The sequence below is a fragment of the Pipistrellus hanaki genome (genome assembly GCF_964339955.1).
Source record: "Pipistrellus hanaki genome assembly, chromosome: 11".
Classification (NCBI taxonomy): Eukaryota; Metazoa; Chordata; class Mammalia; order Chiroptera; family Vespertilionidae; genus Pipistrellus; species Pipistrellus hanaki.
In genome coordinates this window covers 24091674-24378464 of record NC_140513.1, presented here as the reverse complement: position 1 = coordinate 24378464, position 286791 = coordinate 24091674, and the positions used below count along the sequence as shown (strand labels likewise).

General features: G+C 45.1%; 6 protein-coding genes and 1 long non-coding RNA gene across 15 annotated transcripts in view; 5 read left to right on the top strand and 2 right to left on the bottom strand.

The window, feature by feature from the left end:
• The window catches only part of CCDC180 (coiled-coil domain containing 180), a 44543-nt gene extending 12689 nt beyond the window's left edge, over positions 1-31854 (top strand). The window contains exons 12-37 of the mRNA XM_084899094.1: positions 1-28; positions 1943-2065; positions 3437-3610; positions 4477-4592; positions 5950-6076; positions 7232-7271; positions 7401-7840; positions 9078-9307; positions 10330-10505; positions 12699-12879; positions 13745-13891; positions 15846-15990; positions 16167-16283; positions 17326-17424; positions 18457-18576; positions 19756-19919; positions 20207-20455; positions 21940-22056; positions 22161-22227; positions 22995-23136; positions 25413-25573; positions 26121-26258; positions 26757-26868; positions 29622-29727; positions 30438-30573; positions 31680-31854. The exon at positions 1-28 is cut by the window's left edge and continues 61 nt beyond it. Of these exons, the coding sequence (XP_084755220.1) occupies positions 1-28; positions 1943-2065; positions 3437-3610; positions 4477-4592; positions 5950-6076; positions 7232-7271; positions 7401-7840; positions 9078-9307; positions 10330-10505; positions 12699-12879; positions 13745-13891; positions 15846-15990; positions 16167-16283; positions 17326-17424; positions 18457-18576; positions 19756-19919; positions 20207-20455; positions 21940-22056; positions 22161-22227; positions 22995-23136; positions 25413-25573; positions 26121-26258; positions 26757-26868; positions 29622-29727; positions 30438-30573; positions 31680-31808 (3784 nt within the window). The 3' untranslated portion in view covers positions 31809-31854. The remainder of the gene's footprint in view (positions 29-1942; positions 2066-3436; positions 3611-4476; positions 4593-5949; positions 6077-7231; positions 7272-7400; positions 7841-9077; positions 9308-10329; positions 10506-12698; positions 12880-13744; positions 13892-15845; positions 15991-16166; positions 16284-17325; positions 17425-18456; positions 18577-19755; positions 19920-20206; positions 20456-21939; positions 22057-22160; positions 22228-22994; positions 23137-25412; positions 25574-26120; positions 26259-26756; positions 26869-29621; positions 29728-30437; positions 30574-31679) is intronic.
• Positions 31855-35726: 3872 nt separating this feature from the next.
• Positions 35727-87311, top strand: TDRD7 (tudor domain containing 7). Its single transcript, XM_084898705.1, has 17 exons — positions 35727-35866; positions 44414-44626; positions 47626-47767; positions 48986-49199; positions 52601-52674; positions 56132-56349; positions 59317-59903; positions 64046-64232; positions 67552-67663; positions 68581-68783; positions 70161-70295; positions 72225-72311; positions 76091-76225; positions 77334-77444; positions 79821-80335; positions 83837-83997; positions 85274-87311. Exons 2-17 carry the CDS (start codon positions 44420-44422, stop codon positions 85492-85494), a joined length of 3309 nt encoding a protein of 1102 aa, XP_084754831.1. The 5' UTR covers positions 35727-35866; positions 44414-44419; the 3' UTR covers positions 85495-87311.
• Positions 87312-89684: 2373 nt separating this feature from the next.
• On the top strand, positions 89685-161435 carry TMOD1 (tropomodulin 1). Of its 4 annotated transcripts, none has more exons than XM_084898769.1 (10): positions 89687-89814; positions 106787-106954; positions 125885-126041; positions 133091-133210; positions 142552-142641; positions 143498-143628; positions 145778-145885; positions 146505-146648; positions 156193-156337; positions 160592-161435. In XM_084898769.1, exons 2-10 carry the CDS (start codon positions 106835-106837, stop codon positions 160654-160656), a joined length of 1080 nt encoding a protein of 359 aa, XP_084754895.1. In that variant the 5' UTR covers positions 89687-89814; positions 106787-106834; the 3' UTR covers positions 160657-161435. The 4 variants fall into 4 exon arrangements, with proteins under 4 accessions (XP_084754897.1, XP_084754895.1, XP_084754896.1 ...); XM_084898770.1 differs by lacking the exon at positions 89687-89814 and adding an exon at positions 100569-100703; XM_084898771.1 differs by lacking the exon at positions 125885-126041 and having other exon boundaries at positions 89685-89814.
• TSTD2 (thiosulfate sulfurtransferase like domain containing 2) lies at positions 161091-178080 on the bottom strand. Of its 3 annotated transcripts, none has more exons than XM_084898742.1 (10): positions 177948-178080; positions 174867-175074; positions 174043-174356; positions 172611-172731; positions 167895-168020; positions 167041-167146; positions 166639-166757; positions 165990-166148; positions 165266-165404; positions 161091-163553 (listed from the first exon to the last, which is right to left on the bottom strand). In XM_084898742.1, exons 2-10 carry the CDS (start codon positions 175029-175031, stop codon positions 163219-163221), a joined length of 1584 nt encoding a protein of 527 aa, XP_084754868.1. In that variant the 5' UTR covers positions 175032-175074; positions 177948-178080; the 3' UTR covers positions 161091-163218. The 3 variants fall into 3 exon arrangements, with proteins under 3 accessions (XP_084754868.1, XP_084754869.1, XP_084754870.1); XM_084898743.1 differs by having other exon boundaries at positions 177816-178078; XM_084898744.1 differs by lacking the exon at positions 165990-166148.
• A 369-nt stretch (positions 178081-178449) lies between these two features.
• NCBP1 (nuclear cap binding protein subunit 1) lies at positions 178450-217482 on the top strand. Of its 2 annotated transcripts, none has more exons than XM_084898731.1 (23): positions 178450-178588; positions 187236-187324; positions 187873-187973; positions 189863-190019; positions 190963-191070; positions 191499-191620; positions 192799-192868; positions 193435-193558; positions 194612-194709; positions 195375-195438; positions 198828-198938; positions 199990-200054; positions 201446-201508; positions 201980-202054; positions 203097-203200; positions 205767-205889; positions 207122-207224; positions 208326-208419; positions 209563-209666; positions 211392-211506; positions 214803-214931; positions 215437-215550; positions 216958-217482. In XM_084898731.1, exons 5-23 carry the CDS (start codon positions 191060-191062, stop codon positions 217069-217071), a joined length of 1803 nt encoding a protein of 600 aa, XP_084754857.1. In that variant the 5' UTR covers positions 178450-178588; positions 187236-187324; positions 187873-187973; positions 189863-190019; positions 190963-191059; the 3' UTR covers positions 217072-217482. The 2 variants fall into 2 exon arrangements, with proteins under 2 accessions (XP_084754857.1, XP_084754856.1); XM_084898730.1 differs by having other exon boundaries at positions 178456-178588; positions 193343-193558.
• XPA (XPA, DNA damage recognition and repair factor) lies at positions 213351-235373 on the bottom strand. 3 transcript variants are annotated; one of them, XR_014796303.1, is made up of 7 exons: positions 235141-235373; positions 232322-232432; positions 231463-231568; positions 228806-228971; positions 226704-226821; positions 218716-219957; positions 213351-214640 (listed from the first exon to the last, which is right to left on the bottom strand). XR_014796303.1 is itself a non-coding variant. In XM_084898791.1 (6 exons), exons 1-6 carry the CDS (start codon positions 235310-235312, stop codon positions 219809-219811), a joined length of 822 nt encoding a protein of 273 aa, XP_084754917.1. In that variant the 5' UTR covers positions 235313-235373; the 3' UTR covers positions 217525-219808. The 3 variants fall into 3 exon arrangements, 2 of the variants coding, with proteins under 2 accessions (XP_084754917.1, XP_084754918.1); XM_084898791.1 differs by lacking the exon at positions 213351-214640 and having other exon boundaries at positions 217525-219957; XM_084898792.1 differs by lacking the exons at positions 213351-214640; positions 235141-235373 and adding an exon at positions 233646-233760 and having other exon boundaries at positions 217525-219957.
• On the top strand, positions 219964-223187 carry LOC311630064. The gene is made up of 2 exons (XR_014796305.1): positions 219964-221841; positions 222076-223187. It is a non-coding gene; the product is annotated as an uncharacterized lncRNA (long non-coding RNA).
• Positions 235374-286791: the final 51418 nt, after the last annotated feature.

Sequence of the window (286791 nt, the reverse complement as noted above, 5' to 3'; positions counted from 1 at the left end):
GTGCCTGGAGTTCGTGCAGAAGTGCAAGGTGGGTGTCCCTCCCTGCGGGCTTGGCCCGCTGTCCCCTCCCTGGCCCGCCCTGCCTCTCTCCGGCCTGGACCCCCTGCTTTCCTTTCCCGCAGGCCCCAGGCCTTCTCTGGCTACGGGCGTTCTGAAGCTCCTCCCTCTGCCTGGGCCCTGAGCTCCCCAGTTATTCCCACCTGTCCCTCAGGCTGTTACCCAACATGAGTGATCCCCTCCAGGAAGCCTCCCTGGATCTCTCGGGCAAAGCTATATACTCCCTGAGCACCCCAGACCTCGCACCCTGACAGTCCGCGTCACAACACTTGGCATTATTTATTCCGCGGAGGGCGTGTGGGGTGTTTCCGTGCTTCCCTTCGGTGAGCAGAGCTGCCACCGCCATCACACCCGCCTGCTCTTCACCGCGCCCGCCTCTGTCAGACGGTGAGCCGGCGAGTTCACCCTCAAACCCCTTCAATGACGGGGCCGGGCTTTCTGGGGTGCAAGGAAATGTTTTGTCAAAGTGCTCTCTCCCTGCCTCCTCAGTAAAACTGTTTAAATTAAAAAACAAACAAACAGAAAACGACTCACAAAAAAAGCCAATCATGGTGAGGAGGGTCTAGCCTGCCGGCTGAGGCAGTAGGAGTCCCCCAGGCTCTGAGGGCCCGCCCTGCTGCCCCCAGGAAGCTCCTGCTGCTCCACCCCCACATGTCTGTCCAGCTTCTGCTCAGCCAGCGGGGCTCTGAGGAGAGCAGAGCGCTTCACAGAGCGGCGCACGGCCAGCCCGGGTGCTGCTCTTTCTTTCTGTGGCCTGTGCCACCCCCTGGCTTACCCTGTCATTGACTCCTGCACGGGGCTGCAGAGTGGGCATTCCAGTCCCATATGGAGATGAGGAGACCAATGTGTGAAAGGCCGTGGGGCTGCACAAGCCCACAGGGCTCCGCATTGGGGACAGCCAGGTGCTTCCCAGTCAAACCTCAGAAGTAATGCGTGTGTCCTCTGAGAGGCCCTGCCCTGGCTCTCTCCTTCCTCCCCCCCTGCTGCCCAGGACTTCCCCCAGAGCTCCATAGACCTTGACCCTGAGGGCTGACACCTGAGCCCATTGTCACTGTCCCTGACCCAGGGGATGAGTGCTGAAGTCATCCCATATCCTAAGAGTGCATTAAGCTTGACAGAGGACACTTGGTATTCCTATTCAGCAGCACCGGAAACATTTAACCGCAGACAAGTTTTTAATTTGGGGAGGTGAGTTTGTTTTAGATTTTATGCATAAACCAAAGCGTTGTTGATAGAGAGAGCCCACTTTCCAGTTAGCGTAAGTCATTTACAGGAAATGGGAGCCCTGTCTGACTTGCAGCCACGCTGAAGCCATGCAGGATGGCGGGTTGGGCCTGTAGGGTCTGCAGAAGGACAGGGCTTAGTTCCGATTCTGCCCCCACCGTGGACCAGCTGTGTGCCTCCAGCTTCTCTGAGCCTCGGTTTCCTCATCTGTCAAAATGGGAGCCCTAGCCAGTTTGGCTCAGTGGATAGAGCATTAGCCTGTGGACTGAAGGGTCTGGGATCAATTCTGGTCAAGGGCACATGCCCGGGTTGTGGGCTTGATCCCCAGTAGGAGGCTTGCAGGAGACAGCCCGTCAATGGTTCTCTCTCATCATTGATGTTTCTCTCTCTCTCTCCCTCTCCCTTCCTCTCTGAAATCAATAAAAAATATATTTGTTTTAAAAATGGGGCTAATGAGAACTCATCTGGGGGATTCAGTAAGACAAGGAGCACACTGCACCTGGACATAGTGGGCGGACCACACAGACAGACCATCTCCACTGCTGTGAGGGCTTCCCTGAGGGTCTCATGGATTTGGGGGAGGCGGGTCTCAGGGGCCAGGCCCAGGCCCCGAGGTAAAGCCCCCACCAGCCCCAACCAGGCTCTGCCTTGTCCCCTCCAGAAGCAGCTGCTGGACTGGAAAGCCTTCACCGAGGAGGAGGCAGAGAACATGGTGAGCCCAGCCTTCCTGCAGATGGTGGGAGTGATTCAGACCAACGTGGAGGAGGAGCTGGAGTCCTTGGAAGTGCGTGGCTGGGGACCCATGCCGCTGGGGAGCAGGGCGGGGTCACCCGGGGTGCTGGGCAGTGAGAAGAACAGGATCCCAGGGGCCTGAGACCATTTCCCTCCTCATGCCCCCTTCAGACCTGACACCCTGACACCCAGTCACCTGATGGCACCGTACTGCACAGCACTCTGCCGAAGCCCTCTCGGGGAGAGAATGCTCCTTGAGCCCTTGTTCATTTTCGGTGCTGAAGGGCCACGGGGGCAATAAAGCCTGCCCCGTGACGCCTAGAATCTGGAAGGAGGTCAACAAACACTTTCTGTGAGGGACCAGATAGTAAATACTTCAGGCTCCATGAGCTGTCAGGTCTCTAACAAATTGTCACACAAAAGCAGCCCAAGGCGATGTAGAAACAAATGGATGTAGCTGTGTTTCAATTCAATTTTCTCTTTGGACTCTGAAATTAAAATTACATGTAATACTCACATCATTAAATATATATATATTTTTATTTTTCCCCAGCCATTTAAAAATATAAACTCTGTGCTTAGCTCCCAGGGCCAAACAGAAAAGGATGGAGGGCCACATGGAGCCCACAGGCCAAGTTTGCTAGCCCCTAACCCTGATGAGACTCACAGAGGTTTTAAAAGGGAGAGAGGTGAGGCCGTGGCCAATGTTATTTAGTGGTTAGAACATTGGCCTGCACACCTTAGGGTCAAGGGCACATTCCTGGGTTTTAGGTTCTCTTCCTGCCCCTGGTCTGGGCTCGTGCCAGAAGCAACCAATTGATGTGTCTCTTTCACCTCTCTCTCTCTCTCTCTCTCTCTCTCTCTCTCTCTCTCTCTCTCTCTCCCTCCCTCCTTCCCTCCCTCCCTCCCTCCCTCCCTCCCTCCCTCCCTCCCTCCCTCCCTCTCTCTCTCTCTGAAAAGCAATGGGAAAAAATATCCTTGGGTGAGGGAGGATTAACCAAAAGGGGGTGGAGTAGAGTTGAGGACTTAATAGCAGCGGGTGGTGTTGGCTCTGACTCTGAGTCACGGGGTTTCAGAGGGAAAGATGGATGCAGCCACCTGATGCCCAGGCTAGTTTCCAAACCCCAAAGGCCATCTTCTTCCCGTCAGTGACTTCAGGGGACGTGGGACAGGACTAGACATGGGGCTTCAGGTCAGCCACACCAAGGGTGTGACCTTGGGCAGACTAGAGGTGCTGTCCCAGAGGAGGGAGGGCCGTGAGCCAAGGTGAGGCCCAGAAGATGACCTTGAGGGGCGGTAATGGCCAGTCCTGGGAGACGTGAGTCTGCCCCTGTTTGGAGAGGGAGCCCCGTGAGTGGGGCCCTCCTCCTCACCTGGGGGCAGTTGGCACTCAGGGCCCCTTCTCTGGGTTCTGCAACTGCAGAAGTCCTTTGAGGCCCTAACGAAGCGGGCAGAGTGGCAGAGCGTGGACCTCTTCAGCTATTTCCAGGAGGCCGTGCGGATGTGGGAGGAACATCAGGACATGCTGTGTGTGCAGGAGCTGCAGCTTGAGAAGCGGCTGGACCAGCAGCGCGGGAAGCACAACGTGGAGTGCCAGGTGTGGCTCCAGCTCCCAAGGGAACTCCCCAGAGGGGTGCAGGGGGGAGGTGAGAAGGGCCATGCCCAGATTTTTGCTGCCTGTTGGTCCTGCTAGGTGGCCTGTGAACTTAGCCAGCATTCAAATGCAAAAATGAAAAAAAAAAAATGAACCGCCCCCCCCCCCCCCAAAAAAAAGCGTACGACTTTGACCACACTTCACATAATACACAAAAATTCATTTCAAATGTAAAACCTCAAGCTAGCTGTAAAACTTGAGCCAGGGGGGAAATGAGGCTCACCTTGGCCATGGGACCACCTGAGTCAGGTCTGGGCTGTGCAATGAGTCCCTGGATTCAGACATGTCTGTGAGAGAGTGTGCATGAGGGACAGACAGACTGCAGGTGGGGAGCAGCGGTCGCCAACCTTTCGGACCTCACGGACCACCAGTGGTCCGCCGACCACCAGTTGGCAACCGCTGGTGTGGAGCATCTACTTCTGGCAGTGAGCTGGCTCCTGCCCCGCCTGCCTTCACACAGTTGGGAGTGGATGGGGTCTTCTCAGCATGATTTCAAGCATGAGAGCGAGGAGCAGGGGCTATAGGACGGTGTGACGGGCGAGCCTAGGTGGGTGTGAGGGACAGGTAGGTCCCTGAGAAGTCCCACCTGAGCTGGGTCCCCGGGGATGTAAAGTAGACAGAGAAGAACATGCCAGGCAGAGAGAAGAGCCCGAAGCCCAGAGCAGTGCCCTTTTTGTAAAAAGAGAGTCCAGGACCTGCCCCGGGCGCCTGGACCTCAGTTCCAGTGGTAGGGTCTCTGATTGTCACTTCTACTCTGCAAGCTCTGGTAACTCCCATATGCTTCTTCTTGTTTCTGGGGCGGCCGCCAGGCCCACGAGGCCCACCTCGACCAGATGTTGGACCAACTGAGGCAGCAAAGCAGTGAGGGAGCATTGAAGTTTCACCTGGAAAAGGCCAAAGATTACCTGAAGAATATGAAAAGCAGGTAGGCAGACCAGGCCCCAGGAGACCAGAGGGGAAGAGCTGGAACTCATGCGCAGGGTCAGAGGCTGCCTGCTTTGGAGCCCAGCGTGTGCCCAGCAAACTCAAGCTTCTCCTGTTGCCTCCAGCTTTGGAGAAGGCGGTGGTCCTTTGCAGCGTGGTTCTCAGCACGGAAACTTCCAGGGAGGACGTTGATCTGAAAAGTTCACGGAGGGAGATTTTTCAAGGCCCTGTACCTTAAAGGTCATGAGCACGGGCTCTCTCCTTCCTTTAAATTTTAAACATGCATGCTCTTTGGTAAAAAAAAAAAAAAAAAAAAAAAAAAAAAAAAAAAAGAAGTTAGCCAACACAAGCATGTAAAATAATTCTCCTTATTCCTGCTCAACTCCTTGTTTTGATGGGCATGAGTATATGTGGAGATAGTGTCCTGTAAATAACGATCGGATCCTACTATGCGAATGTTATAACTACAAATGTATTTCCGTTTTTAAATGACCATGTAGAACTCATGCATGTAGCTGCTTTATAATGATGTAACCACCCCACAATTGATTCGCTTTTAAAGATTGGTTCCAGTTTTACGATTTTAAAAACAGTTCTCTGTTTGTGCCTTTGTACGACTAATTCTGTGAGGACCATTTGCAGAAAGGGACGAGTACTGCTGATTGTCTGCAGGACTTCGATTCAGAAGTATTATCTTGAGGCAAATATGTCACTCCTGAGCCTTGGTCTCCTTACCTGGGTCTTGGGGCATCGGAGGGTTTGATGGGATCATGTAGGTCAGTGTTTTTCAACCTTTTTTGGGCAAAGGCACACTTGTTTCATGAAAAAAATCACGAGGCACACCACCATTAGAAAATGTTAAAAAATTTAACTCTGTGCCTATATTGACTATATATAAAGTAATTCTCTTGAATAGGAATCAAATAAACACAAAGAAAGTATTTTATAATTACTTTATTATGAAATATTAAGTAAACAAAATAGTGAAAAATTATAAAATTCTTGTCTTGTCTGCACCTACGGCATACCAGGCAACATCTCGCGGCACACGCTGATGTAGGTGATGTTCAAGGACTGGGTGAGGGCAATGGGCAGGGAGTGGGAACCCATGTCACAATGCTCTCGTGTGCATTTTCTAAATATTCTACAGCCGGTACGAGTCCCTTGTATGATCAGAAAAATAGAAAAACAAACCAAGGACTATTGTTGTAAAAAGAAACCTGTACAGCAGCTCTGTGCAGAGCTAAATGCCCAGTTCTAGCCCCACTCCGTGGGGTCAGGAGCTTCGCTTCTGGCTGGGGTCTCCCACATTCAGCAGAGCCCTTCTTAGATGATGGCATCACCCACCTACCTCCCAGGTACGAACATTTTCATGTCGTCTTGACAAGAGAAGTGATGGAGTACTCAGCGGTCATACTGAAAGAGCTCAACTCCTACAGCGTCAACCTCAGCAAACACTTCCATGTTCGTGAGGTCTTCGAACAGGTATGGGGGGGGAGGTGCGAAAGGCCCAGTCATTCTCCGAGAAGCAAAGGGATGACTTCTAGTTCTGATTTGCTTCAACTCTGAACGCCGTTCCTAACCACGTGGAATTAGATTCTGTGTCAGGACATCAAGGACTCAAAAGCCAAAAGCATTTCTAAGAGAGAGCACCTCTCACTCAGATTAGAAGAGGTTGAAGGATGGAGTTATAATAAATAAATAAAAAAGGCTAATTTAACAATTCTTTGAGTTCATGCATCCAACCCAGCACTGCCACTCGCCCTCCTAAAGTCCAGCTCTGACCCACCCACTCTCCGCCCCCAAGGCCCTCACCCACAGCTCCTGGGTGACCGCAGACACCCCACCGCTGGTTCCGCCTTGACTGTCCCTGCTTCTGCTAACTCCTCACTCTGCCTGCATCTGCCCCTGCCCATCCTCCTTCTCCTCTGCTGGCATATGCCTGCCTCCGCTCATCCCAAATCCACTCCAGTGACAAGCACCCCATCCATTGAGCCTGACCTCCCATGGCACCTTCTTCTCCTACTGAGCCCCACAGGGTTTAAGGAGCTTGCCCAAGATGACCCAATGTGTAAGGAGCTAAAATTCAAATCCAGACCTGCAAACTCCAAAAAGGCTAATTTGACCATTCTTTTAGCTCACTGGTGTGCTCAGTGGTCAGAGCATCAGCCCAAGCACCAAAAGGTTGCAGGTTCAATACCTGCCCCTGGTTGGGGCAAATGTGGGAGGAAACCAAATAATGTGTCTCTTTTACACCAATGTTTCTTTCCCTCTCTTCCCCTCTCCTTCCCTTCCACTCTCTCTAAAAACCAATGGAAAAGATACCCTTGGGTAAGGATTAACAACAATATCAAAAAATGTCAGAATAAGATTTTATTCTCTTACCGCCTACTGTATGATGAAAGGGATTGCTAGTATGTTTGGGATTAAGTAAAACTGATTCCCTGAATTGGGAACACCCTGATGACCCAGTGAAATGCCTGCATTAGATATTGGGGGGGTTGGGGGTGGGGAGGGAAGGGTGAGGGGCGGGGGGGAGCAGGAGGCAGTTCCTTTTACATAAATGAAAGGAGGTGCCCTTAGAAGTGGCACCTAGGAGGAGCGCAGTGCTGCTCAGTGTCCCTGTTTGTTTCCTTGTAGAACTTGGATGGGGACGTCATTTTCAAGCTCAGGGAACCAGGTAAGCCTTTCACAAGCCAAGTCTGATTCTCCCCGACTCCACTCTTGTATAATTTTGGGTTGGGGGACACCCAATTCAGGCTGCATTGGTAACCTGTCTTTCTTTGTGCTCTGGGTTGGTCCCCAACAGAAGAATATGAAAAGGATATCCGGGAGAGAATGAGAAAACTGAGGAGGAAGCAGAGTGCTACAATGGAAACGAGCAAGAGTGAGGAAAGCATAAGTGAACCTCAAAGTTTCCCTTGGTCAGCAGAAGAGGTGGAAGAAGGACAATATGAAGACATGGAACCCTTGGTAACTGAAGAGACAGTGAACCGGAGGGAAACATCTGTACCGAGTGAAGAGGTGGATGAGTCGAGAGAGGACTCTGTTCAGGAATTAGAAGAAATGCAGGTTGAAAGACACAGCTCCTTAAAATCATCCCCGAATCAGGAAAGTGTGATGGTTCAAGAAAAGGAGAAGGAAGAGAAGAAAGAGGAGGAAGAGGCAGAGGAGGAGAAGAAAGAAGAGGAGCACGAAGAGAAAGAAGGGGAGGAGGAGGAAGACATTGAGAATTTATTTATGGCTGAGGTAGGTCAGGGCTGGATTTATGCTTTGCTTGGAGAAATTGTGTTATGTTCACTCTGTGTGTCATTAATACAAGCCTGAGTCCCCCGTGACACAGTCTCCCTTGGGGTGTGTATAAGGAACTACAAAGATATGCACACCGTTTATTTTTGCCAATAAGGATCTAATTATTATCTCATAGCAATGTTTGTTTTTTTTTAAATTCACTTTCCTCTCCTCACATCCCATTCTACGACCTACTCTGAGGCCATACGACTTTCCTTGGCCTTCCCTGGTCCTCTCTCTTTTCTGGCTCCTCTTTACTGTGTAGATCAACTTACCCTCTCTATTCTTTCCCTCTTCTCATTCCCTGGTTGTGTAAAATAAAAAAACCATCTCCGAGTTGGCAGACAGAGCTCTCCTTCAAGTACAGGGAAGTAATTCTCACATCATTAAATCTTGCCCAACATGTTCAAACTCCCACAGAACAGTAACTTGGATTTCATAATCGTGAAATTGCAAAAGGTACTTTTCCCGTGTTGCTGTGGAAGAATTGGCACATGAGACTTCTTTCTGAGCAGGGATCTCAAACTCAGATGCCCATAGGCATGTCATAGAGCTAGAGACCAAGTGTAAAATGGTGACAAGTGGTAAAGAGCATTGTCTTGTCCATTTGAACTGCTGTAACATAGACTGAGTGCTTTATAAACAACGGTCCCCCCCCCCCCCAAGTCCTAGAGGTTGGGAGTCAAAGATCAAGGCACCAGCAGATTGGGTGTCTGGTGAAGGTCACTTCCTGGTTCATAGATGGCCATCTTCTCACTGTGACCTCACATGGTGGAAGGGCAGGGGAGTTCTCTGGGATCTTTCTTTTTTTTTTTTTTTTTTAACTAATCCCATTCATGAGTGCTCTGTCTTCATGACTGAATCACCCTCTAAAGGCCCACCTCCAAACACCAACACGATGGGGATATAAATTTTGGAAGAACAGCCACCATTCAGTCTATGGCAACTGTGCAGTCATTACTCAGCCCCAGCCAACAATGTCATGTGGGAAGTGGGCCCAGAATTGCCAGGTTTTCTGATTTTTAAGATAATTCCAAAATCTAGACTATATGTGTAATTTCCAGACTTTTAAAGCATTATGTGGGCAACAGAAAAACAACTACAGGCTAGATTCAGCTCATAGGTCAAGGAACCTGTGTTTGGATCCCCAAGTCTGTTTGATGATGTCAAGTCTAAAGTCTTGTTTTTTGCTTAGTCCGAAGCCGAGGAAGAGAGCCTGAGGACTGCATCCTCTGAGGACATGGAATCCTTCACAGTGTCTAGTGGGAACACTTATTTTGTCTTCATACCCCTGGAACAAGAAGAGGAGGGTATCAAGGAGACCCATTCCCACCTCTCTGACGTTCTCATCAACGACACTTCCAATGCCAAGTTCCTAGAACAAGTAATCATTCCATCCAGTCTAGTTTCAGAAGTTAAGAAACAGTGAGTAGGAAACCCTTTTATTCTCATTCTCTTGTCATGCGTTCTATTAACAAGTTGAAACATTTTAACAAAAAATGGACTAATTTCACCAAAACCGGTTTGGCTCAGTGGATAGAGTGTCGGCCTGTGGACTGAAGGGTCCCAGGTTTGATTCCGGTCAAGGGCATGTACCTTGGTTGTGGGCACATCTCCAGTAGGGAGTGTGCAGGAGGCAGCTGATCAATGTCTCTCTCCAATGTTTCTCACTCTCTATCCCTCTCCCTTCCTCTCTATAAAAAAATCAATTATATATATATATATATATATATATATATATATATATATATATATATATATATATTTTTTTTTTTTTTTTAAAGGAAGATGTGATAAACTGGGGAAATATTTGCAACTCACATCACAGTCAAAGGACCTCATGTTCCTAATATATAAAGAGCTCCTATATAAGGAGATTAATAAGAAAAACAAGCAGTTACACAGTAGAGAAATGGGCAGAATATATTAATGCATAGTATTCAGAAAAAGAAATAAAATGGTCTTAAATAAATGAAAATATGCTCAATCTCAGTCATAATCTGACAAAATTGTCAAATGTAGAAGTTTGACAATGTTCTCTGAGGCTATGGAGAGGTAGGAACTGTTCTCGCTGCTGATGGGAGTTCAGGTTGCCTTGAAGTAGAAGTACTTTGGTTGTATCTCCAAGAATCACACCTGTATTTTAGCATTTAATTTAACAATTCCAGTTCAGGGAATTTGCCTTATAGAAATGCTTTGACACTTAACATGTGTACAAGTTTATTTGTTGTGGCTTTCTCTGTAAGAACAAATGGTTTAAAACCATCCAGTGCCCTCCAGCAGGGATATGGTAAAAGAATTATGGTCCACCCAGACCAAAAACACAGTGCCTTTGGGAAATAAAATAAGGAAGAAGGAGTGAAAGGGCCAGGTACTTTATCGATATGGGAAGATCTCTCCCAGGTTCCAATTGCTGTCAGAATGACCCTACCTGGTCTCTCCGTCAGGCTTCGAGCTGGCTTTTTCGAGCACTTAGAGAAGTGGTTTGACCAGTGTACTCTCAATGCCCGGGTCATCGTGTCCACCAAGATTGACCAGCTGGATTCAGAACTGGAGGTGCGTCTGCACCTGCACCAGCCCAGAGCAGAGCGCATTGAAAAGGACATCCACAACGTCAGGGCAGGTACAGTGCCCCCTGGGAAGGCGGCCCTGCTCCAGACCCCTGGTGTCTGCCGCCACGGCTGCCCACTCACTCGCTGCCCCGGTTTGCACCACACAACCTTTATCTTGTTGTCACACCACAAGTGTAAGGGTTTGCTCCTCCCAGGCTGGCCGAGAAAGTGGTACTCAGAATACTCATTCAAAATGTATTAATAGTTTTTTTTTAATAGGCTATATATATATATATATATATATACACGATACCCTAATCAATAAAGAAATTATATATATATATATATATAATTTCTTTATTCATTAGGGTATCATATATATATATAATTTCTTTCTATATATATATAATTATATATATAATTTCTTTATTGATTAAGGTATCATATATATAAAATTTCTTTATTGATTAAGGTATCATATATATATATATAATTTCTTTATTTATTAAGGTATCATATATATATAATTTCTTTCTATATATATAATTATATATATAATTTCTTTATTGATTAAGGTATCATATATATATATATAAAATTTCTTTATTGATTAAGGTATCATATATTTGTCCTCATCCTCCCCCCAATCCCATCCTAAATCCCTCCCCATGCATGCCCCTACCCCCTTGTTGTCGGTGGAGGCATTAGATATTGAAATGAAGAGTGTTGTCCTATTTTAGCTGTGTGGATCCCAGATCTGTTCACATGTCTGTCAGATATGTGGCGGATGCTCCAGGGCCAAGCCTGTAGCTCCGGTATCAGAGCTGTCAGGCTCAACTGCTGCAGCTGTGTGACTCTGGCCAGGTTACCCAACTTCTCTGATCTGTCTCTCAACCTGTAGAAGAGGATGTTGTTAGTGGCAGTGGTACAGTGAGTAATCATAAGCAACTCATACAAGCCACAAGCCCCCCAAAGCGGTAGTCCTTAATTTCTGCTCATAATTTATAACACTTAAAAAGTGGTGCCTTTTCTTCCTTAGGCGGAGGGGTCCATTAATGGGGGTGGGGGCACACTTTTAGATGGATCCTTCAATGACCCCTGTTAGGTTTTCACTGGTGTCACAGCTCCATCACAGACCTTCAGACAGTTCCCACAGGGTCCCACCCAACCTCCCATTGCCTGGGGTGGGGGAATGGTTGTGGAATCTGGCAACCTGGCCTGGAGTCCCAGTGCTTGTGGCCTTAGGAGACCTCCTGGACTTTGGTGTGTTTTTTTTGTTTGTTTGTTTGTTTTAAAATATATTTTATTGATTTTTTTTTTTTTTTTACAAAGAGTAAGGGAGAGAGATAGAGAGCCAGAAACGTCGATGAGAGAGAAACGTCGACCTGCTGCCTCCTGCACACCCCCTACTGGGGATGTGCCCGCAACCAAGGTACATGCCCTTGACCGGAATCGAACCTGGGACCTTTCAGTCCGCAGACCAACGCTCTACCACTGAGCCAAACCGGTTTCGGCACCTCCTGGACTTTTGGTTCCCATTGTCTTCATCTGAAAAACGTGCATTAACTATAAATATAAATAAGGTGCTTTCCGAAGGCTGGTTTCCTCCCCCCTCCCTGGCTCCCTGGCCCAGTGCACCATGTGGAAGTCCGGGCCAGAGCGGCCGTATCCCGGAGCCACGCCGTTGGTGTCTGACGGCGCTGGGACCACGGCACTTTCGCCTCTCCCAGCGGCAGGGAGGTCAGACAGGGTGGGCTGGGGCTGTCTGCCAGCTCTACAGCCCTGTGAGGGATCTTCGGAAGCCAAATCCTGGTTCTTTTCACTTCACCTTAGAATCCATTGGAATTCAGGCTCATTGGAAACAATCAAAAGGAACAACCCTCAACTGCTCAGCTGCGGGCTGGGTGTTTTCTCTCACCGAGACCCCTGACCGCCCCAACCCCTTGTCCCTATCCCCCCTGCTCCCAGGCTGCTTCTCTGGGACTCTCCATCTGCCAGGCCTTGTTCCCTTTAGCTGTAGGCAGGGCGTCTCCACCAGCAGAGACCCCCCTCCTAGTTAGAGACCCTGGGGCAGTTTCAAGTTGGCCTCCCTGATCCCTGTGCCCATTCCCAGGCCACGCCCTGGTGAGGGCAGAGTAAGGGACAATGTCCTGACTGGTCCCTGCTCTGCAGCAGCCTGGGGAGAGCAGCTGTCACTGTCAGGGAAAGGAACATCCTGAGGTGACTCGGGATCCAGAGGACCTCAGCTCCCTCGTTCATTCCAGCCGAGCTCCTGCTTCATCAAGAGCGTTTGGACAGCCACTGTGCCGGAGTGGTGGAGGCGCTGAAGAAGGAGACTCTGATGTTCTCCCAGTTCCAGGAGGAGCAAAACATTAAGACCAAGCACTTCCGCAGCAAGATTTGGGACATGGAACACATCTTCCTGAACGCCACCAGGAGCCAGAAGTAAGGGCCAGGAGTCCCCCCCACCCTGGCCTCCTGGGCCTAGAACCCAGCCGGATGGCTGCTGTCCGAGGAGCGGTCCCTCTGGTGGATAAAAGAATTGGGTTTTCCAGGCCAGGGAGCAACCTTCCCTCTTCATTTCACCTCTGCGTGAGGGTCAGAGTCCAACTGTGAAACATCTGTCTGCGGCCTGGGGGCTGGGGCAGGAGAGCAGCCAGAGAGAACAAAGGGCAGACAGTGTATCCCAAAATGTCCACTTCCATCCCGGGCAGTCAGGATGGAGGAAGGTGGGTAGGGGCAGAATTCTCCCATCAGGAAGGAGCCCTGGCCCAGCTGGAGGAAGAGATGTGCGCAGGGCAGGGCAGGGGGTTCCAGGAAGGCCATGCAGGGACTTGGGATGGGGGCTCTTGCGTGCTCCGGGAGGCCTCAGCCTGGTGACAGGTGAGGAGGCCTCACAGGTCTGTGCGCAGTGGTCAGCTACATGAGAGGCAGCTGGTTAGGGCGGGCTTGGGCGTGAAGAGGAAACCTGCAGGGCACTCATCCAGGGGAGCCCCAGGAAGCAGGGGCCATGCTGCTGGGAGTTAGAGGGAACGTGCCGGAGGGAGGACAAGGTCCAGTAGGATCTGGGGATCATTTTACCAATTTGGTGTGAGGCGAGAGGGGCCCTCTGGCCCAGCACACTGAGAGTTCCACGCTCTGTCCTGCACACGCTGGCATTTTGAACTTCCTTCCAAAGCCTCTTTTACTGTCCAGAGAAGGTGGGCAGTGCTGCTGGTGGCCTCACAGCTGGGCACAGCAGTGGAGCTCAAGCAGCCTTCCAGGTTGGCCTCCCATGCCAGTCACCACCCTGCCCCTCCCACGTCCGCAGGCTGGTCAGTCTCAGCAGCACCCTGCACCGGGAGCTGCTCAGCTACGTCGATGTCATCCAGGTGTCCCTGCGCAGCTTCCGCCAGTACTTGGAGGAGAGCCTGGGCAAGCTCCGCTACACCAACATAGAGTTCATCAAGCACAGCAGGTGGGAGCCAGCACCCTGGCCTCTGCGGCCACCGAGCTTCTTTCTCTGTGGAGAGTTGGTCATGCCCCTTTAATTTTTTATTGTGACAAAATAAATGCACATAACACAAAACTATCCATTTGAACCATTTTTAGATGTTCAGTTCAGTGGTATGAAGTATAGCCCCAGTGTTGTGCTGCTATCGCTGTCATCCATCTCTAGAACTTTCTCATCTTTGCAAACTGAAACTCTGCACTCATTTTGTACTAACCCCCATTCCCCCAGCCCCTGACAGCCACCCTTCTCTTTTCTGCCTCTATGAATTTGACTCCTCCAGATATTAGGTCTAGTAATAATTAATGTAGTTTTCTAATACTTTTTTTAAAATCGAATTTATTTAAACAATACAACAAAATTTAATCAACAATATAGTTGCCGTTGTTTTCTACTACTTGTGCCCAACGCTCAGGAAGCATTTTAATCCCTCTGTTGTAAAATTCTTGTGATTTTGTTGCAAAAAATTCGGTCAATGCATTTTTGAGGCATTCTTCATTATTAAATTTTTTTCCAAGAAGAAAGTTTTGCAAAGAACGAAACAAATGGTAATTGGAAGGGGCAATATCAGGAGAATATGCAGGTTGAGGGAGAACTTCCCATTCCAACTGGCGCAGTTTTTCAGCAGTGATTCTTGCAGTATTCGGTCATGTGTTATCGTGGTGAAGAATTACGCCCTTCCGATTAACCAGCGCGGGTTCTTTTTCTCTTAAAGCTTGGGCTAACCTTTCCAATTGGGCACTATACACTGCACTTGTAATGGTTTGGTTAGATGGTAAAAGTTCATAATGAAGAATTCCTTTAAAATTCCACCAAACACACAACATCACTTTTTTCGCATGCAAGTCAGGTTTTGGCGTGGGCTGCGGAGCCTCATTTTTGTCCAACCATTGAGGCCGCCTTTTCAAATTAACATACAGCACCCATTCTTCATCTCCGGTAACAATTTGCTCTAAAAACGGCAAACGGTTTTGATGAGAGAGGAGCGAACTGCAAATTGTGACTCTTTGATTACGGTTGTTGTCGGTCAACTCATGAGGAACCCATTTTCCAAACTTTTGGACTTTGCCAAGTGCACGCAATTGATTGGAAATTGTTTTTTGTGAACAATTTAAAGTTGTTGCAAGCTCTTGTTGGGTAATTTGAGGATTTTGCACCAAAAGAGCTTGAAGAGCTTCTTGATCAAAATTGGACACACGGCCTCGACCACTCTTGTCATCTAACGAAAAATTTCCCTCGCGAAATTTCTCAAACCAACGCTGGCATTTTCTGGCGCTAACTGCACCTTGACCAAGAACACTACAGATATTTTTTGCAGCCTCACTTGCTTTTCTTCCTAATTGGAACTCGTAAAGCATGCAGTGCCGAATATGCTCTTCATCTGCCATCTTCTTAGCCCTAGTTCTGCAACAAAAACCAAACCAAACACAAACTTTTTCAAGCAAAACTTGTTAATTGCACTTCACACGTTCTGTAGATACCACGTGTTTGAAGGTTATGTCAATACAAGTCAACGCCAAGCAAGATTTTAAACGAATGTTAAAAACGACATTAATTATTACTAGACCCGATACCTCATTTTAAGTGGAATCACACAACACTTGTCCTTTTGTGTGTCTGGCTTATTTCATTTAGCATAACGTCTTCAACATCCATCCATCTTGTAGCATGTGTCCGCGTTTCATCCTTTCCTAAGGCCCAAAACGATTCTATCATGCATATACTGTATACTGCATTTTGTTTATCCATCCATCCCTCGATGGGTTTTTGGGTTATTTTCCTGCTCTGTCCTTGACTCACCTGTATTCATTTTACCTTGATCTTGTACTTTTAACTTAAAGCCTTATTAACCACACATTTGGGGTGGGTAGAAAGTTTCAGGTCTGTTCAGTGGCTTCTATTTCTTCCAAATTCTTTTCAGATTGTTTTCAGAGGGAGGCAACTTTTCTCCTGAAGAAGTTCAGGCACTGTGTAATCGACTTGAGAAGGAAGCTGCCCTGATAGAGGTTGTTGAAAGCTCAATCATGCTGAACATGGAGAAGATGGAGAGCGAATACCTGGATCAGGTGGGTGAGCCCTACCCCTGACCTCCAGCCAGGCTCCCAGGATACCTGGTTACTAGGTCAACCAGGCCAGTCAGGCCCCCTTTCCAACCATTAGTTGAGCCTGTCCCCCTCTGCTTCTGGGGCCCAAAAGTTCCCAATTAAGCCCCCCCCCCCTTACTTTCTATATTTCTTTGCAGGCCAATGATTTTATCAACAAGTTTGAAAGTAAATTCCATAACCTGTCTGTGGACCTTATTTTCTTAGAGAAAATCCAGCGGTTCCTGACAAATCTGCAAGTGAACATCAAATGTGAGGTGGGACAGATTAATTCTTCATCTGGTGGCTGTTTCTCTCTCTCTCTCTCTCTCTCTCTCTCTCTCTCTCTCTCTCTCTCTCTCTGCCTCACACACACACACACACACACACACACACACACACCTGCATGCCATCGCTGTCCTAGAAGCTGGGGGTACTCAGCCCCATGGGACTTGCACTCCAGCCAGGAAGACAAATTAAATCATCATAGCTTCTAACATTCATTGAGTTCTTTGAATGTTAATTGACTTATTTTGATTGGCTATGTTAGTCCTTATAAGAACTTTACAGAGCAAGCACTGCTTTTAATCCCCATTTTAGAATAAAGAAACATGCAGAGAGTAAGTGACTTAGTCAAGGACACAGAGCTCTTAAATGGTATGTATAGTCATAATGTGAGTCCAGGTCAAAGATATCAAATAAACAACCTAGCTGAGCACTTCAAGGAACTAAAAAATAAATAAATAAATAAATTTAAACTTAAAAAGAAGAATAAACTTTAGCAGAATGAAGGAAATACCTAAAGGTCAGATCAGAAATCAATGAAATAGAGACTAGAAAAACCATATAAAAGATCAATGAAACTACGCTTATTTTTTTGAAGATAAACAAAATTGACAAACCTTTAGCTAGACTGACTAGGGAAAAAAAATAGACAAGATTCAAATAAAATCAGAATTAAAAGATATTGCAACTGATACTACAGAAATACAAAGGATCAGAAGAGACTACTATGATCAATTATATGCCAATAAAAACGATAACCTGTAAGAAATGGATAAATTCCTAGAAATATACCCATACCCTCAGCCAGTGCTGTGAGTCACCAATTTTATTTTTAAACCTTATCTATTTGACAATGTAAAAAAAAACATTTAAAACGCACATTGATCAAGTTTCTGATAAGATTGTGCCTTTTCCCCACTTGATTTAATTTTTCCAGTATTTAATTCATTTCTCAGATAATATGTTTCAACTAAACAGTTTCCTGATCAAAATAAGTATGCTAGAAACAAATCTTGGAACTTCTGTCTTTTCTAGGTGGCAAAATCTAATTCACAAGCAGAAGGATTAAATTCTTTTCTGGAACAGCTTCAAAGCAAAGTGGAAATGTACCGAAACTCAAGGGGAGATAAAAATGTAAGTGCTCCGTAGATGCTAAGCTATGAATGGTAAAGATGCCTCAGGCTGGAATCATAAACTGGAAATACACTTACATGGTCTAGATTTCTCCAGCACCAGAGGGGCCTCGGAACCTTGCTCCTGAATCCCAGGCAGGCAGGCAGAGTCCCGTGAGAGAATCCTTTCTCTTACATTTCAGTGACTGACTACGGTTCAATTGTCTAACAATAGAGGACATTTGTTTTTCTGTCTTTTTTGCTTTGTCTTGCATAGCAGCACATGCTTCCTGGAAAAAGTTCCAACATCCACGAAGCACAGAGTGGAGAACACACATCACTCATGTTGTCCTCGTTTCCTGCAGAGCCACTCATGACTCCTGTATTTTGATGCCGGTGTTTCTGTGCCTCCCCGGCACCTCACTGTGCTTTCCTACACACCCGTGGGGCTTGGTCAGTGGGGTTGCTACTTTAGCAGGATGTTGTCATGGAGATTCCCCTCCAGAAAGTTGTGGTCATTTCACTTTTGCACACCATTGCCATCTTAGGCCAGACATTTCCTTCTGAACATAGAGAATTAGATCTAGGGGAAATCCTAGGGAAGCATGCTTTGTCCCCAAGCATGCAGATGGGGAGACGGAGCCAAGTGTATTTAAATCATTTGCCTAGAACAGTGGCCAGCAAACTCATTAGTCAACAGAACCGCAGTTTGCCGACCACTGGTCTAGAACAAATCTGTAGACCCAGTAATGGAACCCACGATGCCCTATCCCCTGAGGCAATGCTCGCTCGGCAAACTTCTGCTCTCCAGCCCCAGGCTGCCACTCGGTTGACTAATGAGTTTGCCGACCACTGGCCTGAAGGACCTGCTGTCCCAGTGCAGCAGCCTGGGAGAGCCAGCCACTTCCCCAGAGCCCTTCCTGCCAGTGAGGGGGCCTCCATCCAACCACGAGGCATTCTCACCAGCCGGCTCCCGTTCCTGACATTCAGATGGAATCAGCCCGCCCTCCTGCAGCCTGCTTCCCGTGGCTTTCTTCTCCCGTGTTCTCACCAGGTAGTGGTCACCAAAGACCTCCATGGCTTCATACAAACTTGGAGAGAAAGACTGAGCCAGAGGATTCAGTACCTCAACTGCAAGCGGAAGCATGCGTCTATAACACAAGTGATGTTTGCTGTAAAGCGTGGAATGGGGTGGCGGGGGAGGGGAGGGGAGCTATTGGAGAATGCAGGGCTCAGCAAAGCCCAAGGGAAGAGGGAGCTCCCAGGCCCCTCCGGACATCAGGCCTATGGGGTGCCCTGGAAAGGCCACAGTTTATGCAGTCAGATGTGGGTCCAAATCGAAGACGGGCCACTTCCCTGTATTGGTCTCTGAGAGGACCCTTCACCTCTGGATACCACCTCCTCTCCCCCATCGGGGCCTTCAGCTCACTGCACCCACCAGCTCTCAGGGAAGCCTCACTTTTCAGCCTCTTCCTTCCCACCCATACCCGTGAGCAGCTACCAGCTTCTCTCTTACCCCCCGCCCCCCACCTCATCCAATTCCCCTGTTCTCTTGCGCCCCTGGCTGTCTTTAGCTTCTCACTTCCTTCCATGACCCGTTTCCTGAGCTGCAGCCAGACCAAACACTAGAAAAGGCCATTCTGGCTGTCACTCTCCTGCCCTCTGGGGAAAATCAGACCTATGCAGCAACCTGAGCAGGCCACCCTCCGTGGCCTCTTCGTTTTTCTGGTACCCCTGAGATGCCAGTTTGCCGCCCCCCCCCCCCCCCCCCCCGCCCCCCAGATGACACTCTCATCAGACTTACACAGCAGCCTCTGGCAGCATAAATGGACACCCCTCACGTTCTAGTTACCCTCAGACCCTGCCTCTCACTGCCACGGTTTGAACCAGCCTTCCCTTGCCCACGGGCCAGCCTTACAGGCCCATGACCCTCAGTCTCATAGAAGACACTGGAACTTTTCCTTTACAGCACTGGTGCCCATTGCGACCAAACACTTACTTAATACATATTAAATGTCTGTCTCTCTGACTAGACTTTAAGGTCCATGAGGACAAGGGTCCATGTGGCCTCTCCACTCCATGTCCAGGGACCCAGGCAGAGCCTTGCAGAGAGCAGGCACTCAGGAAGCATGTTTGAAAGTTGGCATGCATGCATGCATGAGTGAGTGGCCCTCTAAAAAAAGATGAGACCAATACTGTTTCATAGAAGGGAAAACAGAGGCTCAACATGGTCCGTCAGCTGGCCTCCAGCTGCAGCCCCTGAGCAAAGTGGTGCTGGAATGTGAAGCCAGTCTGTCGGCCTGTCAGCACCTAGGCTGGGCCCACATGCTCGGGCCTTTCTCTCTGACCTCAGAGCAGCACCTTGACTGACCTGGACAAGAACAGTGACATCCTGGTGTCTTCCGAAGTCCTCGAAGAGGAGGCCAAGGTCATCCCTGAGTCCTTTGCCCAGCCGAGCCGCATGGGGAAGCCCATGATTGAAGACCCGGCTATCGATGTGGTCAAGAAGATCCTGCAGTGAGTGGCCCTGGGGTGCACTACGGGGCCCTGCCACCGGGGCCCAGGCCCTGAGCTTTGGGGTCCCACACACATGGGGTCCCCATGTGAGCCCACCCCTGGAAGCCTGTGATCCTACTAAGCAAGGGACCTCTCCACTCAGAGCCTCCTTTTTCTCCTCTAAAGTGGGGCTCATGATAGTTGGCCGTCATGTTGTGCTGTGTGCTAACGGGAGTGGTGCCCAGTGGCCGGCATGAGCTGTGCTCATGGTCACTGGGGAAACCTCACATCCTTTCCTTCGGTTTCAGAGTTCAGGACTCAAAATCCCCAGTTTCCCCAGCTGATAAAACTCGATCGCAGACAGGTAAAGGCAAGCAGGCCTGCGAGTCGCAGGGCACTGGCAGCGGGGAAGCCATGGTGCCACCTGGTCCGTACTCACCTGGGGTCCTCTGTTCTCATCCTGGACGATTGTCACCCAAAGGCTTGAAGCGACACCGGAACCAGGGAGAACACTCTGCAAAGACCTTGTCCAGTGCCAATGCCACCTCAGCGGGGAGGTAGGGATGCTGGGCTGCCCAAGATCTCCCCTTCCCAGACCCAGACCCTGTCTCCCTCAATGGAGGCCAGAGACCATCCTGTTACTTTACCAGCGTCTGTCATCAGGATGTGCTGCCTGGTACCCACAGCTTCAAGACTCCAAGGGACACAGCGAGGGTCCAGCTCTGGTTATATCTGCCCTCATTCCCTCTTAGAGAGCCTGTCTGAGAATTCAGTGGTGCCCAAGGTGATGGCTGGTGGATCCAAGCCCTCTACCTTCCCTTCCCACGCACATCACACTGAACAGAAAGATGGACCCTGGAGATGGCTTTCTTTGGGTGACATCACAGAACCTTAGGAGGAGTCTGGGCCTCTGGCTTCTAGCCATGTGCTCTGCCCACTACGCCCCACCCCGTTGGAGTGATTAGACTCATGGTTCAGTGAGCATGAGCTCTGGCTAACACTCGATATGGCCTTTACAGAAGGTGGAGAGCAGGCCACAGACTTTCTTGGTCTTCTATGAGCCCTCATTGATGTGGTTTTGAGGAAGTGGTGGTGAGGAAACCTGTGGCTTTGCATACTTCCAGAAGGTCTTTTTAAACACTCAGGCCGTCTGCAATGCAGAAATAAACAAAGATCAACCAAATGAGAAAAGCAAAGGCTACTTACTCAGAGCTTGCGAAGGCAAGGGAATGGGCCACATCCCTTGCATTTTAGCGAAGACTCAAAGGCAGGCAGAGGAGTGGGAAAGCTTTGTAGCAGAGAAGGGGGAGGGCTTTGGGTGCACCTGATTGGAGGCTGTTGGCATGGGAAATAGGAGGCAGGCCAGCAGCTGGGCACCCAATATGATTGGTTAGGGGAGCATGTTTCGTTTTTCTCTCTTTGGTTTTGAGTTGGAAACAAGGACAAAACTTTGGAAAGCAGTCACTTATTAACCAATTCCTGGTCATTTGGGGTCCGATTATTACAGACATTTTTGTTTAGGCTACAAAATGAAATCCATGTTGCTGGGGCTGCCTGGTGAAAATTCAGGATGCCCAGTTAAATTTGAATTTCAGAAAAACATGTAATATTTTTTAGTGTAAGTATGTCCCAAATATAGCACGAGAAATACATTAAAAAATTATTCGTTGCTTATATGAAAGTCAAGTTTAAATGGGGGCATTGTGGGGTGTTTTTTTTTTTTTTTGTGTGTGTGTGTGTGTGTGTGTGTGTGTGTGTGTGTGTTTTGGAAAACCTTGCAACCCTATATGTGGCTCAACCCATTTTTCTTTGGAGGCTCACATTTGTAGCAAGGATACAAATTTGTAGGCCGAGCACCTCGCTCCCTTCCCCCTTCTCAATGGCCTTGGTGGGATTCAGCGGAAGGACTGCATTTCCACGGTCAGGTTGTCTCCAGAACTGTTGAGGAGAGGCATTTTGAAGGATTCAGCCCCACACGTGGGAACCAAGTAGCCTACAGGGAGGTCTAATGCCTCTAACAACTCAGGTGGGGCTCCCACAGGCTCAGCCTCCAGAGCACTGACCCACCTTTGTCCCACAGCGTCACGCGGATTACCAAGGGCAACAGGATAGACAGACGGTTCCAGATGCTCTGGGACAGGCCACCTATTCAGGCTGAGTAAGTGACAACGCCTTCTCCTTTAAGTACATTTTCACCTGTTGTGTCCCTGTAGGGGCGCTAAACCTGACTCAGTGGAGGAATCCATCTCATGTTTGTTGCAGGGACTTTAAAGGGGTCATCCAGACCCTCCTCTGGGATAACAATGAACAACTGATGAATGTCATAGAGGTGAGAGCTGTAGCCCACAGGCCTCTGCCTGCCCCTCTGCCAGCCACTGGCCACATGCCCCCAGCCGCGTCTGCCTCCTGCATTCAGCGGGTAATGGCCTTGTGGGTGAAACTGAGGAAGAGGGATTCCAGCCCCCCTGGACCATTGCTACCCAGCGAAACCTCATTCATTCATTTAGCCATTTACTCAGGCCTAAACATTTCTTGGACACTAACTGTAGTCAGGTACTGGGTCCGCCCAGAGGAGCAAGCCCATCTCTGTCCCTGAGGTGACCGCCCAGCAGAAGGGTGACAAGACATGGCGGCACCACAGGGAGTCAGGTGGGACGTGTCAGCAGGGGGTCCTCCAATAGGAACTGCTTGGTACCTGTTTCAGTACACACACCACACAGGAGTGCATTTTCCTGTCTGCCCCCCAACTGAGCTGTGAGACCTTCCGAGAAGGAGCTTTGGATCATCCATATTAGCGGCCCCACCGCCTGGTAACCAGCTTGGCCGCTTCCTACTTAGCTCTCAGCCCTGTCATTGAAAAGAGATTCCATATTGGCCTTGAAGGATAAGTAGAATGGTGCCACCACTCCCTCTCTTGTGCCTTGCATAGCCCTGCGACACCAGCAGTGGTGAAAAGGACAGACAAACAGAAAGAGGGTCACGGGGACAGCAGGAGAGAAGGCTAGGTGGTGGTGAGAGCAGGGCAGAGGATGCCAGGATGGTGGACCGGAGTCCCATGGTGAGGGCCCTATCCACACCAGCAGCCTTCTCTTGCAGGAGTTCTACCGCAGGGAGAAGCGCTCCGTCACCAGGCCCGACTGCATGTCGGATACCTTGGAGCAGTGTGCGGACAACGTCTGCAAGAAGATCCAGGAGTACCAGAACCAGACGGACGAGTACCACAACTCCTGCCTCATCGGTGGGTGAGGGCGGCCGGCAGGCGGGCCCCGGTGTGGCACGAAGCCGCTGACTGAGCCAGACCTGGGCTCAGTGTTTAATCATTTGAAAAATCCTTCCACAATGCTTACTGTATTCCTGGCCTGGGCTGGGCTGGGATAAACTCAGTAGACTCTGCCTCCTGGAGAACAGGGACATGAAAATAGGCAGGTACAATAGATACATCTTTCCACTTACATTCATTATTATGACCTAAAGGAGTTGTGAAAACATGACCATTACCCCCCTTTTGTCCACTTCTCCAAGTACCTCTGCATCTTCATCCATAGCCACATGTGTTTTATGGAATCGTTATTCCTCTTGTAGGTTAGGGAACCTGAGGGCCCGTTAGAGGCCTGCTGTGTTGGTGGAGAGGCAGCATGGATGGAAGAGGGAGAGGATTAGGAGATGGTCAGACCTGTGATCAGGACCTTGCACTGCCATCTTCCAGCTGTATGACCTTGACTAAGCCACCTTGCCTCTGTGAGCCTCAGTTTCCTTGTCTGTAAACTGGAGATAAAGACAAAACCCATGATACAAGGCTTTTTTGAAGATTAAACCCCTCGCACAGACTTTCCACGTACAATACAGTCTGCTGTAGCTCTCATTACTGTGGTTGTGCGATGACTGGAAGAGAAACCACAGGCAGCATCTCATTTCTCTAGCTCAGGATTTCCCCAGGTGAACTCTGTGGGGTCCGTTCTATATGACCTTCCGCAACATGAAGGTCCCTTGGTCGAATGGGCTTGGGAAATGCTGCCGATTGTGTGCGTTTCTGGAAGATTCTCAGTTCACAGTAAATGTTCACTTCCATTTCTTACAGTTTGGGAGTCCAGGTATCTAACCAACTCTCCCAGTGGAAAACATGTAAAAATGCATGTAAAAATGCTGGATATAATATGTTTGTGATGAAATGTTTTAAATCCATCGAGCTGACTGAGAAGCAAGGAACACACAGGCGCCACGCGTAGATAAAATGGGAACTTTGAGAGATGAGTTGAGCAGTAATTTTGGCTATTGCCCTAAGGACTTTGCTGACTCCCAGGTGAATTTAAGCCTCTGTTTTCATGGCCTTCGGGGCACTGGGAACAGGAGACAAAGCCTAGACCTCCCAAGGTGGAAAGTCGGAAAGGACACATGAAACTGGGACTCTACGTACAGAGTAAGGTGAATGAGACAAAAACCACCCCTCCCACTCCAAAACTGTCTTATTAAAAACCTTGGTGCTGGGTAAAGAAGAAGAAAAACTCCAGTGAGAATCCACACCTATAAGCCAGCCCTAATGTGGTTTTTAACTTGAAGTCACACTGAGAGAAACCTGAATTTAACTTTCTGTGGAGCATCCAAAAGGCCTTTCACTGATACTTTAGCTTAAAATGATCTTGAGTTAGTTGTGCCAGATGCTTGTTTAATAGAGACACTACAAATCTTCTTTAGTAAAATCCACCTTCAATTCAGGCCACCAAGAATTTCCCAAAATAAAAAGCCCAGAAAAAGAGCTCACAGTAAAAATAAACAAACAACACACACACACACACACACACACACACGCACACACACACGCACACGCACACGCAGACGCGCGTGCGCGCACGGGGGCGGGGGGGGGGGGGGCGGTATCTTGAGCATGAGGTAGGCAGCAGGATGAAGCCAGTAAAGACTGTATATATTAAACATATCAAACAGAAAACATAAAAGAATGTATTTATTAGAGTCAAATAAAAGAGGAAATTGGAAAAATGAGTAAGGAGCAAGAGATTATTGATATAGCCAAGTAGAAATGAAAGAGAACCAAATATTTGAAAAATTATAAATGGCTCTACAAGCATATTATTCATTGGTGGAGGTGAAATTAGTGAACTGGAACATAGATACAAAGAAAATACCCAAAATACAACACAGAAAAACAGATGAAATTTGGGAAGAAAGGAGAAGAGATATGGAGGAAAGATCAGAAGTCCAAAAGAAGGAGACTACAGTTAAGACAGTATTTACAGAGGTAATGGGTGAGACAATGCTTAAAGACACAATGTTACTTTAAATGAGCTGAAAAGTCCTGCAGAGTTTAGAAAACAAGTCTTTGGAATTTTTATACTATAGTAGTTTTTTTTCTATCCTAGTTTGATCACATGACCCCTTTTGATGAAATAGATATTACCACATTGAAGACCAAGGCTTTCTCTTTGGGAAACTGCTTTGGGTCAGCAACTGGGCTCTGTTCTATCCTCTCCCTTGGTCTCCCATCCCCAATGTCTACAGAATTACGCGCCCAGATGAGGAGATTTGAAGAGCTGCTGCCCCACGTGTGTTGGCTGATGGTGGAAAATTTCAAGGAGAACAACTTGCAAAAACTTTACACCTCCACCAAAGAGATCCGGGAACAGTTCTTGAATTTTCACAAGCAACTTGAGGAAAGGAAGGTGAGGGCTCGAGGACCTGCCCTTCCTCTCCAGGTTCAGGGCCCCGGGGAGAGCCGAAATGAATGCAAGGCATCGGAAGAACTGAGTCCCAGGGAAGGTGATTGTTGGTGGGAACTGAGGGACATAAGGCATTGGGGGAATGAGAGTGGAATGGACGGCTTCTTCAATGAAGTCATTCAGTAAACTCCTTGTTGGATTTAATGGCTGGGTCAGCTGGGCTCTGTGCGGCCATTGTCCTTGAGATCAATCATGCTTGTCTCCCTGGTCTCACAGTCACGAGTTGTTCATTTCATTGAACCAAAGCCTGGATTGTGCTGGACAGATGCTCAGCTTGCCTGCTCCCTCCCCTCAGAGTCGGCTCCAGCCAGGCCCCCATCTAGCCTTTTCTGCCCACCCGTGGCCCTTCACATACCCTGTTCAGAACACTCATAAGTCTGGCCAGTGCCATAATTGACAGAGGACATAGGCCAGTGACTCTTTGGTCCTGATCTCAAGATAGTGTGGTTGAAAATTCCTGCTGATTTCTTGATTTTTTTTTAAATTGAAGGTTAAAAATGCCCAGAGTCTTTATCCAAATCTTGGACACCCTATACATTCAAAAGAAATGGAGTATTTGTGCTTAACGGAAGAGAAAAGGCAGCAAGAATTGGACACGCTGATTATGACCACCAAGGAGAAGCTGGAGGTCAGTGGTGCCATCAATTCCCAAGTCCAGGGCTGAGCTGCACTGACCTCCAAAGAGGTGACCCCAGCTGACAGCCCACCACCAGCGTGGAGCATAGCTTTGTGCTGACACCCGGCCACGTCGGGAGATAAGAGTGGGCAGGTTTTACGGTGGACATGGTCAATGTTGGCTGTGTGTAACTTGTATTTTTTAATTTCTAAATTAATTATTTACAAAAATATTCATGAGAACTCCCCCCACACACACACACACAATCCATGCCTAGTTTTATTTCTTCTTTGGTGAATTGTCCCTTGGCCATTTCGGAATCATTTCCTACCTTCAAGCCAAGTCACCTCTTGGAAGAGGTCTCCTGGCTGAGGACCAAATGCCAGTTACCTTAGATTCAATGGACACGCGGCTTTGTCTTGTTACCCACTGGGTCCCCACATCCCCCCTCAGCCTGCTGTCGGAGGCAAGGTACTCTGCTAACAACTGGTCTCGCTGTGTTTCCTCCAGGAATGTATCAAGAAGTGCGGCCGGTTATTCGTAACCAGCTTGGCCAGCTTCACCGAGAGGTTCCTGCTGCAGTTGGATGAAATGATCGTCATCGATGATATCCAGGCTGCGAGTAAGTGGCACTACGGCCCTGTGTCCTGGCCCCAGGGGACTGGCGAGGCACAAGCTGGTGGGCCATGGGGGATTTCTGCCTTTCCTCAACTCCACCAGAATGAAAAGGGATTCTCCACCAAGGGGACTGATGAATTTTTGGTTGTTTTCATGAGAAATTAACTTTCTTTTTTAATTAAAACATAAATCCCAAATTGGTCAACAATTACTTGTAGAAAATGAAACTCTACTAGTGAATATTTTCATAATTTTGGAGTAGGGACATCTTTCCTAACTATGAGATGACAGCTAGAAATCATAAAGGAAATGGCTGAGCCCGGCTGGAATGGCTCAGTGGTTGGGCATTGACCTATGATCCAATAGGTCACAATTTGATTCCTGGTCAGGGCACATGCCTGGGTTGTGGACTTGATCTCCAATAAGGGGGGTGTAGGAGGCAGCTAACCAAGGATTCTCTCCTATCATTGATGTTCTTATATCTCTTCCTCTCCTTTCTTCTCTGATATATATATATATATATATATATATATATATATATATATAATAATATCTACACTAATAAAAGAGTAAAATGCAAATTGACCATACCTTTGCGATGCCCACCAGCCAATCAGGAGTGAGTATGCAAATCAGTCCAACAAAGATGGTGGGTTATTAGCATATGCAGGTGCCAAGCAGCCAGGGGCGGGGCAGGATGCTTGCGTTCCACACCATCCCAGCTACTCAAGTCCTCTGGGTAGCGTGGGCAGGCAGAAAGGCGGCTCCAGGCCAGAGTAAAAAGATGGCTTTGGCTGGAGTGAAGGCGGTACCAGCAGCCAAGCAGGCCCATTCTTGCATGAATCTTCGTGTATCAGGCCTCTAGTACATATATAATGGAAATGGCTGGCACTTCTCTGTGGCCAAAAGAAAATACACACACACAAAACAAAACAAAACAAAACAAAACAAAACAAAACAAGGGAAACTATTGGAAGATAGAAAGACAAACTACAAACTGGAAAAATATTCCTACTATCTAAAAGTCAGAGAAAGGCCTAATATCTCTGTGGTACAAAAAACTCTACCAGGTCAAATTGTAAAAAGAGACAAAAGACAAACACATGCAATTCAAGAGAGAAGTAATTCACAGAGTAAATGTAAGAAATGCTTTACTGATGACTAAAAATGCAAAAGTGAACATTATGAATATATCCGTTTTCACCAGCAGCCTTGCAAAGCTTTTACATTTGGTGAGAATGTGAGGAAGTGCCACAGAGACCCTGGGAGAAGTGTAACACTGATGCCACTCTCGTGGACAACTCTCTGTCAGTACCTATCAAAGTTCTTTTTTCTTTTCTTTTCACCTGTCAAAATCCTTAATTTTGACCTGGCAGTTGTTACCCTGGGAATTTATCCAACAGAAATACTTGCACAGTTTTCCAAGGCTATATTTTAAAGCATAGTCATCACCACACTGACATTGCAAAGAATGGGGAACAACACTAACATCTAGTTAGAAGGGATTGGAGCAGGGGTCCTCAAACTTTTTAAAGTGGGGGCCAGATCACGGTCCCTCAGAGAGCTGGAGGGCCGGACTATATGAACTACTAATTCCTACTGTAACACCTCAGCTGCGCTCACTGCCCAAAAAACCTGGCGGGCCGGATCAGACTCCTCTGCGGGCCGCATGTGGCCCGCGGGCCGTAGTTTGAAGACCCCTGAATTGGAGACACAAATTAGGGCTGAAATGGACAATGACTGCCGTTCATCTATTTAAGAGTCTTTAATGGTCTATATGTGCTAACGTGGAAAGGCAAAACCAAGTTGACAGTGAGTACTTTTCTATGATCCCATTCAAAAACCACACACACCATAATATTCATATATATATAGATGTAAATGAATTCATGTGAGAGAGAAAGAGAATGAGAGACAGAGCCTGAGAGATAGTACCAGACTATTGACAATGATCCCCTCTGTGGCTGGAATTACCAGACACTTCTAAAATCTTTTTCCCCTCCCCCCCAGGTTAGGAATGTTCCAATAAAATTTTTATAATGTGCATATTACTTTTATAGCTATATAAAAGACTTCTAAAATCTTTTTTTTCCCAGGTTAAAGATGTTTAAATTTTTTATAATGTGCATATTACTTTTATAGCTATAGAAAGACTCGAATCCCATCTAATTACTAATCTATTAAGTAATTAAAATATATTATTCTTCTTAAGGTTTTTTTTTATTATGAAGACAGTAAATATTTGTGATAGCAAAATAATAAATTCAATATGAATTACAAAGAAAGTTAAGAATGCAGCCTACAGCTCTGGCTAGTGTGGCTCAGTTGGTTGGGCATCATCAGGCTACTAAAAGGTTGCTGGATTGGTTCCAGGTCAGGGTGCACGCCTGGGTTGAGCCCAGGTCGGGGTGGAGGGGGATGTGCAGCAGGCAGGCAGCCAACCCATGTTTCGCTCTCACATCGATTTATTTCTCTCCCTGACCCTTCCCCCCCTTCTCTCTCTCTCTCTCTCTCTCTCTCTCTCTCTCTCTCTCTCTCTCTCTGAATCAATTTAAAAAATCTTTTTAAAAAAGAAAGAATACAGCCTACATATCCGGTGCAGCCAGCTTTTCTGTGGGAGGAGCTCTGCCTCCCATGGGAGACGCCAAGTGGGGAGCAGGGGAGAGAGGCCCTCGTTTCTCAAAGGCCGGAGGGTGGGCCCCTTGATCTCGGGCTGTGGGTAAGGCCACGGCCAGTAACCTGTCTCTTGCCTGCCAGAGATGGAGCCCCCGAAACAGAAAATATCAGTTCTCATTCGGAAGAAACTTGCTGGGCTGGCCCTGGAGGAAGAGAGTGAGAAGCCTCTGATTGAACGGGGCAGCAGGTGAGAGCCAACAAGAGGAGGGATACCAAGAATGGCCGCGTCTGCTGGGGGCAGCGCTATGGAGTAACACCGTGCTCCGTGCCTCAGTTTCCTCACCTGCGAAATGGGCATGGCAGCCTACCTGACATGGTATTATGAGGAGAGAGTGAGATGGGATTGGAGTGCTCCTGGCACATACTGAGAGCTCGGCGGCTGGGAGGATCTACAAAGGGGCCCACCGAGACAAGGAGGCCTTTCCCACCGTGAGGCCAAGCCGAGGGTTGCTGGTGGCACTGAGGCTGCGTCACAAGAGCTGTCCAAGCGCTCGGTCCTGTGCTCCCAGAGTGTGACTCTGGAAGAAGTAAGGAGTGGTGTGCCCAGCTTCGTTCTCAGCAGCAGCTTTTACAGCTCGCTAGGAAAAAACGGAGCAGGAGCCTGCAACTGCCACCTGGCAGATGCGTACACTGGGGCCCGGAAGCAGGAAACAAAGGGAGGTGTGCCATTGCTCCGCCCAGGCCGACCCCAGGGCTGTCCGTTCACGTGGATTTAAGCTTTTCACACGGAAAGAAAACACAAACAGAGAGCTTGAAGAAGCTTAACATGAAACGATCCGAGGGGTTTTTCTTTTCATTAAAAGAAAGGCTGATCTTCCCACCAGGGTAATGGGTGTGTCCCTCCGTACATGGTGAAGCCACGCCTGGGGGCGCTTTTACACGCATGTGTGTTTGTAGGAAGTGGCCTGGGATCAAGCCCACCGAAGTCACCATCCAGAACAAGATCCTTCTCCGGAAAATGCCGTCCATCACCACCTTAAAAACGACCCTGGGCCACCTGGCAACCGTGGAAGCCCGAGATGACGCCTACCTGGTGAGCGGAGCGGCGGGCTGGGGCCGGCGGGCCGGGGACGCACCGCAGCCCCGCTGGGCTGGCTGGGGAAGGAGACAGCTCCCCTCACAGCGCCCTGACATAGGGCCATGCAGCAGATGGCACACGGGAGGGTGCCCCAGGGCACAATGTCCACACTCAGGACAGTGCATGTCCTCAGACACAGGACATGTCCAGTCCCAGTGATAGCGTGAGTCTGATGGCGTGAGCCCAGTGCTGCAGGAGCCCCGCAGAAATCACCCCATCCAGCCTGGAGGGATCGGGGGGGGAGGGGTGTAAAGAAAGGCTTTCCAAAGCAAGGGGTCAGAGTCCGTCAGAGGCATGGAGGCCCTGGAAGCAGTGGGTGGGACTGCTGACAGTTTCTGTTCTCAACATGAGGCATCTCATTGAGTCCCTGTAACATCCCCAGGAGGGCGGTAGAATTGTCCCATGTGACTGATGAGGACACCGAGGCTTAAAGAGAGTGCCCCCCACATGCCACTGCAGAGTGGCAGAGGTAGGGCTAAAACCGACACCCATAGGGCTGTCTGAAGGAAGAGGCCACACCTCGATGTCCCCTGTGGGACCTCTCCCCTCTGGAGCTGTGTGCACCTTTGGGCCTGATGCCCAGAGAGAAACCTTTTCCTGCCCAGAGATATGCTGACGCTGGGACTGGGAAAGCCTACAGTGCCCAGGACCGGCCTGACCCAGCTACCACGCCAAGCCCCAGGCAGAGGGGGCGGCTCTGCCTGCTGAGTTCAGCGAGGGCTTGACGCTTGGAGGGCTGGACCTCCCGAGGAAGCCAGGACCCCTGGGCAGCAGTTAGCAAGAAGTTCAGAGTCCATCATCTGGTAGATGGGGTCCTAGCCCCTGCTTAGTCTCTTTCTAGGTGATCCCAGGCAAGGCTCAGTCAGAGCCTCAGTTTCCCCATCTCTAGAACAGTCAGACCTGCCTGATTGGTTGTTGGGCAGATGCATGAGAAATGACTGGTGGGGCCGTGGCCGGGACCGGGCGTGGGTTGAAGCTAGTGGCCAGCAGTCTGCAGTGCTCCCCTGGAGCACGGAGTCCAGGAGCCCCTCCTCATGCCCCTTCTGCTGCCTCGCTCCTAGAAATACTTAGTGCTGTTTGAAGAGGAGCTGAAGAAGACCCAGGAGGAGAATGCGGTGCAGGTGAAGGAGGCCCAGCGCTGGAAGAACAGCTGGCAGAGGTCCGTGCAGACCCTCCAGAGCCTGTACTAGCGAGGCCCTCGACTCACCCCAATAAAGGCTCCTTTTGTACCAACTGCTTCTTGATCTCCCCATCCATCTCTATCCATCCATCGCCCACCTGCCTGTCTGTCCATCTCTCTGTCCATCCATGCATGCAGGCATGCACGCATCCATCCATCTGTCCGTCATTCCTGCTCTGTACCCTGCACTGTAGCTTCACCTGTGACCAGGGACGGTGTGGCCCCCGCCCCCAAGGACACTGGCTCCAATGAGGAAGGCGGAGGTGAGCGGAGGAGTTCCATGTGGTTAGCTGGCAGGGATGGCGGGTAACAGGAACAGGTCACTTACAACAGCGACCGGTACTTTGAAGCAAATAACTAACAAAAGTCATGCTCGGTGCTTCACCTCGGGAGATGAAATAATGAAGCTTTTTGGAAAAGAGTGTATTTTACGTATAACAAAAGGAGGATTGTAATTGCAGCCGGGCCCTGATTCCTAGAGCCAATGAAGAATTCATCCAGGGTTGACTGTACATCTGCCTGGCAAGGTGCCTGACCAAAGGGACAGCATCTTGGGAAATGTCTTCTAGGCCCCCTTCCTTTTCCTGCGGGCCGCTCTAATCCCGAGGCTCAGCTCCCTCTCTCCGGAAGCCTCTGTCCTGCTGTCTTCCTTGTCGGCTTTCTCTTCTCCGATTGCCACGTGGCCCAACCGTGCCAGCTCTCATTGGCCGGTAGCTTTCTATGTCACTTGGACAGGGTGCTCATATCCCTTCCTCGGACCACGCCCTCCTGTTTCTTTCACACGTTTGGCATTTTGACTGTGTGTCAGTTTACATTTTCACATGCTTTCTCTCTTTTAGTGACTCATGAGGTAGGCTTCCCTATGCCTAATGTGGTTTCCTCCCACTGCCTTTTCCTTTCCTCGCCCTGGCGTCAAGTGTAACATACGTTTTGTACCAGTTGGTTGGTTGACTATTATGGAATCAGTAATACTGTAGTTGGTTGCCTTGCTTAAAGTTATTAGTTACTCCACCTCCATGCCCTACCCCACAACTGGGCCCTTAACCAGCTGACAACTCAATATTTGTATCCTTGGGATCATCCTAATATCTGGGCCTTGTCCAAGGATGAGTTGTGCAAATGACCCACAACTAGAGATGGGGCAGAGGCCATCTCTGAGCTCTCACTGCACAGGATCGCTTTAAGCTTCTGTTAGGCCCCATTTCCCATGTTGTGCGGCTGTGTGGCCTTTGCAGCTTTAGGGATCAGCCTCTCCTGGGGATTAGCCCCTTCCAGCTGACTCACCTTGGAGGCCTTTGTGTGCAGATTAGGGAGTTTTGCTTGATCAGCACAGCCTTGGCTGTACCGCAGCCTGGATTTGAGCAGGGCTCTGGCAAATCTCTCCCTTTTGCTTTTTGTTTTGTTTTTCTCCTTACGCAGTTAAAACAATTGCAATTGTCTAGACATTTCTCTGCATTTGATTGTGAAGCAACATCTGATGGGAGAGGGAGTGATATTCACAATTAAACAAAAGTAGATCTATCCAAAGATCCCTTTAATCGTGGATCTGTTTTTCCTGACCTTACGTAAGCAGCAGGAACCGGTGAGGCTGGGTTTCATCACCATTTACAACTTTGAACTTGTTGTTCAGCTTCAGAAAGCAGTTGCTTAGGCATATATATATATATATATATATATATATATATATATATATATTAAAGGCCTGGTGCACAAAATTTATGCATGGGGGAGTGTCCCTCAGCCCACCCTGAATCCTCTCCAATTTGGGACCCCTTGAGGGCAGTCAAACATCCCTCTCACAATTCAGGACTGCTGGTTCCCAACTGCTCGCCTGCCTCCCTGATTGCCCCTAACCACTTCTGTGTGCTAGCCTGATCACCTCCTAACCACTCCCCTGCCAGCCTGATTGATGTCTAACTGCTTCCCTACCAGCCTATTTCCCCTAACTGCCCTCTCCTGCAGGCCTGCTCACCCCTAACTGCCCTCCCTTGCAGGCCTGGTTTTCCCCAACTGCTTTCCCCTGCAGGCCTAGGCCCCCCACAACTGCCCTTGCCTGCAGGCCAGGTCGCCCCCAATCTCCCTCCTCTGCTGGCCTAGTCACCCTTACTGTCCTCCCCTGCAGGCTTGATCACCCCCAACTGCTCTCCCTTTCAGGCCTGGTCCTTCCCAGCCTCCCTCCCTGCTGGTCATCTTGTGGCAGCCATCTTGTGTCCACATGGGGGCAGCCATCTTTGACCACACTGGGGCAGCCATCTTGTGTGTTGGAGTGACAGTCAATTTGCATATTACTCTTTTATTAGATAGGATAGATAGCCACAACCTAGAAACAACAAAATTCATCAAACTGTATATTAAACTTTTTATTATATGTAAATTATTTGTGAGTAAAGCTGATTTCTTAAAAAAACTAGCTGCAGAGTATCTTTTTCCTTAATTCATGATAGCCCAAACATGGAATCCCTTTGCAAGGATAAAGGACCTTAGACTTGGGGTCAACTCAGTTGGTTTTATCACTTATTCTGTATATTGGACTCTGCAGGTTTTCCTAATGTCCTACTCCAACTGGCACTCTTTCAACTGGGAGTGGCTTTTTACATATTTCCCATTTTAAATATGGAGCCAGAGAGTGTTAACAGCACTGCAGAGTCCAATTGGGTCTGGTTGCATTTCAGGTCTATTAAATCCACTGCGGTGTTTAGAGCAGATTGGAGGAGAGAAGGGAAAGAGCTCTAAAATAGACTGAAATACAGCAGTGGACAGAAAGGAGTGCCAGGGAGAGACATTGGGCAGACTTAGGGGCTAGATGTGGAAGTGTAAAAGAGAATAGTGTTCAGAGACTACTTTGAACAATTCCCCGTTGTGTTAGGGGAAAAGGCCCAAACTCCTGAGCATTTGTCTATTGGGCCTCCCATGATCTACTCCCAATCTACCTTTTCATTCCTGAATCAAAAGCTCCTCAAGCACAGGCCTTCACGTAGTAGGCACTCCATGAAAGTTTGTGCTCGATATATACTGTTTGTCCATTCACCTTCTGATGAACATTGGTGTGCTTCTTGTTTCCCTTTTTGGCTATTAGGAATAAAGCTGCTATGAACATTCTTGTCCTGGTCTTAAAGTGGACATATGCTTCCATTTTTCTTGGGTAAACTCTAGAAATGGAATTGCTGGATCATATGTTGGTTTAAGGAATATAACCAACATGCCCAGTAGGTGCTGATAATATATACTATATGTGCAGAAGAAATAAGTGAATAAATATTAGGTGTCCATAATTTTAGAATGAATGAATGCATTTGACAAATAATTTATGTCACCTTTATCATGTGCAGGCACTATCCTAGGCTCTGGGGTTAGACTAGGGAACAAGACAAAAATCCCTGTGCTTCTTTAACTCGAGGAGGAGAGTAGAAAGGAAAACATATTAAGCATGCTAAGGAGAGAAAGAGCAAAGAAGTGAGACAGGGAACATCAGGGAAGAGATTGACTTTTTTTTTGAGATTGTGGCCACTCTCCCCGAAAGGGCGAAGCTTGAAAAAGACCTACAGGAAATGAGCGGCCGGATGGCTGTCTAGCTGAATAAAAATGAAATGAGCAAGAGTTGAATGAAATGTGGGATGGCAAGGTTGAACCCCCACAGCAGGAGCTCCTCAGAGCGGGTGGGATCTGCTGGTCCCGGGCCCGCCGCGCCCGCTAGTACTTGCGCCGCCCAGGAGGAGGCGCTGCGGAGCCAACCCCGCAGCCTGCGCCCTGGGCCCGCGAGTGGGCACGCGCAGAAACCGCTAGGCGGCGTCGGTTTCCCTCCCCACGCGGGACGCCGGCGTGGGCCGACGCGGCCGGGAGCCCGCGCGCGCGTGCGCACACCGAGGCCGGGCGCTCTCGGGGCGGGGCCGGCGGGACGGGGCGGGGCGGGGCGGGGGCTGGCGGTGATTCCCGAGCCGCGGCGGCAGCTCGGGCGGGCGGTGCGGGGAAACCGAAAGTGGGCGGCGGCCGCGGCTGTGGCCCGGACGGAGACGGCGGCGGGCGCGGGGTCCGGAGGCGCGGGGACCGGCCGTGGGCCCCCGGAACCAGGTGAGCGCACGTCCTGCGGCCGAGGGGGCGACAGGTTCCCGGCGAAGTCGGACGAGGTTGGAGCCGCCGCACCTGTGTCCCCCGCGGGACCGTGGCCCCGGGCGTCCGGGACCTGGACGGGCCGCTCGGCTGCAGCCGCGGGGGATGCCGCGGCCCCGACCGCCGGAAACGGGCCGGGCGCCGGGGAGTTGGGGTTCCAGAGCGCTGTGTTTTAAACCTCTGGTGGGACCCTCCCCCCGGCACTCGGGGCGGCTGGACGGTCGGTCCCCCGGGAGGGAGTCGGACGGACCCTCCGGCCCCGGGAAGCTCGGGGGGAGCTGCGGCCGCGGGGGTGTGGCCGCCGGGCGGGGGCGCAGACCAGGAAGTGGTTCCTGGCACCGGCGGCACCGCCGCGGCCACAGCCGTCAGCTCAGTTCGCTCTGCAGCCTCTGCCCGAATCTACGGGGTGATCGCCCCCGTAGGTTACACCTGGAACTTTAAGTTCCAGACCACCGACATGGGCTTCTCCTTTTGGACCAGCCCGTGCAAGGCCGCCCAGGGTATTGCGGGACACCCATACCGCCCCCATTCCATCAAACGGTGAGCACCGGGTGGGTACGGAGCTCCCTCCGAGCTCAGAAGGAAACGTGAATCCATGAATGAGTTTGTCGCTTCACTTTCCCCTAACATTCCCTTAGATCCGGCAGGGCCCGCTTCTCAGCTTCAGCTCCATGGGCGGGGGCTTGGAGCTCACACAACTTTTTCTGCTCTGATCCACTTGAGGGACGTAATATATTTCCGTTAACAACCAAAGGTGTCCAAGGGTGTCGCTCCCAAATAATTCCCATTATTTGAGCAGAAAAGGGGAAATACCTATATTAGAACAAAACAAAACAAAAAAAGTCCAGGGACCAAAAGGATTCTGATGACTGTCCTACAAAAGGAAACAAAACAAAACAAACCATTGATCTAGGTCAGCTTTTACCCGCCCCCACCCCCCGCCCCCAAATTGTGCAAGTAGAAAAATTGCAGAAGAGTTTTGTGTCTAGTGATAAGCATTGACTTAATGACAGAAAGTGAAATTTAGACACGAGTGCTCAACTCACCCCGAGCTGCCTTGATGGGCTGCCTTGGTGTGTAGGTGTTGCATACTGTGGCCTTTGCGGACCTGGACTGGAATCTGTCTGGGCTTCTCTTACTCACTGTGATCTTGAACAGATTACATACTTCCGTCGAGCCTGGTTTTCTAGGTATCAGATGGAAATATTTGACTTAGTCTGCACAGCTTTTATGAGGTAACTATTGTAAGTTCTTTGACTTGTAGTAACCAGTCAGGAAATGCTGACAACCAGCCTACTTCCCATCATTTCCATAAGTGGATTTCAATTTCTTGGAAGCAGGGACACATCTTTAAATCCTGAGTCTATGCAATATAAAGTGGCAGGTGGTGGAGATTTTTGCAGTTCCACTTAACTGACGTTTATTGAGCATCAGTTACGTGGAAAGTACTGTGCTGGGTGCAGGGAGTTGCTCATGGGCCCAGCGGGATTAGAACCCTCATCTCCGGTGCCTGGTACAAGAAGACCCTTTGGTGGCACACAGCTCCCTAGTTAACTTGAGGCAGTGGTTGGCGGTGTTTTCGGGTTTCAGTCCCTGTAGACTGGAAATGAAATGTGATTCCTGCTAATGCCCTTTTAAGTGTACTGGTTGAATGTGGCTGAATGAGCTATTGTAGTTTGTACCAAGTTGTTCCTCCAACTTCTTGAAGGACCTCTCTTTATGTTCTCCATGCAATAAATCTAGTTAGAGACTTAGTTTGAATGTAAAGGAAAAACATTTAGTAATCCAACTCTTAAGTGCCTAATCTGTGTTTGATCAAGTGCTGTTTTCATAAATTGATATTTGACATAGAGTGAGTGGTTTGCTTCTGGGCACTTTCAGGGTCAGCAGATAAATGCAGGAAGGACAGAAATGCCCTGGTGTGTGGAATGAAATCTAATTGCATTTTTGTGTGAATTGGTTTTTCTTTCTTTATGTAAAACCTACTTTCTCCACCAGGTAATCCAACTTAGTGCTTTCTTTTTGTTATTTCCTCATTGGGCCACTTTTTTTTTTTTTTTTTTTTTTTTTAAGTTCTGTCTTTCAAACAAGCTGTTTTTAAAAAAATCATTTTTAGCTAAAGATTTTTGTGTGTGTATATTTGCCAATAAGAGCTTCTTATCAGCACAAGTTACCCAGTGTGACCCCAAAGTGAATTCAGTATTTTAGTCATGCAACTTCGTCAGGGGAAACAGACCCATGGTTCCCATTGGGCCTTTGGACTCCATGTTAGAGCTCTAAGGACTCCGAGGAAGGTTGAGAGTCATGGTTCTTGTCCACCTTCCTTATCTTTCACGTGAAAAAAGAGACCCGAAGTGATTTGCTCACAAGGTTACAGCTGTTAAGTAGCATAAATAGGATTAAGATCCACAACTCCTAGGGGTTGTGTCTGGTAGGGGATCTCTGCCGAGAGGCCATGTGCCAAAGCAGTAAGTGACTTTTTGCCCATGGTTTAGATGAGAGATGATGTTGGAGGAGATCGTGACGTTCTTACCAAGCTTTCCTGTTCGTAGTATGCCAATGCTTACACCATTGCACTCTTGGCCATATATTGATAGGTAGTTTCCCATCCACACCATGCTTCTAGGGAAATGTTTTTAATTAAGTAACTACTAAAGCCAAGTATTGTGGTAAGCACATGTAACTCTACTTGTGAACTAATCATTCAGAAAGAGAAGCAAAGAAAGGAGGAGGAAAAAGAGTAAGAGAAAGGAAGTGAAAGTCAAGTGCAATATGTTGTGTTCTGTTGTGGCCAGTTTCTTCCTTCTTGGCTGTGGTCTTTGCCAGCTGACCTTGGTCAGTTTTTGAAATAAAAAATACTCTGATTAATTCTCCAGACCCACCTCCACTTTACTCTGCTGTTGAGGATTCTTATTCAGCTGAAACAGCTCTCTTAAGCCCCTTCGTTGTCTAGGGAAACCCTTAAGGATTTTAATTTGAGAACCTGTGGGCTAAAACAGAGATGCCCAACCTTATTTCTCCCAGCCTAGCCTGCCTTATAGTCCACCAAGCCTTGCATAACATTCCTAAAATCTAAGTAAGTTAGATTCTCTGAAACTCTAAGCTGTATTTATTACAACACTTTTAGAGAATAGAAATAACAGGGAAGATATTTGAAAGATCAAATTGGCAACTTTAGAATTTTGGGAAGCCACTTTAGAGAGACTTCCAACTTAATTTTTGGACGGATGCCTAAGGTTTGCCATTGAGACACTAAAAGGTGAAATTTCCATGATAAACTTCCTTTTTGTTTCTAATGGATGACATTCAAGATGGTAAACTTGATTTTTATAGTTAGGGGAAAGTATTCTCATATACTACACCTTTTATAAAAGTTCTCAAGTATAGTTGCCATCTTCAGGAAATTTCAAAATATGCCATGATAACAAAGGAATTAACAAAACTTAGAGCATTTTGAAGCAATATAGTAGATCAGAAAATGATAATGATTTTTTAAAAAGCTTTAGTGCCTCTCCTTTTGTTTAATGCCTAAAGTGATATTGCTAATGTGGGAATTGCAAACCAGATTGCAAAGCATGAGAACAAGGTATACATCTGAACAAGACATACAGTCACACCTGCTGTTCCAGGTTTTACTGTGCTTAACTGCTTCTCAGCAGCTTTGGGATCCTCAGTCTTATAGTCTAAGGAACTGCTCTTCCCTCCAAAAGTTGTATGCAAATAGAGAATTACAGTATTCCATGAAAATAGCATACATTTTAAAAGTCACGGGGGGGGGAGGGGTGTGTGTGAGGGGGGGAGTGGAAGGGTACTTAATTCAGATTGCCTTCTTGTGGTCAAACATTGCTTTCCAGTCTTAAGTACAAGGTCCTTTTTGTTAGCTTTGTAAAAAATGTGAAAAAATAGTGATTGTACATCTAAGTGTCTATTGGTTGATAAAATACATCACTACTCAAAGCTGTTGTGAATTCAATATCAATTTGGGTTTGTGAATCCCAATGGTGTCTGCACACTGTTGGAAAAACAGGAATATGTGTGAGACACCAGTATTCAAGCAGTGCTCACTGCTCATCGGAATGTATAGACTCTGCAGTCTGCTGTGGCCTTGACCTGGGCCTGCCTATGAGAACACTGGCTCGGAGTGGCAAGGCACAGAATTCATCCACCTGATGGTTCTCAATGACCGCTTGGTGACACAATTGGCTGTCTCAGTCAATTAAATATTAATAATATTTAATATTATTATATTAAATAACAGTCATTAAAATTTGCAAATAATTTTTTCTCTTCCCCCCCCCCCGCAAATAATTTTTAAAATAAAGATTATTCCTTTAATAGTCCACATGCGTGTATTTTAGTGAGTAAGAGAGAAAAGCAGTGGTGTTAGGTAGGTAGAGACTTTCTCATTCAGTCATTCAATGTTTATTGAGCTCCTCTTGTGGCCTGGGCAGGAGGCATTCAGCAGCAACCAAAACCTTAAAATCCCTGCTTTCACAAACCTTAACATTCAAGTTGGGGAGACAGCCAGTAAAATTCAGTAACGTATTTGATGATGGTGGTAAGTGCTGAGGGTTGTTACGTCTTCCTGATGAATTGATGCCCCCCTTTGCAATCATATTATTAGTAATGTGTGTGTTTTCCTTAATAATCAGCCTGGAAGTTTATCCATTTTATTGATGTTCTCAAGATACTAGTTTTGTCTTCGTTATAGACCTGTTTCATAATCTTAATATTTATTTTGTTCTCATTTTTATGATTTCCTTCTTTCTACTTACTTTTGCTATTATTTGCTCTCTTTTTTTCTCAAAGTTGTAGATTAGATCACTGATTTGGGATCTTCTTTTCTAACATAACCATATAATGCTTCAAATTTGCCTCTAAATGCTGCTATAACTGCAACCAGTAAATTTCTATATATTGTGTTTTCTTTTTTCTTTTTCTTTTTTTAAATATATTTTATTGATTTTGTACAGAGAGGAAGGGAGAGAGATAGTTAGAAACAGCTGCCTCTTGCACACCCCCTACTGGGGATATGCCCGCAACCAAGGTACATGACCGAAATCGAACCCGGGACCTTTCAGTCCCCAAGCCGACGCACTATCCATTGAGCCAAACCGGTTTCGGCTGTGTTTTCATTTATTTAAAAATCTTCTGATTTTTGGGGAGCTTTCCCTTTGATCATTGGTTATTTAGAAGTATGTCATTAAATTTGCCAATACATATATTAATGTCATTGGTACCTAATATAATTTTGTTCTGGTCATAGTGCACTCTTTGTGTAATTTTAGTTATTATACATTGGTCATGGATTGTTTTAAGTTTCAGAATATATTCCATCTTGGTGAATGTACTGTGTGCTCTTGAAAAGAATGTATATTCTCTTGTTGGAGAGGAGTATTTTATAAATAGCAGATTAGTTTGGTCAATAGTGTTGTTGAGCTCTTCTACAATATATTCTTTCTGATTTTTTTGTTTGTTTACTGGTTGTACCAATTACCAATAACTATGAGTCTGTTTACTCTTTCAGTTCTATTGATTTTGCTTCATGTGTTTTGAAGTTGATGTCAGGGGCAGTCTCACTGAGGATTGTTACGTCGTTCTGTTGAATTAACTTCTTAATTATGATATAATGTCTCTCTTTGTCCCTGCCAATATTCCTTGTTCTGGTATACAATATAGTTATGTATTAGTATGGAATATCTTTTTACTTGTAATCCATGTATTTATATTTAAAATAGGTTTCTTTGAGATACTATTTGGTAAGTCCTGCTTTTACATCCACTCTGCCAATCTGTAACTTTGTATTGAAATATTTTGGTCATTTACCTTTAATATAATTGTTGGTATGGTTGGTTTTAAATCTATTCTGCTTGCTGTTTTCTAATTGTCCTATTTTTTGTTGTTGTTATTATTATTCTCTCTCATCTTTATTATTTCCTTCCTAAGTTTCTTTTATACTTCTGCCTGCCTGCTTTTTGATTGAATTTTTTATTCTATTTTTATCTTTACTACTGGCTTATTAGTTATACTGCCTTAAAAATATTAAGTGGTTGCCATAGTGTTCACAATTTATGTTTTTATCACATTCCACTTTCAAATAATATTTTGCTATTTCATGTACAGTATAAGGACTTTCTAATGGTTTACTTCCAGTTTCTCTCAGTCTTTGTGCTATTGTTGTTGTACATTTTATTTTTACATAAGTATGCACTCCACAGGAGGGAACTTTATTGGTGATGGAAATGTCTATATCTTGATTGTGGTAATGATTGCATGAGTGTGTATATTTTTCAAAACTCAACAAGTGTACACATAAGATGAGTGAATTTTATTGTATGTAAATTATACATATATATATATATATATATATATATATATATATATATATATATTTGTGTGTATGTGTCTATTTATCTATCTACAGAGAGTATAGGAATTTGGACCTAGTATAGGACTTTCAGAGACTACAGTATTAATTAAATGTTGTTGGTGCTGGTGGTGACAATTTAAAAAAAGTTAATGTTAAGTGCAAGAAGGCACATGAAGAATACTTAGGTCTAAATATTTGTCGCTTAAACCTTGCTATCATTTGAGTATCATATTTATAATTAAAAGGATCCACACTTGAGCTAATATTTTGTCTCCTTTTTCAAAAGGATAAATGAGGAAATTGACAGAATTCTCTGCTGTTCAATATGGTATCTAACAACTATATTTAATTTAAATTAAATTAAAATACAGTTCTTCAGTCATGTTGGCCACACTTCAATGATCTAGTAGTTCATGTGGCTATTGGTTACCATATTGGACTGCACAGATATAAGACATTTTCATCATCACAGAAAATTCTATTGGATAGCACTGTTGAAAGAAAATATAACAAGTTGTCCATGGCTTACCTTTCTGCTTCCTTTAATTCTTCCCACTTTTCTTGGCTGTTTAAATGGTCATTCTCCTAATCTATCTTCATTCTATTTACCACTAGTGTAAAGAAAATTGGAGTGGTTAATTTTGAAACATGCCTGTTGCTGATCAATGAAAAGTCTTAGCCAAGGTCCTCATAGATTTCCTAGGTACCAAAATTCAGCAGTCGCTTTGCTTTTCTCTCTCTTACTTGGCAGCTGTAGATGACACTTTTGAACATGCCATTCTTCTTGGTTCTTTCCTCTTTTTGTTTATATGACAATGTCACTCTGTCTTTTCTACTTCTATTTATCTGGCCCCTTTTCCTCAGCCTTTTATACGATTCTTCTTCCTTGCCTACTCCTTAAATGACAGCCTTTCACAAAGGTCCATCTTTAACTTTGTTTTTGACTCCCTAGTTATGAAATACCACGTATATGCTGAAGGCCAGCAATCTATAACCAGCTCAGACATCTAACTTAAATTCCTAGTAAGTATATCTGTGTGGCTGCCTTGTGAGCATCCCAAACTCCCGTGTCCAAAATTAATTCTCTCTATTACTTTATTTTGCAGATCTACCTCACCTCAGGGTGGGTCATTACTATGCACCAAGCTTCTAAAATAGTAATTTGGAAATTCCCTCATCATCCAAACCAACTAATGAATTTCTGTTGACTTCACCTCCTAAACCTCTCAAATTGACATTTTGCTGATTCCCAAAGCCCTGTTTTCAGGTCATCCACATTTCTAAGTATTCTTACAAGTCATTAATCTTTCTTCTTCTAATTTATCTTCCCCACTACAGAATAGTGATATTCCTAAAATGCAGAACTAATCATTTTATCCCCCTATTTAAAACCTCTCCAAGGTCCCACATTACTTTCGGCAAAAATGCAAACATATTAACATAATATGATAGACTCTTCTGGGTCTGCCTCTTCCCACCTCTTCCATCCTTATCTTTTAGCCCTGACTTAGCTTGGAGTCTTTGTTCAATCACATCCAGACACTTAACTACCGGAATTCTCAGAACAACCATGAACTTCTCTCTCACACTGTGCCTTTTGTACTTTCTGTTTCCTTTACTTGGGCCAGATACCTCTCCATCCTCTGCCACCCGCCCAAACCCCCTCCACACACACCCTTTTCCTCTTTGTCTAGCTGATTCCATCTTAGAGCAGATCATAGCATCAACCCCAAAATAATGCTACAAGCTGTTCTACAGTCTCATAAGAATGGAATAGCATTGCCTCAGCTGCAACGAGAGTACAAATCCTTGCCTGGAGACTAGATCCCCTTCAAGCAGTTAGGTTACCCGTCACTGTTATTATAAGTAGGCTTCCATTCGGGCCTTCCCCTCATCTGGAAAACATTCCCTCATTTCTTCCCTTCACAAGCGAGTCCTTGTGGCTTTCTGACTTCCTGTGTCCTCCTAACAGTCTGTGCTTTTCTCTACCATCACAGTTATTGCTCTTTATTGTAATAGCACAGAAAGTATCCAGTAACAATTTATCGAATAGTCTAACAAATGTAAACTCTGAAAATCTACTTGAATTCACAGGCTAATGCATCATCTCACAGTAATCTTGCACTGTGCTCTTATAGGTGAAGATGCTGGAAGCAGATCTGGTTTCAAAAATGCTACGAGCTGTTCTACAGTCTCATAAGAATGGAATAGCATTGCCTCGGCTACAAGGAGAGTACAAATCCTTGACTGGAGACTGGATCCCCTTCAAGCAGTTAGGTTACCCGTCACTAGAAGCCTATCTGAGAAGTGTGCCGGCTGTGGTCAGGATAGAGACCAGTAGATCTGGTGAGGTAAGGGGGTACTTGTGCATGTCGAAAAAGTCATACCAGTTCTTCATTTCCTCTTGGCACTTTCAGTCTCACCTGTGATAGCAGTCAAAATGAAAAGTGCTAGCTAAGCCTTGGCCGGGTGGCTCAGTTGGTTGGAGCGTCATCCCATACAGCAAAAGATTGTGGATTCAATTTCTGGTCAGGGCACAAACTTAGGTTGCAGGTTTGATTCCCATTCAGGATGTGTTCAGTTTTTTCCTCTCCCTCTTTCCCTCCCTCCTCCTCTCTTTAAAAAAAAAATATATCCTCGGGTGAGAATTTTTAAAAAAGCACAGTCTAGATTCTGATTATTTTGGTTAACCCCTCAAATTCTTTTGTTGTAAAAATAAGATATTAACCATATTAAATAAGAAATTTTAAAATTAAAGTTCATTCAGTCTTAACATCCAAAGTAACTGTACTGGAAGTCTTAAGTGCTTAAATGTCACACCCACCCATTATGAACCTGCAACAACTGTTTTCCCAGGTCATTGACCTCCTGATTGCCAAACTAACAGATGCTTTTAAACTCTCAACATTTGACTTTACTCATATCTATCCCTATTATCTGGACCCCAGTTCAATCCCTCATTGATCATTTAGCATTTGATTATTACAGGGCCCTCCCACTTGTTCTCCCTGTCTTTAGTCATTTCTCTCTCTCGCCTGGTCTTGCCTTCACACAACATGATTATATTATTCCATAACTCAAATCCTTTAGTTTCTCTAGAATAATATTATGTATTCATATTTATATTATCTGGAAGAGTATTTTATGTATAACATGGGCAATTTGTTAGTAGCAAGTAAGTTTTTTCTTGTGCGTACCCTTGTCACCCAGCAGTTTCACTTCTTGGTATCTGCCCAATGCACAGTGTGGAAGATATAGACAAACCATCACCCAAGAGACAGGCAAAAACACCAGACCCCCAAAACAGTACATTTTCTGGGTACATTTCTATAAGTGTAAGTACATGGAACTAGTATGAAGTATTTCTCCCCAAAACTTATTATATTTGTTCCTCTGTTTGCAGTGCACGGGAGAGGCAGTGAGTAGAGGGGGGAAAAGGGTCCCAGGATCAGCAGTGGTCAAAGGGGAGGTTCACCTAATCTTTAATAATGTTTAAAAGGAGCAGCAATAAATTAAATATATTAATAATAAAACTTTCTTCAGCATCTTTGATTCTCCTAGACAGATTTAAGCCATCTTTTCTGTCCACTTGGCACCTTGTAATACATCCAACATCCTACTTGACACAGTGTTTTCTGTTTAGTCTCTTTGCCCTTCTCTCTTTCATTCATCAGTTTCTTTAGGATGAGAGATTTTTTCATCCCTAATAGTTGGTGCTTAATGAATGTTGAATGTATGAATGATTAAATGTCTGAACGAATTAATAAAGTAATAATGCTTTATAGTTACTAAGCTATAATTTACTCTTTTACTTCCCTATTTTGGACATTTTTAATGTTTCCAGCTTTTGACTGTTAGAATAGGCCCTATTGCACATATTTGGGTATGTAATTTTTTTCTTAACATTTTCAGATTTAGAAATACTGGGCCAAAGAGTAGGAACATGCTTTGGCTGATGTTTGCTTTCCCGTTCTGGAGTTCAACTTAGAATCCAAGACTTAGCATACTAAACGGGGCTTTAAAAGATCATCTGATCCCAATAGTTACATACTTTTGTCAAATATTTTTTTCAAATATCCTATATGTTGCACAAGTGTGTGTGTGTGTGTGTGTGTGTGTGTGTGTGTGTGTGTTTTTTAGATAAAAAGCTGAGCTACTGTTTTAAGCAAGAGCAGAGGGTCCTGGCCTTCCTAACCTTCACACCTTGCCCACTGTGAGGCCCCTGAGGCAACTCCATGGAATCCAATGGCTCCATGGAATACTTGAAAACCCCAAATCTAAGCCCTGTAAAACCCTTTTTTACAGCTGCACATTCTGAGATTGGGAGGTTAGCTGATTTGCCCTAAATCACCCAGCTAACCTTTGCAGTGGCAAGACTAGGATTTAGTGGTCTTTGAAAGGTAATGCAACATAGCAGGTATGAGTGCCTACTTTGGATTCAGATAGCCTAGCTGTGTGGCTTAGGTGAGTTGCTAACTTTCCTGAGCCTTACCATTGTATTAAATGGAATAAAATATATCTCACAGATTATGTTAGATAATATGTCTAGATCACAGGTTTCTTTTGGTTCACTTATTATTCCCATAGTACCTAGCACATTGTAGATACTTCATAAATACCTATTTAAAAATAAATGAAATTTTGAATTTAACCAAGGTAGATTATTCAGTATGTTAGACTGTACTTGACTTCTATGTAGAAAATATAATTTTGCTCCAATGTGATCAAGAAGAGAGTGATATGCATATTTGCATACAGCTTGATTTGGGACATATGAACTCACTGAGACCTACTTTTAAAAATTGGCCTCTAGCCGAAACCGGTTTGGCTCAGTGGTAGAGCGTCGGTCTGCGGACTGAAAGGTCCCGGGTTCGATTCCAGTCAGGGGCATGTACGTTGGTTGCGGGCACATCCCCAGTAGGGGGTGTGCAAGAGGCAGCTGGTCGATGTTTCTCTCTCATCGACGTTTCTAGCTCTCTATCTCCCTTCCTCTCTGTAAAAATCAATAAAATATATTAAATAAATAAATAAATAAATAAATAAATAAATAAATAAATATTGGCCTCTAGCCCTCAGTGGTTCAGCTAAGTGGGTAGAGCATCAGCCTGTGAACTGAAGGGTCCAGGTTCAATTCTGGTCAAGGGCACATGTCCAGGTTTTGGGCTCGATCCACAGTAGGGGGCATGCAGGAGGCAGCAAATCAATTCTCTCTCATCATTGATGTTTCTGTCTATCTCTCCCTCTCTGTTCCTCTCTGAAATCAATAAAAATATATTTTTTAAAAATATGGCCTCTAGGCACCAGTGTGTCTGAGAATTGTTTCTCCTCCCACTTTGCCTCTTACGAACAGACTACCTGTTATGCTGTGGCCTGCACAGAAACTGCAAGAATTGCTCAGCTTGTGGCTCGTCAGAGGAGCTCTAAAAGAAAGACTGGGCGGCAAGTTAATTGTCAGATGAGAGTAAAGAAAACCATGCCGTTTTTTCTAGAAGGTACGGTCTTTTTCACAAGCTAAAAATTTCAAGCCTGTTTATGAATACACTGACATATGCAATTCTGGGAATATTGCTTATATTCATAATAAACTTATATTTGTCAACATTTATATATCAAGGGTGAAATCCTGAAGCTAATATTTTCATTTGTAATTAAGTGAACATGATGAGCATGACTTTCTAAATGAAGTAATTACTCAGTGTGAGATAACGGAGAGTACATTTTAATCGTATAGCAAAATGTGGTGTTATTCTTTTAGATTATTGAGGGAAAGCTTTATCCAGTTTGTTGGATGAACCAAGAACCTGTGATTTAATGTGTTATTTCTCAAATCATGCCTTTTAATATAAAATCTTTTTTAAAAATATGAATTATATGGTAGACAGAGATAACATATTATACGGGCAGCTCAGCCTGTGTTTATTGAATACTCATTTTGAGGAACTTATAATCAGTTCTAAAACTAAATTCTCAAGAAATAGCTCAGTGAGAATACAAAAGCATAGATGAAAGGAGGAAGAGGGATTAAACAAAAATCCCCTATAGACATATATGACAATAGACACTGACAGCAGGTGATGATAGCCAGAGGGAAAGGGCTGGGAGATAGGTGGAGGTGGCAAAGTGAGGGAAGCTGGGGACAGAAGAAGACTTTGCTTGGGGTGATGGGTGCAAGATGCAGTGTGCAGATGATGTTTTATTGAGCTGTGCACTTGAAACTTGTATGGTTTTGTGAAGCAATGTCACCCCAATAAGTTCAGTTTTAAAAAGAGTAGATACCTGAATGCCACAGCAAGCAGTTTACGTGAAAATGACTATGGAGGGCTTCATATTCTAGAGGAGTCTTGAACCCAGGCTTCAAGTGATGGAAAGAGTTTAAATTGATGGAGAGGGGATGAAGGACTGAAATATGGGGGAGTGTGGTACGTTTGTAAGAACATGAGATGGCTGCTACTAAAGTGTTAGTTGGTAAGTAAAGGGAAAGTAACTAGCTAGTCTGGTAGATGAAATCATATTTTGAAGAACCTCATCTGCTAAATACTCACCAATCTATTCTTTCCCTACTGACCAACGCTCAGGTGGCAACTTCCTCCCGTCCTTACATTCTGCTCTGAGGATAGAGGCCTGCAGAGCACATCTGGACAGGGGGCACCATAATGAAACGAGGGTTTTGGGAAGCTAAATGATTCCATTCTGTATGTCTGACTTCATAGGAAAACCAAAAGCAACTCTCAGACAACCAGGATTTTCTTCAGATTTTTCCATCAGCAGAAAGCCTAATGCAGCTCTGTCAAGAGACAGAGGAAACTATCTTGGAGTCAAGTCTGATGCTGAATTACCACCTTGCACAGTACACACACATGTTGGAAGTGAAGCATTCAAAAGTGTTCCCATGGAGAGGCATGTGACCATGCCTACCAACAACAGGTATTGGTTCCTTGTCGGACTAAAAGAAGTTTAGTGAACCTAGGATAATAAATGTTAGAAATGTATATACTTTGTTTTGTCTATTGTAAGTTTGTTTGTATGTAGCATCATTGTTTATAAACCCACTTTTCATGGCTGCATGAATATATTTCTCTGAATAACTCCGTTCTGTATTTTCCTCACATTTTTTGCAGTCCCTCTTTGTGAAATTCATTTTAAAGGCTCTCACAAATTGTTTTAAGATGCCATTTCAGTATAACTTAAAACTTTTTCTGAGAACCTTTCTTAGAATACATTTTGTAAATTTTAAATAAAGTCTGTTGATTTGCACATTAGACTGTGTTCCAGAAATTAATCCATAATTATACAGTTGCATAATATATCCAACTCTATATTCCATGCATCAGAATACTGGATTGGCAATAATAACACAGTTTTAAAGTCTGAGTTTCATGCTGCCATTCACAAGCCAAGGGAAGTTAGTGAAATCATTTGATCTTTTGGGGCTGTGTTGTCCTCATTTGTCCAGTGAAAATGTTAACTAGGCAATCTCAAATTTCCTTTCTGGCTCTGAATGTTAAGGTTTTATAAGATCACTCAGGTCAGCAAACTACAATCCATAGGCCAAATCCAGCCTTTTGCCTGTTTTCTGTAAATAATATAGAAACAGAGCTACATCCCATTGCTTCTGTATTGTCTGGGCTTATTTTTGCACAACTACAGAGTTGAATAGTAGTGCAGAGACAGAGGCCTGGAAAGCCTAAAATATGTACCATAGGACCTTTTACAGAAAAAATTTGCCAACTCCTGATATAGATGAGTCAGTATTACCTTCTTGCATCTATTTATTCCTTTATAAAACAAATTTTGTATCAAATTTCTTTAATCCAGTGTTCAAAAATCCCATTTTGTGTAAACATTAGTTTCCCTCCACAAAGGCACTTTCCCACCCTAATACTAGAATATTTAGAAAGAATTATTTTTTTTAAGTTAGGTCAAAGGGTTTTAATTTTTTATATGTTTGCATTTTTCATAAAGTAACCCTTAAATATTTGCCATAATGGTGTATATTTAATGTTGTTTATGGTTATTATAATTTTGATAAGATCTAGAAAATACATAGTTAAAACTTGGATCTTGACCCAAAGCATTATTTGGGTTCAGTATGTGGCTGAGGTATGATTCTCTCCCCTGGTTGCATGCCTAAATTCAGTCCCATTTTTAAATTGAATCGATAAAATTATAGCAAAATCAGGCATCGTTGATTGTGGGGTCTGAGGAGCATTCTCCACCCCATGATCTGGTGTGTCCTAGTGGCACTGGGTGCCCAGCTATGTGCCATCCAGCTCCAGGTAGCACCAGCAATGATTGAATGGGAGGCCCACCAGCAGCCTAAATAGTGGACCCAAGTTGGTGCTCTCTGACCTGCAGCGTAGTGTGCTTCTGCCCCTCCCACCTAGCAGCACCAGACCCAGGGAAGTGCATTCTGCTCCCGTGGACAGCACCTGCAGATCAAACAGGAGTCTCAGCAGCAACAGGTGAATGTACCAGAGCAGAATAGTACCATAAGGGCCCTGAAAACTAAATTATCAATGGATCCACTGCCTGCAGAAGTGGGCCAGGAGAACTGTGCTAAACCTAAACAGGGTAACCGCCTGCTAAAATAGGATATTTAAATAGGACCCAAAGTCTCCTAACATGTGTCCTAATGTCCAGGATACAACAAGGAAAAAAATCACTCATTGTACTAAGAATCAGGCAAATGACAACTTGAATGAGAATAGATAATCAACAGGCATCAACACCAAGATGAATCAGATGTTAGAATTGTGTGACAAAGATTTTAAGGCAGCTGTAATAAAAGTGTTTCCATGAGCAATTGCCAATATTATTTGAGGGGGAAGAAAAATATAAAATTCATCAAAGAAATAGAACATAATAAAAAGAACCAAATGGAAACTATAGTACTTAAAATGCAACATCAAAATAAAAAATGCGCTGGATAAGCTCAGTAGCAGAATGAATATGACACAAGAAAGAACCATAAACTTGAAGATAGAACAATAGAAATTTCCCAGTCTAACAGCAGAGTAAACAGACCTCAAAAAAATCAAACTAAACCCAAACCAAAAAACCAACTAGCAAAGCCTGAGGAGCTTATGGGGGAGAAAAAGCTAGCAGAGCCTTAGAGGCCTAGGGAGAAAGAAGAAAAACCTAATGTTTGTACTATCAGAGTCTCAGAAAGAGAAGAGTGAGTGGGGCTTCAATGAGTATTTGAAGGCATAGTGGTTGAAAATATCTCGAATTTGGCTAAGGACATAAGCCTATATAGATTTAAGAAGCCTAGAGAATTACAAACAGGATGAATCTAAAGAGACACTGAGACACCCATCATTAAACTTCTGAAAATTAAAGACAAATACAAAATCTTTAAAAGAGCCAGAGAGAAATGACACATCACCCATAGGGGAATACCGGTTTTAATGAGAGTGGATTTCTCATCTGCAGCCATGGATGAAGAAAATAACATATTTTTCTAGTGCTGAAAGAAAAGAAAAAAAGTCAACTACAAATTCTATAGCATTCTATTCATTCCTACAACATTCACTCTTCCTTACATGTACCAAGCATTGCCCTAGGCACTGGGAACACAGGTAAAGACACTTAGAGTCTTAGTGAGGGAGTCAGAAATGAACACAAATTATTGCAATCTGTGTGTGTGGTTTATTTCTTTGTCCTAATATTTGGGAAAAAAATCTTGCTACATATATTGATTATAATTCATATAAAATTATTTTAGTAAGTGCATGAGGTGGGGAATCTTTGTTTATTTTTTCCTAGGTGCTTATTCGAGCAATCCTCTCTCTGGTTTGAAATGCCACTATTATCGTATGCTAAGATGTAATGTAAATTGAGTGTTTCTAAGCTCTCTACAATTTTACCTATCTGTTCAACTATTTTTGTAACTTCATTATGCATTTCAATATCTGGTGATGCAAGTCTTTCAGTTTTTAGTTATATTCCAAAAATAGTCTTTATGTTCAACTGTTCATTCTTTGCATGTTTTTAAAAATTATTTTGTATTGTTTGTTCCTTAAAAATGATTAATTGGAACTCTGACTTCCAAGTTATTTTATAGTCCTAGTTTAAATTTAGCTTTTAACACATTTTCTTTGGGTGAATATGAAACATGAAAGCTGAAATCAGATATACTTTCGTTTCAGTTTATTGTGAAATATTTTAATGAAATATTTAAATATAATGAAATTTAATGAAATATTTAAAATATAAAATAATTGTTGTATGTTCAATGCCACAGAGACTTTAATGAAAAGGATAGTGTTTAAAACTTGGTATTAACTCTGCTATTTTAATTTTAATTCACTTTCTTTATACCTTAGGTATAGCCCCAAAGCATCCCTTCCACCACCTTTGCAGATACATCTCTCAAGAACCTGCACTAAGGAAATGAGTGGTACGTTCCCTAAACATTAGCTTCATGATACATTTTGGCTTCTGGAGCCTCAAAGCCCTAAGAAAACTATCTGGTAATGGCTTTGACATTTGCTCTCACCTTCTCCTGCTTGGAATATCTCTCCTCCCCTCTTTCTTAATTCCTTTAAGTTATGAATTGAAGTGACGTAAAGAAAAATAATACCGTCAAGGATATCATTATTATCCTGACTTCCTCACATTAGACCTATTCTGTTTCAATTCCAAGTGTCACCTGCATAGATACTTGTGTTCCTTGTCACGCTCTCATGCATTATGGGTTAGATTTAAAGTATATAAATGTGGGACCTAAACACATAAAATCATTTCAGATTCTCTGCCATCTAAAAGCTGGGACCCTAAGCTGTATGTAGTGACTACTAAGTATTTAAATATGAATATAAATGATTCCTCTGCTTATAAATTCCAAAGGAGGCTGTTAAGAAAACAGTTGGAGACAAAGTCAAAGAATCTGAAGGTTAGAAATGTACCCACTCATCTTGTCTCCAGACGTAAATCCCCTGCTTATAGCCCCACCTGAGGGACACTGTTTTCAGAAATAACACTCAATGTTGCATGAAAATTAAAGGATATGCTGCTTTAAGTGTGATTCTTGCTGAGTTGAAATCATTTTTTTCTGTAAGAGCACATCTCCAGTATTTCTTATAGAAATTAATTAAGCAATATTATTTTATGTCAATTACTCTTACATTTGCATTTCCTGAAACATGATTACTATTGTATATTCAATAAAGTCATATACCCTTTAGACTGGCTGTAAGTCCTTTTAAATCAAAATAAATCTTTCCTGCAGAACCAAAGGGACTTTTTCAGGAAAATTGCAATTCACCTGGCAGCTGATAGGCATCTTTTGTTTTCTTAACAACCTTTTGGAGTTTATAACCTGATGAATCATTTATATTCATATTTAGATGCTTAGAGGTCATTGCACATGGTTTAGGGTCCCAGCTTTAATTTATTTTATTTTTATTTTTAAATATATATATTTTATTGATTTTTTACAGAGAGGAAAAGAGTTAAAAACATCTATGAGAGAGAATCATCAATCAGCTGCCTCTTGCACACCCCCTACTGGGGATGTGCCCGCAACCAAGGTACATGCCCTTGACCAGAATCGAACCTGGGACCTTTCAGTCCGCAGGCTGACGCTCTATCCACTTAGCCAAACCGGTTTCAGCGGGTCCCAGCTTTTAAATGGCAGAGTATCTGAAACTATTTATGAGTTTAAGTTTCATATTTATGTATATTAAGTCTTACCCTCTTACTAGTATAAGTGAGGGTGATCAGTATCTCGTGTGCACACCTCTCCTGCCTGCTGACAGCCTAGGTTACCTCCTTGATTTGTCTAACATTAGGTGGTCCACAAAGCAGGCGTGTTTGCAAAGACTCCAAATTTGCATCAGCTACTGACACTGTCTGGCCAGTTCTGAGAAACTCATCTTTTTTCTGGTATTTTTTACATAATTATTTGAGAAGAACTTAATAAATTAGCTCTGCCTTAAATAAGAAACTTAGGTGGGCACCCTGAACCCTTTGATTCTCTGAGCCGTACAGCCTCAGCAAGGCTAGGTCTCTCGCCTTGTGGCGGGTAAAGCAGTCAGCATCCAGCCATCCTCAAGGAACAGCTCGCTCTTTGACGTTCTGGCCTCTTTAGCCTGTGTATCTATACCAGGCAGTTTAAAGTGGGATTGTTGAATCCCAGCAGAAATCATATATGATTGAAATGTGAATATATTTTGCTTATAGTTGGTAATTTTTAAAGTACTTTGATCTGTATTCCAGTGAAATTTAAATAAGATCTGGAATGAATCTCATAGTTCCTAAAATAACAGAACTATCAACTATCATGAACACTCAAATTTCTTTAATGTCTTAGGATATTACTAACTCAGGCACTCTACATTTTATTTTATTTATTTATTTTCATTTTGGAATGAAGAATTTTTTTATTATTATTGTCTAAAGTTTTTCATATGTCTTCTTTTTCCCCAGTTGACTCCCCATCCTCACCCCCTAGCCAATCCCACCTGGGCAATCCCCCACTGCCCCGGTGTCTATGTCCATTGGTTATGCTAATATGCATGCATACAAGTCCTTTATTGCTCTCTAATGCCCCCCTCCATTAGTCTCTGGATCTATTCTTGTTCATCAAATTATGTTGATCATTATATTCCACATATGAGTGAGATAAAAAATTAAATGAATAAGAGAGTCAACACTTTATTTATGAAAGATAAATGATATGAATTGGGGAAACAAAAAAACCATCAATACTTACCTGTGTGCATCAAATCTTTTATTTATATTTATAAACCGAGGCTAGAATGATTAGTGTAAGTGGATTGTTTTTTGAACTTTATGTATTGCCAAATTATTTTTCTCTTAAATAAAGGGGAAGACTGATCACATCTTAAAAGCTGGACAGTTTATTATCTACACTAATAAAAGAGAAACATGCTAATTGACTGTACCTTTGTGATGCCCACCAGCCAATTAGGAGTGAGTATGCAAATTAACCCAACAAAGATGGTGGGTTAATTTGCATACACATACACAGGACAGGATGCTTGTGTCATCGCCATGGTGACGACACAGGCATTTCGCACCACCCCAGCCGCTCTGGGCCTCTGGGCAGTATGGGAAGGCAGAAAGGCAGCTCTGGCCAGAGCGAAGGTGGTCCTGGCAGCCAGGGGAAGGAAGGCCCATTTTGCACCAATCTCTGTGCATCGGGCCTCTAGTTTTTTATAAAATATCTTTTGATCTTTCTATTAAGGCTTTATCCTTATGCCTTATGGAATATAGCTTTAAATTCAGTATTGCTTATAAACCATTATTGTCTAAAAGTAACCTTCCTTAGTTAAAGTTAGAAAATGAATAAATAATAAGTTTCATTATTCTTTTTTTTATTTTTGTTGATTTTAGAGAGGAAGGGAGAGGGAGAGAGAGACAGAAACATCAATGAGAGAATATCTTTGATTGGTTGTCTCCTGCATGCCCCCTACTGGGGATCAAGCCCTCAACCCAGGCATTTGCCCTGGCCAGGAATCAAACTGCTACCTCCTGGTTCATGGGTTGACGCTCAACTATTGAGCCACACTGGCCAGGCAATTTCATTATTCTTTATGAAGCAAGATTATTCTGATGTTTAAATTAAATGAAGTACCCTTGCAAAAAAAAAAAAAAAAAAGGCGGCGGGGGGGAGAAACCAGGTTCTCTCTATGGGTAGCTGTTGACCCTGCTGGTTATTTCATGGTTAAAACTTGGAATGAAGTTGGCCTGGTCCTACTCTGCCTAATGCTGCTCTCTCTTAAATCCCTAGACCCCACAAGCCTGAAGTATGACAAAGCCTAAAACACAATCATTAGGTAATAAGCTAAATTAAACATTTTGGTTAATTCTATCATTTTTTTAATTTAAAGATAATTTAAATCAGACTGTTGAAAAACCAAATATCACACTTCCTGCCTCTTACACTTATAAAATGGATGAGGTTCAAAACCGCATAAAGGAAATGCTAGACAAGCATAACAATGGCATTTGGATGTCTAAGCTTCCACATTTTTACAAAGAGTTATATAAAGAAGAACTTAATCAAGGAATTTTACAACAATGTGAGCACTGGCCTCATATTTGCACGGTACGTTTCTCCTTATTCCTCCCTCCTAATGCCTCCTCCACTTTCGGATTTGAGTTATTAGTCATGGCACCTTTTGTCCTCAAGGAACCTGTGAGCAAGAGCCTGACCTTGAGCCACGGTGAAAGAAAATGACTTGAAGTTTATCCTAATACAAATAGTTGCAGTTAGCATCAGTGAAAAGTCTTTACTAGGCAAAGCATTGGGGGTGAAAAAGAGTATGGGCCTTGAAATTTAAGGAGCATATAAAATTATTATAAGTGGAGAAAGAGTTTCTCTGGGAAGATGATTTGTACACAAGAGTTGCCCTCTACAAGGAACTTTTACATTTACCTTTGACTAAATCTCTGGAATATGCTATAAAGAGTCATACTTTCTTAAACAAAAATAGCTAATAAATTCTAACCCTTTTCAAGTACCTAGGGCTTAATATCACTAGCATCAGTACCTGCTGCAGAGTTTGGGTGGTGACCATATAAAATGAAATTTTGAACTTAATTTAGAGTTTCAGCACAAAGCACCCCTATGCAATGGAAATGAAACTGTGGCTTAGTAGACCCATAAACTGTTTTTGGAAAACTTTCTGATTTGATGGGTTAATACCAATTCTGCTTTAGAATCCCAAAGAAAACTCTTAATTCCATAAGAGACAAGATGTTTACCTGAGCCATGCGGCCAAGTTAGCAGGTGAGTCTTTGTGGACTCAAAGGAAGTTTACTTCAAGAACTTTAAGTTAAAAGCACATGTAAATTGGAAAGGAAGACATTTAGATCTCTCAGAATTAATGAAAAGAAAGTTTCTGGGAATAGTGGGTGAAGACTTTTATGTGTGTGAACATACAGGTTGATGTTTTAAATCCTTAAGTCACATCTATCAAATCTAAGGTGTTTACCCCAGACTTACAGAAACCCAGAAGAATCTCATTGAACTTGTGATTCCAAATGAGGCAGAAATCAAGCTAAATATAATGAAGTTGTGGGGATAGAAACTGTAAGGCATATTAGATACCAGAATCTTGTGACCACCAAAGGAGATGGTTTGAACTCCATGATAGAGGGAGTTAACCTTTCATGTTGCCTACCTGTGTCTCCTGTTGGGAGGTGAGGGTCCATAGACAAATAAATTGACCCACTGAGATTGAGAAGAGGTTAGTAGGTGAAGACTGAAGAAGTGTTTTATGATGGGCCTAGAAGGCTCAGCTGGCTTTGGACATGTAGGACTGCCATGCCTAAATCTAAACTTACATTAATTGGGATTTTATATGACAAGTGAATAACTCATGTAGAATTGTTTTATTTCTTTCATTTGCTCCAAAAGTATGTTTCTCAAACCATCTCTGGATACCCAGTCTGTATTTTTGTATCTTATTAGGTATCTTTAAACTTTTAGGATAGTGAAGACTGGCATATTAAGATTCCAGATTTAAAAACACGAGTCTCTAGATAGGTGGACTAACCATTGAGAGCAAAACGAGGAGTTTTAGATATTTGTATCCATAAGGGACATAAGTTCTGACTGTCACTTAAGGCAGCATTCAGAGTGTCACAGCGTGTTGGCAGGAGTCCATTGATGATGATGGGGAATGCCTGCAGATGCAAAACATGAACTTTCTTGTGCTGTAGGTAACACCTCTGCTTTCATTGATGCTTTAGGGTTTTTGGGCAAAGACTTTTTTTTTTTCAGTCTTCAAAATTTAAGCAGTACACATTGGCAGAAGAATCTGAAGAGGAAAACCTAATGTTTTATATTAATATTCTTCCTCCTCATGCATTATCTAGAATGCATATGCAGACTAAAAGGAATCTTCTAACTTAATATTAAATTGGCTATGTTTTTTACTGATTAAATGTCTTTGGTAGCAAGGCAATACCTTCTTTACTTATACACATCTATGTTCTCTCTTCCTCAGCATTTTATTTAAAAAATGAAGTAAATATTCTTTACTGTCAGGCTACTCGCCCCACATAGTTTCATATTATGTTCTTCTTAGGGAAGAGAGGACTTCTTGCAAGCTTGAATTATTGCCTTTGTGTCTGGAACACTCTCCTAAGGGCTTCAGTCGCAGCTAAGGAATAGCTGAATGGGATCTGACAAAAAAGGAACATTTCATGTATACTGAATTTCATATAACTTTCACATCATGAAATTTTCACATCAATTCTTTTGATTTTTTTTTAACCATTTTAAATATAAAATTTATTCTTAGATCATGGGTTTTGCAAAACCAAGGGATGAGCTGCATTGGGTTGGGGTCAGTAATTTTTGGTCTAGCAGTAAAAGACTGTACACCAGTTTTTATTTTCTTTGTTCTCTTATTATAGAAATGCCATCATGCAGGAATGTTATGCAGCTAGAATTAGATCGGATGACATACAAATGCCAGGCATTTTTAACTCATGTCTACTGGAGGGGTAACACTTCAGCTAACCTTGGATTGAGGTGCTGTGGAAACAGTACCTCACCTCTGGAGCGTCTTTTTCTGAATGATGGAAAGCTGAATGTTTCCTCAGGCTGTTGCAGGAGGAGGAGAGACAGTACTTGTGCTTTATCTAAAGATTTCCTAGCTTGCTCCCCAGTGGCTTATTTCTGACAGTTCTGACACCTCTTCGCAGCTTCGTCCCAACTTGCATTCAGTCAGTTTTGTAAACTGTTGCTTTGGATTTGGCAGAGAGAACTGAATGAGATATGCAGCATTCAGAGCAGAACCACTCATGGTTTCCTAGGGTTATTGGAGACCACATACCTCCCAGGGAAGTTCATGCTATTTTATTTCTGAAATGGGTCTCGTGGTGTTATTTGCAGGTAAAGGCAATGCATTAAAGTCTTTGTAGTTGAGTCAAATGTACACATTTGTGTCCTCTTGATTCATTTTAAAACAGTGTTACTCTTAAATTTGAAATGAATTACTATGTTTTCAGATTGTTTATAGACATTGAATTATCTGTCATTTGCTTTCTTTAAAAATTTCAGGTGGAAAAACCTTACAGTGGTGGTCAGGACTTGCTTCTTTATCCAGCTAAGAGAAAGCAGCTTTTGAGAAGTGATCTGGACTCTGAAAAAGTGCCTCCATCTTCACTACCTGATCCAAAACAAGTATCACCACTAAAAGGGTGTCCCACAGTCATGCCAGGAGACTTTAAAAAGAAAGTCGCAGAGCTGCTGGTGAAATACTCAAATGGTCTTTGGGCCAGTGCACTTCCAAAAGCATTTGAGGACACGTACAAAGCAAAATTCCCCGAGGGTGCCTTAAAAAATCTTGCCTTGCTTTCTGATGTATGCACCATAGACTATATTTCTGGAAATCGCAAGAAGGCCATTCTCTATGCCAAACTTCCACTGCCCGCTGACAAAACCCTGAAGGATGCAGGGCACGCACACGGCGATTATGCTTTCAAGTCCAAGATTGAACAAGAATATTTGCAGATAGAAAAGAATGCTGTCGAAAGTGCCGACAACATTTTGGAGAATATAACAGTTCCTCCATTAGTCATTCCAACGGAGGCATCCCCATCGGTATTGGTGGTTGAACTGAGCAACACAAATGAAGTGGTTATAAGGCAAGTTTTATTTTCTAAATTGTTAGGATCCTCGTGTACTGTTGTTACTTATTTTTCATGTGCGTGTTGGGATTTGAGAAATAATAATATAGTCTAAGTTCTATAGAGGTATAGTAAAGTATAATATATTCTTTATATCTTTCACATTTCTCTCAACTACCAGAACTTTTTTGTATCTCTTAGGAGACATAATTTTTATTTCTTCTACATTATGGTTATATTAGTACATTTGTCTTGCCCACTAGATGGTGAACAACTTGAATTCAAAGGACTTAAAAAATTAATATCTATTCATTATCATTCCCTCTGCTTAAAGCAAATGTTGCATAACAATCTCTGTCTAGCACACTTCCATAGCTAGACAGAGATGCTTGGCCTCAGTCATGGTAAAAAAAATTTAAGATCTACATATATTCTAATATGTGTCAAATGTTCAAAATGTACAACTATTCTTGAGAGAAAGGATTACTAACAGTTTTAAAAATTGAAATGATAATATGGTGTGAACTTGAAAAAAAATCTACGTTGAAAGCGTAATGGTAACTATGTCAAAAGTGATACCTAGTCCAGAGAAAAAGCAAGCTGCCCACCGGGTAGTTGATACTATTTCTTTTTTTTCTTTTTTTTTTAAATATATTTTATTGATTTTTTTTTTACAGAGAGGAAGAGAGAGGGATATAGAGTTAGAAACATCGATGAGAGAGAATCATCGATCAGCTGCCTCTTGCACACACCTTACTGGGGATGTGCCCGCAACCAAGGTACATGCCCTTGACCGGAATCGAACCCAGGATCTTTCAGTCCGCAGGCCAACGCTCTATCCACTGAGCCAAACCGGTTTTGGCTAGTTAATATTATTTCATCTGGGGCTCTGTAGCATTTCCTAAAAGTCCAAATAGCTAAACACCACCTCCTAGTATAAAACATCAGATTAGACCTTGGACCCAAAGATGCTCTGATTTTTGAGGCTCTTGATATCATTGCCTGGGAGGGAGGAGTCATTACCTGAGTGGCTAATGATAACTGGAGATACAAAAAACAGTCCAGCTCCAGACACTTGACATGGGGTTTTGGAGAAAATATAGAATACATAAAAAATATTGAAAGACTATAATTTGCGGTTTCTGACTCAGGATAAAGAATGGGAACTGGGCCCTGGCCCGTCTGCTCAGGGGTGAACATGTTGGCCTATGGACTGAAGCGTTGCTGGTTCATTTCCCAGCCCCCAATAGGGACACATGTGGAGGCAACTGATCAATGTGTTTCTCTCACATTGATGTTTCTCTCTCTCACTCACCCCTCCCCTCTCATTCTTGCCCTGAAAAAGCAATGGCTAAAAATATATATATCCTCAGGTGAGAATTAACAACAACAACAAAAAGAATGGAACTGATGTAGCTGGATCTCTGGAGGTATCAGCCTTAGGCTGGATCAATCATGTGATTTCTGATGTTCTTACCGAAGAACATTGGCAGGAATCTGGGTCAGTTCCACAACTTCTGTAGGGAGGTTCCAGTCTATTCCATGGTGACTCAGCCCCGGCCTCAGGTTATGTAGATCCCTTTTGTGGCTGTGGCTGGACAGAGCAGAACAGAAGCTAGGCTTCTTCAACAAAATTGTCCTATGGTTTGGGCTGTTACTCCTCCAGAGAATCATAGGTGAGCTGGGAAGACCCAAAGAAAGGACACAAAAAACAAAATCCTTAATGAAAGAAAAGATAGAAAAAATTAAAGCTCTTCTAGTTAAATAAACTAAGTCTGAATGGATAATGAAATGAGAATCAAGTATCTTAGGGTGCTCCAATTAGAAGAATTTACAGAGACTTTAGAGAAGTCCTGTTTTTTGCAGGGGCAGGAAATGTATAAAGTTTTCATTCTAAGAAGTGGAATGGCCTGAAGAAATAAGTAGGTAGCCAAGAGTTATGGGTCCCATTTGGTTCACTAATAAACTAAGGTAAAGGAAGATTTGAGAAACACATTACTAGCTTTTACTATCTGACATTATAAAAAATAATCTAGATCTGCCTGTTTGGCAGTATCCTTTGGTATCTGTGACAATAGTCATTGGTGCCATAGTCAGAGGCCAATCACGCAGCACTAGATTGGATCAATCATGTGATTTCTGATGCCCTTACGAAAGGATTGGCAGGAATCTGGATCAGTTCTAGGACTTCTGTTGGGAGGTTCCAATCTATTCCAGGATGACTCAGCCCAGGGTCCTCAGGTTATTTAGATGCCCCTTTCCAGTGTAAACTTGAATCCTGGAGCTAGCACTGCACATTTCAGCAGATGGGTAATGTTTGCCATGGGGTTGACTGCCCTGAAGACCGCAGATCCCAGATGGGCCGAGACCTGTTATGCACCCACATCTTCATTCAGGCAAGGCAGTAAGCTCTGGAAGCTAGACCTGTGACTCTTAAAAGGTCTGGAGAGGTGCTATAGCAGAACTCTCAGGTCAAGTATGGGATACTGTCTCTGGCCTCAAAAATTATCTTTGTACTCTGGCATACCTAAATTGTCCTCCATACATCCTTTGCCCAATTGCTCAAGTAATTTGGGAACAATGTAAGACCTCATTCTTGACACTAACCAATGTCGTACCAACTGTAACATTATCCGCTTACTCCACCAAGCTGTGTACCCATCCTTTTCCACTGGTTGCTGCAGAATCTGCCTGCAGATCATACACTGCTCATCACTACCTTCCTCCTCCACGGTAGGAGCCTGTGCGAGGTGGACAACTAAGCCCGAGGGCTCTGCTCAGGCCTCTCTCTGCCAGTGAGCTCCTGGGCTGGAGCAGCGCTGCAGGGAGGCCCCGTGAGACTCCAGTCCCAGGAAATGAGCACTTGGGTGGAATTTCAGGTCTCAGAGAGACTTCAGAGCCAGAGTGCAGCTGCATTTTAGGCAGTGCCTTCACATCCCGAAAGCTCAGTCAATGCACAGTGTGACGGAGCTCTAGAGCTGTCTCTGGAGTCAGTAGTATGCATGTCACAAATGGTTTTAAAATGGCCATTGCCTCAAAAGAAGCATTCTTTCCATATTGTGTATGATGTTTGAAAGTTATTTCCCCCCTCTCGTAATGAGTAGGATGGCTGGTATCTTCTGTTCTGGTGATAATTATAAGAATACATGAAAACCTTCTGAAAGGGATAGTATCTTAATGCTCAGTAGGAGCACTTGGACTCTAGGTAAGAGCTAGGACAATACAAAGAACAATTACTACGGCATTTCCCCATCTCCCTGGCCAGGTGATAGCCTAGCCTTCTAGCTGAAGAGCCTTCCTCGTGGGGCTGACATCTCCTGTTACAGGAGTCACCTTGATTCATCAGGTTTTGCATTCCAGAAGGAGGCCTTTGGTGGAATTGTCTCTGAGAACTAAAGGGCGAAACTACAACAGCCTGTTGTGGCGGAAAGGAACTAGTATATTTTGGTAATATGAACTGAGACAAGATGACTACAGTTGTCAGCAGCAGAAAATTATTAAAGGAGATAGGAACACCTCCTGAGCACATACTTCTCAGGAAGCACACAGTGTCAGAGGCATTTTGCTATAACATGTCACCCCTTCTAAGGGTATCAGAACTCAACATTTTGTTGTAATGTGTTCAGTAAGGTGAGGAGGGGTTGTCACGTGGTTGTGTTAAAGCTTTGTTTTTCTGTATTAAAATTCCACTGGTTTTCAGAGCTTGGGCCTTGTTTAGACCCAGCCTTAGTTAAGGCAAAACTATCAACTATATTCTCTTCCAGCAATCTACACAGCCTTCCAGCAGCCTTATTCAAAATCTCTGTTCATTCTTGCTGTCTGGCCTCCACTGGAGTCTCCATATTCGTGTCTTCCTCTCTTCCCTTCCCTGGAGTCTTTCCTCAGCCTATCCTTCTGAAGATGCCCCTACTACTGGATATGCTCGAGCATTTTTTGTTCTGTTGGGTGGTATATTGGACCTTGTTTTTTTATGCACCAGTGCCACAATATTACATTTTCCTTTGTTAGATATAATTGTTTGCTAAATACATGTTCTTCTCCCCATTGATGTAAGCAAGTCTGAGACGGGAACCAAAGATGGAGGCAGAAAAACAGGAATATGAATGAATTCTTATTACTCCTCCTGTGTTGCTTCATTTGTGTTCACCTCTTTAACTAAGGTATGTGGGCAAAGACTATTCTGCCGCTCAGGAATTAATGGAAGATGAGATGAAGGAGCATTACAGTAAGACCCCGAGGATCACCCCGGTCCAGACTGTGCATGTTGGGCAGTTGCTGGCTGTCCATGCCGAGGAGGACGCTTGGTTACGGGCCCAGATCACCTCGACAGAAGGGAACAGGATCAAGGCAAGCACTTGTTTACTTTGCCGTAGCGTTCTGAAGACAAGCACATGAGTTTTCAGATAATGCTGCTTCCGATAGTGTGCCCTTAGGGCACAGTAAATAAACTTTTATTTTCTCCAGAGGTTGAAAAGATAATCTATAAAAGATTTTCACTGTCAGCTTTTAAGCCAGTGGTAGTTATATTATCTCAAAGTTTTAGGGGAAAAAACAACCACAAAATATTCTCCTCCATGGAAGTGTCTGTAACCCATGATGAAATCCGAAAGAGCCCTTTATTCTCATTGCCCGGGAAAAAGAATAAATACTGATCACAGCTCTGTGGGCCTCTGGTCAAGGTCAGTACTTCAAAGCGAGGGAAACAGTACAGGTCAGAGGAGACCACACCCTTCCTGTCCCCTCTTCAGCTGAGGAACCCAAATAGGACTTGGCCATGCCTGAGGCCTGCCTTCTCGGTCATCTTGGGAAGGTCCGAGGGCCTTTCACCAGTCTCTCCCCTCAGCAGGCTCTATGACTCCAAGCCTTGGCGAAGCCCTGGTGGTCAGCCTTTCCCCATTGCCGCCTCTTTCCCTCAGTGCAGAGACCAAGAACTAGGACTCTGGCCCTGAAGACACTGTTTTGTCTCGATTTTACAAGCATAGAAATACACTTCTGTTTCTATGGTCTCTGTCCCATAATATAAAACCTGTTCCTAAAACTAATATAATGTTGTATGCTAACTGCGATGGACAAATACATTTCATAAAAAGCAAAACTGTTCCTTGTGCTAGCGTCAGCCCCTGGCAAATAATCCCTTTTGTGTCCCTAAGTGCAGATAGCTACCTTCTCAATTCGAGCTTCAGTCCATCGGGTCCTCTCCCCTGAAACCCTGCCTTCAAATACAGGGTCAGGAGGTCAGAAAGGGAGGCTGGCTGTTTCCTACCCAGTTTGTTCAATAAGAGATACCCTGACCATCCAGCCACTGTTTGCCACTCACAGAGAAATTTAGGAAATTCTTTAACCAAATCTACCAAGATAAAACTTTAAGCGATTTGATGACCTAACTTTTAAAATCTGAAAATTGGCCAGCAGTTTCTCGTTTCTTAAAAGTTAAACCTTTTCCATATGGACCTTAACTATTTACACAGGAGGAAATATAAGTCCACAAAAAAGGCTTGTACACACGTTTGTAATAGCTTTCTTATTAAGAGTCTTAATCTGGAAACAACCCAAATGTTCACCAACAGGTGAATATATAAATACATTGTAGTTTATCCATATAATGCCATACTATTCAACAATAAAAAGGCATCAACTGCTGAGTAATTCTATATTAGTGAAGGTGAGGACGGGAAAGTTCACCTATATGGTAAAACTCAGATCAGTGGTGGCCTGGGACAGGAGGTGGAAGGGGGTAATTGCAAAGGAGAAAGAGAACTCTTTGGAGCGGCAGATGGTCTAGTACCTTGATTGTGTGGTATCAACATTTGTCAAAACCCATCAAACTACACTTTAAATGGGAATTTTTAATTCAGTGTGATTTATACTTGGATGAACATATAAACAGGCTCCATGACTGGTGAGTATGAGAAACAGGTACATGAGGTTGGTGCCAGTTTGCCTGACCAGACCCACATCTCTGGAGCCTGCTGCTTATTGCTCAGGTGGTGCTGTGAGATCTTTGGCCACTTGATGGTGCCAGAGAACCAGGAATGGACTGGGGCCTGATAGGATTCTGAGCCTGTTTGTGCTGATCCAGAGCATTAAAGAGAGAGATACAGTGTGGGGAGTCAATCTGGGCAACGCATGGGCAAATGTTTCATAGTCGTCAGCTGCCATACAAATATATGATATCGTGTTTAGAAAAAAAGAAAAAGAAACAAGCTCTAAACCTGACAGAAAACTTGTGAAGATTGTAGAGCAGTTATTATTCAGTCTGTTGGTGCTAGGATTATATTCTAAATTTCCCAGGAATGACGATCACATAGTATATCCTACTGTCAGGCCATGTTAATCTCCACTGTGGGTCTGGGAAGAGCAGAATCCAAGTGGGAGGCGGTGGTAGCTCTTAAAGGAAACAGAGCTGCCTGAATCCTGAGGCCTGTGGGAGGACGAACAGGTGCTAAGTTGAGACTGGTGACATGGACCTGTCTGCTGAAATGGCAGGCTGCCTGCAGTAGGGCCCCTGCCAAGATCTAGGCCGAGGGAGCAGCGAGTCGATATGGACTCTGGGAGACGGTCCTCTCCAGTAGGCCATGTGCAGGCTCCACCGATCCCGTGCTCAGCTGGTCAGGGAAAGGCCTGCGTGGTCTCTAGCTTTTTCTTCCTTTGATTCTCTGCTTGAAAAAGAGTTTTGTTTTGTGTGTTTAGTACCGTAATCTAAGAACTAAGAAACTGTGAACATTAATTTGCTGCAGGAAGTAAAACTATTACTTAGTCTCTCTGTGCCCTGTGTTTTGCTTTATTTTGTTTTTGTAATAACAAGCAACTGCTTTAACTAGAGGAGCAGTCTCCCAGTCTCCTTCAGATTCTTATTTATCATTTAAACCACAGCTTAATGTTTTCTCTCCAAAAAAAGGGCTTTGCTTTTAGAGTCATTTTCAATGGAAGGTTCTGTTAATACTTTACAAATACTATGCAGACTCTTAATGATCTGCTCTAATGGTGAGGAAGTGTGCAGATTTCTGCAAACACAGAGCTCTGGACAGCAGACTTGGGGCCTTTTGCTAAGCTAGATGAAGGCCTGACCCAGCTTTATACCCGGAAAACAAACAAGCAAGTGTTTGTTTTTACGTGTAGAATTCAGTGTCACCCAGCCATGGCATCGTTGTTGTCATCAACAGAAAGCATCTCAGTCCCTGGAAGCATAATAGCTGAGAGCAGCCATCCCAAATGCTCCTTTGGGGATTTAGAATCTGATAAATACCATCAGAGTGACTCCCGCTCTAGGAACAAGTAGTGCTGCTACGGATGCAAATCCTTGGTGGAAGGGTGTAAATCAAGAAGGAGTAAGCATTGTGATATTAATGAAAGGTGGGGCCGCCGTGGCTGGCAGACCCAGGTGGGTGTGCTGCCGGGAAGTGGCAACAACAGAGCCTCAGAGCTCAGCAGGCTTCCGTGTTCTCCCCGTTGGAACATGCAGGAGAGGAGTGCGGCCTGGAAGTCAGAGCCCTGGCTTCCCTGGTCGCAGCCCCAGCCTTTCTCTCCTGGCATTTCCCAGGCAGTGTGACCCCACTGAAACGGTGATCATGGGATAAAATGGAACCAATTAAGTACATCAAGTGATTTTTTTAAAGAAGTGAGGATAAAGAATTTTACTTGAATCTAAACATTGTTTTATCATTAGGTATGCTATGTTGACTATGGATTTAGTGAAAATGTTGAAAAGAGCAAAGCATACAAATTGAACCCAAAGTTCTGTTCCCTCTCATTCCAAGCTACAAAGTGTAAGCTAGCAGGTAAGAGGAAGTTTTTTGAAAACTCTTTCCATGGATTTTACTATGGTACTTTGTGGTTAAATCCTAAAATGTGCTAAGTATCCCAAGGTGTTATAATATACTACAGGCCTGGTACATGAAATTCATGCACTGGGGGGAGAGGGGGTCTCCCTCAGCCCAGCCTGCACCCCATCCAATCTAGGAGCCCTCTCACAATCCAGGACTGCTGGCTCTTAACCACTCGCCTGCCTGCCTGCCTGATCACCCCCTAATCACTCTTCTGTTGGCCAGATCAACGCCTAACTGCTCCCCTGTCAGCCCAGTCTCCCCTAACTGCCCTCCCCTGACAACCTGATGGCCCCCAACTGCCCTCCCCTGCTGGCCCAATCACCCCCAACTGCCCTCCTCTACTGGCCTGATCGCCCCCCAATTGCCCTTCCCTGCTGGCCTTTTTACCCCCAACTTCCCTCCACTGCCAGCCATCTTGTGGCTGCCATCTTGTGATAATGTGAGGGCGTGAGGGCCACCTAGGCTTTTATTAGTATAGATATTTTAAAACCTAAAGGTGATTATTTAAATGAGATTATAAAACACAGCTTCCCCATAAAATTCTTAAATTTTTTAGTAGAGTCATAACTGTAATAAATATTTAAAACAAACACAATCCAGCTCGGCAGGCATGACTCAGTGGTTGAGCTTTGACCTATGAACCAGGAGGTCGTGGTTCAATTCCAGTCAGGGCACATGCCTGGGTTGCAGTGTGGGGCATGCAGGAGACAGCTGATCTATGATATTTCTTTTGTCATTGATGTTTCTTTCTCTTGCTCCCTTTTCCTTCCTCTCTGAAGTAAATTAAAAAAAAAAAAAACATAATCCATCTATCTGCTTAAAATGATTCTTCTAATTAAGTAGAAATTAAAATATTCACTGTTTTTCAGGGTTGGAAGCTCTCAGTGATGATCCTGGTTTAGTGAAGGTGGTTGAATCTTTAACTTGTGGAAAGATCTTTGCAGTGGAAATTCTTGAAAAAGCTGATATTCCACTTGTTATTCTGTACGATACCTCAGGAGAAGATGATATCAATATCAATGCCACCTGCTTAAAGGCAATATGTGACAAGTCACTCGAGGTTCACCTTCAGGTACCACTGTGACCACTACTGTCGTCTGTTACACATGTCACAGGAAAGGAAGTTATCAGGAAAGGATGTTGTAGGTTTTAGGCTAACGCTGGATACAGACAGATTATATACATATTGAGAAAAAGGGGCACAGGGGCTGGATGTGAGGAACATGCCATAACCGTAATGGTAATTATTAGGAATTGGGTCTTTGTTTTAAGTTCCAGTTTCTATAATAAGTATGTATTAACTTCATCTGAAACTATTTTGCAAATATAATAGGGGAGGATATTACAAAAGACAAGAAAATTAAATCAATGAAGATGTTTATTAAAGTACTAGAGGCCTGGTGCATGAAATTTGTGCAAGAGTAGGCCTTCCTTCCCCTGGCTGCCAGCACCGGCTGCCCTCTGACACCTAGAACCCGGGCTTCCCTCGTAGAAGGTCATCTGGTCTAATTAGTATATTATGCTTTTATTATTATAGATTAGCTTTAACATTTTAAAAATGTGAAGAACATGGATAGCCACAAAGAATAAAACCTTTAAATAAATCATAAAACAAACAAAAATAAATAAATAAATTATAAAACTGCCACTGAATAGGAAGAGATGTTAAAAATGACCATTTTAACGGCTTCATGGCAATGTTGGGAAAATGTTTGTTTTAATGAGTAGAACAACAGTGAATTATTTTTATATTATGATTTGACTAAAGATGGCTAAATTAAACCTCTACTATGAATTAAACATTTTTTAAATTATAAAATTATTTTGGCCTATGGACACAGATTAGAAAGTAAGTGATAAAGGGATTGATTTGGTAAAAGTTTCTTATTTCCATTTCTGTAATATTGCAAAAATATGTTTTATATAACAATTTTTTTTTCTAAATTAATGGGGAGAAAATAAACTAAACCGAAGGATATTCTCAGCTTTTCAAACAATGGAAAGTGTTAATAAGTTAATGTATGCAAAAACTCTATTTTGTGCCTCATACAGATGATATCAAATATTTCTTTTGGAAAGAGAGGAACCTAAATTTTTACATTTAAGTTATGGATTTTATTCCATTTATCCTCCAACTTAAAACATTTTTACATATGTGTTTATTGATTTCAGAGAGGAAGGCAGAGGGAGGGATAGAAACATTAATGATGAGAGAATCATTGATCGGCTGCCTCCTGAGTGCCTTCTACTGGGGGTTGAACCTGCAACCTGGGCATGTGCCCTTGACTGGAATCGAACCCGGGATCCTTCAGCCCACAAGCCGATGCTCTAACCACTGAGCAAAACCACCCGGGGCAAACTTAGAAGATTTTTAGATAGACACCCCTTAGGTAGGGAGGAACTATGCTCTATTCTCAAGCCTCCTTGGCATGTCCTTTGTTCATTCCAGGTTGATGCCATGTACACAAATGTCAGAGTGACTAATATTTGCTCTGATGGCACACTCTACTGCCAGGTGCCTTGTAAGGGGCTGAACAAGCTCAATGACCTTCTGCATAAGATAGAGGATTACTTCCATTGTAAGGTATGTCAGAGCATCATCTACCTCTCAAGTCATTCCTGAAATTGCAAACAAGAGTGGCCTCTACATTTATATACATATGAGTAATTTTTGAATAGTTTGAGATAGAATAGTGGGTGATAGACACAGACTGCTAATGTAAAACAAAATAAAACAAAACAAAACCCTTCCCCACATACACTGGTTTCTCCATTGTAAAATGAGGGTAAAACTGTACACATAGGATTGTCAGGAGAACAAGTTGCAAGCCTGCTAAATGGGCACAGAAGCTGGCTAATGACATAAGTGCTCGGCAACTGGTAGATCTGTTACTTACAAAGTGCGGGTGATGATCCTACAGTGCCTGCCTGCCTGCCAGAGCCAGCTGGCTCCTCTGCCTCGGGCAATAGTGAAACCATGGAACTTAGGAGAATAAACCCCCCTTCACCCCCCCCCCCCAGTCCCCCACCTCCAAGCTCTTTATGGTCTGTGAGAACCTACCACCTCAGTAAATGTGGTTCTGCAGTTTAAATTTATTAATGAGCTTCTTACCCTGTAAATCTAGTATTCTTTTCTGAATCAGCATATGAAGAGGTTTTGATTTAAGGTACTAAAGTGATTTCCTTAGCTCCATTAGGACATTATAATCACAATCCAGAATATGCTATGATTTCTGAGTGAATGAATCCTAATGCCTGTCACCCTCGCCCCTGGAAGTGGCCCCTGGCCTCTAACGTACAAAGCACACTGGGGCCTCGTGGCACTTATGCAGTACTGAATTTTAGCTGTTTGGGTAGAGGTTTGTCTTAGAGTGTAGGCTTGAGGACAGAGACTGAGCTTTACTGGTAAGCGCCAACTTCATTTAGGTGCTGTAGTACCTAATATAGCATTTTACATAGGATGGTATTTCCAAAGTTTTGGCTGAATCAGGTTAAGCCTGTATTCAGACTACAGCCTAAAACAGTGGTCAGCATATTCATTAGTCAACAGAGCCAAATATCAACAATTCAATGATTGAGATTTCTTTTGAGAGCCAAATTTTTTAAACTTAAACTTCTTCTAACGCCACTTCTTCAAAATAGACTTGCCCAGGCCATGGTATTTTGTGGAAGAGCCACACTCAAGAGGCCAAAGAGCCACATGTGGCTCATGAGCCACAGTTTGCCGACCACAGACCTAGAATTAAGGCATTAAACCTATAGTTTTGCCTCTTTCTGTGTTAGAGATGTTTTAGATAGATCTCAAGGTCAAAACTTAGGATTGATTTGCTGGTCTATCTTGGAGAAATCTGATACACCCAGAGAAGCTGAGGCATGGAAAGTGTTATGAAAATGAAAAAAGCAGCGCTCATTTGCATGCATGTGCTTACAACCTATGGTGGTGACAAGCACTCTGGATAGTCCCTGGCATTCTTATAACCCAAGTGGAGGCATGACCTGTGGGGAAGAGTAAGATCCTGTGTCAGGTCCCCAGCTTCAAGGGTGGAGCAGAGGAGGATGAAGAGACCTAAAGCTATGATGTGTTGGCTTTCATGGGCACTAATGTCCATATTTTAAAATCCTGTCTTTGAATCTAACTGGTAAGTGATGAATAAAGAAACCTTATTGACAGCTCGCCCAGCCTCCTCACTGTTCATCCAAGCTGTTCTTCTCTTTGTCAAGTTCATCTTCCTTCTTCATGTTTAACTCATGGCACCAGAGCCTGTATGAATCACACTGACCTCCATACTGGCCTCTGTAGACATTTTAACAGGCTGATTTGTGAACCATGTGCAGGGAAGGAGCATAGATCGCTGCCATCAACCAGTGTAGAGAATTGAGGCAGAAGTTCTGGGACCCTGGGCTTGCATCCTCAGATGAGATGAAGCAGTTGGCCTGGGCGCACGATGTTTCCCTAATGGTGGGCAGGTGCTCTTTGCTGGGAGTAATAAGGGTCATGCCTTCTGTTTTGCAGCACATGACCTCAGAGTACTTCGTTTCCTTACCCTTCTGTGGGAAGATCTGCCTCTTCCATTGCAAAGGAAAATGGTTGCGAGTAGAGGTAAAAATTTGTCACTTAACTTTTTTTAACTTACAAAATATTTCAAACATTCAAACAAGTTTTTTTAAAAAATGAAAAAAGCAGTTTGAGAAATAAAATATGACCAAAATGGCCAATGCTCCGTCTTCAACACCTTTCTTCTACTCCCTCCCTGAATTCGATGTTTCTCATTCCTACTCATTTCTTTTTACTTTTGCTATGTTTGTATCTATGTACATACACTTTTACTACCTAGATACTTTCATATATAGGTAGTAGAAATATAGAAATGAATATAAGTGTAAATATTTATAAGAAGAAATAAATGAATATGGTATAACTAGATGAAAAATACATTTTTAAAATATATATAAATAGTGAAATGTATTGGTCCTTCTGAGACATGCATTTCTTTCTCTGTGAGATTAGCCATGTCCATGTGTGGAGCTCTGGTTCGTTTGTTTTCATTGCTGTGTGAAGTAACCATGTGTGAATATGCCACTGTTATCATTCCATTCTCCTGATGATGGATATTTAGGTTGTTTCTAATTTTTTTACGAACATTGTCATCACAAACCTTCCTGTGCATATCCCCAGGCCACGTATATAGGGAAGGCAGTTCTGGGTATAGGAAACACCTATCTGCAGCTTCACTAGATCATTGTCCAATTGCTCTCCACAGCTGCCCTTCCATTGAAGCGGTGGCCCTTGAGAGTTCCAGCTTCTTGGGGGAGTCTCCAACCCTCTCTCCCTCCTGCCCAGATGGCTTTGGCCTCAGTGTTCACACACTCCTCTATTTCCAGTCCCTAATGATTGTCTCATTTTCTTACGAGCTCAGTTAGGAATTTGAAAGGTTTGTTATATTTTATCATGTATTTCTGTATGTTTTTCAAAGATGGATTTTTTATTTTTTGTAGTTACTGTTTATTTCCTTTCTTTGTGTCTTTTTTTAAATATAGCTAGTTTCCCCAATTGTTAAAATTGAAAATTCGGGCTTTATTTTATTTTCTCTGTTTTTCCTTTGTTACAGAGGTTCTTAATCTAGGTGCGAAGACCTCTACTTTCAGGGTTCTTGCAAAGTGTCTGTGTGTGTGTGTGTGTGTGTGTGTGTGTGTGTGTTATGTGTTTGGGGGGGAATATTCCTAATTTTCATAAGATTCTCAAAGAAACTAATCCTATGAAGGCAAGAACCATTGCTCCATTGATTTTTAATACTGTGTAAGCTACATATTGAAAACTAAATTATACTGATTTTCCCTTTATTTCAATAAAACTTGGTCATATTTACTTTAACAAATGTAGCAATTTTGAAGGAATTCTTGTCATTAATGTGAATGTGTGTCAGAAGGCAGGGGTTACAGAACAAGAATCTGAAACATGACTCATTAAAAAGAACATGGCATTATCGAATTTAAAAGTTTGTGATGTTTAATATATAATTTATAAATGCACAAGTGCTAATTTCTTTAAACTTTTATTTTGAAATAATTTTAGACTTTTAAAGAATTACAGAAATATGCCAAAACCAGGTTTGGCTCAGTGGATAGAGCATCGGTCTGCGGACTGAAAGGTCCAAGGTTCGATTCCGGTCAAGGGCATGTACCTTGGTTGCGGGCACATCCCCAGTAAGGGGTGTGCAGGAGGCAGCTGGTAGATGTTTCTCTCTCATCGATGTTTCTAACTGTCTATCCCTCTCCCTTCCTCTCTGTAAAAAATCAATAATATATATATATTTTTAAATTACAGAAATAGATCAGAGTTTCTACATGCCTCTTACTGACCATCTCCAAATGTTATCATCTTGCATATAACCAATATCAAAAACAGGAAATTAACATCGACATGATGTTATTAACTACACTTCAGAACTTACTGACATTTCCCAGATTGTCCCTCAAATGTCCTTTGTCTGGTCCAGGATTCCAAGTTGTATTTAATTGTCATGTCCTCTCAGTTTTCTCCAACCTGGCAGTTGCTCTGTCTTTGTTGTTCGTGACCTTTTAAAGGGCAGCAAAATTTTGTCGAGTATCTCTCAACTTCAGTTTCTTCAGGCTATGCCTATTTGGCAAAAATAACTTTTCAACATATGTTCAAATCTTTAGAATAATATCTAGTACTATTTTTATTACTATCAATGTGTGTATTGAATATCTTTGAGATAGCAAAAGTGTTCATTCTTTTAGTGATGCACATAGAAAGTTAAGGAAGGGAAATGGATTAATGAAAAGCAGATCATGTGTTTAAATGTTATGTTTGCTCTTGACACATCAATCTCAGTAGCTATGCATTCTAAACTTATTCTATACATCCAGTCAGCTTTATTTCCTGGTCATCCATCTCCCTGCCACCACTCTTCCTCCAAACACATCCTGAGTGGTCTGCATTCACTTTCTACAGTATAATATGTTCTAATTTTTATAAATCAGTTTTTGTAAAAACATGAATGAAAAACTAAGAGGATAATTATAATCTATAGAATATATATGTATATATTATTCAATTATAGGATATATGTGAATACCAATTCTAGGCATTTTCTCGTCCTGAAAGCTTGTTCTAACATCTACTTCCTGTCTAGGTCAGGTGCCCGTCCTCTATGTTGTCATATTCCTAACTTTATTATTGCCCTTACTACTACATTATTTTATGATTATATATTTGTATCATCTCTTATGAGACTAGGAACTCTTTAAGATGTGAAAGTATATCTCTGTGGCCCAATTACGCCAGGATATAATAAGTATTTAATATATACCATGTCTACTAACGTAAATATTCAGTGTATATGTTTGAATAAATAAATACATTTTAAAACGTTACCTCATTGTGCTGTTTGAGTTTATCATAATATTAAGAGATTTGAAAATTGTATTAAGTATCCTCTGGGGCAGTGGAACAGGATTTGCTTTTGGTAAATCTGACTTCCATGCCAAGACTGGTTCAGTTACTCATGGCAGTGACTATGTTGAAGGCACCACCATTCCTATGGTGGCAATTAGTGCAATTGAAGGCTTGAAGTTCCTGCCCAGAGGGCCATCCTCCTGGGGCTATATTTGGCCAGTGTAACTATAGTCAATGATGCCAATGTCACAATGGTTTAGTAAGGGAAATTATGGGCATTTAAAGATGCTCCCAGTATCTTACATTGTGAGTTTGCCATTTGATCACAAATCAAATATTGCCTTGATTTAATGTGTAATTTTACCATTTTCAAATTATTAATTTGGACTTATTTTACCTCTTTATGATTTTCTGAGTTTCAAATTTTAAGTTAGAACAAATGAAGATAATTATCATTGGGTTTTCTGACAAAGCTACAAAATAACATTTAGAATTCAAAAATATATAGCATTTACTTGCTAAAAGTAAAATTCTGTCTCTGAATTATCTCTATTATTTATTTCCTCATTGCTAAAACACAATGGTTTTTTTCTCTCACATTTTAATATTGTAGAGAGCAGACTGCATCCTATAATCAGCAATACATAATAATGTGTCAGATTGTTGTTTAGTCAGTAGTGTCCTAGAATTGAAAATATAGTAAATATTACTATGTTTATTAATTTTACTGATTATTACTTGTTTAGTGATTGGTACTGATTAAATAAATTAACAACTAGATGTTGAAATCAATTCTACTCTAAAAGAATACCTATAAATACATTTTAAAATAAGAGATAATTTTGTAACGAAGTCTTTGTTGCTTTTACATGCAATTTAGAGTTGAACAAGCTGTAATGGCACAGAACCGTTTGACCTTTGGGATGTGCTTGCTAATGAGCCAAATTGTCTCGTTGCAGATCATGAACGTTCACAGCAGCCGGACTCTTGATGTTCAGTTTCTGGACTCCGGCACCGTGACATCCGTAAAAGTGTCTGAGCTCAGGGAAATTCCCTCTCGGTTTCTACGAGAAATGGTTTCAATACCGTCTCAGGTACTGTATGTTACAAGCTCAGGAGTTTGCTGGAAAAGACTTGAATGTATTTGTAATCGTGTTGTGAGTGCCCTCTCAGTTTTGATAATGATTGAAGTCTGAGTTTGTAACAAAATTGGAAATGATTCAAATGTGGTAGTCCACTGGTTTTCAGATATAAAATTCAGCTGTCTTAGACAAGAATACCAGACTTATAGAACACTAGAGGCCCGTTGCATGACGATTCGTGCAATAGGCCTCACTCCCTCATTACCTGCCTGGCCCCTACAGGTATAGAGTGTGTGGCCTCATTGGCAGGGGCGGAGGGGGGAGGGGGGAGAGAAGAAATGGTGAGAGACTCAGACACCCAAAAGAGGAGGCCATGACAGGGAGGATGTGGTCCAGAGAGGAAAGAAGGAATCCAGAAAGTAAGTTTGGTTCCCTTCACAGAATTGCCTCCATCAGTTCAACGGCTTCCATGAGACGGCAGGAGTCCCTGAGGTCACCCTTTACTACCCCCTGCTGTAGCCACTCTACAAAAGCTTGTGCCGTGGTGGTAGGAGGTAAAAGGATTGTGGGAACTGAGGTTTTAGCTGGTGATGGGTCTCAGTTTTTCTTCATTATAACCTCCTCCCAAAGGTGAGCAGAATTGTCTGGCATCCACAGGTGCTCAGGAAATGCTGAATAAAGCACATTGGCTTCCAAAAAGATTTCTTTAACAGGATATTCATCCAAATGACACTTCATTTTTTTATAGTTGGGTTTGGGGGGAAGACATGGATATTCGTCCCAATCCTGTCTTCTCTGTTTTGTGATCTGATAGTCTCTCCACATCTGTTTCACATTTATATAATTAGGGTTGCAACGTTGGCCTGTCCAACAGAAAAGTATTGTAGGGTGAGAAGTAGGTGAAGTGCCTGGTACTAGGAGTGAAGATAACAGTAGTAATATAAACAGAGCCAGGAAGAAAGCAGGTGCTCCAGCCTGAGCACTGTGATTGTCATTATAGCTATCGCTGCCGCTTGCTTTCTATTTTGGCAACATCTGACTTGTAGGAAAATAATATTGATGTTACAAGTACCTACTTTAAGGTGGTGTGTTTGCTTTTCCATCGTGTTTTCTTTTTCAGGCCATCAGGTGCTGTTTAGCGGATGTTCCACAATCGATTGGCATGTGGACGCCGGATGCTGTGCTTTGGTTAAGAGATTCTGTTTTGAATTGCTCAGACTGTAGCATTAAGGTTAGTCCTCTTACTGGTCCCGATACATTTAGAAAGGGGGCTGTCAGCTGGAAGGCTCATTTGTTTTTGTGTGAAAGAATTTATCTTACAGTAAACTGATGCTTTCACATCTGAGATTGGTTACATGTGTGGTGAAAGGATATTTTATGTTTTAAGTTTTTAAAATATATTCTTATTGAAATCAGAGAGGAAGGGAGAGGGAGAAATAGAAACATCAATGAGAGAAAATCATTAATTGGCTGCCGCCTGCATGCCCCCTACTGGGGATCGAGTCTGCAACTGGGGCTTGTGCCTTTGACCAGAATCAAACCTGGAACCCTGCAGTCTATAGGCCGACACTTTATCCACTGAGCCAAACGGTTAGGGCTCATGGTTTAATTTCTATGTAAGAACTTCTTCTGATAAGTGGGGTAGAGGGGTTTTTGGGGGGTGGAGGTAGACATCTGTAATACTTTCAACAATTAAGGTTATTTTTTAAAAAAAGAACTTATTCTGAATCTCCAATACTATTTTAAAACCCTTTATATAATTTTTCCATTATAATCAAGGTAGCAGACATGGTTCTCTGCTCCTATTTTGTACATGATAAGGAATTAAATTCCCAACAGAGGGACCACCATATATGTCTTGATAAATGTTTCTAAAAATCACTTAACTCCTCTGTTTCTTTTTTCCTAGTGTAATAGATTATAAACAAATTATTTGCTTATAATTCTGTTTTTTGCCTCTTTTCCTAAAGTTTGCTTCAATTGCTAGATTTATTTCACTAGTTTTTTTACACTTTTGCTTCTTCATATCAAAAACATTGCTCATATTTCCAAGAATAGAAATGCAAAATGATATTTCTCTGTTTTAACTAATGCAAATTGTGTTGTCATTTTCTATGAAAAATTAATAATGAAATGTCCTTGAGAAATGCCTTCATGAAGATTTCTAAATTATTCTAGCTCACATTGATTTTCCTCTCTTCTTACTCCTCTCAGATTTAAAATATACAGTTCCTCACTTAATTACATATCATTTTATAGTTTTTAATTGACACATGATAATGAAAATTGTTTTCTCAGCTACTTTTTCAGCTCCTAAATTCAGAGCATTGGGTACTCAATAAAAATATTTTAATGGTTGACTTTTGAAGCTGAACTTCTGAATCATAAATATCAAAATGAATTAGCAGTCAGTACTTCCTTAGCACTCCAATGATGAATTTAAGTAGATCATCTTGCTAAGGAAGAAAACAATTTTAGGTAAATCGCTGCAACAGGATTGCCTTGCAGGTCTCTCCCTATCTTCAGGCCTGGTCTCTGCCTTCCACTCCTGGCCTGTTGTGATAAAAACTAGATGTGGCTACAAGTATCTCATGTTAGTCATTTCTAAGATAAGCCACTCTCAGTGGCTGGTGTCCCAGGCGGACACTCACTCCGCTGACAGAAAGAGGTAGCTAGGCAGTCAGAGGTCTCCCGGGCAAAGGTACAAACTGCCCGGAACTTCCCTCCTCCTCTCTCACTCCCAAGGTCCCTCTTTTAAGTAACTGGGGAAGGACTGAGGGCTGAGATCAGATATTAAGACCAAATAAGGAGTTTAGACCAGAGGTCCTGGAGGGTATGGTGAATGTCAAAGCTAATGTGAATGTCACACCCTCTAGTGTGAACGGACACCAGCCTTAAGCAGGTCCCTCAGCCCAGACCGCACCCTCTCACAGTCTGGGATCCCTCAGGGGAGGTCCTATTGACTGTAGGCTTAGGCTCTGTCCTTAGCGCTGCCATGGACGTGGGAGAGGCTCCTGCCACCGCCGCTGTGCTCGCCAGCCATGAGCATGACTTCTGATTGAGTGGCGCTCCCCCTGTGGAAGTGCACTGCCATCAGGGGGCAGCTCCTGCCCCCTGGTGGTCAGTGTGCATCATAGTGACCAGTCATTCCTCTGTTCAGTTGATTTGCATATTGGAGTTTTATTATACAGAATTGTTGAAGTTGAGCACATGGGGATTCCTCATACTCTTCTTTCTATTTTGAGTGTTTTAAATGTAATTAATTTTAAAAATTTAGTCATGATATATCAAATCATTTCCTCTCAGTAATGACCTCTAGCAAGTTGGAAGGTATTTCTCAGAGATTTTGGAAGTTAGTAAATTCTTCACTTCCATAAGCTTGTTGCTGGTTGCTAGACTACTTAAGAGCTTATGCATTGCTACAGACGTGATAGATAATTCATCTGACCCGAAGTAAAATGATTTTGAGCAAGTTGGGGTGTTTTTTTGTTTTGTTTTTTGTTTTGCAAAATGCTGTGCTTTAATATTTAACGTTAATATTATAACCACCTCTTGGAGTTCAGTGCCAACTTGGATTTCCTGAATTGTTTTTTCACGTTTTTCAAAGGTGACAAAAGTGGATGAAGCCAGAGGGGTCACACACATTTATTTATTTACTCCCAAGAACTTCCCTGATCCTCACCGCAGCATTAACCGCCAGATTACAAACGCAGACTTGTGGAAGCATCAGAAGGACGTGTTTCTGAGTGCCCTGGCCGGTGACGCTGGCTCTCCCGGCAGCAGAGACGGGCACACCGCCGCCGCGGGCACCGCTGCAGGCACCCCCGGGGAGAGTGTCAGAAAGGGCCTCGCGGATGTCAGCAAGAAGCTCCTGGTGGATCACGCCCTCTCCTTCTCCACGGAGGAGCTGCCGCCTCCGGTGCCCTTGGCGCAGCCAGGGGAGCACATGGATGTGTACGTGCCCGTGGCCTGCCACCCGGGCTACTTCGTCATCCAGCCGTGGCAGGAGATCCATAAGCTGGAGGTTCTGATGGAGGAGATGATCCTGTACTACAGCGTGTCCGAGGAGCGCCACGTGGCCGTGGAAAAGGACCAAGTGTACGCCGCCAAAGTGGAAAATAAGTAGGTCCCCGGACAAAGCGTTTGTTCTATTTCTAAGAGAAATGTAGAGTGATAACAGAGTCCCTAATCCCTGCAGGGGACTTTGAGCAGCACAAATGGGAGTTTTGAATGCGAAATGAGATGAATGAATTATGCAGTTTTCTAATACTTAAAATGATGTCATTTATCTAAAAATCTAGTGATCATTTTCCTATTAAAACCTAACCATATCTGAAGTGAAGTTTTAAATGTTTTTTTTCTACTTTTCTACTAGAAAATATATTTGTTTATTCAGAAAACATTTTTATTTAATAACCTTTTAATTAAAAAAATAAGATGTTTATTGTAGAAAATTTAAAAAATACAAAAAAGCATACAAAACGAAAATTAGTTAACTGGACACTACTTATGTATTTCTTCAATTATTTGTGTATTTCTTCTAGTTTTTACTCTACATATTTATACAGCTGGATTATTATTAGTATGTATAATTTTGTACTTGCTCTTCTACCTGACAATCCTGTGAACAGTTTTTCATGTAATAAAATTTCTTCATAAACATTTTTAATGGCTGAGAAAATAGTCCATCATACAGAGAAATCATAATTTATCATTCTCTTGTTATGTAGGGTTTATTTCCTCCCACATTTTTCACTCTTAAAAGTGAAAAAGTATAGTACTCATTCTGAAAAGCATTCAACTAACATGTTGCAAGTTTTTCATCTTCCTAAAAGTATTTTTACTGTGTCAAGTTATTGATAACAATAAGCATAAATATGTTTAATTCAGAACAATAGAAACAGTGTTGGTATAAATTTGCCTCAGAATTCTTTGCAGGATAAATTTTTTTTATTAAATTATTATTTTTGTACATATACCAATGCCCCCCCCCCCGTACATATCCTCCCTCCCCAGAGTTTTATGTCCATTGGTTGTACTTATATGCATGTATACAAGTCCTTCGGTTGATCTTTTATCTCCCCCAGATCTCCCCAACCTCCCCGCTGTAATTTGACAGTCTGCTTGTTGCTTTACTGTCTCTATATCTATCTTTTGGTTCTTCAGTTTATAATGTTCTTTATTATCCATAAATGAGTGAGGTCATGTGGTGTTTCTCTTTCATTGATTGGCTTGTTTCACTCAGCATGATGTTCTCCAATTCCATCCAGGTTGCTGCAAACGATGAGAATTCCTTCTTTTTTATGGCTCTTTGCAGGATAAATTAATCACAGTGAAAATCAAATTACTGTTACCTTCTATCTGAGGGGCAGATTAATGATAATTACTGAGGATTCCTTCTTGGAAGCAAGGGTTGTGTGGGAGGGACCTGCAGTCTGGGATGTTAGAATCGTTCCCCTCACCCCATGTGCCCAACAGCTCTCCCCCAGGACTCTTGGGCTTCAGCCAATTAATCTGTACCCCAGAGAAGCAAGGGCTGTCTTACAGATAAGAACAGACTCCCTGATTTTTTTAACTTCATGAACTGAAACTATGTAAAATGTTTAGAGTTTCTATCGCTTACAACCCAGGACTCTTTACTACACCTTGTTTCCAACTAAGGTAAGTTAGGACGTAGGAATTTTGGATGCATTTTTTAGTACAGTGGTTTCCAGGTCTAAGAATAACCTGGGAAACCTATTAGCAATGGAGATTCTCCTTCTTCACTCCAGACCTGTAGTGGAGGGTCTCCCCAGATACCCTGAATCAGAATCGCTAGGGGTGGAATCCCACAATCCGTGTCTTTAACAGATTCTCCAGGAGATTCACAAGCAGCCTTGCACTGAAATTGGAAATCTAGCCTTTATTTAAGCCGCTATTAGTTTTGAAAGGTGAAAGCTGAGTAAAAGTTTAATACTTAAGTTCTCTGATGGCTCTCTCCTCACTTCTCTTACTTATAGACTCAAAGCAGAGACATCATTTGCCTTTTACAATTTGAAGTCATTGCTATTGGTTGAAACCAAATGTTTTAATGTCCTTTTGCACTTAATTAGAAGCATGCACCAAGCTGGCATTTCCATTAATGAAAAGTTCTCTTTAATTTGGTCTGAAGTTCTTATATTTACACAGCTTATCTTAATTTTAATAATAATTATGATGGCTACCATTTGCAAAGTGCCTAAAAGGTCAAGTACATAAAGTGCTAAGTGCTTTGTATATATTATTCCTGAAAGTGAATTAAAATTAAGTATTACCCATGAGATAACAGGCTCAGAGAATGAACAAAGAGCCCAGCATAACGCAGCTGCAAAATGGCCCAGCTCAGTGGGACCTCAGCTCAGCAGTTCAGCCCCAAAAGCTCTTAGGTACTTATTCTGATACCTTTTTGTGGCCCTGTAACTCACGGAGTTTTGCTTGCTGCACTGTGGCCTAATTTGAAGGTTTATGGAATTTCCCCTAAGAGCCCCCAGTCAGTGTTGAAGAAAGCTTTTGTAGCTTTCTTATTGCAGTTCACCGTGTGGCACCTGTGCGGATTCCCTGTACCCATTTCCCACTGGTGTACACTGCTGGGAATCGGTCCAGTCTGGCCCCCAGCCCAGCAGTGTTGCAGTGAAGTGCTTGCTGTTCCACGGGGCTTGTACCTGATACACGGGCTTCAGAGGGTGTCCAGGTCTGCCACCTGAGGCAGCCCCGGCTCCCACTGTGCAGGAGAGACTTCCCGTTCAGACTTATGAACCACCATCCTCGCCTCAGCGTAATCATGTGAGCAAGATTCCAGGACTTCACAATGGTCCTTCATTCCTGAGCGTCGAGGTCTAGGTTTTTCTCATTTTAATGAGTAAAGGCCCAGAGGGGAAAAGCATATTTGTATGGCATCTTGAACATTGGATCTTTCCCCATATTCTCCTACCCTTTCCAGGTTCTTTAAGCAATAGGTTAGATTTCTTTTGTTTTTCAATGCATTTATTGGCATAATTGAAATTGTCAACTTTACATTCTTTTTTGTAATCTCTTCCCAACCTCCTTTTCCAGTCTGACTTTCTCTCCCACTCCTGCCCACATCCCACCGCCCCGCTTACTGTAGTGTTTGCTACACTCAAAGCACCGCGCCCTGTGGAGCCCCCTGTGCTCTTCTCCCATGCCTGCCTTCAGCCTGGCCTGGTCCGCGTGCCTCCCTCTCCCACCTTCCACCCCTGTGCCTTCCCCCAACGTGTGGCCATCCCCGCCTCCCCGACAGAATGAAGGGATCTACTAGCCTTGTCCTGATCACCCTCTGTGGCATTTGTTTCATTCTGGTTCGTGATGGTCAGTGGATTGTCTCATTCTCCTTCAGCTCCATGAGGCCTGAAAAAGGTCGTTAGAGTGAGGGAATTCCACCAGATGAGCCAGTGCTAAAGCCGAGAATAGGAACCTTTGAAAAAAGAAGAAGCAATCCCTTTAAAAACTTCTAGGATAGTGTAGTTCTATATTTTGATAGACTTCATTCATACTCATTTTTCTTTTTATCGAAAGATGCTATCCTTCACTAAAGCAGGTGTTGATTGTGTGTGTTTCTTCTTCCTTTTCAATCCTTTGCACACCTAGGTGGCACAGGGTGCTTTTAAAGGGGATCCTGACCAATGGACTGGTATCCGTGTATGAGCTGGACTATGGCAAGCACGAGCTAGTCAACATAAGGAAAGTACAGCCCCTCGTGGACATATTCCGAAAGCTGCCGTTCCAGGCAGTCACGGCTCAACTAGCAGGTAATTTCTGTGGAATTTGAACTCACGCCCCAATATGGCTTATATTGTCATGTTGTCCTGAGCACAAAGTCATTGGCTTATTGAGATAACTTTTTTGTTTTTTTAGCACAAACAACTTCCCGACCATAATGGAAATAATTTTTAATGGTCTCTCCAGCTATACCTGCTATTTCTGTTTCTCCACATTCCTTTCTGTCTCTCTTCATGTATGAGTTTATTTCTAAAGCTATAATCTTAGTACAGGTACAATATCACAATCTGCTTTTTTCACTTAGCATTTTCCCCCAAATTTTGATGGTCTTAATAATGATTTTAATAGCTGCAAAGTATTCTGTTTAATCATTATTTCTCTATTGTTGGGTGTTTGGGTTCTTTATACTTTTATTGCAGCGTTAAGAAAAAACTCGCGATGTTTTGGCCAGTGTTTAGGGTGTCGGCCCATGCACCAATGGGTCGAGGGTTTGATTCCCGGTCAAGGGTGTGTATCTGGATTACAGGTTCCATCCCTGGCCCTGGTGGGGACTCATGCAGGAGGCTACCAATGGATGTGTCTCTTTCAAATGGATCTCTCTCTCTCTCTCTTTTTCTTTCTCTCTCCCTCCCTTCCCTTCTTTTCTCCCATCCATTCTCTCTAAAAATCAATGGAAAAAATATCCTCAGGTAAGGATTAACAAAACAAACAAAAGTCATGGGGATTTAGAAATGCATAGGACTTAAATTTCATCTGATCTAACCAGTTTATTTTATAAGTAAACCAAGGCCTGGGAAATAAACTGATTTGCCCAAAATCAGACCACTTGCTGGAAACCGTAACTGAGGAAGAGCTGGAAATAGTAACTAAGTCTCCAGATGTTCAATCCAGTTGTTGTATATAATAAATTTTTGAAAAATTAGTATATTAATGCATTTTTTTTTACTATATCTCATTCATCAGGGGGAAAAATCTATAAATAAGAGAAATGTTGGTATCATTGGTATTTTATTCCCCCTGTTTATGTCTATTATCATTTTAAATTTGCATGTATTTTATGTAGGGAAATGTACAGTAGTTATTATAACTTCATTTTATAACACAGCATGAAAAAGGTCTACAAAAGTAACCCGTTTAGAATAGAAAACTATAAGCTGCCCTGCTTCAAGACGGTTCTGCAACTGTTTTGTCAGCTAGGCAAGTCCAGCCGGGGATGGTTAAGCTACTCTGGCATTGACTAAGGAGTTTTCCATGTAGTGGGCAGAGAAAGGCTCACCCACCCCTCCCTGCTCTGCTCTCTCCTAGGAGTGAAGTGCAGCCAGTGGTCCGAGGAGGCTTCCATGGTGTTCCGGAATCATGTGGAGAAGAAACCTCTGGTGGCACTGGTGCAGACGGTGATAGAAAGTGCTAACCCTTGGGACCAGAAAGTGGTGTTGTATTTAGTGGACACATCCCTGCCAGACACAGATATCTGGATTCATGATTATATGTCAGAATATTTGGTAGAGCTTTCAAAAATTAATTAATGGCTGCTCTGAGACCTCCGCAACTAATCCAGATGTTCTAGCAATAACAAAATGTAGTAGGCTTAAAAAAATCTTACCTCTGCTACATGGCTGACGGCTGTGGGGATTGAAAAGAATATGTTATGTTTGATGAACACTATTTAATAAGTAGTATTTAACAGAGTTGAATTTTCGAAGAAAATTGCGCTTGAATTATTACTATAATATTAGATTAAAATGTTTATCCATATAAGAACTGACTACCTCCTAATTTCTAGGCTTTATGATCTTAAGATGAAGAGTTTCCCTTTCTATTCATGTTGGCTTCCTTGCAGTGCTGGCTTCTTCTCCAGTTAGACTGAGAATTTCGTGACTTAACTGTACTGTGGTGTCCCAAAATCACCAGACCCTGTGCAGACTATCCCAAGTCTTAGCACACCAGCATTGCTAGTGGTGCTGCAGGAGGGGCAGCCAGGCACACCAGGGTGGCCCTCCCCCCAGCCTTAAGTGGCTTCTCGTTGCCCAGACTGAAGACCCAGGCCTTCTACCATCTCCCTACCCAACCTCACTGTCCACCATTCCCCGTGCCAGGCACATGGGACCTTTTTGTGGTCCCTGAGCCCCACACATGTCCATCCAGGGTTACTGGCATTCTCGAGCAGTGACGTGCTGGTAAATGTTTGATCACTAGTTCTAGAGCACATGTGTCAAACGCAAGGCCCGCGGGCCAAATCCAGCCCGCCAGGCCTTGCAATGTGGCCCGCACCGCGCTGTCATCACTGCACTCCGCTGTCAGTTTATGACATTGTCAGTTTATGACTGTTCAGTAAACCATTCGGCCCGCGATTTAGGCTGGATCTTAGATTTTGGCCCCTTCTCTGATTGAGTTCGACACCCCTATTCTAGAGGGTGTGGTCCGTGAACCTTGATCTGCAGAGTGTGATGATTCCTATGTTGTAAGTACTCCCTACGTTGTTCCGTTCCAGCTAACCGTGTGACGTCACTGAGTGTGACGTCACGGAGTGTGGAGCTGGTGGGAGGTGCGCACCGCTGTCCGTGTCCTCCACAGGCACACGGTGCTGTCTCGCCCGCATCAGGCACATAATGAATGTGCTTGCTAAGGAGTGGGCAGGATGCATCAACAGAGGGACCGGTTGGAGGCCTTGGCAATGGCCCGAAGATGAGGGGGGAGGCCCTGGCTGACGTGGAGCAATGGGACTAAAGAAAAATATTAAAGGCTTTTTGAAGTTCTTGGTTAGAATGACTAGTACTGACATCTTGGATATAGAAGCTAAGGAAAAAGGGGCGTCAAAAAGTGATGCCAGGGGGGAAAAAAGAGAGAGAAAGAAAAAAAGAGTTTTGCCAAGTCTTAAGGTCTAAGAGGCTAGGATGGTGACCCTTAGTGTGACTGGGAAGCTTAACATGTTGGTTAACTTACTGAGTTCAAGCTAATAGGCCTGTGGGGGAAGATACGCACAAACTATTGGAGATTGGAGTGGATTTCAGGGAGGCCACCGGGCTGAAGGTAAAACACTTGAAGTCATTTGCTTATTTTTTTGTGTGAGAAAATCTAGGGAAAGAAAGAGCAGAAAGAAGTTAAAGACCAGGTGTTTTAAGTTATTCGTATAAAGCATTGAAATTATCTTTCTAACTTTTTAAAATTAATACTTTATAATGAAAGTGATTCAAAATTCGGGAATGCTTATGCCAGTGATTTAAGTAATTACTTATGATAAAATAAAATAAAAGTCTGACATAATGTGTAAGTGAAATAAAGTAGTATAAATGTTTTTTTTTTATAATGGTTTCTTTTCCTACAAAAATAAACAAAAATTCTCAAATTATCTACAGCTAATGAAGAGGTGGTTTCTATTTCCCTGACTTTAGAAGTGTTTCTATTATTTTTTTAAATAAAGCAATTAATTGCATTGTTGATGTAACTAAAAAAGTAATCATGTGCTAGGACAATTTGACAGACAGACAAATGAAACTTGATCTCTACCTCACACCACATTCCGAAGTCAATTCCAGGTGGATATGAAACCTAACGTGAAAGGTTAATGTGAGAAGATAACATAGGAAAATACCTGTATGGTCTAGGACAGTGGTCGGCAAACCGCGGCTCGCAAGCACATGCGGCTCTTTGGCCCCTTGAGTGTGGCTCTTCCACAAAATAGTGAGTCTATTTTGAAGAAGTGGCGTTAGAAGAAGTTTAAGTTTTAAAAATTTGGCTCTCAAATTTCAATCGTTGTCCTGTTGATATTTGGCTCTGTTATCTAATGAGTTTGCCGCCCACTAGGCGTAGGAAAGACGTCTTAAACAGGACACACAAGGTGCTAACAATGAAAGAAAAGTTGATAGACCAGACTGTATTGAAATGAAGAACACCTGTTTGTCAAAGACATTATTATGAAGGCGAAAAGGCAAAGCAGAATGGAGGAATATATACTGTACAAGATGGGGCCAAAGTCGGTTTACAGTTGTATGAGAAACAGATTTTACTTTATATTATTATTTATTATTATTTTCCATATGAACAACTGTAAACTGACTTTGGCCTCACCCTGTATGTCGTGGGGAAATAAATTGAACATTTTCAGTAAACAAAATAGGCAATACTTTTGAGCAAAATACTTCACAGAAGAGAAAAACTACTGGTCCATAAACATGAAGAGGTGCTCAACACAGTAGGGCACAAATTCAAACCTCAGTGAGATACCACAACTCACGGACCAGAAACGGGGGCAATGTTTCCACTTTTGTTAGTTCCAAGTGTGTCTGTGGCGTGGACTTGTGCAGGAGGAGGACACCGGTGAGGAATGTTCCCAGCAGCACTATCTGTAGCAGCCAAAACCTGCAAGCACCCTACACGTTCATTGAGAATGAGATGTACACTTAAAAACGGTGGTACACGGTGGGGCTTATATTCCTCTACACTGCAGTGTTTCCCAAAGTGTGGTACGCGTACCCAAGGGGTACGCGAAGAGTTTAGTGGGGGTACGCGTTGCACCGGAGTTTGGTGGGGATATGCACTGCACTTAATTCTACGTTCTCATGAGTACGAGGGGTACTCAGCGTTACGAAAATTATAGAAGGGGTACACATATGTCAAAAGTTTGGGAAACATTGCTCTACAGCAAGGAGAGGAAACGACCACCATAGGAGACCACCATAGGAAACAACACGATTTCACAAATGTGGAGGGAAGAGGGAAGCAGAGGGGATTGCTATGAGTGAGGAAAGCCATCTTCGGGAGGGAGAGCTGGAGGGAAGGGACACGTTGGCTTCCGGGCTTGTTGGCGATGCCGTGTCCTGACAGAATGGTGGTTGCAACAGGTGTTCTCAGAGAGGGGAATTCTGGAACCTGCACTTGTCAGATTCCTCAGCAAAAGAGTTTTAAAAAAACATCTGGAATGTTAAATCCTTGCTTTATTTTAAAACATGTCGCTTGCAAAGAGCATTCTCTTACAGCTTTATGTGTTTTGACATGTAGAGATGCATGTTAGTGGGAGATGAGATTAAAAACAGTTTCTCCTTGGTAATCACACCCCAGGGTTACAAAGAGCTCCTGTTATTTGTTCCTACCACCAACTTCCCCATCATAACCCAAGGAGATCTTACCTAATGCGCATACAAATTGTTTTCTACGAGCCCATTAAAAACTTAAAACACTTAAAGTTTGTTGGGCTTGAGTGGTTTGTTCTGGAAAACATAATAGCCTTTTAAGACCCTGGGACTTGGTTTGTTGTGGTTCTTCTACCTCGTCATATGGGACCCTCTGTTCTCAGTATAGAGACAAGACTCTCAACTCTGGGGCCGCAAAGCGAGCATTGTGTGTGGGGGCGGAGGGGGGGGGCAGGGGAGGTGGGGGGTTGGAGGGGGGCTTCTGGTGAGGTGGAGGGGCGTTGCTGCTTCAGTGGAAGGAGGTGAAGGTGCAGCCGCTGCCGGGCTGGCTTTGCACCATCCAACAACCTTCCTAGACCCGCAGGACCGAGAACCGCCCACCTTTTCTCAGATGATGTACCGTCACCTTAACTCCTGGGACCCGTGGGGACCCGGGACTGCGGAGGGCGCTGCACCCGAGGCCCCCCCCCCCCCCCCCCCCCACTTCGGCCGGCCCCTGCCCAGGCCGCCGCGGGGTGTCGCTCCCTCCCGGGCCGCGGCGCCCCCGGCGGAGGGGAGATAAGAGGGAGCGGCGGGCGGGGCGGGGCGCGGTGCCTGCGGAGCGGACCGCCCCGCTCCCTCCCCCGGCACAGCGCCCGCCGCCGCCGCCGCACGGAGTCCGTCCACCCCGCGCTCCGCTCGCCGCCGCCCGCACCCTCCCTGCGGCTCCACGGCCCGGTAAGCCCCCCACCAGCCCGGGGGTCCCCCTCGCGCCCCGGGGCTCCCTGCCCCCGCACCGGGGCCCCACCATATCTGGGCAAAATATTCAGCTGTCGCCGCCGCGGGCGAGAGGGACTGAGCGCGGCTTCCTCTATAAATAGCCGCCGCCTGCGGCTGCCTCCGGGCCGGGGAGCCGGGGGCCGGGGGCCGGGGGTCCCGAGCCCGACGCCCCGTCCGCCCCGCCGGCGCCCCCCGCCTGCCCGGGCGCCGCATCTGCACCGGAGCGGAGGGCCTCCTGCCCGGCTCCAGGTGCCCGCCCGCGCCCACGTGCTCTGGCGGTTTGGGGGTGCAGAGGGGGCTTGGGGTGCAGAAGGGGCTTTGGGGGGGGGGGCGTGGGATCCGGGCTCGGGCCGCGCCTGGCAGCGGCAGGAAAAGTTTCCCAAACTGCGGGGGACGGAGCGGGTGGAAGCGCCGCGGTGCCCGCGCCTGGGCGGCCCGGGGAGGACGCGGAGGCAGGAGCCCCTGGTCGTCGCCAACTCGCCGGGCCGCCTTGGCAGGCCCTGTCCGCTCCCGGGAACTCGGTTTCCCCATCAGCAGGGGCGGGATTCGGTTCCCCGGGAGAAGCGGGGCGCCTGGGCCGTGGGATTAGCAGGACAAGCTCTCCCAACCTGTCCCCCCGCCAACCTGTCCCCCCGCTCCTGCCCGGGACGCTGCGGGCTCGGAGATCGAAGCTCGGGTCGGATTCCGGGAGCTCCCAGGGCCCCCGGAGAGCTGGCCTGGGCCGGGCCCCTGCCGGAGAAGGGCGCCCCGCGGTGAGGACCCTCGTGCCTGATAACAGCCACCAGCTTCGCAAAGCCGCCTGTGACTCCAGCAGCTTTAGCCCCAGAGAGCTGGGCAGGGCCGGGGCTCGGCCAGCGGCCCCCTGGCCTCAGGTCCCCAATTATGATGGGTCTCCGATCCGGGCAGGCACATCCCCACCCCCACCCCCACCCCTTCGCTGTTAGGACCGGCTCCTGGCCTCCCCCATTGCCCTCCCAGCCTTTCGGAGATGGCCTGGCCCAAGCACTCCTGCACCCTCATCACAGAACTAGACCTGAGCCAAAGGCCTGGGCGCTCAGCGGGAGCACCCCAAAAACCCCCACCTGGAGTCCTCCCAGGGTGACAGCCATTTGTTCGTGGAGGGCCGCAGAGCCCCCTGTCAAGGTCACCCCCTGAAGGACCCGCCAGGCCTGCGGCCCCCTCCAGCCTTTCTCCTTTCCTCCCTGACCCTCTCTCTGCTGCTGAGATGGGTGTTGGGGGTCAGTGAACCTCCCACCAGGGCCTTGGATCTGCTGCTGTTCCAGGACCTTTTCCTGCTTGGACAATGGCACCCTCATCCCGAAGTTTCATTTTTTTTTTTTTTTTCCTACTTTACTTTGTTACATCTTTTCTCTAGTGTCATCTCAGAGCCTCGCGGGTAGGATGAAGGGGAAATGGAGGCAAAGAGCCAGGTTCTCATCAAGTCCAGCCACACGGCAAATAGGCAGAGAGTTGAAAGCAAGGCCGGCGGGAGCTGTGGCTTCTGTGTCTTAATTCCCTCTAATGAGCCAGCCTTTCAATCCCGTGCCTGACTGTCTTGGCCCTCGGGTTTCTCTCAGACCAAGTGGAAAGCCAGCGGCCTCTAAAAATAGCCTCCGCCCACCTTATCAGGGTCTATCACCTTCTTCCTCCTCCAGGGGAGGGCTGCTGCTCAGCAAAACACCCACAAAAACAGACAAACAAAAACAGGGAGGAGGTGGTGGCCGCTGTCAGTAAGGAGAAGTGGACCTGGCTCCAGCCCTAGTGCTGCCACTCACTCAGACGGACCCTGCGCCATGAGGAGGCGGGCAAGGTGGTCTCTGGTGGGCCGGGAATCAAAAGCGCTTAGAGTTTCCTAAAGAGTGAAGTGCCCCGATGAAATCTGGGGGAACCCCCTCTGTGGAGGCGGGGAGGAGGGAAGTGGCAGAGGGGTTGGCAGCACCAGTTGCTGCACCAGGACAGAGGAGATGAGGACTGAGAAGGGGCCTTTGGCCAAAAGGCGTTGCAGAGGCTTAAAAAGTGGGATCTGCCCTGACCGGTTTGGCTCAGTGGACAGAGTTGGTCTGCGGACTGAAGGGTCCCAGGTTCGATTCTGGTCAAGGGCATGCACGTTGGTTGCAGGCACATCCCTGGTGGGGGGTGTGCAGGAGGCAGCTGGTTGATGTTTCTTTCTCATCGATGTTTCTAGCTCTCTATAAAAAAAATCAATAAAATATATATTTTTTTAAAAAGTGGGATCTGCTACTGCCTTACAGGGGCTAGTGAGCCTGCCTGTCCATCGGATGCTCAGTTTTCTCCTCTGTACAGTGGGATAACAATAACACCCATTTCATTGGGGCTGCTGTGGGGATTGAGGGCGATGGGCAGGGAAAGCCCTCAGCCCAGTGCTTGGCACCTGCAGGAATATTGTCAGTGTCCGCGAGGGGAAGAGGCGGGAGCTAATGGGAGCTGAAGAGGGGAGACAGCCTACTACTCTTTCTGAAAGCTCGGATGAGAAAGGGAGGGAGAGGGAAGGTATTCGGAGAGGGAGACGGGACCCAGAGGACAGACAGGTGTTCCTGGGATGAGGTGTGTGAGAAGACAGGGAAGGACCCGGAGAGAGGAAGAGGGGGGAAGAGGACCTAAGGGGTATGCACAGGGCGGACTGAGGACCTTCCTAATCGCCTCCAAAATCAAGCTGAGCAAAGGAAGGGTAAAGTGAGGCCCTTTGGTTCTGGCTCAGATTCCCCCTGGAAGACTTCAGTGTCTGCAGAGGAGCGAGCTGATGGGCCAGGGAGGGTAGTCTGACTGCCCAGGGGCCTCGTGACACTGGCTTGCTTCTTTCTGAAATGACATCATCTATTGATGACTCCTGCCTAGCCCTGTCATAATGGCCTTTTCCAGTTAATGTTTTGATTTTTCGGTCTTACTAATGGACCAGCCAAGCTGCCAACATTTCTAAAGAGGCCAGTTCGCTTTTTTTTTTTTTTTTTTTTTTTTTTTGCTTAAAGCCAGAACACCGAATAGATCAATTATTTGGCTGCTAGGAGAGATGGCGGGTTTAAAGCCACAGACCTGCGTCTACAGCAAAACACGAGTCAGGTGGCATGATCCGGGGGCCATTTCCTCCCCTTGTGTTGTTTGTAAAATCCACCTTTGGCTAATCATGACAGGACCTGGCTCTCTTGGCTCTTAATGACATAAGGAAAGAAAGAGCTCACCGGAGTCAACCTCGGACAAGCCTGGGAGGTGTTCTTTGCTGTTAGGAGGTGCTAGGTCCATGTCTGATCTAAACCACTAAACAGATGCAGCATGTCTTTTATTTCCTCTTTCCTTACATCCTCTTCATTTTTTTGTCCCTCGGAGAAAAACAGATCTGTGAAAGGGCTGGGCATTACTGTGCATGAGGAGAAAAGTGGGAGGGGTGGGGAGGCAAGCCCGGTCCACGTGTCCTGTGTCAGCTCTCCTCCTCAAGGTCCTGAGCCCGAGCCCCTCGTCACCCTGGAACTCCGAGGGTGGTGACTCTGGTGGAGGATGAGTTGTGGCCACTGGGTGTTCACTCTCCATGCCCATGGGCACCTGGGAAGCAGAATGCCTCTTGGCCTCACTCAGCCTCCTGGTGGGCTCATCTCTCCTGTCCGTTCTTAAATGCTGGTGCCAACCCTATTCTCTTTTCACTCCACACCCTCCTAGAATCCCACTCACTCTATGGCTCCAAGCGCCCCTGCAAACTAACAACTCCCAAGTTCATGTGTCCAGGCAGGACTGCTCTCCTGTGACTCCTGCCAATAAAACATCCCAAAGGCACTTCACCACCAACGGGCTCATCATCCCCCAGGCCTCCTCCGAGTCCCCCTCTTGGTCAACAGTAACACCACTCACCCAGAAACCCCCCTTCCCTTTGCCACCCCATTCCTTTGGTCAAAAATCCTGCCAATTCTACCTTCCCCAATATCTCTCCTATTCATTTCTATACCCCATCACTGCCCCAACCCATTACTTTGCCATCTCTCTGCTGAATCATCGTCAGAGACTCTGTAAAGTCTTCCCACCTCAAGTTTTTCCTTCTCTGCTGCTGTGAAAGGTCTTTGGCTGTGTTGTTCCCCTCCCTTTGGGGGCTCCCCATTTCCTACCAGATCCCTTAACATCAAACACCAGGATCATCTAAGGCCTGGCCCCAAACCACTTCTCCAAAACCATCTCTTGGCACTGCCATAGATTCTTGTCATGGTGCAAGCATACACGCCTTCATACCAGGCTGCCGTTGTCCCTGCTGTTCCTTCTGCCCGGAATGCTGATCTCTCCTTCTGAACATGGTGAGCGTGTAATTACCCTTTAAAGCCAAGCTCCCATCGCCGCATCTGTGCTCCCCCGGCCCCGTGAATGGACCGCAGAGAATCCGTGTGTTCTGAGTGGAATCATCCACCTTCATCCTTATCTTTGACTAGGCTAATAGTTTTTGAGGTTAGAGTTTATGGCTCATTTATTTCTGCTCAGAGCTCTTTATGGGTTTTTTTTTTCTTTCTTTCTTTTTCTCCTTCCCTCCAATCCTTACCAGAGGATATGTTTAGAAAGAGGAAAAGAGAAAAAGAGAGAGGGAGAGAGAGAGTGATATGAGAGAGAAACATTGATCTGTTGCCTCACATATGCATCCCAAACAGGGATTGGACCCCAGTCACACAATATCACCCAGCATCTACACCTGTTTTCCCATCCCACCAAGCCATCGAGGCCATGAGGGCAGAAACCACACCTACCAGTATTTTCCGGCGTATAAGACGACCCCTTAATTTTACAGTTAAAACATAGGTTTAGGCCTATATTCGCTGTATAAGACTACCCCCCACTTCAAAGAAAAGTCTTACTTTGCCATCAAGATCTGCAGGTAATTTTTGTGCAATTTTGGTCTTTTGCCCCCGATTTTCGGTTGACTTTTTTTCGTTTCAATAGTCATCTTATACGCCGGAAAACACGGTATTCTGGTCCCTCACCGACTCTGCAGCCCCTGTCAACCTCATCACAATAAGTAGAACAAATCCATTATCGTTTAAAAACTCAGTGATACCCTAAGGAGGAAGGACAGGCCTTATCACTCCATTTTTGGAGCTAGGACAGTGAACCCCTGTAAGAATGGTTCCAGGTCACCCAGTTGGGTGTATGTTCCAGAAGAAACAAGTTGCTCTCCAGGGTTTGGTAAACTTGAGAAATGAGAGCCCTTGTGTTCTAAACCAGTGCTTCTCTGGGGGTTGGGTCACTCAGAATCTCATTAAAATGCAGATTCTGGCTCAGTATGCCTGGGAGGGACCTGAGATTCTGAATTTCTAATAAGCTCCTCGTTTCTAATGAGCTCCAATAAGTTTATTAAGTAATAAGCTTAATAATTCCTACTAAGCTTCAACAAACACCTAGTAATGTGCTGCTCGCCCTGCATACACATTCATACCGTGAGACCTAAATGAGCGCTAGTTATCCCGAAGTTTTCCCTTGGCTGTCGCATTTAGATAGAGTTCTTATTGAAGTCTATAAATGAATTTTGCTAAGCCCTGACTCAAAATCCAAGTCTCTTTCTGTCCTTTGTTTTGTTTTTCTTGGCTTGTTTTAAATGTAGCACACGCGGCACGCAGAGCATGATGGGCACATGGGGAGGTGCACGGAACAGGTGCAGCACGTGGCCCCGCCCCCCCCTGTGGTCCGACACGTGATGGAACACTAGGATGGAGCACGTGATGGGTGGGAGGGGCATGCGGTGGGGCGCGTGCCAATTCATCTTGCCTCCCATTATTCAGTGAGTAAACCAAACCGGTAGGATAAATTTTTAGAAGTGGAATCGCTGAGTCAAGGGTGGGTGCATTTTGATAGATACGGTTTAACTTGTCCTGACAGAGGGAAGGACACCAATGTAGGTCTCTTCCATGTGAGGGCGCTGGTCTCCTCCGCCTCTTGGGAACACTGGAAGGTCTAGGACTTTTGTCTTTGTCAATCCCGTAGAGGAGAACTGACGTCTCATTTCTCAATTGACTTTTCTGTAGCTATGAGTAGGCTTCGTATCTGTTCATAGGCTTATTAGCTATTTGTATTCTGATGTGTATTGCCTGTTTCTTTCCTCTTCCTAAATTTTTGTTGGGCTATTTCCTATCTGTCTGTCTGTCTATCTATCTCGTTGTCTATTAAACAAATTAACCCTTTGTTCAACGTGCAGCAAATACCTTTTCCCTGATTTGCCATTTGCCTTTCGGCATTGTTTGTGCTAATTTTCACATGGGTTTTTCAGAAAATATAAAACCACTCTTCATAAAGGTATGAGGCAAGGTGATAAAGTTTGTGCTTGTAAAATGGACAACAAGAACAGGAGGGGGGAAAAAGAAGAAGAAGAGAAGTGAGCTCTACAAGCCAGTTTACATCTGCCAGTGGTTTTGACTTGTGACTGTCAAAATGAATGATGGTTCATTTATTCACCTAACCTGCCTCCAGCCCCTGAGCGGCGCAGAGCTGTGCTGGGCCTCGGGAGACAGAGATACTTGCCCTCAAGTAGCTTTCCGTCCCGGGGTGGAGGCTTCGCTGAGAGGAACCTCTGATGGCAGCACTCTGACGACCTCTCCCGTTTGTATAAGACATTCACCCCCTTTAATCCGGTGTGAGGAAGAAGAGACAGGGGTTGGTGGGAGGGCACAGTGGCCTGAACTAGAGACGTCAAAGAGATGTGGAGAGAAGAAGCCAGAGAATGGAGAGTGGCGTGGTTGGCGGGGCAGGGGGGCGGGGCAGGGGGCGCAGGGCAGGGAGGCAGAGAGATGACTTCAAAGCCATTTCCTGGAACCCTGTTCCTTACAGTGACTGATGCAGTGACTCAGGCACCATGATGACCTCAAGGGATGCAGAATAAACACACACACTGGGCCTTTCTGAGTTCACCGCTTGGACATCCCTGACGGACAGGTGGACCTTCGGGGCTCAGTGAGCCCGGGGGGGAGCTTCTAGCAACTGCAGAGGGAGATGGAGCCACTGTGCGCAGCGCCTGGGGTTGTTCAGGAGGTGCTTTCCCCTGTGACTAAGAGGATGAGATCAGCCAGGGAAAAACATGCACACAGACCCGAGAACAGTCTCTTAAAGACGGCTGGTCCCACTCAGTGACCCCAAACATGTTTTCCATGACAGAAGCAGGTCTTGACAGGCCCTAGATCGCACTTTGTCAGCTCCCAGTGGCCACATACCCGCTGTGCTTTTCCAGTTATGTGATGTTCGGAAACAGACAAAGCTCATCTATGGTTTTAAAAGTCGAAATAGTAGTTACCATTTCTGGAGAGGGGCTGGGAAGGGGGTGTGAGAAAGCTGAAAACGTCCTGTAGCTTCCTCTGAGTGGTGTTTACGTAGATGTATGCCTATAGGAAAACTCAGCCAGCTGTCCCCTTAAGATGTGCACCCTTGGCTGATAATTAATAAAACCGATTCCTTATTTTTAAAAAGAAAAAACAGAACAGCTCTTCAGTGAAAGTAGGAGCCCAGAGCTGAGCTCCAGCCTGAAGCCCAGCGAGGCCATCTCACCCCTGCTGTGGCCACTGTCCTTTCGTTCATGCAGCAGAGACAGCACCCTGACTCTTGGGACCAAGGCCTCACACTGATGCCCTGCATTTTGGGGGACAGTCACCTGAGAACCCCCAGGTCTCTCCATGGCTGTTCAGCCCATCTGGGGCTTGCGGGGCGGGCTCGCTGGGCCGGTGCTTTGTGGGACGGAGGCAGGGACACAAATACCAGCAAGCTGAAGTGTCATCCTTGACCTCCTTTCCCCTGCATGGCACCCTTGAGAGGCTCCTGTTGTGTCCTCACTTTGCAAACACATCCATGAGACAAGGAGTGGCACGCTGGAGGCTGCCAAGCAGGAAGGGCCAGGGCAGGGCTTTAGCCCAGCTCTGCAGGTCCTAGTGCATGTTTTCATCCTTTACCAGGCTGACCCCACGGCAGGCTCATTGGTAAAGTGGAGCTAATGACCCTCTGAGGGGAGTGGGTGAAGAGACGAGCATTTGACGTTACCCCAGGGATCCTTAGCTGCAAGCTTCCTACGGGCTGGGGAGTCCCTTATCAATTTCTGTCTCTCCCACAAAAGCCCACACTGCACAAAGTAGGTAGGTCCTCAATATATACTCAGTGAGATTGTGGGAACTGAGATCCAGAGAGGTAGAGCAACTTGCTTGAGGTCACACAGCAAGTCCTCAACCAAAGTCAGGACTTGTCACCAGCTCCACTCCCACCTGAGCGCCTTCTGCCATGTGCGTGGCCCAGCTTCCTGTAGACCCGGGGACAGGGGTCCTGGCCCTTCCAGGCGTGTGTCCCGGGAAGAGGGCTGGAGGCTGTGGGTTGCACGGAGCCCTTTTCTCATTAACCCGTGCTTGGTTACCCACTCTGCAGGTGCTTTCTTGAATTCTTCATTTGATCTTTGGGTTTCTCTTTTTAAATGCGGCCCCATTGACAATGGCGGATGCACCCGTGCGAGGAGCCTTGGCTCACAGGGGGACCCCCCCCCCCTGCTGCCTCTTTGCTTCCTGGCACTCGGGCTGCCTCACCTCCCGTCACCCCCAGGTCCCACTAGCCTCTCCCCCCCCCCGCCCCCCAGCGTCCACTGGGGCTCTCTGCGCACCCCGCCCCATTGCATTCAGCTGGCAACTCGGGGGGGGGGGGGCAAGCTCTTATCTGCCCTGATCCGGGCACGTAGGATCGGCCCCCTCCACGTGTTGGGCAGCGGCCCATGGAAGTGGAGATGCTGGCTCAGCTGGCAGCCACTGGACGTGGTGTGAGTTGCTCTGAGATGGAGCACGCGGGCCCCTGTGTGTGTGGAAAGTGACGTCAGAGGAAACGTTTTAAAAACGCCATGAGGGATCGAGAGAGAGAGACCAGGAGAGAAAGGAAAAACCTGATGTCTCAGTACTTTTAATAGCACTTTTTTGAACAAAAGACCCCACGGTCTTATTCTGCACTGCACCTGCCAGTGCCCTGGCAGCCGTGCTTGGGAGAAGAGCAGGCGGGGGCGGCTCAGGCTCACGCAGGGCTGGCTCCCCGGGGAAGCGGGAGGCAGGGGATGGGGACCAGGGGCTGGGAGAGCTCGGCCCTCTGTCCGACGGGTGGTCTCCCTCTCCCTGTCGGTCCGGATGGCATCATGGTGACAACGCACCCAGCTCACAGGGCACGGGAATCTGCAGGCCTGAGAGCCGTGGTTGTTGGTTTATAAGCTGCGAGGCCTCTGCCCATTGGAGTGGCTGTTGGTATAATGAGAGCGTCGCATTTTACGTGTTTTAAAATGTAAACATTAAAAACCGGTTTGGCTCAGTGGGTAGAGCGTCGGCCTGCGGACTGAGAGGTCCCGGGTTCGATTCCGGTCAGGGGCATGTGCTTTGGTTGCAGGCCCATCCCCGGTGGGGGGTGTGCGGAGGCAGCTGGTCGATGATTCTCTCTCATCGATGTTTCTGGCTCTCTATCCCTCTCCCTTCCTCTCTGTGAAAAATCAATAAAATATATTTTTAAAAAATAAAATGTAAACATTGAGGAAGCCCCTCCAAAAGCTTCCATTGCCGGCCATCTACCCTTTCACACCTGCCCACCCCCGCTGGCCCCAGGCGAGGCCGATTTACTGTCTTCCCTGTGGGCCTCTGGCCTGGGACAGAAGATGTGTGTCCACCTGCTCCCGGGGGACTGTCCCCAGGTCTGTGACTTGCCTCGGAGCCAGGCCAGGGCTGCGCACAGAGATGGGGAGCAGGTCAGAGGTGATGGCTGCCCTTGCCCGCCCGGCCTGGGGGCAGAGAGGGGTGGCAGCCACAGTCTCCTCTGCAGGACGGGGCAGCGCTGCTCTCAGAGGGCCGCAGCGGAGAGTGGGCAGAGGCCAGTGCACCGAGGAGGAGGCTGGGGTGCTGTGCGGAGAGGCTGTGCTCTGAGGACATGGTGGGACTTCAGACTGCGTGGAGGCGGGGCCCCAGGCTGGAGCGTGTGTCTGTCCTAAGGGGGGGCTGTTGAGGTTGGCTTTCAGCTTGGGAGCAGTATCAGAATTGCTCTCACAAGTATCACCTGGACAGGAAGGCAGGAGGAGTGAGGCAGGGAGACCGTGTGGGAAGCTGTTGTGGTGACATAGACTTACACAGGTGAGCCCCGTGGCCCGGGGAGCAGGGACAGACAGACACAAAGGCCTGAGGGACCAATAAGGCCTGAGTCCGCACAGGAGAGGCACGTAGTCAGAAGGTAGAATGGTAATTGCAAGGGATTGGGATGGGGGTGGAGGGAGCTGGTGCTTCATGGGGACAGTCTCGGTTGGGGAGATGACTGGTGGTGATGGCTGCACAACAATGTGAATGCCACAGAAATTTACCCTTAGAATGACTAAAGCTTTATGTCACATATGTTTCACCACAATTTAAAAAGAACTATAGCATTCAGAAAGGATAAAGACAGAGACGGAGGGAGAGAGAGGATTGACAGGCGTGCGGACCCACCAGAGCCCAGGAGTGGGGAGGGGAGCGTGCGGCTGACCCGGTGTCTGGCCTGGGTGGCCGGTGGACGGCAGAGGTGCCGTCGCCCAGGTGAGGAGGTGGCGGTGGAGGAGAGGTGGGCCATGCCCAGGGTCAGGCACTGAGGCCGGAGGGACGATGCCAGGAGACGTGCCCAGCAGGGAGCCTGAGCTGGAGAGAGACGTCTGAGTCATCAGCTTATCTCTGGTAACAGACCTCACAGGGGAGATAAGAGCCCGGGGAGTGTGAGAGTGAGAAGAGGGCAGAGCCCGGGGAGCAGCTGGGCAGGAAGGAGCCATCATCCAGGAGACTGAGAAGGAGGGAAGCAGAGGGGGAGAGTCTGAGCGCTCCTCTTGTTTGGCTGTGAGGAGCAGGGCCTCATTCCAGGTACCTGGGTGCGCTGAGGATGGGCCTCCTAAGGACTGTGGGAGGACAGGGGCCCTAGGAATCCTACACGAGCCATAGCCTGGGGAAGCAGGGACTGGGCACTTCTGGGGACACCGTGTTCTCCGTCTCTCTCAGCCCGTGAATTCATACACACACACCCCCATGAAGACTCTCCCTCCCCACACGTCTCTTACCTCGTGGCCTCAGCTCTCACACATTCACCCCTCTTCACTCCCAGCTTCCCCTGCCACCTGCCTTATTCTCTCCGTATGTCCCAGTTCAGTGCTGTGATGGGTTGAATTGTCTCCCTCCTATAAATGCGACCTTATCTGGGAATAGGGTCTTTGTAGACGACCAGGTTCAGATAAGGCCGTGAGGAGAGGCCTCAGTGTGATGGGACTGGCGTCTTTCTATAAAGGGGACATTGGGCCACAGACGCGTACAGACCTGGGAGTCGGCCAGTGCGAGCCTGCGGCTCCGGGGCAGGGAGAGAGCCACGGAGCTCTTTTGCCCTTTGAGCTCTCGGAAGGAACCAGCCCTGCCAGCACCTAGGTTTTGGACTTCTCCCCTCCAGAACCGGGAGACCTGAAGTGCTGCTGCCTAGGCCATCTGGTTTGTGGTCTCTGTCAGGGCAGCCCCGGGAAATGGATACAAACGCCAAAGAGTGGAGGAGCTCACAGTCATCCAGCTCATCCGTTCTCTGGTCCCAGGCCAGCTCACAGGCCATGGCCGTGAATCAGGCACCTGTCCTGTCCAATCTGCTGGGGGTGGGGGTGGTGATGTAAAGCAGGGCTGCCCCTCAGAGGTGCCCCTGGAGGAGGGCTTGGGAGAGACAGCTCCTTCCAAAGGCATGGGGCCGAAACCGGTTTAGCTCAGTGGATAGAGCGTCAGCCTGCAGACTCGAGGGTCCCAGGTTCGATTCCAGTCAAGGGCATGTGCATTGGTTGTGGGTACATCCCCAGTGGGTACATCTCATCGATGTTTCTAGGTCTCTACCTCTCTCCCGTCCTCTCTGTAAAAACATCAATAAAATATATTTTTTTTAAAAAAGGCATGGGGACCTCAGGCACGGTGTGTTCCGGAAGCCCCTGGAAGAGAGAGGCACAGACTTCAGTGGTGAGGGTGCAGGGCATTGCCCTTTAGCCAAAGGTCTTCCAGCTCTGGCCGGTGTGGTTTGGTTGGTTAGAGCTTCCACTGAAAGGTTGCAGGTTTGATTCCTGGTCAGGACACATACCCAGGTTGTGGGTTCGATCCCCTGTTGGTAATGGATCAATATTTCTCTTTCACATCTCCCTCCCTCCTTCCCTCCCTCCCTCCTTTCTTCCTTCCCTCCCTCCCTCTCAATAAAAAGCAATAAAAACATATCCTTGCGTGAGGATTAAAACAACAACAACAAAGTGTCTTCCAAAATAGAAGAGACAAAGGCAGGAGATGGAGTATGAAATCAACTCTGTTAATCACCCCCTCTTCGCCCGCTATTCCGATGTTCCCCGCGGCTGGAATGAGAAGGTGGTTTAAGTGGAAAATATCCACTTGGACTTGTGACTCAGCTCCTCCTGACCTCGGGGAAGTGTGGGCCATAAATCAGGATGCTGCCCCGGCGCCTCCTCCGCGCGTTCCCAGGGCGGAGGCTGGAGAGGCATCCTCAGTGACAGGACCCACTTCGGGGAGAGATTTAGAGGCTTATTTGGTTCTCCAGGAGCGTCCCTGTCTCCGACCTCCCTTTCTGAAGCCGCTGACGGATGGCCTCAGCCCTTGACCCGTCCGTTTTTACTGCCCATCCCGCCCGCTTTTATGTCCTGGCACAGCTTGTGAAGTGTGTTTTTCATGTTTAGCAGCAGCAGTGTAAGGCTGCTGAGAAGCAGGGTGGCCGGACGCGCTGTCGGTGTGATATACACGCCGGCTCTGGAAGACGTGAATTTTAAATGGGTGTTTGCTAACGTTTATTGAGCTGCCCCTTCCTGCTCTCGCCGCCTCTCCCTCTCCCGCAGGCCCCGGTGTGGGAAGCAGCAGCAGGCTCGGTTCTGCCTCAGCAGGGCCCTGCTGGGGGCCCTGGCAGCTGCACGCCCTCTTCCCCCCTCCTCCTCCCGCCCCCTCCTCCTCTCGGGCTCCCAGCCCCCCAAGATCTGGTCACCCCTCTCCGCTGTAAAGGTGGGAAAAGAGAGGAGCCAAGAGGAGAAGGGACCTGCCCAAAGCTCCAAGGACACTTGTGAGACCAAAACCCACAGGTGCTCGTTCCCTACCAGGACGTTCGCCAGGCTCAGGGCTGGACTCAGGCGGCGTGAGGACGAGTGAGACGGCTGGACTCAGGCGGCGTGAGGACGAGTGAGACACAGCTCTGCCTGAGGGCACCGGTTCTGAGGATGTGCTGGGGAGCAGCCTCACCATAAGGGCTCCCAGGGTGAGCCTGCATTGCCCATGCACCAGCCCAGCTTTTGCCTCCCTTTTAAAAAAAAAAAAAATATTTTATTTATTGATTTTTTACAGAGAGGAAGGGAGAGGGATAGAGAGTTAGAAACATCGATGAGAGAGAATCATCGATCAGCTGCCTCCTGCACACCCCCTACTGGGAATGTGCCAGCAACCAAGGTACATGCCCTTGACAGGAATCGAACCTGGGGCCTTTCAGTCTGCAGGCTGATGCTCTATCCATTGAAACAAAACTGATTTCGGCAATGCCTCCCTTGCTTGTTGCCAGTTACTCCTCACAACACCCCGAGGGCGGGGGAGCGGGGGAGCCGGGAAGAGTGCTCTGACCCTCCCGCTGTACAGAGAAAGACACCAGTCCAGTGAGCCGCACCTTGCTGCCATACACGCAGAATTTCCCAGGCCACTGATGCTCACTTGACAGGTGGAGACCCCGAGGAGAGGAACCACGTGAGGGTGCCCTGGGGAGTTACCACAACTCTCACGCCAACCACAGTCTTGGGAATCACAGGCCTGTGTGTGTCCATGACCACTCTCTTCTTAGGAGGCAGGGGCCTTCTATTAACAGCTGTAACATGCCATCACTTCCAAGCCGTGTCATAAGTGGGCGCCAGTAGCTGGGGATTTCACCCCCTTCTCATCCCTTCCCTTCCCCACCTCCAGTTCCCTGTCATCCACCGCAGGGGGAGTCTTGCTTTAGAGAGAGGAACCATGCCTGGGAGCCAAGTGGATGAGTGTGGCTTGAAGCTCAGAGCTTCAAAGTTTACCTTCGGAGTGCTCCGTGCCTCTCAGCGAATCTAACGCCACACCTCATCACTCTGTAATATTCGCAGGACACTTGACAATAGAAAGAGCCTTTTAAAAGCCTCTGAAATGGGATTTTTTAATTCAGCAGCACCTCGGAGTGTGTAAGGGGATTGTTATCTTGCTTGTGTGAGCTAAGAGCCAGGCTTGATCCTCGGGAAATTTAGTGACGGCACCCCTCAGGACCGCCTCCCGGAGGTCCCTCCTCCTCTCTCCCTGCTCCCGCCCCGGTCCTTTCTTCCAAGCCGGCTTTGATATAGATTCCTCTCTCCCCTGTCCCTTCTTCCTGGCTCATCTCTCTTCAGTGTCCATCCATTACTGTTTTAAGGATTGTCATGTAAATCATGGAAAAAACGAATCAGCTGGCAATGATAACAAACAGGCCGAAACCGGTTTGGCTCAGTGGATAGAGCGTCAGCCTGTGGACTGAGGGGTCCCATGTTCAATTCGGTCAGGGGCATGTACCTGGGTTGTGGGCACATCCCCAGTAGGGGGTGTGCAGGAGGCAGCTGGTCGGTGTTTCTCTCTCATCGATGTTTCTAACTCTCTATCCTTCTCCCTTCCTCTCTGTAAAAAATCAATAAAATATAAATTTAAAAAAAGAAGAAGAAAAGATAACAAACAAGCCAGCTCCTGAGCCAAGCCTGCCCCAGCTGTCCTGCCCCTACGTCCCTCCCTGTGTGAGTCTCAGTGGCTCCTCTCTCGTGCCCCAGGGGTGAGTCTAAGGCTGTTTTCCCAACTTCGTTTCACGAGAGCTCAATTCCAGGAGCAGTTTTTTAGGGACACGTTTTCCTGGTCAAAAGGACGGGAAATTCTGTTGCAACCCGCCCCTCTAGGAGACATTCAGTGTGTGGAACATACCAGGAGTTTTTGGAAGTCCTGCTGCCCAGAGTCCTGTGGAAGTTCATGTAACCCAAACCTGTTTGAGCACCAGAAACGTGTTTTACAGCCCACGTAAGAGACTCTTGTTCAGAGGTAGCTCTATGGGTTGGTTCTGGAAGATTCTAAGCCCTTGACTAGGGTGCTTCCTGGCCCTGGGATGGAGACCTCTCCAGGCTCCACGTAGGAAAAGCCAAATTAGGTTATTCTCTGAGAGCCTTCAGGAAGGATTTTTTTCATCTATACCAGAACATTGTCAGCTGCTTCTGCTTTCTTTTGGAAGTAAATAAAAATGAATTTGGGGGGAGGGTATTTATGGCTGAACATTTGCATTCTTGGGGTCTGGTCAGAGGAAGACGTCAGGCCAAGCGAGCCATTCTTAGAGAAGAGGATGCGCTGGGGTTTTCTGTATTTGGGAAGCTCTATCTTTCTTATCAAGCCAGCTGTCACACACTTGGATGTCTCCTACAAATATGCCCCCACACACACAAACCCACATTAATAACGCGTATCTCTGCCTTCTGAAACGGAGACATTTCTGTTAGCTTAGTGGACTTCAGTTTTAGTTTATTTTTAACTGCTCTAGTTGTTTTTAATTAACAGTTAATGCCACCTTTTTGATTGATTCGTTGGTTGTCTTTCCCTGGTTTTTGTTTCTCTCTGGAAAATTCCATCCGTCGTGACACAGATGGGCCACGGGTTTTGTGCGTTTGCATGGGGTGGAGGCATCTAAAAACAGACTGCGGTGAAGAAGGTGACACTGGCTGTATACGCTTGCTAGGGCTGCCATAACGAAGTGCCACACACTGAGTGGCTTAAACAACAGACATTTATTGTCTCAAAGTTCTAGAGGCTAGAAGTTCAAGATCAAGGTATCGGCAAGGTTGGTTCCTTCCAAAGGTTGTGAGGATCTGTCCCAGCCTCGCCCCCTGCCTCTGGGGGTTTGCTGGCCATAGTTGGTGTCCTTGGCTTGTGGAAGCATCACCCTGATCTCTGTCTTCAGCATCTTCACATGGTGTCTCCCTGCAGGCCCGGCAGCCCACATTTTCTCTTTTTATAAGGACACAACCATGTTGGGTTAGAGGCCTACCTTTCCTCACCATGACCTCATCTAAACTTAACTAATTCTATCTGCAAGGAGCCTGGACCATCTGAGCCGGCTCCCTCGGGAGTAATATGAAGGGTCTGGAGGAGGCACTCTCCCCAGGCCAGGACTCCGGTGCTTCTGTGAACAAGGTGTTGGAATACAGTGGCTAGAGCCATGCGCTGGGAAAGCCAGCAGACCCGGCTTCCAATGCTAGTTCTGCTGCTTCCCAGGGTCGTGATTTCTGGGATCTCTCAGCCTCTCTAAGCTCAATATCCTCTCCTGCAACATGGAGATAACAGCTAATACCTACTTCAGAGATGAAATTAGGAAATCCTTATGAATTGCCTAATCACTAATGCATGAGTTGGCACATGGTAGTAAGAGTTGACATTACTGGGGGCCGTTGCTTGTGAGGGTTGTGGGTGAGATATTGTAGGTGAAGGGCCTGCGGGAAGCAGGGGTTCAGTTAACCACTGCTCCTCGCCCTCCGTGAAGAACAGCTCTGGCAGAGTTCCCAGCGTTCGTGTTTTCCGTCGGGGTGTGGGGCGAAGGGTGGAGGATTGTACAGAAAAGTAAACTACTTGAAGAATAAAATAGTTTTCAGGCACTCCTAAGCTATTTATAATAACCACTTACTCTTAATTAGTGATATTACCAGAGCAATGAATTAGAATTCATTAAATTACCTGCCCTCAGGTCATAATATTTTCACCTGGCGTGGTTTTATTATGGAATCAGTCCAAGCTAGTACAGTATTCCGCTATAGTATTATCATCCTGACGATTCGTAAGACGTGCCCAGGCCACCATGTGAATGACAAGCACTTATTTTCCCTGAGGGCAGACCCCAGAAGGGTCTTTCTAAGATCTCTCTCTCTTTCTGGTAGGTCTTGTTTCAGCACGGAAACCCAGAAGACAAAGACGAGGTCTTCACGATGTCGTACCGACGAGAACTAGAGAAATACCGCGACCTGGACGAGGATGAGATCCTCGGAGCCCTCACGGAGGATGAGCTCAGGACCCTGGAGAACGAGCTGGATGAGCTGGACCCGGATGTGAGTAGGCTCGAGGGGACCACGTTGTCACAGGCACAGGGACGGCCCCCATGACCACCCGTGGGAGGGACCGGTGCTACCGCTTCCACTTTCCGTCATGGCCATTGCATTGGAATAACATTGCCTTTGCAGGCGTGTGTGTGTGTGTGTGTGTGTGTGTGTGTGTGTGTGTGTGTTGTATTCGTCAGGGTTCTCTAACAGAACCAATAGGATGTAAATACATAGAGAAAGAGATTTATGATGAGAAATTGGCTCACACAGTTATGGAGGCTGACAAGTCCCAAGGTCTGCAGTCGGCAAGCTGGACACCTGGGAAAGTGGACAGTATAGTTTTATTCCAAACGCTGGCAGGCTTGAGAGCCAGGAAGAGACCCAGTGTTTTAGTTCTGCTCTTCTTGATATCGTAACTTAAGTCCTATGATGTAAATGACCAATATTTAGATGCTACAGAATAAAATAAAGATTAGAGACTAAGGGGAAAGAAAACAAAGATATTCACTTAACACACTCACACCTTCAAACATTCGTAACAAAATAAGGAAATACACCTGGTCTTAGCTGGTACTTATAACTTCTACCTTCTTCTACTACCCCTTCTGTATTCCCTTTGCCTTTGGCAAGCACCTAGCTGGTCACAGTTCCTTGCCTGGTTAGGTGATGCACGCCTTTATCCCGGAAGGTCTGAGCCATTAGTGGCCCTGCCTGGATTGGTTGTTGTAGTTTTCCATTGACTGTAATCGCGGGGCATGGTAATTAATCCTAAGAAAGCCCTAAGCAACCTCCTACTGCAGACATATGCTTCCTTACCCCCACTGTGGAGCAGCAGTCCAGTTTCCCCTTGGTAATTAGGATCCATCACCCCAGCCAATGCAGAAACTTCTCTTCGGCCTATTGCTCAGAGGTAGGAGGAGCCCAAAGTGGCCGGGCATCAGTCTTAACTTCCGGTCCAGTGGAATCATTGTTGTGTCTCCGGGAAGAAGCATTTTTCCCTTTGGAACTAAGTCCTGAACTAAGCCCTGTAGGCCAGCAGAGCGTAAGGTCACAGGAACAGGAAGTGAAAATTTTGCCAGTGAGTCACTAGGGGTAGCAGTGAGCGGTGCCACTCTCATTTCTACCTTGATTGCTGGACCCGTGGATCCTGGCGATGGGAGAAGCAGCTCCGTGTGTTGGACACTGAGAGGGAACACATGTGGGGCCCAGCCCTGCAAAGATTGCCACTAGCGGGCTCTGCCCCTGAGTCTGCAAAAGGCAGCTGCTGCAGGTTGGTGGGGGGAAATGTGTCATGCAACACGTTAACCAAGAAAGAAAAGACTAGAAGAATCTTTCACGTGTTAGATGTTTTTATCATTGCATTTCATAGCCAGCACTCTTAAGTGTGTTTGATGCTCAGAATTTGCCTCTGCTGTTGGAATCACAGCATCAAAAGGCAGGCGGCTCCCTGGTTAAGTCTGTGGTTTGGCCGGGCACCATGGAGCCGTGAGCAGGCTCAGGGAGGATTCCTAGGAGGCCCACTAGCTAGCAGGGGCCTCACTCCACATCTCTATCTCAGCTCCGCAGGTCAACATCCAGCAAGGAGAAGGTAGGTAATGAATGCTACTGAATTTAGTGAATTTTTCCATATGCTATATTTTTATATTAAAAATGGGACATTTTACACCTTTTTAAAAAACCTGTCATTGCTTAGCTGTAGTTTAATAGTGATCCATAAAAAAAAGAACACTTGTGTACCATTCCACTAACCCTCAAGTAATCCCAGCTCGTGTAGAGGCAGTAGGTTAGCAGGAAAAATGAGTATCCCGGTTCCAGCCCTGGCCCTGTCTCTTACTCCATGTGGCCTTGAACCAGTTGTTGTCCTTGCCGAGGCCTTAATGTCTCCACCCATAAAACGATGGACTTGGTTGGTCCTTTTCAGGGCCAAATGTCCCTGAGCTTATAATCTCTCTTGTCTCCAGATTTGGTTACGTGGTTTCTTTCTAGAAACCTAGAATCCTTGACTAGGGCCCTGGTTCGCAGGCCCCATAGATTGACAACTTCCGCCAGCAGCACACTGTCATCTTGCTATTTCCCCTCCACCCCCTTAATCCCCCGCTTCCCCCCGCCTACCTGTGAGGAGTTGGTTCCCTGATGAAATTGCTCAAGTTGACTAGAAGGCAGCATTGTTGGCCTGCACCATGGCTCTCTCTTAGCCTGGGTTTCAGTAAAAACTAGTGATGGCTGAAACCGGTTTGGCTCAGTGGATAGAGTGTTGGCCCGCGGACTGAAGGGTCCCGGGTTTGGTTCTGGTCAGGGGCATGTACCTTGGTTGCGGGCACATCTCCAGTAAGTGTGCAGGAGGGAGCTGATCGATGATTCTCTCTCATCAATGTTACTAGCTCTCTGTCCCTCTCTCTTCCTCTCTGTAAAAAAATCAATAATATATATATATATTTTAAAACAAAAACTAGCAATGAGGGCAAGAAACCACCAAGCTTCCAGCTTTGTTGCTATAAAATTATTCCGTTCTAATTCTACCCTAGATCACTGCTGCAAGAACAAACAGCTTTACAAAGTGAGAACAAAGGGGGATGTGGTATTGTAGTCAGCGCAGTGAACACGGCTCGGTTACCCGCCAGGCGCCAGGCCCGGTGCCGGCTGCCGATAGGGGGCCCGGCGGGCGTTCTGACCCGCAGGCCCTCGGTCCCGCGGGCAGCAGATGTCACATAAACTCCGTTCTACATGGGAGCAGGCCGGAGCTTAGGGAGAGGACTAATCCTTACTGGCGGGAGGCTTCACAGGACAGGCAGTATTGGAACCGGGCCGTGGGCTTTTCTAAGTCGAGAATAAAAACAAAGAATCCTAGGCAGAGGGAAGGCCGTGAGCACAGGGTCTTGTACAGAAGGGAGCTAGGGATTCTCAGCATGTGTCGGTGGAGGGCTAGTGGGCTTGCTGTCTCAGGATCAGGACAGATGCCAGGTGGCGGGGAGATGAGGGAGAGGCGGAAGGGGCTCACCTGGAGCCCTGTTGTCCGGCCCGGCCTGTGGTAGCGGAGTTCTTCTCTGACAACAAGAAAGGGGTCCTGCCCCTCTCCACCACCCTCCCAGCATATTGCAGGATCTTTGCTGTCCCCAGGGTGAAGCGCAGACACACACATACCCTGGGGAGCCCTCAAGGCCTGGGGCCTCTGGCCTTCGGGGCTGTGGGAGTTGCCCTGAGTCATTGCACAAGAAGGAGGTTAGTCTGTGACTGCAAATCGGGCAGACGGTGACAGGGTCAGAGGCAAGCACAGAGTGGGAGTGGGCAGGGGACAGGAGGAGGAGCCTCTCAGAACCCAGGGTAAGCCCCCAGGGACTGGCTGGTTCCCAGCTGGGAGCTCTGTTTCACCTGGAGACTGGCAGAGAGCTCCCACAGTGTCCCCACCCCAACTCTCGGGGTCCCTGGCCCCAGCAGCAGGTCCCCAGGAGGCTCCCTGGAGCCCTTCTCCCAGGGGACCTGCAGGAAGGGGTGCTGTGTCTCCCGGAGGGATGGAGACCCTGGGGCCCCAGAGCTCAGTGCGCCCGGTGTCACAGGACCAGGAGGCTCGGATTTCCCCGAGGGAGGAAGGAGGCTGTGTGTTTGGACTGGGCGTAGGCTGGGCAATTTGAGACCAGTGGTTTTGAAACGAACATTTTCAAAGACCCCTTTCTCTCTAAGTCCCAGGGAAAGAAAAGAGAAACCAGAGAGAGGAGAGGAGATAGCCAAGGCCAGTGGGCTTTTTGTCCCAGCCGCACAATCGGGCCCTTCACGGGAGTTGTCTCCGTTACCTGATTTGCAAGCCAGTGTGTGAGTTTTGAGAAGATCTCGTGGGCCTCCCTCCCTTCTGAGAGCACAGATTCCAGCTCACATTTCACCGCCCTGGCCCAGGCTCCGCAATCACAGCACGGGGAGCGGCCGGAGGTATGCGGACCGTGAGGGACATCGGAGCCGGCTGGCCCGGGCGGGCACTGGGGCCGGCAGGTGTCCAGCCCGCCCACTGGCAGAGCAGGCGCCCAGCCCGGCGAGGGAGAGGAACTCGCTCTCGGTCACACGTCCACACCGAGCCGGGCCAGACCCAGGCCCACCGTCTTCTCTGTTACGCTCTTAGTGGTGCAGCTACGACGTGAACTCTCAGGACAATATCCTCCTGTTTTAATTGTTGTTTCACACGCAGACACTGATCTTAGCACCTTGACAATATGAAATCATTCAGCCATCACCATAACCCTACAATGCAGACACCACTGTCATCCCCTCACAGACAAGAAGGTGAGAGAAGGCCCTGGCTGGGTAGCTCAGTATGTAAGAGCATCATCCCAACAAAAAACTGGCCTCGGTTATCTCCTCTCCTCTCTCTGAGCAGGTTCCATCCCTGGGATGACTCCTGGTCAAGGCACATACAAAAATCAAGGAATGCAAAAATAAGTGGAACAGCAAACCCTTCTCTGTCTTCCCCCAATCTATCTATCTATCTATCTATCTATCTACCTATATAACTGAGAGGTGCCCTAGCTGGTTTGGCTCAGTGGATGGAGCATCGGCCTGCGGACTGAAGGGTCCTGGGTTTGATTCCAGCCAAGGGCACATGCCTGGGTTGCAGGCTTGATCCCCAGTAGGGGGCATGCAGGAGGCAGCTGATCAGTGATTCTCTCTCATCATGAATGTTTCTGTCTCTCCCTTCCTCTCTGAAATAAATAAAGATATATTAAAAAGAAAGAGAGAGAGAGAGAGAGAGAGAGAGAGAGAGAGAAAGAGATAGAAAAGAAAAGAAAAGAAAAGAAAAGAAAAGAAAAGAAAAGAAAAGAAAAGAAAAGAAAAGAAAAGAAAAGAAAAGAGAACTGAGAAGTGTAACTTGTTCAGGTCCCAAACGCAGACAGTGGCTGCGCCCTGACCCTGCTCTAAGAGTTCGCGTCGTAGCCGCACCACCAGAAATTCTCATGGGAGCCTCGGGCCTGTCGTTGGGGACGGAGCTGTGTGTGGTCATCTTCCTTCCTTCCTGGGAACAACCTGAGGCGCAGACGTTCATGTTCGCGGCCGGCGTTGTTTCCCGTACAGGCAGGCGCCGGCCCTCTCGGAGTCCGGCTTCCTCTGCAGAGCGGCTGTGGCCAGCCCCGGGCCCTGGACACCCCTCCCGCCCTCAGCATCCATGCCTTTCTCTTTCTTTTCTTTTAAAAATTGAGTTGAAATGGATATACTATAACAACGTATTCGTTTCAGGTCTACCACATAATGACTCAGTACTTGTACATATTACAAAATAATCACCCCCCTACGTCTAACACCCATCACCACCCACAGTTACAATTCTTCTTCTAACCAGCCATGATTTTATGAGCAATGGCTGGCCGTCTTTAGTTTTTTTTTTTTTCAACTGCAGTTGATATACAATTTAATGCTAGTTTCGGGTGTATAACATAGCAAATAGGCATTTATGTAACTTAGGACGTGGCCACCCCGATGAGGCCTGGCAGTCCTGGTACTTGAATTTAGCTCAGGCTTCAGGGGGTTACGTTTTCAATGATGCAATTGTTAAGCCCCGGTGTCATGTGGCAGAGTCGAGTACTCCGAGTTGGAAAGCAGCTATGTTTGCAGCAGAGGACTCTAGACTCGTGTTCGTTTGGGGGAAGGAAAAAAGAAAGAAAGAAAGAAAGAAAAGTCCCCGAAGCCTCCTGTCTCTCTGGGGCCTGGAAAAACTCGAGCTTATCATGAGATTGCTCACTCGGACTCCCCAGGAGAGGAATGCTCCATGTGCTAAAAGTATCCGCGCTGACCGATTCCCCAAGAGGATCTGCCCTTTCTCGTCTCTCCGGAGTTAAGTGGATGCTGCTCTGAAGCCGAGCCAACTCCTCGGCTCAGATTGCCCTTGGACGAGGCAGCGGGGAGAACAGGCGATGCAGCAGGCGCTCCGGAGCGGCCAGTCACGCGGCGCACAGCATCGGGGAGGTAATAAACCTGAGGGAAGGGATGGTATTCCTTGGACACCCTTCAGGCCAGCGTTACACCTGCTGCCTCCAGCCGTTTGCCAGGCCAACCAAGTGCTGCCCCAAGCAGATTTGGAAAAGGGAACACTTTATGAAAGGTATCAGGGAAGGGAGCCTTGGAAATATCGTTTTCAATCTGAGTGTCCGTCATGTGCTCAGTTAAAAGAGTGGAGTGTTTTTATGACTGAAGTAGGAGAGACATGCTCTTAGGGGCCATTTGGGTTTGCAGTTTTATGGCCTGATGTGCTTTTCCGGAAGCTGTAGGGTCCCCTGGTGGTTAACGTTTTCTGGGGATGCTGTGGGCAAAGCCCCATGTGGATCATCTCCTTTAGTCCTCCGAGAGGCTTTGTGACCAGCCTCATTTTGAATGTGGGGAAACTGAGGCTTAGGGAGATGAAGTAACCCTCCCAGGATGCAGCACGGAGGAGCTGGGGGTCCAGACTCGGCGGGCGTGACCCGGTAGCCTGGGCTGTTCCCCACGGCCCGCTGTGCACACGTGTGCAAGGGGCCTGCGCATTACCAGCAACTTGTTTTTCTCAGTCCGATGTCCTTTGAAGTTATGTTATTGTTACTATAAATATCAATCTCAAGAAAAGAAGGAAAGCACCAACCCAAAGACTTTCATTATCAATGTTGCTTATTAATGAGGCTTTGGGAAAAAGGAAGATTTTTAAAAAAATATATTTTATTGATTTTTTTTTACAGAGAGAAAGGGAGAGGGATAGAGAGTTAGAAACATCGATGAGAGAGATATCGATCAGCTGCCTCCTGCACACCCTCCACTGGGGATGTGCCCGAAACCAAGGTACATGTCCTTGACCAGAATCGAACCTGGGACCTTTCAGTCCACAGGCCGACGCTCTATCCACTGAGCCAAACCGGTTTCGTCAAGAATATTTTTTTAAGTACTAGTATTTCAGTAAAATAAATAAATAAATAAATAAATAAATAAAAATAAAAAAATTTGCAGGAGGGAAGATGGTAGAAGTAATTCCAACCGTGTGAAGAAATTGGGTCCTAAGAGTTAACGTTGAAGACAGCCATTGGGAATCTGTGACACGTCATAACCACAGAAACTGCCATGGGAAATGATGGGGCCCCTGCAAAGCCGGAAGTAATGATAGCAATAGCAGCAGGAAGGACTATTGTTCTCTCCTGAGGTCGTCTTGCATGCCAGGTGCTGCTCTCTGTGTGCTGTGGGGACCCTCACACGAAACTTCTTCAAGGACCCCAGGAGGCGGACGCTCACAGGCTGGGGTTAGCACCATTCTCAGATAAGGAAGTGGGTGCCCAGAATCACACAGCTTGTCAGCGATAGACCACCTGCCCTCCTTCGCCCCACGAGGCATCAAGAACAGAGAAAAGGGGCCATGAACCATAGGAAAAAAGGATGGAGGAGAAAACCTAGAACTGTAGGATCTCAGAGCTAGAAATACTCGTAGGGCCTACCTAACCCTCCCTTCCCCAGCCGGCACATACATACATGCAGCACGTAAAGAACCCCTGATCTCAGGAGTCCCTCTTGGACACGTGTCATGTACTTGGTGTTTCATGGATCCCATCAAACCTCGTACCATCCTGTGAGGGAAGTGTTACCAGGACCATCTCAGTGATGATGAAAACTCGAAGCAAGAACAGCCCTGAAGCCCAGAGAGGGGACAGGACTCGTTCAGGGTCACACAGCGAGTCGGCCGCAGAGCCCAGATGAGAGCCTGGGACTTCCTGCGCCACCACAGGCCTTTCCACCGACTCTAATCGGAGCGGCATCCTCCCTGCTCATGCCCAGATCGTGACCTGTAAGCGGGGGGACCCCCTTGGCCACGAAAGAAACCGCCAAGTTTGGTCCACGGGGCCGTGATTCTGCCTTTGTAACACAAACCGGCAGATTCACAAGCCCTGGGACAGAAGTAAACAGTTGAAATAGAAAGAAATAAATCTCTGTTCTAAAAATAGGCGCATATCCTTAGAAACTCTGCGGGCTGTTCACAGAGCCAAGGATGGGCCGGGGGGGAGGGGGGGGCAGTGCGGGTGAGTGGAGCCAGGTGTCCGTGTGTCCCCACCCTGCCTCTGCCTTCTGACCCCAGGTCCACCTCCCCCTCCCCCCTCTCCAACCTCCCCAGAATGCCCTCTTTTCCCCTCCAGCCCCCTCCTCTCTGCTGCCGCTTGCTGGGGGACTTCTTGGACCTGGAACCCTTCATTCACGATGGAATCTTTTCATTTTTTAAGGCTGAACTTCCCGCCCTTCTCTTGCTAAGCCTTCCCGACACCAGCCCCGCGAAGCCCCCAGCACAGCACCTGCCGCAGAGGATGCTGGGCCGTTTCCTTTTTGATGGTGACATTTTTAATAGGAAACATTCTAAACATATAGGAGAGTACTGAATATACCTATACTAGTATTCCCATCATCCAAATTTAACAAATATAATTTTTTTTTGTATCTCATTTGATTCAAATCACCCTTGAAAAGAAAAATAATCCCTATAGATAAAGTTTAAACCCAGTCTCCCCCACCCTTGCTGTTTCTTCCCCATCTCTCCCACTCCGGTGAACACTTTCTGTTTGAGGGGCAGCAGACCAAACACCCACAACCTCAGGGAAGTCGTAAACCTGGAGGAAGGAAGATGGACCCGTTCGGGTCATCTTCTACTTTTCCACTCTTGAAAGCGACGTGTACCTAAGAAAGCTTTGACTTAACCTTCCAGGAAGAGAAGCAGCAGCAAAGCCCGTGGTAAATGGCCACTGCTTCTTGGTCTCTATGTCAGAGACAATAGGGAGTGGTGGGGACTGGGGCAAACGGGAGTTCGTGTTTGACTAAAGGACACCTAGTACTCAGTGTCACCAGTTGTTGACATCTAATTTTTCAAGAGATACTGGAAATCTGAATTTTTATGTAACAAGTTTCCTATTTTGACATTTTGGCAGCTCATTCAAACACGTAGACCAAAACAAACCACATTTGGGCATTTGATTGGACTGTAGGCTTCCCATGACCACTGCATTCCGGGCGTTGCAGTGGAGGAGCAGGGCAAAGGGAAAAGGAAAGGAGAAAAGCCATTATGCAAGGGCCTGGTACAAGGGAGGTGAATGGACATCGCCACTGGGCACTTCTCATATCTTTGGAAGGAACTTAGTTTCATGCATGGTTCAGCTTAGCTGCAAGGGAGCCTTGGAAATACAGTTTTTAATCTGAGTGCCCGTGTGCTCAGTTAAAAGAGCGGAGTGTTTTTATTACTGAAGTAGGAGAGACATGCTATGACGGACCGTTTGGGTTTGCAGTTTTGTGGCCTTTGCCAAAAGCTCTAAGGGGGAGTGAGAGGAGATAGTAGGGGTTTAGTTGAATCCAGGCCAAAGGAAACATCACAAAGATCTTACTCTCTCGTTGGCCATTCCCCCAAACCCCCATTAGTGAACTCTGGTCCCATTTGGACACCCCTACCCAGATACCTTTCATAATGTGTTCCTTCTTCCAAACCTGCTGAGGGCAGCAATTGGGTGACCTGGCAAACAGCTGGAGGCAACAGGTGCAAAGTTGACCTGAAGGGTATCCAAGTAATACCATCCCTTTCCGAGCTGGAAGTGGGTGCCCAGTGCTTGGTGCTGGGGATTCAGAGAAGACTAAGGTGCACTCCAGCTGGCCTCTGAGGGGCACCGAGGCTCCTCAGGGAGAGAGCAGAGGTATAGATGTGCTCCAACACAGACTGGGATGAGCATTCTGGAAGACCTGGCCAGATGCCTAGGGGAGTTTGGGAAGAGAATTGCCAGAGCCATGTGGGAAGCACTGCAAAGGCTGAACAGGGTGCCTGAAGGGAGGGTTTTGAAAGACGAATGCAGGGGAGGAGGAGGAGGGATGGAATTCCAGGCAGAGGGCACAGCCCAAGCAGAGCACGGCAGGGTAGAGAGCAGGGCGTGACTGTGGAATGCAGAGTAGCCGGCAGTGGCTGAAACACGGCACACTTGAAGCCAGGAACGAATCAGGAGGCTGAAGTAGGTTGGAGTCCAACCGTAAAGTGCTCCCCATGCCTGGCTGATGAACTTGGTCATGACCCCGCAGGTCAATGGAGGTGCTGAGCATTTGTATGTGTTGGGGAGTGACAGGGTCTGAGGCTCATGCTGGTGAGGTCAGCCGGCTGCTGGGAGCGGGGAAGAGTAGAGGTAGAGAGGCCCAAGGAAAGGAGACCGGCCAGGAGGTAGCTCTGATGGTCCCAGGAAGGCATGATGGACGGAACGAGGGTGGTGCCCGTGGGATGGAGACGGATCAGAAACCTGGATTGCTGGGCTCGCCAAAACCCTCCCCTAGCAAACCGTGTCCCCTCATTCTGCCATGCCTGTGTCTACGCTGTGCTCTCTCTCCCACCGTGACACCACTTTCCTCTCTCCTCTTCGTCTTGCTGGTTCTTACCCGGTCCCCTGGGTCACACTCAGGTGGCAGATCCTCCGAGAAGACTGTAAGTGGAGAGGGACACAATAAGCTGCTCACAAGAGGGTGTGTCTCCTCTCGCTGGGAGCCAGCCCCTGTGGAGCAGGACCACACATTCATTGTCTCAGGATGCCCCGTGCCGGCACAGCAGGGAATGTGCCGAAAAGGGGGATCAGGAGAAAGCCAGGGAGGGGAGGTTTGGCCCCACCGTGGGCCATGCATGCCAGAGAGAGTCAGAGTGTGTGGTTATGACCAGTACATCCCACCATCAACCATTATTGGGCTTGCCAAAACCAGTTTGGCTCAGTGGATAGAGTGTTGACTTGCGGACTGAAAGGTCCCAGGTTTGATTCCCTGCAAGGTGTGGGTACATCCCCAGTGGGAGGTGTGCAGGAGGCAGCTGAGTCAATATTTCTCTCTCACCGATGTTTCTAAGTATCTGTTCCTCTCTCTTCCTCTGTGAAAAATAATATATATATTATTGACTGGGCTTGGGCCACAGGATGCCTGTGGAAATCAGCACCAGTGCCCTGTAAGGTTGGTGGTGGCAAGTAGCAGCTCTTGGGCTGCACCAGTCCTGCGGCGAGGTCATGATGGTTGAGCCAAAGACCTGGATCTTTCTGGAGAAAAGAGAAGATGTCCAGCGTGTGGCTGTTGGGGCTGGGTGTGTGTTTAGAGAGAGGGCCTCAGAGGTTTGCGCCTTGCTTGTCCCCTCTGTGTCTGGGGCATGACTGGGGCAGCCCCTCCACACTGCCAGGCTGAGTCCCCATGTGTGACAATGAACAGCGGAAGCCGCTGAATGATTTCTGGTGGCCACACGAGAGCTGCTGGTTGGCAATGCAGAGCTGCGCGCTCTTTGTCTGGTTGGGGCCTGAGGGCCCAGAGGGCTGCATTTCACACAAGGGAAGCACACCAGGCAGAAAACTGGAAAATAAAAGTCCTCCAGACCATCTGGGGGGGAAAAATGGGAGGGGGGGTTGTGTCAAATACCTTATAACAGGTAAGTGGATGACTGACTTCTGTAAAACGTTCGGCCGGGCTGCCGTGGTGGAGGGTGGGGCGTGGGGCAGGGGCACGCTGAGCTGCTTTGAAGCAGGATGGGGAGAGAAGTCCTGGGAATTCTGGGAAGTTAAGCCTCCGGGTTTCTCTCACCCCAGGACAGTACCCCCACGCCTCAGTCTCTTTGCCTGTAACGTGAGACTAGATTGATAAGGAGGGAGCGCTGGCTCACTTACGCAGGGAGAGGAGCCTGGCGGTCACATGCGGCCACACCTGTTCCCAGGATCCGTTCCTGGAGGAAGCAGGCCTGGGGGGGAAAGCTTGCTGTGGCTGCAAGCCCAGAGCCCAGGCTCTCAGTCCAGCATGTGACCTCGGCGAGGCCCTGCCCCGCCCTGGCCCATGGCGGCTCCCGGCAGCCCGTGAGGTTGTAGCCCACGGTCCATCCTCTTCTATCTGAGGAGCTGTGCCTGGCTCAGCCACAGGAAAGAGACCCAGGACTCCTGCTGCCCAGGCCCAGGGGCATATTTTATAACCCCTTGTTCTTAGGCACAGCTGTTTAGCTGGGGAAAGTGATACACTTGTCACTGTGAAGGTCAGGGGGGACATTTCATATGTGGTTAGCCGCCAGTCTGAACCATGCAGACTGCTCCTTGGGCCTGCTATTTATATACAGTGCAGTTTCTACACAAGCTCGGGCGTCCCGGCTGGGTGGCTAACAAGCTGTGTGACTTTGAGCAAGTGGCTTTAGTTTTCTATGCCTTGGTTTCCCCAGCCGAAAAATAAAAGAATTGGCCCACAGGCCCTTTGCAGCTCTGAGCTGCCAGGAGTCAATGTTTCTTTTAGTAAGTTGTGTGTGTGTGTGTGTGTGTGTGTGCATGTGTATGTGTGTTGCCTGTATGTGCACATATTATGCACGTGTACATATCTGAACAAGCCCTCAATGGTGCTGGCCGGCACGGTTTCTCACGTAGCCCTAACTATCTATAGCCATGATAACGGTGCAGACACTTGATATTTGGCCTCCCTGGCACCTGTTGGAAGGGTGTTAGCGCTCCTCACAGCACAGTGGAGGGTTTATCAAAGTTTCCATATCCTTTGGACAACTGGGCTCCAGAGTGTGGCTGGGAAAATTAGACCAAGATGTTAACCGCCAAGCTGCACATCTCAGTTATAATTTTATGACATTGAAAAGGAAGTGACCCTTTAAAAATATACGAGTAATGGGGGTGGGGGAAGCAATGGGGCAATAAGGACACATATGTAATACCTTAATAAAGAAAAACAATAAAAAACATTTTAAAAAAGCAAACAAACATGAGTAAGGCACTACAAGAAGAGATTAGTTAATCCCCCCCCATGATTATTTCCAGGAACATATTAAACTTTTAGTGTGTTCTTAACATTAAAAACCCTTCTGTAAAAACCTATGTTTATACCCCTTTCTTCCTCTAGAGCAAGCCTGATGTGGGCAAGACACTCACTAAATATCTATGGAATAAATGAATGAATATCTTGACTGTCTTCTAATAGAATTTTAGTCTGATAGGAACCTTAGATCAGATGTGGCAGAGTGGACTGAGTCTGGTCTACAGATGTGTTTTATTTTGCCAGAACATTGTTTTGAAAATATTTGGATCATGTGTCAATATTAAAATCAAGAGATTTCACACAAAGATAAGTACATCTAATAACATCACCCACATTCTTTAAATATATATATATTTTTATTGATTTCAGAGAAGAAGGGAGAGGGGGACAGAGATAGAAACATCAATGATGAGAGAAAATCATTGATCGTCTGCCTCCTGCATGCCCCCAACTGGGGATCAGGCTGGCAAGCTGGGCATGTGCCTTGATTGGGAATCAAACCACGACTTCCCAGTTCATAGGTCAATGCTCAACCACTGAGACATGCCGGCTGGCATCACCCACGTTCTTACATGGAAATACGTTGCTGGGGCCTCCAAAGCTCCAGTGTAGCACAGTCTCCACCACTCCAATATCTAACAGCTATGAGTTTAAGCTGAGATCAGAGAGCATCTAGACATTCCTCCTCCTAAAAACCAACACTAACTTTCCTCTCCGGAAATGACAAGGTCATCCAGGCATTAGTCACTGCCTTTCTCGTGTGAGTAAATGTGTAGTTGTAAGTAAGGACATGAACACACGCTAGGGTCCTATGTACCAGAGCTTTCTCCCAAAGCCAACCTCCCCCATGACCCACCTGTCATTGCACTAACGGTGTAGTGTTACATGTGCATGTGAATACAGTCCCCTAATGGCAGCTGGTGACTGTCCTGAAGGAGCCGGACTGATACTTGCCTTCGATCTAACTATAAAGGAAGCACGTGCCCAAATAATGTGCTCTGTGCACATTGTAAGATTAGGAGGCAGAGACTTACATTCCTTGAAGTTAGATGATTCTGATTACCCACAGGCACCATAGACGTATATAACCTTTACAGGCAACACGGAGGCTAATTATTCTTTGCTATTCAGTAAAGCAGACTCCTCTCCCCTTAAGGATCTTGATTAACGTAAAATCTAGAGCAATACCTTGTTTTCCACACATGTTGTCATTGAGGCTTTTCTCTCTTTTACTTTACTTCCTCCATTTACCTCCCACCGCCCGGGTTAGTCCAAATCAGAGAGCTCCGTGGGGGCCTGGCCTCACCTGTGAGCACACAGCCCTGACACACAATACTCACTCCCCGGATGTTTGTTGAGTGAGAAGGAATAAAGGGAGGAATATACATTTCCACGCAAACACGTCCACCCACTGGTCAGAGCTCCCATGGTGGGGGAACCCTCCCCTCACCTGTCAGATGCCTGGGTCTGAGAGTCCGTTTTAGGTTCTAATAGTCATGACCGACCCAGGGCAGTATTTTCTTACCCATGTAACTCCTCGACAACAAATTCGCATGTTAAGGCCCATCCGGTCATAAAACAGGACACCGTGTTATAACGTGCCCAGCTCTCACCCGGCCAGTCTCTGCGTCACTATTGGCCACTGGCGCACACACAGCCTTTGTCCTCCGCAGTCCTCAGCCACTTCGTTTAGTTATTGCACTCGCTTTCCTTTTTTTAGATAACATATGCCAATGTTACTTTTTTTTTTAACGTATACTGTAATTCATATGTCATAAAATTCATCCATTTAAACTGTGCGGCTCAGTATTTTTAGTGTATTCACAGAATTATGCAACCATCACGATGAATTTTAGAACATTTTCATCTCCTTAAGAAAAAGACCCATACCCATTAGCTGTGACTCCGTTTCCCCTCCACCCCCACCTGCTCTAGGCATCTGCTACCTGCTTTCTGTCTCTATGGATGTGACCGTTCTGGACATGTCATGTACATGGAATCAGACACTGTCGTCCTTTGGGCCTGGCTTCTTTCACTTGAAAGCACAATGTTTTCAAGGCTTCTATGTCGTAACAGGTATCAGTACTTCATTTCTGTTTATTGCCAAATAGTACTCCGTTGCATGGATACCACACCTATTTATCCATTCATTGTTTGATGGACGTGTGAGTTGTTTCTACATTTTGGCTATCATGAATAATGCTGTTATGAACTGGAGAAGTTTTTGCGTAGGCATATGCTTTCATTTTTCTTGGGTATATGCCTAGGAGTGGAATGGCTGCATCAGATGATAACTGCGTGTGGAAGCTTTTGAGAAGCTGCCAGGCTGTTTTCCAACAAGGCTGCACCATTTTACATCCCCATTAGCAGTGAATGAAGGTTCTGATTTCCCCACATTCTTGCCAACATTTGTTATCTGTCTTTTTTTGTCATAGCTCTCCTAGTGGGTATGAAGTAGCATCTCTTTCTATGTTTGATGTTCATTTCCCTGGCGACTCATGATGTTGAGCATCTTTTCATGTGTTTATTGGCCATTTTTATATCTTCATTGGAGAAATGTCTATTCAGATCCTTTGCCCATTTTTAGATTGGGTTTGTCTTATATTTTTAGTTGTGAGAGATCTTTATGTATTCTGGATGCCAGACTTCTGTTAGATATATGATTTGCAGTTTCCCCCCCAATCTGTGGGTTGTCTTTTCACTCTCTTGACAGTGTCCTATAAAGCGCAAGCATTTTAATGTTGAGAATGTCTCATTTATCTATTTTTCTTCTGTTGTTTATTGTTTTAGTAGCATATCTAAGAAACCATTGCTTAACCCAGGGTCACAGAAATTTATGCCTATGTTTTCTTCTCAAACTTTTATAGTCTAAGCTCTTATATTTAGGTCTTTGATCCATTTTGAGTTAATTTTTGTTATATCACGTGAGGTCACATGCCATTTTTGAAGATAAATTAAAATGAGAAATCATCGGGACTTTTAAAATATGCAGCTGTCTCTGATTTTAATTGAAGATCATGTTATGGTTCATTAAACATATTACTTAATGGGAAAAATTAATTCCTAACAAGGCTGATATTCTCCATAATTACTTTAAGAAATTCGTAAGCCAAGAATTGTTAGAAAAGGCCTTTGACACGCTTTGTTTCTTTTTATTTTATTTTATTTTATTTTATTTTATTTTATTTTTATATATTTTATTGATTTTGTACAGAGAGGAAGAGAGAGAGATAGAGAGTTAGAAACATCGATGAGAATCATCGATCAGCTGCCTCTTGCACACTCCCTACTCAGGATGTGCCCGCAACCAAGGTACATGCCCTTGACTGGAATCCAACCCGGGACCGTTCAGTCCCCAAGCCGATGCTCTATCCATTGAGCCAAACCAGTTTCGGCTGCTTGTTTCTTTTTAAAAATCAACTGCTTTCAGTAGAGATTTAAGTAAATAAGGCATATTTTAATGTACTATATAGATAATATTTTTAAAAGTATTAAAAACATGTCTGTTTTCCTCTTATAATGACATGGGCTTCAATTTAACACAGTGGTTTTCAATCAGGAGTGATTCTGCTCCCCAGAGGACATCTGACGGTGTTTGGAGACGTTTTTGTTTGTCCCAGCATAGGGAGGAGGGTGTGTGTCACCTACTGGACACAGATGCTGCTGAGCAGTCTGCAGGGCACAGAACAGCCCCCAACAAGAGGACTCACCCAGCCCCAAACAGCAGTTGTGCCTGGTTGAAAACCCTCCTTTAACTAAATCAGTGGCTCCTCTCAGCTATATTCGAGAAGAGATGTGAGTTTGCAAACCCTTTTCCCCTCATTTACAACCTCCTGGTTTTCTGCTGTCACAATCCTGAGCCTTCCAGAGGCCAGAATGTGCCCCGGAATCTTAATGGCTACCACAACCCCTTACAGACAAAAGTCTTTGAGGATCATGGGGGAAGCGCTTGTGTTTGTTGCTTAGTTTATTTTGTACTTGCGTGTTTTCATTTTTGAATCTTAAGGTATATTTGGATAAGTCTTCCCCTGTTCAGCATGCGTATGTGGGTAGCCCAGTTTCCTGTTAAAATGTATTTTATCTGAACATAGAACAATAGTTATAAGAAGTAGTTGTGAGTGCTTGGCACTGTGCTAAACACTGATCCCGCATTATGTAACTTAATTTTCTCACCAACCCTGCGTGACTAACATTCACGTATTCCAGCCAGACACGGGAGCACAATGAGATGCGACCGTGCCTGTGGCTGGAATACGTGAGTGTTAGTCACACAGGGTTGTTGAGAAAATTAACAGGGCATGAGCTTGAGGGGGTCCACTGGGAGGTGCAGGCATGTCACAGAGCATTGGGTCACTCATTACGGGTTGTCACAGAGAGAAAGTTAGGTTGTTCTCGCCCTCGGTTAAGTCACAGTCAGTGCCCTGCCATGGGGGAGAAGGAGCGGACCGCACGGCTAGCCAGCCACACGAGGGCCATCTCACCTTGGGCATGCCCACCGATGCCTGGCTCACCTGTGGCCATCACCGGTCCTGCACCCGCATATCACAGTGGACAGCATCTGAGGACTGCTGCTTAGGGGACGCTGGGGTGTCTGTGACATTTCTTAGGTTCTTAATAGTCACCCTAATCCATCAAGGCTTAAATGCTACCTACTGGCCATCTACTCACAACGTGCTCCAGCTCCCACATGTCTCTTCTGACTTGTGGCTTAAGTCCACTTGCATGTACACCAGCACCACGCCCCGAGCCCCTCCCTATACATGCCCAGCACTGAGCGAGACCTGCTCACCTTCAGTCTCCCAGAGTCCGGGCCACTCCGGTCCCCTGATCTCACAGGCACTGCTCTTCCCGGAATAGCACTGTGGGGTTTCACAGCGGTGAAACATCTTGTAAAACATATAGACTGCCATGAATCTGTGTGCACATAGCTCTCTCCACATGCCTGGTATCATTCCCTTCTCAGAGGGGTTTTGGGAAAGGAGCCCTGGTGAGGGTGAGTGACGGAAGGTATGCATTTTGATGTACAAAGATCGGAGATGGAATGGCTGCCCGGTTAGGCCACATTGGGGGTGTGGCAGGAAGTGAGGTGAGATTCCGCTCACATCTGCCTTCCAGGTGTCCTCCAGCACCGCCTCGAGTGAAAGGGGGAGAGAGCAGTGATTAGAACTGACGATGGCCCTCCTCCCCCAAATCTAAAGAACACCTGTCCCTGAAACTCCTTGGGCAAATCCGTCCTTGTTCTGAGCCTCAGTGTCCCCTTGAAGGATGGGTACACACATCAGACAATCTCTGAGCAACTTTACAAGTACAATATAAACTCTTTTTTTTCAACTATGAATGTCTAAGGTATTGGGGGCTGCATTAAAGGGAAGCCAAACCCCCCTACTTGGGAATCTGCTTTCATAGGAAGCCCACCCCTAGAAGCCTGCCCACGTTGGGAGGAGACACAACAGTGATTGGTTGATGCTATCTTTCCTCAGAGGCCCATCTCCAGGGGCGACGTTCAAAATATTTAACAGCCGGCATTGCATGAGCACTGACTGTCAGGAAGGGAGAGGGAACTGGCCGGGCCTTCCCAGGCTGCAGCCTGAAAGCTTGCCTCCCCCACCTGGCCCGCCTCGCCTGCCCGTGCACCTCTCCCACCTCACCGCCTGCTGAGCCTTCACCGGTTGTTGTTTTTTTTGTTTTTTTTTGGGGGGGGGGAGGGTCTGCCTCTTCCTGCCTGACTCTGCATCCAGGGCCCTCACTCAAACCCCTCGGCCTTCTTCTCTCCCCGATTGCTTATACACAGCGGCTATAAATATCCCCCCGCCTCCAAACACCAGCTTCATCATACGTGTCACTCAGCAGATGCTCTCGGAGCATCCCTCCGCGCTCAGCCCCGGTGTTGGCTGACCCCTCACCCTCTCGTCTTCAAAAACCATCAGAGGCTGAAGAACCCAAGGAGATCAAAAGACCTAGCCTCGCTCTGCCCACGCCTGTTGCATGACCTTAGACGTGTCCCTGTCCCCACCAGGTGTCAGACTCCTTACGTGTAAACGAGTGACTTGCGCCCCATTGTTCATTGTTCTGGAGAAATGCTCGTCTTCAGCAGCTGACCGCTCTCTCTCTCTTCTCTCTCTCTCTCTCTTTCTGTGTCTCTCTCTGTCGCCCGGGCTGCCACCTCCACTGTAGAACGCACTGCTGCCCGCAGGCCTGAGGCAGAAGGATCAGACCACCAAGGCGCCCACGGGCCCCTTTAAAAGGGAGGAGCTCTTGGATCACTTGGAAAAGCAAGCAAAGGAGTTTAAGGACCGAGAAGATCTGGTCCCCTACACAGGGGAAAAGCGAGGTACCGAATCATGTTGCTCTTACGAATATGTCCCTCTCCGTGAATCGCTGGGTGCCCGCTGTATGCCAGGCCCTGTATCGAGCCCAGTGTGACAGGGCCTCCTTGCCTACATCCCTGCCTGGCCAAAACACAAAAACCCAACTCTGCACGCATTGCTGATGTAGATTTATGGTTAAATCAGACCAGTGTAACTCCTCCCTTAATCCCCTTTAACTGGGATTCCCTGCTTATTTTTTTATACAAACCTAGACACTTTTGAAAATGATAGAAGTGATCATTAATTGGGATGTCAGCACATGAGACCTAAACAAAGCCCATTCCGTGCAAAGCAAGAACAAGAGAGACCCTCTCTCTCCCCAAACCATCCCTGCTCTTTCCCCGAAGTTCCTCTCTCTGGCAGTTGCATTTCTCCTTCCTCCATCCGTGCCTCCACGACTCTGCCCCAGCCTAAGGCGACAGAGAGGCAGTCCTGACCACCCAGCCCTCCGAGGGCTTCCTGTTGCTCTCCAAACTGTTCTCCTGCCCTCTTCCATCACGCTCGCCCTTGCTCAACTCCCCGCTTCCCACAGGCCTGTGAGCGCTGCTCCGCCTCACCACCAGGCAGGCATTCCTCTCCCCTCGGCCTGGGGTGCTGGCCCTGCTGCCTGCTCTGTGCTGCCTTCCTGCCCTGCCAGAGGCATCGCGGTTGGAAACAGCCTGGAGCAGGGTGCATTCGGTCGGTCGCAGTCCTGGCACTACCCCTTCCTCTCTGGGTGAGCTTAAGTAAACTGTTAAACCTGCTGGGCCTCCGTTTCCTGGTGTGTACATGGGGCCGGGGAAAACAGTATGACCAGCTGTGAGGCTGAGGTAAGACTAGCTAGCGCTGGACCCATCCTGAATGTGATGCAAGTATTAGCTGTGAGTGCCCTTCCGGTCTCACCTGTCCTGATCCTCTCTCCGGGAAGCCTCTCCTGTCTCCTGGGTTTAGGACGTGCAGTCCCGTCAGCTCCCCCGTGGTAATTCTCCACCTCAGGGGGCTGTGGCTTCCTTCACAGCAGTTCCCACGACGTCATTATCTCGGTATCATTTGTCTCTCTCACTGGCCTGTAAGCCCCATGAGGGCAGGGACTCGGGCTGTACCTTCAGCAGCCGGTACAGGGCCTGGTGTACACTAGGGCTCAGTAGAGAGTTGGTGAATGAATGAATGAATGAGTTCAAATTAAATAAATGTATAATGCCTGGTGGCTCAGTTGGTTGAAGTGTCATCCGGGCACTGCAAGGTTACAGGTTCAATCCCCAGTTAGGGTGTGTATGAGAGGCAACTGATTGATGTCTCTCTCTCTCTCTCTCTCTCTCTCTCTCTCTCTCTCTCTCTCTCTCTCTCTCTCATTAATAAAAAAACATATATTTTTTTAAAAAGAATATAAGCCCCATGAGTACAAGGACCACATCTGTCTGGTGCATTGCAACTACATTTAACAAACCCTAGCACATAGTAGACACCCAATATATATTTCTTAAATTAATTAGTTAATTGTGTAATTAATTGTTTAGTCTCTTCCATTCTCCCCACCCTTAAGAATTTAAGTGAGATGAGCCACAGGTCCAGGTCTGTGGCTATTAGCTCTGTATCTCTGTTGAATTAGCACAATACCCTGCAGAATATCTGCTGGATGAACAACAGAATGAAAAGGGCACCAGGAGTCGACACGGTGGGAAAGATGGTGAGCCATCCCAAACCCTGGCATTTTCAAATTTTATTGAAAACTTGGAGGGTCAGGGAAGCCCAGGGGCACCTGGCTACCGAACCCCAGAAGGAGGGCTGTGGGATCTGGAAGGTGGTGGCAGGGCAAAGGGTGGGGATGACTGGGGCCTTGACCAGAAGGGCTAGGTGTGCCCTGCTGAGAATGTGGCACGAGATGTTCTCGAGCAATGCACTTGTGCCATGAGGAGTGGATTCAGCACGGCAGAGAAAGAGAATAGAACCTCTGGATTCCATGGCCTTACAACACTCAGCATCCCACCCACACATGTGAACAACGAGGAAACCGAGGCTGTGAGAGAGTCGGCAGCAGGCCTGGGTGGACGGCCGGTGAGTCCTTGCTGGCACCCACTGGCTCAGGCCCCCATCGCTCTCCCAGGGGAGGAGCTGCGGAGGGCATGGGTGTGGGAAGGGAATCTGGGCAGCACACAACCAGTCCTGCCACTCAGAGGAGCCAGTCTGGCTGGAGCCTGGCACAGTGCTCTCTGCTCCCAGGGCCGGATTGCCTTCGTGATAAACCGGGCCGACCCGAGGAGGGTAGCTAGGATTTACCCTACTGCCGCATAATGACAAGCTTAAAAGGTTCATCATCATCACTGTCGCCCCCAACACCAGTGTCACTTCCATAACGCATTTCCTGGTGATTGTTGGAGTCCTTATAGATTGAGTGAGGGGGGGATCTGACTAGAGAGTGTAGGGAAGACCTTCCATCTCAAAAAGCCAGGCTCAGCGCCATTCAGTCCAATCCTGGGCCTAGAGCTGGGCCTAGAGCTAGCTAGGCTGAGGGGAGACAACACTCCAGCACGCAAGACTCAACAGAATGTGGTAGGAGCCATACGCTGGTGCACAATCCTGAGGAATGTGAACTTACTAATTGGATGTGGGTGTGATGACTCAAGCAGGGGCAGAATAAAATACGCATGCAGAATATTTTCATTAGAATTAGATTTGTTTGGCTATATGTGCTAGGGGGGAAAAAAGTAAAATAAGAGAACTTAAGCAAGGTGGAAGTTTAATTTTTTTTTTTTCACTTAAAAGAATTGCAGGGTTAGACAGTCCAGAGCTAGCAAGGCATCTTGCCTGGTATTAGGAATCAGCACCCTTTCCTGTTTATTATTATTATAATTATAATTATTATTATTTTAATCTTCACCTGAGGATATTCTTCCATTGATTTTTAGAGAGTGGCCATGGTTGTAAACAATTTAAACAAGGAAAGTAACTCAACGTAATTTCCTCCACTGAGAGATAGACCCTGATCCCATTTTAGTGAATATCCTTCTGGATACTTCTTTCTGCACTTTCTACCCCTTCCCACCTCTGCCATTACCGCCCTGGTCCAAGGCACCCTCCTCTCTCACCTGGACTATCACAGGAGCCACCTAACTATCTCCCACTTCCATCCTCACCTGCTTCGGGCTATTCTCAATCCGTCATGAAAGTGAGCAGGTTTTTTAAAATTGAGGTAATAGTCACATAACATAAAATTAACCATTTTAAAGCGACCAATTCAGGAGCATTTAGTACATTCATAATGTATAGATTGAAAACTAAAACTAAAACCCTGTAACAAATGAGCAGTTCCTCTCATTCTCCCTTCTCCCCAGCCCCCGGCAACAAGTCTGTTTCTATGGATTTATCTATTCTGGATATTTCCTAAAAATTAAATCACATAATGTGTGACTTCCTATGTCTGGCTTCTTTCGCTTAGCGTCTTGTTTTTGAGAATCATGCATTCCCTTTTATGACTGAATAACATTCTGTAGTTTAACTGTTCATCCAGTGATGAACTTTTTAGTTGTTTCCACTTTTTGGCTACCGTGATTAGTGCTGTTATGAACATTTATGTAAAAGTGTTTGTCTGTTTTTAGGTGTTTCTTTGTTTTGTTTTTTGTTGTTGTTGCTGTTGGATCATATGGGGAAAGAAGTTTTTTGAAGAACTAAAAAAAACTTTTCCAAAGCAACTTCACCATTTTACATTCCCACCAGCAATATACCAGGGTTTCACTTTCTCCACATCCTTGCCAGCCTTTGTTATTTTGGGTTTTGGTTTTTACTATAGCCATCCTCTATGATGAGGTGGTATCTCGTTGCAATTTCGACTTTCATTTCCCTAATGACTAAGATGTTGAGCATCTTTTCACATGTTGTTGGAGAAATATCTAAAAATCCTATGCCCATTTTACAATTGGATTTTGTTGTGCTTGTTGAGTTGTAAAACTTCTTTAATGTTTTCTGCATATTAGACCTATCAAATATGTGACTGTGAATATTTTCTCCCATTGTGTATAATGGCTTTTCACTCTATTGATAGTATCCTTTAATGCACAAAAGTTTTAAATTTTTTATTTTTATTGATTTTTAGAGAAAGAGGAAGGGAGAAGAAGAATAGAGAAATAGAAACATTGGTGAGAGAGAAACATCATTGATGGGCTGCCTCCTGCACGCCCCCTGCTGGGAATTGAGCCTGTAACCCAGGCATATGTCCTGACTGAATGGAATCGGTGACCTCTTGGTTCCTTTGTTGATGCTCAACTGCTGAGCCTCACCAACTGGGCAAAGCTTTAGATTTTTATGAAGTCCAGTTGATCTATTTTTTCTTTAATTGTCATGTCTAAGAATACATTGCCAAATCTAAGGTCATGAAGATTTATGTCTGTTTTCTTTAAGAGTTTTATAGTTTTAGCTATTATGCTGAAGACATTGGTTTATTTCCATTTATTTGTATAGATGCTATAGATGCTATGAGATGGGGTCCAACTTCACCCTTTTGCATGTGGATCTCCAGTTGTCCCAGCACAACTTCTTTTTTAAAAAATATATTTTTATTGACTTCAGAGAGAAAGGGGGGGAGAGAGAGAGAAACATCAATGATGAGAGAGAATCATTGATTGGCTGCCTCCTGCATGCCTCCCACTGGGGATTGAGCCCATAACCTGGGCATGTGCCCTGACCAGGAATAGAACCATGACCTCCTGCTTCACAGGTTGACGCTCAACCACTGAGCCACCAGAAGGGCCATCACAACTTCTTGTAGAAACTATTCATTTTTTCATTGAGTGGACTTGGCTCCCTAAAATAAATTAGCCATAGATCTCTGTATGGGTTTATTTCTGGACTCCTAGTTCTATCCATTGTTTCTATATTTATCCTCATGTCAACGCCACCTTGCTTTACGTTGTAGTAGGTTTTTAAATCAGGCTGTCTTAAGTGCTCCAACTTCATTCTTTACCAATATTGTTTTGGCTATTTGGTGCCTCTAGCAATTTTTTTTTTATTAAATTATTATCTGTGTACATATTTTAACATTGCCCCCCCCCTTCCATACATACCCTTCCTCCCTAGAGTTTTGTGTCCATTGGTTGTACTTATATGCATGTATACAAGTCCTTCGGTTGATCTCTTATCTCCCCCAGATCTCCCTCCCCTCCCCGCTATAATTTGACAGTCTGCTTGTTGCTTTACTGTCTTTATATCTGTCTTTTGGTTCATCAGTTTGTAATGTTCTTTAATATCCATTAATGAGTGAGGTCATGTGGTATTTCTCTTTCATTGACTGGCTTATTTCACTCCGCATGATGTTCTCCAATTCTATCCAGGTTGCTGCAAATGATGAGAATTCCTTCTTTTTTATGGCAGCATAGTATTCCATTGTGTAGATGTACCATAGTTTTTTTTATCCAATCATCTGCTGATGTGGTGCCTCTAGCAATTTTAAATGAATTTGAGAATTGGCTTTTTCAATTCTGGAAAGAAAAAGAAAAAAAAGCTATTGAATTTTAATAAAATTGCATTATATCTGTAGGTTGTTTGGACATTATTGCCATTTTAGTATGGTCTTCCAGTCCATGAACTTGGGATTCCTTTTTATTCATTTATGTCTTTTTTATTCCTTTCAGCAATGATTTGTTGTGTTTCATGCACAAGTCTTTCACCTCTTTGGTTAAATTTATATCTACTGTTTTTCCTTTAGATGCTAATATATATGAAACTAGAGGCTCGATGCATGAAATTTGTGCACTGGGGGTGGGATGTCCCTCAGCCTGGCCTGCACCCTGACCATCTTTCTGAAGGAGCAGTGCCCCCTCAGCCTAGAACTTCCTACTCATTTGCTCTGCTTTATATCCATCTGATATCCTCTGATAGCTTTACATGCTTGTTTATTACCTATCTCCTTTCACTAAGTTGTAAATTGTTCATTGCTATTCCTCTAGCCCCTAGAAAGGTGCCTAGCACATAGGAAACACTCAATAAGTATCTATTGCATATATCCTATATAATCAAAGGCTAATATGCAAATCCCATCTGTGGAACTACCTGTCGCTTGATGTGCAATGACCACCAGGGGGCAGATGCTCAACACAGGAGCTGGCCCCTGGTGATCAGTGGGCTCCCCCAGAAGCTGAGTTCCTGGCTGGCAAGCACAGTGGTGGTGGGAGCTTCTCCCACCTCTGCAACAGCCCTAGGGATGGCCAACTTATAGGCCTAAGCCCTCAGTTGGACATCCCCCAAGGGCTCCCAGACTGCAAGAGGGCAAAGGCTGGGCTGAAAGATCCCCATCCCCTGAGTGCACGAATTTCGTGTACTGGGCCTCCTGTGTGTGTGTGTGTGTGTGATTTTTCATGCATGGAATTGAATTATTCATGCTATTTTGTAAACTGGCTTTTGCCACCTTTTGCCTTGGCATTTTCCTTCTTAGAAAGTGGGGAGCCCCATCATCCTTTGTAAGAACGGCTGGGACTCCATCGCGTGGGTGCCCCGGAATTTCTCCAGCGGTCCCTCTGGGTGGACACTGCAGGGACCATCCTTGTGTGCCTCTCTGCTCCTCATTCAGTTCTGAGTCTGACACTTTAAAAACACCAAGTCCCATGAGGCAAGGAGACATTTCTTGCTTCCTGGTCCTCTTTTAATAATCTGAGTGCATTTTATTTATTTTGTTTAGAAATGTTTCTAAAGTTTTCTCTCCTATCAGAACCCTTAGTGAGGATATCCCAGCCACTGGTATTTGACTTTTTGAAAATCTTTTTTCTACTTACAGGCCATTTAAATTAATGACTCATGTTTTCAATAGCAAGCGGTCTAGTTTGACCAAGCTATAAAGGTATACTTTTCAAAAAGAAAGGTACTTTGTGGGAGATCTTCCATTCCTGTTCTTGGGGAGTTTGGCACTGGTCCCCAGGGGAGACGCTCCGGGGACTCTCAGCACGGAGGCTCGCAGAGCCCGGGGAGCCCAGGGCTGCTGCCGGAGGCTGCCCGGTGCCGCCGTGCTGGCACTCCCTGTAACGGACACTCGTGCGTGTGTTTGCAGGGAAGGTCTGGGTCCCCAAGCAGAAGCCGATGGACCCCGTGCTGGAGAGCGTGACGCTGGAGCCGGAGCTGGAGGAGGCCCTGGCGAATGCGTCGGACGCGGAGCTCTGCGACATCGCAGGTGAGAGGCGCGCCCGCGCTCCCCGTCCTCCGGCAGGACCTGGCCGGCGTCTGCAGGGAGCCGGGGCGGTTTATTTCAACGCGAACCGCCTCTCTCTCTCTAACAAGGACTAGAGGAGGCTGAGAGTATTAGAGTAGAAGTCCATCATCAGAAACCAAACTGAGGAAAATAGAGATAGGACCACCTAAGCTCATTACACTAGGAACCATCGGTGGTTGCCATGAGACCCCATCCCAGAGGGCTGTGGATGCAGCCTGGGGTGGGGGCTGGGGCTGCATGGGCCCTGTTCCCATCGAATCCTGCCCAGGCCACCTGGGAAGAGAGAATGGGGAGGAGGGGGAAGAGAGAGGACTGTGGGCATCCCAAGCTTGGCAGGTTCACAGGGGCTGGAGCACAGCCACCTGGTTTTACCACTCTGCGCCCTCAGGAAACGCCCACCTCACATTCGTACAGCGCTCTCCCTCTTCCTGGGTATTTATTTCCACAGGACCTTCCCAAACGGCCCCTAAAGCTCCAGCAGGCAGCCTGATCTTCAGAGCCCCTCACCACCTCAGCATCTCTCCTTACTGCTGTCCAGTCTCTGCCCCGCATGGCCACCAAGAGTCAGACCTGGCCACACCAAACAGTCTGCCTCTTCCCCCACCCTCACCCCCACGGTGCTGTGCTCCCTGGCCAGGGGGCGGGTGGCCTTTTGATTCTGCAGACTCAGGGGCTATTAACCACCCCCCAGATCAGGGGTCTTCAAACTACGGCTCGCGGGCCACATGCAGCCTCCAGGGGAGTCTGATCCTGCCCGCCAGGTTTTTTGGGCAGTGAGCGCAGCCAAGGTGTTACAGTAGGGATTAGTAGTTCATATAGTCCGGCCCTCCAGCTCTCTGAGGGACCGTGATCTGGCCCCCACTTTAAAAAGTTTGAGGACCCCTGCCCCAGATGATGGCAGAAGGGTGGGTAAGACTCAGACAGTGGGAAGGGGAGAGGAAAGAGGGGGTTGACTCTGCCCGGCTGAGGTTGAGGAGGAGTCGAGGAAGGTTCCAGATGGCCAGCTCCAGAAACTAAGAGGCTGTTGGTGTCACGAATGAGCGTGTATTCGTCTGCTTGAGCCGCCATAACAAAGTACCCCAGGCTGGTGGCTTAAACAGAAGTGTATTGTCTCACAGACTGGAAGTCAGAAGCTCAGGGTGGCGGCAGGTTTGATTTCTTCGGAGCCCGCTTCCCTTGACTGGTCAGCAGCCACATCTCACTGCGTCCCTCTAGTCTGTGACCCCTGGTGTGATGTGTGTCCTACTCTTTTCTTCTGGAGACACCAGTCAGATTAGACTGGGGCCCGTGGTAACTCAGTCACCTTTTAAAGACCTCGTCTCCAAACACAGTTACATGTTCTCAGGTCCTGGCGATCAGGGCGTGAACCTTGGGGTTTTGGAGGGACACAGCTCAGCCCCTACCAGCGGCAGAGGGGCGGGCTCAGGGGAACTGCTCAGTTCAGTCCGAGGCCTTTGAGTTCAACGGGCCTGTGGGCCATCCAGGTGGGAACAGTTGTCTGTAAAAGTCTTGGGATCCACGCTGCAGCCATTGTGCATCGTTAGCATAGAGACGTGGGCATCATTAGCATTGCCAAGCTCCAGGCAGAGGGCATGGCAGGAGTGGGGCCTGGGGGTGTGCAGGCAAGTGTCCTGGCTCAGGTAGAAAGAAGCCTTAGAGTGGTGAGGGCCGGTTAGCCACAAATGGGCTGGGAGCCGAAGGTCAAATCACAGTGGACACAACCTAACGCAAGAGCGGGGAGACAGAGTGAGGGCTCGGGGCTGGCCTGAGACGCAGAGGTAGGTGAGGCCGGAGGTCAGGTGAGGCCACCAGTGCTGGGGGGCTTGGTCTCCTGCCTCATGGTATCCTCAGGCTTCTCATAGGTGCTATGCGTGTATGCTGGTGGCATTTGTCACAGGGGATGGGCGTGGGAAAGGGGGCGGCTGCCATCTACAGTGGAACCATGTGGGGAGGGACAGTGGGAGACTCCAACACGCAGGAGGGGTGACTGTGGATGCTGGTGGCCAGAGCCTGGTTGCAGGGACCAAGTGACGCATGCAGAAAGCCAGTGTGCAGACTGTGAGTCCAAAACACCCTTTCCTCGGGAGGCAGGGAGTGCGGGAAAGACGGAAGGACAGTGGCTGGAAGGGTGTCAGGGCGGAGAGAGAAAGGTTTCCATTCCACTATGGAATACCGAAGCCATGAGCACCCATCCGGAAACGGACACTTAACTCAGAAAACGTAACCAGTTTGCACTGAAGTTCAAGTTTTGTTTTGTCAAAACCACACAAGTCATATTAGACCCCACATCATGCCCATGTATGTGGACCGAACCATTTCCCTGATGGGGGTCTGACTCCCGGAGGTGGGCGGCTGACACCCCTGTGCAGCACCTCCACGCTGACTCACCCGGAGCTGTTTTTATCCTGGTCCTTCTCCCCCATCACCTCCGTGACATCACTCCTCCTTAGCAAATGACTCCACCGTCAGAACCGCCAGCTTCTGTGCCAAATAGAACTGCAATATTGGGCTGAGTTTCTGTGTTGGCTTCTTGAAACTGTTCCTCTTTATTTTTGTTGGTATGGCTCATTATTATTATCTGTTCGTGATCCCATGCCCTTCCCGTGCCCGGAGAGGAGGGGGGCTGTAAGTGGACGCGGGTGCTCACCGGCCCAGCGTGGGCGCCTGTCGTGGTGTATCAGCCATTTGAAGGTGACGGGGTCTTAGGGGAAGGAGGGGCTGCACAGATGCTGACCTCCAGCTCCGTGGTCCCAGGTGCGCTGGGCATTGCTTCCAACGCCTTGCTGTTTGTTTATTGATGACAACCCCCTGCGAAGTAAGATGCATTGTCCCCATTTTACAGACAGAGAAAGTGAGGTTAAATGCCTTGCCCGTGGGCGTGGAACCCAGGCAGCTTGGTGCCATGGCCTATTCACATCATCAACCGGTGCAGCCTGGATAAAGCCCTCAGGATTGGGGGGCACGGTGGACACAGATGGTGGGTGAGAGGGGGTGCCGAGTCTCCCGGAGTGGCTGGGGGAAGATGGGGTCACACTAGGAAAGGCTCTGTCTGTGTAATCCTCACCCGAGGATATTTTTTTTTATTGAGTTTTAGAGAGTGGGAGAGAGAGGGAAAGACAGAGAAACATCAATGTGAGAAATATTGGTTGCCTCCTGCATGAACCCAACAGGGCCCAGGCCGGCAAGGAGCTGGCAACCTAGGTACATGGGTGCGTGCCCTTGACCGGAATCAAACCTGGGACCCTTTGGTCCACAGGCAGACATTCTATCCACTGAGCCAAACCGGCTAGGGCAGGAAAGGCTCTGGATGCCACATCGCGGCGCTGACGCCTGGGACTGGGGGAGTGCTGGGACTGGGGGAGTGCTGGGACTGGGGGAGTGCTGCAGAGGCAGATGGAAGCAGGGGTGTAGGCAGAGAGGCAGTGGTATTTAGAGGATGGGGGGGAGGGGAGGATCATAGGAGGCAGGCCCCAGGTAAGGCCAATGGCCAGGTGGAGCCATGGGACTCATAAGAGGTGGCTCCACCCAGAGACCACCTATTCCTAGTGCTGGACCAGAGGCCAGAACTTCAAAGGTGCTGCAAGAGATGGAGGCAGGGGCAGGACATCTTGCCGGAGTGCTGGGTGTGGCTGACCCACCAGAGGCAGGGACGGGAGGATGGGTGCGGGGGAGAGGGGTGGCTGGGCCTTTCCAAGGAGGAAGTGCATGGAGCCATGAGGTGGTCGAGCCACTAGAGATAGAGAAGCAGGGAGAGGAGGGCATCACCTGGAGCCTTCACACCTCAGCTCCCAGGCAGAGCACTCCACAGGCTCACCTCCGCCAGCCACAGGTTCCCGCACTCCGCAGCCATTACCCGGCCTCCCCTCTGTGAGCCAGGCTCTGGCCTCCCCTCTGGGTGCCAGGCTCTGGCCTCCCCTCTGTGTGCCAGGCTCTGGCCTCCCCTCTGTGTGCCAGGCTCTGGCCTCCCCTCTGGGTGCCAGGCTCTGGCCTCCCCTCTGTGTGCCAGGCTCTGGCCTCCCCTCTGGGTGCCAGGCTTTGGCCTCCCCTCTGGGTGCCAGGCTCTGGCCTCCCCTCTGGGTGCCAGGCTCTGGCCTCCCCTCTGGGTGCCAGGCTCTGGCCCGGCCCTGGTGAAGGAAAGCAGCCCGGTGCCTGCCCTCCCAGAGCCGCCTACGCCAACGCTGAGGCCAGTGGGAAGTGACAGGTGAGAGTGAGCGTGGCAAAGGGAAAAGGACAGAGTGCGGGAGGGGGCTGGGCTGTGTGCTGGGAGCTAAGGCCAGAGCCACGCAGATCCTGAAGGAGAACGGGCAGGGTGAACGGGGAGCAGAGTGAACGGGGAGCAGGGGGAACGGGGAGCAGGGGGAACGGGGAGCAGGGGGAACGGGGAGCAGGGGGAACGGAGAGCGGAGGCGGCCCCGCTGAGCTGCTTGCTTTGCAGCTGCACACACTCGGGCTAGGTGTTTGGTGCTGACAGGAGCAGGCAGGACCCCCTGCCGGCGTCACACTGATTCAGGGGTGACCGGGGTGAGGCCGAACCTATAAACTCTCATTGGTTCATTTGTCTTCATGTGTGTGCGCCATTCATTCACTCGTGGAGTCACGTGCGTTATTGAACTCCCACCGTACGAATGAGTCAGGCTCAGTCCTTACCCTTGGTGGGCCCGGGATGTGATGAGGACACGCAGAAGCATGTCTCTTTTAACGTGAAGAGTGTTGCCACAGAGTAGGGAACACTTGCCTCTGACAGTGGCTTGGGGGCCCCCCGGGAGTCACCTGCACGCACTTGGCATTATGGTCCCCCCTCCTCAGGAAGGGACACCATCCTGGCTTGCCTTTGGGGACCCTTCAGCTGGGACGGACCCAGAAGGAATTGTGGGTAGGAGGGCCAACTCCAGGCAACCCCAAGGGCAGGGGCACCCCCCCTCCCCCCGGCTCCTGTGGCTCCAGAGGAAGTCTTAGGCAGAGCCGCCTCCCCAGCTGCGGGTGCTCCCTCGTGCCGTGGGCTCCTGCCGTGGGAGAGGCGGTGCGGGCGTTCGGCCGCGCCGGGCCTGGGCCAGAGCCGGCCTCTCCCACCTGCTCCTGGACGCCGGCCGTGCCCCGCGCCAGCCTGGGCCGTGGGCCGCGGGACAGGCCGGGTGTGCCGTTATCTCTGCACCGCAGCGGGATTACAGCCGAGTGAGCCCTGCCAAGGCGGAGAGGGGAAGGAGAACTTGATGTTCTTTTTCAGAGTTCAAAAATAGTCCTTTTTGAGTTTTGAGGAAGATTTGACTTATTTTAAAAAAAACCTCACATTCCTCAGTGCTAAATCCAGCCTTGCCGGTATCTACTGATGTGCTGTTCTCCTTTGTCACTCACACCTCCCCCCCTCCCCTTTCCCTCCCTCTCTTTCCCCTTCCCTCCCTCCCTTCTTCTTCCTCCCTCCTCCCCTCCCTGCCTCTATCCTTCCTCCCTCCTTTCTTTCCTTCCTTTCTTTGTTTTTTTTTCCTCTCTCTCTTGGATCCCTACTTTCCTCAGAGCTGTGGAATGGTTTTAGTTCCTCGTAGGCCTGCTGTTGGCATTCGTTACTTCCTAGAATACATGTTATCTGTTTTTAGGATTTTGAAGTAGAGGGGAAGTTTAGACGTTTAGACGTGCTGGGACCTAGTGCATGGAGGCGTGTGTGGGAACGAAAGCTAACTTAGAAGCCGGAGAGTCCTCACCAAATGGTCTCCGAAAACCACTTCCTCCCGAGCCTGCGGGACAGTGGAGGGTCCACAGCACCTGCCCTGGAGGCTGTGAAGAATCAAACAGGATGAAATGATGAGATGTGATGTGGCTCTTAAGTGCTATGTGAAGGCAAGAGAGCAGCTTTCAAACACACCCCATTTTACAGGTGAGAAAACTGAGGCCCAAAAAGCAGACATGACAGGGTCACCTAGCAAATGAGTATGAAGGCCAGACTGGAGCCCAGGTCTCCTTCCTCGGGTCCCTAGCACTTACTTTCTTTCTTTTTTTTTTAATATATTGTATTGATTTTTTACATAGAGGAAGGGAGATGGGGAGAGCGTTAGAAACACTGATGAGAGAGAAACATCAACCAGCTGCCTCCTGCACACCCCCCACCGGGATGTGCCCACAACCAAGGTACATGCCCTTGACCAGAATCGAACCTGGGACCCTTGAGTCCACAGGCCGACGCTCTATCCACTGAGCCAAACCAGTTAGGGCTCCGGCACTTTCTGTAACCTTCTTGCCTCTGCCCTCCTTTCTGGCCGGTTACAGGAAGCTGTCCTCCGAGCACAAGATGTATTTTACATTTTCCATCTCTCTGTACATGCTCAGGGAGGCCAGCCGGCCGCGTGCAGCCATGTCTGTGCTGGGATTCCCAGGAACCTTTCCAAAGTGTTCTTCCAAACCTGCAGTCGCAGCAGCATCCCGGAAGCTCCCGAGCCGCTCCCTGTGTGGGAGCCCGGGGTGGGGGGGCGGGGGGGGGCTCCAGAAGGCGATGCACCCACCGTGCTCCCATCCACCTGCCGCTGACTCAGGCCTCAGCTCCCACTGCCCACGCAGCCAGCGCCGGAACAAAAGCCCAGAGGGCCTGTGAAATGCAGATGCCTCTCTCCCTGCCCGTTCTCCTTAGTGATGAGCAGGCAGGTCTAATTTTAGCGGAGAAAACTCTTAGAATGTGAGAAGCAGAAGGGACTTAGAGATCATCTCATCTTGTGGCTCTCAGCTCCCACTGCACACCAGAACCATCCAAGGTGAGATTTAAAAACATGCCTCCAGAGATCCGGCTTAGTTGGTCCATTGGGGAGCAGGGATATTGCCGCAAAGTTCCCGGGTGAATTGTATGTCCAGCCATGTCTTGTCTCACCCCTTCATGGGACAGAGAAGGCTGGAGCCTGGAGAGGGAGGGGACCTGCCCGAGGTCACACAGCATTGGGGGCTTAATCGGGACCAGTCCTGTCTCTTCCCTAAGGGCTCTGGTATTTTTGTTTTTCTAGCTAGAAACCACGTCTCATGAAATGGCTGGGGGGATTTTTTAAAAGCATCAGCAAATACTATTTACCAAGTGCTTCCTGCATTCTGGAAGAGGTAGAAGAGAGAGAGATTATATTCTTTCCTGGCCTCTGGAAGTCTATAGCCCAGTAGGGGAAGGACACAGATACCCTGAAATCTCCATCTCCTGGTATACTGTGGGCTGGGATAAGGACACCGGGTGCTGTGGGAGAACTAGCAGGAGAGAGGGAGGAATCCAGGAGGACTTCCTGGGGGAGGAAGTGTTATTCTAAGTCTTGAGGGATGGAGGGATAAAGTTGTTAGGTCAAATGCAGGATGCTCAGATAGATTTGAATTTCAGGTAAACAACAGGTACGTTTTTAACGTAAGTATCCCAAGGACTGAATGAGACCTACGTATACTGAAACATTTTTCATCTTTTCTCTGAAATTCCAACGTAACTGGGTGTCTTTAATTTTAGGGGCTACATCTAGCAACACCACTGGGGGCATTTCAGCATTGGGCGCCGCAAATGAGAGACTTGACAGGGGGTGGGGGTGAGGGGGCAGGAAGCAGGAGAAACTACTGAGCAGTGAGTGTCCCGGGGCAGAGGGTGTGCGGGAGGGACAGGCTGGGAAAGCAGGGCCGGCCCAGGGAGTGCTGGTGAAGCCAAGCTCTGGGGGTCAAAGCCACCACCCACCCACCCACCCCGATGACTGCAGCAGCCTCCTGGTCCCCCCGTGTCCTTCCCTCCTGTAGTTCATGCTCCCGGCAGCCAGAGTGACTGAACTCCTGTCAGGCCGGCTCAGGCCCTCTCCAGCCTCCGATGGCTTCCCAGGCTGCACCTAGAAAAAGACCCCAATCCCCTTACCCAAACCCAGCCCACCTGCAGGATCCCACCTGCAGGACTGGGAATACAGTCAGCTTCCAAGTGTTGTTGGGAGGATTCAGGGGGATGGTGTCCCCCACTTTGACGGCCCCCCAAAACCACCTGGGAGGCTTTTTACAAAGGCAGCTATCTCAGCCCTCGGCCCCAGAGATGGTGGTTTGATTGGTCCGGGGAAGGTCTGAGTGTCAGGAATTTCTAAAGGTTCCCTAGTGACTTCAATACACAAACGAGAATCGCTGATGTGCAGTTCTCTGGCCAGAGCAAGTGGCTTGGTGAGGGGGTGCTAGGCTGTCCCCCACGTGTCCATCTCCATCTTAGCCCACTCCTGGCCCTGCCCTCCCTGAGCTTAGAGCTTTCCCACCCGCCGCTCCCTCTGCCCACAATGTTCTGCCTCCCTTCTCTTCGCCGCCGAGCCAACACGAACTCATCATTCCTGTCCCATTCTCCCAGAATCATGGTCGGCAAACTGTGGCTCTCGAGCCACATGCGGCTCTTTGGCCCCTTGAGTGTGGCTCTTCCACAAAATACTTCTGCCTGGGCGAGTCTCTTTTGAAGAAGTGGCGTTAGAAGTTTAAGTTTAAAAAATGTGGCTCTCAAAAGAAATTTCAACCATTGTGCCGTTGATAGTTGGCTCTGTTGACTAATGAGTTTGCCCACCACTGTCCCAGAACACAATGAGCTTCTCCCTCACCACACCTGCCTTATACTGTGCCCGTGTTTTAATTTCCTGGGTCCCTGCTTAGCGGCTCTGTCCCCACTCCCCACCCCCGACAGTAAGCTACATGGGTGGGGACCCTGTCTTTCCTGTTCTCCACTGCCCCCCTCGCCCTGGAGCTGGACACACGCGGTCGGCACTCAGTGAACGTTAGTGAGTAAACAAAAAAACGACTTGAGCACCGGTGTGATGTGGTCAGAGCTGCATTTCCAGAAAGGTGTTTCTGGCTGCTCTGCGCTGAAGCTGGAGGGTGGGGCCAGGACACCGGCAGCTGCTCAGCTGTGACAGGACGGCCGAGAAATGGGACAGCCTCACCCAAGACGAAGTGATGGAGCGGGCGGTCGGACCGACGAGAGACATTGTTAGAAGGGAGGGGACGGGGTGAGGTGCGTGGACTGAGGTTCTACCCCGAGGGACCGGCAGGGTGACCAGGTGGAAGGAGATCCCGAGGAAAAGGCTGTTGCTGGGGAACGTGAGTTCTGTGTTGGCCACGTTGGGATGGACGTGTCAGGGGGACATCTAGGACCAGAGGCTGGGGACCAGAGAAGTGTAGGCTGGTGGCAGAGATTTGACGTCCGTGTAAATAGAGGCAAATCACTTCTAAACGTTTTCGTGCGTTTCTTGCCATTTCTGGGAGCAAGAATTTCGAGGGCATGGAAGGTACGTACCCGGGAGGCTCTCCAGTCTGAGAGGGCGCGTCATGGGCCTTCCCTGTCCCCGCAGCGATCCTGGGCATGCACACGCTCATGAGCAACCAACAGTACTACCAGGCGCTGGGCAGCAGCTCCATCGTGAACAAGGAGGGCCTCAACAGTGAGTACGCACCCTCCTCACCCCCTCGCCCCCCAGCGAGGGCACCGGGAAGGGGCGTGGTCCTCATGCTGTTTGCTCCCTCCGGCTCCTGCTCTTCGGCTCCCGGCTCCAGGCAGAACTTTCACATCCACCTTTTCCTTTTCCTCCTCCGGGGCTTCCGTCTTGTTTACAAAGGCCTTCTCCATCCCGGTGTATGGAGAAGTATCCTCCTGCACTTTCTTCTAAGAGTTGTTCCCTTCTTCTGTGCAACTTCTTAATCCACCGGGAGTTCACGTGTGTGTGCGGTGCGAGGTGAGGTCAGATTCTCACTTTTCCACGGGCAGCTCATCGTCCCAACACCATGATGTGTTTGCACGGCGTCTGCCCACCGCTGCTGTGGGACTTCACCTTGATCCTGCTCGTCCGTGCATCCACGTGCGTCTGTCTGTCTGTCTCGGGCGCCTCTTCTGTCCCACGAGTCCGTTTGTCCCTTCCTGTGTCGATATTGCCTTGTCTTCATTGTCCCGGCACCTTGTTCCAAGCTGGCCTTTGGACCCAGAGAGAAATGGGGGTGCCCAGAGAATCACGAACACACCCCCCCCCCCACCCCGTAAGGCTTATATCAATATATATGTCTCTCCCACCCAGGCTTCCATTCCTCCCCACAAGAGCCCCTGCTCACAGCTACAAGGTGAGGCCCCCGAGGGGCAGAGTTTAAGGAAGCCACCCCGTTCTTGCAGGACATTACAGACAATCCAAGCAGGCCCCCACCCCCTCCACAGGTCCCTGAACCCCGCTTCCTCCTGGGTGTGCTTGTGTGGAGGGGAGGCGACCCCCGTGCCCCTGGGAGACACCCCCCTTTCCTGGGTCCCTCTAGGTGTGATCAAACCGACACAGTACAAACCTGTGCCCGATGAGGAGCCAAACTCAACCGACGTGGAGGAGACGCTGGAGCGGATCAGGAGCAACGACCCGAAGCTGGAGGAGGTGAACCTCAACAACATCCGGGTGAGCCCCCGCCTTCCCACGGCTCCTGCGGGGGGCGCTGTGGCCTGGTGTTGCTGTGACGCCACCGCCGGCTCAGCACGCAGAGAGGACGGGCCTGTGTGGGCTCCGGGCCCCTCGGGTCAGGAGGAGGGTGGGATGGGGGGTGGACAGTGCCAACGAGCACATCCCGGGGCCCGGGTTTGTGTCCGAGGACTGACATCAGGCCCCCGTGTTTGTCCCGGACCAAGCCAGCTGCAACTCGGGACACCCGCCCTGTTACTCAGAACAGAGCCTCGGAGATAACATCGGGAGCCACACACCCTTGGCTGCGCAGGACCTACGGCCGGAAAAGCCGGTGCCCCCCAGGCTCGCGGGGTCCCCCAGCCTCGTTCTGCAGCAGAGAGAGAGGGAGGGGGCTGTGGGCCCGGAGGTCTGTCAGCCATCTCTCTCCAGACATTTCCCGTGTGACCCCCACGGGCACAGGAGGGACCGAGGGACAGGCAGCTCTACGCTGGACAGGCCGCAGGGGGAATTCAGAGGCAGCCCAGCTGGCCGCCCACCTGCTCAGCCCGGCGGCGGGAGGGTTGGCTCCGGGAGGGGGAGGTGGCCAGACAAGAAGCAGGCCCCTCGCTCCAGGCTCCTCTTTCCTCTCTTCTCCACTTTCTCTAAGTGACTGCCAGCCCCGCGGCACAATCAGATCGGAAACCTGCGTCCATCCGGAGTGTTCCCCCCACCGGCCTCCCGGGCTCCGTTCCCATGGGAGCTAACGTGATGCTGAAATGAGAGCCATTAGGGCACAGCCAGGGCCTCCATTGCCTGCCATGTGCCGAGAGGGAGACACTGGCCCGGCTCAGATCTGTGCTTCCTGAGTGGATGGCGGCTCCGAGGGTGTGGGGTGCGACCCCACCCTGACCCCACCCCTTCACCGTGGGGCCTCCGCAAGGGCTCAGCCTCCCCAGGCCTTACTCTCCCCTCTGCACACCAGGCAGCTGGACGAGATCAGGGTATTTCACCTGCAGAAATAAAAAAGTATATGCCAGCCAAAACTGGTTTGGCTCAGTGGATAGAGCGTCGGCCTGCGGACTGGGAGGTCCTGGGTTCAATTCCGGTCAAGGTCATGTACCTTGGTTGCGGGCACATCCCCAATAGGGGGTGTGCAGGAGGCAGCTGATCGATGTATTTCTCTCATTGATGTTTCTAGCTCTCTATCCCTCTCCCTTCCTCTCTGTTAAAAATCAATAATAAAATATATATATATATATATTTTTAAATATATCCCAGTCCCATCCCCTCCCCAGTTTCTAACGTTATTGGTCTGGAGCAGGCCCGAGCTTCAGCATTTTGTAAAAGTTCCCAGGAACCTCCGGTGTGCGTCAGGGCTGAGACCTCTGGGGCAGGTGTCTCTTAAAGATTATCTAGGGCACCCCCATCCTTCACACACACACACACACACACACACACACACTCACACACACACACACACTCACACACACACACACACACACACACTCACACACACACACACACACTCACACACACACACACACACACTCACACACACACACACACACACACACACACACACACTCACACACACACACACACTCACACACACACACACACACACACACTCACACACACACACACACACTCACACACACACACACACACACACACTCACACACACACACACACTCACACACACACACACACACACTCACACACACACACACACACTCACACACACACACCCCTCTGTTTTCCAGAATCAGGCCCAGAGAAGGGAAGAGCCCCTCCCAGAGTCACGGAGCAAACCGGAAACATGGCCACTTGCTGGGGCCGAGGCCAGGCTCCTGCCCACCCCGCAGCCCAGGCCCGAGTTCTCGGCCCAGCACTCCTCCGCACCCACTGCCTCCTTCTCCTCCTCCTCTGGTCTCTGCCCACAGAGGAAGGGGCGGGTCCTGTCTGAGCTTCCAGGAAGGGTTTCTGTCCCTCTGTTCACCAGAAGGTTCGCCCCAGATCCCAGCTACGTGGAGCTAAACCGGAATCCTTTGCCCAGTTAGCTTTTTTGGTCAGAGATTTGCTATAAATCAGGCTGCACGTAGCAAATTTATATTATGCACGGAGCTGCTGGCAGGGCCGCCGGTCACCGCTGCCTTTCTCTCCGCAGAATATCCCCATCCCCACCCTCAAGGCGTACGCGGAAGCCCTGAAAGGCAACTCGTACGTGAAGAAGTTCAGCATCGTGGGCACGCGGAGCAACGACCCCGTGGCCTATGTAGGTACCTTCTCCCCCGCGGCCTGCGGGCGGGCGGCACGGAACCAGGAGGGCTGGTGCTGTGGCCTCAGGCCTGGCCATCTCCCACGGAGGAAGGGCCTCGTGTGGCGTGGTGAGGGGCGTGGGCGAGAGCCAGGAGAGGCCGTGGGCAGAATGGCGGGCGCCCAGGCACCACCTGTACGTTACCCTCGTTCATCTCCCCCGGCTCCCCTGGTCCTAGACGTGCAGATGAAGAGCCTGGGGTGCAGGGAGGTCAGGAGACTTGCTTTGCCCAAAGTTGCAGAGCAAGTGAAAGGGGGAGCTGAGATTTAAATGCAGTTCCAACCGCTGAATCTCTGCATTCGGCACGGTGTGGACAAGGGCCTGCCCCATGCTGCGCCTCAGTTTCTCCATCTTTAAAATCATTGTCTTCCTCAGTGGGTCCTGATGAGGTGGAGGGGAGGAGAGACACCGAGCTGTGCTTGGTGAAGGGGGTGTGGCGAGCCTGGTGCCTAGCTGGAACAGCAGAAGTGTACCAGGGACTCTTGCTCCCAGCAAGTTTCCCTCGATGCTTTAGGTTTTACCCAGGAGGGGCTCAAGGGGTCTCAAAGGTCCCCTGGCTTCTCTCCCGTGGCCCCAGGCCCTCGCTGAGATGCTCAAGGAGAACAAGGCGTTGAAGACCCTGAACGTGGAATCCAACTTCATTTCCGGAGCCGGCATCCTGCGCCTGGTGGAAGCGCTCCCAGACAACACCTCCCTGGTAGAGCTGAAAATCGACAACCAGGTAAGCCGAGCGGGTCTCCTGAGCCCTTCGCCTCAGGACGCTCGCCGCCTGCGCTCTCCCGCGTGCTGCTGGAGGGAGCGGGAGCTGCGATTATAAAAGCCACGGAGCCCAGCTTCAGGGGGCCTCCGCTCGCCTTCCTTCTCCATTCCCACCCAGGGCTCTGGCAGCTTTCGCTTGTGTCCTAGCGATGGGGAGCTCACTCCTTAGCCATCTACCCTTTCTTACCTCCCATAGCAATTAGCTCCCTTTGCTAGTAAGACCTGTTGGTTTGGCTTAGTTCTATTCTGTGCTACACACAGGACACAGGTGTTGCACAGATCTTATACGCCATTGGAGTCTTCCTCTCCAGGCTAAATGCCCCATTTCCTTCCACCATCCCCGCCCCACCCTCAGTGGGTTTTTGAATTTCCTTACCATCGAAGTTATTCTTTGTGTAAACTCTAGTTTATTTTTATCTTTATGAGGTTATCGTTTCTCTATAACTTCTGGGATTCCATCATTTATTTTCAGGGCAACTCTTTCAGTTCTGATTTTTAAAACAGAGCTAATAGCCAGAGCTTGCAGGTCGGATATATTATATGTTACGTGTGTTCAGGGTCCATTGTGGGCCAGGCGCTGGGCCATGCACCTGACACACAGCATCTCTCGTTTTCCCAGCCTCCCTGCAGGAGGTGGGCATTCTCCCTCCCACTCTGCAGAAGGGAAAGCAGTTCAGCGAGGCTCAGGCAAGCAACACTCTCAGGGCCACCGCGTGCTTGTTTTAGGAGCCAAAGGATTTGAATCCAGGACTCGGTGACTCCGAAACCCACACTCCATCCGTTATGTGTTAAAACACTCTCACGCTGTCTTCTTTGTGGTGTGTGGATAGGGAGCTTGTGTTTTCTACGTGAAAATGTTTGCTTTCTGGCCACATAAATGTGTGCCTAGGAGAAAGACGGGAAGGAAATACAAAAGTTATAAGTAGTGGTCATCCCTGAAGGAGACATTTATCTCTGCTGTAAACTAGCTCAAACAAACAGAAAAGTGTGTGAAACGTAAACGCGCAGTTTGAACGAGGCACGCTGCGCTTGTGACCCCCGTCCAGGCCAAGAACTGGAGTTTCACCAGGTTCCCGGAGTTCCCTGGGCCCTTGTCCATCAGAACCCCGTCAGAGCTCGTCACAGTGTGCTCCCTGCTTCCTTCCCAGCCTCCGCGTCTTCGCTCTTGCCCTTCTCCCAGATGGAGTGTCCTCCCTGCTCACCACCCCCCCTCCCCACGTCTCTGCCTTGAGAGGCCTCTCCCTCTGGGTTCAGCTGCAGCCCCTTCCTCTCCCCCTGGGGTCTGGAGCCAGCTGGACCCAGCGTGCCTGGGCTGACTGCACATCTCTCCCCAAACCCCCTTCAGCGATAGCACCCTGGGACCTTGAAGCTCCCCCCCACCCCCCACCCTCCAAGCGGGAGTATTTACACAGGAGATTGGCCCCCCGGAGCAAGGCAGGTGCTCCCTCTCTGTGTTCTCCTAGGACCGTGGTCGGCAAACTGCGGCTCTTTGGCCCCTTGAGTGTGGCCCTTCCACAAAATACCGTGGCCTGGGCAAGTCTATTTGGAAGAAGTGGCATTATTAGAAGTTTAAATTTAAAACATGTGGCTCTCAAAAGAAACTTCAGTCGTGGTCCTTGTTGATGTTTGGCCCTGTTGACGAATGAGTTTGTCAACCACTGAGCTAGGACCCCGGCTTCCCTGTGAGATTCCCAGAGGCTGGTGCTGTGTCTGTGTCATCGCCGCCTCAGGGCCGAGCTCAGACGTGGCCCACAGCGGTGCGGGGTGAGCAGGGCTGCCTCGGATGGCCGTGCGTGTCCCCGCACCAGGAGCAGGCCGGGGTCGGAGTCTCACCCGCATTCCACTCTCCAGGACTCGGGGTGGGGCTTTGTCCCGCAGAGAGGGTCCTCTTTCCTAACTCCTGTAGAAAGGCCACGTGAGCCACTGCGGCCCCGGCAGTGAATCTGCTGCCTTGGACTCCTTGCCTCTCTCACGTGCTGGGGCCTGGCGGCTGCATCGCCCATTCCCAGTCCCTGCCCACCCCACCGATCGCGTCCCTCCTTGGGCCATTGCTGACCCTGCTTATTGGAGGCAGGAGGGGTACAGCGATGGAACGGAGGCATGCAGCCGGCTTGGCAGCAGCTCTGGGCCAGGCCTGGGACCAGCTGGTCATGTGACTTCAAGCCTATCTGTGCAGAGAGTCAGGGTCTACCCAGCGTCAGCTGGAAACTGACACCTGGGGCAGAGTGCAGGCCAAAGAGGGCCCAGGCCACTGGCCTCAGGTCACTGTGATGGCAGCTGCCAGGGAGCGAACTGCCCACCTCCCTTCTCACTGCTGTTCCCCCAGAGCCCAGAGATGGAGCATCTCCCTCACCTGGTTCACTTCCCCGAGCCTCACTGCCTCCCTTGTCAATGGGGCAATAAAATCTCCACTTCTGAGGAGATGACACATTAAACTATCCTATGCAATAAAGAGGTAATATGCAAATTGACCCTCACGCCATAACGCTGTCACAAGATGGCTGCACCCACAGCAGAGGTGGGGTTTCCGTAATGAGTGATCAGCAGGGACCCGAGGCTGTGGGGCGCTGGGCCAGGCCAGGGGACCTGAGGCTGTGCCCCCCACCCGGCGGGGCTTGATGGGGTGGGGCTGGCTGGATCTAGGTCTCACGCAATTTTGAGGCATGTGTGGGTGGGCAGAGACTTGACTCTGGGTCCCAGGAGTGCCCCAAACTCTGACAGGAGGGAGATTTTCAAATGCACTTTACTAACTTACTTTCATCTCTGACACTTCTATTATAGAGAAAGGGCAAATAGCAATATTAAAATATTTCCTCTAATTAAATTCCCTTTTAATGTGTGCAAAGTTCATGCACCGGGCCACTAGTGGTGGTCCATAACTTCTGTAATTACTCCAGAGACAATCTGGGGAGTTCACATACTATTCAGAGTTAACTTCCTGAGCAGGTGCCTCGAATCCATTACGTCACTTCGTGCTCACACAGACTGTGAGGGCGTGCTGTAGACGAGGAAACGGAGGCCCGGGCAGGCTCTGTGGCCTGCCCACAGTCACACAGTGAGTGAGTGGCAGAAGCAAGATTAGAACCCAGGCCTGGGCGACTCCCGAGTGTATGAGCTGTGCCTGTCCGGGCTCTTGAACGCTACTGTACTTTCACATGGCCCTCGCTTGGCTCTTCTCAGCTGCCCATTCCTTTGGTGTGAGGCCCACAGCCTGGGAGCCTCTTTTTTTAAAAAATATTTTTTAAAATATATTTTATTGATTTTTTACAGAGAGGAAGAGAGAGAGACAGAGAGTCAGAAACACCAATGAGAGAGAATCATCGACCAGCTGCCTCCTGCACACCCTCTACTGGGGATGTGCCCACAACCAAGGTACATGCCCTTGACCGGAATCGAACCTGGGACCTTTCAGTTCCCACTGAGCCAAACCGGTTCCAGCTGGGAGTGTCTTTTTTTAGTTTCTGTGAGCACTTGGTGAGTGCTGGCTGCCCCCCAGAGCATGCTGGGCACTATGTGGATGAGGCTCTCGCTCTGCCCTCCAGGGCTTCTGTGCTGCACGGGAAGCAGAGAGCAGCAGTGACCATTGGGTGAGGCGCTCCAGCAGGCCACAGACAGCGGACCCTGCGGTCCACCGGAGGGGGCAGTCTCAGCCTGGAGCCGGCATCGGGGAGGGCTTCTTAGAGAAGGAGAAGTCTGAGATAAACCTTAGGGTGGACAGTGTCTCAGCATGCGAAGTGACCATTGGGTGAGGTGCTCCAGCAGGCCTCAGACAGCGGGCCCCACGGGCCCCCGGAGGGGGCAGTCTCAGCCTGGAGCCGGCACCAGGGAGGGCTTCTTGGAGGAGGGGAAGTCTGAGATAAACCTTAGGGTGGAGGGAGGCCTTGGCCTCTCAGGTGCAGGAGTCACACAAACAGAGGAGAGGGAAAGGGAAGGAGCCCGTCCGAACATGATAATGGTACCCTGGGAGGAGGACAGAAAGCCAAGGAGTAAGGACAGAAGGGAGGTGAGGGTCCGAGGGGCTCTGAATGGATGTGGAGGGAAGGTGGGTGGTAGACCGCCCTGTGCACCAAAGCCGTGCTCGGGAACGTGGTCCCCTGCTGGACGGGAGCAGGAAGAGGGCCTGGGGCCTGGGAGGCCAGAGAGGGTGGGATGACCGGGATGAGGGGCCTGGGGGAAGTGCTCCCCTGTGGTGGGCCTGGGGCTGAGTGGGGTCTGGCAGGGGAGGAGGAGGACGGGCAGGGGGCCTGCCGTGGGGAGGGGGCTCTGCCGCCCAGGCTCTAGGGAAGCCGCCCTGCCTCTCTCCGTGCGTGAGGCGGTCTGGGCCTGGCGGCCGCCTCTCACCAGGTGCCCCGGCCCCTGGGCTTCTGGGGAGCGCGACCGAAAGGAGGTGATGAGTGGCGTGTGATTCATTCCTCGTTCTTGTTTAGTCCCCGCGGCCCTCGGAGGCGGCAGCCCTCTCCCCCAGCCCTTGTGCCTGCAACCTGTGTCAGCGCGTCCCTGCTCTCCTCTCTCCTTATATGGCCAAGGAAAGGGACTTGGGGCCTTCCACCCGGGGACAGGAGCCTCCCGGCTGGCTCAGGACACAGATTCTGGAACCGGGACTCTGAGGCTCTTTGTTTACGCGGCCAGTCTTCCTTTATCTCCAGACTCTGCTCTGCCGCTGCCTGAGGCTGCCCAGAGCCAGCAGTGAGGGCCGGAGGGGGCAGAGGGGCGCTGACCGGGGCTGAGGACACCGAGAAAACGGCAGCCCCGCCTTCCTTTGTCAGGCGGGGAAACTGAGGATCAGAGAAGGGGTGAGACCTGCCCAAAGTCATAGGTCAAGTAAGAGTCAGAGCAGGGCTGGAGCTGAGAGGTCCTGCCTGTCAGGCAGGCTGCCTGTCTGGATGGACAGGGGAGACCCTACAGCTGGGGTGTCTGCAGGCCCCGCCCACTCCCAGCAGGTCATACCCAAGTGGGGGTTCTCTGGGCCTCTCACTCCTGACCCAGCTCCCTCCAGCGGCCCTTCCCAGGTCCCTGAGGGCCCAGGGCGCTCTCCCTGACCCTCTGAGCAGACAACACCTGACACACGACCCCCTCCCCAAATGAACACATGTGCAAGGTCGGGGGTATTGGCTGGATTTATCACGTTTCATTCCAATGTTTGACAATGAGGATGTGCTTAATATTTGGGGGGAAAAGAAAGTGGATTGCGTTTTCTTGTTTTTCCAGGTTGGTTTATTTTCCTAAAGAAAATAAGTTTAGAAAGAAAATAAAAGCTACTTTCACACATGGCAACACCCCTTACTTTTAGCTGGCTCAGTATCTACAAAATGGGAATAACACTGATACTCAACCTACTAGTGCAGTGAGAGGATTTAATGAGTTGATTCTTTAACCATGTAGTATTCTCTCAATCAAAGGGAGGTGATATTTCTGTTGTTTGTTACACTTAGTTGGTCAGGTGGAGAGAACCGACTTCTGGGAGAGATTCTAGCTCATGCAAGGAACAACTTTTTACCTCCTTTCTTTCTTCCCTTATTCCCTCCCTTTCTTACTTAACTTTATTTTTTTATTGAAGTATATAGTAAAGGACAGCTCAGTGGACTCAGAGATGTATACACCTGTGTAATCCCCACCACGATCAAGACAGAATGCCTCCTTCACGCCCCTTCCCAATCGGTCCCCTCCCGATGCAATCACGTCCTGCTTTCTGTCACCAGAGATGTGTTTTGCCTGTTCTCAAGCGTCAAATCAATGGGTTCACATGCATGTACTCCTTTACGTGTTTTTCCCCCCTCAATATTACGTGTGTGCGGCAATTATCTATAGCTGTGTAACAAATTACCCCCCCCCCACCCCCAGAATTTATTATAGCAATGAAGCAATGATCAACTCAGGAGCAAGCAAGCCACCCATATTCAAATCCTGGTCTGCACCTGCCTAGCTCTGTGACTCAGCGGGAATTTCTTAATCCCTCTGTTCTTCAGATCCCTCACCTGTAAGATGAAAGGTACAACAATAGTACATGTTCCATAGGTTCCTGGTTAGCGTTGTAAGGTGCTTATGACATGCAGTGATCACTAACTAACAAGTATTTGAAAACTAAGTAAGCACCAGAGTTTCCATCCTAACCTCACCCCCATGGCCTCTTCTCTCATCTCTGCTATGATCGAGACCTTCTGGTCTCAGGGTCCCTGGAGAAAAGGGGAGGGCCTGAGAATGAAGCAAGTACAAAGCTTGTTAAGAGGCAGGCATATTTTCTATCTCACTCCTTAATGTAAAAATAGTGGTTTGGGTCCAAGATTAACATGCGAGAAAGATTGGCCACAATTATCTAAAATAATCCTGTATCTCCTCTCTCTCTCTCTTTCTCTCTCTCTCTCTCTCTCTCTCTCTCTCTCTCTCTCTCTCTCTCACACACACACACACACACACACACACACACACACGGACATCTGCGTGTGTCTCAGGGATAGCGGATACGAGTTTGAGAATGTGGGCCTACAGGGTCCTCTGAAGTCCTTCCGGCCCCAGGCCCAGGTCAAGCCTTGGCTCTGTCAGTAAGCAGAGGGAGCACAGTCCAGCTTCCATCTGTACGTGGGCTCGGTTGACTCATCTCTAAGACGGGGTGCTCGTTCCTGCCTGCCCGGCCCACCTCCGCAGGATGCAGGGAGGTTGGGCGGGGCAGTCTGCATTGGGGTGCTCTGGACTCTGGACTGAGCGACCTCAAGTGCCAGCTTTGCAGAAGCAGCCCTGGCAGCCCCTCCAGTCAGGGAGGATCTGCGCTCCTGTGCTCTCTCAGACTAGCCCAGTGGTCGGCAAACTGTGGCTCGCGAGCAACATGCAGCTCTTTGGCCCCTTGAGTGTGGCTCTTCCACAAAATACCACGGCCTGAGAGAGTCTATTTTGAAGAAGTGGCACTAGAGGACGTTTAAGTTTAAAAAAAAAAAAAAAAAGTGGCTCTCAAAAGAAATTTTAATCGTTGTACGTACTGTTGATATTTGGCCCTGTTGACGAATGAGCTTGCCGACCCCTGGCCTGGGCCATCCTGAGTTTGTGAGTTTGTGAGTTTGTGAGTTTGCTCAGTGCTCTCCCAGCAAGTGCCCGCAAGGGGAGGCCAGGTTTCCAGCTACAAAAGGGGGGGATGAGGCGGGGGATGGGCTGCCAGGCCGAGCCAGCCAGAGCGCAGGGCTGGTCCGAGTCCTCTGAGGACAGGCCAGAGCTCGTCCCAGCCCTTTCAGGAGCCCTGCCAGACAGTCTGGTGGAATTCCACCAGTGGCCCTCTGCTTGCCCCGGTCAGCAGCTCAGCCCCGTCTGAACCCAGACGAGCTCTGGTGAACCCAGAATAACCTGGGAGAGTTCTCTGTCAAGATTCCAACCGCAGTTCCACGCTTGTCTCTTTGGATGCTGGGCCGATGTATCATCTCAGCCCTCCTAGGCATTGAGCCTATTCCTGTTTCCTCCATTCTAGTCAATTCCGTGACCTTGACCTAGAGATCGTGGGTCCTCTGTGCCATCCGAGGGCTCCCAGGCTAGGACAGCGCCTCCACAAGAACTTCCTGTGATGATGGAAATGCCCCGTGTCTGCGGCACCAACATGGCAGCCCGTGGCTATTGCACACTTGACCTATGGCCAGTGCGACGGAGGAACTGAATTTTAATTTTTATTTAATTCTAATTATTTAAATGTAAAGTTTAATCAACAGTCCAGTTTTAAAATGGGCAGGATATCGGAATAGACGTTTTTCCAAAGAAGACACACAGATGGCTAATGGGTACATGAAAAGATGCTCAAAATCATTAACCATCAGGAAAATACATATCAAAACTGTAATGAGATATTGCTGCACACGTGGTAGAATGGCTATCATCAAAATGACAAGAAATACCATAGGCTGGCAAGGACATGGAGAAAAAGGAATCCTTGTGTACTGTTGGTAGGAATGTAAATTGATGCAGCCTCTATGGAAACCAATATGGAGATTCCTGAAAAAAATATAAAATACCATATGATCCAGCAATCCCACTTCTCAGAAAATACAAACACTAATTCGAAAAGATATAGTGTGTACCCTCAGGTTCACTGCAATTGACAATACCAACACATGGAAGCAACCTAAGTACCCATCGATGCATGGATGGATAAAAAGGTGTGTGTGTGTGTGTGTGTGTGTGTGTGTGTGTGTGTGAGAGAGAGAGAGAGAGAGAGAGAGAGAGAGAGAGAGAGAGAAAGAGAACACAATGGAATATTATTCAATCAAAAAAAAGAGAATGAAGTCTTGCCATTTGCAACACCATAGATGGACCTTGAGAACCTAAGTGAAATAAGTCAAAGACAAATACCGTATGAGCTCACTTATATGTGGAATCTTAAAAAAAACAACCAAGCTCATACCGTGTTTTCCTGAAAATAAGACATCCTCCAAAAATAAGACCTAGTGCATGGAAAGATAAGACATCCCCTGAAAATAAGACCTAGTGCAACTTTGGGAGAAAAAATTAATATAAGACACTGTCTTATTTTCGGGGAAATGGTAGATACAGAGAGAAGATTGGTAGTTGCCAGGGATGGGGGTCCAGTGGGAGAAATGCGTGAAGGGGGTCATAAAGTGAAAGCTTCACCTGCCGGCGTGGCTCAGTGGCTGAGCATCGACGAACGAACCAGGAGGTCATGGTCCGATTCCCGGTCAGGGCACGTGCCCAGGTTTCGGGCTCTATCCGCAGTAGGGAGAGGCAGCCGGTGAATGATTTGCTCTCATCATTGATGTTTCTCTCTCTCCCTTCCTCTCTGAAATCAATAAAAATATATATTTTTTAAAAGTGAAAACTTCTAGCTATAAAATAAGTCATAGAGGTGTAATGTACAGCATGATAAGATTATTAGAGTTAATAATACTACCTTGCATATTCAAAAGTTTCCAAGAGTAAATCTTAAAGGGTTTTTCCTTTCTTTCGTCTTTGTCAGATGATCACATAGCTCTGGGGTAAAGGGACATAACAGGCTGAGGAAGCTGGCTCTGGCATTCCCACCCCCCGGGTGACTTTGGACAAATCCTTTCCCCCCTCTCAGCCTCAGATTCTTCGTTTGTAAATTGCAGATGAGTCTAAATGACTGATTAGCAAACTTGGCTGTACAGTGGAGTCACCTGAGAAGTTTGAAAAGCCACGCACACCTGAGCCTCACTCCCAGGGATCCTGGATTAATTAATGTGGGGAACAGCCCGGGCAGCTCCTAGGATTTTTAAATTTCTTTGGGACTAGATGATGTGAAGGTCCTTCTGCTCAGTCCTTCTAGGATGCTGCTGTGGGCCGAAGGAAAGACTATCGTAGGTGTCCAGTGGCCTGGGTTCGAATCCCAGCTCATTTCCTCCCGGCGGTGACCTTTCACCTGCTCCAGACTTCCATTTCCTGCTCTGGGGGGTGGGGATAAAATCCCTGCCCACCACTCAGGGTTGCTGGTGGGTGGAGAAGGGAGAGGTACCTGGCAAATGGGATGAGCAGTGAATATCGTTCTTTCTTGACCAAAGAGCCAGCCCCTGGGCAACAAAGTGGAAATGGAGATCGTGAACATGCTGGAAAAAAACACGACGCTTCTGAAATTCGGCTACCACTTCACCCAGCAGGGGCCCCGGCTGCGGGCCTCCAACGCCATGATGAGCAACAACGACCTTGGTGAGTGGAAATGTGCTCTCTCCCGCCTGTCCTGGGGGAATTTCCATGGATAACTTCTCCAGGGGTCCTCGTGGTGAGCCTGGCTCCGATTCTCACGTTGGTGGCATTCGTTTTGTGTGTTTGTGCCTTGTCTCCTCACTGGGCTGTGAGCAGCCTGTCTCAGGGATCCGAGGCTGGGCCCTCTCCCCCCCACCACCCTTCCGCCCCCCCCCCCCCCCGCCCCCCATCTCAAGAATTCTGTCCGGTCACGGTCTGGCTCTAGCCCCAGGTCCCCAAGCCCCCAACCAGCACTATGACCAAAGCCCCAAGCCTAGGAGATGTCTCCTTGTTTTTAAAATAAAAGTTGAAAATGTTGACGTCATAGTAAACAGGTGACAGTAGTTGAATCTCAGTTAAAGGTATAGTTTGTCTTTTTTTTTTTTTTTTTTAATATATTTTATTGATTTTTTACAGAGAGGAAGGGAGAGAGACAGAGAGCCAGAAACATCGATGAGAGAGAAACATCGACCAGCTGCCTCCTGCACACCCCCCACTGGGGATGTGCCCGCAACCAATGTACATGCCCCCGACCGGAATCGAACCTGGGACCTTTCAGTCCACAGACCGACGCTCTACCACTGAGCCAAACCGGCTTCAGCTGTCTTTTCTTAAAAGAAAATGTCACAATCTTTCTTGTGAGCAAACACCCAATTAGTCAGTTGAGTGAAAAGTGAGGTCCATCCCTGACTTTTCCAGAGGCCAGTTGTTCCCCAGCTCTGTGTGTAGTCATTCATGTGTGTTCCTGCTGGCTGTTAAAGGAACTTGATAGAGTCTCCCAAAAAGAGAGTGTCTGAAAAGGCTATAGGAAAATTGGAAGAAAAAACAACCAAGAAAAGGAGTAGGCCTAATACGTTAACATAATTATTATTTTTAGTCATGCGTTTGCTAGACACAAGGCAGGAAGAAGAAAATCCAAATTATGTCATTCTTATTACAGATGAGATGGCAGCGTGATGAGTTAAAAAAAAAAAAAAAAAAAAAAAAAAGTTGCTCTCTGAGATTGAATTTTGAAATATGTTTTCTAAAGGGCAATGTATCCAGTGAGGTTTTCATCAAATTCAGACCTGCTTTCCAGGCGGCTGTTGTTTGTTTTGTTTGTAACACTCAGTAAAATACAAAGAGCCTCACACGGAAGCGCCGGGTGATGGACCTCAGGCGAGGTGAATGCCTGGAGATGTGTGCACAAGGCAGGCGCTTGCAGAATGTCTGCCTAGATCACCTCTGAGCCACACACACTGCGGATGGAGTTCGTTCCTTTAGCAAACACTGGTCAAAGCCCCATCGGCCCCTGGTGTTGAAGACGCAGGTTCTTGCTCTTCAAGCCATCACAGCCCAGAGGCTAGTCAGTCATTACTCACACCACTTACCACTTTTTCCTAGAGCTGCAGGTCCAGGAAAGTGCATAAAACAAATCCTCCTTTAAACCCTTTCTTTCCAACACAGTCCCTTCATTTCGCTCTTGATGCCCCGATGAAGCAGACAGGGCATAATAAAAATAAAAATAAAAATGCACCAGTGTCCTAGTTTATCTGAAGTGCCCCGACTTGAAATTAAATAAGAACTAGCAACAAGAACTAAGAACTGCGATGATTATGGTGCCACAGAGTTGACTGTTGAGGGAGGCCATCCATCTCAACTCTGTTGGCCCAGTTGGGAGCTGGCTTCAGAGGGAGCACTGACAGCCTTCAGCTCCGTTGTGCTATCAGTAGCCTCCCAGGTTCCCGCCCAGCCTAGGTTGAGCTTCGGGGGTGCCCTTCTGCCTATCTCAGGGCTAAAGCAGCTCTGGTCTTCCAGTAGCAAGATGGTCTGGGGGTCTTTTTTTTTCCCCCCTCTGGGGAAGGAAGGTACCAGATGACTAGAGATCGGGGCTGCTGCAGGGAAGGAGGGTTGTGGGTGGGGTAAGGTGAGACACCAAAATCAGCTGGAGATTTAATGCAATGCTCTGGAGGACACTCCCAGTCCTGAGAGGCTGTGATTCCAAAATCCAGGGCCAACTCCTAGCACCAGGGACCTCCTGGTTGTGCCTGAGCTGGAAGGACTTCAGGCCCATCCCTCCGTTTCCCTGTGGAGAAAGTGAAGCCTGGGTCAGGCTGCCCTTGGAGGCAGCGGCTCAGTCAAGTCACACCAGTGGTTAGTGAGCGTGTGCTCGGTGACGTAAGGGGGAACAGAAACACTAGTTCTCTGACTCAAGAACCTTTATACCTTTTAGGGGAGAAAAGACTCAAAGATGGGCCTGAAAATTCAAGTATGCCTGCACACTGTATCCAAATAAAGTGAGGAAATGATTTGTGAGGACAAAGGCCAGTTAAACAAAGCCTCCTGGTTGGGGTGGGCCTTCAGCCAGCCTGGAAAAGAAGAGAGATTGGGGGGGAGGTCAGGAGGCATTCCTGATGGGGGTACTAGCACGGCAAAGGCGAGGAGGTAGGACCAGTGTGCAGGGCAGAAGACGAAGGACCCAAGAGGACTGAGGAACTGTTACGGGGAGTTAGGCCTAGAGCAGAAAACGGGAACTCGCTGAGAAGGGAGGAAGGTCGTTTCAAGCAGAGGGAACGGCATGGGCAAGGGCAGGATGACTGGCAGGTTTGGGAGGTGTTCACAAGGAATGGGACTCAGTAAAGGAGGGGAGGCTGTGAGCCAAAGGCCTTCAGTGCCAACCTGAAGAGTTTGGTGAGGGAAGCAGGTGGGAAGCGGGACGGTGGCATTTTCCTGGACAGGAGTGACGGGTGATCAACATGGGCCTCTGGGTTACCCCGGAGATGGTGCAGCTTTCCCCTTGGAGTTCCCCACAGGAGGAACCGGAGCAGAATCGGGGTCGGTGATTACACACACAACAGGCAGAGCACTAGTTTGGTGACGTAGGATTTCTAGCTTTAGAAGCAAATTTGCGGCCATCTGCTAATTTTGGTAAAAGAAATGCTTCTGATTCTGACAGTGCATCAGAAAAAAGGCAAACCCTCCTTTAAAAAAGGATTCTGTGAAAGAGAAACCCTTTCTTTCCAACACAGTCCCTTCTTTTCGCTCTTGATGCCCCGATGAAGCAGACAGGCTTCTGTGTTTTCCAGCTGAATATTTTCATCACAAAATATTCCTGTGGGCCCCGCTCAGCCACCGTGGTTGTGAGCCTCTCCAGTCTCTTCTCGCTGTAGCCTGCATCTGTGCTGGCTCCCGGCCTGTGGCTTGGGCAGGCGGGCCCCTCCTGGGGGCATGTCGGCCCCCAAGGCCATGGGTCAGCCAGAGCCCCTGCAGACTGGCAGCCCGCCTGGGCCCCTCCTGCCTGGTGTGTCTGTGACCCCTCCCACCTGTGCTCCTGGGAGAGAGCAGGGACCTGGGCACGGTGGTATCTGGCAGACGCCGTGGGTCCCTGGCTACGTTTTCCCGTGGTGATCTCAGATGAGTCCTATAGCCATGCTATTTATAGCTCAGACCTAGGCTCAGCCTGGCTGTCAGGTACTGTAAATCTGCTGCTGAAGTTCTCTCTACTTAATTAAATCTGAATTGCAGCCTCCAAGTTAAGACAGTTGTGTGTGTGGGACGAGGAGAGAGGGGAGTCTGGGTAGGGGTGGAGGTGGGGAGGAAAGGTTGGAGTCGGGGGAGGGTGTAACATGTTTAAACCAGAAAACTTCCCCTCCTAGAAACGTTGCTCTTTTACTGTGTTCTCAAGAAGAGACCTTTCTAACAAGCACCCCTGGCACGCACACCCCAAATCATCGTCTTCCCCTAAAACCATCTCAGAAAATGTCAGGGTTCCTGAGGGGACAGATAATGCAGGCGCATCTTAGGGTAGACACTGTTGCTTACATAGTCAGGAGGGAGGCCAGGAGCTCCGAGAAAGCCAAGGGAAACATACCCAGCGGTGAAGACCCTAATCTCCTTAAGAAGACGGACTTAACCCTTATCTGACATGGACTAGGGATCTTCGGCTGTAGGGCCTCTGTACGTCAAGTTAAAATAGTGGAGCTGGAGAAAGGCATTTTAGATCTGTAGTTCAGCGGTTTAGAAGTAATTTATGAATGACTCTATTACCACAGACCCTCATCAGTGAACCTGACAATTTGGAGGGCCATTATACAACCTACTCATAACTATCGTTTAAAAACTGGCTTCAGACTCTGCTAACCAAAGAGTTAGCGAGAAGCTCACAGTGCTCTGAGCCCCAGAGGTGGTTCCTGGTGCACCGGGACAACTGGCTTACATCTCATCTCCATTCCTTTCCAGTGAGGAAGAGGAGGCTCGCAGACTTGACTGGGCCCATCATTCCCAAGTGCCGGAGTGGAGTCTAGCGCGTGGCGGTGATGACCACGCCTTTGAACTGGACACGTCCTACTGATACTCTGTGCTCTGCGGTGGAAGCCAGAGGCAGAATGCCGGCACAAACCCTTTGGTGGTTCAGTTCTTTATGCACAAAGGTTTTAGGATAACTAGTGGTTACAGTTGAAATTTTATAAACTATGGTTAATGTGAAGTTTTTCTTTAGTCACAGAAGTTCCATCTGGTTATTGTTTAAAAACTAAGAAGCCCCTGGACCAGCAGATCTTCCTGAAGATGACATTACAGCAGCAGTGACTTATCCCCGAGCGCCTGGTTTTGGTGGCCTTGCTATGTGGTGTTTCAGGTGTACTGACTATGCGTAACGCACGAACCAACAGCACACTCTTCCGCACGGTATAGAAGCATTATACAAATTTGACCTCAGCTATTTAGCAAGCAGAACAGGGTTTTTGTTTTTTTTATTAACCCTCCTTTAAATCAAAGAACCTCAAGATTTAAAGTTGCCAAATTGATTACTGGATCAAGAACACAATTTTTTCCCTCAAGAAAGGCAGAAAGGCGGAAACCAGTTTGGCTCCATGGATAGCGCATTGGGCTGTGGACTGAAAGGTCCCAGGTTCGATTCCAGTCAAGGGCATGTACCTTGGTTGCGGGTGTATCCCCAGTAGGGGGTGTGCAGGAGGCAGCTGGTCGATGTTTCTCTCTCATCAATGTTTCTAGCTCTCTATCCCTCTCTCTTCCTCTCTGTAAAAAATCAATAAAATATATTAAAGGAAAAAAAAGACAGAAAGACTGAAGCCACTGTGCTCTGCCAGGAGTCAAAGAACATGAGCTTCCTTTTGCTGGATATGAGGAAATTCCAAGTTTCAAAAACGATCCTGTCTTTACCAATCCCAGGCAACAAATAGCTTCTTGAGTGTTATTTATGGCATCTGGGATTTATAATTTAACACCGGAGTCAGAATTTTTTCTTTATCGAATTGTAACCTTATGATGGATATGAAACCCTGTGGCCAAATACTTGAAAACACCTTCCTGTACTGCACAGTGGGCTAATGGCTTACTTGAAGTCAAACGTTAGAGGGGTAAATTCCCAGTCGATGCTGACAGACTTGCAACTACCTGTGGCAGCACTTACTAGACATGTCACTGCTAATCTTAATTAAAAAGTTAAGCCTCTGAAAGCCAATGGGGAAGACCCAGATAGTAACGATAGGAAACCCTGGCCAAACTATCCCAAGATGACGATACTGAAAACGTAATTTTGGTATCTCTGCCGCATCCCTTTAACATCATGTGCACCTCTTGGGATCCAGCAAAAAAGTGAAGCCACATTGCCCTTGTGCCTTTTAACATATCACAGTGCCAGGCGAGCTGGTATTTCTGTTGCTTGGGAAGTTACATTCTGATAGAGGCCAGGCCAAAGAGCTGACAGACTGCTGCAGAGCACTGAGCAGAGGCTTTTGATGAGAAAGGAAAAGTCTTGCACATGAACTGTGATGCCGTGACAGTGCAGGGAAACCAGAGGTGGAAGACTATCTACGAGGCTGCAGATGGGCCCAGAAGTGGCACCACCAGCTTCTCCTTGAAACACAAGTGGAGCTGTATTCTGCATCACTGGAAACTGCAATTTAACATTAAACCTGTTGGTCTATGAATGGCTGCGTATGTGTTTCTTGGGACCCGTGTGACAGGGACACACACCAGACAAGGCCAGGAAACCACAGCAGTGCTGAATGACCTCACTCAGAATGTCTTGTAACCGAAGGCACTTGTGTAAAAGCTGCCCACAAGTGTCATCAAGCTAATCTGAATCCCTCAAAGAAAATACTTAAAAGCAAAGTGTGGTGGCTGCTAGGGAAAGCAGAGACTACTAGGGGAAGATCTCTGTTAAAAACCAAATCAATAACAAAATGAAGGTGAGCCACATCTTTATGACCATCTGTTCCATCAGTCGAGCTGTTGGTTTGGACCAGAAGGTGGCAATTTTTTCCGTAAAGAACCAGATAATAAATACAGGTTTTTCAGGCCATAACTTTTCTGTTGTAAATACTTAAGTCTGTCTTAAATCGCATGTTAAAAAATGGGTCTGGCTACTCCAATGAAGCTTTATTTACAAAAGCAGAAGATGGGCCAAAAGCCGTAGTTTACAGATCCCGGTCTAGTGCACTCAGGCTAACAGAGCTGAGGTGAGGGTTGGGTGAGTGGTAAGGGACCAATAGGACTTGTTCCAAGGAGTCTACTTCCAGGGTCACAGCTTTCACACTTCTGCCATCAGGACAGACAGGTATGATGACAAGAAAAATGACTGCTACCAGCCCTGACACCTGGCACAGAAAAGGCATGACCTGGTCGCCAGGCTCCACACAGCTCACCTTTTCCTGTGCTCTAGCACCTTCTGAGTCAGAATGTCTCGGGTAAGTGGTCAGCACCAACTCCCTCTTCTCTCCTCTCGGGAAGTATAAGTGGCCAATAGGTGACCAGTTTGCCACGGGGTCAGTGGCGGGCACCCAAGTTCCCCATTTCTCTGTTGCAGCGGCCTGAATATTCCCAAATACATGGCTGCCTCGAACCTAGCTTTGCGAAGCCTCGGGGAAATGCTGCCGGTGCCGCTCACACAAGCAGGGTGCGTCCTCAGCAGCATCAGGTCTCGGCTCTGGGCTCGGGGGGAGCGCCTGCCGTGGAAGTTCACTGGGTGTGCGTGGCCGTCGGGCTGTACAGTCACACTCCTCTTTAAAGCTGCTCTGGGTAGGGCTCGGAGCTGGCCTGCTCCCTTTGTCCTGACATGTGACACAACAGGCTGTGAGTCCTTGTCCTTGACAGGCGGGGCAGGTCAAGACGAGCTGGCGGCACTGGGAAGTGGAGCAGAGTTTATACTGGTCCCATGGGGCTCCACAGTATGCACATTCTGGGGACGGAAGAACAATCTTTGTTATAAACACACGCCCTTCTCCAGTTCCTAAATATAACTCTTAGCTCATTAGAATCGAATATATCCTGTTGCATCTGGGGAAGATTTCTAAATAGTAAGTCTCCTATCCTCTAACAAGAAACACGCCTCATCCCTACTCTTTGGGGGGAGAGGTTGCTTCCAGAAACTGTCTTCCTGATTCCAGCATTCACCAATCCACTTTCCCTTTTCCCATTTAGAAACAAATAGTAATGCTTCTCTCTTTCATTAACTATTTCAAAGCGAGCCAACCACCCTCTTGGTCAGCAGTCTTTTTCCTTTAGATCACTCCCTTTTTCACTGGAAGACAACATACCTGGATGTAGATGTTCCCACATCTAGACTCAGCTCTGCATTCCTCTTCCCCAGGCCTGAGGTTCTCCTGCTATTTGTTGCTAACAGACACTTGCCACTGGATTCCTAAAACTCATCTACTTTCTCAGCGGGTTTTTTCTTACTGACTCCTGTTACCCCTGGTAACATCCTTCAAGTCTCTTTACCTAGCTTATCTAAGGTACCTTTAGTCCTTCTCTCTTCTCTTTACACTCCACCTAGCTCCAAATCAGATGTTTTCAATAACAGACACAAACACAAGACTATCCAAACTAATTAAAGATAAAGAAGGAAAGAGGAAAACCCAACTCCTATCTTATTGTCTGAATAGTCATGCAATCTGTCTCTGACCCCGATTCTAGAAACTACAATAGCCACTAGGGATGTCTGCCCGTGACCTTTCCTGCTCAAGACTGTGGCATCAAGAGCCCTCTCGCTAAAGGACTATTTCCATTCTTCTCCACGGACTGCCTTCATTTGATACCACATTTTAGTGTGGACTCAAAACGAGTCAAACCACACAGTTCCTGTGGCCACCCCTGCCTGTGGCCTTGGCCCTACGTCCAGCTCCCACCCACCATGCAAAAGGGCAAGACCACATGTGTCCACAGACCATCTAAACTAGGGGCGTCTTTTCCTCTGTGCCATGGATTTACTTGGCAGTCTAGTGAAGAGTATGAACTCTTAGAAATATATATTTTTAAATGCATAAAGTAATCTACATAGGATTACAAAGGAACGCAATTACATAGAAATATAAAACATTAAAATATTTTTAAAAATCTGGACTATAGTAAGATATTAGCACATTAAATAATAAGAATTAGTAGTAGGCCTAATAGCTCTTTCCATTTTGAAGCAATGATGAACATAAATACTATTTTAAGATATAGGTAGCAACTGTAATCTATGAAAATACTGATTTCTACTGACAAAGTCACAGGTACATCTAATACTACTGATTTGTTGCTTATATTCAGAATTGATGGTAGTGTTACATTTAGTGAGAGGTTATGAAAATAAATTAATTGCTATCCAAATTCACACATATTGACCCCAGGTGAAGAACTCTGATTTAGCCTTTTAGTTCACTGCTGAGCAGGCAGAGAGCAAGGGACATTATCTCCACTTTTAGGACTTGTCTAACGGGTAAATGGTGAAGCCAGGATCCCAGCACAGGCCTCCTGGATCTGCTGTGCCGCTACATCTCCAGCTCTGGTGGGCAGTGGTGGTGCCACGCACTCCTTCTCCCAGTTTTATTCTTCCCTGTCTTCCAGCCTGGTTCATACAGAGAGTGCCTGATCGTGAGTTTAGGTTCTAGGCTTGTGCTGACCTACCTGACACTATGTCACTGTTGTAGGACAAGGCATAACGGTCATCGAAAACAAACAATTTCCCTTTGTAAAAACCGTCAGGGAACTCTTCCAGGTACTTGTGGATGCCACCCTTGAGCTGGAACACTTCCTTGCACACGCCCTGTGTGTGGAGAAACACCAGGAGATTCAGGAGACAAGCAGAGGTCAGGAAGAAGCTCTAGAGGAGTGGCCCGTGGTGAGGATGCCCAAGGGTGGCTCCTGGCTCCCGGCTCCCCTGCAGGACACTGAGGAACTGCTGACCAAGGGCGCACGGAAGCAACTGGCCATAGCTTGCTTGCAGGGAGGGGGCGATGGGTGATGACAGCAGTCAGGGCCTTCACTCTCCAGATCCTGGAGCTCAGCTATTTTTGTCACCCCCTAAATATAGAAGGACACCTGTTGGGACATGTAATGTTACTGAATTTGCTCTTCTCAGGATCAAGCAAAAGTATTAGGCAAAGGGAAACGTTAACTAATCTTTCCCGTTTGTACCTGATGAGTTTCTAAGACTGCTGAGCATTTTTCACATTTTAAGATTTAAGAACTTCGTGTTTTGTACTCAAAACTCGAAGCTGAAACCATACCAGGGGAAAAAGAACACGTGGCTGCCAGGAAGGGAGAGGGAACGAAGGGGGGAGGGAGCTCCGCACATGCTGGACGATGCCTTCCTCACGGCCAGGCCGTGGTGCCCAAGGAGCCGACGCACCTTGGCTTTGAGGTAAGCAGAACCCCGCTCACAGCGGACGCCCCCAGTGCAATACATCAGGACCCTCTTCTCTCGGAAAAGTTCTAGGTTTTTGTCAACGTAGCTAGGGAAGTAACTGAATTTCCTGATGTCTGGAGCTAAGCAGCCCTGGAAGCGTCCCTACAATGTGGGATAGAAAGAAAATGGTTAAAAAAAAAAGAAGAAGAAAAAGTATACCTGGTATGCTTTCACACACACCCTCCCCTCCCCCACCACCTTCCTTGGCAAGGAAACACCAACTAGTTGCTGTTCTCATCCCACACACTAAACCTTTCAAACTCAAGATTGGAACTTAACAGACATGGCTGGCGAGCTGTGAGTCACCTTCCCAGTCTTCAGGGGAACTGGAGAGGCTGCCCAAAGCAAAGTTTACAAGATCCTTGACATGTGTCAAGGGTAGGCACATGGGAGCCAGAACGCACGTTATTTGCCAATATGTCTGTAATTCATATTTCCTTAGGCTTTCTCATCAGATCCTGAGTTGAAAGGCTTGGGTTTTTCTCTGAAGCTGCTAGCAGTGGGAAGAGATCCATGTGACTTGACCACTGATGGGCACACACATCCCCCTGGGGAACATGCCATACTGTGGGGACTCATTTCTGGTTCTTACTATTTTGCTTTCATAGAAGTTTCTGCAGTCCAGGAGGATAGTATCACTTTGTTCTTGATTTGCCTGACACAAAAACTTTTCTACTTCTTTGTGAAATTCACCTGGGGATAAATGGATTCCTAAAATCAAACCAAAAAATTAGTTGATAAACTATTCACAAGAACTGCACTCTTCCTACACTGCTCTCTTTAAAGAGGAAACGACTTCTTGTCAAACCGTCATCAAGAAAAAGTCATTCTGAGGGGGAATCTCCAAAGAGAAGACCAATTTAAGCATTAAATGACCCAAATGTTAGCCACCCCACAGCTATTTTAATGGAAGGATTCATGGCTCTAGCTGATTGATGTGTCTATCCTTCACATTTGTCTCTCTATTATTTTGTCCTTCTAAAAGCAAGCATACCGGGCTTCTTATAGGAGATCTTATTGGGACTGATCCCCATAGGCACAATTTCTTCAAATACACCAACACGCAACTCTGGAAAACAGCAAGCTCCTCCTTTGCTGGTCTAGCCAATGAGAAACAAAGCAGATAATGTTGAGTTTTCTGGAACAGTCTAGGCCATAATTCCCTTTTCCCATTAAAACAGGTTTTTCTAATTTGAGACTTCTTAATACTACAGCTATGGTATTATAAAATAATTCTCGTATTTGGTCTTATTTACTGCATATCTACCATGTTCAGAAATGTTACACTGAAAGGTGTTTCTATAGCAATAGCATTTAAAATTGAAACACGGCTGAGCAATTTCAACATGTAAGATCACATCCCAGCTTCTGTCCTGGAGCAATGACCTCTCTTTATCTATCACCACCAGCACTAACACTACCAAGGTATTTCCCACCACCTTTACCACCTATTGTGATAAAGCACCTGAGCTGTAAGAGCAACCTTGTTCCCTGTGTGAAGTACTGACCTGATAATTCCAGGTTTACCGAGATAGCCAGGCAGACTCCCAAATAAGCAAATGCATCTAAGTTTCAGAATTTAGATTGTATCGACCTTATTCTTTAAGAAGGGAGACTGAGGGCCAGAGAGGACACTAACTTGTCCAAGACCATATGGGGATTCAGTGGAAGAACTGGAACCAGCACGTCCTTCCAACACACTACCTTGTCACTGGTAACGAATGGGGAAGGGTAGTTACCTGGCACTGCTTATTTCTCTCTGCTGCGCTCTCTTCATAACCTATTAATACAACAGGAAGAGGCATCGAGGCATGGCTCTAGAGCCATTTCCTTTTCAATTTCTCTTACCTTAAAATCCTCCTCACACAGATAATCCTTAAACAATGGACAGGAAAGCATGACTTCCACATAGAGTCTGGTGGCCAATTTGCTTCCACCAACTGTCCCGTTGATTCCTTCTGTAGCAATTCGCACCTGAGACACAAGAGGGCGAGAGAAAGGGAATGCAGTTAAAATCTTCCCAGGGCAGAACAGGCTCAAGTGTATCAGTGAGTTGAACAGGAAACAAAGACACTGCTGTGGACACCAAAGTGTTACCACAAAGATACCTGTGTTTTCTAAAACGGCACCCCCTAAATTCAGATGGGGTACTTGGTCAATGTGTGCTGAGTAAGAGCATGAAATTAATGTAACTACTGAAAGCCCCATTTGCTATGGACTCCGTTGTCCAATGGTCAGAGAACCACATTTTGAGTTTAATCCAGGTCAGCAGATCTAGAATCAAGATTCAGTTTTGCCCCTTCCTTGCAAAGTGCCCTGAGGAAATTTTACTTCTTTGAACCTCGATTTCTTCATCTTGATAAAAAGGAAAAAGAGAACAATGAAAACCACTGCTGGGGAGAGACTCCCCAAGTTCTAAAGCACAGAGCACACCTGAGGACTAGGAATGGGGTGAATGCGTCTCTGCGTGGTGTTTGGGGAAAGCCACCACTGCAAACCCACCCACTGGATTACAAAGTTGCAGGAGGAGCGTTTGTTTTGTTCACTGTTGCATAACCAGTGCCTAGAACACCTGCCTCATAGTAGGCATTCGATATGTATCTATTGAACAAATGAATGTGTATCCACATCTGAGGTTTTCTGGCTTCTCAAATCTGTACTCTTTTTAAAATACTTCACTGGTTAGGAGACATTAGAGTTTGGACTAAGGCCCCTGCCTTAAGAGGCAATGCTCTGGGGACCCTGCAAAGTTAGCTGTTTTGGTGCTACAAAATCCTTGGATGAGTTTAAAGATGTGTCATCTTTAGAGGGTGCTGAGCTCTAGAGAAAAGTGCAACACTTATATCATGGTATTCTCTGGAAAGGTAATTTAAGGCCCTTTAGTGTTACTGCTTCCTGTATAACAGTGATACCTCCCAATGCATTAGAATTTAAAAATTTTTAAAGGCTCCCCATTTTGAGGGCCCAGAGATGATACTTCATTGGCTGAGACACTTGATTCAATTCTTTTAGGGCATGGATATAAATGGAATTCATTTACGCCAGCTCACTAGTAGTGGCTGTGCAGAGTTCCATGATGAGCATTCTGGGTCACATCCAGTTCTTGAGAGAGTACTGGAGCCTAGTGAGCCTGATCTTGGCTGGGAGAAGAGAGTCAAAGTACACACCATCTGCAGAGATTACTATACCTAGTACCAGCTTATATATACACATTTTTCCAATTTAACAAAATTATTTAGTAGGCTTATTTCAAAACTGAGATAACTATTACTATTGGAATTAATAGTAATACAATAATACATTTTTACTACTTGTTGTTTAATGAACTTATGAAAAGGATAGAGATCATTACAAATGAATGTCCATTGCTGTGTATGTCTAACAGTGTTGACAGATCAATGTTTAAAGTGTAAACATTATTTATTTTTATTATAAGTAATATTAACTATCTACTCTCACACTAAACCTGAAACTTCCCTCTAAACCATATTTGGAGAGAATTTTTTGACTAGATGATTCAACTTGTATATTTTTAAGGGATTATACAGAAAAAGAGCTAAACCAGTATGAGTCAGGAATTGTACACTGAAGCTGTCATTACTGTGACAGATATGATGAAGAGGTACATACTTGTACGTAACTGTCTTTTGGGTAGGTTAGTATATTCTTTCCTGTTATTTTAAATCTCAAAACCCAAATAAAAACAAGCTCATCCATTCCCTATACAGTTGGGGCAGAACAATCTCTAAACTCATCCGATAGACTTTCAATCACTAGGATTCTTTAACAGAAATCTTCAAAGTAGCTCCTTGGTGAGAAAGGCCTTAAACTTCAGAGATGAAGAACAACAGTTAGCATTTACTGAGCACCTACTATGAGACAGGAGCTTTATAATATATTCCTGAAAGGTAGATGTCATAATCCCCAACAGAAAAGGAAACAGAAACTCAGAGAAATCAAGTAATTTGTCCAAGAGCACAGGTTGGTAGGTGTAGATCTGGGATTCAAAAATCAGATCTTATTGGCTATCAATCTTGTAATGTTTCCTTTCCAAAGTCTCCAATGCATTCCCTATGTATCTTCCAGGAATGAATATATAGCAATAGGGACAAGAAGCTTCCTTCCATAATTCCAGAATTTTCAAGTTCTCCTCTTTTCTACCTAAATGCCAACATCTTGACAAATCTCCTACCAGCAGAAAACTCTCTCAGTAAACTCTTCATGTATCATGGAAACCTTAGAATTTAGACCTATAGTCTAGACAGGTGCTGCCACCTTGTGGTTAGGGGCCCTCACTGTTAGTTCACCGCAGGCTGTCCAAGAATAAAAATCTGCCCCTAAACCAAGGAAAGAAATTGATTTCATATTTTGTACATTCAGTTTTACTTTGAGAATGCCCATCTTTTAAGATGCTCTCTAAATAGACATTGTGACAAATGTATCCATTCCAAAAATGTTTACTAATTTTTTTACTATGTACAAGGAACTGTACTAAGAACTAAGGATATAGTGGTTGGGAAAAAATACAGTACTTGTGCTCTTGGAGCTTACAGACTAAGGGATAGTCACAGATATTAAGATAAAAGTTACAAACTGACAAGTGCTATAAAAAATAACTAAGATGCTATAAGAGAGTATTTTTGGAAAAATGAAATTGATTAAAGGTCAAGAAAGATCTCTTTTAGAAGTGAAGATTGAGGGAAAATCACACAGGAGAAATAGAGTACTAGTATGGGAGAGTTCCTTAAAAACTTTTCTTATAAAAAGGCCCAAAAACACAAAAAGACTTTGTGGGCTCCAAGAAACTGAAAGAATGGTATCAGATAAGCGGAAAGAAGGTAAGAAGGGTCCAAATTATGCAGGAACCTAAGGGCATGTTAACAATTTGGGTTTTACATTAAATGCACTGGATAGCCTCTGAAAGATCTTGAGGAGGGCTAATATGATTTTATCTACCTTTGAAGATCATTCTGGATGCTTGTACAGACTAGATTAAATGGCAGGCAGGGACAGAATGGAGAATAGTTTGCCAACTATTGAAATGGACCAGGTAAGAGGGTGAGGCTTGGTCTAAAGTGGTGGAAATGGAGGAAAGAGTGAATGGAGTCAAGGGACATTTTAGAGGTAGAAATGGCAGGACTGGGTGATGAAATGAAGCTTTCAGCCCACTATCTGTTAGCAAACATGGATGTGGAAAATGTTGCTGACTGATCAAATGATTGCCAAAGCAAATGAAAACCTGGAACATGAGTAGGAAATATTACCCATAGACAGTTCAGCATCATAACTAGAGGATATCCCAGAGGGAACCTAACTCACTTTTTAAATTTTTAAAAATATATAATATACATATACATGTACAGATAAGTAATCATTAAGGATATTTTTTAAAAAGAAAAACCACTTATAATCCTCTGGTAGAGAGTCATAATTAACACTTTGATGTCTACTACTCTCCATCTTTATACACACACACACTTGTGCTTTTGTTACAAACACATTTTCACTCCTTTATTCAACATTCTCTGAACATACACTGTCTGCTATGTGCTAAGCCCTGTGCGCTGACAATACATCAATTAAGACCAAGTTCTTGAAGATGAAGATGAAGTTTACATTCTAGATAGGACAAATCTAACAAATTAAAGACTTTACTTTCAGATAGTAGTAAATTTTTTTACTAGAAGGGATAGAAAGTGATGAGGCTTACAAAAGGACCTCTTCAGATTAGAGTTCTGAGGAGATAACATCTGAGCAGAGATTTGAAGTGAGGAATGAGCCATGTGAAGATCTAGGGAAAAAGCATTCTAGAGGGAAAGAAAATAGCAAATGTCAGTACCAAGAAATGGTATAGGCCCTGGCATGTTCTAGGAAAATTAAGAAGAAACTTGGAATCACACCTCTATGCACAGTTCTATAACATGTTTTTCTAGGTGCTATATCAAGAACATTTCCCTATGCCAAGGGAAATTATGCCTGCTTTTGCATGTAGTTTTGTTGGAACACAGGCATATCCATCCATTTACCTATTTATCTAGAGTTGTTTTCATGTTACCAATGGCAGGGTTGAGTCGTTTTTCTGTGCAAATCCTAAAATATTTACTATTTGGCTCTTTAAGAAAAAATTAGCTGACTCCTGGTCTATGTCATTATATATTCTTATAAAACACCATGTTAATAGCTACTTAGTATTCTACTTATATGCTTCACAGTAGTTTGCTAATTTCTAAAAACTCAACAGCAAATCTCTTTGTAAGGAGCACAGCCTTATCCTAGCCCGTCTGGCTAAGTAGATAGAGCATTGGCATGCAGACTAAAAGGTCCCGGGTTCAGTTTTGGTCAAGGGCACATGCCTGGGTTGCAGGTTCGATCCCCAGTAGGAGATGTGTAGTAGGTAGCCAATCAGTGATTCTCTCTCATAATTGATATTTCTATCTCTCTCTCTCTCTTCCTCTCTGAAATCAATAAAAAATAATAATAAATAAATAAAGAGCACAGCCTCTGCAATCCAAGTTGGAGGCCAGAGCAGCCTCGTGAAGGGTGGGGTGTGGAAGAAGGTGTTACCTTGCCTGTGAGGTGCAGGTGCCGACACAGAGCTGTCTGCCAGGCACAGATCCAGTGGGGATCCTCCAGGTCACGATAGCAGTAATAAAGTAGCACCTCTCCTTCATCACTGCCCTCACCACTGTAAAAAGAAAACCAGAGAGAAAGGGCATCTGAATCACTGGCCCAAGTTCATCAAGTATAACCAGGCCGCGTGGCAGGGAAGGCCTAAGTGGAGCAATTCATGCCTGCCTTTGCACCTACTGTTGTTCTCCTAAAGTGAGAAGCAACTCCTATCTGTCTGTATTTGCTCTAAAGAAGAACATTTCTGCACTTTATAGCTAAGTAAACAAGTCAATTCCTTACAGGTGAGACAACTACAAGTGACAATCAGGACTCAAAACACCAAATTTCTGACACTAGAACCCATATCCTTTCTATTGCACTGTGCTGTCTTACACTAACTTGTGGGATTCGGGCAGGTCACTTATCATTTTTGAGCCTTGATTTCCTCATCTGTAAAATTGGAGAAATAAAATAAGTTGCATTTCCTAAAAGTGTGTTCTTTGAAATCACCTTTGAGAAATCCTACAGGCAGTTTTCCCCTCTTTCAATACCAGTCTCATATCATCTGCTAATTGTTTCATGCCCTTTTCTTTGTTTTTCTAACTAGAAAGCAAATTCCTTGAAATGCAGGACCATAGCTAAATGAGGCCACATTTATAAAGCACTTTTTAGTTCATAAGTGCTTGTACCATCATCATTTTATAGAACTCATACAGCAATACTGTATGATAGGCAGGGCAGACATTATTATTCCAATTTTAAAAGGGAAGAAATGAAGGCACAACAAATTTTAGCAATTCACTCAAGTCTGACTCCAAGTTCAATTCTCTTCCTTTCTCCTTTTCTTTCTGATAAACAAAGTGAATTCGGCACTAAATACTAGTGATAAAATTATATCAGACTTGGACATTTTCTATTCACCAAATTCAAACCAGAAATCCATTCTCTAGAGTTAGCAGAATCTAAACCTCTTAATCCTATGCCTCAGTTCTAAAAATTAACATCCTTTCTAAAGCATATTCAGCTCAGAAAGCCACATTTGGTAACAAAAAAACCTTTTAAGCTCTGATATTATTCAGGGTAGAGGAATCATTAATGTACCTGGGCCTTCCTATTCTCTTAGAAAATATAATTTTCTGTTCTTTACCTTTCCCTAAAGATAAGATGCAGAATTTATCTTTAAGAAACCTGGCAACATTACCAGCTGCGAGGGTACCTGCTACTGCATAGATAAAACCTTCTATTGCACACAATACATGTTTATCACCCTTGCTTAGGCCTGTAGAGAAATTCTGTGCCTTTAAGATTTTACCATTTTAGTGATATCTCACTGTGGCTGAAAAAACATTTTTTAAATTAAAGCAAAAGTACAGAATTAAATTCTTACCTTATCAGCTCATCAGGGCTAAAGCAACTAATGTCAGGGAGCCAAGCAGACACTTCATGGTTTCGAGTAAGGCACTCTTTGGGGGGGTCCCCTTTGTCGGCAGACTTAAGGCTCTCTGAGGTGCTCGATGCCACAGCGAGCTGCTTTAGAACAGAAGCAGTCTGGTGCCAAATCTCATCAGCGTGCTGTGTTGCCACGTGTCTATGGATGCTAGTGGGGCCCGTGAAGAGTTGCTGACAGCATTTCCACCATTTTTCTTTGCATTTATAAGACGGTGCTGGAACTTCTTTGGTTTTGACAAAAAGCGCAAATGCCTGCAATTACATTTCAAATTGTCACTGTGAAATAACCTTAGGTTTGAGGCTAATGGAAGCCTCAGTGAAATTTCTTCTATTATCTTTTCACAGCGGTTTCTAGTTTCTACTATCCGGTAGAAGAACGTGAAGAGTAACAGTTTTATTAGTAAGCTTTATATCAGCTGGATCAGATCACAAAAGTCTCAGATAGCAGCAGCCCTACTGCCTGTCTGTTCTCCCTGTGACTTGGTCTCCTGGGTTTCTTCCCATAACCCAGGGTGGCGAAAGGAATCCAGCTCATCTGTCTAGATCTGTATCTCACCACACGTGTTTCAAAGCCACACCCTGCCTACGAGTCTCCTTTGCCTGGCATAGAATTAAGATCACTGGTAATGGTGCTGAGGAGACCTTACTTCGAGCATGACAACAGCCTACTGTCTCACTATCCCTCCTCTCCCTGGAGGACAGCCTTGATCTACTGGCATTAACTATACACAGATGATCCTGAAACATCAATAGCAATTTTACCTTTTTCTTCGCAAATGAATATTTCTTCTTTGTATTGACATCTAGCTCTGCTTTAAGACTGCTACTGGGATTGATAATACTTGTGTCTTTCAAATCCAAGTCTGAAAATCTTAAAAGACAGGCCTCCAGGTCATTTTCTTGGTCTGGTGAAGTTGAAGAAGGCATCTGGTTTGGTTGTAGCAGCAGATTCCTTTCCGTTAACTATTTCCTAGGAAGTGAGCAAGGGAGAAACAACATTGTCCAAGTCTTTGATTCCTACTTGAAGTAAACTTGAAGTTAATCAATCATGCAAATGAGCATCGGCCCAGTAGCCCAAGCTATCCATTCATTCACTCATTCATTCAATAAATAGTATTTATTTAGCAGGCATTGTTCTAGATACTGGGGATATAGCAGTGAATGCAATATATTTTAGAGTTTGCATTCCAATGGGGAGAGATAGAAAGTAAGCAAATAATTTTATTTTTTTTAAAGTCAGCCGAAACCGGTTTGGCTCAGTGGATAGAGCGTCGGCTTGGGGACTGAAGGGTCCCGGGTTCGATTCCGGTTAAGGGCATGTGCCTTGGTTGCGGGCATATCCCCAGTAGGGGGTGTGCAGGAGGCGGCTGATCGATGGCTCTCTCTCATCGATGTTTCTAACTCTCTATCTCTCTCCCTTCCTCTCTGTACAAAATCAATAAAATATATTTTTTAAAAAAAAGAAAAAAAAAAAGAAAGACATCCCTTGTTTAAAAAAAAAAAAAAGTCAGATGGTAAGAGACTAAGACAAATAAACAGTAAGGAGCCAGGGTGATGGAGGGGATCTTTAAAACACAGAGAGTAGGTAAAGTCTGAGGCAGTAGCATTTGACAAAAAGGGCAAATGCCTGCGAACTTACGGTTAAGTTGATACCAAAAAAGCACCGTACAACCAAGCTGTGTGCTAATAACTTCAGTTATAAACCCTTTGTTCTTTTCTTGTCCTCTAAATGGTTGAGCTATGCAAATTCCCTTTCTTAGAAGAAACAACTACCCAGAGAAACCAGTGAGCCAGAATAAATATACAAATTGCTACTGTGGCCAAATCTTCTCAAAATGGACACACTACAACCAACACACCACATTGTTTCTTCTAGAAAGAAATGTTACAGGTAACGAAGAGGCAACATGAAACCTGGGAAAGACATTGCCTTTGGATCACGGTGTGGCTGAGTGCAAGTAAGTGAACTTAGGCAAGATATTAAACTTCTCTGAGTTCTAAGTCCCTAATTTCTAAAATGTGATGATAGCACCTATCTTGCAGGGATGTAGAGAGGACTGGAAAGGAATCTGTAATCCTTAATTCCTCTACCAATCTAGGCTCATCTCAGACAACACTCTCCCTCACATAACCTGCTCTGGCTACAACGGGCTTTGCCTAGTTCCACATGACTCATGCTCTTCCTTGCCTTACAGTCTCCACACATACCTTCCCTACCACCCCAAAATGGCCTTCCCTCACTCTAAATCCTTTTCAGTTTTTGCCTTTAGACATTAACTGTTCTATGCCCAGAACATAGAATACTGTTGCGGATGTCAGTCTTAATGAAAACAGTTACTCTCCCTGCTCATTTGAAGCTTATATTCAAGTAAGAGAAGAGAGACACTGAATAAGTAAACACATTTAAAAACATGAAACTATCAGAGAAACATGAAACTTCTCAATTTCCTTTGCTGGGGATTCTCCTTACCCTCCATCCCAAACTTTAATTGTTGAATGGTTTTATCTACACTCACCCTTTAGGTGATCTCATCTAGTCCCAAGAATTTAAAAACTAAATTTCCTGAGAATAACTGATAATACATGTGAAACTAGATTGGTTACTAGTTGGAATTGCTGAAGCTGATTGCTAAAATTCATGGGAGTTCATAATTTTCTCAACTTTTGTAAATATTTGAAAAAGGTAAGCAATCTATATAAATAAAGGGAAATTTATGTTGAGAATACTATATACTAAGTGACTCCAATTTATATCTCCAAATTCATATATCCAACTGTCTACTGGACAGTTGTTCAAATGCAACTGTTCAAAACCAAACTCTTGTTTTTCCCAAGTCTTCCTTACTTGCATAAAAATGGCATTTCTATTCTTTCTGTTACTCAGAAAAAATATTTGGGCTTCTTCTTGACTCCTTATATTTTCACACTATCTCATAGTCCCCCAGAAAAACCTACCAACTTTGTTTTTGAAATACAATCAGATCACATCACTTTCCACCACTTTCACTACCAATCCCATTCAAGCCACCATTATTTCTTGAGTGAATTATTGAAGGAAACTAACTGGCCTCCTCATGTAAGAGCCAGGAAGGTAACTACTAAAAAATTAGACCAGTCTCCAAAGGCTTCTCAACTTACTCAAACTCCAACGTCCTTACAAAGCCCTTCCCACCACGTCTCTAATCTTTTTTACTACATTTCGTTGGCTCACAGCCTCTGATTGCACTGTTTGTCCATTCCTGATCGGTCACCAACACCAAGAAAGCAGGGGTTTTCCTTTGTTCACCTCTGCATCCTCAGCCTCTAGAGCACTGCCTGGCACACAGGAGGTGCTGAACGTTAGCAAATACAGTGTGTGAAGTAAAAGTGATTGGGCAGCCAGAGAAGGCTCCACTTAAGGACCTGATGTTTGAGCTGAAACCTAAAATGACAAGTTAGCAGCAGAGATCTGCAGGCAAAGTTAATAGTGAGAATCATTTCCTAAAGTGGGAACAAGCTTGACTTACTGGAGGTTCAGGAAGAAAGAGTGGTTGGAGTACAGAGAGGAGTGGTTGGAGTAATGATAGGGAGTTTGCAGTGACAAGTCAAAGGAGAGCTGTAAGGGAGTGCAGCAGCCTGGTTCTAGACTTGTTTTGAAAGTAGAACCGACAGGGTCTCCAGATTCACTGTTATGTAGGAAGAGAAGAAAAAGGACCCAAGAACGACTCCTACCAGCATTTTTGGATTAAGCAATCGGATGAATGGTGTCATTTACCAACATGGCGCTGCAGGCAAGGCCGATCTCTCCGCCCGGCTTTCCCGGGGAGGCAAAGGCCCGGAAGTGGCAGTTCGGTGAGCACGTACCTGCCTGTCCAGATCCTTTCTTAGATCTTTCTTCACTGAACAGTCTCCGCCTAAAAATTAACGCCGCTCACCACCCAGGGTCCCGCAAGCCCCGCCTGGAGTTGACGTAGGGAGGAGCGCTGGAGACACCCACCGCACCGGAAGTCTGTGAGACTCTGAGCGGAAGGGACGCTGGGAAAGCCAGAAGGCCCGCCCCCGCGCCGGGAGAGGGTCTGAAATTGAGGCGGGGGCTGCAGCGTCCCTCCCGCACTGCCCGCCTCCCAGCTCGGCTCGCCGCCCCGGGCCCGTGGCTGGGCTGAAGCGGTGCCGCTATCTACGTGGCCCCGGAAGGACTTGGAGCGAGTGGCGGGGGAGGGGAGCCGCTGGAGGAAGCACGAGGGGCCGCTGCGTGCGGACCTGAAGCCCGCGGCCTGGGGAGCTCCTAGACCGGCCCGCCGCGTCCGCCCGGCGACCCCTCCTCGCGCTTCCGGGAGCCCGAGCGCGCGAGTGCGCCTGCGCGCCGGCCGCCCCGCGCGCCTCCCGCTGCCCTCGCGCCGGCCGGCGTTCCGACGGTTCCCTCGCTGCTTCCCGCCCGTCCGCCAGGCTCAGCGGCGCGGAGACGTGCGGCATGTCGCGGCGGCGGCACCGGGACGAGAACGACGGTGAGTGCGGTGGGCCCGGCCGCCGAGGCCGCGCCCAGGTGGGGGGCCGAGGCTCGGCTTCCTTGGTGTCTGGGTCTCGAGGGAAGGGGACGGGAAGCCTTCCCGCGGAGAGGAGGCGGGTGGCACCGCGGGAGCGTGGCCTGGCGACTCGTGAAAAGCTCCTGCAACCTCCTCTCCCCTCCCCTCCCCGCCTCTAGTCGTTGGCTGATGGGAGGCCTTGGGGGCCGCCACGTCTCTAACGACTTTTCTGGATGTGGTCCTCAGCCCCACGGAGCGGGGAGGGGAGCACACCTGTGTCTGTGCGGCCGCCTCTTAGGGACAGTGACGGCCACCCTCGAGGCCCAGGCTCTCGTTTTTTTGACCCTCAAACTGGGCAGATTCCTAAGGGGAAGGAACAAAGCAGGGACCGAAAGGTCTGATGCGTCTATGCGATCTCCCTCCCCTACCGGTCACTCTGGATTTGCCTTCTTTTCAGCTGCGAGGAAAGAGATCCCTTATCCACACCCAAGGGGTCGCTAATAAGCAGATGCGTGCAGTTAAGTTAGATTTTGAACTGGCTGTCATTGTGTTTCCCTGGTGTGAGAGGCTGCCGGGAAACTACCCGGAGGGCTCTGAGAGATTTGGATCGGGGGCTGTCGTCTCCATTTGGAGGGTTGTGCTCATGGAGATCATGGTGCATCATAAAAGCCAAGTATAATTGTGTTCGTTAAAAACAGAAAAAGAAGATGCTCACATTACATAATCAGTCAAGAGCACACATCCAGAAAACCTGATTCTATTAATATTTTTAATATATTCTTTGAAAAGAATGTAGAGTAGTGGTTTAAGTGGGCAGACTTTAGAATCGAGGGTTTAAGATTAAAGCTAGACTCTACCATTTATTTTGTGATCTTGCCCAGGTTATATCACCTTTTTTTTAACCTTAGTCTGTAATATAGAAGATGATACATACCGCTGACTGGTTTGTAATGGTTAAATGAAATAATACATGTGACGAATGGCATATGATAATGTCTATTTTATCGCCTGTTAATGCTTAAGAAGTGGTAAACATTGGCAGATGTCAATGATGTAAGAAAAAATAATTTAAAAATTAATTGAATTAATTTTTTACACTAACATATTTCTCCCCTTGAATGTTGGTGCGGTTAACTAAATCAACGAAACTACAGATTTCAGCTAGGCCCTTAAGAGGTTTGGGCATGGCTAAGCGGTCCTCCCCTGACACCTCAGGATCTAGAGTTTTCCTGTAATTAACATGGAGCCACAGCTGGCAGTGCTTAGATACGTGAGCGCAAGTCCAGGGTGCTCTTCACTACACAGTATGCTCATTTTTTTTTTTTTTTACATGGGCTTTTTATATAAGGTACATTCGGGGCACAGAAAATACAGTTTTCTTATGCTTTGAATTTGATTAATCAAAAAACTAATATGCTTGGGGTTTAGAGAACTTGAGCCTTTTAAAATTATTTCATTTTCTTTGCTTTTCTTATACTTCCTTTTCTCCATTCCTTCTTCTCCCTTCCAGAGTAAACCTATTGGGGGAGAAAATGTTTCCAGAAGGCAACTTGGAGAATTGGATTTGAATATGTGAAAATGCAACTTTTGCTTTGGTTATTGGGATGCTGTCATAATTTTCTTGTTAGTTCTTTTAATGACAGCTAAGACATTGTCCATTCGGGTCTTGTTGCAGGAACCTCAGAAGTAAAATAAGGAGTTACTTAATCAAAGTTTACTATGGCAGATAATTTAGTAATGGAGGGGCAGTTTATAGACTTGGTTACTACATCAAATCTGGAACTTTTATAAATTGCCACAATTTGTGTAATGATTAGCTAGGGCTTACCCTAACCAGTGATCAGAATCAAGTGTTTTATATACTTTTGTTTTAGTTGAGCATCTATTAATTTTTTTAAAATTAAAAATATTAGAAGCTTAAATATTATAGGCTGAGTTATTTTTTTATTTTTATTGATTTTTTACAGAGAAGAAGGGAGAGGGATAGAGAGCAAAAACGTCGATGAGAGAGAAACATCGACCAGCTGCCTCTTGCACACCCCCCATCGGAGATGTACCCGCAACCAAGGTACATACCCTTGACCGGAATGGAACTTGGGACCCTTCAATCCGCAGACCGACGCTCTACCACTGAGCCAAACCGGTTTCAGCATAAGCTGAGTTATTATTATAGCTTAATAGAAGATACATCAGAGCATTTCTGGATTATTGTCAGCTCTTAATTAGGCATTGATTGCCATGACTTTCCATATGATTGATGAGATATAATCATTTATTCTACAAATATTCAACAGTGCCAAGCATTGTCCTAACTACTGGCAATACAGCAGTGAACAATATAAAGAAAGAAAACAATCAAGTAAAATATAGTGTATCATGACAATAAGTCATACGGGGATAAATAAAACTATGTTAAAGAGGTCAGAGACTGCTGTGGGAAGGAGTTGCTGTGTTTTGTCTTTTTTCTTTTAAATTTGTTTGTTTGTTTGTTTAAAGTATTACAAATAGTTGTACATTTGTCTCCTCCTTCCCTCCCCCCATTGGCTTACACACACACACACCGTCTTTCGTCGCGTCCATTGGTTATGCTTATATGCTTGCATACAAGTTCTTCCCACTGTAATTTGACAGTCTGTTCAATGCTTCTCTGTATCTACCTTTTTGTTCATCAGGTTATAATGTTCTTTATTTTCCATAAATGAGTGAAATCATGTGGTATTTTTCTTTCACTGACTGGTTTATTTCACTTAGCATAATACTCTCCAGTTCCATCCATGCTGCTGCAAATGGCAAGAATTCCTTCTTTTTTGTAGGAACATAGTATTCCATTGTGTAGATGTACCATAGTTTTCTAATCCACTCATCTGCTGATGGCATTTAGGCCATTTCCAAATCTTAGCTATTGTAAATTGTGCTGCTATGAACATAGGGATGCATATATCCTTTCTGATTGGTGTTTCTGTTTTCTTAGTATATATTCCTAGAAGTGGTATTACTGGATCAAATAGCAGTTCCATTTTTAAATTTTTGAGGAAACGCCATACTGTTTTCCAAAATGCTGCACCAGTCTGCATTCCCAACAACGGTGCCCAAGGATTCCTTTTTCTCCAAATCCTCTCCAGCACTTTGTTGATTTGTTAATGATAGCCCTTCTGACAGGTGTGAGGTGGTACCTCATTGTTGTTTTGATTTGCATCTCTCAGATGATTAGTGACTTTGTGCATGTTTTCATATGTCTCTTGACTTTCTGAATGTCCTTTTGAAAAGTGTCTATTTAGATCCTTTGCCCATTTTTTGATTGGATTGTTTATCTACTTTTTGTTGTAAAATGCTGTGTTTTCTATATAGGTCGCTCAGTGAAAACCTCTTTAAGAATGTCATGTTGCCCTAGCTCAGTGATCGGCATACTCATTAGTCAACAGAGCCAAATATCAACAGTACAATGATTGAAATTTCTTTTGAGAGCCAAATTTTTTAAACTTAAACTTCTTCTAACACCACTTCTTCAAAATAGACTCTCCCAGGCCGTGGTATTTTGTGGAAGAGCCACACTCAAGAGGCCAAAGAGCTGCATGTGGCTTGCAAGCCGCAGTTTGCCGACCACTGCTCTAGCTGGTTTGGCTCTGAATAGAGCAGCCTGTGGACTAAAGAGTTCCAGGTTTGATTCTAGTCAAGGGCACATGCCCAAGTTGCTGGCTTGTTCCCCAATTGAGGGCATGCAGGAGACAGCCGATCAATGATTCTCTCATCATTGATGTTTCTATCTCTCTCTCCCTCTTCCTTCCTCTCTGAAATCAATAAAAATATATTATTTAAAAAAAAACTTTAGAATACATCTTTAGAAGGTAAGGGAGCAAATTAGATTGCTCTATGGGGGAAAGCAGTGGTAGGGAACAACAAATGCAAAGGCCTTAAGGCTAGAACATTCCTGTCTTATTCACAAAACTACAAGAAAACCAGCGTTGCTGCTGTGGAGTGAGGGAGTTACAGGGGGTAAGATCAGAGAAGTAGCAGAGGATCAGCTCATAGAAGTTGATTTTAAAATTGTATCTCTGGCCCTGGTTGGTTTGGCTCAGTGGATAGAGTGTCAGCCTGTGGACTGGAAGGTCCTGGGTTCGATTCTGGTCAAGGATACGTGCCCGGGGTTTGGGCTTGATCTCCAATAGGGGGCGTGCAGGAGGCAGCCCATCAATGATTCTCTCTCATCATTGATGTTTCTGTCTCTCTCTCCCTCTTCCTTCCTCTCTGAAACCAATAAAAAATATATTTATTTTTTAAAAAATTGTATCTCTGTGTTGAGACTAAAGTATCCAGGATTCAGTGAAGCAGGAAACTATACCAACGAAGTTCACCTATAGGTCATTTCATAGACAAAGAAAGAGAAGTCCAAGTGAAAATGTGTATGGATACTGGTCCAGTGCTAAATCTGACTTATTATCTCTTTAAGAGTATTTCTGAAACTTTTCAGTTATTATAGGAATGCATAGGATACATTATTTTGTTCTTTTAAGAAAGTATTTAAGTTGTCCATAATCTTAGTCAAAAACCCACATTAGCCCCATTTAATTACTTAGAATTAGATCCTTATCCTTTAGGCTAACCGGTTTTTTACTTACCTATCTATATAAAAGGCTAATATACTAAGTGTCCAACCATCTGTAATGATATGACATAGCAATGCCTGGCTTCTTCTCCCTAGCTACTAGCCTCCTTCCAGTTTTTTCAGCTCAGGAACACTACTTGCTTTATAGCCAGGTGGATACATTTCACACTGTAACCAAATGTCTGTGAAGCGTTTTCACGTGCCTCATCTCATTTGATCCTCAGAAGTCCTAGAGTAGGTAGATCAGAGACTCGGAAAAATCCTACTTAATTTTCATTAGCAAGATGTGAATAGCAATATTAAAATATTTCTTCTAATTAATTTCCTTTCAATGTGCATGAATTTGTGCACTAGGACACTAGTAGAAAAATAAAATGAATAGAAGTGAAGGGATTTGTTACTTTCAGGAGAAGTATAGCTTGTTTCAGAAGTGATGGTTACCTCTGCTTTAAAGCTGCAAGATCAAGGTACTTTATTTTTCCCTTTCACCTTGTAGGTTTTTGTTACTTTACTTTCTCTCTGACCTTGTTGGTCTAAAACTTCTTATAGTGTATCTAATTCTAAATAAAGACATAATGTATAGGACAACCTATTCATATTAAATTAGAATCACCTTACCAGGGGGAAATTATTTGGTTTACCAAGATCCTTTTAGATGGGTTTAATAGAAAATTGCTCAGCCACGGGTGTCTGAGTGAAGTGGCAATATGTAACTTTACATTGCAAAACTGCTACATAGTTACATTTTAATATAAAATCCATTCTTGCTTTGGGAGCTACCATAAATGTTTGTTTGTTTTCAACTATATTTTTATTGATTTCAGTGAGGAAGGGAGAGGGAGAGATAGAAACGTCAATTAAGAGATTTATTGGTCAGCTGCTTCCTGCATGCCATCCACTGAGGATCGAGCCCAAAACCTGGTCATGTATGTGTCCTGACGGGGAATCGAAAGTGAACCTCCTGGTTCATAGATTGGCTCTCAACCACTGAGAAACACTAGCCAGGCATAAATATGTCTTCTTGAGGGTATGGGATGACATTCAGCTAATTCCCCAAATTTTATTCTTAATTCAGGTGTTTTATTCTACTTCCCCATGCTTGTCATCCATGTTCTCTTCTTCATTTCAATATCCTATTATTGTCCATGAGTTCAAATTTTGTCTGTAATTTATCCCCTCCCTTCATATTCTCTCCAATTGCAGGTGATGATGTCTCAATATATCCTCTTTCCATTCTCCACAATAAATTAGTTTTTTGATATAGTCAAAATGGGAAGAAGAGAAATAAAGAGATGTTGTAGTTCAGATATAGGATGTGTATTTGCATTATCTAGCTTTTCTTTGTAAATCCTGCTTTCTCTCCCTATAGCATCATTTCCTCCTTTTCAAACATCCGAAAGGGCGAGGAGGGTTGCTTTAAAAACCAGGGTATGATTTCAAACTGGTATGGGAATAAGTCAGCTGGATAGCTAATTTAAGGAGGTTTTGGAATAAAGGATTGGCAAAGTAGATGGGGCAGAAAGAAGACAGTAGTGGTTAAAGTTTAAAACAACAACAAACTGCCCTCATTCAGCTAATTTTTCAGCCTGTACATACTCCCAACCTTATTGGAATCTGGTTCCAAGGAACACTATTAGCATTCTGCTCCTAGAACAGAATTTTTCAACATCAGGCTGGGTTATTTGTGGTTGGGAGTTGCCCTGTGCAGTGTAGTATATTTAGCAGAATCACTGGCTGCCCACTTGATACTAGAAACACTCCCCAAATTGTGATGACTAAAATTGTCTCCAGCAATTGTCAAATGACCCTTGAGGAGCAAAATCTCGCCCAGTTGAGAACCACTGCTTTAGGAGAATGCTATTTTTAATGTCCTGCCTAATAGATTACATAAATGTTGCATTAAATAGGCAACTTTTATTCAATGAATGAATCCTAGAAATAGAAGACCTTTGAGTGAAAGTTGGCTGTCCAGATAGTGAACCTTTATAGATCTTATGACTTAGGTAAGATGTATACTTAAGATTCAAGGTCATACTCTCGCCGGTTTGGTTCAGTAGTTAGAGTGTCAGCCTGTGGACTGAAGGGTTGTGTGTTTGATTCCGGTCAAGAGCACATACCTCAAGTTGCAGGCTCAATCCATGGGAGGCAACCAGTTGATGTGTCTCATATCAATGTTTCTCTCTCTGTCTCTCCCCCTCCCTTCCATTCTCTCTAAAAAATCAATGGAAAAAATATCCTTGGGTGAGGATTAACCAAAAGAATCAAGGTCGCTGATCTCAGAATGCCACATATGTCCACAACTTTACACAGGAAAATGTCTCCCAAGAATATATCTCAGCTGTCATACTGCATGCATATTGTATTTTTTTTTATGGCATTATCCCTTCAAAATTATATTCAGTGGTTATTTAAGCCAGATCATAACGATGACTAAAGGGTGGAGGAGTCTTTACATTTGATCCTACCTGGGTAGTAATAGATTGGTTTTATTTAGCATAACATTTAAGAGGATGCAAAACAATGATCATTTCAGTCACTGAGCAACTTTAACACCCCAAGCTTCAAATAGCCAATGCTGTGTTTTATGATAATCACCATATATTTCAAGCCAAATGGTCCCATGGCAAGTGATTATGAACTTTGTAAAAATGGCTTAGTTCTTTAGGCCATACAAGTCTGGAGAAGATTGAAGTTATGTTATAACTTGCTTTTGGGTAATCATATATCCAACTGCAGATTTTCATTACTAATACAGATCCCTAACACAGTTATAGACTACTGCTCCCTGTCTATATGCTATCTAATAAACTAATTGTTGGAAGTTCAAAATTAAATTATGACCAAGCTGGTGTGGCTCAGTGGTTGAGCATTGACCCGGGAACCAAGAGGTCACTGGTTTGATTGTGGTCAGGGCATATGCCGGGATTGTGGGCTTGATCCCAGATGGGGGGTGTGCTGGAGGCAACAGGTTGATGATGTTTCTATCTACCTAGCCTTCTTCCTTTCTCTCACTAAAAATCAAAAACATTTAAAAAATGTTTTTAATTGGGAGACTAGCCAGCATTATGTGTAGCATCAGCATTTATGTACCATACTTAGCAATATTAGTTTTAAATTTTTTTAAGTGTATGGTATGTTATTCCACAAAAGAACATGAGATCAGTATATTATGGTTTTATTTTAATCCTCACACAAGGATGTTTTATTGATTCTTAGAGAGAAATGAAGGGGGGCGAGTAGGATCAATAATTAAATCGTGGAATTATAAAACACATACTTTTCCCCCACCAGTTACTTGGTAGAGTGCTGAGGACTTTCTTTGAGTATATATGTCTGGTTGTATAATTCCCATTGCTTGGAGTAAACTGTACCTTAATGCTGCGTGGTCTACAGAAGCAAAACTATTAATTGAAGAATTAAGAGTTCAGATTTTTGTAAAGCTTGTGAGGAATTCTAATGTTTTATTCTCCTTTTCTCATCTATTGAAGTTTTCCTCTTCATACCTAATATAAAAGTTTATTTTCTAATCAAGTCTTTCCAAAGCTTCAGTTTGGTTTTGCACCATATTTTATCAGCTTACATAATAATTTTATAATTATAATGAGTATTGCTAGCACTAACAGGTTTTAAGAATAGGCAATTGAGGAACAATAAACAACTCAAATGTAAAGAAGGGAAGTAACAATACATGATGTTGGACAGTGCTCTGTCTGCCAGTGGATAGCACCATTCCTGTCCATGCGCAGAAATGCAGAGGGCTGCTGCATTCATCACATCACTGTGGGGCACCTTTTACACAAAATTTAACATAAATGATGCCTCCTAGTATTATAGTAGCCCTGGGTATGGAGACTGTTAGTTAATCCAGCCTAATTTGAGAAGTGGAGGACCAGTTAAGAGTTTTTACTATATGTAAAAAGTAGGGTATCTGGTAGAAAAAGGACTATAGTATAGCATTTAAAAAGTTAAATGAAATTTGTGACCAAATTTATCACATAATGTTAATTTTTTATGTTGTTGAAACAGGGGGACAACCTCACAAAAGGAGAAAGACCTCTGATGCAAATGAAACTGAAGATCATTTGGAATCTTTAATATGCAAAGTAGGAGAAAAGGTATGCACCAAAATAAGTACAAACTGTGATGGACTTAGGGTTGTAATTGACAGTACTTTGGTCTGTTTTAGGGAAAGCTTTATGTATTGCCACGCCTCTATATCCCAGAGTATGCACATTTAAAACATTGAGATGCAAATAATTGAGAATAAATGTTTTTAGCACTTTTCATCAAATATGAGTCTTAAGACGTTTTAGGGAATAGTCTCTCAGTTTATAAATGAGCCAAATAAATGAGCCAAATAAAAATTACTTAAGGTAATTTGCCCAGTATCATATAGGAAGTGAATTAGAGAAATAGAATAGACCCGCGATGTCCTAATTTCTAATAATTACTCTCCTGTCTTGGACTGCTTACTTTTAAATTTTCACTCATTCACTTTTCATGAATTTCTAAAAAACAGTAACTACCTGAGTTGATTTATATTAAACCGGTCTTAGTGCCTTGTGTGTGTAACACTTTAATTTTTTTTTTATGATCACCTAGAAAATTTTAACTTACTACTTGCTAAGTACTTGACAGATATGTAATATGCTGTTCTCCACAGAGTGCCTGCTCTTTGGAGAGCAACCTGGAAGGCTTGGCTGGTGTTTTGGAAGCTGATATTCCTAACTACAAGAGCAAGATCTTAAGGCTTCTTTGTACAGTGTATGTATGCAAAAGATTTATGAATCCAGGTGATAATGTATTATCTACTCTTAAATGCTTTGGGAAATGTTAAAAAATGTGTATGTTCTATATGTGATCAGCTTTCCTTCTATTGGGGAATTTGTACAAATGAAGTGGCCTGTGGCCTTTGGTTAACTCTTTTTCTCAGAGATAGATAGAACTAAAATTGAGCATTTTCCTTATATTTTGTTTCTTGCAACCTGAGAATCACTTGAGTTAACTATTTTTAAGTGAGGATGTAGATACTTTCACATTCAGAGATTTTCTTTTAAGCATGTCCATTTAAATATATATAATAGAATTTAACTTGTATTTTACCAAATTTGAGAATTAATCAAAGTAATTCTTGGAAGGCTGAGAAGTTTTTGAAGTATTATTAGGCATAATCTTTCTGAGTTAGATTAGCTAGAGCGAGTATCAGCATTTAATTTGTGAGGAAATTGAAGTGAGAAAAGTCTAGCGTGGAATCATGAAACAGTCTCTCTTAGTGGTGGAATTAGCAATCTAGACTTTTTCATCTCTCAAACAGACTGAATCGTATGCCTTGAAAGAAGTAGCTATGACTTTTGGATTAAGGGATCTTTGTACTTATGTGAAACTAGAGGCCCAGTGCACGAACTCTGCCTCTGCCTCTGCCTCTGCCTCTGTCCCTGTCCACTATGGCTTGGTCAGGAAGGACCTCCAAAAGGATGTCTGGTCTAATTAGCATAGTATGCATTTATTATTATATATTATAAATTATGTAGGTATTATTGAATTATGAAGGTGACTTATAAGTTGTCATTTCAGTTATTTTAAAATGTTTTTCATGCTTATAGCTTTTTTAAAAAAAAATAGTATATACAAATTAAAGCTGTCAATGGTTTTCATTTAACCTCTCATAAAGTAAAAATTTCACTTATAATTTTTCAAAGGAATCCAGTTAGTATTCAAGAAGGTATGTTCTTAGACTAAGAAACTAAGAAAAATCAGTTTGCTATAGTTACCCATAAGATGTCTTCTATTTTGCAAGCATTCGTTAGAATGGAGTAGATTTATGTTAGACTCAGATGAGTCATGACTTTTTTTAGGAGTGCAGGGATTACTATCAATGGAAAGATTAGGTACCTTAGAAAAACAGGAAAAAATAGATGAGAATCTGAATGATCATGAGTTCCTAGTTGCTTTTCTTTTTTAGCTAATTTCTAAAGGTTGTCTAAATTAGGAAGTAACATTTGCTTTTTACAAATGTTTATTACTGTAATTCTCCTTTCTTCTTTTCAAATAACTCTAATGAAAATTAACACACTTGGAGTAAGCAAACTGGGATATAAAGAAATTTACTATATCAGAGTACCATTTTAAAATTTCAAAATTTCAATAATTTAACTGTAGAAGCTTGTTTGAAATTAGTTTTAGTTCTGAATAGTGTTTCTCAAAATGGCATTCTGATGTTACGACATTTGGTTAGCTAAGTGTAGAAATGCTGAATCTCCCCCTTAATGATTCTGCATTAAAGAAACTTTTTGACCTTGTATTTCCCAGATATTTTACCATGAAAACTTTAGTATGGAATTGCTATTCAGTTGCACTAAAAATGTTGGAATAAAAACTGGTTATATATTTTTTCTGTATGGCAACTTCATAATTATAGTGCTTTTTTTTTTAACTCTTGGATTAACTAATTAGAATTAAAATGAAAAATTGTGGGGGCCATGTTGGCAACTCTTTTCAAAATGTATGCCTTTTCTGAAGTAGTTTTGAAAACAGCCAAAGTAATCCTGTTCCCAAATTCATAAAATGATAAAAGGTTTAGGTAATACAAAATTCAGCAACTTAACACAATGCTTGTCTTGGGGTTTTCTTCTTGTACTGGGTTTTCAAATCAGTGCACGTCTGTTACCTGAGAAGTTGACAATTTATACAACATTAGTTGGATTGCTGAATGCCAGGAATTACAACTTCGGTGGAGAATTTGTAGAAGCCATGATTCGTCAACTTAAAGAATCTTTGAAAGCAAACAATTATAATGAAGCTGTGTATTTGGTAAGTTTTATGAGGTTTTTAAGGGGGGGGGGGGGTATGTTTTTTGTTTGGTTGATTGGTTTTGGTATATTAAGATAGGGATTGCCCTAACTGGTTTGGTTCAGTGGATAGAGCATCGACCTGCAGAATGAAGGGTCCCAGGTTCGATTCTGGTCATGTCCAGGTTGGGGGTTGGAGCATGCAGGAGGCAGCCAGTCAATTATTCTCTCTCATCATTGATGTTTCTTTCTCTCCCTCTCCCTTCCTCCCTGAAATCAATAAAAATATTTTTTTTTTAAAGAAAAGAAACGACAGGGATGGAGGTGAATTATCATAAAATAATATGTCATTTCTCTTGAAATACAGTTCCACACTCATCACAATAACTTGCTCTTTTGAAACTGTTCTCTTTAAAGGTACCACAGAGTTCATTACCAAATTCAATAGTTTCTTAATCCTAGTTCTTCTCTCTGTAATATGTGATTCTTTACATCTGTTGGTTTTTGCAGCATCACAGCCATTAAAAAAGATTATACACTGAAGAAACTAGAATATCACAGTCTAGGCTCTTCGTATAGTATAGAATGGAAACCTATAAATGCACAGATTCCTGTCCTTCATAAGATCTCAGACACAATTACTCAGCTCTCCTATTGTAGCACAGAAGCAACCATAGACAATATGTAAACACATGAGTATGATTGTGTCCCAGTAAACATTTACTTGTGGACACTGAAATTTAATTTTATAGAATTTATGTAAGTCAAAGTATTCTTTTGGATCTTTTTCAAGAATTTAGATATGTGAAAATTATCCTTAGTCCATAGGCTATGAAAGAAACAAAAAAACATAAATAAAAACAGACTAGATTAGGCCTTTGGGCTCGTGGCTTGCACCTTCCAAGTTTGTTTTGTAGTTATTATAAGGGACATTTCAATTTAGTAGAAATTGTTTTCTCCAACAGGTTCGTTTTTTATCTGATCTTGTGAATTGTCACGTCATTGCAGCCCCATCAATGGTTGCTATGTTTGAAAATTTTGTAAGTGTAACTCAGGAAGAGGATGTACCTCAGGTAAGAAAACTCCTTATGCTGAGTTTTATCCATATAGTACCAGGAATTTTTGACTGGTAACTCTTTTAAAATAATGTTTTTAATACTTTTTTTTTAAGTTTAAAAAACATACATACAAATTGAAGCTGTCAGGGGTTTTCATTTTAACCTCTCATAAAGTAAAAATAATTTACTTGAAAAGTTAATAGTAAATTATGCTATAAATTCTTAATATCTACAAGTTAAGTCAACTAGTATTCTGATAGGTTCTTATGACCTCTATGTTAAATGATTCTGTCTAGTAAAACTAAAATATCTAGAAATGCTCTGAATGAAACAAATGTCTTAAGTCCTGTTAAATAGCTTTCACAGGATTTCATTCAAGAATACAATATGAATGATAATTAACTAGGACATGTTTTAAACTTACCTTTTAAAAAATTCTTTAGGTGCGACGGGATTGGTATGTGTATGCATTTCTGTCATCTCTGCCCTGGGTTGGAAAAGAATTGTATGAGAAGAAAGATGCAGAGATGGACCGCATCTTTGCCAACACTGAAAGCTATCTTAAGTAAGGGCACTATTCATAGTTCTCTTTGTTTAAGTAAAGAATACCCTCCCGATATCATAAATGTTTTATGTGTTATCTATTTTAGTAATATCATGTGAATTGCATTTCTCAAAAATAAGTTGTGGAGTTTCCTAATGCTTTCTCTAGGTAATCTCATATCCCTACTTCGTTCAAGCAAAACGAAGCAGTTGGTAACATAGCTGCTTTTAAGCTACTCTTGTACATATTGCAAAGGCATAAAACATCTTAACACAGTGGTTCCAGATACTAATGTGTCTAAGATTTACTGTGGTACTTAAGAATGATCTAAACCCAGCCCCCAGGCCTACCGACTCACAATATTTTAGAGGTTTGGACATCTTTACTATTAATTTATTTCACAGTGGGGAACATACAATGTATTTCAGGTTGGTAAATCTTAAACCAAGTCCTTATAACACTGGTCCTTATCCTTTAATACTAAAAATAGGAGTTATTAGTAAACTTAGGCTTAATTACTTGGTAGGTAGATTCTTATTTTGTGCCTCTTACATTTTTCAAAACACTTTTGTTACAAGTTTCATTTTATGTCTATTCATAGATATTTCTTTGGATATTGTTAATATCTACTTAGTTACAAATAAAGCTAAAAGAAGTCTAAGGATAGAAATCTGCTTTTTTATCATGTTAAGCTACCTTTTAATGTTAGATTTTGAAAATGTTTTTATATTTTTGGAAAGTTTGACTGGTTTTCTTAAAAAATGTAGATGCTTGCCAAAGAATAAAAATTAAAATGTATGAATTTTCTAGCATTTAAGTGCTGGTATATGTCCTTCCCCCCTTTTTATCCATATGGTAGTCCAATGTGCACACTCTTTTCTTGCTTCCTGACACCTTAATATAACTTGGGATTTTTTTGCATAAGCACATATAGCTCTACCTCATTCTTCTTAATAGTTGTACAATATTTCAGTCTTTTAATGTGCCATAATTTCTTTAGTTCCAAGTTGGAGATATTTAGGTTATTTCCAGTCTCTTGCATTATAAACAAATGTTTCAGTGAATATCCTTGTACAAATGTCTTGTATACATGTGCAAATATATTTGTGGGAGACATGAATTCTTAGAAATGGCATTGCAACTGAATATCTTTTCATGTTTTTAAAAACCTAAAAAGTAGATTTTCATTTTATCTTTAGAAGACGCCAAAAGACTCATGTGCCCATGTTACAAGTGTGGACTGCTGAGAAGCCACATCCACAAGAAGAGGTAAATTAATTTCAGTCTCCTGTGATATAGGGACATTCAGCTCTTGAGTAGATTCTTATCTCTGCTATTATTCAGGACATTCCATTTATATACCTTAGCTAGGTTTCCACATTTCCTATCATGGACCCACTTCCTCATAGCCCGGGGCATATAGTGGATATTTAATAAATGTTCAAATGTAATTGAAACATTGCCTGTTCTGGAGAATTCCAGCTATCATAAAGTTGACTTTTTTTTTTTTTACTTAAATGCCAAATTTGAAGAACTAACAGCTTCAGACAGATACTGACTTTATAAAATCATTAAAAAAAACAACACCATTCCTTTATTCATTTGTACTATATTTAGTTGAAAATTAGCTTGCTTTTCTGTATTCTGTATTTTAGAAATAGTGATTTTTGGTTTTGTCTACTGAACATGTTATTTCTTCTAGCCTCCAAATATATATTAATTATTAAAAATTAATGTCTTTAGTATTTAGATTGCCTGTGGGCCCAGATTCAGAAATTGAAAAAGGATCGCTGGCAGGAGCGGCACATCCTAAGACCTTATCTTGCCTTTGACAGCATCCTGTGTGAAGCATTGCAGCACAATCTGCCTCCTTTTACACCACCACCTCACACTGAGGATTCAGTGTACCCAATGCCAAGGGTCATCTTCAGAATGTTTGACTACACGGATGATCCTGAGGTAGGTGACCAATTAAAAGTTCCTGTCAAATACAATGTGCTGCATTGTATTTATGGTTTAATTGGATTTGAATTATGCCTGTGATACGTTTAAATTTTGAGTTTATTATCTAAGAGGGTCTGTAGCAATGAAATTAACAGTTTAATTCAGTGAATGTTATCACTTCATTATGCAAGAAATTATATTTATCATGTCTATATAGATTAAGAGAAAGCACAGTGTGAAGTTAAAGAGAGTAAATTTGAGCCCTGGCCAGGTGGCTCAGTTGGTTGGAGCATTGTCCCTGTACCCAAAAAGGCTACAGGTTTGATTCTGATGAGGGTACATGCCCAGATTTCTAGTAGTTCAATCCCTGGTCAGGGCATTACAAGTGGCAACCAGTCAATATTTTTCTCTTATATAGATGTTTCTCTCCCTTCCTCTCTCAAAATCAATAAAAAACATGTCCTTGGGTGAGGATTAAAAAAAAGAGAGAGAGTAAGTTCGAGAACCCAGTATGTATCCTCTACAATCAGACATACCTCTCACAATCTGGAGCCCTTGGCTCCTAACCGCTCACCTGCCTGCCTATGATCACCCCTAACTGCCCTTCCCTGCAGGCCAATTTGGTTCTGATTGGTTGGTTTCTATACCAGTCAGCATCAAAAGTTCTGCCTCCTAGGCAGCCATTGGTTCAATATCCAAGCCATAGTTATGTCTATATGGTATTGGAAATAAAAATGTTCCCTCCATGTTTATTATGGAAGTAGTCCACCATTATAGTTTAAAATCATAAACAGTATAGAGCTAATGATGTACAACAATTATTTTGTTTCACATAAGAATTGAGGTGGGCTATGAGAGTGTGGTGTCAGAGTATAGAAGAAATGCTGCAGCTGACACTCATTCTGTTGTAAGTGAATATGACTATATTTGCTGAAAATACCAAGTTTTCACACTTTTATTCTCAGTACCCAATATAGTATCAAACATAATGTCTCAAATATTTGTTGAAAAAATGAAAGAAAATATATTTTTTAGGTCTGTAATATATACATTTGGTTTTCTTTCCAGGGTCCTGTAATGCCAGGGAGTCATTCCGTGGAAAGATTTGTAATAGAAGAGAATCTTCACTGCATCATTAAGTCCCACTGGAAGGAAAGAAATACTTGGTAAGGTTCTTTTCATTGTTACTTATAGAGTGGAGAAAATGTAGCAATAAGTTGATAAGAGCAAAAATGTATGTTACGAGTATAAGAAAAAATCTTCTGACACCCTGTCTTGCTAAGACCAATCTACTTTGCTTTCTCAGAAATAGTACTTTTCTGAGTGCTTTATAATAATGCATATGATGTCAGCTTTTTGTGTGGACATTTGTAATATGCTGTGGACAAATTTGAATGACAATATATTTGGTGTGAATATTATGGAAATAAATGAATACTAATGGTTTTGCTGTGTTTTTTAGCATTTAGACGTTTAGTTTAGGGAAAGTTTACTTTTAATATTTCCTTAGACTTTGGAAAGTTTGGTTTAAATTTTAATGTGGAAAGGAGCATAGTCTTTTGGGAGTGGCCTGCCGTATAAAAACTTTTTAAGTTAGATTATTGAATATACTTCCTTAGTATTATTACCTAAGGTCCTAACCTTTCAAGGAGTTTTGGATGCATTAAAATTTTTTTCTTGTGATAAACAAAATAATCTGTGCTATAGTGAAGTAATTGAAATCTAGAAAGTTCCAGAAAAGACTTCCTTATATCTAAGCAACTGCTTTGAAACTATTTGATGGTTCATGTGTCTTTGTATACTTACTGAACTTAAGTTATTCCTTTTACAGCGCCGCTCAGCTGGTGAGCTATCCTGGGAAGAACAAGATCCCCTTGAACTACCATATAGTTGAGGTATGCATTCCACGTGGAGCTTGTTTCTGAGTCTCAGAATCTTTCTGTTGACTTAGAAGTATTAATCTACTCTTGGGTTATTGTTTCTTTTCTTGCTACTTGTCAGGTATTTAAAGTTAACAGATGCCAAAACTGGTTTGGCTCAGTGGATAGTTCATTGGTCTGCGGACTGAAAGGTCCCAGGTTCAATTCCGGTCAAGGGCATGTACCTTGGTTGTGGGCACATCCCCAGTAGGGGGTGTGCAAGAAGCAGCTGGTCGAAGTTTCTCTCTCATCAACATTTCTAACTCTCTATCCCTCTCTCTTCCTCTCTAAAAAATCAATAAAATATATATTTTTTTTAAAAAGTTAACAGAGCAAGGAAATTGCTATCTGTTTATATACAGAGAAGAGAGGAGGTTGAAACCAATAGTCAAATGGAATTTTGAGGACTATAAATTATTTATATAGTATATCTTCATTCCTGGATAGTTATCATGGATAATATAAGTTACTTTAGCTCTGTCAGTACATTGTCCACGTAACAGATATAAAAGTGACTTTATTACTTGACAGTATTGTATTACTTTTAGCAGATAATCTATTTTTAACTGTTTATCTGGCCCCTTAGTAGTGTACACCCGACTAGAATATTATTTACCGTATTACAAGGTGTAGGGTTAAATATGAATCTTTATTCTTAGAAATCAGTAGAGCCAATTATGGCATAGTTGGTTATGCTCAGTGGATAGAGTGTTGGCTTGCGGGCTGAAGGGTCCCAGGTTTGATTCCTGTCAAGGCCATATGCCTGGGTTGTGGGCTTGGTCCCCAGTAGGGGGTGTGCAGAAGGCAGCCAATCAGTGATTCTCATTGATGTTTCTATCTCTCCCCTCTCCCTTCCTCTCTGAATTCAATAAAAATATATTAGAAAGGAAACAGAGAGAGAGGGAGAGGGAGAAAGAGGAAAAGAGGGGGAAGGGGAGGGAGAAAAGAAAGAAAACCAAAACTCTTATTAAAAAAGAGTCAATTGGCCGAAACCAGTTTGGCTCAGTGGATAGAGCGTCGGCCTGCAGACTGAAAGGTCCCGGGTTCGATTCCGGTCAAGGGCATGTACCTGGGTTGCGGGCACATCCCCAGTAGGGGGTGTGCAAGAGGCAGCTGATCGATGATTCTCTCTCATCGATGTTTCTATCTATCCCTCTCTCTTCCTCTCTGTAAAAAATCAATAAAATATATATTTTTTTAAAAAGCCAATTGTTTTGAAAGTAGAAAGAACGAATAATGCTTTGATTCCATATTAAGTCATATAGAAAGATGATATTAGTAGTGTATTTGAATAACTTATGAGATTTAGGTCCTGAAAAAGTGTTTTCATTTGACATATGATTCAAACTGTACCTAGCCCTTTAAGGTAAAATACTCATGAACATACTTATGCGTTATTTATTATTCGTTTTATTTATACTGCACTTGTGTGCTTTCTTAAAAGTACTGCAGCTGTCGAGTTTTTACAGAATTTGAGAGTAAGCTTAGCCCTGAATTTGATTCACTGACATCTCATTTGAAGTGCAAAGTATGTCATATGTTAAAATATACAAAATGGTAGAAAGTCAGAATGAAGTACATACGGAAGTGTGGAGACAGGAGGCAGAGGAAGGAATGCAGATCAGGCTTTAGAATTCTTGGTAGGTGGTCCACACAAGGGAGGTGGAAACAAGTTTCTGAACAAGTGGCATGGCCAATGCCTGGATTATTAGAAAGGATTGTAGGCACCAGTTTTCAGTAGCAGAGTGGAATGACTTGACTATTGTCCATTTGCATCCTCAGTCTCATAAGAGTTTTTACTACTTAATTTATTAGAATAAAATTGATAGATATGTGCCTCCTATACTTCAAGTTGGAATTTAATTATATGGTTGTCTGGGATTATAAAATAAGCCCTAATAATAGTAAAACCTCAATATAATGGATTAATTTGTGTGAGGGGGGTATCAATTAAAGCTGAAATTCTGTTATGTAGGTTTTCAAAATGTGTATGTTAAAAATTTGAAAAAAAAATTTTGGTTTGGCTCAGTGGATAGAGTATCAGCCAACGGATTGAAGGATCTGGGTTGGGTTCCAGTCAAGGGCACATGCCCAGGTTGTGGTCATGATCCTCAGTAGGGGGCTTGCAGGAGGCAGCTGATCAATGATTCTCTTTCATCATTGATATTTCTATTTCTCCCTCTCCCTTCCTCTCTGAAATCAATAAAAATGTATTAAAAAAATTTTTTTTGACAAATTAGCCTGGCCGGTGTAGCTCAGTGGATGAGTGTTGACCCATGAACCAGGAGGTCACGGTTCTGTTCCCAGTCAGGGCAGATGCCTGGATTATGGACTCAATCCCTAGTGTGGGCGTGCAGGAGGCAGTTAGTCAATTATTCTCTCTCATCATTGATGTTTCTATTTCTCCCTCTCCCTTCCTCTCTAAAATAAATAAATATATATATATATATATGTTTAAAAACATATATATATCTCTTAAAAATTGACAAATTAGTTTACCTCTTTTTACTTCTACAGACATGTTTGTGTAATTAAAATTAAGTATGTATGAAAATTTTAATTTCACAGAAAAGTTTTCTATATGTGTTACTGTAATTTTTAATTTATACTGAATAGGTTTAGTAAATGCATGCATGCACATGGCTGGGGCACTACTAAACATCGGCCGGCACAAGTTAAAACTGCTGCAGAAAGTCACGCCCCAGGACAACAGAACCAGTTACCTTGAGCACTGTGGTGTGATCACTTACATTTGCAGAACATTGTTTAGAGCGGTGATTCTTGGATTTAAATATGTAGATTATAGTTGTAGAGATATAATATTTATGTCAGTAAAATTACTATAGTGTTTAATGCTTGGTTAAAAGCTTTTTTAAATTAATAGGGTGTTAATTTTCACATATGACATAGAGACCAAAAATTGTCCATGAAATTCGAAGTCTGTTAAATCAAGATCCACAAAATTGAGGGTAGTATACTGTATTTGCATATTCTTATCTGGATGAGTTATACAGAGAAGAAATTTTCACTGAAGATGAAAGTAATTCCTGTCCTGGCCATTGTGCTCAGGGGTAGAGGGCCAGCCAGCACCTGGGTTGCAGGTTTGGTTCCCAGCCCCAGAGGCATGTGGGAGGCAACCAATCAATGTGTCTCTTTCACATGAATGTTTCTCTCTCTTCCTCCCTCCCCGCCTCTAAAAATCAATGGAAAAAATATCCTCGGGTGAGGATTAACCAAAACAAAAAAGTGATTCTTTCATTATAAATGTCACGGAGTTAGAGTTTATGTTTGGAATAGTGAGGTATTTCTAATAAACGTGCATAGTTAGCTGTTGAATTGAGTTCTGACTCCTGATTCTTTTGTAGGTGATCTTTGCAGAGCTGTTTCAACTTCCAGCACCCCCTCACATTGATGTGATGTACACAACACTTCTCATTGAACTGTGCAAACTTCAGCCTGGCTCTCTACCCCAAGTTGTATCCTTTCCTTTGTTTTTAAACTTATTCTGTTGGCCTAGCTTTAAGAGATTACCAAATAGTTCTGCTAGTAGGTTTAAATCACTTCATGAAAACAGTTTGACTTTTTTTTTAAGTTAAACATATGTGTACCATGCAGTTTAGCCATTCTATTTAGGTATTTACCCAAGAGAAATGGAAGCACAAGTCTACACAAAAACTTAGGCATTAATGTTCATAGACACTTTATTGGTAATAACTTTAAACTGAAAGTCCAAATACTCATCAATATATTAACTAATTTTGTTATACCTTTACAATGGAATACTACTCCATCATAAAAAATAAGTTTTTGATGCCTGCAATAACATGAATTAATTATAAAATAATTATGCTGAGTAAAAAACACCAAACAGCCCTAAGTGGGTGACTCGGTTGATTGGAGCTTCGTGCCATGCACCAGAGGGTTGTGGATTTGATTCGCTGTGGGGGCACATACCTAAGTTTCAGGTTAGGTCTCAGGTCAGGGCAAATTCAGGAAATAGCTAATAATGTTACTTTCTATATATATCTCTATCTCTATCTCTGTGTCTCTCTCCCCTTTGCCCCTCCCCTTCTAACTTTTCCTTCCTCCTTTCCCCCTTTTCTTCCTAAAATCAATAGGAACATATCCTTGGTTAAGGATTTTTTTTAAAAAATCCAAACAATTCAGACTAAGTGATTCTATTTACACAAAATTCTAGAAAATGCAAAGTGATCTAGTGATAATCCCAATAGTTGCTTGGAAGCATGGGTAGGGGTGGGTAGAAAGGAGAAAGGATTACAAAGGAACATGGAGAAGTTTTGGAAGAGATGTAAGTGTTCATTATCTTGACTTGTATAGGTGTATACAGGTCAAATTTATTGTACATTGATACCTCAAAGCTATTTTTATAAAGATCAGTTACATGAAGAAAATGTTTCAACCTTAGCAGTCATTATACAGAATTGTAGGAAATGCTATTTATTTTTTCTTTCACAACTTATTTTGAAGGAGGGTGGAGAATAGTTTTCCTTATCCTCAAATTTACAGCTTGCGCAGGCAACTGAAATGTTATATATGCGTTTGGACACGATGAATACTACATGTGTAGACAGGTACAGTAATTGTCTAATTTCTATACTGGTTGTTAACCAGTTCTTGGGCTTTATAAAAGAATTTTATTTGCCTTTTTAAGAATTTCCAAGTTGATTTTTCTTGCTTACCCAAAATAATCCTTGTATGTACATTTTAAAAAAATGTTTAAATTAAAAAAAAAAAAAAAAACCACGCCTCATACTTGTAATTATCACATTAGACTTTTTATTCTAATCTTCAGTAGGAAATGATGCCCGTGCTAAGGTTTCTTTAATTTCATTCATTGTTTACTTGGGTGCTTTGGTACAGTTACACTTTTCCCACTGCTATTGGGTATGTAAGCTTTTATAATAGACTTTATGCTAACCTCTATGTAGAAGTAGAGTCCAATACTATATATTTATTATATATAAGCACATATATTTTTATTTAGATATAGTATCTGTTTCTAAAATAATTAGCTTCAACATACAGTAACTCCAGCTTTAAGACTGTTTATACAAATGACTGTGTTGGATTTTTATTGCTGTGGCCATTGCATGCCCCCTGTCTTCTTTTGAATGAGATGTATGTACCACCTTTCTTTTCTTTGTCAGCTTCTCAAATCAGATCAGGACAGGTTTTGAATATTTCTCCAATTTTAATGATCTTTTATGTCCATTATTCAAATTCCATATCTGAAAATTATCAGTAAGGGCTATTCTGTGTCCTTGGCCTATTATCTTGATTAATTTCAGTGATTGAAGTTAATAGCTACATGAGAGATGTACTTTAAGAAAGTGTCTTCTGATTCCCCCCCACCCCCCAGTCTAATTAGTAAAACTACCAGTTGTATTTGGCATCCCATTTATAATGCTATTCATTCAGCAAATATTTATTGGGCTCTTAAAATCATCACAGCATTATACAGTTTGCTAAGATGATCCCTATCTAGAGTAGATATATTTTTAGAGACAAGGGAGCTTCAGAGGTATATTTTGTTGTTTGTGGTGAAATTATGGTCATGATGGTAAAAAAACAATGCTTTGGCTCTACCATTTATAAAATGTTTTATCTGCCATTTAATCTTTTTTTGCCACTTTTATTTTAAGTTATGAGAAAAATAATATACTCCTTAGAAATTATTAAATAATAAAACATATAAGGTGCCTGGCACAAAATAGGCACTTAAGTCATATCTATTATTCACCTAAAAAAGGAGTGAGATAGGAAATTGTTATATTTTTAAGAAGATGAGGTACAGGATTTGCAGAGAAAAGGATAAGTAGCTGAAGATACAGCTATAGGTAAGGGTATATGCTTGTAACTTAACTCTATAACATAGGGTTTTGTCTGAAGGATTACATAAGTTTCTGGTATAAATTGTAACCTTTCATCTTTTTGTGTTCCTTTCTCCCTCTTCTCTGTATAGGTTTATTAATTGGTTTTCCCATCATCTAAGTAACTTCCAGTTCCGTTGGAGCTGGGAAGATTGGTAAGTGGTATTATATTTTAGCTTTTCATTTCTCTACAATCTACCATAATTTTAAAGATAATGTTAATATTTTTTAATATATTTTATTGATTTTTCACAGAGAGGAAGGGAGAGAGATTCAGAGTTAGAAACATCGATGAGAGAGAGTCATCGATCAGCTGCCTCTTGCACACCCCCTACAGGGGATGTGCCTGCAACCCAGGTACATGCCCTTGACCGGAATCGAACTTGGGACCTTTCAGTCCGCAGGCCGACTCTCTATCCACTGAGCCAAACCGGTTTCGGCGATACTGTTAATATTTAAAACTATAACATAAAAACAGTCTTCATGGTCTAAAATATTTAATTTTTTTGTATTTAAATACATAAATGAAATAATTTAGGTAGAAAGGATCTGTTTTTAGCTAAGTACAAGTTAGGAATAAGTACAGATTCTGTGTAAGAACTTCTAAAACTATATTTACTCATTAGGTCAGATTGTCTTACTCAAGATCCTGATAGTCCCAAACCAAAGTTTGTAAAAGAAGTTCTAGAAAAATGTATGAGGTAAGTTCTTTGTGTTTTCTCCGTAAGTCTCCTAATTTTTGTGGTAGGATTTTTCTCTCTTCAGCATTTGAGGTATAAGTCCAGAATGTAATTTTTAAAATTCAACTACCTGCATCTCTTCCTTGCTAGTTTTTAATCAAGATGTAAGCTGAAAAAATTAGGCAACTATAACATTTGGATTTTGTGTGAATTAAGCCAAAAAGTTGTTTTGTTATTTGGGAAAAATATACTAAGAACTCTTATTCATCCAGATTTCCTCATTAACATCTTACCACATTTTTTCTAGTTCTCACTCCTTTTTCTCCTCTATGTGTACACTATTACATTGGTCTTTTTCTGAACCCTTTGGAAACAAGCTACAGATAACAATCCATTGCATATTTCTCCAAAACAAAGACAATCACCATACCACCTTTCAAATCTGGAAATCAGCTCTGGTACAGATACTACCATACAGTCCACGAATGCTTAAATTTTATTGTACCAATTCCCTTTTTCCTATCTGGTTCAGAATCCTATCCAGGAACACATGTAGTATTTGCTGTCATTATCTTCACATTTCTCAATCGTGAACAGTTATTATTCTATTTTTCATGTCCTTAATCAGTTTTAAAGAATCTAAGCCTCACTTTCTTGGTCACCCTGCTGTGTCCTCATGACCAGAATCAAGTCTTGCATTGTTATTGCTCTTCACAGTGCATCCCACCACTGGAGATATGTCTATCTGCCGGGCTTCTCCACCTAAATTCACCATTTTTCCCTTTGTAATTGATTTTTTTGTGTAAATATTCTGAGGTTATACTTATCCTATTCATCAAACCTCCACATCACCCTATTCACCAAACCTCTACTGGCAACTCTCTTTACCTGCCACCTTTATGATGATTGCTAAGTGATGTTTCTCTTTTTCCATTGCTCCTTCTTTTATTAGTTGGCATTGTACTTGGAGGGTGCTGGAGATTGTGACTTTCCAAATAAGTTGGATGTTAATGAGGAATGGAACTGATGAATGATATTTCTGAAGCTCTTATTTGTATTTTAGGTTGTCTTACCATCAGCGTATATTGGATATTGTTCCTCCTACCTTCTCAACTCTATGTCCTGCAAACCCAACCTGCATTTACAAATATGGAGATGAAAGTAGCAGTAAGTAATAAATTCCTGTCTTTAAGAAGTAACAACACAAGTATTCGCTGACATCAGTTATTTGAGGAAAAAGTCAACTCTTTCTTGGGTTTATATTTTCTCTATTTGAAAGGTGATCTGTTACTAGCCACTATTGTTTTATTTGCCCTTTTTTTTTTTTTTTTAATCCTCATCCGAGGATATTCTTCCCATTGATTTCTAGGGGAGAGAGAGAGGGAGAGAACATTCATGTGAGTGAGCCAGTGAGAGACACATTGATCGGTTGCCTCCCACATGTGCCCGCACTGGGGCTGGGAACCTGCAACTGAGGTACATTCCCTTGACTGGGAATTGCACCTGTGACCCTTAGGTCCACAGGCCCATGTTCTAACCACTGAGCAAAACCAGGTGGAGCTGCTGTCGTCATTTTGAAGATTCATTGTGATATACTTATTACTGACTTGTAACTTTTTTCTTTTTTTAACACTGGTTATTATGTTATAGTCATGACATATGTTAAATATTGCTAAGCAGAGCAAGGTGAATTTATAGCCAAAATTTATTAAAATGGAGATGTATATTTGTCATAGTGATGGAGATAACTTGATCATCTGATATCAGTTCGGGTGTGGGAGCACAGTATATATACATACACTATATTTTGTCCAGTGAGATTGCATTATAAGACAGAGGGACTATAATTTGATATGCCATTTTGTATTTCACACTTAATGAAGGTAAAGTGTCCAATAGTCATCACTGGTAGAGGGTAAGGTGCGGGGTTTTTCCAAGTTAGTCTTTTCACTTGGCACTAAACACAGCTCTTCCATGAGTCTTCCATATCATGTTGCATAGATTCTTTGTATTTTAAAACTTGCTCCTCTCTCTTGCCCTCATACTGCACTCCTAATTCTCCACCTACACCTCAGACTATGCCTGTTATCCATGAAATAAACCCCCGTGGCTAAATATTTTTCCTTAATCCTTAAAACAACTCTGAGAAATAGGTATGTTTATTATATCAATTTTACAATGAGGAAAATGCTTCAGAGAGGCAAAGCCAGAGTGAGATTGCATCTGAGTGATAGAGCTCAGATCCAAGCCCAGGTTTACTGACTGAGCAGCCATGCTCTTAACCACAGTGCCTTCCTGAAAGAGAAAGCCTGATGCAGCACCTAGAAGTACTGAGTTTTGAGTTCTGCCTTGTACTGGTTCAGAATTATAAGACAGTCTTTTATATCCATGAGTTTGTTAAACATGGGGCTTCCCTTTCTCCCATAGAAATAACTCAGCCTAACATTTAAGGCCCTGCTAACAGTTTCTGCTTTTTTATTTCAGTTCTTCCCACATGGAACTCTTACTCCAGCCAGGCCCCCTTCCTTTTTTATTTTTTCCATCCTTCTGGTTCTTGGTTTTGCCTTTGTGCTATTGGCCCAGGCTGGAAAGCCTTTTCTATCTTTGGACCCTGTTTCCTTCCTAGTGTCTAGACCAGTGGTCGGCAAACTCATTAGTCAACAGAGCCAAATGTCAACAGTACAACGGTTGAAATTTCTTTTGAGAGCCAAATTTCTTAAACTATATAGGTAGGTACATTGTTATTAACTTAATTAGGGTACTCCTTAGCTGGACTTTGCTAAAAACTCAAGGGGCCAAAGAGCCACAGTTTGCTGACCACTCTTCAAGACCAACCTTCATGGCTAAATACTTTTAACCTTTAGCAAGCCAGTTTTGTGTTGCTTTGTGGCTGCTTCCTTTGTGAATATCTTGATTCCCCAGCTAAAATACAGGCACCTCGGTTCCAGGAATTCTTTTTTCTGTCATTTATTTTTCTCTCCCAGTTTCAAGGAAAAGCACCAAGTATATGTGACCTATTGTAATTTACTTTATTCATTCCAAGTGGCTCTAATTCCTATTCTATGTCAGAATTTCCTCTTTAATTGTTACCTTTGTCTAGCTTACATTAAAAGTGTATTGCTCTGGTGATGTCTTACAGCTCACACTAGCACAAATTTCATACAATAAGGACTTGGTAGATCTTACCCAGTAGTAAACACAGCACATGAACATCTGGCTTGTGTATGGACTCAGAAAAAGAAAAAAGAAGAAAAAACTTGAAGTTGGCTTTCACCTTGTTCAAACCCAAACTCAGTTTGCTCTATCTCAGGAAAGGCGAAGTGACAAAAATGAAAGAGGAATACATTGATTCTCAGATTTTCAGCTTATAGAAGCTTAGGGACTTGAGGATATCAAAGGACTATTTAACTGTATTCACAGTTCCCTTCATTCTCATCCCTGAAGATCAACATCCCTTGTACTGTTAATTTCAATTAGCTAAGTGTTCTTAAGGAAGTGTTGAAGTGAGAATTATGCCTTATTTTAGGTAAAAAGCCTTGACTTATTAAATGTAATTTTTACATGTTATCTTTGTACAGATTAAATACTGATCTTGAGATAAAGAGTATTCTATTTTTTTGGGGGGGGGGTGGGGTGGGGTTTATTATTTATTTTTAGTTTCTCAGTTAATTTAACTATTTGCAAGAATAATCTTAAAACCTGATCTACACGCTTCTCTCCCCCCACCCCCCAGATTCTCTTCCTGGACATTCAGTTGCCCTCTGTTTAGCTGTTGCCTTTAAAAGTAAAGCAACCAGTGATGAAATCTTCAGCATTCTGAAAGATGTACCAAATCCGAACCAGGATGATGATGACGGTAAGGGAATTAAATATTTCTTGAGTGAGCTATGTATAGGCCAGGTTAGAGCATGAACATAACTCTGGCAGCACGAGCTCTTTTTAAATCTCATTAGTTGCTCATAAATCACTGTATTCTTTTGAAGTCTATTCAGCCTGTCAGTTGTACCTCGTACCTAGGAATTTTCTCCCTTGTATAAAGAGATTCTAACATCCTTATGAAATAGCTTGGATTATGTATGTAAATGCAAAGCACAATATACTACTTTCACTGAAAGATTTTTAGGCAGTCCCTGCTTTCACTTTAGAGAGGTTCAGGAAGATTTGGTGTATTACAAAGTTGGATATTTTCTCCAAATTAAACTTATCATGTAATTCCAGTGAAAGACCCTAGGTATTTAGAGGGAAAGAATGGGAAAGTTGGCAAAATAATTTCTTAGTTTCCTTGAATCAATAAATGGATAAGACTAGTGTTGAGAGGGACTTGCCTTATATACATGTAAAACATATCTTGAAAACTACACAAACAAATGACACAGACAAACCAATAAAACATATTATGTTTTATATCTAAGAATAAGTGAGGTCTAGATATTAGGGAACCATTTCAGGAGAAAAACATTTTTTTGTTAGATCTATGAATAAGACGTGCATAGAAAAAGGGCTACTAATCAAAATAAAACATTAATGGCCTTTGGGTTATTTATTACTGGGATTTTGTTTGGATTTTTCTAAGACACTTAGGATTTTAGAGAAAATGTAATTAGCCTACGTCAAAAGTATGATATTAAATTTAGACATTGTCAGAGCATAGACCTGAAGTGCTTAGTTTACTGTATTTTTTTTTTTATTGATATACTAGAGGCCCAATGCATGAAATTTGTGCCAGGGGCTCAGCTCTCACAGCCCTGGCTTCGTCCCGAATATCATACATTTATTATTATAGAGCTCACCTTGCTATCATAGAGAGAGATAAGAACAAGGAAATCTATGTGGTATTTATAAATAAATGGATCACATAGAAGAACTAGGGAAACAGCCAAAAAATGAAGAATGAGGATTATGCTTAGTTTTATATTTTGAGTATTTGAAATCAATGGTGGTCTTTTATTGTCTGTTGGTACTCACACGTTACATGGATGTCTGACGTAGTATTTAGATGTGAGCATGCCATCTGTTTAGCATTCCAGGTAACGGATCAAGGAATTGCTAAACTTATGTTGTTCTGTCTTCCTATGGAATATTTTTCAGATGAAGGATTCAGCTTTAACCCACTGAAAATAGAAGTTTTTGTGCAGACTCTGCTACATTTGGCAGCCAAATCATTCAGCCATTCCTTCAGTGCTCTTGCAAAGTAAGTGTAACAAGAACACACCCCCTTTCTTTAGGTTCTGAAGTTGGCTTGAATACCAGCAGTATAGTCATTTTTACGTAAAACTGCTAAATATGAAGATCTTAGTATTATAATGTAACTTGATACAATGGGTTTTGGTTCGTGATAACTAAAATCCTTGACCTATGGCTTCTATGAATGTTTTTTATATAGACCTTTAGAGAAACCCGTGGAAAACTTGGTTTTGGACTATCTGATGAGTTAGAAAGCTTTCTTTAGAAGCCAAATCTTGGGTGGCTCCCAAAAATGCAGTGGGCTCTCATTTCTGCTTAAGTTCCTTAGGAAGATGTCTAGACAGGGTGGGAGTTTCTTGACTATATACTAGTACTAGGGGCTCTTGACTATATACTAGTACTAGAGGCTCGGTGCACGAAATTCGTGCACTCAGAAGAGGGTCCCTAAGCCCGGCCTGCACCCTCTTGTAGTTGAGGATCCCTCAGGATTATAGTCTCCCCTGGCTGCTGGCCCGAGGGAAGCAGGACTAAGCTGGCAGTCGGACATCCTTAGCACTGCTGTGGAGGTAAGAGAGGCTTCCACCACTGCTTCCGTGCTTGCCAGCCGTGAGCCCAGCTTCTGGCTGAGCGGTGCTCTCCCTGTGGGAGCACACTGACCACATGGGGGCAGCTCCTGCATTGAGTGTCTGCCACCTGGTGGTCAGTGTGCCTCAGAGGCAGGTCATTCTGCCATTTGGTTGGTTTACAAATCTTCCTCCAGCCAAACAGAAACTGACCTCCTTGCCCCATCCCAAACTGTTACTTGCAGGGTCCCCACAGAAGGTGAGTCACACGGAATACATCACCTGTGTTTGGAGATGATTCCTTAGACCACTTATTCTTAGATACACAGTAAACTGTAGTCCTAGGCAAACGATGGTATATTGTAAATCTCTTAAGATTTTTGTGACAAATTATATACAAACTGAATTTCTAATCATTCCTTTTCTATATATCCTTAGTGGTTAACATTTGATTATTTTGCACTGTAAATTAATACTGAAAAGGCTTTGAAACATTAAAATGCTTAAGTTTTTATGTGGTATTTTTTTTCTCCCGCTATCAAAAGGTTTCATGAAGTCTTCAAAACCCTAGCTGAAAGTGATGAAGGAAAATTACATGTTCTCAGAGTTATGTTTGAGGTCTGGAGGAACCATCCACAGGTAAAAACTACTTAGACATCTTGAGGCTCTAATTGTATAAGGTATAAAAACAAGGCTATTTATTACCATTGTTTCAGTTTGTAAACATGACATTTGACTGTCTACAGAATAGTTTTAAAATCTATGTAATTTTTTTAATGCTGTGAATTAATGATACTTGGTTGTGTCTTGGTTGTGTGTTTTTTAAGAGCAAGTATTATGATTTGGGACTATAACACATTTTTTAAAATATTTTTTTTATTGATTTCAGAGAGAAAGGGAGAGAGATAGAAACATCAGTAAAAATCATTGATCAGCTGCCTCCTGCACGCCCCCCACTGGGGATCGAGCCTGCGACCTAAGACCCTTCAGTCCATAGGCCAACATTCTGTCCACTGAGCCAAACCAGCCAGAGCTCGACACATTTTCAATAGTATGAATCTTATTGCTTAAAGATTCTACCAATAAGGTAGGAAATAGTTATGCAATCTATCCAGTTTCTGCAAAAACACACCAGATTTTTCTATATTAACCCTTTGCACTCCGAACCATTCTGGACATTGGGTACCAGCTACTCGACGCTAACGGCGGAAACGTGCGTTGAATTAACTCAATTCCCCGTAATCACTAATAAACTGCAATGTCCCCTGAGAGGGGACATCTGAGTGATATGCTAGAATTCCGATGTCCCCTGAGAGGGGACAGCGGAGTGCAAAGGATTAATACATTGTTTTTATGCCATGAGTTATACAGAGGCATTTAAATAAGTTTCAGAATATATTTAAGATTTTTATGATACTGTTTCCCCGAAAATAAGACAGTGTCTTATGTTAATTTTTTCTCCCAAAGTTGCGCTGGGTTTTATTTTCAGGGGATGTCTTATTTTCGGGGAAACACGGTAAAACATTCCTATATTTTTGAAGGATGAGAATGGTATTATCTAAATTTTTTTTAAGTTTGTGTTACCAGAGTTTTTCTTTTTTTTTTTTTTTTTTTTTTTTTGCTCAATCTTTACTGGTTTTGTAGTATTCCTGCAATAAGTACCAGAGCTAAGGAGAAGGCAAAATAAGTCTTACAACCATTATATTTTACTTTTCTAGCAGTGGGATTATTATGGTCTACAAATAAGTGCGATTTACCATAAGAATTTTTTTCTTGTTGTAGATGATTGCTGTACTAGTAGACAAGATGATTCGTACGCAGATTGTTGACTGTGCTGCAGTAGCAAATTGGATCTTCTCTTCAGAACTCTCTCGTGACTTTATTAGGTAATATGAATTATTTTACAAAGTTCTTATTCTCTATGAATTGGTTTTTGTGTGTTTTTACACATGAGCTCCAAATTTTGATCCAAACCAGGTTGATATTAATATATACTAATGATCAGACACCTGGGCAGTGGAAATACAGCCAGTCAGGTTGCAGGGTCTCTTAGGGACACACATATAAGGTCTCAACTAGTCAAGTAGAAATGCTGATAAAGGATTTAGATTATTAGGAGAGAAGATCAGGCTGTGTGTCAGGATCTCGGCTAGACTATGGAACATGGAAAAGAATTCCAGCTCCATTGGGGACCTAGAATGCACACTAGGAGCTGGAAGAATAGTCACAGATTAAATACACATTTTTAGAGAGAGATGTGAGGGAAGCCTGGTGGACACCCAGATGCCTGTGAGTGAGAGAGGTCTCACTTCAGTCATAAAAATCCTGGATCCAGGAGATTCATTCTACACCCATTTCCCCTTAAAGGAAAGAGACTTTTCATTAAGTTTGGTTCTTATTCATGAAGTCCCCAGTCTTTATAACTGATCAGGACTCAGGCAACAGGAATTAACACAAAACAGGGAACAAAGAAAAATTACTTGCAAAGACATAAAAATTTAAGCACTAAGCATTTATCCTTTTCATTGTGTCTGTTATTAGTGAGGACACTGGTCTGAAGTAAACTGAGTCCTTAGGGTGAAAGGATGTGATCTAAGGTTATACTGGCTAAGTTGGCATTCACAAATGAAAACAGACTTCCAAACTTTCAGAAAAGTGATCACGCAAGTATGTGTTAGCCATTATCCAAACACCACTGCAGAACAGGTTACATTATCCTCTATATTTTACAAAGTAGAAAGCGTTAGAATGCTTACGTAGTTTGCCCAAAGTTGTATAGCTAAGTGCAGAGCTGGAATTCAAACACATGCATTCTTGAACGGATACATTGCTCAAGAGCTCTGTCCAAGCTCAGCTATTTCTGCAAAGTTCTCTCTGACCACCCTTTCCAGAGTTAAAGTACTCTGCTTTTTTTTATCCTGTCTGCTAACATTCTAAACAGATAGTAAGACAATCTTCCACTTAAAACTGTCATCCAAGTCAGAAATTGCACAAGGAAGTACTACTATTCTATGCTATGTCTTGGGGTTAGGAGACCTACTTTATAGACAGAATAATAGTTAAGAAGTCGCTTAAAAACGCCTACAAGGTGATTCTGGTACTTTAGCAATTTGCTGATAAGGTAGAAAACATACAAATATTTATCTTATTCTTAAAAGCCCAGCAGTTTACAACTATTGTCAACTAATGAGTTTCTTAAATGTTCCAAGAGAATTGACTGAGTGTGTGCTAAGTAGTAAAAAGCATGTAAAATGAGCCTCAGATTAGGTCTTCAAGAAAATTCCAATATTTAGTGTTTGAGAACATGTGATTTTGTTCATGTTTTTTCTGACTTGCCATTTCATTTCAGTGAATATGCACACATTTCTTCAATGTGTGTATCTCGGAGGCAATGTAAATAAGAAAAATGACAAGATCCCAGTATTGCCTTCAAGAGCCTAATGGGTAGTGATAGATGCTTAAATGTTGATGGGGACAATATGACTAATTCTGCCTAAAGAGTGGAAGGCTATATACCAGACCTTAAGAATGAGTAGGTTATAAAAGTTGAGAGGTCTTATTTTCTGTAAGCATTGGTTAGCATACAGTAACAAATATCATTTTACTTTAAGATTGTTTGTTTGGGAAATCCTGCACTCTACAATTCGTAAGATGAACAAACACGTTCTGAAGATACAGAAAGAGCTGGATGAAGCTAAAGAAAAACTCGCAAGACAGCACAAACGGGTAAGTCTTGTTTCTATTCATGAAAGGCCAGGGTACAGCAAAACAAAATGATTTTGTTTGGGAAACTGAAAATATTCAAAATTCATTACCTTGAATGGGAACTTATTTTTTCTGAGGCCAGATTTCTCTATAGCTGTTTGTAGAAGTGAAGGAAGCAGCAGCCCGTGGGGGGTTGTTGCTCGCTGCTGCATGGTGAGCCTGTTTAGGAAGCCACAACCCTTACTGTTCCATAGTTGACCATCTCTGGATGGAGGAGAGTGAAAGAAAACACTTGTACTAGTATTTCTCTACGTTTCTGCTGCAACAGGAGGGGGCAATTACCGATGTTTCCCCACTCCACCTGTACTGTGAGAGGTGAGGCAGTCATTTCCAAGTTTAGAAAATGTTTCTCAATAAGAAATTGAGTACTTTGCCACTTCGGAGGGAAGGAGTGAGCTGGCTGTATTTTCTGGTGTAATATACACATTTACCAGAGGAATAGGTGAGAGCAAGTTTAATGGCCTCTACAGACCTATAGCAGACTCAGGTGCTTCTAGTTTCCATATAGACACACATGTATGTGTGCATGTATGTATGCATGTATATAATTTATGTATATAAACATACTCTCATGGACCTAAAATACCGTAAGGTAAATGGTGTCATCCCCATTTTATACATGTATAAATTGAGGCTGAGAGATAAATTGAGGCTGAGAGAAGTTAAACAACTTGATCAAGATTGCATGGCTTATGAGTGACAGAGCTAGGATCTGACCCAACTCGGTCAAATTCCAGAAACTTTCCCTCATGCTACACCATTCTCCGTGAATGTGGTGTCTAATATGGTAACAGCTACAATTTAAAATTCAGTTCCTTAGTCACACTAACCATATTTCAAGTGCTCAGTAGCCACATGTCTAGTGTGATAAGTAGCACAGATATATCTAACTTTTCTCTCATTGCAGAACGGTATACTGGGCAGTGGTACTCTAGGACTTTGCCTTAGTGCAGTGTTAGGAAAAGACAAACATGTATCCAGTTGCCTAGGCAGACCCCAAAGCAGGTGGTGTGTTAGAGAGAAAAGCAGAGTGAAGAGGTTCTGATCATTTTCTTTGGGGAACAGAAGAGGCTCTCATAGATGGGGCCTTACCAGTAGTGTTACCAGAAAGAAATGGGCTTTCCAAATTTGGTGCTGCCTACCTTCTTACTAAAAGGATCTTGGACTGTAACACACCTGGAGTTAGATCCTGTCTCTGCCACTTGTTGGCGGTGACACTGGGAGTCATATAACATCTGAGCCCATTCTCTTAATCTGTAAAATCATGACTTCTGCCTTTAAAAACAAACAAAAATAACCTTGGTGAATATTCTTAAGTTCTTCAGGGTGAATTAGAAGGCAACTGTTAAAGCTTAACAGAGATATACTGAGCCCATCAATCAGCTATTACAAGGATGAGCCTCTTGAGCTATGTAAGGGCTTGCCCAGTTTTTCTGTGTCCCATTAGAGGATGAAAGGTTAGCAAGCTACCCTGTTATTGCTCAAATGGGCAGGTAGAGGTTAATGACTGGAAAGCACTGTCAGTTTTTTCACTGGTCATCTTCTTTGTTGAATAAATAGCCAAGTTCTAAGAATACATTATCTTTCATTATTTGGAACTTCTCTTTTTACCAACTCACTAAAGTAATTTGTAACCTCGCGGTGCTTTCCTGGTCATGGCAGACATACGCAGAGCGGTGGACATTTTGAGTTGCCCAGTCGGCTTGTTCCCAGCTGAGATTGAACAACACAATTCTGCCTTGTTTCAGAGCTCCTATTTAAAAGTGTCCTTTTGATCGTTTTACTTAGTACCATATTATTTGTACTTTTTGTTTTCATTCTGTGGTGTTTCGGTTGGTTATTTCACTGTTTAAAATGGTCCTCAAGCATGAGACTGAAGGGCTATCCAGTGTTCCTAAGCACAAGGCCATGATTTGTCTCATGGGGATTAGCTTTGTCCAGGCATGACTTACAGTGCTGTTGATTGTGAATCCAATGTTCACAAATATACACCCAGAAAAAGGAAGAGGAAATTCACCAATCTGTACATGAGGATGCCCCATCAAAAAGTAATGTGTAGTAAAGCTGTGGGGAAAGAGCTAAATCTATGCACTTATGAGATGACTGGTTTATTAGAACCTCTCTATAAAAATCAATGGAAAAAATATCCACAGTGAAGATTAATGTGTGTGTAGGGGAGGGGAATGGACAGCATTCTTGAGAGGTTGAAAGCCAAAGGAATTGTCATTTTACTAAGGGTCAGGGAAATGTTAAGTCCTTCTCAGCTAGTGTTTTATTAATAGTATAGAGAAATACTATAGCCTGGCCAGGATGGCTCAGAGGTCAACCTATGAACCAGAAGGGCATGGCTCAATTTCTGGTCAGAGCACATGCCCAGGTTGCAGGCTCGATCCCCAGCAGTATGGGGCACATAGCAGGCAGCTGACCAATGATTCTCTCTCTTCCTCTCTGAAATCATAAAATATATTGTATATAATTATTTTAAGATTTATGTATTTTTGTTATTAATCCTCACTGCCAATACTGTTTTCCATTGGTTTTAGAGGGGAAGGAGGAGAGAGACCCATTGATTGGTTGCCTCTCACATGTACCCCAACTGGGGCCAGGAATCAAGTCCACAAGTCGACGCTCTAACCATTTGCACACACTGGCTAGGACAAGATTTAGATGTAGCCTTCTATTTCCCCTAAGAGCAGTGGTTCAGTAGTATAGTAACTAATTCTGGACTCACAGTTGTTTTCATTTTGACTGGAGGAAAAATATACGACAAACATTTCCTCCCTGATTGGACTATCTTATAAAAGGCATAACTCACTTCGGTTTAACAGCAAACACTCCCACTGCTATATTATTTAAGACAAGTGCCACTAAAGTTTTCTGACCCTAGGACTTTTGGATGTCTGTGTGTGTGTTGGGGTGGTACTTTCCCTATAGAATACAAGTCTTCAGTCCAGCCAGTGTAGCTCAGTGGTTGCGCATTGACCTATAAATTAAGAAGTCACCAGTTTGATTTCTATCAGAACACATACCTAGTTTACGGGCTCAATCCCTAGTGGGAGGCGTGCAGGAGGCAGCCATCGATATTTCTAATCGCTCTAAAAAAAAAAAAAATCAATAAAAACATAGTTTAAAAAGCGGAATACCAAGTCTTCAAATACTATTTGACCAGACAGAATAAAGTATTTCCCTTACTTGATGGGATTTAATACAGTAGCATTCTAAATGGCATTTTCCTTTTGTTCCTTTGCATTCTGTAGAGAAGTGATGATGATGACAGAAGCAGTGACAGGAAAGATGGGGCTCTTGAAGAGCAAATAGAAAGACTGCAAGAAAAAGTGGAATCTGCTCAGAGTGAACAAAAGAACCTCTTCCTTGTCATATTTCAGGTATTTTGGCTTGGACATATATTTCTTTAAAAAATTTTATTTGTAGTTATTAAAGTTAAAAGTACAAAAGCTAAGTACTTGGAATTAACCACTCATCTCTCCAAATTGTGTTGTTTACTCAGCATTCTTGTATGAGTGTTTTTCCAGGCTTTAAAAAACTGAGAATGTTTGTTAAATACTTCTTTCATTATTCCCAATTATTGATCATTTAATGACTGTTTTCCTTCTTGATGAACATTTTTGTACATAGATTCCTCTAACATTTCTGACTGTGTCCTAAGTAATCTAGACATTAAAGGTCCTTACCTATTGCCAAAGAGGATGTACTAACATTATTACTGGTGTGTCTTTGTAGACAGTATTTGTTGAATTATGAAAGTTATATATCATAAAGACAGCAGAACAGATAGCATCTTTACAGTCTCTTGGTCAAGGTGTGATTGTTTCTGAAAAATTCATTCACTCCCTCTCTTAACACCTCTAACTCTGTACCCCCTCTTTCCAGCGCTTTATCATGATCTTGACTGAGCATTTAGTACGATGTGAGACGGACGGGACCAGCATATTAACACCGTGGTATAAGAACTGTATAGAGAGGCTCCAGCAGATCTTCTTACAGGTTTGTGGGAAACTGATTAGATAATAAACATCACTATTCTCAGCTGCAAAGATACTCCATTTTTTAAAATCATAAAATTTGTCAGGAGGTTATATAATACCCATAAGTACTTTAGTTCATGTCAATTTCCTCCTGTTGCTCAGAATATTGAGACTTAAATTGTTTTTTATCACTCAGACTCCTAATTGCCATTCTTTGCTAGAAAACCTAGGCTAGGCTAGCTTAATACAAAATGCAGAGAACAAATGTTCAGGAAATAGTAATTATATTAACAAAGATCCTTAAAATCTGATAACAGTGCCCTTAGAAAAGCAAGGTTACTTTAAAGCCTGGTAGGAGAGAGGAACTAATTCTGTGTCTTCCAAAATTAACAACCTAAATCCTCAAAATTATTCTAGAAAAGTTACTGAATTAGAAGTCATAAAAGGAAAAAAAGTTCTTTAAACCTCCAAATAAAAATTCTCTCTAGATTTATTTAATGCCAATTAAAACAACCCTTAGTTCTTTTGGGATCTCTAAGTATATTCAAGTTATATAGGTGCACATAGAAAAGATTATTAGATCACTGGGTAATGTCTATTTTTTTTTTCTTTTGTAAAGATTCCAAAACTTTTCTTCTTACATTTCAGAACCATGGTTTTAAACAGTAGCAATTGTGCTACTTCTATTTGTAACGTATACCACCTTCCATCTTTTAAAAAAATCTTTGTAGATCTCTCTCTCTCTGGGCTACTTTTATTAAAGTCATACTTGTTTTGTCCTCATTAGAGGACAGCTTAACCTACCTAGTCCAATGGTTCTCAATCTTTTTAATGCTGCGACCCTTTACAGCTCCTCATGTTGTGGTGACCCCCAACCATAAAATTTTCATTGCTACTTCCTAACTGTAATTTTGCTACTGGTATGAATCATAATGTAAATATCTGTGTTTTCCGATAATCTTAGGCGACCCTGCTAGTGGTTCTCAACCTGTGGGTCATGGCAGGTTGAGAACGGCTACTGTAGAACCTAAGACCATCAGAAAACACAGATGCTTACATTACGATTCATACCAGTAGCAAAATTAATTATGAAGTAGCAACGAAAATAATTTTATGGTTGGGGGTCACCACAACATGAGGAGCTGTAATAAAGGGTTGCGACATTAGGAAGGTTGAGAACCACTGACCTAGTCTAATGGTGATAGCAGCAGGCATTGCCATGAGGCATGAATGCATTGCCCTAGAAGCTGGTCAGAACTGCATTTTTTAAATTATTGAACATCCTCATTTCCCTCTACAAATGTTGGGGCTTTTCAGGGGCCCGTTATTTCCATTTTTCACAACGTGGGTGGGCTGCTGAGGGGAATATTCTGCAAAATAGCTTATGTGCTCTTTTTCTGACCTATACCCCCTTTTGTGTCCACAGCATCACCCAATAATCCAGCAGTACATGGTGACCCTGGAGAACCTGCTCTTCACCGCGGAACTAGACCCTCACATCCTGGCTGTGTTCCAGCAGTTCTGTGCCCTACAGGCCTAAGGGGCCTTTTTCCCTCCATGTCAAGATTTTTTTTAAAGTCTAATTTGTCTTATTTCAGGTGGTTTAAATGCTTGCTTTCTTGTAGCTCCTTTCATTTTCTAAAGGAAACAGAGGGAAGACAGTGAAGAATATGGCATTGGTTACCTGTAATTACCCCTAAAAAGCAAATATTCCCTAATGACAATGTGACGATCGGTGATCATAGGATGTATTATATATGGGACAGATACAACTTTTCTGATTGACATTTTTTCTCCTTAAGGCACAAAGGATAACTGATTTGAGGTGTGTGAACCCTAGAGGTCAAGCTTACAAAGTAGTATATAGAAACAGTGGGAACCCAAGTAGCATAGCTTTTCACAGCTTATGGATAACCTAACGGCTAAAATAAAACTAAAAATGTTTTTTACATTTTGGTATTTCATGATTTATCATGTCAGTCTGTTTTAGTGATTTCTTATTGAAGGTGTACTTACCTCCATTTGAAATTTTCCCTTTAAAATAGGTGTATTTATGTTATTCACAGTAGCAGTTCCTAAATTTGTCTGAACATAAATCACCTGGCTTTTTTTTTTTTTTAATTAATCACAATTTCGGGGGGGGGGAGGGGCAGCACATACCATCTATAGTTTTTAAGGCTTCTGTGTGGCTCCAATCTGCAGACAAGTTTGGGAGCCATTATCTTAGAGGCCTGGTCATTTCCTCCAGAAGTAGTTAAGTTGGCTAAAACTCTATACTTGGGATTTTGTTTCTGTAGAACCTGGTCCAAGTAATACTAATTTCTGAGCCTGTTTCCTATATGGTGTTGAGACTTAACTAGGATAATAAATGAGAATGCACTGTAAAATAACATACAAGTTTGAGGTATTATCTAACATTTCATATTTCTACCATTTTTAGACATTTTCATTAAACCTTAGAAAAAATTTACCAATAAAATCCCACAACTAGCCCTAGCTGGTTTTGCTCAGTAGATAGAGCGTTGGCCACAGACTGAAGGGTGGTTCAATTCCAGCCAAGGGCACATGCCCAGGTTGCGGGCTCAATCCCCAGTAGTGGGCATGCAGGAGGCAGCTGATCAATGATTCTCTCTCATCATTGGTGTTTCTGTCTCTCCCTCTCCCTTCTTGTCTGAAATCTATAACACACACACAAATGGTAGTATTTGTGCAACATAGGATCATAAGTTTACAATGCATTAAGCATTCTCATTAATATATGATCTCTTTGGTTTACCATACATTTAGTGACTATAAAATATAGTCTACTCAGATGCCAAAGTGAACATATACTTTTGTTTTCCCTGATTCTAAATTTCCCAGGAATTACTCAGGAAGCAGTTCCTATGAAGATAAGTTTGCTTTTACTATAAGAGTATTTAGTAGTGAACTTGCCAACCTAACCAGAGCAGACCTGGCTATCATTAGTATCTGGATACCAGGATTGTCTTAAAATGATGAAGGCAAACAGTGACTAGAACTATATCTCAGCTAGACAAATTTATAACTATGGTCTTGATGACAATATGTCTCATTAATGAGAGGCTGTTATGTTCCACGTTCTACAGATTCACCATATTCAATCCTCACAAGTTGAGAGATGTGTTACTATGCCCAGATAAAAACAGCCCATGGAGTAACTTACCCAAGATCCATAGCTAGTAAGTGAAATCTGAACTAAATCCAAGTGGCTCAATAGCTCCTTATCCCAACGCAGTAATGCTGTTGTCAGCAGCCTGAACTCCTAGTTACTCTGTTGTCATCAAGCTGGAAGCTTTTTTTTTCTTTTGGTCCCAGAAAGGTCTTCTGCCCGTTCAGAATTTTTATTGAGCTGAAATATTTAGCATAGCATATTTTAAAAAATCAACACAAAAAATGTATATTTAGCATTTCTGTATTGAATACTTATAAAGAGAATAATGAGTAATTACAGTCAACCCTCTTTGGGTTTAACTTGTTTTGTTTTGACTTTTGCCTTTCTTTGTCAGGTTTTTGGTTATCATTTCCTTTCCAAGTGCTAAATAAACAGAGAAGCAAGCTGTCTTCCCTCCCTCCCAGGATAAAATTAGAATATCTGTAAGACACCTAGCATAATGGTTTCCTGGCACTTAAGTGCTCAGTAAATGTTAGCAAGATATGATAAACTTACTGTAATTACCTTCCTTGCTGTTTTTCCATTTTAATCCAGATTTGAACAGAGATATCTAGTGACTATTAGGGCCTATAGTAAACCCTACAAATAGAGAATACATGGTCAGATGCCTACAACTCATTCTTTTTTCCTGTTATTAACCAGGACTTGTCCCAGTAGCAGCTCCTTTCTCCCTGACTTGGCAGGGTTTACCACCATCCCTGTTGTTTCTTGGAATAAGAATCTAATACAACAGCCAGCTTTTGCCTTTACTAAAACTCATCCTCCTACCCCAATCGAAGGTTTACCTTGGTTTCTTATTTCTCAGCTTTAGCTCTCACCTAACATTTTTAAACCTACTGTATCACTAAGCTCCCTTCCCTGTTCCAGAAAAAAATTATTGCACCCAGTATTTAGCTCACAAGCAGACTTGCCAGACCTGAACTGACACTTGCTCTTAAGCGATAACATACATACTTAGTACTGAAGCATTACTTACACAGCTATTTCACCTATAAAGGCATTTTTTGTGTGAATTTTGAATAAGATCAATGTAAATTTCTTCTACCTAAACCTAAAACTCTGAAACAGATCATTTAACTAAAAATCACATCTTCTCATACGTCAGTTCATGGCCACATATAGTACAAATCTTCCGGTACATGTCATCTTCTAGGTTTTCTTCTGGTCCATACTCATGTTGGTGAGCAACCATTTCCTTTTTCCATACACTGCTTCTTACTGCTCGCCGTAATTCTAAAGGGAGAAGAGGGGAAAAACAGGTTTTGTGTGTGTGTTTAATATATTTTTATTGATTTCAGAGAGGGAGAGATAGAAATATCAATAAGAGAATCATTGATCAGCTACCTCCTGTATGCCCCACGCTGGGGATCAAGCCCACAGTCCTCATGTGCCCCGACCTGGAATCAAACTATGACCTTCTGGTTCACAGGTCAACACCACCACTGAGCCATACACCAGCTGGGTAAAATGCCAGTTTTCCAATAATGCTATTCAGCTGAAATCTATCAGGTGTGTAGGAATGTATGGTTTGCCTTAACTTTAACAAATCAAAATGGATTATACAACCTTACCTCACCAAGTTGACCTGTCAAGTCATTCATGCCATTGGAGCAGTATGAACTAGATTCAGAAATGGAGTGTGTGAGTTAGAGGGATAGCAAAAGCAAATTAAGATGAGTAGAAGAAGAGGATTTGTTCAAGCAACTGACTATGGGAGACAGGATGCTACAGCAGCAAAGAGGAGTCTGTTTCTTCCTCTTCCCACTTTGAAATTAAGCAAATAACTTCAGTTTCTAGTTAAATGAACAAAAAGCAACAGTAATTGTTCACTTTTTTCTATTCTAACCAATGATCCATCAAGCCCAGCACTGACAGAAGTACAACCTAAGGGAGAGTATGGTAGTTATCTTTTATGTCAACCATAAAGATCAACATGTACCAAGTGATCACACATTTTCTTTACTCCATTTTAAATCTGTAATACGTAAGCAATCAAAATACTACCTGAGTCTTTGTATTTTCAGCCTTTATCATATCATGAGGATAAGCAAACATACATAGAGCTATGTATCAGGCACTGCTCTATGCACTGTATAAAATACACTTAATCCTCCCGATCCTTTGAAATAAGTACAACTATCATCCCATTTTATAGATGAGAAAACTAAGGCACAGAGAAGTTACACAGCGTGTGTCATAGGTCAAACAGCTAGTTGAAGGCAGAGGCACAATCTAGCGCAGGTCCGTGTTCTTAACCACAGCTGTGCTGCCTTTTCATACCTCTTGTATGAAAAGCACTTGATCTGAAACGATGTTTAAGCTTCAGCGTGCACACCTTAAGATAGTTTATGTTCATCCAAAATCTAAGCTTGATTCCTGTTATATCATACTTTGAAGAACCCTAATTTTTCTAGACATCTGAAATGTCCTCTAGGCTTTTTATTATTTTTTCTTAGGCCAGCTTATAAAAAATTGAAATGATAAACTAACCAGAACTTCACAGCTGCTTCATGGTCTCACATGACAAGAAAATGTTTCCTGTTTGAGTACCAATACCTGCTTTTCAACTTTGTTCTGATGTAAGGTATCCTGGCCACTTTTCCTTCACCGCCCCACAGAAAATTCCTCAAAATCTGACTGCATCCCAGTCACTGCTAAGCTAGCCTCTGCCTAAATTTGAGCATTATGTGAATTTAGGGAGAGAGAAGTATTAACACTAAAAGAATACTTAACCAAAATCTAGCTTAGTAGGCATGATTGGTCATACCTTTAGTATTTACTAGATATTTCTAGGAAAATATGGTGGGAAATAAGGAAATACTAAAAAACTGATGTTTGTCATTTTCTTGCCCTTCTTTTCCTTCCTGGAACAATCCAGTCCTAAAACCATTATTAAGTGGAGCGAGTAAAGCAGGCATCCATGGTGGGGTGGGGCAGCCCAAGAAAGGTAAGGAGATCTCCCTACAGAGGAGGCAGCAGCAGTGATGGGAGATCAGTTACAGGGACATTCACCAGCTAACTATAGTAAGGGTAATGGGAATCGGGGTTCTCCCTGTCAGGAAAATAGGATGAACCCTAAACTTTTTTTATTGAAGGGTTTATCAGTGTGAACTCAAGGTTTTAATTTTTTTTTTTAATATATTTTATTGATTTTACACAGAGAGGAATTGAGAGGGACAGAGTGTTAGAAACATCGATGAGAGAGAATCATCGATCAGCTGCCTCTTGCACACCTCCTACTGGGGATGTGCCCGCAACCAAGGTACATGCCCTTGACCGGAATCGAACCCGGGACCTTTCAGTCCGCAGGCCGACGCTCTATCCACTGAGCCAAACCGGTCCCGGCTCAAGGTTTTAATTTTTATGTGTGGGTATGTGGACAAACATAAAAATATAAAAAATATACATGTTTTGTGTAGAAAGCAGAAAAGAGTCCTCAACAAATGATGAAGACATGCCAAAAGGACTCAGAGCTAGTCTGAAGGTACTTCTGCCCTGGCGAGGTGACTCAGTTGTAGTGCCACCCCATATATCAAAAGGTTGCCGGTCAGGACACATGGCTAAGTTACTGGTTCAATCCCCGGTCAGGGCCCATATGAGAGGCAACTAATCAATGTTTTTCTTCCCCGCCCCCCCCACCCCCCAGATAAAAACATACCTCAGGTGAGGATTAAAATTTGAGCACCAAAATAATTGACAGAAATGAACCTATTGTGAAGAACAGGAATTAACCCCTACCAATAATAAATGGGGGAAAGGATGCTGGTTAAATGCAGAGGGAGTGCTAAAGTTAGAAAATTTTTGTAATCATAATACTGAAGACTGGCTCAGGCAAGAACCATCCATGGATAGTTGCTAAACTCTAGGGAAGTGTTAAGACATGTGCAAATCTTACCATTTTATTTCTTTGTTTATGCTTATCACATCAAAAATAAAACCACCACCATGCCTCCAAATGTGATGCCCTGAGAAAGACACATCATTTATGTGCTATCCCTGAAATGTATAACCAGAATCTAACCATCAGGGCAAATCAGAAAAGTCCCAAATGAAACACTTCAAAATGACACTGTCATAAAGGATAAAGGCTGTGGAAATAGTGTAGAATAAAAAAATTTAGAAAGACATGGTACCTAAAGCCGATACCTGATGCTAGAATGAAAAATCATACAGGACATTATTGGGTCAGCTAACAAAACTAGAATATGGATGGCAGATTAGATTAAAATATCAATATTATACTTTGATTTTGTAAGAGGACATTCCTATTAAGTAATACGGTATAGTATTTAAGAGTAAAGAGTAATGATGTATACAACCTACTCAAAGGGTATAGAAAAAACGTATATAGAATGTAAATAATGAAACAAATGACAAAGTGTTAAGATTAGGTAAAATGGGGTAAAGAATATATGGGTATCCTTTGTACTATTCTTATAATTTTATGTAAGTTTGAAATTATTTACAAATAAAAATAAAAGACAGAAGCTAGCTTGCCGAAACCGGTTTGGCTCAGTGAATAGAGCATCAGCCTGCAGACTCAAGGGTCCCAGGTTCAATTCCTGTCAAGGGCATGTACCTTGGTTGCAGGCGCATCCCCAGTAAAGGGTGTGCAGGAGGCAGCTGATCGATGTTCCTCTCATCAATGTTTCTAACTCTCTGCCCCTCTGTCCCTCTCCCTTCCTCTCTGTAAAAAAAAAAAAAAAAAATATATATATATATATATATATATATATATATATATATATATATATATATATATATATATATATATAAATAAAACTTCCCTCAAAGGCTCTTTAAAAAAAAAAAAAAAAGACAGGAGCTAGCTTGAAGGAGCTTCCACTGGCCAAATTTGAGACAGTAAGCATCAAAATAAATGATAGAAATATGGATTATAACACTGGTTTGAGAATAAGAATCCATGAATCCAAATGGTACTAAAGATGCTCCTTTCCAAAAGAAGTCAAATAGCAATTATAGAAAGAATAACAAATAGAAAATCGCCATTTACTAGTACATGCACCCTAACAATAACTGACTCAGGAAAGAATCATTCCCGTGTACTGAAACCACTGAGTGAAATTTAAGGAACAAGATGTTCACAAAGTGTCAAAAAGTAGAGAAAGGGTGGCTGAAGAAATCAGGCAGACGCTGCCTTAACCAATCAAACTGAGGAGCACTCTCAGAGAACTGGTATGTGTGCTGACAGGATATATAATACATCACCTAGGAAGCGCTCCTGCCAAAACCGCTCCACCTGAATCTAATTATGAGGAAACAAACTGCCAATAAACCCAAACAGAGGGGCATTCCACACACCAGATGGCCTGGACTCAAGAGAGGGAGCCTCTATCACAGGGGTCCTCAAACTTTTTAAAGTGGGGGCCAGATCACGGTCCCTCAGAGAGCTGGAGGGCCGGACTATATGAACTACTAATTCCTACTGTAACACCTCGGCTGCGCTCACTGCCCAAAAAACCTGGCGGGCCGGATCAGACTCCTCTGCGGGCCGCATGTGGCCCGCGGGCCGTAGTTTGAAGACCCCTGATATTGTGAAATGTAAAAATAAAATAGTCAACTCTTAGTTTTAAAAAATGTCAATATCATGAAAGATAAAAAGGCTGAGAAACTAAGACTATAGATATGCATCATCTTTGGCTCCTAAAAAACTGGTAAAGGCATTGGAACTACGAGGGGTGGGGGGAGAATAAATACACTAGCGTTATATTAATGATAAATTTATGGGTGTGATTGTTTTTAGTTATGCAGAGAATGTCATTGTTTTTAGGAGAGAACATGTTGACATACTCGATAAAAATTACAGTGTCTACAAGTAATTCTTAAATAGTTCAGCAAAATACATATGTGAAGGAGAGAAAAAAGCATATATGGCAAACAACATATGGTGAAATAAAAACTTGTTTAAATAAAGATTAATATGTTTTTATTAATGAAGCTTTAACATTACTTTATTTAAGCAACTTAAAACTTTGGAAAGTAGAAATCAACTACCTACTGCTGAGAATGAGAAGAGAAGGCAGAAAGGTCTGAGACAAGAGGGGAGGAAGAGTTAAGACTTGGGAGCTGAGGAAACCTTGGAGGGGGAATGAGAGGGAACAAGTCAAACATAGAGTGGTTTACGGTGTTAAAATACTTGCTACTGGTATCCTTAGGGTCTGTTTATACTTTTTACCAAAACAAGTTTTCCCTTGTTTAAATGAGTTTTACCAAAACTACCATTCTTTGAATGAACTAAAACCTGTCCTCCTCAAGCTATTCCAAAAAATTCAAGAGGAAGGAACACTTCCAAGCTCTTTCTATGAAGCCAGCATTACCCTAATCCCAAAACCAGATAAGGACACTACAAAGAAAGAGAATTACAGGCCAATATCCCCCATGAACATAGATGCCAAAATCCTCAACAAAATTCTAGCAAATAAAATCCAGCATTGCATTATACACCATGGCCAAGTGGGATTTATTCCCGAGATGCAAGGATGGTACAATATCTGCAAATCAATAAACATAATACATCACAAACAAACTAAGGGATAAAAACCATATAATCACATCAATTGATGTAGAAAAAGCATTTGACAAAATCCAACACCCTTTCTTGATAAAAACTCTGGCAAGGTGGGACTAGAGCAGTGGTTGGCAAACTCATTAGTCAACAGAGCCAAATATCAACAGTACAACTATTGAAATTTCTTTTGAGAGCTGAATTTTATAAACTTAAACCTTCTAACGCCACTTCTTCAAAATAGACTCTCCCAGGCCGTGTTATTTTGTGGAACAGCCATACTCAAGGGGCCAAAGAGCCACATGTGGCTCACGAGCCGCAGTTTGCTGACCACGGTCCTGGGGCAATTGAAACTAAGGAGAAAATAAACAAATGGGACTATATCAAAAATAAAAAGCTTCTATACAGCAAAAGAAACCATTATCAAAACAACAAGAAAGCCCACTGCATGGGAAAACATATTTGCCAATATTATATCCAATAAGGCCTAATCTCCAAATTTATAGGGAACTCATACAACTTAAAAAGATAAACAATCCAATAAAAATATGGGCAAAGGCCTTAAATAGACACCTTTCGAAAGGCCAAGAAGGAATATGAAAACATGTTCTAAGTCACTAATCATCCAAGAGATGCAAATCAAAACAAAAATGAGGTACCATCTCACCTGTCAGAATGGCTATCATCAACAAATTGGGCCGAAACAGGCTCTCTGACATCCCCAAGGGGTCCCGGAGTGCAAGAAAGCACCCTGCAAAGTTGCTGTCGCACAGGGGTGGACCGCAAATACCAAGTGTGCAGTAAACCAGGTGGGGCCGACAGTGCCCCACCTACAACATTACCCGCGGCCGAAGGTGGAATCGCACAGCCCCAAAGGAATCAGGCTCCCTCCTCTCTGGGTTCGAGGTGCATCAGCCGAGAACTGTCGCTGCCAAGTTAATGCAGCTCAGTAGCTCCTGCAATGAGCATCTGCCCTCTGGTGGTCAGTGCGTGTCATAGCGACTGGTCAGACGGGCAGAAGAACACTTAGCATATTAGCCTTTTATATATATGATAAAAGGGATTAAACTAGCTGATATTGGATAGGTTCCTTCTTACTGCCAAATTAGATAAGACTTAACCAAAATTTTTTCATTTTCAGCAATTAAGAGGCTTGTTAATCGATATATTTGCTTTTAATAACTCTTTTTGAGTTATAAAGATTGAACTGTTGCCAAATCTTTGACCAGGGATACATGATTCACATTACAATGAGGGTTTACATGCTTTTTAGAATTGCAATATTGTGAGGCCTGGACTCAAGAGTGTCACACACCTGCCTCCTAAGAGCATTATTTTAAGTCTTTTTTTCTTCAATGTACATATGACATATTAGTATTCCAATCTATTGGTGAAATTACATCTTTAAACAGGAAAAAACATAGTCCTTTAGGATATAAATATACCCACTTACCTTTTACTTTTTTATCAAACTTCTTCTGTTTCATTTTCTCTCGGTTTTTCTGTCGAACTTCCTTCGCTTCTTCTAATGCTTCCTGACTACCCCAAACTTCTAGAGCCCTCTTCACAATCTATAATACAGAATTCATATTTAAATTAGTTGTGATTCAGAGTTGCAAATTATAGTAATAATTATTAAATCCACAGGCACCGAAGAATGATCTAACTCAAGTACAATTTTATATTTATTTGAAATTTTAAATATTGATAAAAAACACAACTCTATAAATGCCTCTATCTAAACCTCTGAGAACCTCAGGAAATGTATGCTAATCTTGGTTATAAATAGGAAAGTTATCCTCTGACTATAACTGTTTCTCTGACTCACTCGGCTTTTTTACTTGAATCAACATAAGGACATATAAATCAGGGTTCTAATGAGTTTTGATAAGCTCACCCCCCAAAATTTACTTATCAATTGGTCACATCAGATCTAAGTAGGAGGTAACCTCCAAAAATTTCCCACCACAGGAAATCAATCACTACCACTCTTCTGAATCAATAATAGTTTTTCCATCATTTGACTAACCTCCGATCTTTAGAATATGCATTTTTTAAAATATTTTTTATTGATTTTCCACAGAGAAGAAGGGAGAGAGATAGAGAGCTAGAAACGTCAATGAGAGAGAAACATCGACCAGCTGCCTCTTGCACACCCCCTACTGGAGGTGTGCCCGCAACCAATGTACATGCCCTTGACCGGAATCGAACCTGGGACCTTTCAGTCCGCAGACCGACGCTCTATCCATTGAGCCAAACCGGTTCGGCAGAATATGCATTTTTTTAAATCTATGGTAGCTAAAGGACCGAAAAAGTCTTTATTCTACTCTTAATACTTTAGGTTATGTATCTTTACTCTTTATAAAATTTATTCATATTTAGAATAATATATACACTGAGAATTATGTTCACTATCTCTCTCAAAATAAGGTAAGGGGACCAAAATATCAATCAATGTAGCCAAACTCAAATTTCTTAACATAAAACATGATATACTCTTATTTTAAACATTCCAAAACATTATATTTTTCACAATTAGCCCTCTAAAATTGTTGCATCACCAACATGCTAACAGTACTTGAACAATTCTGAGTCAAAAGTGGTTCAGGCCCGGCCAGCATGGCTTAGTGGCTGAGCCTGGTCCTATAAACCAAGAGGTCAGGGTTCGATTCCGTCGGCACATACCTGGGTTGCGAGCTCGATCCCCAGTAGGGGCCGTGCAGGAGGCAGCCAAATGATGATTCTCTCATCATTGATGTTTCTATCTGTCCCTCTCCCTTCCTCTCTCTGATATCAATAAAAATATTGTTTAATGAGCACTTTTTAATTTCTGATAGTACATAAAATAATAGTAAATCTTCTAATCGATAGTTGTCATATTCAATGAAATTCAATGTATGTTTGGTTTTACATGTGGCTTAATTTTAAAGATACTAGGATTTTCTAGTATATTTTAATTCATATTGCTCTAAATTAATGCCTCAAAAAGAATACTACAGTACTGTACCATTCTGGGGTATGTACAAGAGGCTGCTTGTGACCCAAGGCAGTCAGCCTGGGCACTATCGCAGCCCAGGAACTAAGAGTACTCACTATCTTAGCACACCTAAAACAATGGCAGCAAAAGGAGTTGAGAAAATCTGCTCTGGAACATACTAGTTACATGGACACCTCACAGGGTTTCAGATGAGTATTTCCCAAAGAGAGTTAAGATTTTAGGCATTTGTGAAATTCCTGAATTTTTAAAAAAAGACTTTTGGGTCAGAGTGCAGCAGGAATACAGGGTCTGCCTCTCATTCCAAGCTTTTTTAATTTCCCAACTGTACTCCTAACATTACTCAATGATAATACATTGCTTCAAAGTGCTGCACCAAAAAGCAAAATAAGAAAACATGCTATTGTCATTTTGAGTAACTGTGATTCATATGCAAAGCAAAATGCAAAGGATCTTTTTAATTCTATTGTAAAAGCAAAAACTAAACTAATTAGAACTAGTTGCTTGTTAAAACTTCGCCTGTCCCAGGAATAAAATGACTGGATATACTCATCAGAGACCTGTAATTTTAGATAGAGTTTCATATCGCCCCACTGCGAATGACGAGGATTCTTCTTCACGATAAATTTAAGAGGTGGTTCTCTTCTTTCTAAATCACAGTCTTTCAGAAGGTATTCTTGTTTTGCTTCTGTTTTAGTTATAAGTTTGTGTTTATCATCAGCATCTCTGAAAACAAATTAAGTCCATTATATATGTTAGTTATTTAATATAAATTATGTTTTCAAAGAGCCCAACAACCTACGGTATGCATACCAAAAGGAACATATGAAATACTTTTTCCTGCAGCTCTCATGGTCAAATTGGCAGCACAAAAATTCTAACAGAAAAAAATGGTTTATCCTTTACATATTCTGAGACACTATATTAGCAACAAATCCATATTATTGAAAATGTTAAGAATTCCTTTTCTACTTAAAGTCCCTCTTTTTCACAGATTTTTAAATAACTCATTAGAGTATAGCAAATATAAATGAGAACTAAGACTCAATAAATAAGAAAATATAAATTAAAGCATGAAGTCAGGATGGACAGGCAATAAGGAAAATAAATATGGAAGGTCCACCTGCCCCAACACAGTTAAGTGTCCAGTTGGCTCTGAGCTTTTCAAAGTCAAGGCAAAAATGGAGACAGTCCATTACATAGTTCTTCTCATTCATTTGTTCCCTATCTACATGCCAGGTATTATCTGAAGCATGAGGAATACAGCAAAGAATAAAACAAAGCCTTGTTTTCATAAAGTTTACATCCCAGTAAAGGAAAAGACAATCAACAAGCAAACACAGTGACAGTTAAAAGTGCTATGAAGAAATATAAGAGGGTAGAAAAAGGATTTTCACATAGAGTGGGTATCAGAGAAAGTCACTGATACAGGACTCTTGAGTAGAGCCCATAAGAAGACAGAACATTCTGAATAGCCAGAGAAAAAACATTCCTAGCAGAGAGAAGAGCAAACGCAAAGGCTCCAAGACAAGAGTTAGCTCAGCAACTGGAGCTCACAGCAAGAGGGCCACCTGTGGCTAGAAAGCTCAGAGTGAGTGATGGTGAGCAGTGATGAGATAAATCAGAGATAGGCAGCGACTCCTAAGGCAGTGGTCGGCAAACTCATTAGTCAACAGAGCCAAATATCAATAATACAACGATTGAAGTTTCTTTTGAGTGCCAAATTTTTTAAACTTAAACTTCTTCTAATGCCACTTCTTCAAAATAGACTCGCCCAGCCCATGGTATTTTGTCACAGTCCACTGGCCTATTAAGAACTTCCTAGAAATGGCTGATAAATTCAGTGAGACCTTCGAGGATATGAAAAGGACCAACTAGAAATTAAACATACACTGACTAAAATAAAAAATATTATACAGAGACCCAACTAAAGGAATTTAAGAATCAAATCAAAGATTTGAAATACAAAGAAGCAAAAAACACTCAACTGGGAAAGAAAAAAGAAAAAAAGAGTCCAAAATTTTGAACATAGTGTAAGAAGCCTCTGGGACAACTTCAAGCATACCAACATCAGAATTATGGGGGTTTCAGAAGAAGAGAGAGAGCAGATACTGAAAACATATCTAAGAAATAATGACTGAAAACTTGCCCCACCTGATGAAAGAAATATACTTACAAGTCCAGGAAGTGCACAGAACCCCAAACAAAAGGAATCCAAAGAGGATCACACCAAGCCACATCATAATTAAAATGCCAAGGGCAATAAATAAATAAATAAAATGCCAAGGGCAAAAGACAAAGAGAGAATCTTGAAAGCAGCAAGAGAAAAACAGTAAGTTACCTACAAGGGAGCACCCATACGATTGTCAGCTAATTTCTCAACAGAAACTATGCAGGCCAGAAGGGAGTGGCAAGAAATATTCAAAGTGATGAATAGTAAAAACAAACAATGAAGATTGTTCTACCCAGCAAATTTATCATTCATAGTTGAAGGTCAGATAAAGAGCTTCACAGATAAGAAAAAGCTAAAGAGTTCATCAACACCAAACCAGTATTATATGAAATGCTGAAAGGAATTCTTTAAGAAGAGGAAGAAGAAAAAGGTAAAGATAAAAATTATGAACAACAAATAACATATCAACAAGTGAACCTAAAAATCAAGTGAATTAAAAATCTGATGAACAGAATAAACTGGTGAATATAATAGAATCAGGGGCATATCAAGGGAGTGGACTGAAAATTCTTGGGAGGAAAGGGGTGTGGGGTGCAGGAAGAGACGACAAAAAGTGTACACCTATGATGAGGACAGTGGTGGGAGGTAAGGGCAGAGGGTGGGGTGGGAACCAGGTGGAGGGAAGCTATGGGGGGAAAAGGGAGAAACAATTGTAATAATCTGAGCAATAAAGATTTATTAAATTTTTAAAAAATAAAATAAAATAAAAAATAAAAACCCCCGACCATCAGAAAGAAAAAAAAATAATAATAATCTATGGCAGAACCTAGAGCATTCCAATTTATGTGACATATAATTTTTATAAGCACAGGTTTCCTTTATTTCTTTGACAAAATGGAAACCATAGAAATGTTAGGAAACTCTCCAAATAAAAATTATTACTAAAAAAATATTAAAAAAAAAAAAAAAATATTAAATCCAAATGCCTGTATGTAAACATTCAATTTTAGCAATTGAGAAAATTGTCTGAAATAAAGTAAGTACCTGCAGTTATCACAAGTTGGCAAATCAAAGTGGCTCATAAGGTAAGAATCCATAAATTCTCTACTACATTCTTCACATATTGCATAATCAAATTCCATAACAGGTCCTAAAGAAAAGAAGATCAATTCTTTAAGTTTTCTTTTTTTGTGACTGGAATACATTTTCCTCTATTTTATTAGCTTCTCGACATGTATTTTATGCCTGACAAAATTTACATAGAAGACAAAATAAAACTTTAAGTAATCTTATATCTACTTTTAAAAAAATTTTTAAGAGGATAGAATAAAAAGGAAATAACATCAGGGGGGAAATCCCTATCAATTCATCAAGTATTTTTTAACCCAATCCATGTGTAAGATAATTATTTAACATCAATTTGCAAAGAATTATGCAAATTATTCAAAATTACCAAGCTAGCCTGGCTGGTGTGACTCAGTGGTCAAGAGGTCATGGTTCGATTCCCAGTCAGGACACCTGTCCAAGTTGTGGGTTCTATCCCCACTGCAAGAGGCAGCCAATCATAATTCTTTCTCATCTTTGATGTTTCTCTTTTTCTTTTTCTTTTTTTTTACAGAGAGAAGAGAGATAGAGAGAAACATCGATGAAAGAGAAACATCAATCAGCTGCCTCTTACACACTCCCTACTGGGGATGTGCCTGCAACCAAGGTACATGCTCTTGACCGGAATCAAACCTGGGACCCTTGAGTCTGCAGGCCAATGCTCTATCCACTGAGCCAAACGGATTAGGGCTCATCTTTGATGTTTCTATCTCTCTCTCCCTTCCTCTCTGAAATCAATAATAATATAATTTTTTTAAATGATCCACTTAGATTCCTATTTTCTGAAAACACACTTTACCTGGTTGATGAACAACTTTTCCAACTGTATGTTGTTCTTCTCCTTCCTCTTCCAGAATGAAGCCTCCATGTGTATCAATTATCTTTGGGGCTGCTTTTATATTGGTCATGCCTATGAGAAATAAGTAAAAGTGGTCAACAAATGAGCTAGGTAAACCCATATGCTCCCTTCTGCATAAACAGAAAATTTCCTTAAATTTAATATATATCAAACAAGCAAAGAAATGTCCACTATAACCACTTCTATCCAACATTATATTAAAGGTTCCAGCAAGTGCAATATGACAAGACAACAAAACAGGCATAAAGGTTAGGAAGAAGTAAAACAGTCTTTACTCACAGATGATTTAATTGTGTATGCAGAGCATGCACAGGAATGTACAATTACAATTTAAAAATAATAGCCAGGGCCCTGGCCAGTGGGGCTGGCTCAGTTGGTTGGAGCATCCTTCCATACTCTGAAAGGTCTCAGATTTGATTCACAGTTTCGGCATATGCCCGGGTAAAAGGTTCAGTCCCCAGTTTGGGGGGGGGGGGGGGGGGGGCATATAGGAGGCAACAGATCAATGTTTCTCTCTCATATCAAAGTTGTTTTTTTTTCCTCTCTCTTCCCCTCCCCCCCCCCCGCCCACTATCATTAAAATCAATAAAGGCATATCCCTCAAGTGAGATTTAAAAACTAAATAATAAATAAATAGCACCTAGAGACTTCTGGTCAAGATGGTGATGTAGATAAATTTGGTAAATGAATCCTCCCACAAACACATCAAAATTACAACTAAAGTACAGGAAAACCATCATTCAGAATTGCCTAAAGTCTAACTGAATCAAGCAGCAGCCATGTGACACTGGTAGGAGGGCAGAGACTCAGAAAGGGGTGATCCCACACCCATGTGTGGCAGATAAAAATTATCTTAATTGTGGAAGTCCTCCCTTAGGAATGAGAGGTCCCAGACCCACACCATGCCCCCAAGCCTAGGGTTATAGTGCCAGGAAGAGAAGTCCCCATAACGTAGGGCTGTAAAAACCAGCAGGGATTGTGGCTGAACAAGATGAAGGGTTGCTAGGGTCCCAGGCAATTCTTCTCAAATGGCCCATGCACAGACTTACTCGGACTCATTCTCCCTGAGCTTCAGTGCTGGGGCAGCAACTTGAAAGGAACCAGAGTCATACAAGGAGGAAATGAATTGTCTGGCATCAGGGTCAGAGCCAGGGGAACAGCTGTCTGCCAGACAAAAGTGCACCCTAGCCGGTATGGCTCAATGAATAGAGCATCAGCCCATGGACTGAAGGGTCCGGGTTCTATTCCGGTCAAAGGCATGTACCTCGGTTGCGGGCTCCGCCTAGGCCCGGGCCCTAGTCAGGGCTGCGTAGTTGGTAATCAATCGATGTGTATCTCCCATTGTTTCTCGCTGTCTGTCCCTCTCTCTTCCATTCTCCCTAAAAATCAATAGAAAAATATCTTTACATGAGGATTAACAACAACAACAAAAAGCAGAAGCCATCGTTCCTTTTCTGAGACCTGAACCCCACCCTCCAGGCCCGAGCCATAGCTGATTATCCATCAACCTGGCTCATACTGTCTAACCTGCCCTCGTGACTCTGAGGCCCTGCCCACACAACTTCTGAGCCCCTGCAAGGTGTTTTCAGTGGCTTTTTCATGTGAACGGTCTGCCTTGGCTCATGCTTTTTGTTGTTGTTAATCCCCACCCAAGGACATTTTTCCATTGATTTTGAGAGAGTAGAAGGGCGGAGAGACAGAGATGAGAGGAACGTCGATTAGTTGCCTCCCATTTGCAACCCAGCGCCGGATATCAAACCTGCAGCTGAGATATGTGTGGCAGATAGCAATTGGCCAGAATCGAACCTGGGACCTTTCAGTCCGCAGGCCACTCCCTATCCACTGAGCCAAACTGGCTAGGGCCTGGCACCTGCTTTGGACCTTCCTAAAATCTCTTAAACAAACAACATCTGGCCTCAGAATGCCTGGTACCCCTAGGCCGGGCACTAGCAGCACCTGCCTGAGCACCTTCAAGCCCAACACGAGAGATGCCTAGTGTAGCAGAGGCAGCTAGAGGGGCGGAGGGGACCTGATCCCAATGTCAGTTCCAGTACTGATTAGCCTGTGCACTTGCTGGGATGAACCCCAACAAACCTCTTTCCTTTTCTGGTCCTCAGTGACCACTTCATTAAAACAGATTCCAAACGTTCCCCTAGTCCTTTTCCCGGTTAGCTCTGAGAATCAAATGAGCTCATTTCAAACACAAGAAGCGCAACAGGTGCTACTCTGTTAGCCCCACAAAGAAGGTAACTGATGTCCGTCTGCTCCTATTGGCGCCCTTGGCTGGGTACGGAAAGTGCCTCAGCCGCCCTTTGAGGACGTATGAGGGAGCAGGTGCAAATCGCTGACATGGTGCAGGTCTAAAAGTTTTACACAAGGACCACACCTCTGGTACCTGGAAGCTGCAGGAAGAGAACAGAGAGGGGCAGCCGAGGAGCTGACTGGCACTGGCGCGCCCCACCCGCCGGCAGGTGCAGCAGTTTTCCCACGCTCCAGACCGCGGCCGGCCCGCCCGGGAGCAGCGAGGCCGGCCCCGGAGCAGCCCGGCAGCCGGGGGCTGGGGTCGGGAAGCCGGGTTCTACCAGGGAACCGTCCTGCGGGCTGGGACAGCTCGCTTCGACCAGACCCTGAGCGGACCCCCCAGCACCCAGGACAGCGGGAGGGGGTGCGCGCAGACGCGAGGGGGCTCGACGCCACTCAAGGGACCCGGCCCCCGGACCCCCAGCGAAGGGAAAGGGCAGCGCCGCCAGGACCCAAACCTCCGGTAGCCGCAACCGCCGTCGCCGGGTAGGGCCGGGCCGCCAGCCGAGCCTGGCGCAGCATCAGCGCCCGCTGCCGCTTCCGCTCGATGCTCGCCCGCACGGAGGCAGGCAGCTCCGCCGGCTGCTCTGAAGTCGCCGGCTGCGGCGAAGCGTCCTCGGCCGCCGCCATCTCCAACCTCAGAGAACCTGGTCTCCAGCCCTGCGCACGCGCACGCGCATGCGCCCCGAGCAGCCTCGGAGGAGAAGCGCGCCTGCGCGCCGGGAGGGCGGAGTCTGCGCGCCGGGAGGGCGGAAGGGGGAGCGGCGGGCGGAGTCTGCGCGCTGGGCGGGACCGGGAATAGCGGCCAGTTTATAAATTGGGGGGGGGGGGGGGAAGTGGTACCCAGATCGTTTCTTCGGGACTTGGTCACCTTTAAAGTGACAGTTTCGGTTGGTGGTTTAGAATCCAGGCTTTGGAGTCAGACCTGGGTTAAGTCCTGCTCTGACACCATCTTACGAGATCTTGAACAAGTTATTGGTTTTGTTTGTTTGTTTGTTTGTTTGTTTTTAAATATATTTTATTGATTTCTTTACAGAGGGGAAGGGAGAGAGATAGAGAGCTAGAAACGTCAATGACAGAGAAACATCGACCAGCTGCCTCTTGCACACCCCCTACTGGGGATGTGCCCGCAACCAACATACATGCCCCTGACAGGAATCTAACCTGGGACCCTTCAGTCCGCAGACCGACGCTCTACCACTGAGCCAAACCGTTTTCGGCTTGAACAAGTTATTGTATTTAACCTGAATTCAGTAGTAAAATGAGGATAAGCATGGAACCACTTCCTGGTTGTTGGGAAGAGTAGATGTAAAGACTTTCAACACAATGCCTGGCACAGAGTAAGCTTCCAAGAATGATAGCAGCTGGTAGTAATAGTAGTGTCAATCGAGAGACCCAGACAGAGGTGAGTGATCTGACTTGCCTTTGCACAGAGCCTTAGGTTTGAAATGAGAACACCTGCGTTCCAACGCTCACTTGCTGTGTGATCTCAGGCAAATGCAGCGCCTGGTACCAAAGCGGTATACTAAGTGTACGGGTTAACAATGCGGATTTTTTTTTCAATAGATGTTGATATATATGCAATTTGATATGTATGCTATTTTGTTGTCTTGCTCCTTCAGATGACCATTTGTTCCAATCAATGGCACACGCACTTTCTGAGCAGCCCTTCAAAACGTAGGAAGAAGTGGAAAATTGGGTCTGTGAATGGTTTGCCTGAAAACAAGAAAAGTTCTATTGGGACAGTATCCACAAATTATCTGAAAGATGGAGGAGATGTGTAGCTAGCAATGGACATTACTTTGAATAAAGCACTTTTGTTTTTTTCTTGAAATTATCGTGTTTTCTTTGATTACAAAATCAGCATTATTAACTGTAATAATGCAAATTAATCATTACCCGGTTAATAATGTGGATTAACTATTAAGCAGTTAATATTGCAGATTAGCTATTAACTGGTTTAAAATGCAGATTATTAACTGGTTAATAATATGGATTAATTATTAACCAGCTAATAGTGTGGATTAGTTATTAACCAGTTAATAATATAACATTTTAAAGTGCTGCTCAGAAAATGCATATGCCATCGATCAAAACAAGTGGTAATCTGAAGGAGTAAGGTCTGGTGAATATGGCAGGTGAGTTAAAACTAATATATATGTCAGATAAATGTTCAGATCTAATGGTTGAACTGGAGATAGAAATGTCAAGCCATTCTTATTGCCTTTATCCTCAGATCCCTCTTTCTCTCTATTTATCTTGTCCAGTTAATAAAATCTCAAATTATATGTACCACCAAAAGCACAAGCAAGGAAATAAAAAAATTCTATAAGCTGGATAAGTTGAAAACATGGGCATTAAAGAACACTAACAAGAAAGTGAAAAGGAAACTTACAGGATGGCAGAAAATATTTTCAAATCATATATCTGAAAAGGAGATAGTATTCAGAATATACAGGGTGTCCCCAAAAATACTTTGAATGATTATCAAGTCAGTGTTTATTAACATACATTTCATTTTCAAAATTAAGTAAGTTATCAGCTATTAAAGTATATATACATTTTGGGGGACACCCTATATAAATAACTGTTTCAACCCACTAACAAAAAGGCAAATAACCCAGTTTTTAAATGAGCAAAGAGCTCAAGTAAATTTTTCTAAAGAAGATCCTATCTAATAAAGAGGGAATGTGCTAATTGACCCTCAAGCCGTAGAAAAGATGGTGGCGCCCACAGAAATTAGGAGGGAATATGCTAATTGACTGCCACACTCTCAAAGATGGCAGTGCCCACAGCCACAAGATGGTGGCAGGTGGGCCCGGCCTCTCTGTGTGCCTGCCTCTGGAGTCTCCCAGTCCCCTCAGCCCCCAGCTGTCCAGGGCTGGCCTAAGGCACAGGCAAGCCTCGGATGGCGGCTGCCCAGCCACCCAGGGCCACCTGAAGCTCAGGTAACTAGTGCTGGCCGAGGCTTGCACTGCCGGCAGTGGCAGCAGGAGAGGTGTGAAGGAGGCATCTCCTTCCCCTGATCACCGGTCACTCCCGCCCCTGAGGGCTCCCAGACTGTGAGAGGGGGCAGGCAGGGCTGAGGGACGCCCCCCCGCTCCAGGGCATGAATTTTCATGGACCAGGCCTCTGGTATATAAATAACCGATGAACACATAAAAAGATACTCATCTTAGTTATTAGGGAAGTGTAAATCAAAAGCACAATGAGAAACCACTTTACACCCAATAAGATGACTAGAACTAAGAAAAAACAACAAACAAAATAGTAAATTGACAAAGATGTGGAGAAATTGGAACCCTCACGCATTGTTGGTGGGAATATAAAATGCTGCTCTATAAAACAGTTTGGCTATTCTTCAAAAAAGTTAAACATAGAAATACTATATGAGTCAGCAATTCACAACTGGGAATGTACCCAAAAGAATTGACAACAGAGTTCAAACAAAAACGTAGACACAAATGTTCATAGCAGCACTATTCACAATAACCAAAAGTATGAAATTATCCTAATATCTATCAAATGGTGGATGGATAAGCAAAATGTGGTATATCCATACAAAGGAATATTATTCAGCCATAAAAGGAAGAGAGTACAATGCATGTTAGAATATGGATAACCCTTGAAAACATTATGCATTCCTTTTATAGGAAATATATGAATAAGAAAACTCAAAGTGACAGAAAGTCAATTAGTGATTGCCAGGGGCTGAGGGAAGAGGGGACTGGGGAATGACTGCCCATGAATATAGGCTTTTGTTTTGGGGGTAATGAAAATGTTCTGGAACTAGATAGTGGTGAACGGGCCCAGGCGATAGCGGAAGTTAATGAACCTGGTCAGGTGTGGGACTTGAGCAAACTGGAGTGAGAGCACCTCTTAAAAGAGTCAGCTACTGCCCTAGCTGGTATGGCTCGGTGGACAGAGTTTCGGCCTGCGGACTGAAGGGTTTCAGGTTCAATTCCCATCAAGGGCATGTACCTTGGTTGCGGGCACATCCCCAATAGGGGGTGTGCAGGAGGCAGCTGATCAATGTTTCTCTCTCATCGATGTTTCTAATTCTTTATCCCTTCCTCTCTGTAAAAAAGTAATAATATATATATATTTTTTAAATAAAAATAAATATGAGTCAGCTACTACACAGATTCCATGGGTAGTTGTCAAGACATTTTGGGCCCAGTATTACCAGATTTCCTAATGCTTCAAGAAAAGTAACTGCACCGAGACCGGTTTGGCTCAACAGATAGAGCGTCGGCTTGGGGACTGAAGGTGTCAGATTCGGACAAGGGCATGTACCTTGGTTGCGGGCATGTCCCCAGCAGGGGGTGTGCAAGAGGCAGCTGATTGATGACTCTCTCTCATCGATGTTTCTAGCTTTCTATCTCTCTCCCTTCCTCTCTGTACAAAATCAATAAAATATATTTTTTTTTAAAAAAGAAAAGAAAAGAAAAGTAAATGCTTCTTAGACTTTAAGCACATACAAGTCACCTGGTGATCTTGTTAAACTGCAGATTCTGATTCAGTAGGTCTGTGGTGGACCCTTAAGAATGTGCATCGCTAACAAGCTCCCTAGCATACTGTAGCTCCACTAACCACAGAGAATAGTAAGAGTCCCACTCACAGGTTCTCAAACTTGGCAGCACACTGGAAGCATCGGAGAAGTTGAGCCAGCGCATGTTTAGGCCCTCCCCCCAGAGATCCCGATTTCATTGGTCAGGGATGGGATCTGGGCATCGGAATTCTGTAAAGTACCCTCCCTACCCTCACCCCTTCACCCCGACATGCTTCTAATGGGCACCGAATTTGAGAGCCAGAACCCTAGGTGACCCTTTTAGACTCTACGCAGCTCTAAGAGTCGCCGGGGCTACGCAATATTTCTCTAAAGAAAAGGTAACCGTTCTTCCCCAAAGTAACCTTTTGAGAATAATTAGCCCCTAGAGCCTCCTCCCCAACAAAGCATTCCAACAAAGCTCAGCTGAGATGCTGTACAAGCCCCAGTGTTTCGTAACTCCTGACAACCTGTTGGGTCTCCTCTCATCGGTAACTCCCTCTCCTTTGGCTTCCTGGCCTTTGTTAGAAAGTTTCGTGTAACTGGGTCTGAATGGTTCGCTGACGCCTCAACCACGCTACAACGAGGCCCCTTTAGAGAAAGAAAAAAGAGTGCATGCCCCGATCTGTACATGTCCCAGGGTGACCGAGGCCGCAGGGCTTGCCCGGAGCGCAGGGGCATGAGTCACCACCAGGAGGGCACAAAAGGAAAACAGGCCAGGAGAATGGGCCGGTGGATGTATTCTTGCCTCTCCCGGTTTACAGTCTCGGGGGAAACCTGTGACTACATCTCTCTTCCTGCTTTGTACCTCTCTCATCTCCCAGACCAACTGGGATCCTGGCTGAAAGGGGGGTGATTTACCAAGCGCAGAAAGAATGGAAAGCCCTGACCCAAGCCCGCAGAGCAGCAGGCAGGTAAGAATGGAAGGCAGGGAGGGGAAGGAGAGGCCTGGCAGTGTTTCCGGACAGGGCCTCCTGTCTAAGAGCGTTCCTGCGGTTATTCGTGCCAAGGTGACAGGATGTGAGCGTATTTGTCTTTGTTATCTAGTAAATAGTACGTGTGTGTGGCTTTCTTTCTCATTTCCATTTTCACCCTGACTCCCTGGGGCTGTACCCCTTAATGTGGTCACTTTGAACAGCACTGGCTTCAGTTCATAACAGGAGAACATCTGGTGAGGAGGAGCACGCCGAGGGGGAAGCTGTCTGGGACAAGGATGCAGAAACACAGAAGTTAGTCTGATCCTGTTGACTTAAGCTGTATTGATTTAGTAATCCAGGAAATGCAGTTCCTTTTGGCTGTGATGGACCAGGCAAACACTCCTGGAGAAACTTAGATTTCAATCTCCGTGAACCAAAAGATAAAGGGATTAAAGGGGGTGGGGGGTGAGAAACACACGTCCTATTGGAAATTTGATCAATAAAATGTCTGCGTGTGTGCAAAGGGATTTAGGAAACATCTTAAAGACTCACAAGGACTTTCTTTCCAAAAGTAATAAGGGGTGGGAGGGCCCAAATGATTCAACTAAGGACAGGGCCTAGGAAAAAAGACTGCCGGCGCTGGAACCCAAAATCCTTTGTCACTCCTGGCTCTTCCAGACTCTGCATTCCCCAGATCCGAAATACAGCCCAGGGGACCTTGTTTCTTACCGCCTCTTCCGAGAAGCCTGCCCTGACTTCCTCCTCTGGCTGCCTGTGAACCTCATACGTGCTGGTGCTGTGGCACTTACCAACCTGCTATCCTTCCTAGACTCTCAGGTGCTTGAGAGCTGGGACCCTCTGATTTATCTCACATCTCCGGGACTTAGTAGAATGTCTGGCACAGAGTAGCTAGCTGTTCAGTGAATGTCCGTGGAATTAAATAGAATGACAATACTGACTAAGCCTAGCTGGATGTTTCACCAGCACTGAAAATTCAAGGTCCAAAGCTGAACCCTACCACCACCGTGGTTCTGCTTATACACCTGCCGTGGTAAAGAATTCTCCACTTCAGAACAGCCTATTCCACCTCTGTCCGCCTTTAGCCATTACTTACTGCAATAACAATAGTAACAATAACAATAGCAAACACTTACATTGTGCTCGTGGTTTCAAAAGCATTTTAAATTTATCTCATTTTTATAACTACTTAATGGGCATTTTCACTCATCTCAGTTTATAGATGAGACAACGAAGGCATTGAGATGTTAAGTAACCTGTTCAAGAACGAAAGCAGTGTCTGAGCTGAGGGAGGTGTTCTCAATGTTTTTGGGCTGTTCGGTCCACATCTGGAGCTTGTGCCCACTTCTGGACACCACTGGGGGAATTTGAGCCATGGTGGGGCCAGATTGGAGGGAGGGGCTAGGAACCCTGTCACAGGAAGAAAGTGCTAGGAGGAAGGCCAATTCAGAAGGTTCATGGCCAAGGTGCCAATCTCCAAAGGATCGGGGCAGAGGGCACAGAGGCGGGCTGCAGCCTTTGTGCTCTCACTGAGCTGGAGATTCAGGGCGGTCTCACTGGGCAGGGTGTCTTCTCTCTTCAGGTCACCAGACCCAGGTCTACACTCATGGCCTTCTCTCGTGGCCCCACGTCTCTGGAGCTGAAGACAGAAGTGGCAACAGGATGAGAGTCTGACCCAAGGTCCACGCTTCTGGGACAGAAAAGCACCAAAGACCCTACAGGGAAGCAAATTCAAGTTGTCATGGGGCCCAAGCTTGTAATGAAAACAAGTGAAGCTAGTTGGGCACTGGCCTTTTAAATGTACAGAAATAGTTTCACTTCCACAGATAAATACGTCAGACCAATTTTCCTTACAACAAATGTCTTGGTCTTTTGTTTTTCCTTTTTGACAAAGATGTAATAAGAAAAAAATGTTTTTATTTTTGTTTTTTATAATAAAAACAAACAAACATACAGCATATGTGCAATGAGAAATGGTGTCACCAGTCATCCTTGTTGCCGGGACAACGAGGGAGCTGAGGAGGCAACTGTGAGTGGGCTGAGGCAGGTCCAATGAGGCTAAGCCTTCCATTTTGTTAGAGGAGAAGCTAGAAACCTGGGTTTTTATATAAAACCTCCCAATTTCTAAATGTTAACACTGACACTTAAAAAACAACATGCACGCTTGATTGAAATCTCTATACAACATCTCTGTTGTGCGGTCTTCCGAGCTCTGCTTGCTTGTCCCTGGGATTGGAGCTCACACCCACAGAAAAGCATCCCTCTGTCTGCTCTCACTACTAGGAATAGATTTCTCACAATAAGTCAAAATTGATCACTTTATAGTACACCAGCCCAACCACCCCAACCTACCCACCCTCTGCATTAGTCCTAACCCTAGACTACAGCCTCTGGGCCATTGCATTCATTCATTCATACAATCATTCATTTACTCATTTGCGTGTGCATGTGTGTGTGCGTACACACACACACACACACACACCAGGGACTAATTGCACAGCATCTGTTGAATTCGGTGAATCACGATGCGAGTTATCTGTGAGTAGAAAATGTGTTTTCTTTATCCCTGAGTCTCTTGGAACCTCCTTACCACATGAGAAAGGCCCAGAGAACCCCCAGGTGGGAACACTGTTCCTCTGGCTGGGAGCACTGCAGCTTCCCAATTCCTCTTCTGGATAGAGGCTGTCAAGAAAGAAGCTTCTTGCAGACCTTGCGTGTGCCTCTCCTGAGCAGCAGCCCAGCACAGTGACTAGGAATTTCCTGGCCCTGTGGCCTTGGGCAAGTCACGGATGTCCCAGCCCAGGCCTCCCCGTGTGTTAAATAGGAGCGTTAATGCCTACTTCATGGCATATTTTGAGGTTATCTTTTTAAAAAATATATTTTTTTATTGATTTCAGAGGGGAAGAGAGAGGTAGAAACATCAATGATGAGAGAGAATCATAGATGGGCTGCCTCCTGCACATCCCCTACTGGGGATCCAGCCCACAACCCAGGCATATGCCCTTGATCAGAACTGAACGTGGGACCCTTCCGTCTGCAGGCCAACACTCTATCCACTGAGCCAAACTGGCTAGGGCTTGAGGTTATCATCTATAAGTTGTTTTAAGTGGAAAGTGCTACATTGACTTAGAAAAGTGGAAAGAATTTGGAGTCCCACTGGGCTACAACTTTGGGCAGACAACTCTTCTACAAAATTGCCTACTCTACTGGCCTGTTCTTTGGATTCAAAATTAGAAATAATGATGCATTTTTAATATCCTGCACTGGAGGTCCCAAGAAGGGGTAGCTGTTGTTGCTGTTACTGATAACCAGTAGAGGGCACCAAACTATTCCATAAATGAAAAATGAAATGAAATGAAATGAAATGAAATGAAATGAAATGAAATGAAATGAAATGAAATGAAATGAAATGAAATGATCTTGGTAGCTTAGACACAAAAGCAAGGAAGGGAGATCCACCCAGTAGGTAGTTTTACACACACACACACACCACTCCTTTTTTATTGGGAAAGTTAGAAATCATGCTTTACATTGTGCTACTAAGGGAGGGGACAGAGAGTGTGTGGATCACTTATTAACAAAAGCAGCTTACAATTCCAAAGAAGGCTCTCCCAGCAGGGGTTCTTGTCCTTGCCTAGTCCTTGTGTTGTGTGACCTTGGACGAGTCCCTACCTGTGTCTGAACCCTTTTTGAAGCCCAAGAGGGTTGGACCGGGTGCTAAGGGATCGTCTAGCTGTGGGTGACTAAGGTTTGGGGACGAATACATTTCAGGAAACATGCAGGTGGTGGGGTCAGTGGACAAAACGTCCTCCGGATGCCCTCACTGGACTGGAACTCAGTGAGGCCACGCTCACCTAGCCCTGGCCTCACAAAGAGGTGCGGCCGGAGCTGCTGGGTGGTGGCAGTGTGGTTCTGCAAGTGCACGTGATGCTTATCGTCTTTTGTGCAGGCTGATGGCGAAGCCACGGAGACCACCCAGCCTGACAAAGAAAGGAATTCTTGTCTGCGGTTGACAGCCCTCAGGTTGACGGCTTTCCATTTGCCTGGGAGGCTGTCACTGGCAGAACAATGGCAGCGAGCAGGGTGGCTCTCACCTGAGACAGCGCTGCCGCCAGGAGGGGGAGGAGGCCGGCCAGGCCCGGGGTGGGGGCGGCTGTTGTCTCTCCTCCCAGGATGTGCGGCTGGCTGTCTGACCTCCCCAGCCCGAAGCAGACAGGGAGAGGCTGGGGAGGATTGTTCTGTGCGTAGATGATTGCGTCTCACTCTACAGATTGGGAAGCAGCAAGTATTTACTCTTCATTAAGAACAATGATAATGAATTACTGATGTTCACAAAACATAAACCAAACTCAAAAGCATTCTGCTGAGTGGAAGAAGCCAGGCACAGAAGAGTCCATACTGTGTAACTCCATTTCTATGAGCTTTAAGAGCCGATAAAACTAAGCTGCCATGATAGAATCTCCCACAATACTCCTCCCTGGAGTGGATGGCTGCCTGCACAGGGCAAGGAGGGACTTTCTAGGGGGTGGAAGCTTCCTACATCGCGATTGATTTCTGCCACCGGTGATGACGCGAGTGTATCGTAAGTCCCTGTGCAAAACTCTGTACTCTACACTGCTTGCAAATTATACCTCAATAACATGGATAAAAATGGAATTGCAAAAAAGGTTTCATGACTTTTTCTCATTCTCAAAATAAATGCACTACAAGACTCAAAAAATACAGGCACGTTTTTAAAATAAAGATTTAAAAAGAAATAAAAATAATTTTAACCCCCTTACCCAGCGGTAAACATGATGATCAGTTTGATATTGATAGTGCCATCTTTATTTTCAGAAAGATGAAATCATATAGGTTTGTAATCTGCATTATCATTAATGTGTATATGCATTGAATTGGCAATAGAAATACAGTTGAAACTTCAAAAGGTAGAAAAGGGCATAAGTTAAAAAAGAAACCTCTCTTCCAGTTCCTCCGTCCAGAACTCTTATTCCCGTCACTTATTTGTATATAGCCCTAAAGACACATCATGTTATGCATGGTGAACCTTCAGGAGGAAAGAAAATGGTAGCTTACTGTTCACACAATTTGCACCTGTATCAACCTGTATTTTTAATATAATGTAACAGCATGAATTTCTTTTCATGTCGTTAAAATTCTTCTACCATGTCAGTTTAAATACACTTTTGACTAAAGCAGAAGACAAAAACAGAAATATGCAAAAAAAAAAATTATAAGTCTAAACCTCAAAGTGTTTTCATAGATTGAACCTACTTTTATATTCGGTACCAATATAAAACAATAGGTCATTTACCAGCATCCCAAAAAACCCTTTGATCCTCTCCTAAGAAGTACCCACTCCCTCAAAAGTACCCACTATCCCGACTTCTCATTTCTAATGAGGCTTGCCTGGTTTTTGAACCTTTGCATTTCACAGTATTTATTATTATGCCTATATTCTTTCATTCAGTAGAATATGAATGGGATTTATTTGTGTGTTAGCATATAGCAACAGTTCATAAACACCTGTTACCATGTAGTATCCCTTTGAATGAGTATCTCACCATTGATTTGTCCATCCTACTGTTGGTGGACATGGGGCTGCTTCCAGGTCTTGGCTATCTCAGCGGCTCTGAACATTCTTTAGATGTCTTTTGGTAAACATATGTATACATTTCTGTTGTACGTATGCAATTGCTAGGTCATGGGATCTGCTTCTGTTCAGCATTAGAACAAACAGTCTCCAAAACGTTTACACCCATTTACATTCTCTCCTGCTGTACAGGAGTTCCCATTGCTTTACAGCCTCACCTACAGTTATTTTTTTTTATTTATATTGTATTTTAATTTTTTTATTTTTCCATTTTTTTATTAAGGTATTATATGTGTACATATCTTACTACACAGTTATTTTCATGGCTAGGTAGAACTGCTATTGTATAGAAATGCCATACTTTATTTACCTATTTCCCTTAGTTCCGGGATTCCTCACTCTTTTTGGGCCCTGGACACCCTGGTGCTCTGATAAAGCTCAAGGACCCTCCTCAGAGTATGACATAGTAAAGCATAAACTTCATTATTAACACACTGGGGACATCTAGCAACAGGTCTAATGATCGTGGTAATGTCAATATTCCAAAATGAGCATAAACAGAAAAATGTTTATTGACCTTTTGTGCTGCTTCTCCTATGAAATGCATGTCTTAGCTTTTGCCAATTTTTAAAATAACCTATTTATTTTCAACTTTTATATAAGAACTCCTTGTGCATTATAGATATGAATGAATCATCTGTGTGAAATGTTACAATTTTTTTCATTTGTCATTACTTTGCCATTTTGCTTTTTAATAACAGCTTTATGTTTTTAAATAATAGCTTTATTGAGAAATAATTCCCATACCATAAAATTCGCCCTTTTAAACTATCCACTTTAGTGGATTTTAGTATACTCACAGAGTTACGGAACCCTCACCATCATCTAATTTCAGAACATATTCATCACCCCAGAAAGAAACCTCAAACTCATTAGTAGTCACTCTTCCTTTCCCCAGACCCCAACTGCTGATACCACTAATCTATCTGTACTTCTATTCAGGATAGACTATAAGATTAGCCCATTCTGCCTCTACATGAACATACACATGTGGTCTCTTACGATTGCCTTCTATCACTCAGAATAATGCTTTCTTGGCTTATTCATGTTGTAGCATGCGTCAGTACTTCATTTCTTTCCATGGTTGGATAATATCACATTGTAGGGGAATACCAGTTTTTTATCCATTTACCCATTTTATCCATTATGATAATGCTGTTATGAACATTCATGTACAAGTTTTTGTGCAGACACACATTTCACTTCTCATGGGTATATGACCTAGGGATGGAATCTCTGGGTCATATGGTAACTCGAACAATTTGAGGAACGGCCAGTTTTCCAAAGTGGCTGCATCATTTAAAATTCCCACTAGCAATGTAGGAGGTGTTTATGGTTTTCTAATACATAGTAAAATAAAGCGACCGTTTTCTTTATGGTTTCTGTATTTGAGGCATTCTTGCAAAGGCTTTCGTCATTCCAAAATTATAGGCTTTCGTCATTCCGAAATAGCGTTCCTTCTTTCTGAAATTAACATTTGTAAACAACCACTTGGAATCTACATTATGCAATGCCGGTCTTCCTACTCTTTCTGCCATTTTGATACACTTATTTTTTCAAACATATTTTATTGATTTTTTACAGAGAGGAAGGGAGTGGGATAGAGAGTTAGAAACATCAAGGAAAGAGAAACATAGATCAGCTGCCTCCTGCACACCCCCTACTGGGATTTTCGGCAACCAGGGCACATGCCCTTGACCAGAATCGAACTTGGGACCCTTCAGTCCCCAAGCCAATGCTCTATCCACTGAGCCAAACCGGTTAGGGCTGATACACTTCTTGATGCAGTTCTGCTGCCTTAAAAGTATGGCAATTTTTCCAAGATTCTGGCTTGTTAGTACTCAGAGATGTGGTTAATTGTTATTGGACTTTTTTCTTATTTCTTCAGAAGTTTTAATGTCTGTTTTAGATATTTCTAATCAAATGCTTGTTTGTTCTTTTTGGCATATGTTTAAAGAAAGTGCTCATTTGAGTGGTTCTTTCAGTGGTTATGAACATGTTATCAGAACTGGGAAAGGCTGTGGATAGTGTTCTAGATACTTCCTTTCATGTGTCCTGTCTTCCTGCTTTTGTTTTCTTTAGGATGAATGGAAGCCTTGCGTTTGGTGAAATGCAAAGGTTAAGCAGATAGGTGGAGAAGGGACTCGGGACTCTGAGAGGAGCTGGGGGGGTGTTTAAGGAACATCCATTAGTCTTTCCAGCCCCTCCCTCTCCCCTGTATTTTCTCACTTTCACCACCATCTCAGAAAGTGGGCTGTTTCTGCTTGCAATGGTATAACCAAGCCTCATGTTTCTGATACCTCGTAGCAGTTTTATCCTGTTTTTGTCCTTACTGCAACCCAGGGTTCATTTGCTCCATTTTACAGATTAAGAAACTGAGCCCCCGAGAGGGTACACGCTGAAACCACGAGGCTGGGACATGGCGGAGCTGCAGCTCGGCCCAGGACTCCTGACTCAGAGCCTCGAAAACCCCCGCTCGGAAAGGAAAGAGGGTCAAAGGGCCAGGGTGTGTACACACACAGCCCTCAGAAGGAATGTGGGTTTTTGTGGTTCGGGTTTTGGTCCCCTTTCTAAGCACGCCGCTTCGCATGCCAGCAGAGGGTGTGCGTCTGTGTGCTGCGGTGGGAGGGGCTGCAGGGCGGCATGTCATTCCTCAGACATCTCACAAAGGAGGCCCGGGGCCTGCATCTGTGAGGAGGCTCCCGAGCCCGTGCCGGCCTCCTGCTGGCTCCTCGGAGCCCAGCTTCTGAGAGCGTCTGGCCTGCAAGGAGATGCGACCTGGCGGTGGGAACTGGGCTTCGGCTCCACGTGACATGACTCATTAAGTGGTTTATTGGGATTTGTACGTGTGCTGCTTCAAAGTCATAAGACACCCGTTTTGTGACCATGGAGATAAACTCTGCGCCGTGGGCTCAAAGATAAAAATGGGAAAGATAAAATCTTTGCATGCCTCAATGTGACGTGTCCTTGGTGGGGGCTGAAGAAGATTTTCTGGTTAAATGTTTTGAGCAAATGCACAAAAGGGGTATTGCACACCCCTGTTGGAGATTCACAGTGAAAATTAGTATATCGGAGGCTCCAAGAAGGGGGGCAAGGATGAGACTCATTGAATACTTAAAAACAAGCTTTACCTAATGTCTCTAACCACTGAACCCTCTCCCCAGGTAACGAACATTCAAGACTGCCTGCCAAATGACAGCTCCATGGAACCCAACTTTGCATAGTGTTTGAGCAAGGCTGAAGTTCTTGAGCCTGAATAAATGTAGGTTAAACCCTATTATAACAAACCCCAAGAGGCTGCACAAATCCTTTTAAATTCATGTTGTGTTTTTTAGATGTATCAAATATTCCTTGTTTTAATTGTACTGTTTTCAGAACCAATGTTTTTCTGGTCACACAGGTATTTTTAATTGTGTAAGAAATGTATTTTAATATACATTCACCTGTATTGCATTTATAGAGTTACTTGGAATCTCTATTCATAAAAATATCTTATTTTCAAATTCTTTCAATATTATACCATCATTAATTTTTATTGAAGTTGCACATAAAGCTTTTGTGAAAATATATAAATGGGTTTTTCCTTTAGGGCATTAAAATACTTTCAAATAGAATCTTACTTTATTATAAGAATAATTGATGAGCCCTTTAAAAATTTTTAGGAAATATAGAAAGGCAGAATAAAATTCATTATCTATTCTCTCACATAAACCACTATTAATATTTTTCTTCTACACATAGTTTTTATATATTACAAGACCATTAGCATTTGTTTTTATTTTTTTTAAATATATTTTATTGATTTTTTACAGAGAGGAAGAGAGAGGGATAGAGAGTTAGAAACATCGATGAGAGAGAATCATCGATCAGCTCCCTCTTGCACACCCCCTACTGGGGATGTGCCCGCAACCAAGGTACATGCCCTTGACCGGAATTGAATCCGGGACCCTTCAGTCCGCAGGCTGATTGATGCTCTATCCACTGAGCCAAACCGGTTTCAGCAGCATTTGTTTTTATATTCAATTAATGTAAAAACAAAGAACCATTTAAGACAAGACTCTGCCTTCCAAGAGGTGTTGGTGGTTTCGATTATTTGGTGGCCAGCAGGAGTGATTAAGATGTTCCTCAGAACGCAGAGAAATGCAGGGCTGTCTTAGAGAGGACCCTAAGGCATCAATGAGGTTGCATCTTGCCCCCACTTGGGTCCCCCTGCAAGCTCCTCCAAGCCTAGATGCTGAAACCATCCCTTCCCTTGGTCAGACTTAAGTCAAAGGATCAAGATCAGGAGGGATGGGTGAATTCACCATTCACGTTATAAAGAAAATTGAAATAAGTGGCCTTCCCTCAACCACCAAGCTTTGCTTTTCCTTTTCTCCCAAGTTGGTGATAATAAGAACTACTGCATGCTACCTTACAGTCTGAACTCTGGGTAAAAAGCATAATTGGATGTAGTCCCGGGGAAAGCCTTTTACAGATGAGGTAGTTGAGACTCAGGGGGCTTACTGGTTTGGTCAAGGCTCCTGTCAGCTCTAAGTGATGGATCAGAGTCCCAGCACCTGGTCTCTAGCCCGTCCCTGCGCTGGGCAGGCCTGCACCCCTGCTCCAGGCAGCCATAAAAGCCGTGTGAATGTCAGACAAGTACGGCTGTCTCTGGCCGTGTGGAGCTGGGAGATATTTCAATCCGATAGAATTAATGGGCTTATTGCAAAATCCTCCTAATTCCTCAGTCAACTCATCTGAGCCCTCGCTCTGGGTCCTCCGTTGCTGGGTTTCCATCTGTGGCTGACAGATGCTGCACGTTCAGAATAAAACCACGCGGGCTGGGCGGTGGCTGCGGTTTTCATAATGGCCACAGGTGTTCGGGTCTGCCTTTCCGCTTCCCCCTTTCACACTCTGCCAGACGGTGAAGGCCCGTGCGCCGCTCTGAGGTTTTACTCAGCGAGCAGCGTTTGCAGGGCAGGCAGCTTTCCCTGGCCCGGGGAAGTAGAACTCAAAAAATGGCTCCAAACCTTGGGTCTGGACGGTAGTGTAGGCTTAAATCTGAGTACGTGAGAAAGTGTTTTTGTTCGCTTGCTTGTTTTTTTAATTAGAGTGAAGTGAAAAGAGCTTTCTTAAGTAGGCCATGTGTGAGACTGGAGTTGGAATTCGCTGGTGACAGCCAGAGAAAAGGAAGGAAAGAACCAAATGATCTGTATCTGTTCCTTTAAAACAGGTAAAGTTCACCGTGAAAGGCATGCCCTTTGCCATCTGACGTCATTGAAAATAGATATAGTTGCCCAAGCCAGAGGCTAAGAGGGCCCCAAACGGAACCTTTCTATCGTTTATTCTAATCCCTCTGGTTTTCCAGAAAGACTGGGCTGAGAGACGTAATGTCCCAGTCTGGGTCTCAGTTTCCTCATCTATAAACTGATGGATTTTTAAGTATATATTTTTATAGATTTCAGAGAGGAAGTGAGAGGGAAAGAGATAGATACATCAATGATGAGAGAGAATTACTGATCGGCTGCTTCCTGCACGCCCCAACACCAGGGCTCGAGCCCACAGCCCGGGGAATGTGCCTGACCTGGAATCAAACCCTGACCTCCTGATTCATAGGTTGACGCTCAACCACTGAGCCACACCAGCTGGGCTGCAATGAAGGATTTTGAACACACAACCCCTGAGGGCACTTCTAGTCTAGCTCCTATTATTTTTTTTTAAACATATTTTATTGAATTTTTTACAGAGAGGAAGAGAGAGGGACAGAGAGTTAGAAACATCGATGAGAGAATCATTGATCAGCTGCCTCCTGCACACCCCCCACCTGGGATGTGCCCGCAATCAAGGTATGTGCCCTTGACCGGAATCGAACCCAGGACCTCTCGGTCCGCAGGCTGACGCTCTATCCACTGAGCCAAACCGGTTTCGGCAGTTCCTATTATTTTTAATATCTTTCAGCTTAACAACCGCATGGAGCACGGACCCCGTGGCAGGCCTTGTTCCCAGCGCTGACAGTGCCCAGACGGGGCCACTGCTCATCAGGGCGATGAGGCTCATGACACAAAGCCGCGCCCGGCGCAGAGATGGTGCAGGAGATGCAGGGGCCAGAGGAGTAACGGGAGGAGCCGGGTGGAAAGAGGTAGCATCTGATTGGGCCTTGGACGGTGAGAAGGATTTCACCACGTGCAGAGGAGGAGAAAGGAATTCCAGGCAGGGGAAGAGCATGAGCAGCAGGGATGTAGGAAAGAGCAAGGCCAGGCCACAGGAATCATGAGGCAAACGTGCCAGGGACACAGGGCCTGGCAGGAGAGTCATTGGGGGCCTTGAATGCTGAGTCCAGGGGTGTGCTGTTCATTGCGGGGGGGGGGGGGGGGGGGGGGAGGAAGGAGGGGGGAAGACTGGGAGACCTAAGGCAGAGATGTAATGTCATCAGCACTGCACTTTAGGACTACTCCTCTGGGGAAATGGGCGTACTGGTTTTCTGAAAGGCCCCCAAGGTGGCAAATGGAGGTTAGAACCCACCAGACCGACTCCCATTGAAACACTCTAATGAGCTTCAAATCTACAACTGCTCTGTTTAGACACCGGCGTCCTATCCAGAGAGATGCACCAGGAGGAAATAACATCTGACAGGATGGAGTGCAGATTCTCCTGCTAATTTCTAGTGTAGTGGCTTGAATGGCGGCCCCTCGAAAGATATGCCCACATTCTCATCCCTGCTGCCTGTGAATATTCCCTTAGGCAGCACAAAGACTAAATATTACCTTCTATGGCAAAATACGTGAATAAGTTAAGGATCGTGAGAATTCTCCTGGGTTATTCGGGCAGGCCCTCCGTGCTACCCCATGCATCCTTGTAAGACAGGCACACAGAGAAGAGGAGGAGCAGTGTGACCACAGAGACTGGAGCGATGTGGGGGCAAGTTAAAGAAGGCCGCGGCCAAGAGTGTGGGTCCTCCCCCCAGAGCCCTGGGAAGGAGCGCGGGTTTCAGGCTTCTGGCCTCCAGAAAGCTGAGACAGTACCAATCTCTGCTGTTTTAAGCCACGAAGCCTGTGGTACTTTGCTACAGCAGCCACAGGAAACTAATATAATAGGTTACCTTTTGTTAAAGTTAATGAATCCATTTTAACTGGTGTTACATGTGTATGGTTCAGAATTTTTAAAAGGTAAAGGACATGTGCTGAAAAGAAAATCTCCCTCCTTTCTATGCCCATGAGTCACCAGATTTCCTTCCCAGAGGTACCACACTTAATCATGTGTGTGTACATGTATGTGTGTGTGTGTGTGTGTGGTGTATGTGTTGTGTGGTATGTGTGTGTGTGTGTGTGTGAGAGAGAGAGAGAGAGAGAGACAGAGAGACAGAGAGACAGAGAGACAGAGAGACACACACACACAGAGATTACAGAGTTCTGCAAATTGTCCCAAAATAATCTGGAAGGTAGCATGTGGTCTTGGGGTAATGACAACACAGCTGCCCTGGTTCCAATTCCATCCCAGTTCCAGCACATGCAGGGACTCTCTGGGAAAGCTCCCCCACCTCAGGCCTCCGTTTTCTCCTCTGTGAGATGGGGATGATCACGCACGTGTCCCACCGCTCGGACCTCTGTGAGGATTAGTGAGATGATGTGGGTGAGGTACGTGGCTGCAGAGGAAGTTCCCGTCTTGTGCACTAAGGTCATTGCTGCCCTCTGGCCTGTTGAGGGTGCGTCTCAGCTCAGCATCTCTCCCCCTGGAGCCAGCCAGCATGTCCTTTGCCGACATGCCTAAGAGATAGGACTGCATTCTTGTCATTCCGGGGTTACTTCTGTCTGTGGTATCTTCTTTAAGTGTTGATGGAAAACCAAGGTTATGTAACATGAAACACGCAATTTTTAAACTCCTTGAAAGAAAGTCGTGAGCAATAGGGGAAAGCAGATGTGCCTGGGCTGCAAAGACAGGATTCTGGACCCAGACTATCCCTTCACCTGCAAGGACTTTTGTCCCAAGAACAAAAATTCCAACAGTGACTGTGCAATGGGATCTTCAATGTAATAGAAAGCACAGGAGGTGGAGGATTCAAAAACACTTATTTACACTGAAAATCTGTCCAGGACTCCTCCACCCAATGAGCCTGGGATGTTGTGTGTGTTTTTTTTTTGTGTGTGTGTGTGTGTTTTTTTTATCTGTAAAATGAGGATAATGAGCATTATCAGAGTTGTCATATGGGTTACACAGAAAGAATCCAGTATGGGTACTCAGAAAGAATACATTCTCTGCTCCATCCCTTTTTTACAGATGAGAGAATTGGGATCCAAAAAAAGGGCAAGTTACCTGCCCAAGATCACCCAACGTGTCAGTCGCTGAGCTAGGGCTGGAACTCAGCCTTCTCTGAAGCAGATTGACGAGATGTGTGTGATAAGAACCATAATACACTATGGAAATGTCATTGGCGGTCGCTTGTCTTAATGATGGCTAGACTTTGGTCTACCTGTTTGTTCTCCTAAAGTTTTGTCCAAAATGGATGCAAGCCTGGGCCCTTTGCCTTTTGGTCTCTGAAGGGGGGGTGCGGGGTATTTGAATTAGCCCTGTAACTATGGGCGTCTCGTCCCACTCCCCTCCTGTCCACCGGCTGCTCCTGACAGCACCCACCCCGCTGTGCCCCTTGGTCAGGAATGCGGGGAATGAGTCTGGTGCATGAGGCCACTTGACCTTCTGCAGGGGGACGTGGTGATGGGGACAGGTTGCGGGGAACCTTTTAGTGGCAAACGAGTCTTACCTGGATTGGGTAAACATTCTTTAAACCCACACATAATTCTCAAATATTTGTCTCCCTGACTTGGACTTCATTCTTTCCAAGTTGTGTGAAACTGGAACACAACTTGGGAGGTTTCTAATAAATGTTTGCCACGATCCAAAACGTAATGTCTTCTTTCTTTTTACCTGTCATAAAAGCAAAACAGCAGCGCTGGCCGGTTTGGCTCAGTGGTTAGAGGGCACCTTCAAACCAGTCACTCCGAGGGAACGCCTGCAGGCCACAGCCCAGCATCATCCTGGTCAGGAGCGGGGGAGCCGGAGGGAGTGTTAACGCCTCTGTGTCCGGCTGTTCCTGGCAAAGGGGGCGGGCAGGCCTCCTCCCAGCACGTGGAGCTCTCCTGTGTGCAGGCAGAGCAGATCCCAACACCGGAGGACAGACTTCTGACAGAGATGCAGACACTGCCCATAGGCAGGCTCCACCATGGGGAAGGGGTCCGAGTGGATATGGGTACAGCACTGACGTGGATAGGCTGGACGTTCACAACAAAAGAAATACAGTGAGAACCAGCGTCACACAGAGGACAGGCCTTTGGGAGGCACTGCCGTCAGGTGCACGGAGACTGGGCCCAGAGAGGTTGTGACTTGCAGAGGGTCACACAGGTGGCAGGTAAGATGCCAGCCGTGGTCTGTCTGGGTTAGGTCCGTCTGGTCTGTCCAAAGCTTGTGTGCCCTCTTCTATGCCATGTTGCTTCCTAGTGAAACAACGCCTTTTCTTTGAAGGGCCACCCACAGAGACTCCATCACGTGCCCCAGAATCTTGCAGACCTCCCACCTTCAGCAATCCCCGAGTCCCCGTGGTGTCCTCAGGAGGGTATCAGTGGCCCCTTCCCCAGGGTCACCCTTTCCTCTTGAATTTGTCCAACACAAGGCACCAGGGTGGACGGAACCACGACTCTCTGAACTCCAGAGAGAGGTGCCCGTGTCTCAGACACAGGGTGGCCCATCTCCTGGCTGCAGAGACGCTCTGTGTGGCTTGGGGAGAGTCGGTTAGATAAACAGGTATCATCCCAAACAAAAGGCCTGTGAGATCATCGCTTGTGTCTCCTTTATTGTACTCAAAGGCAATTTCCCCATATCCTGCTTTCTGAACGTGAGCGGACATGTGGAGGAGCCAGGCACACCGGAGCCCGAGTCACGCAGACCTCACCTCGGGCTGCGGGGCAATGGTCCGGACCCCAGGCCCAGGGCCGGCCTGCCGCACACCCGCTGAGGGACCGTGGGCGGGACGTCCTGTCAGGTCTGAGCATCCTCCTTCCTGAGGTGGCATGGCCATCCCTGTCCCACCGAGGAACTGTGAGGACCCATGACATATCTGGAGGGTCCCATCAAGTGTCGAGCGCGAGGCACACGTGAAGGTACCGTCATCCACATTTGTTCCGCCCGCGTGATTTTTATAAAACCAAACGCGGTCATTCCACTTTGTGGGAATCACTGATCCAACACCCGCAGACGCCCAGACACCAGCCCAGAGTTTGCGATATGAACGTGCAGGGTCCCCGGGCCGCTGTACCCGGTGACGGGAACCCAGGCACCTTCCTCGCAAGGAAGCCACCGGCTCCGGCTCCGGGGCCCAGTGTGTTTTCCTCCAGGCGAGTCTGACGAGCTCCGCGACAGTGTCTGCTCTTTCAGGGGAGAAGCAAACAAAGACTCCGGCGGTTGGCCCGCTGACCCCAGCCAAAGGCAATATTTAACAGCCTGACAGGAGAAATGCCCCCAGAGAGTATAAATGACAGCCGTATTCACTCAGAACCATCGTCCGGGGTCGGAAGCCTCCGCATTCCAGGAGCCGGTATGTCAGAACGACTCGAGACAGGAAGAATACGTCGCTGTGTGATCCGCGCCCAACGTTTCAGAGTGCGGGGGCAAGGAGTGGAAAAACTGGCAGAAGACATGTCCACTCGCACTAGGAATTAAAGCAGAAGCACACTGGACAGTAACAAGCCGGGGGTGTTTAAGTTAGCGTGCGTTTTCTGAAATAAAAACACCTGACGCTGGTGACGATGAAGTGAAATCGGTTCCAGTAAAAAACAAAAACTACACAAATGTCTCAAAGTAAAGAAAAGGTGAAGTGAATTTTAATTAAGTAAAATAGGATACTCTACGTCCACTGAAAGTGGAAAATTTGAAAGCTCTGCAGGACTGTGGAAAGTTGCTTATTTTACTAAGAGAAACTACAAGACGCTAAATTGCACGTACAGACCAACGACAACTGCCCACAACCATGTGCCTAAGAAAGAGCAGAAGGAATATCACTGTGTGTTCCTTCCTTCCACCCTCCTTTCTTAGCACTTGACAGATAGGGAAACTGAGGCCAAAGGGGTGTCCCTGCTGCTGAGAGCCTGTCACTACAGCTCCCGTGGGCCTGCAGGGTCGCCTGTGGGGCGGGTGGAGAAGCCGGTGACCGTGCAGCAGGAGGGGCAGGGCCCAGAAGACACCTGGGGTGGGTGAAGAGGGCTGGTTCAACACATACCTGTGGCACAGGTTTGCTGAGCAATGGCGCCTGCTCAGCGATAGGCCCTGAGGGACAGAGGGCAGTCAGACCTGGTGCCACCCTCAAGGAGCACATGGGAGGGAGCAATGGCCTCTGCCTGAAGTGACTAGGGAAGGCATCGAGGAGGAAGTGTCACTTGGAGCTTGAAGCAGGGTGAGGACATGTGGCCTGCTGGAGCCAGTCTGTGCTAGTTCATGAGACCTGACTGCTAAATTTTTAGGAGTCTTGCACACCGGTGCTTAGATATAGCCATTATTAAAAATAAATTATATAAACTAATAAATTTATAAAATAATAATTGAGGCAAAGGCAATACCTCAAACTCATCACATCCTAATTATTTTACTAGTATCTCCACCCTTGAGCTTGTTTACCTGTACTGTATAGGATGGTGTGCTACCATGCATCTCTCCCAACTCCACATGTCAGGAGCTTGCAACTGGCAATGGTGGGAGTACTTATACCAGGGCAATGGGCAAATGCTACAAAGCAGGACTTATTTTAAGGTTTTGTTGATTGTAGAGCTTAGACTCTGGACTAAAAAGTGATGGAGAAAATGTTAATAAAGCAGATTAAATTTAAAAGTCTGCCATGCCTATACTTTTTTTTATCATTAATAACATCATCATATGAGGAAATTTTTCTAGTATTTGAAAACTAATCTGATTCAGCAAAAAAAAAAAAAAATTATCTCTGCCATTGATGAATGAGTGAAGTTCCATTATATGTCTTCATTATGTCACTTTTGTCTAACTCTAACATTGTATAAATGAACATGTCAGTGGACATTCATACAGCACTTCACTCCGTGATGTGAGTGACTTCTTTGTTGAGTCCTATTAGTAACCAAGCACTTGTTCATAGCTTGATTTTGTGACACTATTGTTGGTGATAGAATTATAAAAACTGAGAGTGGATATTATAAGGAATAGCAGCATTGAAGTTAAAAGGTGTATGGAATTTACTATAAAGAGTATTGCATATTATTATTATTTATAAATTTTATGCTATATATTCTTTATATCAGGAGAATGTGAATTAAACTTACATATATATATTAGAGGCCCAGTGCACGAAATTCGTGCACAGAGTGGTGAGGGTCCCTCAGCCTGGCCTACACCCTCTCCAATCGGGATCCCTCTCACAATTCGGAACCACTGGCTCCTAACCACTCACCTGCCTACCTGCCTGATGGCCCTAACTGCTCTCCCTGCTGGCCTGATCCCCCTAACTGCCTATCTGCTTTCCCCTTCTGACCTGATCCCCCTAACTGCCTAACTGCTCTTCCCTGCTGGCCTGATCCCCCTAACTGCTCTCCCCTGCCACCTGATTGCCCTAACTGCCTATCTGCTCTCCTCTCCTGGCCTGATCCCCCTAAATCCCTATCTGCCCTCCCTTCCTCTCTGTGCCCTGCAGACCCCCAGCTCAGGGGTACTGAGAGCTCTCTGCCCCGCCCCATCCTGATTGGCTATTATGTGATGAAATCCTGACCAATTTGCATATTCCTCTATTATTAGTATAGATATGCACCTTTTCAAGAAGGCCCTTGTTAAACATTACAATACACCGCTGGTAAGGACTCAGGCAAAAGAGACAGGGCAGGAATGGGTAGAGAAGTTTACAGCGGGGAATGTAGAATGGGTTTACATCGCAGTGACACTGTCGGAGGTGAGGTAACTGCTATTTCCAGAGGACCAGCATCCTCACTGCCCTGGATTCCCCCAGCCCCAGTCCTTGGCCCAAACAGCGTTCAGGAGGAGGTGGAGGCTGTGGGTGGGGCAGCTGCCGACCTCCCAGGGTGTGGGCCCGGCTGGAGCCTGCGCTGAGCCCAGACCTCCCATCCCTGCCTCGGAGCCTGCGCTGAGCCCGGACCACCCCAGGAGGAGAGGCCCTGGGGCCATTGGAGAGGGAGACCCTGCACTTTGAAAGCATCCAGCCGGGAGGCAGCCCGAACTGGCAGGGCCCAGAGATCTCCTCACAGAGTGCCAGCTCTCTCAAGGTCAGAGAGGAGACAAGTCTGAGGCAGGGACGGGAGGTCTGGGCAGGCTGAGCTGCCTCCGGGGGGCCCTGCACATCCAACCTGACACCTGTGGCTTCCGCCCTTCACACACACACACACACACACACACACACACACACACACACCACGGCCTCTGGCTGCTTTGTTTTTCTGCCTGACACTGCCTTTGCTTTGAATCCTACTGAGGCAGGAAACTCCAAGGAGGTCTTTCTTTGGCTTTTGGGGTGCATGCCTGGACTCCATGCTTCCCGGATGGAAGTATCACCATCCCGGGCAGCCCCAGTCCTTCTCTGACCCCTCCTGAGGACAGCATTTTCCCTGCCCCGTTTCCTCCTCGCCTCGGCTCCTAAAAGCCCAAGTAAAGAACGCGAGGGTTTCGGAACTACCAATAAACGTACGTGGGTCTGGTCCCTTTCCTCATCACGCCTATGGGAAAACGGGGGTCGGGGGATGCCTCACAAGGAAGCAGGGCCAGGGAGGAGCGCCCGTCCCCCTGGCTCCACAAGAAGAAGACAGCCCGCCCTCCCCCAGAGGGAAAGCTGCTCGCCCTCCGGAGAGCATCAGCTTTGGGAAGAGGCCTGTGTTATCCTGGAACGAGCGTGGCCTTGGACATCACACGGACCTGAGGCCACATCCTCGCCCCTCTGCTTGACGCAAATAAATGGAGTGTTCCGAACCTCGGGCTCCAACCTTGAAAATAGGAATTCAGCGACGTTAAGATTAAAGCTGCCAAAACCAGTTTGGCTAAGTGGATAGAGCGTCGGCCTGCAGACTGAAGGGTCCCAGGTTCGATTCCGGTCAAGGGCATGTGCCTGGGTTGCGGGCACATCCCCAGTAGGGGGTGTGCAAGAGGCAGCTGGTTGATGATTCTCTATCATCCATGTTTCTAACTCTCTATCCCCCACTCTTCCTTTCTGTAAAAAAATCAATACAATATATTTTAAAAAATATATTTAAAGAAATATATAAACCTGGCACATGGTATACGCCAAATAAACAGACATGATTGGTATTAGGGGACTCTAGGTCACCCAGGAAGTCCTGTCACACGGTCTGGGACGTGACACAGGCTGGTGGCAGAGGTGGAGGGAGGAGCAGCGTTGGCTTCCCTAGTGCGTTCCCTGCTGCCTTTCTGTTCTTCCTTCCTCTTGGGACTTGCATGCCTGAACTCCGAGTTCACCTGGGAGCTGATCCATCAGACACACATTTCCTGAGCGGCAGCTGTGGGCTGGGTCCTGTAGGGTTCCTGTCCTTGAGGAGCAGCCAACCTGATTGATAGGCGTTGGGCGTGTATCTGCAGAGCTGCAGCTCATGGCAGCGTGAGCGTCCGGCTGAGGAAGTGGAGTGTGAGGTGGCCCCAGGGGCCCAGGCAGCACGGGCAGGGAGAACACACACAGGGTGCGTGCCAGCCTGGCAGTGTACAGATGGGCAGAGGGGACAGGGCTTGGGCAAACACTTCCCAGGAGCCCTGAAACCTGGCTCCCCTGCCTCTCCATCTGTTTTATAATTTATGTTCTAGGGAAAGCTGGACTGATACAGTGTCAATAAAGAACCCAGCAGATAGGCAAAGAGCTTAGTATGAACTTGTAGGCATAAAGCAAACCAAACATGCTAAGCAAACGGAGAGTCACAATGTCTTTTGTACGCCTTTCTGAGCTGAGAGTTCACAAAGGACACCTCCACCCCGGCGAAGTCCATGTGAATTTGTGTTAATAAGTGGTGTTTGCAAAGTATGTTGTTCTCCAAGTCACATCCACATCCACATGGACGTCAGATGCAAGAAAAAGAACTCGTGTGGGACAGCACTTGCTCTTTCAAAGCCAAGGTTTGAGCTTGGCGTGTGGGGCGGGGAATCAGGAGGCCTGGGATCTAGCCAATCTGCGCCTGACTTCCCCGTGATCCGGGCAATGTCTGTCCCTCTCAGGACCTCAGCATCCCTGTCTGTGAAATGCGAACATAACGGTCCCCCGGGGGCTCCTTCAATCCGATCCAGAGTTCTTAAATCCTGCCATCGTTTTTTGGAGACCCGTAACAGCCCTGGGAAGCAGACAACATTGTGCCCATTTTATAGATTGAGAGCTGAGGCTCAAAAGAGGGAAGAGTCAGAGGCCGAGCCGGACAGAATGCAGAGCCCCACACTTTTCTGAGGATAACTCCTGGAAAACTCTGCATGCACACATGTGCATGTACATACATGTGTGTGTATCAGGGTTCATGTTTCCACATGTGCCCCAGAGCTGCCCTGCAGCTGTTCCTGGATGCTGCGTGTGCAGACTTGTTGGCTGGGCCTGCCTGTTCCAGGCAGTTCCACCCTGTGGGAGGGGAGAGAAGGAGGAGTAGGGGGAGGGACGGAGCTACACCTACATTTTTGTGCTGCCCACTGATTTTAGCTGCTGTGTACTTTGCTCAGCCGCAGTGACTCCATACACGGGCAGTGGACCAGAACACTGCCCTCCAAGCATCGCAACTGACAAGCTCATCTCACAGCTGGGATCCGGGCCCATGGGAGCGTTCACAGCCCTTCTTGCACATGCACACAGAAACACACACACATCTGCACGCACCCAAAAATGCATGCTCACGCACGCACACACTTAGCAAATGCTTCCCCCTCTCTGGCCCAGTTTCCTCGTCGTGGAGCTGTCTCCTCACACGGGAGGCAGATCTGTGTGCCTTGCCGGACGAGCCCCTGAGTTCAGAGACACTGAAGGCGGCTTTGCAAACTGTGAAGGGCTGGGAAGACCCTGCCGAGATCCTGCTCCTCCATCCAGTCTGCCCACACAAGTGTCTGCTTTTCCTTTTTCTTTGAGGAGTAAAATAAGCCTCAGGAACAGCCTTTAAATGAGATTAGTTCGCTCTAGTTTTATCCTACTACAACACTGGTGATTTCAACCTCGGGATCTCACTGTTTGGTGCATGCTCCCTCCACTAAACCTGGGCTGGTTTGACCGCAGGGGATACCCACTCACAATTCAGAAGCGGGTGATAGTGAGGTGATGCACAGACTGGGCTCTGGAACCAAGCTACCTCGGGTCAAACCCCAGTTCTGCCATTTGCTGGTTGTGCTGTTTGCTCTGGGCCTCAGGTTCTCCATCTGTCAGGTGGGGTGATGACAGAACCTGCTCCATTGGGTAGTTACCAGTGACTACACATACAAAACTCAATAAGAGTGTCCTCCCCCCCCCCCCCCCCCCCCCCGCCCTGACTGGTTTGGCTCAGTGGATAGATCCTTCTGCAGACAGATGGGTCCTAGGTTCGATTCCGGTCAAGAGCATGTACCTTGGCTGTGGGCACATCCCCAGTAGGGGGCGTGCAGGAGGCAGCTGATCCATGTTTCTCTCCCATCGATGTTTCTAACTCTCCCTTCCTCTCTGTACAAAATCAATAAAATATATTTGGAAAAAAAAAATAGTGTCTTTTCCCTCTTGAAAGCAGGGTAGATGGTGATGGACATATTCAGGTCACTCAGAGATTCATTGCCAGTGCCAAGGCTAGCCGGAGGTCTCCCATGCCCCCTTCTAACCTACACTGGCTTTGGGGGAACACTCTGCTGTTAGAGGAAAGGGCAACGACTCTACCCCAACTCCCTGCCCACAGCCTGCGGGGAGGTGGCAGGGGAGGGGCGCAGGCCCCAGCTGGTTGAAAGAAAAAGGTGGGGCTCTCTACCAGCACGAGCATCAGCTTCACCGTCATCTGTGCCAGGACTTGTGGCAGAGGGCGGGAACCCAGAAATGTGTCAGAAAAGGGAGAAACCAAATGAAGGCTTGGGCTCCCATTTCTGCGCGGCCCTGACCAGCTGGGTGACCCAGGCAGGCCACGTTTCTCTCTGAGCCTTTGGAGACAACGCTGGCCGCAGTTTTTTAAGGAGAGGGCTTGATATGCTCAGAAATGTCACATTCCAAAGGATGTGGACCAAAAGCCCTGGTCAGCCTGGGGAAGGTGTGAGGAGAGACCAGACCTGGAGGCTTGGACTCTAACCTGCTGAGCTGCTGAGAGCCATCCTCGGAGCTTTTTGTTAAACTATTGTTTATAGGAGCAACTGTATTTGCAATTCAAGTGCAGCACAAAGAGCCAAGACACAGAAAGGTCAAGTCCTGGCACCGCCCAGAGGGGCTCCGCTGTGTAGGAGAGCTGAGCACAGGGGTCCTGGTGTTAGCAGGCCTGGGTGTGAACCCCTGCTTAGCCACTGACTGCAGCGGAACGGCCTAAGGAAAGTCCCTCCTCTCCCTCCACTCTCTCGGCGGGGTTATACAATATAAGGTGGTGGAGTGAAAAGCTCTTGCCACGTAGCTCAGTAAATGGAAGGTGTTGGTCTTACTTAGGATCCTCTTGTTTTCGGTGATAGAAATAAATCTCACACTGCCTTCAGGAAGCATTTTATCGTTTTAAGTAACCAAGGAGAGCAGGGGCAGAGCTGGCCTCAAGGAAGTCTGATACCAAGACCTCAGACACCAAGACACCCTCTCATCTCTCACTGTGGGCTTCATTCCATCCTGGCACAGCCGGGCTTCTCCGTGGGCGAGGGCATGGCTCCTGGCAGCTCTACCCTTCACATCACCATCACCCATCAGGAGAGGAGCCGTTTCCACCAGCTAAACATATCCTGAGGAGGGACACTAATTTGTCTGGCTTGGGTCATGTGATCATGGCTGGACCAATCACCCCTGGAGTCCTCCGATTGGCTCAGCCTGGGTCATGTGCCCAGGGTATCAAGGGACATCTTCCTAGAAGTAACAGGAAGGGGATGCAGTTCTTCTCAGAGCCCAGCACGTGGGTGAGGCAGGAACCGTTCTCTCCCTCAGGTGCTGGTGATGGCACGAAGCCACTTCTTGCAAGCGCTACGTCCTCTTAGGGTGCTTTTGCTGCCATGTTTATCCTACAACCTACTCTTTGTAGAAACAGCTCCACTTAATACGGCTTAATGCTGCCTAAATCCAGCATCTTCAGCTGCTGTTTGCAGAGCTTACGCAGTGCTCGCAGCCGAAGCCCAGGCACTGTGGCAGTCTCACTGGAGGCCCAGCCCCTGGTCCGCAGGCAGCAGGACCCTAGCCTCACTCCGTCTACCGGCAGATCTCAAGGAGATTGGGGTGTTGCACTTAAAGCAAAAAATGATAGTGCTGGCGGGACCTCAGGGACCACCTGGCCCACTTCGCAGTTGGGGGGACTGAAGCCAAGAGAGGGCCAGGGGCCTGCTTACCCCGGGACAAGCAATTCCTTTGGGAACTGCATCTTCATCATCACAACCCCCAGCCTTCCATTATCAATTAATATTAGGTGGATGGATGAATGAACTGAGATTTGAATCCTGGCCTCTTGATTCACAGGTTATTATTACTATTCTCAGATTCCCCTATTACTTTAGCTGTATTCCCTTGAACCTAAAAAAAATGTATATTAATTTATAGATCTAAAGTCCTTTCCCACCAAAACCGGTTTGGCTCAGTGGTAGAGCGTCGGTCTGCAGACTGAAAGGTCCCAGGTTTGATTCTGGTCAGGGGCGTGTACGTTGGTTGCGGGCACATCCCCGGTGTGGGGTGTGCAAGAGGCAGCTGGTTGATGTTTCTCTCTCATCGACGTTTCTAGCTCTCTATTTCTCTCCCATCCTCTCTGTAAAAAATCAATAAAATATATTTTAAAAATAAATAAATAAAGTCCTTTCCCATTCTGGGGTGATGGCTCCTTGGCCAGAATGGGTCGGAGGGGTGTGTAAGCACTGAGATGACCAAAATGCTCACAATCAGAGCGGAGGTGAAGGAGAACCCGTGTGTGGTTCTGGAACAGGCAATGAATATGTACTCCCTGGCTTTTTACCAATTATGATTTGGTCCTGCGGGTGGCATTTCCAGCTGTTGGATGAGGAAACGGAAACTCGAAGAGGGCAAGAGACCCCCTCAGCCTTGCTCTCCGCCCCCCCCTCCACTCCCCTGCACACTGTGGAGGATCCCGGACCCGTTCTCAGGTGGAGCTGCTGTAGTCTGGCTCGTGGGCCCTCCGTGGCACGCACTTCAGTGTCCTGCCCACACGCCCTCCGCACCTGCCACCTCCGCCCTCCGCCTAGTGCCCCTGCCGGTCCATCACTGCCAGCACGGAGAAGACGTGTAGAAATTAGCAGCCCGCTCCCTGGAAGCAGTCCTCCGCCAGGGGCTGCCACATGCTGGGGGCGGGGGGTACCTGCTACAGCTGCCTCGCCCCTCCGGTGGGCAATGCCCAGGATGCACACTCAGCCACACTGGCTCCCAGAGCCCCCACGGGGGCCACTTGCTTGGGGACGTGTCTTTCATTCTTTCCCTCCCCTGCTTTACCACCATGCTCCCTGGCAGCACTTCCTGGGTCCCCTCCCAGATAAATTACTTCCACTTGTATCTCTGTCTTAAAACCTGCTTCTAGGGTAACCCAAACTAAGACAATGGCCCTCTTAAAAAAAAAAAAAAAATCAATTGGCTAACAAGCGACAAATACAGCCTATAGAAAGTAAATCCAAGTCAGGTCTAAAGCGCTCCAATGCCTTCTTTCCGCCTACCTGCCCCTTTCCTGGCCCCACCCTCACCAGTCCTGCAAGTTTCTCCACCACCCACTGAGGAGGTCATTGCCTGTGAGGGTGTCCCAGGTCATGCTACTGAGAACCAGCACCGCGCAGGGCTGGCTCTCTCCCTGAGCCCTGGGTGGCAGTTTCCCCTGGCTCCGCTGACAAGGTGCCAGGAAGGAGTTGGCACATGCCGGCCTTCTTGGGCAGATGGCTGGCCTGTCCCTGTGCCACACACGAGTCCAGCCTCAAGTCACACTGTTTCTGCACCGACACACGTCCAGGATGACCTAGGCCTGGGCCTGAGGACCAGAGTCCTGGAAAGTGGGAGAGACAGGCCCACAGGGACCGGGCCCTTTGTCTCACCTTCCATTGTGGAGGGGAGGGGATGAGATGTGGGGGAACATCGGGTCTTGTCCAAGGTCATACAATGCGTCCGGGGTGAAACTGGGCATGTCCCGCGCCTTTTTCTTGTATTTCCGGTTCTATGCCTTTGTTTCCTATTATCAGACTGTATGGGAAGAGGGGAGGGGAGCTGGCAGACAAGCAGGAGCTCTGCACGAAGGCTGGGTAGACCTGGGCCTGACACCTCGTTTTGCTAACTGTTGGCAGTGTGACTGTATGCAAGGTAACCAGTTCCATGTGCCTCAGTTTCCATGGCAGTAAAACCGAGGTTCTATTACCCATCCAACGGGAGGCTCCGCAGAGATCACTGAGGTGGAAGACACCTGGAACTAAGAGAGGCTCAATCAACATCGGGCAACTCTGAGTGCAAAAGGAGGCCCCTCCCACTTTGCAGGCCTCCAGTGGGTTAAACGCCACAGAGGTGAAGCAGAAATGTCCTCATCGTCTTCGAAATCACTTCAAGAAAGTCTTCAGCGAGGTCTAACCCAGGACTTCCGGTCTGTGTGCTTCAGAGGACTACTTCCGTGTGGGAAACGGTGAGTAAATAACGGCACTGCCAAATACACGTGGAAAGGGCTGTTTGAACATCGACCAAGTTTACATGTTGCAGGACTTCTCCTGACTTCTGGTTTTTCTTTTATTTTTTTTTCTTTTATTGATTTTAGAGAGAAAGAGGAAAAATGAAAGAGAAACATCGATTTGCTGTTCCACTTATTCATTCATTCATTGGTCGAGTCTTGTATGTGCCCTAAACGGGGCTCGAAGTGCAATCTTGGTGTATCAAGATGATGCTGTGACCCACTGAGCTACCCAGCCAGGGCCAGGCCTCTGCTTCTTGATGTGCTTTGTGCGTGTGCAGCATTTCCCGGCCTATCTGACCTCAGGCCTCTTTTGTCAGCAGCATAAATGTTTCCCATATTTAGGGGTACTCTGGGAAACAGTTTGGGAAGCAGTTGCTGTCCACCAGAAAGGCCACTTGACTGAAGTCAGGACCGTTAGCTCTGTTATTCGTATCTGTCACTGACTCATGGTATGGCCTCAGACACGACCCCGACCCATATGGGCCTCCGTGTCCCCATCTGTAAAAGGAGAGGAGTAAGTGAGATCCCTAAGGGTGCTTCCAGTTCCAATGTGCTGGGATCTTGAAGCTCTTCTCCTCCATTGGCTCCCTGCTTGTAACCCTAGCACACCCAACTCTGGCCAAGCACAGAGAAGGACAGAGGTCCAAGAGGGTGCTGGCAAGCAGTCTCATTGCCAGTCTCATGTCTGGTCCTGGAAAGGTATAAAGCTGAGCAGGGCAGGGCCACACCAGCCTCCTGCCTGGAGGGAAGACATGCTGCTCTCCCCTTCTCTCTCCTCTCCACCACCTTGCTCTCCTGAGACAGGCAGACGCTGGAGGGATTAAGAGTGGGCCCAGGCTTGAAGATGGCGACCGAACAGACGGACTTGTTCTGACCCCGGTCCCAAAACAGATAGAAGCAACATCTGAGTCGCTCAGGGAATGTTGATTAGCAGCTAAGGGGCAGCGGATCACTCTAGGAAGGTAAGGAAGTGTCCGCTGGACAATTTTTCCTGACCAAGCGGCCAGCACTCCCGACTTCTCCCGGAGCTCCGGGCTCAGCGCAAAGGCGGCGCCACCCTACCAGGAAGGGAGCAGCTTCTCTGAGGCCTGGAAAACCCACAGCCGAGGAGTCCATCGAGCACCTGTGGCGCCCCGATCGGAGCAAGCGGGTGGATTCAAGGAAGCTCTTCAACCACCCACAGAAAGGTCAGAGTTTGCGTGGCTAGGCTGAGAGTTCAGGCTGCGATAGCGCCATTGCTCCAGCGAGGCCCCGCCCCCAGAGCGGCCCTGAGCGCGCCACCAGGAGCGCCGCGAGGCCCCGCCCCCAGAGCGGCCCTGAGCGCGCCACCAGGAGCGCCGTGAGGCCCCGGCCCCAGAGCGGCCCAGAGCACCGCGGCCCGGAGCGCCGCGAGGCCCCGCCCCCAGAGCAGCCCTGAGCTCCAGGCACCGGAGCGCCCTGAGGCCCTGCCCCCAGTGCGGCCCAGAACACCGCGGCCCGGAGCGCCGCGAGGCCCCGCCCCCAGCGCGGCCCTGAGCGCTGCGCCCCGGAGCGCCGCGAGGCCCCGCCCCCAGTGCGGCCGTGGCCCCGCCTATATTGTAGCCCGGGAGAGCTGCGAGGGCCCGCCCCCAGAGAGAAAGAGGGCCAGAGCAACCAAAGTCTGGGAGGTCAAACCAGTAACACTGACACCTAAGGGCTGAACTACAAACTGCCTTTTTTTTTTTTTTTTTTTTTTTTTTTTTTTTCTTTTTTCTTTTTCTTTTTCTTTTAATTAATCAAAAATAAATAAATGGACACAAATAACTAAGATATAGCCTGCCTAAAATTAAGGACTACCTTACAAAACTGAGGTGCAGTGGAAAGCTGGGAACTGCAAGACTCTCTGATCCAAGAACCAGGCATACCAAATACAATAACAGAGGAAGTGATTGAACTCTACTGGACAATTTTATGCTAATTATACTATTCTTTATTTTATTTTCATTTTTTACATTTTTTATTTAATTTTCATTTTTTACATCTTTTACTTCAGAAACGATTTTTTTTCTTTTTTCCTTACTTGATTTTACCTTTTCAATTATTACATTTTTCAATCTCTATCTTCACTATTACTACTGCTATTTTGCAATTTTTTTTTCTTTTTCTTTTCCTCCCCAGTACCATTTTACTTCGTCTTTATTTTACATTGGGAGTAACCTTCATTCTATTTTAATCTCTACTATAGCATCATTCAACCCTATCTCAATTCGACCTTTACCCCATCACTCTCTTACTAAACTTTAACCTTTTAGTCTCCAGTTTATCCTATCCCTTTCCGGCTTTAGTTTTTCCTCTATTCTTTCTGTATACCCCCTGCTAAAGCTCTCACTATACTCATAGATCTAAGTTCCAACCCCTGATACAAGTGTATAAATATCACTCTCTGCACTATATTAACTAGTTAAAAAAAAAAAAAAAAAACACACACAAAAAAAAAAACGGTTCTACTATCTATCCTTTTCTCATTGTTTGAGTGAAGGTTGATTATTGTGAATATTGGTGCTTTTCAGTGAAATTGTTATGCTTATTCCAGTGTTGTTATTGTTGCTTTGTATTTTTTTTTTAAATCCTCTGTTTTTGTTTGTTTCTTTGACTTCTGTATATCATAACCTTACTTAATAATAGTGGATATTGTATTGTAGTTTGTATTAATCTCCAAGTATTGTTACCGGCATTGGCTGGGCTCAGTGGTTGATCTATGGCAATTTTCTCCACATATATATAGTTTGTTTCCCATTTTTTTAGTTTGCTTCTTCTCTCTCTCTCTCTCTCTATCTCTTTCTCTCTCTCTCTCTCTCTCTCCCTTCTTTTTCTCCCTGTTTTCTAACTTCATTTTGTCATTACTTTATTTCTTCTTTGACTTTTTTTTTTTTTTAATTTTTCTTTATTTTATTTTTACCTTCCTTCCTTCCTTCTCTCCTATACCCTAATTTGCCTATCGCTAGGGGTTACCTTTATTAGAGGTTATTAATATTGTAAATACATTCCTGTTAAGTGCCTCTCGTGTTGTACATGGTAGTGTTGTATTTTGCACCTATAAATTAACGCAAGAGAAAGAACACCACATAACCAGACATCCTGAAAAGAGATACCATGGGAAGACAAAGAAACACCCCACAAATGAAAGAAAAGCAGGCATCACCAGAAAAGGAAGTAAACGAGCCAGAGGCAAGCAGCCTACCAGAGCAAGAGTTCAGAATAATGATTATTGGTTGGCTAAAAAGAATGGAAGAGAAATTTGACAATAACCAAGAAGAAATGAGGAAGAACCATCAGGAATTGAGGAAGAACCAAGAAGAAATGAAAAATGACATCGCTACCATGAAGAACTCAATAGAAAGCATCAAGAGTAGACTAGATGAAGCAGAGGACCGCATCAGTGAGCTAGAAGACAAGATGGAAAAAAATACCCAATTAGAGCAGCTTCTAGAAAAAAAGATTAAAAAGCAGGAGGAGAGCCTACGGGAGCTTTGGGACATTACAAAACAAAATAATATTCGAATAATAGGGGTTCCAGAAGGAAAGGAAACTGAGGTAGACGTGGAAAAAGTATTTCAAGAAATAATGACAGAAAACTTTCCTGAGATAGAGAAGAAAAAACCCACACAAATCCAAGATGCTCGCAGAGTCCCAAGCAAAATGAATCCCAGAAGACAGACGCCAAGGCACATTATAATTAAAGTGGCAAACAACAACGACAAAGTAAGAATCTTAAAAGCAGCCAGAGAGAGACAGAAAGTTACTTACAAAGGAACCCCCATCAGACTAGCAACTGATTTCTCAACAGAAACATATCAGGCCAGAAGGGAATGGGATGAAATATACAAAGTCATGCAAAGGAAGGGTTTGAATCCAAGAATACTGTACCCAGCAAGACTATCAATCAAAATTGAAGGGGAAATCAGGAGCTTCACAGACAAAAAAAGACTGAAGGAATTTATCTCCACCAAACCAGCAATGCAAGAAATGCTAAAGGGTCTACTGTAAAAATAAAGAAATAGGAATTGAAGAAGGAACATGGGTATAGAATAAAAATGCCATCAAATGAGTACCTATCAATAATAACCTTAAATGTAAATGGATTAAATGCTCCAATCAAAAGACATAGGGTGTCAGATTGGATAAGAAAACAAGACCCTTACATCTGTTGCCTACAAGAAACCCACCTCAGAAAAAAAGATGCACACAGACTGAGGGTGAAGGGATGGAAAAAAGTTTTCCAGGCAAATGGAAAGGAAAGAAAAGCTGGGGTAGCAATACTTATATCTGACAAATTAGATCTCAGAGTGAAGGACATAACAAGAGATAATGAAGGTCACTTCATAATACTAAAGGGTACAATCCAACAAGAAGAAATAACCCTGGTAAATATATATGCACCCAATACAGGAGCACCCAAATACATAAAAAAACTGCTGGAGGACATTAAGGGAGAGATTAATAGCAATACAATCATAGTAGGAGATTTTAATACCCCACTGTCACCCTTCGACAAATCATCTAAACAAAAAAGCAGCAAAGAAATATCAATCCTAAACGACTCACTAGACCAGATGGAATTAATTGACATCTTTAGAACATTCCACCCCAAAGCCACAGAATATACATTCTTCTCAAGTGCACATGGGACATTCTCAAAGATAGACCACATTTTGGGACATAGGCAGAGTCTATTCAAATTCAAGAAGATAGAAATCATATCAAGCATCTTCTCAGACCATAGTGGCATAAAACTGGAAATTAATTACAATAAAAATAATCCAAAGAAATCAAATACATGGAGACTAAACAACATGCTATTAAACAAGGACTGGGTTACCAGAGAAATCAAGGAAGAAATTAAAAACATCCTGGCAACAAATGACAATGAAAACACAACAATCCAAAATCTATGGGACACAGCAAAAGCAGTTTTGAGAGGGAAGTTCATATCCTTACAAGCCTATTGCAAAAAACTAGAAAAAATGGTAACAGATGAACTAACTCTACAACTCAAAGAGTTAGAAAAAGAGCAACAAGAAAAGCCCAGTGTAAGCAGAAGGAAGGAAATAACAAAAATCAGAGCACAGATAAATGACATAGAGACCAAAGAAACAATACATAAGATCAACAAAACCAAGAGCTGGTTCTTCGAAAGGATAAACAAGATTGATGGACCTCTAGCCAGGCTAACCAAGAAACAAAGAGAGAGGACCCAAATAAACAAAATCAGAAATGAAAGAGGTGAAATAACAACAGACCCCACCGAAATACAACAGATTGTTACAAAATACTACGAACAACTCTATTCCAACAAACTAAACAACCTGGAGGAAATGGACATATTCCTAGAAAAATACAAACTGCCAAAACTCAATCAGGAAGAATCTAAAAATCTCAATAGACCAGTGACGTGGGAAGAAATTGAAACCGTCATCAAAAAGCTTCCAGCAAACAAAAGCCCAGGGCCAGATGGCTTCACAGGAGAGTTTTACCAAACATTCAAGGAAGAACTAAAACCTATCCTCCTCAGACTATTCCAAAAAATCCAAGAGGAAGGAACACTTCCGAACTCCTTCTATGAAGCCAACATCACCCTAATACCAAAACCAGATAAAGACAACTCAATGAAAGAAAATTACAGGCCAATATCCCTCATGAACATAGATGCCAAAATCCTCAACAAAATTCTAGCAAATCGACTCCAGAAGAACATCACAAAGATCATACACCATGACCAAGTAGGATTTATTCCAGGAATGCAAGGATGGTACAATATCCGCAAATCAATAAACGTGATACATCACATAAACAAATTGAAAGATAAAAATCATATAGTCATATCAATTGACGCAGAAAAAGCATTTGACAAAATCCAACACCCTTTCCTGTTAAAAACTCTTAAAAAAGTGGGAGTACAAGGATCATACCTCAACATAATAAAAGCTATATATGATAAACCCACAGCCAACATTATACTCAATGGGCAAAAACTAAAACCATTCCCTCTAAGAACAGGAACAAGACAGGGATGCCCACTCTCGCCACTCCTGTTTGACATAGTTCTGGAAGTACTAGCCATTGCAATTAGACAAGAGGAGGAAATAAAAGGCATCCAAATTGGAAAAGAAGAAGTAAAGTTATCCTTATTTGCAGATGACATGATATTGTACATAAAAAACCCAAAAGACTCCATTAAAAAACTAATTGACTTAATAAATGAATTTGGCAACGTAGCAGGATATAAAATTAATGCCAAGAAATCCATGGCATTTCTATACACCAACAGTGAAACTACAGAAACAGAGGCTAAAAAAGCAATTCCATTCACCATCGCACCAAAAAAATTAAGATACCTAGGAATAAATTTAACTAAAGAAATAAAGGACCTATTTGCGGAAAACTACACGACACTGAAAAAAGAGATAGAGGAAGATGTAAGGAGATGGAAGAACATACCATGTTCATGGATTGGTAGAATCAACATCATCAAAATGTCCATACTTCCTAAAGCAATCTATAGGTTCAATGCACTCCCCATTAAAATACCAACAACATATTTCACTGACCTAGAAAGAACTCTCCAAAAGTTCATTTGGAACAATAAAAGACCCCGAATAGCCACAGCGATTCTGAGAAAGAAGAGTAAAGTAGGAGGGATCTCAATACCAGACTTCAAACTATACTACAAAGCCACTGTTCTCAAAACAGCCTGGTACTGGCACAAGAACAGACAAATAGATCAATGGAATAGAATTGAGAACCCAGATATCAACCCAAATCACTATGCTCAATTAATATTTGACAAAGGAGGCACGAATATACAATGGAGTCAAGACAGTCTCTTCAATAAATGGTGTTGGGAAAATTGGAAAGACACATGCAAAAGAATGAAACTAGATCACCAACTTACACCATTCACAAGGATAAACTCAAAATGGATACAGGACTTAAACATCAGACGGGAAACCATAAAAATACTAGAAGCATCCACAGGTAGCAAAATCTCAGACGTATGCCAAAATAACTTCTTCACTGATACTGCCCCTAGGGCAATGGAAGCTAAAGAGAAAATAAACAAATGGGACTACTTCAAAATAAAAAGCTTTTTTACAGCAAAAGAAACCATCAATAAAACAACAAGAAAGCCCACGGTGTGGGAGATCATATTTGCAAATATTACCACTGATAAAGGTTTAATCTCCAACATTTACAGACAGCTTATACAACTAAATAAAAGGAAGATGAATGATCCAATTAAAAAATGGGCAATGGACCTAAACAGAATATTTTCAAAAGAAGACAGAAGGAAGGCCAAAAGGCACATGAAAACATGCTCAAAGTCACTAAGTATCCGAGAGGTGCAAATCAAAACAACAATGCGGTACCATCTCACACCTGTCAGAATGGCCAACATCAACAAATCAACAAACGACAAGTGTTGGCGAGGTTGCGGAGAAAAAGGAACTCTCGTGCACTGCTGGTGGGAATGCAGACTGGTGCAACCACTGTGGAGAACAGTGTGGAGTTTCCTCAAAAAACTGAAAATGGAACTCCCATTTGACCCAGTAATCCCACTTCTAGGAATATATCCTAAGAAACTAGAAACACCAATCAGAAAGGATATATGCACCCCTATGTTCATAGCAGCACAATCTACAATAGCCAGAATTTGGAAACAGCCTAGGTGCCCGTCAGCAGATGATTGGATCCAAAAACTTTGGTACATCTACACAATGGAATACTATGCTGCCATAAAGAAGAAGGAATTCTCATCATTTGCAGCAACCTGGATGGAATTGGAGAGCATCATGCTGAGTGAAATAAGCCAATCAACGAAAGAGAAACACCACATGACCTCACACATCGGTGGATGATAAAGATCTTTATAAACTGATGAACCAAGAGACAGATATAGAGAAAGTAAAGCAACAGGCAGACTGTCAAATTACAGTGGGGAGGGGAGGGATATCAGGGGGAGATAATAGATCAACCGAAGGACTTGTATAAATGCATATAAGTACAACCAATGGACATAAAACTATGGGGAGGGAGGGGATGTGTGGGAGGGAGGGAGGGGGGCAATAAAAAAAAAATCAAGAAAATATGTAAAAAATAAATAAATAAATAAATAAATAAATTAAAAAAAAAAAAAAAAAAAAAAAAAAAAGAAAACTACCATGCTCCACACAACAAAGAACAAAATTCTTTTCATAATAAACAAATTAACCCAGTTCTGAGTAAGATCAAGTAAACTCCACCTTGTCTCTACCGCTGAATGCAGTTATAAAATCAGGACACAATAAATGGAGCAGCTATTTGGGGACACTAAAGAGTGAGGAGGAGTAAGTAGATTGAGGAAGAAGGTCACAGTGGTGATGAGTTTACTACTTTTCTCTCCCCAGTATCTCTCAGCCTGGATGCAATGCAGCCAAAACCCAGAAATGGGCACCTGGAATGAAAGCCCTTAGTTCTGCCACCAGGAACAGGAATGGGCGTCCCTGCCATTCAGAGAATAGGGGGAATCGCATGCTTTTCCCACTCCCTCCATTTTCTTTCACCTCTAGCTCAATGCACTCTGCAGGTATATTAGTTTTCTATTGCAACTTAAAACCACACTTTATTTTTTAAATTAATTTTTAGATAGAGAGGAAGGGAGATGGGGAGAGAGAGAGAAACATCAATGAGGCACATCGATCAGCTGCCTCTTGCACACTCCCTACTGAGGACTGAGCCCACAACCTGGGCATGTGCCCGGACCAAGAATAATGGTGCTCAATCCACTGAGCCACACCAGCCAGGTGTTGCTGGAAAACACAATTTTATTACCTCACAGCTCTCTAGGTCAGAAGTCCTTTATTCAAGTGACTAAAGGAATGGGGATCTGAAGATGACAGAATGTATTATGAACTCAGGAATCTCCCAATAACTCCCTAAAGGTCTAAGTGCACCCTATGAGCAAGAATCATTGAGACTAATTACAAGAGTCCTCACAGATCTACCCTGTTTCCCCGAAAATAAGACAGTGTCTTATATTAATTTTTGCTCCCAAAGATACGCTAGATCTTATTTTCAGGGGATGTCTTATTTTTCCATGCACTAGGTCTTATTTTCGGGGAAACACAATAGCAACCTCATTCAATACAAATACAACGTTGAGATTTATACTTGTTCATTTAATGATTATTCTCCAATCCCATGAACTCCCAACCAATTTATCATGCTTTTCATGTACCTTTATTTCCAATGGTAACTTTATGTACCATTGTCACTACTATACAGGTTAGAAAAATCATACAGGATATCCCCACTATATTAAAATAATATAACTTAACTCCTAGTCTTGGGAAATACAACTAAAATGTATATAAGTAATGATGCATTTTATAAAAATTACTGAACTTCCTTCTATCATTCTGATATTCTAGTTAAAACCACTGTAGATAAGTAAAAAAAAAAAAAAATTTATAGATTATTTTTTGTTCACCTGTAGTAAAATTTAAAGTTAAAATTAAAAAAGGTTGAAAAAATGAAAAAAAAAAAAAAAAAAAAAAAAAAAAAAAGAGTGGGCCCAGCACCCTTTCAAGCCATTCAGCAAGACAGGAAGCCAAGTGCGCTCCTGCCACGGTGGGGCAGGTCTGCAGGATTACCACCATTGTGCCGGGGACGCCCATAAAAGGAGGCCCAGCCCGACCAGAAGGCCGTGTCCCCACAGGAATCCCTCCTGGGAGGACAGCGGCTGGGGCAGGCTGCTGGGCTGCAGAGCGAAGGCACCCATCTGCCTGCTCGTAGGGGCCATCGCTGCGGCGCCCAGAGCTGCTTTTTACCTGCACGGTGGGTGGCTTGCAGGGGCACCATGGCTGCCCTCCCTCGCAGTGCCATCTCACATGAAGTTCCAGCCTGCGTGCGTGCGTGCGGAGTCTTTTCTCGGGACAATGCCGAGATCTGCACAAAAGGCAGGCAGGCAGGCAGGCGGCAGGCAGGTGAGGACAAGTTCACATCCGTGAAGGCCTCTGGGGAATGGGCAGGTTCATTTTCTCTACCTTCTCACAGCCACCATCTAATCCTTCATCTGGACAAGCTGGCTCTGGCTCTGAAGGCAACGCAAAGACCCAGGTGCCCTAATCAGTTCTCAAGGGCTGATGGGCCAACCCTGACCGGACAGCCAGGCTTGGCAGCGGGCTGGTCCCAGTGAAGAGACGGGCATCACTGCGGGTCCTGTGGAGGGGCTGTGTGCCCCCGGTGGACAGGCACCACTCCAGGCCCTATGAGAAGACATGTGCTCCAGGTGGATGGGCACCACTCCAGGCCCTATGAGAAGACATGTGCTCCAGGTGGTCGAGCATCACCAAGAACCCTGCCACGCCCCTTGCTGGGCATGCAATAGATAATTAGTGTGCAAAGATCTATATATATAAAAGTCTAAGCAACCATTACGAGTCGACCAGTCGCTATGATGTGCACTGACTACCAGGGGGGAGACGCTTAACAAAAGAGCTGCCCCCTGGTGCTCAGTGAACTCCCACAGCCAGTCTCCCATGGCCAGCCAACCTTCCCCTATCCCTCTCCCTGTCTGGCAGGCCCCATCTGGCAGCCAGCAGGCCCCATCCAGCGGCCAGCAGGCCCCATCCAGTAGCCAGCAGGCCCCGGCTGGCCCAGCCCTATTCAGGACTGGGTGAGACTGGGTCCCAATCGCTGGCCAGGCCTAGGGACCCCACCTGTGCATGAATTCCATGCACTGGGCCTCTATTTGGCTGCAGTCATCCCAAGGCTTGACGGGGGCAGGAAGAGCCTCTTTACAAATTCACCCATCGCTCCTGTCAGCTGAAGACCTCAGTTCCTTGCCCAGTGTAAGCGATTAGAGAGAGCAAGGAGTAAGCTGTCACATTTTTTAAAAAAATATATTTTATTGATTTTGTACAGAGAGGAAGGGAGAGAGATAGAGAGTTAGAAACATCGATGAGAGAAGTCATCGATCAGCTGCCTCTTGCACACCCCCTACCGGGGATATGCCCGCAACCAAGGTACATGCCCTTGACCGGAATCGAACCCGGGACCTTTCAGTCCCCAAGCCGACGCTCTATCCATTGAGCCAAACCGGTTTCGGCAGCTGTCACATCTTTTATGACCTAGTCTTTGGCGTCACACACGGTCACTACTGCTTCATTCTCTTCATCAGAAGTGAGGCACTAGGTCCAGTCAATACTCAAGAGGAGGGGAATTGAGGCCCACCTTCTGAAGGGAGGAATATTAAAGAATTTGCATGGACATATCCTAAAACCACCGTCTATAATAGCAGCTAACATGTATTAAATGTCTACTATATGCCAGGTGCTACACTGTGTGTTTTTAGAAAGCATTTTAGTTCATCCTTATTACAACCCTTCAAGAAGGAGAAACTCTCTTCACTGTTTCAGGCAAGAAAACTGAGATGCTGAAAGATTCAGGACTTTTCCCAAGGTCCTACAGCAAATGACACAGCTCGGATGGGAAGCCAGGAGTCAGGCCCCAGAGCTCTTACTCCTAACCACTGAGTTACACAATGAATAAAAGACAGTGGATGGCTCTATGAGCCTAGGGTTCTCCGATGGACTAGTGGGCTGAGTGATGGCCCCAAAGGTATGCCCATGTCCTGATTCCTGGAACTCACGAATATTATCTGGCACAAGATGCGAGTAAGTTAAAAATCTTGAGAGGAGGAGCTACCCTGAATTATCCTTCTGGGCTCCACATACAATCGCATGTATCGTCATCCGAAAGAGCCAGAGGGAACTTAGACACGTTAGAGGACAAAATCTGGTAGAAGGGAAAGAAAGAAGGGATCACCTCATAAATTATATAAATGTCTACCCACTATGTTGTATACCTGAAATATTAAATGTCAACTGTAATTGAAAAAAAAAAATTTTCTAATTTAACAAAAAAGAAAAGTGGAGCTGAAAAAAAATGAAAAAATAAATAAATCTGCAAAAAGAAGAAGGAGGAGGAGGAGGAGGAGGAGGAGGAGGAGGGGGATGATGAGGAGGAAGGAGGAGGAGGAGGAGGAGGAGGAGGAGGAGGAGGAGGAGGAGGAGGGAAAGAAAGAAAACTGTATATTAACCGCCTGTATTGTTATTATTAAGCTTAAATTTTACTCTGAGCTTCCCGGAGGCTAAAAGCTAATCAGGATGAATTATGTAATTTCCATTTTCTGAAAAGGAACCACCTCTGTTCTTCAAGAAGCACACATCTTTCCCTCGGAGCATATTCTAAGAATAACTGAGCAAGTGACTCTTCACACACCAAAGAAAGCAGTAGATAAGATGTCAAGGGTGACTTAGAGGAGATCCATGGAGAAGACATGTGCTCCATAGGATCTAGTTTAGGGGACTGTCCTCGTGTAGAGGTCTCTTGCGTAACCCCTGGACAAACACTACAACCCAATAGAGAAACATCGTTCAACATCCTGACCACACGGGGCAGCACCTGGGAGTGAGAGCTCCCGTGGACACAGGGCTCCAGCGCTCACAAAGTGCTATTAACCCCACCATCCTATACATGCTCTCATAGCTCCTGAGAAGTGAAGATACTGTCTCAAGGTCACACAGCTGTCGCGTGGAAGGGCGGGTTTCAGCGAGGCTCTGAGGACAGCTCTCCAGGTGGCTGACTTTGCTTCTTCCAAGGCCTCTTATTGCTCCACAGGAGCCTGTGCCCACCTCTCTCCTCTCTCCAAGCACACTGAGCCTTTGGGGGAAGGAGCTGGTCTGTGAAAGATGCCCCTCCATTTGTCAGGCCCTGCCCCTGGGAAGACTACACCCCACCTAAGCTAGCTGAGAACAGTCACCTAAAGGAGAGGAGAGGAGGGTGGGACTGTGGGGTTCAACTCCAGCACCATGCAGAGACCCAGGAGGGAGGGGAATGCGGAGCCCAGCTGGATGTGGCCGGATGCTGTCCGCTGAGCAGTGCTGACTGGTCTCTTGTGGGGAAAAGATGGTACCCCCAGGGAGATGTGTTTGGCCTTCCCATCGTCTACCCTTCTAGTCTACTAGTCACATGAGGGACCCAGAATAGAAGAAGATGGAAGGGTGGTTGCTTCTGCTCTTTTCTCTACTCTCTTTGGTGCCTCTTGCTCCCTAATGCACCCTCTTCCTCTTCTTTCACACCATTCTAGCCTCCTCACTATTCTTCTGGAGTCATTTTCTCTTCACCTCCCTCTGTCCCTATTCCCTCTGTTTAGTCCCTCCTCCCTCTTTCCTCTTCACTCACTAGCTGTGCAACCACTTGCAAGTTTCTTAACCTCCGAGTGAAATCCCTGACCTCAGAGGGTGGTTGTGAATCTCAGTGGTCCGTATAGAGAAGATGCCCAATCGAAGTGCGTGCCCCTCTTCCATTCCCCCTTTTTCCAGATGAGGAGGAGGAGGGGTGGGGATGCCATGCCAGCTCCCTTCAACTCTCCCCGCAGAGCCCCAGCAACAACCGCGGGAGAAAGGCTTGAGGCAGGACTAGCCTCCTCCACCCGAGGAGACAGACCTTGGCCCAGAGCCGGACTGCATCCAGCAGGGCCGTGGGTGACAGGTGTTTGGTGATAATCTCTGTGGGGAAGGGAATCGTGGTTTTCCACAAGCCTACTGTGTGCCAAGCATGGGGTTAGCATTTTGACATGCATTATTACATGCGTTCTTTGTGAGAACCCTAAGAAACAGGTGCAAGTATTAGTGTACTAATTAAGAGGTGAGAAGAGAGATTCAAAGAGGTGCACCGTCTTGCCTTGGATCACACAGCTATTAAGTGGTGAAAACAGGTCAATCTGACTCTAAATGCTATGCTTTTTAACTTTTTACTAGGGGAAATTTAAACATATAGGAGAATAGACAGAATAGTATAATGAACCCCCAAGCACCTGTCACCCAACTTCACTGATCAACTCTTGGCCTGTCTTGCTTCATCCCTACCCACATCCAGACCAACCTTTCTTTAGTTGGAAGCAAATCCCAGGTATTATATAGCTTTAACCGTATTTCAGTATATGCTCTTAAGATAGAAAGTATTAATTTTTAAAACATAACCAAAACACCCTTACTGTGCTCTAGTTTAAGATTATCTAGCAAGAACACAGAATTCTCATTTCCAATTATTGTCATGCTTTTCTGCTCTCCCCTTCAGCCACTCTTAATAAAGATAACAATACCCCTTCCGGTGCAAAGCCCTGCCACACACAGTGCTCATATCAGCCCCTGGAGGACTTCCCTCATTTTGGAAATGAGGAAACTGAGGTTTATAGAAGTGAATGAACTTGCCCAAGTTCACCCAGTGGGTTAAAGACTGAACTAGGCCCTGCCCTGAGCCCATGTCTCCCAGATCCTGCTTCTCTTCACCCCAGGGACCTCACCAAGGGAGATTCCAACTGTCAAGCTTAGAGGCTCAATGGGAGCCTAGAGGAGTTGACTCTCCCCTGGCGACAGGTGGACAGAGTGGGTCCCCAGCTGGGAAGTTACAGCCACACTCCTTTCTCTGGGAAACAACAGAGCTAATTCCTCGGCTCAGGCTTATTTGCTTTCAGGAGCTCCCCAAAGCCCGGGCAGTGGCTGGGGCTTACCACGCAGCCCCCCGAGTGGCATGCCTTAAGCCCCCTGCACTATGGCAGATTGGATGGTGAAGCCAAAGGGCAGGCACAATAGCCAGACTGCTCAGCCTGAATCTACTTTCTGCCTCTAAGTGCCGGAGAAGGGCAAAGGTCCACCTGTTTTTCTCCTGGGAACCCCCCTGCCCAGCCAGCCCTGTGCATGCAGAGAATGCCAAAGATTCCATTCTAAATCCTCTGGCTTTTATGGCTAATTCTTCCATTAGTCTGCAGGCTTCAGAACAAACCTCTTAGCCTGGCATTCAAGGCTTGCAGACTGCACGGGTGCAACCCATCAGAGACCAAGGGGACCATGGAACAACTTCGGGGGCAACAAAAGCTTTATACTAGTGGCTGAATTACACTAGCTAATGCTCCACTTCTTCTCTGATCTACCAATGAGGAAGCTGTAGCTCAGAGAGGCTAGTGATATTCTCCATGGTCCCACAGCTAGACAGTGGTAGGACCAGGATTCAAATCCCAGCCTGTGCTCTTAGCCACACGGCGAGCCTTCCTTTGTCTGTCTATTGTCCGTCCCCTGAGGAAATGGAACATGCATTTAACATATTAAACATCCTGAGGATCATTATTTTACTAGATATTTCCCATGCTTGCCGAAACCGGTTTGGCTCAGTGGATAGAGCGTCGGCCTGCGGACTGAAAGGTCCCGGGTTCGATTCCAGTCAAGGGCATGTACCTTGGTTGCAGGCACTTCTCCAGTGGGGGGTGTGCAGGAGGTAGCTGATCAATGTTTCTCTCTCATCAATGTTTCTAACTCTCTATCCCTCTTCCTTCCTCTCTGTAGAAAATCAATAAAATATATTTTTTAAAATATATATTTCCCATGCTTGTTGGAGCTTGAAACAACCCCCTCTCACTGCCACCTTTTGTTTTACTGAATCCTATCCACATCCCACAGAAGGTAAAGTTTCACTGAACATAGTTTATCAAGTGCTGCCCTATTAATAGCAGCAGAGGACAAAGATGTTGGAAGAACCTTGGAGACCTTTGGGCAGAGCCTCTCTGTTGCACACTGGCGTTCCGAGGCCCAGACAATGGCACGTGCTCCCCACCTCACAGTCAGTGAGGGGAGGGATAGGTCTCTGAGTCACTCCTCGGGCTAAGAAATGCCTTTATTCAGGCAGGCTGGTGGGGCTGGCAGTTTGAAAACCTTTCCGTGGTGGAATTCACACGCCTTCCTGTAGGGGCCGCCCAGGCTTCAGGAGATGGGAACGCTTGGGAGAAGAACCATCTTATTAGGGAGGAAAAAAATCATAAGATCTGAGGATACCAAGCAGGATAGTTCCACAGATCACATCAAATGTAATTATTCCTCCAACGCAAAGGCCAGAGAGGGAAAGAGACTTGTCCAAGGCCACACTGCAAGTTCAAAGCACAGCTGGGACTGGAGGTCAAGCCTTCTGCCTCCTGCGCTAACTGGCCTTTCCTCCAAGTGCTGACATACATGTCTGTCCTCAGCCTGGCCAAAAGCCCCTTGAAAACAAAGTGTCCAATTCATGCCTGATCTCCTGGATTCTGACATTTATTTTTTATTTTATTTTTTTTAAAATATATTTTATTGATTTTTCACAGAGAGGAAGAGAGAGATAGAGAGTTAGAAACATCGATGAGAGAGAATCATTGATCAGCTGCCTCTTACACACCCCCTACTGGGGATGTGCCCGCAACCAAGGTACATGCCCTTGGCCGGAATCGAACCCGGGACCTTTCAGTCCGCAGGCCAATGCTCTATCCACTGAGCCAAACTGGTCCCGGCTGGATTCTGACATTTAGAGTTAAAGAAATATTAAGTGAATTTTATTTATTTTTATTTATTTTTATTTTTTTTAAAGAGTTGGGACTTATTAAGTAGTTTTTCTTTTCTTTTCTTTTTAAAATATATTTTATTGATTTTTCATAGAGAGGAAGAGAGAGGGATAGAGAGCTAGAAACATCGATGAGAGAGAAACATCGATCAGCTGCCTCCTGCACACCCCCCACTGGGGATGTGCCCGCAACCAAGATACATGCCCTTGCCCGGAATCAAACCCGGGACCTTTCAGTTCGCAGGCCGACGCTCTATCCACTGAGCCAAACTGGTCCCGGTGAATTTTATTTATTTTAATTAAAAAAATGTTTTTCACCTTGATTATTTACATGGCTGAGATTAACTTTTGGCTGTACCCTCAAAGAAGAAACATTTGCTACTAAAGAATAATAGTGACATTATATTATGCTTAATACATAAGTGTGAGTGTACACATACACGCATGCACACACACACACCAAACACTGCTCTAAGCATTATACCTATATTAACTTATTTAAATCTTACAGTGACCATAAAGGTAGATATTATTATTATCATCCCCACTTTGTAGATGAGAAAAACAATACAGCACAGAAAAGTTATATAACTTGTCCAAAGTAACACAACTAAGAAATATTAGAACCAGGGTTTGAACCCAGTCACTCTAACACCAAAAGCTATATTCTTAACCACTGTGTTATAGCATCTCTTGAAGGTGCTGTCTTAATCATACATGTGCTATGCACCAGGCACTATGCAAAGTTTACATTATGTATAAAGCCTTGATATAAATATTATCTTCCATTTTACAGCTAGAAAAATGGAGACTCGGGGAGTATAAAAGGACTTACTTGTCTAAAGTCACACAGCTAAGAAGTGACAGAATTGAGATTTAAAGCCATTGATTCTAGTGATAAAACTATGGTCCTCACTTGTGGTTAGTGGTGTAAAATGCCATGTGAAATTCAGTCAAGCTTAAGTAAAAGTCAATGCACCATCATCTTCGATAAAATCATGTCAAATATTTTTCTTCCAATATAGAACTATCTTCCTTTTGTTGACTGAGTATCTCTTGACTATTTCCAAGGTTTAGACATTCATTAATTCATTTTTTCATGCCAATACTTACTGGAACACACACATATACATGCACACACACATATAAGGCAGCACCTGGTATGAGGGACAGGGCAGTAAGCATGACAGACACTATCTCTACTAACCTTGCCTTCACAAAGCTTACATTCTGCTAGGACTGATCATCATTTAACAATTAATTAGCCAATTAAAGTGGTGGTAATTGCTACAAATGAGAGGTAGAACTACATATGATTAGCTTGTTCAGATCAGAAAATTCTGGTTAATCTGCTTAATGTTTTGAAAGCTATTATTAAAATTAACTTTACTAGAGCATCTATGACAATTATTAAAGAGAGAGAGAGAGAGAGAGAGAGAGAGAGAGAGAAGGAAGAAATAAATTCTTGTTTACCTGAAGAAATAAAAAGGAATCATTGATCAATACATAATCCTGGAAAACAAGACTACTTAAGAATAAATTAGAACCCTGGCCAGTGTTGATAGGTGGTTAGAAAATTGGCCCCTGAACCAAAGTGTCTCGGGTTCGATTTCCAATCAAGGACATGTGTCTGGGTTGCAGTTTTGATCTGGGCCTTGTGGGGGAGGCAACCAGTCAATGAGTCTCTCTCACAGCAATGTTTCTTTCTCTCCCTCCCCTCCCCCCTCCTTTCCTTCCATTCTAAGGATCAATGGAAAAAATATCCTTAGATGAGGAGTAACAAAAAAAATTTTTTTAAAGAAGAGTAAATTAGAGAGAAAGTAATCAAGAGATACTCAAAATGAACATGATGGAATTCTCTGAGGGGCTTTCCCAACAATGCCATTAAGCAGGAGTCGTTAGCCCAATGTAAAGAGGAGAAGAAATCGAAGACAGAGTGGTTAACCAATGATCTGGAGGTCAGTCTACTGCTACCAAATCGGATCAGGACTCAAGCCCAGGTTGATGTGACAGCAATGCTCAGAATCTTCCTGGGAACCACACTGTATTTCCTAACCTAAAAAGCCGATCGGCCAAGGGTTGAAACTCTGGGCTCTGACATCATAGGAAGGCAAGGTCTTCTTGTCAATGCCGCGGCTCCCCCGTGGGGCCCTGGAGAAGAAAAGCTGGGTTTCCTGGGAACAAAGAGGATCAAAACGAGAAGATCGCGCAGGGTGCGAACCACACTTCTTGGGGAAATAGTTAATTACCGGAATGATTGCATTCCTTTCCCCTGAGATACCGGTGCCTTGCACAGAAAGCTTGACTATTTTGTTTATGCAAATGGAGAAACCATTCTCCATCTCTCTCAGAAGATGCCCAAGTGAGTTCTTCCCTCTGCCTTTCTGTGGCTTAAGCCAACCTTTCCCTTTTCTAAGGCAATTCCACCTCTTGGTGCAGCCGGACCTTGCCCACGAGTTCCTGGCCCCGGCTTCAGAAGCAAAGGCATTTCACACGAATCCGGTTTTCTCCTAGTTTAAAAAGGGAGAAGGGGGCTTCGTCTTTCACTCGAAGGAAAAGGGGCTTATCTTTCCTGGACTCATCCTCTGGCCCTGGGACCATCTTCCTCTGATCACCCACGTGGGCCTGACTCTGCAGTTACCTTTTTCACCCACGACGAACACGCGGGAGCATTTTCCAACATCGAGAACGAATCCGACTTTGGAGGAGAGACGTGGAGACCGTGCCTCTGCCAGCATGCCTTCCCGGGAGCCTGCTCTTGGAAGCGTTCCACTCCCTCCACCCCCGGCCCGGCCCTCGGAACCCAGTGTCCACCGAGCCGCTGCTCCTGGAGCAGACGTTCTGTCTTCTTGAGCGTGAACAGGGAAGAGGGCACCTGGACAGACATGTATGAACAGCCCTCCCTCCTAAGGAGCTTGCCTTTCAGGTTTCCTAAGAGCCAGGGTGCCCATGGATTGTATAATGAGGAGGGATTTGTTTGTTGAAGGATCTTTTCAGCTTTATTGCTTAACTCAAAGGTGAGAAGGGGGTGGGGGTAAGATGAGATTTACTCTCCTTTGCTTTCCTTTTGTCTTCCCGAATAGTCCAAATGTAAGCTCTGTCTGCAGCTGCCCTGCAACAGCAGCCACGGCAGTTTTGAGAATAGGGAATCTGACGCTTCTGTCCTGGATTGCCCCCCCCCCCCCAACCTCCTATGGGACCAGGGGCAGCCCCTCCCCCTTCTCTGGGCTAGAATCCCCACTCTGTCCGGTGAGAAGGTGAGGAATATTATCTGTGTCTCAATGTCCTCATCCGTGCAGTGGGCACTGGCCAAAATGTCTAACTTCATTCTCCTGGTGCTGTAAAGATCAACAGGGACGAATGTAAAGTAAACCAGACCTGAGAACTGAAGGCTGAATGCTGACTGTGGACGTGTTGGAATTATAATGCAGGGGCTAAGCCACTGGCTTTGATATGTCCTCGGTGGTGGCTATCCACCCCTTTGGGCAACAAATATAATTTATTTCCTAACTTTTTATTTTGGGACACTTTTTGATATATGAGAGTCACAAAAACATAGAACAGGCAGTTAGCAATTATCCTTCACCCAACTTCCCTTGATATCAACATCTTACGTTAATTATTGTACAACTAAGAAATTAACACTGTCCCAGACTAAGCTACAGACATCATGAAGAGTTCGCCCATTTTTCTACTCATGTCCTGTTTTTGTCCCAAAATCCAATACAGAGCAAACACTAAAGTTAGTGGTCCTGTCT

Bases quoted from the DNA above. Each gene is read 5' to 3' on its own strand.
- NCBP1 (XM_084898730.1), top strand. From the start codon at position 178,555: ATGTCGCGGCGGCGGCACCGGGACGAGAACGACG. The intron at 191,071-191,498 runs GTAAGAAAACTC...AAAATTCTTTAG, and splicing joins AGGAAGAGGATGTACCTCAG to GTGCGACGGGATTGGTATGT. The intron at 191,621-192,798 runs GTAAGGGCACTA...TTTTATCTTTAG, and splicing joins AACACTGAAAGCTATCTTAA to AAGACGCCAAAAGACTCATG.
- TSTD2 (XM_084898742.1), bottom strand. From the start codon at position 175,031: ATGCCTTCTTCAACTTCACCAGACCAAGAAAATGACCTGGAGGCCTGT. The intron at 172,732-174,042 runs GTAAGAATTTAA...TTCTTTTTACAG, and splicing joins AGCCCTGATGAGCTGATAAG to TGGTGAGGGCAGTGATGAAG. The intron at 167,147-167,894 runs GTAAGAGAAATT...CTCATTGGCTAG, and splicing joins TGTGTGAGGAGGATTTTAAG to ACCAGCAAAGGAGGAGCTTG.
- TMOD1 (XM_084898769.1), top strand. From the start codon at position 106,835: ATGTCGTACCGACGAGAACTAGAGAAATACCGCGACCTGGACGAGGAT. The intron at 106,955-125,884 runs GTGAGTAGGCTC...CCTCCACTGTAG, and splicing joins TGGATGAGCTGGACCCGGAT to AACGCACTGCTGCCCGCAGG. The intron at 143,629-145,777 runs GTGAGCCCCCGC...TTCTCTCCGCAG, and splicing joins TGAACCTCAACAACATCCGG to AATATCCCCATCCCCACCCT.
- TDRD7 (XM_084898705.1), top strand. From the start codon at position 44,420: ATGCTGGAAGCAGATCTGGTTTCAAAAATGCTACGAGCTGTTCTACAG. The intron at 47,768-48,985 runs GTACGGTCTTTT...CTGACTTCATAG, and splicing joins CATGCCGTTTTTTCTAGAAG to GAAAACCAAAAGCAACTCTC. The intron at 83,998-85,273 runs GTAATTTCTGTG...GCTCTCTCCTAG, and splicing joins AGTCACGGCTCAACTAGCAG to GAGTGAAGTGCAGCCAGTGG.
- XPA (XM_084898791.1), bottom strand. From the start codon at position 235,312: ATGGCGGCGGCCGAGGACGCTTCGCCGCAGCCGGCGACTTCAGAGCAG. The intron at 228,972-231,462 runs GTACTTACTTTA...ATTTGTTTTCAG, and splicing joins CCAACTTGTGATAACTGCAG to AGATGCTGATGATAAACACA. The intron at 219,958-226,703 runs GTAAGTGGGTAT...TTCTCCCTTTAG, and splicing joins GTTTGATAAAAAAGTAAAAG to AATTACGGCGAGCAGTAAGA.